Source organism: Caretta caretta, chromosome 4 (assembly GCF_965140235.1).
Source record: "Caretta caretta isolate rCarCar2 chromosome 4, rCarCar1.hap1, whole genome shotgun sequence".
Classification (NCBI taxonomy): domain Eukaryota; kingdom Metazoa; phylum Chordata; order Testudines; family Cheloniidae; genus Caretta; species Caretta caretta.
In genome coordinates this window covers 147,258,877-147,505,000 of record NC_134209.1, presented here as the reverse complement: position 1 = coordinate 147,505,000, position 246,124 = coordinate 147,258,877, and the positions used below count along the sequence as shown (strand labels likewise).

General features: G+C 43.7%; 1 protein-coding gene across 2 annotated transcripts; it reads left to right on the top strand.

Annotated features, from left to right (window-relative positions):
* Nucleotides 1-74,911: 74,911 nt before the first annotated feature.
* DNAAF9 (dynein axonemal assembly factor 9) lies at nt 74,912-213,168 on the top strand. 2 transcript variants are annotated; one of them, XM_075128148.1, is made up of 37 exons: nt 74,912-75,068; nt 88,437-88,516; nt 112,513-112,632; nt 114,259-114,383; nt 120,240-120,336; nt 122,662-122,768; nt 124,156-124,233; nt 130,355-130,453; nt 131,495-131,550; nt 135,276-135,411; nt 137,133-137,214; nt 143,038-143,074; nt 148,197-148,281; nt 148,750-148,826; nt 149,514-149,558; nt 150,113-150,158; nt 152,879-152,990; nt 154,257-154,327; nt 155,077-155,127; nt 158,403-158,490; nt 162,161-162,264; nt 168,922-169,068; nt 170,637-170,722; nt 171,021-171,119; nt 171,411-171,528; nt 172,007-172,095; nt 175,415-175,573; nt 179,111-179,236; nt 181,565-181,602; nt 196,899-197,034; nt 197,889-197,975; nt 199,272-199,378; nt 200,129-200,203; nt 200,412-200,614; nt 203,165-203,230; nt 206,420-206,513; nt 209,006-213,168. In XM_075128148.1, exons 1-37 carry the CDS (start codon nt 74,968-74,970, stop codon nt 209,116-209,118), a joined length of 3,540 nt encoding a protein of 1,179 aa, XP_074984249.1. In that variant the 5' UTR covers nt 74,912-74,967; the 3' UTR covers nt 209,119-213,168. The 2 variants fall into 2 exon arrangements, with proteins under 2 accessions (XP_074984249.1, XP_048702348.1); XM_048846391.2 differs by having other exon boundaries at nt 148,194-148,281.
* The last annotated feature ends 32,956 nt before the right edge of the window (nt 213,169-246,124 follow it).

Here is a 246,124-nt window from a genome sequence, read left to right as displayed (position 1 = left end):
ATAAGGCACAGCTGGGCTGGTGCAGTTCCCTCTTAAAGGGCCCAGTCTGTCCTGTGACAAAGACATAGTATGGCCCTGATCCTGCAATGGCAGGGAAGACATTTGCCTGCAGGGAGCCTCCCCAAATCCAGGCAGATGTAGTGGGTCCTTCTGCATGGGGCTTACTGCAGGATCAGCTCTTAAACGAGCACATTAATTTCCTTGCAAGAGGAGTTTAATTTCAATTTTAGAGCTACATTTCCGAATGTTAGTATAAGCTTTATATCCCTGTTACCTTGATGCTTGTATTTCAGTATGATTTGTCAGGGGTTCGTGAAGGTTGCTCCATGCTGAAGCTTTGCAAATAAGGTCTTAGCCAAAGAGCATTTTTTCCCATCCGTCTGTGTACTTTTTTAATTGGAACTTTGTTTCCTGATTACAGAAATCCCAAAGTTTGCTAGTTTCATAGGCTATTTTAATGCTCAAAACTGCCTTTGATTCCCAAGTGGTTTTAGGCATGCAGTTGCTCTGTTATGGTCTGAGTGCAATGATTTATTTGAAATGTTTCAAGAGGATGTTGAAGTGTGGATGACATTTTGGTGTATGAAGAGCAATCAGTCAGCGGAGGCATGTCAAAGACTTTTCTGGTTCTCTAAATGTGTTTATACAACAGACTGTAGCAGCTTCAAAGAATCTGCTCTGGTTCGTATGTTAAAAGGTTAACTAGACTGTGAAAAGCAGACAGTTGGGACTCTGTTTTTCCAATCATGGGCTATAGTTGAGCTCTTTGTTACCCAAGTTGAAGCTCTGAGCGGCTCTCTTGCAGGGCTTTGAGAAAGGCCCTTATAATGTGCATCCTCTCAGTGACGGTCATGGGATATTCAGTGGGTTAGAAGATTGCTAACATGTTCTTGAATTATGAGGTTTTGGGTGGCATCAGAGCTAGTAAATCAGACTGCTGTGAGCAGTAAATGGCTTGATTTTCTGAATCCAACTGAATGCTTCTGGACCGCCTCAACACAGCAAAGAGAAATGAACAGTTCTTTGTTCTTCAGAGTGGGAGCTGCCTAGCTGCCTTGGGCCTTAGAAAAACTCCCCTTAAAACATCCAGAGTATATTCAAACTACACTAGCACCAGGGAGGAATTTGGTTTTGGGTCCCCGTCCCCCCCCCCCGTTTTACACTTTGTTTTTAATAGAAGAATTTACCAAATCATCTTTTGCGGACCCCAGTCAGGGTAGAAATGTAAAAATGATTCGAAAATGAAAGATTATTTTGTGTCCATGGAATATTTACCAAATAATAGTTCAACAAATCTATTAATCTAAAAAAAAACCTCACTAAAGTGTATTTAATCACTAATTTAACCTTCCAGAGTCTGTAAAATGCCCATAAATACACCAGACAATTGGTTTAGATTTCACCAAAGATGACATTGTAGGTCCCAAATAGCAACAGAACTATTACTGGAGTTTGTGCCGTCTGTTTTATTTAATATATGTTTTTATTTCTGAGGATATGTCTACGCTACAGCTATTCCAGCGGCAAAGCTACTGTCAGTGGAGCTTGAGTGAGACCAAAGGATGCTCATGCTACTTGGGGAGGCAGGATAAGTGTCATAATGACAGTATGGTGATGTAGAAGGAAGGGATGCTGTTTCCTGTGTGATTTCTGCCTTTAAATCAGGAGGTTTTGGTAGCCAGCTCTAGCAATTGTAGTGCCTTGCAGATATTTGCATTCATTAAAGATGTTTCAGTTACACTCTGCTCCCAACTCTACCACTATTCTCTGCTGAATCCTTTCTTTCTCTTTGGTATGCTGGCACATAGCACTTCCCTCTCTTTCTAGAGCCTCCTTGCAGTCCCTGCGGGTTGTTTTTGTTCTTTCACTGACTAGAACCCCGAGGGACAGCAGTTGAAGCCCCCAGGGGCTGCAGATTGTATTAGTACAGTCATGTCCCACTGGCCAGAAGCCCTGATGGGTCATGTCAGCAATACCAGCTCAGCTTGAACCTTGAACACACAGAAGACAACCCTTGAAGGGTGAAATCTCAGCCCCATTGAAGTCAATGGCAAAACTCCCATTGATTTTAGTGGGGGCCAGGATTTCACCCTCAGCATATATTGTATCTGTAACTTGTCTGTTATGTTGTTGACACAGTGGAGTTATTTTATATTTTTCTGCAAAATGCTTTTCCTGATAGGTTCAGGTTATGCAATCCCTGCACCAGCTAATCGGTCATTTTGGACTTGTGAGGAATACTTCAGTAAAGCTTCCCAGAGCAGCCTATGAAACCCGCAATCAATGGCAATGTAGCGTGGGTTATTGGAAGCTCCATGGTCAATCATTCTGATTCCCGTATAGCTTTGGTCTGAGTGAAACCAAATATTACATCTTGTGATGAGGTGTCCACCCCACACAAGCCTGGAAGGGGTTAAGACAGCTAGACAGGCTAATCACTCCACAGGCTGTAGCAGGGAACCGGGAATTGATTGAAAGCAGGCTCAGCTGGGCAGGAACAGGCAGGCCTATTAAGCCAGGAAGCTGGCAACAGAGAGGGGTTACTGGGAAAGGCTACGGGAAGTGTAGGAAGCTGTCCAGAGAATGAGTGGGTAGAGCCCAGCACTGCTGAGCTGAGGGTCCCTGGATTGGAACTTGGAGTAGTGGGTGAGTCCGGGTTCCCCTACAGGCCACTGGGGAAGTGGCACCATCAGGACAGTGCCGGAGAAGGCTGTCTGAAATGGTTTGCATAGAAGGACTTTGGGTAACCCCTGGAAAGGGAAACCACGTAGTGACTGTAGCCGGTGGGGTCACCGGCGCAGCACCTCCTGCTGCTCAGTCCGGGAATTAGCTCAGGAGCGCCCGCCTCTGGCCAGTTTCCCCCCTGCCCTTACCTGCCCCTCTGCAGTCCCTTTATCTCCGTCAGTTCAGGCCCCGAGTCCCTCCTGGACCACGGTGCCCCTTACCTTGGGGTGCTGCCCCACGGCAGTGTCCCCACACTCTGGGTCTCCCCTCCCAGGGGAACCCCAACCCCCTATCCCCACCTTGCCTCAGTGGCTACTGCCAGTCGTCATCTAGCCCCTTCTCTCGGGCAAACTTCAGTCTGAAATGGCCGCTCATCACTGGCAAGGCGGTTGGACCTGTTGCCTTTTCTTGCCCTGGCTGCCTCCCTGCAGCCCTAGTACCTCCTCAGGCCTTTGTCGCAAGGCCTCAGCGTGGGAGGGCCTCAGGCCAGAGCTCCCCAGCTCAGCCTGCCCTGTCCCAGTACTGCTCTATCCGCGGTACCCCTGTCTCTACCGGGCAGCTAGGTCCTTCTTTCTCCACTGCTGGAGCAAGACTCTCTCTCTCTCCGACTCTCTCAACCTGCCCTTTTATCAGGGCCAGCTGTGCCCTAATCGGATGCACCCACACCTGTGGCTGACCACCCAACCAGCTTCCCTTGTTTGCTTTTAACCCCTTCCAAACCGGAGCGGGGTGACCACCCCACTAGCGTGGCCTAGTCGGGGAGCCAAGTCATGAAGAGATGGTTGCAGTTCCTAGAGCAAGAGGGGTCCGCAGGGCGAGAGGGCACGATACCTGGCTAGAGTTTATCCGCAGGATGGCCAGAAGGAGGCATCACCAGGGGTGAGTGCACTCGTTGACACGCCACTTTTTTCCCCCAGTGTATAAGACCGGCAGAGTGTGACAAAGTTTGGAGCCTGTAATTGTGGGTCCTGCGCTTCCTGGCGGATCCAGGGGCCTCAGAAACTCACGAAGGCCCCAGTGTGACCTTCCTTTCACAGTGTAGTGGCCAGAGTCACGGCCTCTTGAGTTACTTTCATCACAGGCCAGAATGGGAGATGGAATGGGGGAACACCCCCCAGTCTGTGTTGCTCCGTAGAGCTCAGTAGGCACAGTTCGGCCTCCTGAATGGACCGAGTCCTGCGTCCCCTCTCAAGGGGATCTCTGGGGGAGGAGGGAGGGGAGAACCCGGGCCCGCCTTCTACTCTGGGTTCCAGTCCAGGGACCCTAATGGCACCAGCTGTTGGTGGCTTTCCCTCCACCACTAGCTGCTTTGATTCCCTGGGCCACTTCCCCCATGGTCCCTAGCTTCACCCCTACCTCAGGATACAGCAATGCTTCCTCCTCCAGCTCATTTCACTTGGAGTCTCTCGAGGGAACTCGAAAGGAGAGCTTTTAAGCAGTCTGAGTGAAACCTTGATTGGTTCCACCCAGTGATGAGCTGCCAAAAGCTGAAGAACCGGTTCCTTCTGTCGCTCCGGGTCTTCGGCGGCACTGAAGGACCCGCTGCTGAAGTGCCGCCGAAGACCCAGAGCGAGCGAAGGACCCGCCGCCGAAGTGCCGCCAGAGACCTGGAGCGCCGCCAGGTGAGTAAAAATTAAAAAGGGATTCTCAGGGGAGCCTCCCCAGCAGAGAGCTCAGGTGGATTTTGCCCACCCCTTTAACAACTGGTTCTAAACCAGCTTCAAAATTTAACAACCGGTTCGCGTGAACCGGTGCGAACTGGCTCCAGCTCACCACTGGTTCCACCTATCTCCATTGGCCTAACAACCTTAACTGGTTAATTGGCGTCAGGTGTCTTGATTGGCCTGGAGTAGCCTTTGTTTGGCTATCCAGGGAACAGTGACCTGCTCATCCTGAGGCTGATATATCTGCTTTCCACCACTCTTCTGGTCTGACTCCATCACAGTAGATGGAACACTATTTAGACCCCACTCCAGCTGCAGCCCCATCACCACCAAATGGGTCTCCCCAAGCTTTCATCCCAAGTCGAGCTATGCTAGCATGAATAAAGATTCTTAAATGAGTTGCTCTAGCAGGGATGCATTGGCTTTGCAGGGTGATCTGACCATTAAAAGTAGCCAATCTAAAGCTAAACAAGTTGAATATTAAAAGGGGCATCTAACATTTTGGTTAAAGCACTCCATTGTGCTTTTCTCAGACGATATGTGGATAAATATTTAAATATAGAGGGTATGGTGTGTAAAGCGTAGAAAAATCCTAAATTAAAAGAATATTCAGGTTGCAAAGCCAAGGACCCAAAAATTAGGAAATGCGAGAATTAAGGTTGCTTGTGCAATTGTGACCCACTGGTGAGTGTGTATTATAGGGCCCTCTGTGAGCTGGGGTGACTGGGGCAGCCCTCACTGAAAATGCCAAAGTCAGAGCAGGCTGCAAAAGGGGGAGCAGACACTCCCAAAACTGGTGATTCACACTGAAATTAAACTCACCAACCCGTCACAAACTGTGTTTCTGATCCTTCACACTGGTTATCAAGAAGCAAAAAAAGGAAATCACACAGCCCCCTTTCTTACATTCCAGTTCTCTGGCACCCAGTCAGCACCTGGGTCCAGTACAGTAAGAAGTTATTTAAAAACTCTGCTCACATATACAAAATGTTCTTCTGACCCTAAAGGGCCAGCCACAATACCAGGCCAATATTAGTTTGGATCTTACCCAAAATACCATGCTGCCAGCCAATCCTTTACTGTCTAAAGCTAAAGATTTATTAGGGACAAAAGAACAGGACGAGAGTTGCAAAACGATAAAGCACTCAGATACATACAGAGACTTCAGAGTCCATTAACCAGGTTCTTAGCAGTATTGGTGAGTTTGCTGGCTTGAAAGTTCCTCTGGAACACAGCCACAGCTTGGACGGGTCATTCAGTCCTTTGTTCAGAGCTTCGTTTGTAGAAAAGTTAATGCAATAAGGGGGCTGTGTGATTTTTTTTTTTCTTGATAACCAATGTGGGGAATCAGGAGCACAATTTGTAACTGGTTGGTAAGTCTAACTTCAGGTTAACCACCAGTTTTGGGAGTATCTGCTCCCCCTTTTGCAGCCTGCCCCAACCTTGGCATTCTCAGTGAGGGCTGCCCCAGGCACTCCGGGTCACACCCTCATTGTGCCGATCCACAGAGAATATGAGCTTTTATAGCTCCTAGTTACTGAGGTTTGGTTTTTTAGCTCAAGCTGTAACAATTCATTCTTTTAAGTCTGGAGGTCCCCAGTTTGATCCCCAGTGGGCTGGCCAGAGGTTGAGGTGACTCACCACAAACTTAATTTGGACCCCTCATGGACCAGCCAGGAGGAGCAATTGCAGATAAAGTCCTGCTCGGTTCCAGTTGAGCTTTGTGGTGGGTGGGTCATGCTCAGTGGGCACAGGTAACCTGAATTCTGGTTTTCAGGGGTGTTTTTTGTATCTTTTGAATGCTTGACTTTGCAACTTTCCTAGTTTCTTAACAGTTTTTAAACATATACTGTATGAACATCCTAGGTTTTTACAAAAAAAAACCTATCCAGAAATGCCATCACGTGGAACCATGTTGACCCCCAATATGAGTTATCAGCAGGGTTAGAACCTTAGATTCGTAGCACAGAGCTCAGCCACTTGAGCTAATTAAGAAACTGGTAGCCCTAGTCAGCTGTTATCCCCTGTCAGTGATACTCAGACCGCAGTGGTCCAGCAGAAAAAATTAGCGATCAACATTATGCAAAAGAGCCAAGGTAGTGTGAATTCGTCAGTACCATAGTAAATGAAACATAGATTCATATTTAAACAGCATGACAGGGAAATATCTATAAATATATCTATATATCACAGCAAAATGACTGACCAAGAGTTATTATTTTATCAACTGCACCTGGGCAGTAATCTAGTAAAAGCATCCTGATTAGTTAATAACTTAGACTGGTTAATAATTAAATCACGCAGTGTTTTAATATCATGTGGTGCAAAGAGCTGCAGGAGACACGTTAAAGAGCCACCCGTGGCTTGCGAGCCTCAGTCTGGGTATCACAGCTCTGTGTGGACGAGCCATGAGGGGAGGATGAGACACATAACATTTTGCCAGTGGGTTTCACAGCTAACTGCTACACAGCAAAGGAATCCTAAGACTCAGGAAGCCTGAAGCCTACTCCAGGCACTGGAGAGAAGAGCTCTTTAGTGGTTACAGACCCTTCTGCCCCATGCCTTACCATGTCCCCACCTCAGCACTGTCCCCTCTGCTCCTATCTCCCCTTTGTGTGTTCCAGCCTCTCCTCTGCATCTGAGTCAGACTGATTCTCCTTTTCCATATTGCCTGGGTATGAGAAGGCAGCACTGAACACAACAAAGACGGTCTCCCTGCTGTCAGTTCTGGTGCACAGCATGACAGTGGCCTCTGGCATCCAGGTGGAGCAGTTGTCATGTGACCCTGAGCTGGAGTGTGTTCAATGAGCTGATCTGGGGTGGGCATGCTCAGTGTGATTGGCATGGAGCGTGGTGATAAATCTCTAATAAACACTCCCAATTTCCTGTTTCACAATAGCACTGACATAATACCCCAAACAGTGGTTAGAATTTACTCCAGGGCTTTCCAGGCAGGATTTTTTTGACACCTAAAAACACACTTTTTGATTTGATTCTTCATTTTACATAAAGAAAATCAACCCGGGTGTAATAATGAAAACTTGTATCTAAAGTAAAGTGCTTAAGGGCAGAGTGTGGTAGGGACGAGGAGGGGGTTCTTCAGCCTCAGTTAATCACCAGAATTAGAATGTCGAAGACCATCATTACTTTACGTATATCAGACTGAAAATCTGTCTCCAATGCTTATAATACAGGTATGATCTTGTTTCTGGGGAGTGGCTTCCTTTGAAAAGCACTAGTGAGCGCCTTAGATATCAGATATGATCATTCTTTGGCCATGCATGAGGTAAATAATTCACTTGCAAAGTTAATCATCTTTCGGGTAGTCCCGGGAATAAAAGGAGGAAAGGAAAGACAGGAGAAAGAATTCCTGTTTTATCATGTATGTTTGCATGTCTCAGCCAGACCGGGTCTGCACTAGAATGTAAATTGTATGTGATTTTAATTTTTGACCTAAGAACATCAATAAAACCAAAGGTCAAATTCCTCTCTGCTATGTCATCTGGAGTAGCTAATTGATGTCCACTACACTGCTTTTCCTGCTATACTCCCGCTCTCCTTTCATCCTCTCAGCTCGTAAATGACACTCACGTTATACTACTCCTACATTACTGCTTACACTCAACATGACACACCTGCACTTTTAGGGTCAAATTCTCCTCTGAGGCTATGTCTTCACTGCAGAGTTAGCTCCCCTGGAGTTAGCCTAGCTCGAGTGAGAGCAGCCACACTGTGAAATAACATTCGAGCTGCACAGAGTGATTAGATTCCAAGCTGATGAGCTGTGCTGTGGCCTATACTCCCTGATGGGCCAGGCAACTCAAGTGACAATGGACTTGAAGGAAGGGTTTAGTGTGTGGACAAAACTCAAGTAATGGCCAACACTTGCATTAACTCTGTAGTGAAGACTAGTCCTGAGTTACACCAGCATACATCTGGAGTAACTCCAATGAAGTTTATCTAGGTACCGATATGACTCCTCTCACCATAGTATCTGAACAGCTTTCAAATGGGTGTGAATCTCTTCTTTTTTTGGTGCATCTTTCAATTTGCAATAATAGATGTTAACAGCATAAATAATCTGTGTAATAAACCCAAAGGACACAGCTCATGCTGCTAGGAAACTCTAAAAAAGTAGTTCCTAAGAATTAGTGTATTCCTCTTGTGTATGTGGTTTGCTCATGGCCCAAAAGACTGACCATTTAAAAAAAAACAAAACCTAGCTTTTCCAGGATAAAATCTACATGCCTGGAGGAAAAACAGATGCAGCTGGGAATGTGACCAAACAGCTGTCGGCATTCCAAATACACACTGAGTCAAAGCGCTGGTATGCTCATCAGCTTTGGCCGCTGCCCTCTGTGTGGGTATATCAGCAATGTGGAGGAATAGAACGTTGGTCGGTATGGTCGTCTTGCTGGTTCTGTGTGGGTTCACAGGTCTGGAAACCGAATCTGCTGGCTCTGCTACACTGCCACCCAATAGCTCTGGTGAAGCGAGGGCCAGCAGCCTATCAGCCCTATGGGTTCAAGCACCACCAAATGCCCTGCCAGTGGCCGTTTGATTGGCCCAGCACTACCACAACCCCTGATTGGCCCAGGCACACTACTTTAGGCCTAGGTCTAAAGTTTGGGGCACGCTCCCTTCGGGGAGTGTGGAGGAACATCCAGGGTGTGTCTGTGTGACTGGTGTCCTAAGGGGGCCACACTGAGATTGCTTTATCAGGGCAAACTGCAAAGAATGGGGCAGACAATCCCCCAAAATTGGTGGTTATTTCTAATAATTAGATTCACCAAGCCAGCAACAACAACGAGGAATCCAGTGGCACCTTAAAGACTAACAGATTTATTTGGGCATAAGCTTTAGTGGGTAAAAACCCCACTTCTTCAGATGCAAGCCAGCAACAAAACAGCTTCTACAATACCTTACTGGTTACCCAGAAGCCAAAAAACACAGTTCCCTTAAAGCAACCCAGCCTTGGGCTCCCACCCAGCCAGACAAGTCAAATATGATGAGAATTACTGAAACTCTTGTTCACCATATAAAAAATTCTACCAATCCCAAAGGATCAGACACAGTGTCCACCAGGTCAATGAATATTTCAGATCTTACCCAAATACACGCTTACAGCCAATTCTTATTAACTAAACTAAGATTCATGAGGGTTATAATCGTTAATGCTTGTATTGTTCCTTTTTTATACGGAGGTTTTTCCTGTAATGGAAATTGTATATTTAACGATCTTTGGAAGGCTGATACTCCCCACGCTTCTCCCCTCCGGTATAAGCCATCGGACTTAAAAAGGCTTGTGTCTGAAATTCCAGATCTCCTAACCCCTTTATAATATGAAGCCTCTATAAGCAGGTGAATCAGGGTTGGGGTGAGGGAGAAATCTACTTTTAGACCTTTAGGCCTAGATTGTGACTCTGACTACATGCCGGCACAGAGGAGTGAATGCCCATTATGCCCATGTGGCCTCCTGTGATGGGGTGTACTTGTCCTGCACTGGACAGGGAAGGGTTAACCCTGCACTTTGGGCTGAGGAAGCCCTGCCCCCTCACCCCTGCTGGGCATGCTCCAAGTGGAGCACCGGTATAAAAGGGAGCAGCTCAGTCAGGGCTGACTGCTGAGAAGGGAGGGAGGGAGGACGGATGGATGGATGGACGGACGGACGGACGGACGGACGCATGCATGCATGCATGCCTGCTGCCATCTCCAGTCTGGGAGCTGCTGGAGCCCCAGATTGCGAAAGCCAGACCCGCTGAGACCCAGGCTGATACCTAGCTACCTGCGGACACCCGAGGGAGAGCGGAGCTGCAGTGAGCTGTATGGACCGAGGAACCTGGAAACCCCGGAGATGCCCGGACCGTTGCATCGAGAGACGGGGTAGGAAGTCGTCCAGGGGAACTATACATTGATCTGGTTGTGGAACCAAGTGATAAAACAGTGTGTTTCAGTAGGATCTCTTTTGATTCAGTGACAAGAACACTCCCTGCTGATAGGGCCCTGGGCTGGGATCTGGTGAAGGAGGGAGGGCCTGGGTTCCCTTACCCTGGCCACACCCCCCCCCCCGAGAGGTGGCTCATCCCCCTCTCCACCCCCACGCAGCCTTTAAACTTCACCTACATTGACTCTGGTCACTAGGCCGCACAGCCCTACAAGGGAAGGCAGCTATGCTGACTCTGGCCACTAGGCAAGCCTACTTTGAGGCTAAGGGCAGATAGGTGGACTTAGCCGTGGGGCAGTAATGTCCTCACCCCACCACAAGAGGGGGACAAGGTGTACTCACTTTTTGACACCTCTCCAGAGCTCAAATGTGGGTGTGCAGGGAAAAAAAACAATGCTGACAGTTAGGATCGGCCAAGAAAGATTTTAAAGCTTGCCTGGAAGCAAGACTCCCATGATGCTTTGCAGTTAAGCGAAAACTAACTTTAGAAGGTGGGGTTTTACTGAGCAGTAACCCTTAGCATTTTTTTAAAACGGTAGTAGGAGATACTTTAGCAATGTATTAACCGTAAGATATGAAATCAATAAATGTGTCTAAAATAAGGGCACAAATAGTGATTGACCAACAAGTGTTGAGACAGTTGGAAAGTTGCCATAGAACAAGGAACTTTGGCAATAGCCTGAGAAGAAGTGTGTACCAACGAGAGGAAATAGATAAGGACCAGAAGAATATACAATAGGCGTGACCAGGATATAATGGCCCCTAAATCATAGGGGGAGTGTCAAGTTTCCTCCCCCACTCTGAACTCTAGGGTACAGATGTGGGGACCTGCATGAAAACCTCCTAAGCTTACTTTTACCAGCTTAGGTTAAAACTTCCCCAAGGTACAAATTAATTTTATCCTTTGTCCTTGGAATAACCACTGCCACCACCAAACTCTAACTGGGTTTACTGGGAAACGTAGTTTGGACACATCTTTCCCCCCCAAAATCCTCCCAACCCTTACACCCCACTTCCTGGGAAAGGTTTGGTAAAAATCCTCACCAATTTGCATAGGTGACCACAGACCCAAACCCTTGGATCTGAGAACAATGAAAAAGCATTCAGTTTTCTTACAAGAAGACTTTTAATAGAAATAGAAGTAAATAGGAGTAAAGGAATCACCCCTGTAAAATCAGGATGGTAGGTACCTTACAGGGTAATTAGATTCAAAACATAGAGAATCCCTCTAGGCAAAACCTTAAGTTACAAAAAAGACACACAGACAGAAATAGTCATTCTATTCAGCACAATTCTTTTCTCAGCCATTTAAAGAAATCATAATCTAACGCATACCTAGCTAGATTACTTACTAAAAGTTCTAAGACTCCATTCCTGTTCTATCCCTGGCAAAGCAGCATACCAACAGACACAGACTCTTTTGTTTCTCTCCCTCCTCCCAGCTTTTGAAAGTATCTTGTCTCCTCATTGGTCATTTTGGTCAGGTGCCAGTGAAGTTACCTTTAGCTTCTTAACCCTTTACAGGTGAGAGGATTTTTCCTCTGGCCAGGAGGGATTTTAAAGGGGTTTACTCTTCCCTTTACATTTATGACAGGGAGTAAGACCGTTTGGACACAGGCTGTCTGAGAACTATGAGGAAGGTCTACCACAGCTGTTGATAATTGTACAGTATGCCCTCCTGCAGATGTGTTGCCTTTACTAACTGTTAAATCAATAAATCCAATCAAAGCTGACTTATCTAGGGTTTGTTATTATTAAACTAATCTGGACTCGAGAGAATTTCTCACTAAACATATAATCATGGTTACAATTTTTATCACGTATTGATTATAAGTTAATTGGTTATTTATTATTAACAAATCAGGAAACATCGAGTCAACAACATGTACCAGGCACAAACGTTATTTCCTCTGGAACTAGTGGGCAGGGAATCAGGTTTCAGAGTAACAGCCGTGTTAGTCTGTATTCGCAAAAAGAAAAGGAGTACTTGTGGCACCTTAGAGACTAACCAATTTATTTGAGCATGAGCTTTCGTGAGCTACAGCTCACTTCATCGGATGCATACCGTGGAAACTGCAGAAGACATTATATACACACAGAGACCATGAAACAATACCTCCTCCCACCCCACTGTCCTGCTGCTAATAGCTTATCTAAAGTGATATTGTGGAAAATTACTGAAATTGTGGAAAAGCAGCATCACTTGCCCCATAACCTCAGCCGTGCAGAACACAATGCCATCCACAGCCTCAGAAACAACTCTGACATCATAATCAAAAAGGCTGACAAAGGAGGTGCTGTTGTCATCATGAATAGGTCGGAATACGAACAAGAGGCTGCTCGGCAGCTCTCCAACACCACTTTCTACAAGCCATTACCCTCTGATCCCACTGAGAGTTACCAAAAGAAACTACAGCATTTGCTCAAGAAACTCCCTGAAAAAGAACAAGATCAAATCCACACAGACACACCCCTGGAGCCCTGACCTGGGATATTCTATCTACTACCCAAGATCCATAAACCTGGAAATCCTGGGCACCCCATCATCTCAGGCATTGGCACCCTGACAGCAGGATTGTCTGGCTATGTAGACTCCCTCCTCAGGCCCTACGCTACCAGCACTCCCAGCTACCTTCGAGACACCACTGACTTCCTGAGGAAACTTCAATCCATCGGTGATCTTCCTGATAACACCATCCTGGCCACTATGGATGTAGAAGCCCTCTACACCAACATTCCACACAAAGATGGACTACAAGCCGTCAAGAACACTAACCCCAATAATGTCACGGCTAACCTGGTGGCTGAACTTTGTGACTTTGTCCTTACCCATAACTATTTTACATTTGGGGACAATGTATACCTTCAGATCAGCGGCACTGCTATGGGTACCCGCATGGCCCCACAGTATGCCAACATTTTTATGGCTGATTTAGAACAACGCTTCCTCAGCTCTCGTTCCCTAAAGCCCACACTCTACTTGCACTATATTGATGACATCTTCATCATCTGGACCCATGGAAAAGAAGCCCTTGAGGAATTCCACCATGATTTCAACAATTTCCATCCCACCATCAACCTCAGCCTGGTCCAGTCCACACAAGAGATCCACTTCCTGGACACTACAGTGCTAATAAACAATGGTCACATAAACACCACCCTATACCGGAAACCTACTGACCGCTATTCCTACCTACATGCCTCCAGCTTTCACCCTGACCACACCACACGATCCATCGTCTACAGCCAAGCTCTGCGATACAACCGCATTTGCTCCAACCCCTCAGACAGAGACAAACACCTACAAGATCTCTGTCAAGCTTTCTTACAACTACAATACCCACCTGCGGAAGTGAAGAAACAGATTGATAGAGCCAGAAGAGTTCCCAGAAGTCACCTACTACAGGATAGGCCTAACAAAGAAAATAACAGAACGCCACTAGCCGTCACCTTCAGCCCCCAACTAAAACCCCTCCAACGCATTATTAAGGATCTACAACCTATCCTGAAGGATGACCCAACACTCTCACAAATCTTGGGAGACAGGCCAGTCCTTGCCTACAGACAGCCCCGCAACCTGAAGCAAATACTCACCAACAACCACATACCACACAACAGAACCACTAACCCAGGAACCTATCCTTGCAACAAAGCCTGTTGCCAACTGTGCCCACATATCTATTCAGGGGACACCATCAAAGGGCCTAATAACATCAGCCACACTATCAGAGGCTCGTTCATCTGCACATCCACCAATGTGATATATGCCATCATGTGCCAGCAATGCCCCTCTGTCATTTACATTGGTCAAACTGGACAGTCTCTAAGTAAAAGAATAAATGGACACAAATCAGATATCAAGAATTATAACATTCATAAACCAGTCGGAGAACACTTCAATCTCTCTGGTCACGCAATCACAGACATGAAGGTCGCTATCTTACAACAAAAAAACTTCAAATCCAGACTCCAGCGAGAAACTGCTGAATTGGAATTCATTTGCAAATTGGATACTATTAATTTAGGCTTAAATAGAGACTGGGAGTGGCTAAGTCATTATGCAAGGTAGCCTATTTCCCCTTGTTTTTTTCTACCCCCCCCCCCCCCGCCAGACGTTCTGGTTAAACTTGGATTTAAACTTGGAGAGTGGTCAGTTTGGATGAGCTATTGCCAGCAGGAGAGTGAGTTTGTGTGTGTGTGTGTGTTCCCCGGGGGGGTGAGAAAGCCTGGATTTGTGCTGGAAATGGCCCACCTTGATTACCATGCACATTGTAGGGAGAGTGATCACTTTGGATGAGCTATTACCAGCAGGAGAGTGAGTTTGTGTGTGTATGGGGGTGGGGGGGTGAGAAAACCTGGATTTGTGCTGGAAATGGCCCACCTTGATTATCATGCACATTGTAGGGAGAGTGGTCACTTTGGATAAGCTATTACCAGCAGGAGAGTGAGTGTGTGTGTGGTTTTTGGAGGGGGGTGAGGGAGTGAGAGAACCTGGATTTGTGCAGGAAATGGCCCACCTTGATTATCATACACATTGTGAAGAGCGTGGTCACTTTGGATGGGCTATTACCAGCAGGAGAGTGAGTTTGTGTGTGTGTGGGGGGGGGGGGGGGGGGGGCGGAGAGTGAGAAAACCTGGATTTGTGCTGGAAATGGCCCAACTTGATGATCACTTTAGATAAGCTATTACCAGCAGGACAGTGGGGTGGGAGGAGGTATTGTTTCATATTCTCTGTGTGTATATAATGTCTTCTGCAGTTTCCACGGTATGCATCTGATGAAGTGAGCTGTAGCTCACGAAAGCTCATGCTCAAATAAATTGGTTAGTCTCTAAGGTGCCACAAGTACTCCTTTTCTTTTAGTCTCTAAGGTGTCACAAGTACTCCTTTTCTTTTTGGGTAGGGAATGTATCAAGCTGTGGCTTCACACCAGCTGTACTAACTGGCATGCTGGGGTGGAGGTGTTGCAGTTTGCCAAAGACGTTGGCCCACAGTGCATTACTACCCTCTCCCTGGAGTGATGGGGGAGCAAGGAGGGGACTGTACTTAAGAGGCAGTGCCTCAGTGCCTCCCAGGGCTGCTCTGGAGTGGGGCAACTGGAAAAAAAAATCCAAATTTTAACCATTTGTATCACTTCTACATGCTTCTTTAATGACACCAAAATAACTGGCCTGATAAAGTCCTGTGCTGACTCCCATGGAGTCAGCAGAGAGGATTGTCAGGTCACACCCAACTGGAGTGGGAAGCGCGGAATGCAGGAACGGTCATACGACAGTAACACGGCTTTTCCTCGCCAATCCCGTGGAGACCCCTCCAGAAGTGCTGTGCATTCAGGAGGAGGCAGGGATAGGGAGAGCTGCTGTCGTTGCCCTCATCCCCTTCAGAAGCATGTGGCATGAGAGGACACTGACCTGGTCAACCTTATCTTGTATAACGGTATGGGAGCTACATAGGAGCAAGACTTATGAGGAAGCCATGCCACCGTGGGCGGAGGGTTGGCTCAATGAGTTTTTAAATGGATGAACCTCATTTCTGGGGGTACCTCGGCTTCTATGGGTTTGGAGAGCCAAACCTCCTGTTTATTATTCAGTGTGTGCGCTTGTGAGCCTCTGCATTTGTGTACAGAGGAGCAATGGTTAAATGTATCAGTAACTGGTGTGACAAAGCTCTGTCCTTGCCTCCGTGGGTCCCACGTTTCCTGGCGGATTTCACTAGCCTCAGAGGCTCACTGTGACCCTCCATATAACCCTTCTCTCTCTAGAGACAAGGGTCACAGTCTACTGAGCCATTCTCATCATAAGCCAGTGAGGGAGGTGAGGAGAAGTTATCCTTCCTTGCACAGTCTCTGTTGTCTCCCAGTCTCAGTGATTAATCAGGGGGGAACCTGGGCCCACCCTCTACTCCGGGCTCCAGCCCAGGGACCCTAATAGTATCAACTATGGTAGCTCACCTTTTAGAAACATGACATGTACAATTCCCTGGGCTACTTCCCCCACAGCAGCCCTCACTTCCTCAAGCTCCACTTCACCCTTACCTCAGGGTCTCCTTCCTTGTGCCTGATATGGTGTGTACTGCTCAGCCTCTCCAACAGCGCAGCTTCCTCCCACAGCTCCTGACGTGCACCCCCACCTGACTAACTGGGAGGCTTTTAACTAGTTTCAGCCAGCCCCTGATTGGCTTCAGGTGTCCCAATCAACCTAGCCTTCTCCCTGCCTTCTGGAAAGTTCTTAATTGGCACCAGGTGTCTTACCTGACCTGGAGCAGCTGCCATTTCACTTATCCTGGTACCAGGGATTTGTTTAGCCTGGAGCTAATATATCTATCTCCCACTACTTTTCTATAGCCATCTGGCCTTGCCCCACTGGTTAAAAGACAGGAAGCAAAGGGTTGGAATAAATGGTCAGTTTTCACAGTGGAGAAAGGTAAATAGTGGTGTCCCCCACAGATTAATACTAGGACCTGTGCTGTTCAGCATATTCACAAATGATCTGGTAAAAGGGGTAAAGAGTGAAGTGGCAAAATTTGCAGATGATACACAGTTACTCAAAATAGTTAAATCCAAAACCAACTGCGAAGAATTACAAAGGGATCTCACAAAACTGGATGATAGCAACAAAATGACAGATGAAATTCAATGTTAAGTGCAAAGTAATGCACATTGGAAAACATAATCCCAACTCTACACACAAAATGATGGGTTCTAAATTAGCTGTTATTACTCAAGAAAGAGATTTTGGAGTCCTTGTGGATAGTTCTTTGAAAACATCTACTCACTGTGTAGCAGCAGTCAAAAAAGCTAAATGAATAATTAGCAAAGGGATAGATAATAAGACATAAAATATCATAATACCATTATATAAATCCATGGTTCGCCCACACCTTGAATACTTTGTGCAGTTCTAGTCATCCCATCTCAAAAAAGATGTATTAGAATTGGAAAAAGTACAGAGAGGCAAAAAAACAAATGATTAAGGGTATGGAACAGCTTCTGTATGAGGAGAGATTAAAAAGAGTAAGATTTTTTTCAGCTTGGAAAAGAGACGGCTATGAGGGGATATGATAGAGGTCTATAAAATCATGAATGGTGGGGAGAAAGTGAATAAGGAAGTGTTATTTACTCCTTCACATGACACAAGAACCAGGGGTCACTCAATGAAATTAATAGGCAGCAGGTTTAAAACAAACAAAAGGAAGTATTTCTTCATACAACGCACAGTCAAGCTGTGGAACTTGTTGCCTGGGGATGTTGTGAAGGCCAAAATTATAACGGGGGGTCAAAAAAGAACTAGATATGTTCATAGAGGCTAGTTCCATCAATGGCTATTAGCCAAAATGGTCAGGGATACAACCCCTGATTTGGGTGTCCCTAGCCTCTGATTTGTTGAGGCTAGGAGTGGAGAACAAGGGCTGGATCACTCAATGATTCCCTGTTCTCTTCATTCCCTCTGAAGCACCTGGCATTGGCCACTGTCAGAAGACAGGATACTGGGCTAGATGGACCACTGGTCAACCCAGTTTGGCCGTTCATATATTCTTATGAGCAAACTTTACCCCTGGGATACGGTATTTTGCATTTTAACTCAAAAAGCTTCTGCCTAGGTTTCCTGCTGTCTACGTGGATTTTTCTCCTGCATAGAGGATGACATTGGCCACGGAAGGCGCGTAGCATAGGCTGGGGAAGGCTGTGCCTCCCCAAACAGCCCCATGTGGCTCCGCCCATGTTCCATCCCAAGGCCCCCTCCGGGTACTTGCCACTAGTTGCCCCAGCCCAGGCAGGCTGTCTCCTCTTCTGGGAAGCCTGGTGGATGGGGCTGGAGCTAGGGCAGCTGGCCTGTGGCGGGGACTTGGGTTGGCTTGGGCCACCTAGTGCCTCGGGGTCCCCAGCGCTGGGGCCATGCTGCCCAGTGTTCCGGGGTGGGGGCACATCACCCCCCTGCTGCTCCAGGGCTGTATTCATTCACTTCTTTCCTACTTTTCTGTGGCATAATATACAATCATGACTATCATGCAAACAGGCAATCTTTAAATGTATTATGATATTTACAGGTTTCAGAGTAGCAGCCGTGTTAGTCTGTATTCGCAAAAAGAAAAGGAGTACTAGTGGCACCTTAGAGACTAACCAATTTATCTGAGTATAAGCTTTCGTGAGCTTATGCTCAGATAAATTGGTTAGTCTCAAGGTGCCACTAGTACTCCTTTTCTTTTTATGATATTTACAGAAGCTGGTTTTTATAAATGCAGATGTTCTTCCCTGCTGGGACTGCAAACTTTTTATTAGATAGGAGCAAATATATGGCAGGAAGGATGGCTAGGGCCTAACCACAAGGTGGCAAGCACTTAGGGCACTCTGGTGGGAGTGGGACAACCTGGCTTCAATTGGCTTCTCGAGTGACTATAGACAAGTCACTTAGTCTCTCTGTGCCACAGTGTCCCCATCTGTAAAATGGGATTATATAATTTCCCTGTCTTGCAGGAGTGTTGTGAGGGTACAATGTATTAGCAATTGTGAAGCTCTTGGATACTCTGGAGATGAGGGCTCTATAAATAGATCAGTGGTGAGTTACAAATACAAAAATGCTTGCTGGAGGAGAGGGCGACCTCATTTCCTCTTCCCGCTAAGTTGGCTATGATTTCAGGTGAGGGCTCTGGGAACTCTTTCAAGGGGTCTGTGTTATCAATGCCTGAGTTGTAATCCAGGCTCTGACAATGATTTTCTCTGTGTTTTTGAACCAGTTATTTAATCTCTCTCTGTTATCATTTCTCCTTGGGAATAAATGAGGATCATACTCGCCTCTCTCACAAGGTGCAATGGGATTAATGAATGAATGTCTGTGTCACACTTTGAACAGGACAGGTGCTATGTAAGTGCTAACGGTTATTATATTGCCATGTATTAAGGAGGTGTAACATCATCTAGTGATCTGTATGGCTCTTTAGTCGATCAGCAGCTACAACTGTGTCATACTGCAACTTTATTAATTGTATCTAAGGTCTAATATTTCTTTCATAATATGCCCACACCTGGCTTCCTCCTTAACATGTTTCAGTTTGCTTTGAACAGGAAAAAGCTGGCCATCTTGGGGAAGGGTGGGTTGCCGTGGTATCCACCATCAAGCTTTAAGGAAATAGTGTTCTGTTGCGCTAGGAGCTGCTTCTCACTGGGCCTTCATGCTAAGGCTGGGTACTTCAGAACAGTCCAGATTAAGGGTATCTGGGTCAAAGACACAGAATTACATTATTAAAAAAGAAGGAACGCGACTGAAAGGAAAATTTAAAACAAGGCCCAGCACACATCTCAATAGAAAACATTAATTATGTGAGGTGCCTCTGCAAGTCAGTATCCATTTTGTTTTCATCAGCTGGCAGAGTCTCTCTCAAAGACAGCTTTTCTTTTCTGAAGGACAATTCTTAAGCACTGTGGCTTTCCCGGCTACTGGCACACTGCTGTGATAATGCGTGGGACCGTGCTGGTGTTTGGAGGGAATATGCACAATGACACATCAAGGAGCTGGGTGGTAAGTGCTGCTCTTCAGATTCTCTGGCATTTGATATTGACAAATTACATGTGCGTAAGCTGAAAGATACTCCACTCAGTCAACATTAATTTGAGTGCAGTTGCACTAGATCTAAACATATATAATGGACAATATAATACTTGGCCTACTGCAGAGTGTGTGTGAGAGAGAGACAGTGTGTTTTCCCACAGGAGGGGGACTGGAGGGGAGTAAACCTCAGGGTTAACTTTGTGGCATGATTTGGGGATAACTCTGAAGAGGGTGGTGGTGCGGTTCATGTGTACATATACACCTATATGTATGATCATCTGCCCACCCTGCTCTCCCGCCCCGGCCCTAGATATCTATTGACTTTGAGAAAATACTGTTCATGACTGCTGATCAAAATGCTTTATATATTAGAGTATTTTGAGTTGCTGAGAACAGTGGGAGTTGTGGGGTACTCGGCACTCGTAACCAGATAGGTGCCTAAATATGGATTTCGGAGCCTAACTTTAAGCTCCTATTGTTGAAAATCTTGGGCACTTTACCCTTTGTAGCTTCATTTGGATACGATATTGTTCATTTTCCATCTTGAAATGTTGTATCAAGTCGCTGTGTGTTGTTTACCAAGCACCCTAAGGGTGGCTGCATTTTGATGGCGGTGTGGAATAATTCCATCTGGATGACACAGCTCCTGGTGGGAAATGGCCAGAAGCTGTATGTGCTCACCTAAATGTGATGGATGGATGGTGAATTTAGCCATGTATCTTTCTGGGACCATTCTTTTTGCATCGCCTCTCCCCCTCCCCCCGCCCACTTAAAGTGATCCACGTGACCCAGTTTCCAGTACTGTTGGCTCCTTCAGTATCTCCCTTTCATTCATCATCCCAGCCTTGTGGCTGAATGTGAGTTAGCCGCAGCAAAGCAACCTGACGGAGTCTACCCCTGACGCTGCACAGGTCCAAAGCATCTCCAGGGTGCCATTGGGTTGGAGCAATGGAGGCTGCAGAAATGTCACTGAGAACCTAATTTGGCTTGCAGAAACCTCATCGGTGTGGGAATGATTCCTGAGGAGGAAAGAACCCATCCTGATTCTCAGCATCCCAGGGGAGTTTGCAGGGTTGGGCATTAGGGATGGGAGGGCGGGGGACATTTCTACTTGAAAACTGAGAACATTTGATCTCAAGTCGCTGAGACAAACAAACAGGAAAGTCCATGATACCTCTTTTACAGAGTGGCTTTTCACAGCAGAGCTGATTTTTACATGGTAGACGCTGGGGAAGTATCATTCAATTCACTTTACTAGAATAATTCTTTATGTAATCTCTCTGGAGAGCTGTTGGCTATACCCATTAGCAACTGCATGGGCCAGTTTGTGCTCAGAACTCTTCAGAGAATCTCTTATTGGTCACGTAGGTGTGTTTTTAATCTTAAAGTCTTGTAGGTGATGAAAAACGTGATCAGATTACAGACCGCTATAACTGTACAGCAAACACAAACAACTGGCAATGGTGCACTGACCAGTGTGTAGGCCAGGTAAATGATTTTAAGTTTCCAAGAAATCCTTCTTTTAGTTTACCCTCTTTGTGGTAGGATAGTATTAATTTTAGTGTGCCAAGGTTATTGGTACCAGTGAGCTGTAGCTCACGAAAGCTCATGCTCAAATAAATTGGTTAGTCTCTAAGGTGCCACAAGTACTCCTTTTCTTTTTGCGAATGTTTTCTTCGTAATTTTTTTTTTTAAGTTTTCTTTAAAAAAAAAATCAGTGAAGATTTAGGACCAGATTCAGCCCCCCCTTACTCATAAGTAGTACCCTGCTCTGTGAGTAGCCCCCAAGTGTATGTGTGGATGTTGTTGCCATGTGACTTCATTATATAGTTAATGTAATTAATTGCTACGGCATTATATGAAATAACTTCATTCTGTTCCTTAAATTAAAGTGCTTGTTTCCTGGAGACAACAGACTCAAATGAAAGAGTCCTTCTCCCTTAAGTTGCTTCTCTTAATTAGCTCAGTCAGATGAGACTGGAACTATAAGGGCTTGTCTGCACTAGAAGAATTATCCACTGGTGCCAGCTACAGGGGCTGCTGCAATGGCAGTGAAGATGGTTTAGCTGTGTGTGTGGACAAGGACAAACTACATTATGCACTGTGTGGCAAATTGCCTGCACTACTATGATGGGTCTTGCGCTTTCTCTTCTTGGAGGGGGTTCAGGGCACCGTTTCTTGCCCCTGAACTGGGGTATTAACTGCCCCACTAGTGTCCTAGAGGAGGGGAGTGGAGAGGGAGGGACCCAGGTCGATCCTCTACCCCGGCTCCCAGCCCAGGGGCCCTAGGGTTAGAGGTAAACCACTTGAACTAGCAGTTCCTTCCCCTGGGCTACTTCCCTCTCCTGCCCTTCAGCTTGTGGGGCTTCCTGCCCTCCCTCTGCACAAACCAAGTGTCCCTTTACCGAGGGTCTTGGTCTTCTTAGCCCACCGCAGCACTTCTCCAAACTCTCCTCTGCTTCCCTCCAAACTGCTCTCTACTCCAACATCAATCCACTCTGCTTCAACTCCTCCACTTGTCTGATTGAAGCAGGGGGTTTTTATCAGGTGACTGGCTTCAGGTGCTTTAATTGGCTTCAGATACTTTAATTAATCTATAGCAAACTTTCTTCCCTCTACAGGGAAGACGGCTCCCTTCTAGCCCTCTCCTGCTGCCCTCTGGCCTGAGCTTTCCTTGCTTTTTGCCCCTGCTTTAGTTCCCTCCCCGCCCCCCCGCGGCGACCGGGCCAGATGCTTTTTCTTCATTTTGTTTTGTTTTTTTGCTGTTTTTTTTTCTTTGCTGCCGTTCGAGTGCTGGTCGGCTGCCAGCTTGCCTGCTAGCCCCCCCTCGGACGCTGCTATTGCTTCAGCTGCAACCCCCGGAGGAGGGGGGAGGACTGCCGACCCGCTCCCCGGGGGAGGGGAGTGGACACCCCCAGACCCAACCGTTTTGCTGTTTGTTTGTGGACCCGCGATTACTTGTCTTCTTATCTTTGCTTGGCATTTTTGGAATGCTCCACAAAGACCGGGAGAGAAGACAGCTGACAGAGACATCGCACAGGGAAGCTACAAATCATCGTGGAGGGGGCCCTAAGACTGAGTAACTTTTGAACTGCACTCTCATGTGGGGGGAGTTTGACTGTGTCTTAACTGCGTTTGTAGGGGCACAGGGGGTGTGGCACGGAGCTGCCCCCCGATCCATCGGTGCCCCCCCCACACTACTGCAACCGTCATGGCCCCCCCGCCGTCCGTCCCTGCTGGCAACCTGCCATCTGCCTCTAGACTCAACTGCTTGCCCTGAATTCCATCATCCGGACCAGACACAACAGCCGACCAAACGAGACTCTTTGGATAAACGCGCGTGGGTCCGCGTTCCCCCCCAACCCCCGAACTGCCCACCCCACAGTTTGCCCCTATTACCTGACACCAACTCCTGTTTCCTTCCCCTGCCCAGTCCGACCCATTTGCCCCCCCCCCCCGCCTGCAACCCAACAGGGAGAGGTGGTTAATCTGCTTCCCCCTCCCCCCTCCTCCTTCTGGTGTCTCCCCGTCTCTCCCTGCTCACGATGGCGGGGAATGAGAGGGGTGAGACCCCTCTAACAACCTCAGTTGCCCCTCCCCCACCTACCCCCCTGCCCAACCCCCAAGCCGCCCCCCACCACTGCTGCCAAAACACCGGCCACCGCCCCCGCTGGGGCATCGGCAGCCGGAGGCACCGGGGCAAAAATTACCGCTGCTATGCCCACCGCCCCCCCAGATTCTAGGAAAGCCCCCCCAGTTAGCCGGAAAGGCCAGGGTGCGAAGAAGGGGAAGGGCCCCGCCACAACCACCAAGCCCTCCATGGCAGAGGCTGCCCCCACCACTGTGGCCTCATCATCGACCATGGCGTCCCTCCATAGAATCATAGAATATCAGGGTTGGAAAGGACCCCAGAAGGTCATCTAGTCCAACCCCCTGCTCGAAGCAGGACCAATTCCCAGTTAAATCATCCCAGCCAGGGCTTTGTCAAGCCTGACCTTAAAAACCTCTAAGGAAGGAGATTCTACCACCTCCCTAGGTAACGCATTCCAGTGTTTCACCACCCTCTTAGTGAAAAAGTTTTTCCTAATATCCAATCTAAACCTCCCCCGCTGCAACTTGAGACCATTACTCCTCGTTCTGTCATCTGCTACCATTGAGAACAGTCTAGAGCCATCCTCTTTGGAACCCCCTTTCAGGTAGTTGAAAGCAGCTATCAAATCCCCCCTCATTCTTCTCTTCTGCAGGCTAAACAATCCCAGCTCCCTCAGCCTCTCCTCATAAGTCATGTGTTCCAGACCCCTAATCATTTTTGTTGCCCTTCGCTGGACTCTCTCCAATTTATCCACATCCTTCTTGTAGTGTGGGGCCCAAAACGGGACACAGTACTCCAGATGAGGCCTCACCAATGTCGAATAGAGGGGAACGATCACATCCCTCGATCTGCTCGCTATGCCCCTACTTATACATCCCAAAATGCCATTGGCCTTCTTGGCAACAAGGGCACACTGCTGACTCATATCCAGCTTCTCGTCCACTGTCACCCCTAGGTCCTTTTCCGCAGAACTGCTGCCTAGCCATTCGGTCCCTAATCTGTAGCTGTGCATTGGGTTCTTCCGTCCTAAGTGCAGGACCCTGCACTTATCCTTATTGAACCTCATCAGATTTCTTTTGGCCCAATCCTCCAATTTGTCTAGGTCCTTCTGTATCCTATCCCTCCCCTCCAGCGTATCTACCACTCCTCCCAGTTTAGTATCATCTGCAAATTTGCTGAGAGTGCAATCCACACCATCCTCCAGATCATTTATGAAGATATTGAACAAAACCGGCCCCAGGACCGACCCTTGGGGCACTCCACTTGATACCGGCTGCCAACTAGACATGGAGCCATTGATCACTACCCGTTGAGCCCGACAATCTAGCCAGCTTTCTACCCACCTTATAGTGCATTCATCCAGCCCATACTTCCTTAACTTGCTGACAAGAATACTGTGGGAGACCGTGTCAAAAGCTTTGCTAAAGTCAAGAAACAATACATCCACTGCTTTCCCTTCATCCACAGAACCAGTAATCTCATCATAAAAGGTGATTAGATTAGTCAGGCATGACCTTCCCTTGGTGAATCCATGCTGGCTGTTCCTGATCACTTTCCTCTCATGCAAGTGCTTCAGGATTGATTCTTTGAGGACCTGCTCCATGATTTTTCCAGGGACTGAGGTGAGGCTGACTGGCCTGTAGTTCCCAGGATCCTCCTTCTTCCCTTTTTTAAAGATGGGCACTGCATTAGCCTTTTTCCAGTCATCTGGGACTTCCCCGGTTCGCCACGAGTTTTCAAAGATAATGGCCAATGGCTCTGCAATCACAGCCGCCAATTCCTTCAGCACTCTCGGATGCAACTCGTCCGGCCCCATGGACTTTGTGCACGTCCAACTTTTCTAAATAGTCCCTAACCACCTCTATCTCCACAGAGGGCTGTTCCCTCCCCGCTGTTCCCTCCACCAGCTCTGTGAGCGTCCCTCCCCCGGCCCCCAGGGTGTATGCTCAGGCGGTGGCAGCCCTCCCCCGGCCTGCCGCCTCGTCATCTCGCCCACCCACCGCCTCCGCTACCATCAATAGCGGCCGAGGCCCCTTTCCCACCATGACCAGGAAGCACGGCATCCGTTGCCTCCTGGTGCCCGCCTCACCCCATATGGAGACATACGTGCAGGCGTTGGCGAGGGTGGTAGGACCCACGGCCATTGTGGCGGCCTCCAAAAATGTACGGGAAGGTTGTCTTTTTCTTAGCATCGGAGGCTGCCGCCCAGGAGGCGGTGGAGAAGAGCCTGGCGGTGGGGGGGGGGTATTTGTCCCCCCTGGAGCCGCTAGAAGACCTGGGCGTCCGCCTAGTCCTGACCTCCGTCCCTCCTTTTCTACCCAATGTCGCCCTGTTACCCGCTCTCTCCACCCTGGGGAAACCCGTTTCCGTCATCAGCTCTCTCCCATTGGGCTGCAAGGACCCCACCCTCCGTCACGTCCTTTCGTTCCGCCGGCAAGTGCAGCTTTCACAGCCACCGGCGGCTCGTGACGGAGAGGCGCTTGAGGGGTTCTTCCTAGTCCCCTACCAGAGAGCCCGCTATCGGGTCTACTATTCCACAGGAGAGGCCCGGTGCTACCTCTGCCGATCAGCGGGGCATGTCCGAAGAGACTGCCCCTTGGCCTGGCGGGGAGGGGCACCCGAGACCCCCGAGACCCGGCAGGACATCGGCTCTGTCATTGCCAACGTCCCTGGCCACCCGAGATCTGAAACCACCTCTCCTCCTGCTCGATCCACCGCTACTCCTGCCCGGGCCCAAGAGACACCTCCCCTACAACGCCCAGACGAGTGAGGGAGCCCCGCCCTTGCTGTTAGCAATCCAGCAGAGCCTATGGAGGAGGGTGCAGCAAAGATATTACCGGGCACAGGAGAGGGCCTGCCCCAAGGAGAACCGCCCCCCCTCATGTTGCCTCACCGTTACCCCCCGAGCCCGTGAACCATCGCCTCTGCCCCCCGACACGACCCCTGCTAACCAGCCCCCAGACGATGCTATGGAGGGCTGGACCCTAGTCCAGGGGAAGCGAGGCAAGCGGAAGGCTCGAGCTGCGCTGCACCCGTCCGATGCGGAGGCCCCTCGGAAGACCAGGAAGGGAGGCACTGATACTGAGCCTTCCGCTATGCCCACGAGTCAGATCCATCCGCCGGTGTCGGGAGGGGAAGACAAAATAGCACTGGAAGGTAGAATCTCCCCTCCATGGGAGACCCTCCCCTCCGAGACCCCTGAGGAAGCCTCTGCTGCCCGAATATCACCCGAACCCCCCCGTGAACCCCGAAGCGACCGTGGTGGCGGGCTTCAGAGGGGAGTCCACCGGGGTGGCAGAAGACGACCTTTCCTCCATATATGAGGAGATCGAGGCCCTAGGTTTGACCCCGGTCACCCAGGGAGAGAATGACCTACTGCCGGCTGGCCTCGATCTGGGCAACCTTACCCCAGTCCCCCTTTCCTCATGCTCCCTCCCCCTAACCGCCTTCCCGGGCGAGCACCCTGCAGAAGGTGGTCCACCACCTGATGCCATGACTGCCAAATCCACCACAGAGCCTGCGCCTAGCATCACTAGGAGCCCCCTCCCCACCCCCTTAACCCTCGAATCTGTTCGGGAGGCACCCACCTCTCAGCTGCTTACCTCCCGAAGCCGAGAGCCTCGCCTCTGCCCCCGCCCCCACCCCTGTCCCTGCCCAATCCACCCCCTCCTGCAATGCTATTGCCGCCCCTGGGGTTATTTCCTTCCCATTTTTTGCGGATCCCCCCCAAGGAGCAGCCTTTGCATTTTCCTGCCATGACCCATTAGGAGCTGCAATTTTCCCTCCGCCATCCTCTTCTACCCCAAGGCTTGAGACGGACCTAATAACTTTAGCCTGTCAGACGCCCCGTCGGTGGTCTGCACCCTGCCTGCCCGCCTCAGCGGACCACGAGGCTGCACCAAGAGCCCCACCAGGGAATAACCCGGAAATCGCAACCCAACCCCCCCATGAGCTGCGAAAAGCGTTGCTACAGTTTTTAGAAGACATCCGTGGCTCCCGCAACAGGGTACAGCTAGCTCTCCAGCTATGGGGGGACTTTGATCACATCCTCCAGGCCACAAGGGCCCTTATAAAGGAGGGTAAAGGGAAAGGAAAGCACGGCGCCGCAGCCTACGGGCGGGCCCGCAGCTTCTGTGATGATTTACTCACTTACGGGATGGGTCATGGATTGTTGCGCGACCTGCCGGGGGCTGCAAACACCCCCACCAACAAGGAACCCCCACCTCCCCAGCCCTCCGCATGATGCCCCTCATTATTGCAACTTTGAACACCAGGGGCTGTAGGATGGCTCTCCACAGGTCCCAGGTGCTCTCTTACCTTCAGGAAGGGGGGTACTCTGTGGTTTTCCTGCAGGAGACCCATACGGATCCAACTGCCGAGGACAGCTGGTGGCTGGAGTGGGGGGACGGGGTCTACTTCAGCCACTTCACAATTCGACAAGCTGGAGTGGCGACCCTGTTCTCCCCCAACCTACGGCCCGAGGTGCTAGGGGTCACTGAAGGCGTGCCGGGCCACCTGCTGCATCTCCGAGTCCGTATGGAGGGGCTCGTGGTCAACCTCGTCAACATCTATGCCCCGGCAACGAGCCCGAAGCGGCCGCAATTCTATCAGCGGGTGTCCGACTTCCTCAGTACCCTAAATTCTTTAACAACAGCCTGTTGGAGGATGAGGGCTTCGTGACGTCCTTCCGAGAGTTTTGGCTGGCCTGGCGAGAGCAGCGGCGTGCCTTTCCCTCGGCGCGGCAATGGTGGGATCTAGGGAAGGTGCGCGCCAAGCTCCTCTGCCATGACTACACCCAGGGCACCAGCCGACGAAGAAATGCAGCAATAGAGCAGTTGGAATGGGAGGTCTTAGAGATGGAAAGGCATCTGGCCGCCAGCCCCGAGGACCCGTTCCTCTGTGGAGCGTGCCGGGAGAAGCGGGAGGAGCTCCGGCCCTCAAGGACCATCGGCCCCGAGGTGCCTTTGTTCGATCCCACATCCGCCTCCTTTGGGAGATGGATTGCGGCTCCTGTTTCTTCTATGCCCTGGAGAAAACGAGGGGGGCCAAGAAACACGTCACCTGCCTTCTAGCAGAAGACAGCACCCCCCTCACAGATCCAGTGGAGATGTGTGGGAGGGCCCGTGACTTCTACACAAGCCTTTTCTCCCCGGATCTGACCGATCCTGGCGCTTGCGGGGTGCTCTGGGAGGAACTCCCCACGGTCAGCGTGGGCGACCGAGACCGACTAGAGCTGCCTCTCACCCTGGCCGAGTTCTCGGAAGCCCTCCGTCGCATGCCCACCAATAAATCTCCGGGTATGGACGGGCTGACCGTGGAGTTCTACCGCACGTTCTGGGACATTCTTGACCCAGACCTAGCCCCTGTCTGGGCTGAGTCTTTGCAGGGCAGGGTCCTCCCTCTTTCGTGCAGACGAGCGGTGCTCGCCTTGTTGCCAAAGAAGGGGGACCTCCGCGATTTATGAAATTGACGTCCCGTCTCGCTCCTTAGCGCGGATTACAAAATCGTAGCGAAAGCAATCTCGCTGCAGCTAGGGTCCGTGATGGCGGATGTGATCCACCCAGACCAGACCTATACTGTCCCGGGTCGCAGCATTTTTGACAACCTATTTCTAGTCCGAGATCTTTTGGAACTCGAGCGTAGAGAAGATCTGTCATTCGCCCTCCTGTCCCTTGATCAGGAGAAGGCGTTCGATAGAGTGGACCATGGGTACCTCCTGGGCACTCTGCAGGCGTTTGGATTCGGACCTCAGTTTGTGAGTTTTCTCCAGGTGCTGTACGCTTCCGCGGAGTGTCTGGTTAGGCTCAACTGGACCCTGACCGAACCGGTCAGCTTCGGGCGAGGAGTATGGCAGGGGTGCCCCCTCTCGGGCCAGCCGTACGCTCTGGTGATCAAGCCCTTCCTCTGTCTCTTCCCCAGGAGGTTGACGGGGTTGGTACTGCGGGAGCTGCAGCTGCGGCTGGTCCTGTCGGCGTACGCCGATGACGTGCTCCTCGTGGTCCAGGACCCGGGGGACTTAGGGCGGGTGGAGGCTTGCCAGGCCATCTGTTCGGCAGCCTCCTCCGCCGGAGTCAAATGGGTCAAGAGCTCTGGCTTGGCGGTGGGGGACTGGCAGCAGGTGAGCTCCCTCCCACCCGCGCTTCAGACCATCCGGTGGAGCGTGGGCCCACTGTTCTACCTAGGTGTTTACCTTTCTGCCTTCTCCGCCGGAGAACTGGCAAAATTTAGAAGGCGGGGTGATAAAGCAGCTCCGGAAATGGACGGGGCTACTCCGATGTCTCTCCCTCCAAGGGAGAGCACTGGTGCTTAACCAACTAGTCCTGTCCACGCTCTGGTACTGGCTCAACACCCTGGTCCCAGCCCCGGGTTTCCTAACTGACCTCTGGACATCGATTCGAGAGTTCTTTTGGTCAGGAATGCCAAAAGAACCCTGTTGGGGCTCTTCATCTACCCCTGAAGGAAGAAGGGCAGGGCCTGAAGTGCCTGCACACTCAGGTCCGTGTCTTCCGCCTCCAGGCCCTGCAGAGGCTCCTTTATAGTGCAGGTAGTTCGACGTGGAGCATATTGGCGCACGCCTTCCTGCACCGCTTCCAAGGGCTCCGATACGACCGGCAGCTCTTTTATCTTTGTCCGAGAGGTTTTCCGCGAGACCTCTCTGGGCTGCCGGTCTTCTACCAGGACCTCCTCCGGACCTGGAAACTGTTTTCAATGGCTAGGACCGTGGCGGCCACCGTGGGAGCAGATCTCCTCATGGAGCCCCTGCTACACAACCCCCAGCTCCGTGTGCAGGCGGCGGAGTCCCGCTCGGTGTGCCAGAGTTTGGTCCTGGCGGAAGTCACGAGAGTCGGAGACCTCCTGGACTACGACCGGGGAGACTGGCTGGATCCCGTGACGCTCGCTCAGCGCATGGGACTCTCCAGACCTCGAACCCCCCAGTGCATACTTCAGGAGGTGAAGGCCGCCTTGACGCCCGCTGCTCGGGCTTATCGAGCACCCCGCCCACCCTCTACTCCAGGCCCGCTGGACCTTTCAATTGGAACCCTACCCCACAGATCCCAACAAACCCCTCACCCTTTCACTGCAAGCCGGCTGCATGAACTGCAGCCGGTCAGCTTCCAAATCGCACCATGGAAATATCTATATACACTCACGCTTCACACCCTTCATGCCCACACCCTGGTGTCCCGCCACGATACAAAGTGGCGGGACCTCCTGCCACCTTTAGAGGGTGAGCAACCCCAGTGGGCCAGCCTGTATTCCACCTTTGTCCCGAGACCCGTCAGGGACATTAGTTGGTGACTCCTTCACGGAGCTGTGAGCACGGGCGTGTTCTTGAAACGGTTCACCCCCATCCCGGATACTTGCCCTTTTTGCAATGTGAGGGAAACCCTGGCGCACATATATTTGGAGTGTGCCAGGCTGCAGCCCCTTTTCTGGCTCCTTACAAATATTTTATTATGCTTTTGGCTACACTTTCCCCCCCACCTTTTTATCTACACACTCCCCATCCGTGGCCCCACAAAATTGCGACATCTCCTGGTTAACCTCCTCCTAGCCCTAGCTAAAACAACCATTTATAAAACCAGAGAGAGGAGGTTGGCTAATGAAGCGTCCTGCGATTGTAGGGCCGTTTTCCGATCCTCAGTACATTCACGTATCCGGACGGAGTTCCTCTGGGCGGCGTCCACCGACTCCCTTGACACCTTCGAGGAGCAGTAGGCGCTGTCCGAAGTTCTCTGCTCGGTGACCCCGTCCGGTTCCCTCCGTCTGACCCTTTGATTGAGGGGAAGAGCGAGAGACCCCAGCCCCAGCCGTTGCCGCTGTGGATACCATCATTACTGTCACCTAGGAGGGGTCCTATCACACGTGGTGTACATCCCCCCCCCCAAACCGCCCACCCCGCAGCTGTGCCCATCTTGTCGGGCACTCTCAGGAGAGGAATAATCAGTGACACTGGGCGTGGCACTAGGTAACTCGAGGGGGTGGAAGACCACGAGTGTTGAGGAAGCCCCCCCGCTCTGGGCCCAGGCTAGCCTGAACACTTCTCTCTCCTGAAGGCTGCTGTGTTATATCTTGTGTTTGCTTCTGTTGCATAGTTTTGCTTTATCCCTTTTGGTGATTCCTTGTAAGTGTTACACAAATAAAATTCTTTTCTGCTTCAAAAAATCACTCTCCTGCTGCCCTCTTGCCATGCTGTATCACAACTGTTACAGCTCCATCCATTGCTGACACCTGTTGTTGGAAGCAGGTCCATTTTCTTATAGATGCAACACTTAATCAGAGGGGCATACAAGCCTGCAAATGAAGAATACCACGTGCCAATGTCTCTATTGGTATGTTCTAAATTCACCCATGATAGAGGGGTTATTATTATATTTCCACAGCACCAAGGAGCCCCCCTCAAACCAGGACCCCATTGAACTAGGCACTGTGCACACACAGTCCCTGCCACAAAGAGCTTACAATCTAAGATATTAAGGATCAAGACAGATGGGGTACTAGTGAACAATGTGACAATACTAGTCAGTGTGATAGGTAGTGATCTCTGCCCACTAGCAGAGATCACCGTGTGCCATGCTGACTGATACTGTAAGGGCACATTGTCTACAATTACTCTTAGATTTCTTCCTTTACGTTCTTAGGTTACAATATGCTGAATAAATTACAAGATGATTATGGTGCACATCCAGCACATGCTGATAAAGTTGGCTCGAGTTTGGCACTTTACCTTTGTAGATGGTCTAAGTTGTTGATTATATCTTATGCCCCAAAGAACGTACCATGCAAACAAAACAGACTCCGAGTATACTGAGACTCCTAGAAGAGGAAATGACTATATATGTGTGCATAGGATAGTTATGCTGAAAGGTGCTAATGGTTGCTATCAGGGGGGAGCTTAGACCCAAAGACAATAACAGATTTCATTAAAGTCAATGGGTGTGCCAAGCACTCTTGCAGACTCCATGGAAGGAGCAATTAAGCCCCTTTATATAGTAAAGACAGTGTCAAACAATGGAAGCTACCACTCAAGGCACTATGGCGCATGGTAAATGAGTGCTAAGCCGTGTGAACTGCAGGGTTTCCCCGATCACAACCAAATGGGCTAGGATATCCATTTTACAGGCTGTGTGTGTTAGAGGCAGATAGCCAGCAGGAGTTGTGAGCGTCACCATGAGAGGAGACAGAGCTTTCTGGGCACAGAACTCGCCAGAGTAGCAGACGTGGGGATTTCTTAGCAAGGAAACTGCCTGCTGCTCTTTGTTCCTACTGTGTTTGGGGAAACAGGACTGTGCCTGTTTTTTGTAAACAAAGTTACATCAACAATACACCTGACACACACAACTGATTTCTCATCCTAATGGAAACAACCCAGCAAGGCCCTGAACGCTGGCCAGCCCCTGGGGCCAAAGAGGTAACTATATTTTTTATTTATATATGGCTTGTTTTTCAGGGTTTATTTTTTAGCAATTTTTGAGTTCTATACAGATGTCCAAAAATTCATTCTAGCTCATTTATCATACTGCTGTTTCAAACATCACTACGTTAAAGTGCACTAGGGAACACTTAGTGCACAGTGGCATGGTCTAGGTGGACCAATTAATGTGCAACACGTTAGCATGCTTTAGTAATCAGACTCCCATAGTCCACATTACTGCTCCACGTAGACAAGCCCTTAGATACAAGCTAGGGAGTAAGGACATTACCTAGATAAACAAGCTTCACTGGGAAAGGGGTGAAGTAACCACTTCCGGTGTTTTTCCAGAGTTTATTGAAACACTGATTTCTTTTCTTTACATTTTTTTAAAATCAGGGCTGTTTTATCTGTGTGTTTCAGTTAAAACTGAAAACCAGAATCCTTAAATATATATCAAAGCATCAATCATGGATCCATAGTTAAGAATGAGTTGAGTTTTGCCCTTAAACTAGGGATTCAATTTCTTTGTTATGCATGAAGAATACAGCCTATTCCCCACAATTACAGAATGAATTTCTCAGGATTTACAAGTAAATCCATTAATCTATATCTTAAAATTAATTTTAGAACTGGGTTCATTGGTTTTTCTCCCTCCTCCCCCGAAATTGTCACAGTAATGAATTAACACAAACTCTTCAAAGTTTCCATATAGTTAGAACTCATGGACATCTTGTGCATCAGTGGTTTGTTTTTTTTTTTTTACTGGGGTCACCTTGATCGATTGGTCCTCCAGCCCTCATATAGATTGCGCCGATCATAACGTGTCTTCCATTCTTCTCTTATCCTGGCCTTCCTTCTCCATGTGCGGCCATGCCTTTTCACAATAAAATCTTCCCATTTATTTGGAGGTCAACCAAGTGGTCATTTCAGTTCCAGTGGGTACCACTGGGCGACAGCTGCACTCTATTGATTGTCAGTGAGTCTAACTATATGCCTGGCCCATCGCATTTTACTGTACCTGCTTTCAACAATGACATCCTGCACTCCACTCTGCTGTCTGATCACTTATTGGGGACTCAGTTGTGGATTGAAATCCCCCAAATTCTTATTTCCATCGCCCTCTCCGTGACAGACCATTGTTCCTCCTCTATTTTCGTCCGTGCCCATGTTTTGCTGCTGTACAACATTGTCGGCAGTTCTGCTGAGCTGAAGAGGTTGGCACGTGTTGCCTGTTTGATTTTTTTTTTTCCTTGGAGGACATGCTTGATAGAACTGAATGCACACCAACCTGCTTTCTTTCTTCACAAGAGTTCGCCTTCCCGATTGTGGCGCATGTTAATTTCTTGGCCCAAATAAACGTATGGCTCAACTTCTTCTATTTTTTCTCCCTTGACTATTATTCAGGCTCTTGGGAAGGCTTCAGACAGCATAAATTTCATTTTAGAGCAGTTCATTTTCAGTCTGACTTGGCTGCTTTTTGTGTCGAGTTCTCGCAGAATTTTCTGTATTCTGAAAGTGTTTTCAGCAACAAACACGCTATCGTCTGCGAATTTGAGGTGGTTTCACTGCTTTCCATTGACGCTAATTCCACCCTTCCAGTTCATCTGCCACATTACCATTTTGAGGCAGGCTATGAAGAGTTTTACTGTTCATAACAAAAATTTTCTATTTGGAGCAGCAGTGTCGACTTCAGGGATGTGATTTCTAAAGCATACTAATATGTTGCACATTAATTGATCCATCTAGACCCTGCTGGTGTGCAGAATAATATTTGCTTCTAAAAGAAAAAGGAGTATTTGTGGCACCTTAGAGACTAACCAATTTATCTGAGCATAAACTTTCGTGTGCTACAGCTCACTTCATCGGATGCATAAAGCGGAAAATACAGTGAGGAGATTGATATACGCACAGACCATGAAAGTGAGCTGTTGTGCACGAAAGCTTATGCTCAAATAAATTGGTTAGTCTCTAAGGTGCCACAAGTCCTCCTTTTCTTTTTGCGAATACAGACTAACACGGCTGCTACTCTGAAACCTGTCATTTGCTTCAAAGAATTCCATGTAGAATTTCCCTTTTCCAAAGTGGCTGCCATCTCCCATCATTCTCAATAGGACTGAAGCCACAGTGTGCCGTTAGCAAACATGGCCACACCTTCCATTCAAAACTCTCTCACTTCAGGGAGCATCAAATTAGATCCTTAAGTGTACAGTATACAATTACTGACACAGGACACTGTACTGCTGCCTGTCTCCTTTACTCTGTGCGTGTCTCCTGTGGTAAAGTGTCTCCAAATGAAGTGGTCCTGTTTGCAGTTGTCTGATGAAATAATGGAACTAAGCTTCTAAGGATCTTTCTACTGCTAGGGCCTGATCCAAAGCCCACTCTCCTGAGGATAACACAGAGAGATAAAGAACGGATGTTGTTTGAACGCCAGCCAACATACACTGCAATGCTTTGTTGTACAATGATTCCTGAGTACGTGTTACTGGCCTGGAGTGGTAAAGTGTCCTACCATGAAGGACGCAATAAGGCTGTCCTCCCCAGAAACCTTTTGCAAAGGCTTTGGGAGTACATCCAGGAGAGCCGCGAATGCCAGGGCAAATTAATCCTTTCACATGCTTGCTTCAGGGCAGGGAAAAGCAAGTCAAAGTTCCATGAAAGTGCCCTTATGCATGTGAAAGTTTCGCAGCCACTGGGAATCGTCCCAGACCTGCAACACTATGCGGTCCCACCAGTCTGTGCTTGTTTCCCGAGCCCAGAATCGGCGTTCCACAGCATGAACCTGCCCCATTAGCACCATGATGCATGCATTGGCAGGGCCCATGCTTTCAGACAAATCTGTGTCCATGTCCTGATCACTCACGTGACCGCGCTGACGTCGCCTCCTCGCCCGGAATCGCTCTGCCAGGTTCTGGTGCTGCATATACTGCTGGATAATGCGTGTGGTGTTTAATGTGCTCCTAATTGCCAAAGTGAGCTGAGCGGCCTCCATGCTTGCCTTGGTATGGCGTCCGCACAGAAAAAAGGCGCGGAACGATTGTCTGCCGTTGCTCTGACGGAGGGAGGGGCGACTGACGATATGGCTTACAGGGTTGGCTTCAGGGAGCTAAAATCAACAAAGGGGGTGGCTTTACATCAAGGAGTATTTCAGGCAGGACTTCACGGAGGGTTCCAATAAGAAATAGTGCACCTAAGTTATTGTTCTTATTGGAACAAGGAGGTTAGTCTGGCCTCTGATTGATACATGGCTAGACTTACCTCGCTGCACCTTCTCTGTGAGTGACTGCAGTGTGACCTAGAGGAATGAGTCCCCTAGATGGGGGGGCGGGGGAAGCAAATGAGTACAGAACAAATCTGGTCTATTTCTTGTTTTGATCCACTCCATCTATCTTTTACATCTTTGGCTGGCAGCAGACAGTGCAGAAGGACTGCATGCCATCCACATCTCATGGCTGCTCGGCAGAAGATGGTGCAATACGACTGCTAGCCATCCTCATCTCTTGCCTGCCCGGCAGAAGATGGTGCAATATGACTGCTAGCAATCCGTATCGCCTGCCTGCTCACCATAAGACGGTTCAATAGGACTGACTGCAGGACTAAAGAGAATGACCTGGTCAAGTCATTCCAAATTTAGTCCCTGCGCCCATATCTGCCCAGGCGCTCCTGGCCGACGTGGCCAGGAGCACCTCGGACATGACAATGCCAGTAGCCAGTCATATTGTACCGTCTGCTGCCAGAAGGCAATGGGTTGCTGCTGCTGTGTAGCAATGCAGTACCGTGTCTGCCAGCACCCAGGAGACATACGGTGACGGTTACCTGAGTGGGCTCCATGCTTGCCGTGGTATGGCGTCTGCACAGGTAACTCAAGAAAAAAGGCGCGAAACGATTGTCTGCTGCTGCTTTCACGGAGGGAGGGAGGGAACGGGGGCCTGACGATATGTACCCAGAACCACCCGCGACAATGTTTTAGCCCCATCAGGCATTGGGATCTCAACCCAGAATTCCAATGGGCAGCGGAGACTGCGGGAACTGTGGGATAGCTACCCACAGTGCAACACTCCGGAAGTCGACGCTTGCCTCGGTACTGTGGAAGCACTCCGCCGAGTTAATGCACTTAATGCGCTTAGAGCATTTTCTGTGGGGGGACACACACTCAAATATATAAAACCGATGTCTAAAAAACCGACTTCTATAAATTCAACCTAATTTCATCGTGTAGACATACCCTAAGGAGAAAATCAATCAACTCTTCCAATGGGTCCTTTCCGCTGATTCCTCAGAGCACATGGACAATGGATACCCCATGACTCAGCGCGGCACATAGACCATGTGATGCACAGCTCCATGTTTGAGCCATTACTTTCCCATGCACATGGACTGGGGGTATAAATTGGAGATGGTGATTTCACCTCCTTGCCTCATTCCTGCCCCACATCTCTGGACTGTGTTTTCTAACAAAGGGAGCTTTGAACAATGGGCCGAGGACCCCCATCTTGTGGGTGAACCAGAGAGGCTTATTGCAAGCTAGCAGATGTAACATCACTGCTATGATCTTGATTTACACTCTGAAATCAACTGAAGTATGATTCACTCTAACCTTTAAATAAATTCTCCTCTTTTTATATTAATAACCCTTTAGTTTACTAGAGGATTGGTTATCAGTGTGGTTCTTTGGTTAGATCCTGGAGTACATATTGACTTGGGGCGAGTGGCTGGCTCTCTGGAGCTGTAATAACCTAATGTGTGATGAATTGTGGGTTTAATAGCCTTTCATCATAAAGTCTGGTTTGTCTGGGTGGTGCATGAGGGGCTACAGGGCCCGAAGGGGAATGTCTGTGGCTTCATAATAACTAGTTAGTAATTTGAAAGCACACATATTACTGGCTTGGTAAAGTTTTATGGTGGAGTTTGGGGGTACGTGCCCTGTTCTCTGGCAGTCTGACCTGAGATTGGCACTCTGAGCTGTGTCCTATACCAGGCAGCGTGACCTCAGTAATACAAAACAGGGTGTGGACTCAAATGCCTACGTGGATTCCTTCCCATATGGCCAGCGTATGGAGCTTAACACCAGGAACCATTGTCCAGGTGGCTCATTTTCTCTGCACCTATGAAAAAACGGCCTCCAAAACACTGTAATTGCTTAGGCTGCTGGTCATGGATAATCTTCGGCTGCACAGCTGGCCCTTTAACAAAACGGGTGGGGGGGGGGAATGTACTAATAGGTGTATCCATTCCTTTCTGGGGGGGATGGGGAAGGCCATCTCATTAACATTTATTTACAACCCTCAAAAGTAAGCAAACCTGAGATGATGCTTACCCCTAGCCTAACACTGGTCTGTATCATGGCGTATTGGCATCTCCACTGTTCTGCTCTTTGTACTGCACGTTCATTGCAATTGAACTGGCTACATCTCGGCACAGAGGTGGCACATGGAGACTGCACAGCAAATTCCATGTTTCTCTCCATTGTTTCATCCACACTTGTTCCAATCTATATTTTAGGGCTCAGCTCCCTCTCTCTGCCATCAGAATAAAGACTATTTCACTTTCTCGTGCTATTCCTCAGCAGTAGCTGAGTCAGTACCCCCTCTGGCCAGCTTCCAAGTGGGTGAGCTCACTCAGCCTGTAAGTAAGTGAGTGAGCACACTCAGCCTGGCAGAGCTGTTAGTCTATTCACAGTACCCAGAACCTTGAAAACTCTCTCTGCTCTTATTTCCATCATGTGGGTGGAAGGGGAACCCAGGCCCAGCCACTCCACTGGGTTCCAGCTCAGGGCCCTCAAGCTAGATACGCTGGGTCAGAGCTCGTCAACTCCAGCTGTTCCCTGAACATCTTCCTACCTGTCCCTGGGTTTCTGCAGGTTCTTCAATCTGTTGGTCTGGTCTTCTCTTCTAGGGTGTTGTCCCTGGGCGGCTCTTCAGCTGCTTGCTGACAGGAGATCCCTTGTCCAGCCTGCTCACTCCTGCAGTAGCCACCCCACCAGGCTACTTCCCAGCCCTTCAATCCTCCCAGCTGCAGCGAGGCTGCCAATCAGCAGTGGCCACAGTGCTTGTGTTAACCCTTTGGTTGCGGGGCCAGCATGGGGTACGTACACCCCATGACAGTAAGTAACAATTATACCCTTTACAATAAATTCAGATGTTTAAGTAATTTATCAAAAAACAAACAAACCCTCTGCATTGTGCTAAATTTGTGGGGGAGTGTGTATGAGTTGGGGGAAAGGGGGGTCAGTAGCACACCTGGGTTCAATGCCCAGCCACTGACTCTCTAAAACCGCTTGATATTCCTTTTCTTTTTGTAGACTAACACGGCTGCTACTTTAAAGCTTCTTCTTTGTGACTCAGCCCTCTGGCCAGGTCACTAAGTGGTTTCCCCTGCCAGGGTGATCTTTCAGAGTCTCTCTACACAAGCAGCATCAGGCACTCCTGATGCCCACTGCCCAACTATGTCACTCCTGCAGCAACTCAGGCCGTGTTCCTATTCAGTACCCTTATTCAGCCCCTCTGCAGCCGATGGCAGGGAACCCAGGCCCATCCTCTACTCTGGGTTCTGGCTCAGGGCCCTTTACCAAGCAGTTAAGGTCTGCAGCTTCTCTACCCTTATTACTCTCACCCCCTAAACTACACCCTACCTTGCTTTGACTCTTCCCTGTCAGACACCATTCTCCTGGGTCCCAGGGATTCCTATCCCAGCCTGCCTCTTCTGTTGCCCCTCTCTTGGCTTTATGTAAGCCCCGCCTGTTCTCTCACAGGTGAGCTTGCTTCCAACTAGTGGCCTCCTCCTCGCCTAAACTGCTCAATTAGCTGATTGGGCCCACCTGACCTAATTCGGTCCTCTTGGGGCCGGGGTGGAGAGCACATCCGGTCACAGGTACCAATAATGCTCTTAAAAATATTATAACATGGCTTTTTTTCTAAAATAAAATAAAAACTGCATGTGGTAGTGAGGCCAAGAGCTGTGATTGCACCTCATTGGGAGTGAACTGCCCAATTGACTGGTAGCTTCATCATTCATGGATAATGCAGTCATCCCAAACTCATGCCTTTCAGAAAACCCTTCACAAACATCTAGAATGGTGCCTCTGTGTGAATGTCATCATGCTAGGGCTGTCAAGTGATTAAAAAAATTAATCGCGATTAATTGCGCAATTACAAAAGTTGTGATTGATTGTGCAATTAATTGCACTATTAAATAATATAATACCATTTAAATATTTTGACTGTTTTCTACACTTTCAAATATATTGATTTCAATTACAACACAGAACACAGAGTACAGTGCTCACGTTATTTTGGATTACAAATTTGTGCTGTAAAAAACAAAATAAATAGTTTTTTTCAATTCACTTAAATCACCCAATTCACAAGTTCTGTAGTGCAATCTCTTTATCATTCTTTGCATTTATCAACATTTACTTTCATCTGTGTGATGGGGTGACTACCCCACACTCACCCTGCAGGGTTGAATGCATGCCAGATGGGCCACTTAACCCATTAGGCAGTTGATTAATGTAAGCGGGAGAATAGTCCAGCTTTTGTGGGGAACTTTCCTGGCTTCTGCACTACCCCAGTGAAGTGGGCTAGTGAAAGGATCTGAGTTCTCGCTCCCACTTCCTTTACCCAGTGGCCTCCCTGCCCTTGAGGACTCCCCTTCCACTCTCCTGTCTGGCAGAGTCCTCGTAACCCCAACAAGGCTGGGCCCAGGATTCCTGGGGGGCTCGACCCCCAACCCTGGTGTGGTCACCTAGGACAGGGGCTTGGGTGTCCCCACTCCGGGGTACTCTCTCTGCACTGGGCACTCCTCTGACCCACTGACCATTACATACAAGTTAAAGCAAATGCAAGTTATTTAATCAACAGTTAATTTTAAAAAGAATAAGGAAAAATGGGAAAGGTTAAAGGAAACACATCACCCCGCTCTGCGTCAGGGAACATCACAAACAGTGTCTCTGGTACATCAGGGCAGTTCACAGTCTGTTCCTTGTAAGTCCCTGGCCTCCTTCTCAGGCCCTGGCTGTGCTGCAGGGATGCTGTGGGTTGGACCCTCACTCTGGTGGTGGCCACACGCTCTCAGGCTCTAGGTGGCAGGAACCCTCTTCCCAGTATTGCCCCCGCCCTATTGGGGTTACAGTCCAAGCCTGGCCTGCAGAGCCTCTTGGCTGAGGCGTCTCCCTGTGCTGGGCCCACTGCCCAGGGTCCCCCTCGCTCTCCCCCGCTGCTCACCGCACCCAGCTCCGGACTGCTCCAGCCCCAGCTCCACCACTCGGTCTCTGCAGTGCTGCTGCTCTGCCTCCAGCTCCCTGGGCTGCTTCTCTGGCCCCTCTGGCTCTGGTTGCTGCAGCTCTGCTCCCAGGACAGGTCTGCTCTGCAGGCTGCTTCTGTGACTCTGCTCCCAGCACTGACCTGCTCCCTGGGCTGCTTTTCTGGCCCCTCTGGCTCTGGTCGCTGCAGCTCTGCTCCCAGGGCAGGTCTGCTCTCTCTGGGCTGTGCCTCTGGCTTTGGGGCTGCAGCTCTGCTCCCAGGCCAGGGTCTGCTCTCTCTGGGCTGCTTTTCTGGCCCCTCTGGATCGGCACAACTCTGCTCCCCAGCTCAGCTTGGGCCCCTGCTTTCTCCTTAGCTCGGCCCCACTCTGTCCGACCCAGGCAAATCCAGCTCACATGGAGGACAGGACCTCCCTGACTCCCTGATTAGCCTGCCCGGCCTGTCAATCAGGCTGACCTGGAGCATTGGCCTCTCCCCATTGTTCCTGGGGACTGTCAGTCTCAGGGTCCTGGTTTCCTATAGACCCTTCCCCTTTTAGTACTGGGAGCTAGCAACTAAAACACCCCCACTGAATGTTAGTAAGGGGGAACAGTCCCCTTACATTAAGAAGGCTCAGCTCGGCAGGGCCTATAAAGCCCGGGAGCTGAAAGCAGAAGGGGCTGCTGGGGAAAAAGGCAGACACTCCCGGGAAAAAGGGAGGAGTGAATGGAGACTGTCGTCAGTCCCTGGGAAGAGGCTTTGGGAAGTGGTAGGCCCAGGAAGAAAAGGGGAACCGGTGGCAGGAAGAAGCCCAGGGAAGGGGAAGTGAGGCCAGAGAGAGAAGGCCCAGACTGCTGAGCTGAGGGTCGCTGGGCTGGAACCCGGAGGACAGGGTGGGCCCGGGTTCCCTCACCAGCCCCATGGGCGAGTGGCACTGAGGCAGTGAGCGAGAGGACTGCCTAGGGCTACTGAGGAGCTAAACCTCCCCCAAAGGGGCGGGAACAGGGACACGGCCGGAGGGCCGAGCAACAAAGAGGACACCGTGGTTCCTGAGGAGCGAGAGGGGCTGCAGGCGGACGGAGTGACGGTGTGCAAACCACGGACAGGGGGGCATCGGCCTCGAGCTAATCCCCAGAGAAGCAGCAGGAGGTGCCAGTCTGGCGGTGAGGGGTGCGCTTGTGACAATCTGCCATTTTGTTGCTCACTCTCCTGGTTTTGTGAAATCCCTTTGTAACTCTTTGCGGTTTGCTTTGGTGTTAATTATCTTGAGTAATTATGTATCCACTAGTTCCACTCTTATTCCTGTCAGGGGCAGGTGGGGGAACCCAGGCCTGCCCACTCCAGTGGGGGATTGTTAATTCCAGGAGCAATCTCAGGGCGCGTTTGAAGTTGAGACATTCTACCACTAAAGTAACACAGACCCCATTCTGTTCTGCAGCTTGGCTTCTCGCAGCCTGGACCCGCTTGCAATGTCTCTCAGGGACTTTCCTTAATGGCATTTAAACCTTTCTGCTCTGTCCAAATAGATCTTTGTGGGACTAAATTGCACCATAGTTCGTTTGTTTTCTTTTTTTTTTAAAAAGCCATATCAGGGTTTCTTTATGACCCAGGAGGCAGAGGTGTTATTTACCTCCCATGTAAGCCCTCAAAACAGAGTTCCAGGGGGACCTAGTGGTACCTAGGGCTCGTGCTGGCCTGCTGCCCAGGGGTGAGTTTCAGCCCAGCTGCAGAAAATGGCATATTTAACTTTGAAATGCAGACAAGGGGCCCAGGTCTGTGTGGGTTTGTAATGGGAGATTGCACAGTGAGGAGGGTGCGGGCCGGGAGAAGTGAATGTAGGCTGAGGCCTTGGCACTGTGCAGGAGAGGGGGACACGATTTGCATCCTCGCTAGCTCTGTTCCCGGCCCTCCTCACTCCTGCCCCCAGCCTTCCTCAGTTTCAGGTTTGGGGACGTGTGGTTGGGGCTCTGGAAAAGGCTAGGGCCATGCCCCAGGACCAGGAGCAAATGATACCAGTACATGGAGTGCTCCCTGCGTGTGTGGGTCGAGCCCTATGTGTTGCGAGACACACAGTTAACAGATGGAAAGCAGTTGACAGAGACTTTCCTCACTGGCTTTGCACCTTTACTGTGTATTTGCTGCCTCCTGGTGCCTACAGAGTAACAAGTTATCAGCATTTTCCCTGCAGGCCCTGTTGTAGCTGAACTCTTGGAAATACTGGAGGTGTTTAATTTTGTGAAATGGACTGACTCCTCTGCATAGGGTGCCTTCCTCGAGCTAGTCAGCAAACTCTTCCACAATCAGATCCCACCTGAAGACCTACCTGCTCCTCCCGGGACGCCCTGAGAGGAGAGTCAGCCATGCCATTTATTTTATGTCCCATTTCTTTATTTTTAAATAGATATATTTTCCAAATGACCCCACCGTGCTGTGCAAAATGCCTTGGAGTAACTGCCTAAGGATAATGCTGCGACCACCCTCCCCCATCCTCATTCTCCCAGCCTCGGCCAGCTGTTTTGTTGGACCTGCTCTTTCCACCGTATCTGAAATTACGCCCCAGTCCTGCAAACACTTAAGCACATTTAAAGAAAAGGAGTACTTGTGGCACCTTAGAGACTAACCAATTTATTTGAGCATGAGCTTTCGTGAGCCACAGCTCACTTCATCAGATGTGTACCGTACAGTTTCCACGGTACACATCTGATGAAGTGAGCTGTGGCTCACGAAAGCTCATGCTCAAATAAATTGGTTAGTCTCTAAGGTGCCACAAGTACTCCTTTTCTTTTTGCGAATACAGACTAACACGGCTGTTCCTCTGAAACCTGTCATTAAGCACATTTGTCACTTTACTCATGGGAATGTGCTTAAGTGTTAGTGGGATGTGGGTCTTACACTGCAAACTCTTTGGGGCAGGAACATTGACTTGTCTGCACCCTGAAGCATCAACAACACCCACAAGTGCCGTAAAATTATAACTTTTAATTGATTCTTTTTTTTTCTTCTTCAAATTTTGCTCCCAATATTAAACTTCAAATTTCATGGGCCAGACTCTCGGCTGCTGTAAATGACATGGACTTCTGTGGACTTCATTGAAGGTGTACCAACTGAGGATCTGGCCCCGCATATCTTCTAGAGAGACACTTGTAACATCATTTCGCAAAATGCTGTATAAATGTGCAAGGTTCTGAATTAGGTAGGAAAGGAGGCAGGCTGCTAGTTGTGACTATTTCCTCCCCAGATCCGCCATGGGGGAGATTGAGATGGACCAGGGCACAAAAGGTGGTTACAGTTGAGGAGTCAGGTAGCAGCCAGCAGAGAGGGCAGAGTCCCAGAGCTCGTGTAGCACTAGCATTATCTGCTTGGGAGAAATAGAAATTATAAACAGATGACTTTGCATCACTCTGAATGTTGGGTGTCACCTGACATACATGCAGTTTCAGATTTGTTTCACTATGGTATACGCTGGAAAAAACGAGTGAATGTTTTACACTGCTGTGCTTCGCAGAAATCTTGAGAACTATTTATCATCTTAAATTAGAAAGTGGTAGGAGGATCCATTCCATTGCCAGTAACCCTCCAGGTTTATTTTCCAAATTAATGTGTTTTCCCAAGTGCCCAAATATTTATTAAGGGCTTGTCTGAGATAATAAAATGATGCTGCTAATGTGAAAGTCTCTTTTGATTTGCCTGCATCCGACATACTGGGCAAGGCTCCACCCAATGCAATATGGGTACCTGAATACATTAGACATACTGAAATTTATCAGTTGCATTGGAAATATGGTTTGTCTCTTTCTATTCCCAGAATGTATAGTCTGGGATCCTGATTTAAACTCCATGTCTAACAAATGAGCAAGAAACTAATAGTTTTACATCCAATAACTTCACATTTGGACACTGCCACTAACAATGATGTGAAATTTCAACTTTGTTTCTATACTTCCCACAATTAGGTGGATTATCATGAGATTTTAATAATCAAGGTGAACAATAAATGTATTGTTCAGCAATGAAATACTGTCTTTTATTGTGTGTATATACAGAGAGAAATATTCTACCCCAGCTGTACTGAGTAATTCTGTAGGATCTCCTGGTCCATGTTTCTGGTTCATGATGGGATCTTGGGCAAAATCAGTTTGTTTTCAGATGTCAGGCAAGAACTTGGTGTTTGATAGCAATTGTTCCTATGGAGGTGCTTTCCACATTGTGATGTTCAAATTAGGTCCTTTTATTTGCTTTTCGGATGAATGAGAAACGTTCACATTGTAGTGACATAAAGCATTGTGGCTCACCATAGAGCTGTCCTAAGTCTTGGAATGGTTTCAGCTACCCGCTGTCAAACCAATTTCTGCATTACTTCAGCTCCCCAGGTGTAGATTAGTTATGCCTGACACACATCCATAGAAATAAGGCGAGTGTGTTTGATTGGACATTGAGAGTGGGCTTTGTAGATTTCCATACGGAGAGAGTTGGAGACATAATTAATCATCTCAGAGTACGTATAAAGCTAGCTAAAATGAAGGGGATTTGCTGTGTGGCCTCCAGTTGACACCCACTTTGGCCCTTCACTGGCAGTTCTGGAACGCATTACCATGGGGTAACTGTGGCACCTGGCTGTGTAACTCCTTTCCGAGTAACATAATCCTGGTTTTGTGAAGGCAACAGATGGTTTGTAGCACTATCCTGGGACTTCCTCTTCCAAATAAATTCCTTGCAAGCTTTATCGAATTCTTTCTTTTGAGTGAAATCCATGGGCAATATGCACAACATGTCTATAGGAGCCTTGACAGTGAATTCATTTTTAAGGGGAATATAATCTTTTAGGTAATATAATCTTAAATCCTTGCCATTTCTTTAGATCTTTTTAAATAGCTTTCAGTGCTGGCCTGTTTTATGGCTGGTTAGGTTACCTGGCCTCCCCAATGTTTTAATCCTCTTTTGGTCACTGTACTTGGAAATTTGATTAGAGTATGGGGGTGAAATCCTGGCCCCAATGAAGACAATGATTTGAATAGGACTAGGATTTTCATTGGCTTGAGGGGAGGGTATTTTTTTTTAAAGGGGAGGAACTTAAATTTTAGTTATTCACCATTAAACCTGCTGGGTATTAAATCTTTTGCCCATCACATGGAGATTCTACTTCATTTCAGACCATAACGACCGGCTGTAGTAACGTGCACACATATAGCGCTTTCAATTCACCAACCTCAAATTGCTTGACAAGGGTTGGGTAAGCTTCCTTGTTCCCATCTGACAGATGGGGGTAATGGAAGCAGAGTGATTTTGTGGCTTACCCCAGGTCACATGCACATCTGTGGAAAGTTAGGAACGGGATAGAGGATTCCTGCCTCTCACCTCATTTAATACAGCTGCCCTCATTTTATCATAGGTAATGGTTAATTTTATGCTTTTTGTAGAATCATAGAAATGTAGGGCTGGAAGGGACCTTGAGAGCTCATCTAGTCCAGCCCCTGCACTGAGGCAGGACCAAGTGACCCTAGATCATTCCTGATAAGTGTTTTTCTAAACCCGTTCTAACCAGGACCCCACTAGCTACATCCACCCAATTTGACAGGGCACCATTGATAACTTCTCTTTTTCAGCCAGTTATGTACCCAAGTTTAAAGTAATTTCATCTAGATCACATTTCCCTAGCTTGTTTGTTTTTCCACTCCTTTGATGGTAAAGTTACTTTGGATACCTAGAGTCAGCGCTTCTTCCATAGGGCAAATAAGAGGTTAAAATGGAGATAAGGGGTGAAATCCTGACCCTGTTGAAGTCAATGGGAATTTTGATATTGACTTCAAGGGGGCTGAAATTTCCCCTGAGGAGAGGAAGGATGGCCCAGTGATGAGGGCACTGGCCTGTGCTGTGTCTTCACTGCAGAAGGGGGTGTGTGTTTTTAAATCAAGGTAGCTAGCTTAATGTAAAATCCCCATGGTGGCAAGAAGCAGGCAACTTTCATCTTGATGTTGACCTTGACTAGCTAGCCCCCCTTCCCACCCCACACACCTGGGGTTTACTTCGACTGGCTACATGGAGGTTAAAAATGACAGTGCCCCATTTCCATTCGTATTTTACATCGAGTTAGCCGTGGCAATGTAAACACCCACCGTTTCTGCAGTGAAAGCAAAGCCTGGGACTCTGGAGAGCAGGGTGCAATCCCATGCTCTGCCAAAGACTTCCTGTATAATCTACCCTGTGTGGTAGGTCTCTGTGCATCAGGGAGAATAGACTTCCTTATCTCACAGGAGTCATCTGAGAATAAATATACTGAAGAGTGTGTGCACTCAGATGCTATGGTAACAGGGGCCAGATGAGTAAACATGACTGATAGCCTGTTTCTCCAGACAAAATGGGATAGCTAGATCTTTACAAGACTGCTGTGATGCTGTATGGAATCTGGAGGACACTTGAGGGTATAATGAATATTAATAGTGTAGAATTGTAATGAGTTATGCCAAAAAATGTTATCTGGCAAGTTATATTATAATCTCATTTCTGTGTTTCTATCACCTTTGTATTATGAGTTCTAGATACGTATGTCTGTATTTCAAACTTGTGCTATGCTTCTGGGTGTCACCCCCAGACAGTTTGGGCATCAGCTCTACCTAGCCTGCTTGATGGCCCTTTAAGGACCATCAGCTATACAACTGACCCATTGAGAGAAGGCAGACACACTTTATTACTCAGCAAGGCGTGCAGGGGCTTGCCTATGGACAGAACTCTAACGCCTCCAAGCCACGTGCTGGGCAACTATAAAAGGCAGCTGTATCTTCTCCATTTGGTCTTCAATCCCGCTTCTTAGCCCTGGAGGAACTTTGCTACAAACTGAAGCTCTGAACAAAGGACTGAATGACCCATCCAAGCTGTGGATGTGTTCCAGAGCAACTTTCAAGCCAGCAAACTCACCAGTGCTGCTAGGAATCTGATATATTAACTTTGAAGTCTTTGTATGTGTCAGGAAGGAGTTAAAATTCAGCCAGCAGAAAAGACAGAAACCACTGAGAAGCAAGGACACTGACAACTGTAAACAATTGATAAGCTTAAACAGTCAATGCCCGCCCAGTAACTCAGTTCTTAGAACAGAATAAACCCTCCCTTCACAGCCCACCAGATATCTGTAAGCACTCATCCCTCCTTCCCCCGCAAGGTAGCCATAGATGCTTGATGCAATCGGATGACCTCTATACACATGTACTGTTCCTATTTTTATCTTTGTTCAGGGTTCTCTCTTGATTTGTAACAATGTCTGTCTCTGTATGTACAGATAAATGAAAATGAATTGATAAGAGAATGTATATAACTGGCCACTATGGCACCATATCTTAGAAGCTGCTTGTCAGTCTTCCCGGTACTGTCAATAAACCCGCTTCAGTATTGTCTGTGCTTGCCTGATTCTTGGGGGAAAAGAATATTTTTGCCTAACATATGTATGTAACTGCTTTACCATTTAACATCTCTCCTCTTGTTCTTTACTTTTTCTTTGTAATAAACCTTTAGTTTTAGACACTAAAGAATTGGCTGGCAGTGTGATATTTTGGGTGAGATCCAAACCTCTACTGACCTGGTGACTGGGGTCAGAAGAACAACTTTTGTATATGTGAGCAGAGTTTAAAATAACTTGTCACTGTACTGGACCCAGGTGCCGACTGGGAGCCAGAGAACTGGAATGCAATAAAGGGGGCTGTGTGATTTGCTATTTGCTTCTTGATAACCAGTGTGGGGGAACAGAAGCACAGTTAGTGACTAGTTGAGGAGAATAACTTCAATGTTACACCCAAGACTGGTGGGTATCTGCTCCCCCTTTGCAGCCTGTCCCGACCTTGGCATTTCCAGTTAGGGCTGCCCCAGGCACCATGGGTCACAACTGCATTTTCCACTCCAAATCAGCTCAAAGCTCTCCAGAGCAGTCACTTCCAGTCCCTCTCCCTCCCCCCGAATGCATGTGATGTGTACATACCATGGGATGGTCAGGCCATTGGAATGTGTATTGCCACATCCATGTACTTCCTGCACTAAACCACAGCTCCTGCATTTGTGCCCTTGTATCAAATCAATAAAAGGAACCACAATAAGTTGCTGTTTGATGGTTTGCCAGAGAGCTTCACCACGGGGCTGTGCTTAAAAGGACGATGCTGCCAGACACTGTTTTAAGTAGTCCTCCTCATCTTGGTTCCTACAATGCTCTCTGGGATCCCCTGAATTGAGGGACACCTCGCTACCACCTGTCCTTAGTGTGAGGGAGTCTTGTCTGTGCCGGCCAGCAGTCAGCTCCCTGGCATCACCAGCCATGGGCAGCATGAGCACTCCCTCTCAGCCCACACATGCTCTGCCATCTCTCTGCAGGTTAGCAATAAATACACAATCCCCGAGTCCTCTGAGCTTCCCCCTGCTGTGCCCAGCCCCAATCCACTGGGCACTCATAGAATTCCAGAGCCTCTGGGCCCAAAGGAACAAGTCACCCCAGCTTGTCAGTCAGACAGTAGGACCAAGCTCTGCTTAATGCAGGACACTTAGACATGTTTATAGTGAAAACCAGGTTAAGTTTATTTAACAAAGAACAGAGATTCAAATGATAGCAAACAGAAGTATTAGAAACCAAGGGTTACCATATAAAATAAAATCATAACACACATTCTAGAGCCTAAACATAATTAACAAGGTGCCTTCTAGTTCAAGAAGGTACAGCTTCCCCAGAATCCTTCTCACAGTGTTTCTCAACCAGGATGGCAGAGACCCTCCTTTCATGAGACCAGCCCCACTGGCAGTCTGTCTTCCCCAGAAGAAGGATGCCATGATCTCTTTTTGCATGCCTAGATATATTAGAATAGTCCTTTATTCCTTACATTTAAATTCTCCTGCTGTTCACTTCTTCCTATTAATTTCTTCTCTTGAAATCCCTGCAATCTCTTCACTAGCATTTGACTCCATATGCAAATAGACTTCCATTATAAAACACACAATATACAATGGTCAGCCAGGAAAATATGTATCTCCCTCCTTCCATCTGGCAGAACCAGTCTTAAGGCATGTTACCTCTGGGAGATCTGCCTTTAGCATCTAGGTTTTAAGAACATAATTTCTAGTATACACACACACACACCTCTCATATTATCCACATATACATTTCACAAAGATTGATGACCCATGTGACACAGGCTCTCAGCAGACAGCTCACATGGCACTCTTTGGACTAGTATCTAAACACCAGACCCAGGGGATCCCTGTAACCATTATGCTCCCTTGTGCCCTCTGCCGGGTGGCATCAAGAAGTCCTTAGGTCACAGTTGCCACTCCTGGCCACAGCTGTGAATTGCTGCTTAGCTTCACAGCATTGTGCAGCCTCCTTTTCAAGACCAAGGTCAAGCTCATGGTGAACTCAGGATAAAATAGAACGATAGGACAGACATACAGGCCAAGGAAGACTCCCCAGTCCCTCCCTTCTGAAGATGTCATGATTTTATGTCGTGTGTCACTCTTTATTGTGTGGGCAAGGCTCTGGGGAAAAGCCAGATCCCTCCTGCATTTTGTTCATGTCATTTGAGGACTAAACCTAGTTATGGGGTATTTTAAATGTATAACTATTGCCTTTAAATGCTACACTTGCAGTTTTTGAATGCTGACAATTGCATGAGTCTGAATTTCAATAGAGAAAGAGAGAACACGAGCCTGATATTTACCTTTTTGCTACGTTTTGAGCCAGATTGATTTATTTTTTTTAACCATGGTTATTTTACAGTTCAGGAGATAAGCTCACATTAAGCATCATTTTGTACCACTGGACATCAGATGTTCCCTGGCTTTTGCTTTATTATTTCTGCTTCATTTTTCACAGTGAAATTTAAAAGAGCATCTAGTTCTGTGTTGTGCATGAATGTTTAAAATGTTTAAAAAAAGCACAGGGTCTAGGAACATGAAGCCATTGTGAGCATTTCCTCAGATGTTATTGCACCAATTATCATGGGTAGTTGAATTCCTACTCCCTTTTTATTTCTGATCTAATTTTTATACAGTTCCCTGATCTGTATAAAACCTTTCCTGATTCATCTTCTCATCCAGCTGGACTGAAAATAGTTTCCAGTCATTGTCCTTGGATCTTTCACATGAATCCAAACTGTATCTGTTAGGACAGATGAGCGACATGCTATTTCTTCTTCAAGCTACAATGAATACTCGGGAATTCTTAATACAGCATCTTAGCCAGTTTCCTGGCTCCACTGCAAGAACAGATAAGCTCTCTTTGTCTGTAGGTCCATTTTAAATGTCCTGTTTTGCACAGGAAAACTAGATTTCCTCACCTTTTTCTCCTGTGGAACAAAGCACTCGGAACACATTCTTTAAATAGTAATGGTTAAATCCAGCCCAGGTGAAAATGCATTGGTTTCACTAGGCTTACACAAGGAAGGAATTTGACCCCAAGTGTCAAATCTCTGTCTGAATTAACAAAAAAGGGTTTCTTTGGAATATACTGACTGGTGCAGCTGCAGCAATTATCTCTTCACTAATCAGAAAGATGACAACATTTCCAGATATAAAAAATGAACAATACAAATGAGATGCATATCTGTTATTTATTGTTCAATTAATGGTTCCTAATCCATTCTCAAAGGTGATTTTCTGCAGCTCCCTTCCCTGTATGTTTTATGCAAACTATGTAATGTTACTTGCAACTCAAATGGAAGAAGAGAGCGTTGTCATGAGGTCAGACATGATATACACATTATATACACATTAGCTTGTGCAATGTTTGCTTATTTTTCAATAGTTTGCCATTTACATGACTATCTAAACAAAATAGGCTCAGTACTGCAACTCTTATCTTCATGAATAGCTTGGTTGAAGTCGAATCAAGATCTCGGTTCTAATCCTGCCTCTGATCTGCTGCTGTGTTACCTTTAGGGTGACCAGATGTCCCGATTTTTGGGTCTCTTATGTAGGCTCCTATTACCCCCCACCCCCGTCCCGATTTTTCGCATTTGCTGTTTGCTCACCCTAGTTACCTTGAGCACGTCACTGCTCTTCTCTGTGCACTCTTTCCCCTTCTACCTTTTGTTTCATTCGTTCACGTTGTGAGCTCTTTGGAGCAGGGTTGGTCTCTTACTACATGCTTGTACAGCACCTAACACAATGAAGCCCTGATCTCAATGGCAGCCTCTAGGTGCTCCTGCAGTACAAATAATAGTGGAAGTGTCTTAACTTTTATTTCCCAAATAAAGCAATGTGAGGCTGTTGCAGATCAAAACCTAAGATGTGACATTTCCTCATTTGCTGTTTATTGACCTGCATCTTGTCAGCACAATGGCAGAGTTGAGTCAGGCGTATTGATTTCTTTAGTTCCTTCGGTCAGGCGAAGCTTCTCTTCCTAACAGGCAGTGACTCAGCCAGTTTGCGCCATGGGGGTTGTTACATGCCCCGAATGAAATGCAGAAGGAGGGCGGGACAGGAATCAAAGAAACAATGTTTTGGCAAGGGGAGAGCCAAGAGTTCTATTTTTCTGCTAAACTTTTTATTTTTTTACCCAGTCCTTCCACGCCCATCACCACCATCTTGCCCTGTTTGCTGGGGGTGGCGGGGGGTTCCACTTGTGCCTTCTCTTACCTAGATGTAAGCTTTCTGGCGCAAGGACTACCTCCTTTGATTACTTGACTGTACAGTGCCTAGCAAAATGGATCTCGGGTCCTTGATTGGGGTTCCTAGGAGATATAACAATAGTAAAACTGCAGTACTGGTCACACTGAAAGTTTTGTGTTACTCATTCTTCAGATTTTAGCTTTCTTCCCCAGTTACCTAGCTCAAATCTAATAATAATTTCTAAACAATTTATTAATTGCCAGAGGATTATTATCTTGTAAGCACTCCAGTGCTGCCTAGGTATGTGGACAAGACGCTTTTCCAGTGCTTCCCTTCGTAGCAGGTTCATCCCTGCTAAACAATATTAGCAAGAAAGTTGCTGCATTTCCCCCATCAAGAAACTTTCCAAAGAAAGCCCAGGAGCAATAAAACTTCCCAAAGAAAGCCCAGGAGCAGCAGGAAGTAGTGCGCTTGATTCAGTAGGTGAGTCTGTCCCGAGCCACTGCTTCCGAATGGTGCAAAGGGCAGAGTAGTGGTGGCAGGTGCAGTCTTTCAGCTCAGATGTGTAACTCAGGTCCCATGGCCATTAAACAAATCACGACTACTTGGCTGATGACATTAACCATCCATGGTATTTTTCATACATGTAAGCTGTGGTGCTCTGGCCAAATCCTATCTGCCTATCTAAATCTCCCCCTTTGTTTTCGTTGGGGTCTGGTGGCATCCGTCACTTTCTGACCCAAGCAGCTGTAGTGTTGCCGTGATCTGTCAATGACATGCTGTTTTGTCCCTTCTGTATTCATGAGCTGAACTTCAAAACAGCCCAGAGAAGAAAGCACCCCAGGATATCCCTTCCCAGGTTTTACACTGATCCCTGAGCAGTTTAGTCCCTCTCTGGGTTTCACAATGCACATTTTATTCACCAATTCGGCACTTAAATATCTTAGTTTATTCTATACACTATAGTGTCTAATAAAGTCTCCATGCAGCATCTATAAACTTGGCACATAACCGCATTTTCCAACCCAGAGACAGCTGCATTAAGTGGTGGGTGAAAAGATCCTTATGTATGTTTTGTGTGAGCGTCTGCGGGTCCAAGTGTACTGTATGAAAGACAGGTATAATAATAGCTATTAATAAATCACTGTAGTCTTCCTTTAAAGAAGGCTGGATAGGTTACTGAGCAGAAGAGAATGTGATCTCAAACAGCTTTTCCTGTGCATTAAGATGAATGGCAAAGATGTGGACAGACCTTTGCTTAAAATTACAGTTCAGCTCCAGGGTTTGTTTGAATTACTAGTTGACTGTTTAAGAGCACTTGGTTTATAATATTTTCAGCTGACAGCCGAGGCTATCCGAAGAACCAAATTGCTACTGTCATGTATCATGCCTGACTTCCAGGAAAGCAAGGGAAGACTATAGGAGCGAAGGCTGGAGAGAGAGAGAGAGGGAAATTGCGTTCAGTGGGGAAAATTCCCCAGAAAAGAAACTGCCTGAGTAGCCTTGTGACATGTTGCCTAGAGGGGCCAAAACCCCCCACACTGGCTCCCTGATGTGGGTCAAAGAAAAGGCTCTTTGAGGTGCCTCTCGCGTGGTGGGAGGATCAGCATTCTCATGCAGGACACTGCTGCACCTCTGAAGCACACCGTATCGTGTACAGACAAGAGCTGCCTGCAGCTAACTTCTTAGCTAATCGGCCTGGCTGACTGGCTTTCTGGTGCTGCCATAATTTTGAACCTGAAGGGACAGTCATGTTCACGATAAGGGGACTGTAACAGCATCACACTCACCTCTCATGAGCAAACCCATCTCAGTGCATGTGCCTGCCCAGTCTCTCTGTGTGTGGTGGGTCTTCAGTGACTCAGCCTTCTGACCAAGCCACATGCAGTCTGTATGTGAAATAACAAAAACACAGCAAACCCCTTCCAGGGCACAAGTCCAACAGGGGCCTCTCTCAGCACCCTCTTCAACATCTCTCTCACATTGTTCCTGCTTCGGTATAGAGCAGTGCCCCAGAGCCGCAGCTTTCCAGCTGGGCCACTACAGTTCAATTCCCCCTTAATGTCCAGGCCACTTTCCCACTGTCAGGGGGAGGGGGCCTGGCAGGGGCAGGCCTAGCCCAGGGACCCTATAGGTAGCAGGGTGTCTGCCATGTCTTTTTAAATAAACTGTGTTGCTGCTACAATTCCCTGGGCCATTTCCCTGTGGCTACAGCTCCTTCTTCACCCTTACCCCAGGGCCTCATCCTGGTGGAGTCCCAGCAGCCAACGCAGAGCAGAGCAGAGCACCCTCCCCTCCAGCTCTCACAAGGAACTGAAATGACACCAGCCCTGCAGCTCCTCTTATACTAGCCTGCTGGGCCCTGACTGGCTGCTTCCCACACAGCTGCTCTAGACAGCTTGGACGACCTCTCTACTGCCCTTTTCTGGGGCGAGGTGTGGCAAGGCACAAAGCTGCCAGCAGGGGGCCTCGGGGCCTTGTCCATCCCGACACAGGGACACATTCTGTTGCAGGCTTAAAGAGGTTATTCCAGGGCTTGGCTAGTTGGGAGAACTGACATTTAAAGCAAATTTGACCTATTTTCCAATGTGATCATGCTAGATCTGACAAGCTAGACAGGGTCAGGGAAAGTAATTACTTGGATGGGAGGCCTCATGGAAATACCCGGGGGATGCTGGGAGATCCAATGCCATTTCATTAGAGGAGACTCTTTCCCCTGCGTCAGCACAGTTGAACCAATGCCCCTGATTATGTGCCAACTGAGGTGCCATCTTTTGGGGAGAAACGTAACAAAAAGCTCCTGACCATTTGTTATCCTTAAAGAGCCACGACACTTTTTATGACAGCGGTCATTAACCATCCATGGCATTGCTTACAAGAGCACAGCCACCCACAGCGTGCTGAAATGGAGAATGCCAAAAATATCTTCACACTGACCATCCCATATACAATTATTTTCCAGGATTTTCTATTAGAATCATGCTGCAGAGGAAGACAGTGGGACTATAGCATTGTGTCTGCACTTGAGTGGTTGCTAGATTATAGTGGGAGATTGTAAACTCCTTAGGGCTCCTAGTTTTATTTGTTTTCTTTAAGGCCCCTTGCATACCTTTTGTGCATGATAAATAATAATTAATGATTGGTGGCATGGGATGGAATGTTTCTTATAGCATCTGCCTGAAAGCTTTACATTACCCAACATGCTATAAAGTTTCACTTTGCAGGCTTAACTCTACTCCAAGTAGGTAGAAAAGGTTTTATTAGTAAACCAAGATTTATGTCCAGTTAACCCTGTGTGTTCTCCCAAGCGGGTGTATTTCACAAAGATAACAGGAAATGAGGATGCTTCATATAGTTTTATTTCCCGAGGTTGAGTTCTAGGGTTTTGTTGTTGGTTTTTACATGAGTGATTTTTGTCTTAATTTCAGGTAGTGAAAATAGCATTCTGGGGAGCAGACAATTGACTCAGTATGACATTCCCCGCCGCCTTATCCCCCAAATCGTATATTTAATTTATGAAAGATTTTTCCTAGTGGCTTAAAAATACATGATGTCAAAGAAAGCTGCAAAATAAACTGCATTCCTCTAATTTGTATTGATAACAAAAAATATATAAGCTTACGACTTGTGAATGCTAGTTCGCAGAGGTGTGCTGCTGAACTAATTTCCGTCTGTGTGTGTAAATACCCTACAGATCATAAGGAGCCATGTTGAACACCAAATCAGTGAATAAACTGCACAAAGGGGACAATGTTTTTGAACCCATCTGTCAATGCAGAAAGAAAACAGGGAGCCCAGAACTAAGTAGCCCTGTAGCTGCTGGCTTTGTTCCACAGTGATTATAATATGAAGGTTACATTGTACATAACAGCCCAGGGACTATCCAGCTCATTTCCATACTTTGGTAGAATTTACAGGATTAGATAAATGCTGATATTGACACACAAGGAAATTGAACAAGGACTGGTAGCAGCCAGGCTAGGCCTGATCTACAGCACTTAAGAACATAGGAATGGCCATACTGGGTGAGTTCAATGGTCCATGTAGCCCAGTATCTTGTCTTCCGACTGTGGCCAGTGCCAGATGCTTCAGAGGGAATGAACAGAACAAGGCAAACATTGAGTGATCCATCCCCTCCCAGCATCTAGCAATGTGAGGCTTAGGGACACTCAGGTCATGGGGTTGCATCCCTGACTATCTTGGCTAATAACTGTTGATGGACCTTACTCATGTGAGTAAGGGCTGCATGTGTATTTATGCAATATTTCCTGGTGTGGAGGGCAGAGTTGTACTGTAAAGCCACTGTTAATCATCACTTTCTTCTTGACTGACAATGGCCTGAGAGAATTAGATTAATTAAAGTGATCACAGATGCATAAAGAGATTGCTGCTCAGTGTTGGCTGAGGAGGAAAATCAGACTCAAAACTTCTGTTTAAACAGTTCAGGGTGGAGAATTACACAGGTTTCTTCATTTGCTATTATGTATTATTTCTACTGCTGATGCACCTAGGAGTTCTTGCTGTGGGCCAGGACCTTGTGGGCCGGTAGGCGCTGTACAAACACAGACCAAAAGGATGGTCTCTGCCCCAAAGAGCTTCCAATCTAAGAGTCTGTCTACACTGTAATCACAGGGTGGGATTACAGCTCGAGTTGCCATCCCCTATCTAGCTTGGGTCCCAGACCAGCAAAGCTGTGGCAGGGCAAGCTTCAGCAGGGGCTAGCTCCAAGAATAATTATCCAGAGTTCCACCTGGGCTTTTACAGCCCACGATGAAGCACAAGCTGCTGCAGCTTCACTGCTCTGGGACCCGAACTAACTAGATTAAAACTGTTTTAGGTATATTTGCTGGAGCTTCATTGCAAGCCTATGTATTTTGTAATTATTAATACACGACTCCTTTCACCCAAAGCATTTTAGAAACATAAATGAAGCCTCACATCCCCCTTGTGAGATGGGTCAATGTTGTTATCCTCATTTTACAACTGGGAGAGTGTGGTGAGGGTGGCTGCCCCACACAGGGAGAAGAAGGGGTTAAAAACAGCACCAGGAAGGCTGCGCAGAACCCACGAATCAGGAACGGACTTATTGGGCCCACCAATAGGGGGAAGGCTTGCTGGAGCAGTCAATCAGGGCCGGCGAAGGCCATATATAAAGGGCTGCTCAGCAGCACAGAAGGCAGTCTTTCCCTGGAAGGCAAGGGAGGAGGACTGGTTTCCTGAGGAAGCACTAGAGATAGAGCAGTGCTGGTTGGACTAAGGACTATTGGCCCCCCCGAAGTGGGGAAAGAACTGACTGGGGCACAACTGGAGGACTGTGTCCAGAAGAGGACGATGCAGTCCAGGGAGCGATGCAGGTCCTTGGAGTTGGAGACAGATGAGGCAATGGGCGAGACACCACCTGGAGGAGGGTGCACTGGCAACCCTGAGCTAATTCCCAGGATCGCTAGTAGGAGGTGCTGCGGTGGTGAGTTGACCCGGTCACAGAAGGCAGAGAGGTTGAGAACCATATTTCCAGGAGAGCTGAGCACTCACATCTCCAGCTGATGCCAATGGAAGCTGCAAATGCTCAATACTGCTGAAAATTAGGCCTCAAACACGCTGCCCAAGGTCACACAGCAAGTCTGTGGAGAGACAGGAGGAGATTAAAGTAGTTCTGACACCCCAACAGTTGCTGTAATCACCAGAGAGTAGGACTGATGTTTTCTGGGACTAATTAATTAGAAAGAGGTTTTCATTAAAAAAAATTTGGATTATGCTTGAGAATATTTAAGAATTTCTGACCACAAAAGTGCTGGCTTTTTCCTTTGTCCAGGGGTGCTCAACCCCCACTCCGCCCCAGGCCCTGCCCCCACTCCACCCCTTTCTCCAAGGCCCCACGCCACATCTTCCTGCCCCCACCCTGCTTCTTCCTGCTCAGTTCCTCCCCTGACTCTGCCCCATCCCCGCTCCGTCCCTTCCCTCCCAGTGCCTCCTGCATACCGCGGAACAGCTGATCTGTGTCGGGCAAGAGGTGCTGGGGGGGGTGGGGGCTGGCTGCCGGTGGGTGCTTGGCATCCATGTCTGACATCTCTAAAACTGCTTATTGTACCTCATACAGCCATCAGGATCTAAAGCAAACTGGAGTTTTGGCCTGTTTCTCATTTACATTAAGGCATGTCAGTGTAAAGTGACCATAAAATGGGAGTAAATTCTATTTACACTTTTACTTTAAGGCCCTTTCAGTGCCAGCACTGTGCAAAGGAGCATTGTGCAAAGGAGTTATAATGTCCTCTTTCAACTAGTTACATGATAATGACAGGACTAACAGGATTGGAAGTCTAGCATTTAATGTGTCTCTAAAAGCGTTACCATGCTTCATGTGTCTAACCCCAAAGTGCTGGGAGAGCTGGTTGGAAAAATGTCAACAAAACTAGTTTCCATCAGAGAATGAGGTTTAGTCAAAACCTGTTTCAACAGTTTCAGAACAAAATTTATTTTTCCTTTCAAAATGACTTCAATTTTTTTTATTTTGTATTATATTACGTATTGTATACTATAATATAAAACTTTTCATGTCAAAACCAAAACATTTCAATTTTCTCTACATGAAACGTTTCAATCAATCTAAAATGATTTTTTTTCCTCCAGAATTTTCTTTCACAGAGAATTTTGACTTTTTCAGGACTTGTTCCAAATCGGAATGAAAACAGACTTCAGGATCTTGAACTCCTTTGCAAAACAGAATTTCTGTCCTTTGCCCAGCCCCAGTGATGGGTTATGCCTCCTTTTCTGCTTCAAACTAGCTTTTTTTCTTCCCTCAACTACTTTAATTCCACTGTGATCTCTTTAGCTCATCACTTAAAGCCAAAGAACCATACATCAGAGTAGTACAAGAGAAACTAAATTCTACACAGAAACATTCTACTAGATGCTGCCTTTGGTATTATTATTTGGGGGAAATTTTCTGGCCTGTGTTATACAGGAAGTCAGACTAGATGATCACAGAGGTCCCTTCTGACTTTGGAATCTATGAATCGTAGTGGTATGCCATCTAAGTATGCAACGCATGCTTTGTATGACCCCAACATGGTCCAGCTGGTGTACCGCGGACAGGATCCTACCTGTGGGACGATTCTGTCCAGCCTCTGAACGTGCGTGGAGGACATCATCTTGTAGAACAAGATGGCATCCTCTGCACAGTGTGACCTGGTATGCACTTTATGTGCGAGGTCATGCTGCACGGAGGACGATGCTTTGTGGCATGTCACTGAAAAGGTTGGATGAATCGTTCATGATAGTTGTGGCATGCCTCACTAAAAATGTCATGGCATGCCTCTTAAGAATGTGTTGTGTTCTCATGTTGTAGTTGAAAGGGTTTGTTTCTTCCTTAGAAGCACCCAGCACAGGCTACTGCCAGGCTGTGACGACTGTAGGGAACTGAACCCCTGGTAATTGAACTGGTTCAATAGCCCCGGAGTAAATACTAACAGCACAATGTGTCCACACTCACTATGTTGCTCTGGGTGCAGTTTTGGCCCAACATTCACCGTAGAACTTTATTGCCCTCCTATCCCATAGTTCTTTGAAGCAGTGGCATGTAGGAGATTTCACTAGGTTTTCTGGGAACGCCTGGGGAATTGTTGGAGAAGAGGACAAACTCCTTTAAGTCCTTTGGAAACGCCCATGAATCCTTGGAAGCCACTGCCATTTCTTCATCCTTCTTTCAAAATGGAGGGCAAGATGAATGCTCAACTCTCAGCAGGAAAGGTTTCTTCTGGAACTCTTGGCAAGGTTTCTTAGGCAGCCCTGGCAAGATAGGGGAGTGGAATATGTTCTGGCAGCCATTCACTGAGCTGTTGCTATAATGTGCATGAACTACCCAGACTGGAACAGCCGGTGCTGTGCAGCACTTGAGGAAGATGCAAACGAAGAGGAATGGTCCAGAGCAGGATCCTGAACTGGTGGGACAGAGTTGGTCTCAAGACTTGGGCTCAGAAGCATAAATTTAGAATGAGGAAGGCAACCTTTCTGTAGTTCAGTGGTAGGCCAGCACCAAAGCCCCGGCAAAGGCCACAACGATCGGCGTTCCGATCCCTGGAAAAGGCAAGAAGTGGCAGCAATAATAAAAGCCTAAATTACCCAACTTTCAAACGTTTGTCTGTTGTTATAACTAATAGATTCTAATAAAGTTATTTCAATTAATAGTTGCCCATGTGCAACCTTAAATGTATCTTAGCCATGAGTTTTGTGTGGGAGAAGAAATGGTTATGGAAAAAAAGTGATGATTATTCTGGGTGAATAAAGTTATTTTTGTAAGGCTTCCTGCAGGTACCAAGTGCTTACTCTTCTGTTTTTGTGTGTTCTACAGGTCATTTCCTGTCTGATAACCCTGTATTTCTTGTGCACATGGGGTCAAACTCCCTGCTGATGTAAATTTGCAAAACTCAATTTGCCCTAGTAGAGCATTTGGCCTATAATATTTACCCCGTTGTTTTCATGTTAGATTTATGAATGAACTTGCTTTGTCCCTTTTCTTCACTTTGTCTCTGCTCTTTATAACTTGATGGAACAGTAATTTAAGGAGGGTGAGAATCAGGTTAATAAAACTGTTCTCAAACAACATAGAGGGATTAAGGTGATGATCTTTAGCCCCGAGAGTACAAACAAAATAGAAATTCCCTGTTGCCATCATAATTCATTATTTAATTTTATCTCTAGAAGGCCAACTCCAGAAACCCTTGTTACAGTCTTGTTTTTCCCCTCCGGTGTTATTTATGTTACTATATTAAATGTTCATCAGCAGTTGCATATGCAAAAGGCTTTTTTTGTCTGATCTGCACACAACCACTTCTTTTGAGATGCTGTGTGGAATATAGAAACCATTAAAAGTTTTATGGACACATAGGAAACCCTTCAATCTGAAGTTGTAGGGAGAAAACAAATTCTTGTGAAACACAGTAGCTGATTCACTTGGATATTTCCTTTTTAACAAAAAAAATTGCAAGCTCCTGGTACTTCATTTTAAAATTTCTCAGGAGTTCAGTAAAGCTCGGACAATGTGAACGCAGCTTACTTTTTCCCTGAAATATAAACAGGATGGATTTTAAAAAATAATTCCTATAAAAAAATGACGATAAGCTTGTAGCGAATTGAAACTTGATCTTCTGAATGTCTGAGCAGTAAAGCCTTCGTGGAGATTTATAACAGAAGCACCGACAGCCGTTTCATTTTCGTGGCAATATTAATATTGATTTTAATGTATTGCTCCATCATTGCAAACAGAATAAACACAAACCTAGAGTATTTTGGGAATAGGAAATAACAATGTTGCCCAGAAACAACATTTTGATTAATTCTTCTTTAATTTAGCGCCTATGGGAAGGTATAATTTCCTTTTTTATTTTCACTCCCCCGCCCAACACTCACCTATAACCCCTATGTAACCCCCTGTGATCTCCAGAGATCTCCTACCTCACCTTCCAGCCCATACCTCACCTCGCAAGCCATGAACGGCTGGCTACCTGTGCTTAACCACCACCAAGAGGGCATAGCTTTTTCTGAGCTGAGCCCATCTTGGGTAGTTTACAGTTTGTCTCAATAACAACTAATGATAAAATCCCTCCGTGTTTATAGACGGACATAATTTTTCAGTTGCAACTCTTCTGTTAGGTCACTGGTGCAGAATCGCAGTTACATTTCAGTGGTAGGTAGATTGATCATTATGTATTGTGGGAGATGGTCTTGTTGGACCATCAGGACTGGACATCAGGACTCCTGGGTTCTATTCCTGGCTCTGCTTCTGAGTCATGGTGGACAAGTCACCTATGTGCCCTGCCTCAGTTTCTCCACCTTGGATAGTGATATTTTCTTGTATCACAAAGAGGTTGCAAAGGGACTTTTTCATGTCTCTGAAACACTTGGAGGTCTTTGGATGGATGTTGCTATAGAAGGGCAAAGTATTCAATATGACAGTGAAAGGTGCTAAGATAAATCGATTTCAGGGGAGACCAAAGAACCACACAAGGGCCAAGCGTGTTCTCGGAAGTCCTAAAGTAAGGCCTAAGGCCCACCCTTAGTGTAAGTGCAAGGTGATCAAAGAGTGATCAGATTCAGCTGTCACTGCTGCTAAATTCAAACAATCCATTCATTTAAGAAGGAAGATACATGTACCGGCCAATACTGTGGGGTTTGTGCATTTATTTTTAATAAGGTGCAGCCCACAGACCCCTGGCAAGCTGCCAGCATAGGGTTGAAAAGTTTAGGTGTCTCTAGTGTGTAAAGGAAAGTAGGATCTTACAGTAGGTAAGGCAGCATATACATGAAGGCTATTTTTAGCCCATCTGTTTTTCCAGAAACAAATATTTTAAAACAACAACAACAAAATTCTCTGCAGGTGCAATGGGGGAGTTTATTTTTAAAAGCCTGGCTGCAAACCTAGCATTTTCCAAAGGTAAAAAAGACAAGTACAGTCAGGCAATCTGAGCCAAAGGCACAGCAAGCAGCATCTCCACTAGGTCAAGGGGACAGAGATTTTATACTTAACCCAGATTTTATAGATTAATGTTGGATGAGAACTAGGTCAGGAAGAACCACTGAACAGCATGTGCAGCAAGCATCCTCTTTTCGCAACAAGTCAACTTTCTTTCTTTTTCTTCTTTAAAGATTGTTGTGCATTTCATACAGAGTTTGTAGCTGTACAGTTTAGAGGATCCCAAACAATAGTGTGATACCAAACCTCAGAAAAAGTTAATTATCTTCCCCTCTAGTGTCACTGCTGGATGGAGTCTGAGTCATCTTCTGGATCCCTTCCACGCCAGTCATACTCCAGTAAGTTTGACATCTTTCCTGCTTTTTCTGGGATCTTCTCAATTTTGTCATGTGATCCTGACTCCTACAAGCATCAGAGAAATCTGGAAAAAGTGCCAATCCTACACAGCCGCTGGAGGAGAGTTTCAGGGAGTAACATTTTGTTTTAGTTTTTGATGCCCGCTTTTCATCTTTATGGTTTTTATTAAAGGGGGAATGGATCTCTTTCATCTGTTGGGTTGGTTGACTTGCCTGAGACAGTCTCAGGTTTTCCCTTGTTCCATCTGTGGTGGTGATGGAGTGTACGGTCTCTCCTGAGTGTGTGTGTGTGTTTGAGTGACTCTTGTAGGTCTTGGTGGCTCTGAGCAGAGGGAGATATGTGTGTGGATTCTTCTGTGGTCATATTGGAATTTCCTGTGTGGGGCAGACACTTATAGTAGTTAGTACTGGAGTGACTCCCTCTTGGGGGATATAGGCTCTCTCCTGAGCTGGGAAAGGTATATGAAGAACTGTCCTTAGCATTTTTGAGTGGGCCTGTGAAATAATTTTCTCACTCCCCCAATGCAACTAATTCATGTCCAAAAAATGTTGACCACCAGGCACTGCATGGAGTTGAGATTTTTTGGAAAGGTTTAATGAAATGATTCTTTGGGATGTATCCAAACTTTAACTGACTCTACAAAAAGGGTATATACAGGGGAAGATCTTCAAGTTCCTCCCTGTCAGCGTCTCACAGGAAGAGGCACAAAGCCTAGCTGAGAATGGGTGACATGGGAAGGATCACTTGATGATTACCTGTTCTGTTCATTCCCTCTGGGGCACCTGGCATTGGCCACTGTTGGAAGACAGGGTACTGAGCTAGATAGACCTTTGGTCTGACCCAGTATGCCTGTTCTTATGCTTATATCAGGCTCTGTGCAAAGCTGCCAAGAGTTAAAATTTTTTTGCAAGGTACAAATTAGTTGGTGCCTAGCAACTCCCAGGTCTCTAACTCACCAGAGAGTTGTAGGTCTTTAAAATATTAACTCTTTACACAGCACTTTGCAAATGTCAACATCATTAAACTGAATACCACTGAGACGTAAATGGTGTTCTCTCCATTTCACACATGGGGAAAATAAGACAGAAGTTAAGCCCCAGTAAGAGGAGCTCACTAATTTTAGTGACTTTATGTCTGCTTGCATGTTGATGTCACTGTGTATTGACAGTGTATTTTTTCTGATGGTACATGACATGAGGAAGAGAATGGGGACAGTGAAATAAATATATCTGAAAGGAGTCCATATCCCTAAGCAGGTCATATCCAGAACTAAGTTGAGCATCTGCATGTGTGTGCAGAGTATGAAACTGTACAGAGGAACATTTCTCCACCCACGCCCCCTAATAGAGAGTACCAGAAGTGGAAAGGGAATGGGCTGGACCAATCTGTTTCTACACGATTCTGAGTAGAGTTGGGGAAGCCAATGGCAGGGTCTCCTTTTTCTCCTAGAGAGAAGGGAGAGTTGAAAGTGGCAGGATCTTTGTTCTTTACCTCTCTGCTAATCTGTAGGGAAGGAAGAACTCCTATGGGGCAACGATCTTTCCCAGGAGAGGGAGAATAGGGAAACTTGCATGGCAGCTTTAGCCTGCATGATTAGTATCAAGGCATCTACCTCTGTGAATGTGACTGGCCCAGCACATCTAGTTAGCTGGGTGATGTCAAGGCACAGGACTTCTGGTATTTGTGTTACACAAGTGCCGAGTGATCCAGGTCAGGACTCAGGTACTCAGGTTTTATGGATACTGGAAATAAAAACAGTCCCTGTTCCAGAAATGACATGATGCAACAGTCAGAAGAAAAAGACAATAGGAGATGATGGGACAATATGGCAACAGCCAAACTAGCGTGCTTTGCATAAAACCAATAACCTCTGCTCTGCACCACCAGGCCTTTATCAGCTGTTTGTGCTTTCATGACATCCTGACAGAGGTAAGTCTTTAAGGAGTGATTTGAAGGAGGGCAAGGTAGTGGTTTTTTGGATTTTGGCAGGGAACTTTTCCCATGCAAAACGGGCATCAGAGGAGAAAGCGGATTAATGGGCAATAAAGGCTGGCATTGTGAAGGTAGGGCTTAATATTGCACTAGTATACTAAACCTGATAGGTAGAGGCCATAGCTCAGTGGTTAAGGGTCTTAAAGATGAAGACAAGAAGCTTGTAGTTGATGCAGTGGTAAAGGGGCAGTGAACAGAAGCGCAAAGCGGTGATGTAGAAGAGCAGCCAAGCAGGAAGAGTGTCCTAGTAAGCAGTGCTTTGAATGCAGTTCTGAGGAGGTTGGTTGGAGTGGGCAAGGCTAGGGAGGAAGAGATTACAGTAGTTGAGGTGCAGGGTGGGCCTAGACTAGACAGTTGCAGTCTGGACACATAGAAAAGGTCAGATATTTGAGAAATAATGTAGGAAAAGGCAGCCAGGCTTAGACATAGTCTGGATGTTGGGTTGAGAGGGGGGCCAAGTCAGAAGTGAAACCCCGGTTACAGGCCTGTGGCGTTTGGATTATGTTGGTGTGATGTCCATGGTGATAGAGAAAGGGGGCAGAAGCAAGGGCTTGGGACAGGGAGATCAAAATCTCGGGTAGGCCATGTTGAGCTTGGACAATCAAGAAGCCATGTAAGAAAGACAGGAGACTGAGATAGGCCATGAGCAGGGAGGTAAGGTTTGTGACTTGTCAGCATAAAGATGGTAGCCAAAGCCACCCTTGCGGATTAGAGCACCTAGGAATAGCGTGTGGACAGAGAGAAGGGTTTTTGTCTTTGTGGGGTTACTGGCTAAGCATCGGAGTCTTCTGTGGAAACTGTTCCGGCAGTGGCTTCTGTGACTGCTCTTGCTCAGCACCGTTAGCTTGCCGGGCTAAAACCAAGGCACAGTCTTTGGGAGGATTTGTGGCTCAGCGTTTCTAAATTGCTGCAATGATGCCAAAGTAAAGGCGCTTGTCAGACTGCGGTGCTGCTCCCGGGGCAGGCTACTGTGAGGTCAGTGGCTTACATGAGATCAATGGGTCAGAATCTTTAACTTGCGGGGCTGAAGTGAAGACTCAGGCCCCTTGGGAGGTCACGAGTTGAGCATCCCTAGCTTGCTTAGCTGATGTCAAGGCCCAGAAACTAATCCACTATGAATGTACTGCCTCAGCATCTGTGGCTTGCTGGCTTGATTTCTAGGCATGGGCCTCTCTGCCACGTGGCCAGCTGAGCACCTGTAGTTTGAGGTTAAACCACAGATCTTTATGAGCTCCCTGGCACAGAGCTTTGCAATGTAACTGGCTGACTGGAGCCAGTGGATATTGACCCCCTGCCACACATGACAGTGTGGAGGATTTCAGTGTTCCTGATGTATCTGAGACACTGCTTCTAGGAAAACGTGGAAGGATTGCAAGTACTTCCTCCACTTCTCTGCTACAGTGAGCAATGTATGTTCCTTTTTTGTCCCCCTCCCCCCCCGTTTTGGTGTGTGCTAAAAGTTTCATTTTTCATCAATGCTCATAGACTTTAAGGTCAGAAGGGACAGTATACAAAGTCAATACAAACAAAAATTCATTTACTGACAGTTAAGGTTGCACCAGGACATGCCCTAATTACTCCAAACCTTTAAAGCATAGAACTAAGGAATTACAGCGGGCTGGGGTTGGGGAGTGGGGCTGGAGCTGGGCAGGGTGGTGGTTTGTGGGCTGACAGAGGTGACAGGGTTCTGTGGGCGGGGCTAGTTTAGTGGGGCTGGGGGCAGGAGTGGGGTGGGGTTGAGGGAGGTGACAGGAATCTGGGAGCAGGACTGGGGATGGTTTGGGGAATCCTGGGGGCAGGGCTGAGGGAGGTGATGGGGTCCTGGGGGTCTTTTGAGGAGGGCTGAGGGAGGTGACACGGAGCTGGGGTGGGGCAATGGGGGTGTTTTGGGGATCATAGAATCATAGAATATAAGGGTTGGAAGGGACCCCAGAAGGTCATCTAGTCCAACCCCCTGCTCGAAGCAGGACCAATTCCCAGTTAAATCATCCCAGCCAGGGCTTTGTCAAGCCTGACCTTAAAAACCTCTAAGGAAGGAGATTCTACCACCTCCCTAGGTAACGCATTCCAGTGTTTCACCACCCTCTTAGTGAAAAAGTTTTTCCTAATATCCAATCTAAACCTCCCCCACTGCAACTTGAGACCATTACTCCTCGTTCTGTCATCTGCTACCATTGAGAACAGTCTAGAGCCATCCTCTTTGGAACCCCCTTTCAGGTAGTTGAAAGCAGCTATCAAATCCCCCCTCATTCTTCTCTTCTGCAGGCTAAACAATCCCAGCTCCCTCAGCCTCTCCTCATAAGTCATGTGTTCCAGACCCCTAATCATTTTTGTTGCCCTTCGCTGGACTCTCTCCAATTTATCCACATCCTTCTTGAAGTGTGGGGCCCAAAACTGGACACAGTACTCCAGATGAGGCCTCCCCAATGTCGAATAGAGGGGAACGATCACGTCCCTCGATCTGCTCGCTATGCCCCTACTTATACATCCCAAAATGCCATTGGCCTTCTTGGCAACAAGGGCACACTGCTGACTCATATCCAGCTTCTCGTCCACTGTCACCCCTAGGTCCTTTTCCGCAGAACTGCTGCCTAGCCATTCGGTCCCTAGTCTGTAGCGGTGCATTGGGTTCTTCCGTCCTAAGTGCAGGACCCTGCACTTATCCTTATTGAACCTCATCAGATTTCTTTTGGCCCAATCCTCCAATTTGTCTAGGTCCTTCTGTATCCTATCCCTCCCCTCCAGCGTATCTACCACTCCTCCCAGTTTAGTATCATCCGCATGCCGAGGGAGGTGACGGGGAGCCGGGACGGAGATAAGGGGGTGGTTTTGGGGGTCCGAGGGAGGTGACGGGGAGCTGGGGCGGGGCAAGGGCGGTGTTTTGGGGGGGCGTTTTGGGGGGGCCGGGGAAGTGGGGAGGGGTAAGTGGGTGTTTTGGGGGAGCTGGGGCGGGGCTGGGGGGTGTTTTGGGGGGGCCGAGGGAGGTGACGGGGAGTTGGGGCGGGGCTGGGGAGTGGTTTGGAGGGGCCGAGGGAGGTAACGGGGAGCTGGGGCGGGGCTGGGGGGTGGTTTGAGGGGGCCGAGGGAGGTGACGGGGAGCTGGGGCGGGGCTGGGGGGTGGTTCAGGGGGGGTCGAGGGAGGTGATGGGGAGCTGGGGCGGGGCTGGGGGGTGGTTCGGGGGGGGGCGAGGGAGGTGACGAGGAGCTGGGGCGGGGCTGGGGGGTGGTTTGGGGTGCCGAGGGAGGTGACGGGGAGCTGGGGCGGGGCTAAGGGGTGGTTGGGGGGCCGAGGGAGGTGACGGGGAGCTGGGGCGGGGCTGGGGGGTGGTTTGGGGGGGCCAAGGGAGGTAAGGGGGATCTGTGGCGGGGCTGGGGGGTGGTTTGGGGGGCCGAGGGAGGTGACGGGGATCTGGGGCGGGGCTGGGGGGTGGTTTGGGGGGCCGAGGGAGGTAAGGGGGATCTGGGGCGGGGCTGGGGGGTGGTTTGGGGGGGCGAGGGAGGTGACGGGGAGCTGGGGCAGGGCTGGGGGGTGGTTTGGGGGGGCTGAGGGAGGTGACGGGGAGCGGGGGCGGAGCTGGGGGGTGGTTTGGGGGGCCGAGGGAGGTAAGGGGGATCTGTGGCGGGGCAGGGGGGTGGTTTGGGGGGACGAGGGAGGTGACGGGGAGCTGGGAGGGGCTGGGGGGTGGTTTGGGGGGGGCCGAGGGAGGTAAGGGGGATCTGTGGCGGGGCTGGGGGGTGGTTTGGGGGGCCGAGGGAGGTGACGGGGAGCTGGGGCGGGGCTGGGGGGTGGTTTGGGGGATCTGTGGCGGGGCTGGGGGGTGGTTTGGGGAGCCGAGGGAGGTGACGGGGAGCTGGGGCGGGGCTGGGGGGTGGTTCGGGGGGCCGAGGGAGGTGACGGGGAGCTGGGGCGGGGCTGGGGGGTGGTTCGGGGGGCCGAGGGAGGTGACGGGGAGCTGGGGCGGGGCTGGGGGGTGGTTTGGGGGGCCGAGGGAGGTGACGGGGAGCTGGGGCGGGGCTGGGGGGTGGTTTGGGGGGCCGAGGGAGGTGACGGGGAGCTGGGGCGGGGCTGGGGGGTGGTTTGGGGGATCTGGGGCGGGGCTGGGGGGTGGTTTGGGGGGCCGAGGGAGGTGACGGGGATCTGGGGCGGGGCTGGGGGGTGGTTTGGGGGGCCGAGGGAGGTGACGGGGAGCTGGGGCGGGGCTGGGGGGTGGTTTGGGGGATCTGGGGCGGGGCTGGGGGGTGGTTTGGGGGGGGCCGAGGGAGGTAAGGGGGATCTGGGGCGGGGCTGGGGGGTGGTTTGGGGGGCCGAGGGAGGTGACGGGGAGCTGGGGCGGGGCTGGGGGGTGGTTTGGGGGATCTGGGGCGGGGCTGGGGGGTGGTTTGGGGGGCCGAGGGAGGTGACGGGGAGCTGGGGCGGGGCTGGGGGGTGGTTTGGGGGGGGCCGAGGGAGGTAAGGGGGATCTGGGGCGGGGCTGGGGGGTGGTTTGGGGGGCCGAGGGAGGTAAGGGGGATCTGGGGCGGGGCTGGGGGGTGGTTTGGGGGGCCGAGGGAGGTGACGGGGAGCTGGGGCGGGGCTGGGGGGTGGTTTGGGGGGCCGAGGGAGGTGACGGGGAGCTGGGGCGGGGCTGGGGGGTGGTTCGGGGGGCCGAGGGAGGTGACGGGGAGCTGGGGCGGGGCTGGGGGGTGGTTTGGGGGGCCGAGGGAGGTGACGGGGAGCTGGGGCGGGGCTGGGGGGTGGTTTGGGGGGCCGAGGGAGGTGACGGGGAGCTGGGGCGGGGCTGGGGGGTGGTTTGGGGGGCCGAGGGAGGTGACGGGGAGCTGGGGCGGGGCTGGGGGGTGGTTTGGGGGGCCGAGGGAGGTGACGGGGAGCTGGGGCGGGGCTGGGGGGTGGTTTGGGGGATCTGGGGCGGGGCTGGGGGGTGGTTTGGGGGGCCGAGGGAGGTGACGGGGAGCTGGGGCGGGGCTGGGGGGTGGTTTGGGGGGCCGAGGGAGGTGACGGGGAGCTGGGGCGGGGCTGGGGGGGGGTTTGGGGGATCTGGGGCGGGGCTGGGGGGTGGTTTGGGGGGGGCCGAGGGAGGTAAGGGGGATCTGGGGCGGGGCTGGGGGGTGGTTTGGGGGGCCGAGGGAGGTGACGGGGAGCTGGGGCGGGGCTGGGGGGTGGTTTGGGGGATCTGGGGCGGGGCTGGGGGGTGGTTTGGGGGGCCGAGGGAGGTGACGGGGAGCTGGGGCGGGGCTGGGGGGTGGTTTGGGGGGGCCGAGGGAGGTAAGGGGGATCTGTGGCGGGGCTGGGGGGTGGTTTGGGGGGGCGAGGGAGGTGACGGGGAGCTGGGGCGGGGCTGGGGGGTGGTTTGGGGGGGCCGAGGGAGGTAAGGGGGATCTGGGGCGGGGCTGGGGGGTGGTTTGGGGGGGCGAGGGAGGTGACGGGGAGCTGGGGCGGGGCTGGGGGGTGGTTTGGGGGGGCTGAGGGAGGTGACGGGGAGCTGGGGCGGAGCTGGGGGGTGGTTTGGGGGGCCGAGGGAGGTAAGGGGGATCTGTGGCGGGGCTGGGGGGTGGTTTGGGGGGCCGAGGGAGGTGACGGGGAGCTGGGGCGGGGCTGGGGGGTGGTTTGGGGGGGGCCGAGGGAGGTAAGGGGGATCTGGGGCGGGGCTGGTTTGGGGGGCCGAGGGAGGTGACGGGGAGCTGGGGCGGGGCTGGGGGGTGGTTTGGGGGATCTGTGGCGGGGCTGGGGGGTGGTTTGGGAGGGGGCCGAGGGAGGTGACGGGGAGCTGGGGCGGGGCTGGGGGGTGGTTTGGGGGATCTGGGGCGGGGCTGGGCGGTGGTTTGGGGGGGGCCGAGGGAGGTAAGGGGGATCTGGGGCGGGGCTGGGGGGTGGTTTGGGGGGCCGAGGGAGGTGACGGGGAGCTGGGGCGGGGCTGGGGGGTGGTTTGGGGGATCTGGGGCGGGGCTGGGGGGTGGTTTGGGGGGCCGAGGGAGGTGACGGGGAGCTGGGGCGGGGCTGGGGGGTGGTTTGGGGGATCTGGGGCGGGGCTGGGGGGTGGTTTGGGGGGCTGAGGGAGGTGACGGGGAGCTGGGGCGGGGCTGGGGGGTGGTTTGGGGGGCCGAGGGAGGTGACGGGGAGCTGGGGCGGGGCTGGAGGGTGGTTTGGGGGGCTGAGGGAGGTGACGGGGAGCTGGGGCGGGGCTGGGGGGTGGTTTGGGGGATCTGTGGCGGGGCTGGGGGGTGGTTTGGGGGGCCGAGGGAGGTGACGGGGATCTGTGGCGGGGCTGGGGGGTGGTTTGGGGGGCCGAGGGAGGTGACGGGGAGCTGGGGCGGAGCTGGGGGGTGGTTTGGGGGGCCGAGGGAGGTAAGGGGGATCTGTGGCGGGGCTGGGGGGTGGTTTGGGGGGCCGAGGGAGGTGACGGGGAGCTGGGGCGGGGCTGGGGGGTGGTTTGGGGGATCTGTGGCGGGGCTGGGGGGTGGTTTGGGGGGCCGAGGGAGGTAAGGGGGATCTGTGGCGGGGCTGGGGGGTGGTTTGGGGGGCCGAGGGAGGTGACGGGGAGCAGGGGCGGGGCTGGGGGGTGGTTTGGGGGGCTGAGGGAGGTGACGGGGAGCTGGGGCGGGGCTGGGGGGTGGTTTGGGGGATCTGTGGCGGGGCTGGGGGGTGGTTTGGGGGGGGCCGAGGGAGGTAAGGGGGATCTGGGGTGGGGCTGGGGGGTGATTTGGGGAGCCGAGGGAGGTGACGGGGAGCTGGGGCGGGGCTGGGGGGTGGTTTGGGGGGCCGAGGGAGGTAAGGGGGATCTGGGGCGGGGCTGGGGGGTGGTTTGGGGGGCCGAGGGAGGTGACGGGGAGCTGGGGCGGGGCTGGGGGGTGGTTTGGGGGGCGAGGGAGGTAAGGGGGATCTGGGGCGGGGCTGGGGGGTGGTTTGGGGGGCCGAGGGAGGTGACGGGGAGCTGGGGCGGGGCTGGGGGGTGGTTTGGGGGATCTGGGGCGCGGCTGGGGGGTGGTTTGGGGGGGCCGAGGGAGGTAAGGGGGATCTGGGGCGGAGCTGGGGGGTGGTTTGCGGGGGGGCCGAGGGAGGTGACAGGGAGCTGGGGCGGGGCTGGGGGGTGGTTTGGGGGATCTGGGGCGGGGCTGGGGGGTGGTTTCGGGGGGGCCGAGGGAGGTGACGGGGAGCTGGGGCGGGGCTGGGGGGTGGTTTGGGGGATCTGGGGCGGGGCTGGGGGGTGGTTTGGGGGGGGCCGAGGGAGGTGACGGGGAGCTGGGGCGGGGCTGGGGGGTGGTTTGGGGGGGGCCGAGGGAGGTGACGGGGAGCTGGGGCGGGGCTGGGGGGTGGTTTGGGGGATCTGGGGCGGGGCTGGGGGGTGGTTTGGGGGGGGCCGAGGGAGGTGACGGGGAGCTGGGGCGGGGCTGGGGGGTGGTTTGGGGGATCTGTGGCGGGGCTGGGGGGTGGTTTGGGGGGCCGAGGGAGGTGACGGGGAGCTGGGGCGGGGCTGGGGGGTGGTTTGGGGGATCTGTGGCGGGGCTGGGGGGTGGTTTGGGGGGCCGAGGGAGGTGACGGGGAGCTGGGGCGGGGCTGGGGGGTGGTTTGGGGGGCTGAGGGAGGTGACGGGGAGCTGGGGCGGGGCTGGGGGGTGGTTTGGGGGATCTGGGGTGGGGCTGGGGGGTGGTTTGGGGGGCCGAGGGAGGTGACGGGGAGCTGGGGCGGGGCTGGGGGGTGGTTTGGGGGATCTGTGGCGGGGCTGGGGGGTGGTTTGGGGGGCCGAGGGAGGTGACGGGGAGCTGAGGCGGGGCTGGGGGGTGGTTTGGGGGATCTGTGGCGGGGCTGGGGGGTGGTTTGGGGGGCCGAGGGAGGTGACGGGGAGCTGGGGCGGGGCTGGGGGGTGGTTTGGGGGATCTGGGGCGGGGCTGGGGGGTGGTTTGGGGGGCTGAGGGAGGTGACGGGGAGCTGGGGCGGGGCTGGGGGGTGGTTTGGGGGGCTGAGGGAGGTGACGGGGAGCTGGGGCGGGGCTGGGGGGTGGTTTGGGGGAGCTGGGGCGGGGCTGGGGGGTGGTTTGGGGGGCCGAGGGAGGTGACGGGGAGCTGGGGCGGGGCTGGGGGGTGGTTTGGGGGATCTGTGGCGGGGCTGGGGGGTGGTTTGGGGGGCCGAGGGAGGTGACGGGGAGCTGGGGCGGGGCTGGGGGGTGGTTTGGGGGGCTGAGGGAGGTGACGGGGAGCTGGGGCGGGGCTGGGGGGTGGTTTGGGGGATTTGGGGTGGGGCTGGGGGGTGGTTTGGGGGGCCGAGGGAGGTGACGGGGAGCTGGGGCGGGGCTGGGGGGTGGTTTGGGGGATCTGTGGCGGGGCTGGGGGGTGGTTTGGGGGGCCGAGGGAGGTGACGGGGAGCTGGGGCGGGGCTGGGGGGTGGTTTGGGGGGCTGAGGGAGGTGACGGGGAGCTGGGGCGGGGCTGGGGGGTGGTTTGGGGGATTTGGGGTGGGGCTGGGGGGTGGTTTGGGGGGCCGAGGGAGGTGACGGGGAGCTGGGGCGGGGCTGGGGGGTGGTTTGGGGGATCTGTGGCGGGGCTGGGGGGTGGTTTGGGGGGCCGAGGGAGGTGACGGGGAGCTGGGGCGGGGCTGGGGGGTGGTTTGGGGGATCTGGGGCGGGGCTGGGGGGTGGTTTGGGGGGCTGAGGGAGGTGACGGGGAGCTGGGGCGGGGCTGGGGGGTGGTTTGGGGGGCCGAGGGAGGTGACGGGGAGCTGGGGCGGGGCTGGGGGGTGGTTTGGGGGATCTGTGGCGGGGCTGGGGGGTGGTTTGGGGGGCCGAGGGAGGTGACGGGGAGCTGGGGCGGGGCTGGGGGGTGGTTTGGGGGATCTGGGGCGGGGCTGGGGGGTGGTTTGGGGGGCTGAGGGAGGTGACGGGGAGCTGGGGCGGGGCTGGGGGGTGGTTTGGGGGGCTGAGGGAGGTGACGGGGAGCTGGGGCGGGGCTGGGGGGTGGTTTGGGGGAGCTGGGGCGGGGCTGGGGGGTGGTTTGGGGGGGGCCGAGGGAGGTGACGGGGAGCTGGGGCGGGGCTGGGGGGTGGTTTGGGGGATCTGTGGCGGGGCTGGGGGGTGGTTTGGGGGGCCGAGGGAGGTGACGGGGAGCTGGGGCGGGGCTGGGGGGTGGTTTGGGGGGGGCCGTGGGGTAGGTGAGGGGCGGGACGCTCAGGTTTGCATCCCCCCCGGTTGCCGGGCGGTACCATTGTCAGTAGCGGGGGGGGTATCGGTTACTCCGCCGGGCCGGGCCGGGCCGAGGCGGTATCGGGGACACCTCTTTCCTCCTCGGGGTCGGGGTCTCCTCAGTCCGGGCTGCGGGCGGAGAGCGGGCGCGCTCTCCCCCCCCCCAGCGGGCGGGGTGGTGCGGTCCGGCTCTCGCCCCGCCCCCTCCCAGACTCCCGGGGCGAGCCGGCCCCGCCCGGCTCCGAGCAGCGGCCCCTGCGCTCCGCGCCCGGCTCCGCGCGCACAATGGCCCTGTCGCCCCGCTCGCCGCTGCTGCTGCCCCCGCCGCCCGCCGCTCTGCGGAGGGGCCGCTCCAGGCCCCGCGGCGGCGCCGAGTCCGTCGTTAGGTAACGGCCCCGCCTGGGGACTGGAGGGGTGGCGGGGGTCTGAGGAGTGGGGGCGGGGCAGGGGTGGTGGGGGTCTGAGGAGTGGGGGTGGGGCGCTGCGGGGGCGGGGCAGGGGTGGTTTGGGTCCGGGGTTGGGCTCTGAGGGGGCGGGGCAGGAGTGGTGGGGGTCTGAGTATTGGGGCACGGCGGGGGGGCGGGGCAGGGGTGGTTGGGGTCAGGTGGGGCGCTGCGGGGGCGGGGCAGGGGTGGTTTGGGTCCGGGGTTGGGCTCTGAGGGGGCGGGGCAGGAGTGGTGGGGGTCTGAGTATTGGGGCACGGCGGGGCAGGGGTGGTTGGGGTCAGGGGGGGCGTTGCGGGGGCGGGGCAGGGGTGGTTGGGGGTCTGGGGAATGGTGGGGGAGGGTTCGGGGAGTGGGAGCGGGGCATCTGCATCCGGGGGGGGGAGTGGGGCAGTGACATGGGAGGACCTGGGGGGGTGGGGCAGAGGCATAGGGAGTCATGGGGGGTGGGGGAGGGACCTGCGGGGGAGGGGTGGTTAGTTGGGAATGGTGGGGTCATTATAGGCCGGGGGCGTAGTTGTAGGGGGTGGGGGTGTGGGATTGGGGGAGGGGATTAGGAGCATAGGGTGGTCTATGAGAAAGGGGTGGCTTGGGGGTGGTGTAGAGGGATGGGCAATAAGGGTGGTGTGCATGGTGGGGGGTTGAAATGGGGTGTGGAGAGCCAGAGCATGGGGGTGCGCGGGGGGGGGGTGTTCCCTTGGCATTGTAGGCGTTAGGTCCGGGCGCTGCTGTTGTTGGGTTGCTAGGGCTCTGTCCATTTTTTCTTACCCGATTCCAGTAGCCTAGCTGAGAGGGAGCACGTGGGTGTTTTGATTATAAAGTACCATGAACAGGATGAGGTGCCAGAGGCTCTGGATAATTAAAATGCAGTATATGGCAGCAGTTCACTACATAAACTAGACACTAGAGTAACAGGGATCTAGCATATGCAGCACCCAAAATGCCACCACAAAATGTTTTGCAGAGCTACCAAAATTAAAATGGCTAAATGAATATTTTTTGTAATGTCTTCCTCTTTTTTCCTAAGCAATGCATAAAGTAGCCAAAAATGGGACTGCCATTCTTTAAGGGTATATGCCTGTGTGTTAAATCCTCCAAGGCTAGCTCAAAGAATGGTGGTCTTTCAGTTTTTCTGCAGTGTATTAAGAAAGCTGTTGTGTGAAGGTTAAATTCTTTCGTGTGTAGTGGGAAATTGAATTAGTTATGAGAGATGGGGAGGAGAAAGGGGAATCTTATTCTTTGAAACTGCTTGTCCTTCAGCTGTTGATGTTGAAATCTGATGTTTTAAAATTAACACTGCTTCATTTTTGTTTGAAAATGGAAAGTATATATTGTAAAATTTGAAATAACAAGGTGTTCTTTTGAGTCCATATGGTTTAATTTTCATTTACTAAAAGAGAAAATGGTTTCTGTTCAAGCTTCTTTGCTTAGGGGAACAAGTGACCTTGGAATATGTGATCCTGTTTCAGTGCTGCCTGGAGAATTTCTGATTCCTTAGAAACATCTGTGAGTCTTGAGCTGCCTTAGCATATCCAGCCAGCATCTGTAACTCCTCCCACTAACATGCCAAATGTCATCTGCTAATTTTTTCTGCTTTGGCACTCCATTTCACTTCATGCACTGTAACTGTTTCAATTCAAATGGGGAGGAAAAAAGTCTGTTTGCAATGAATACTCCCAGACTGCCAATAAGAATTGTGGTAGCTAATAGAAGTAACTTTAAAATAAAACAAAACAGTCCTGCTCCCCCAAACTCAAATGGAAAATTATTAGAGTATATCATCATGGAGAAACATCCCAAGATAACTTTTCTTGGATCTCTTCCATGTGCTTCAGAGTTTCTGGACTTCTGTAGGGTGCTTGGGAAATTGGCATTCATAGCTGAAATCCTGGGCACTGTATCAGGAAAATGGAATAAAGAATCTTAAATTGTCTTAAAAAAATTTAATGAATACTTAACTGCTAAAAGAAGTCTTCCAAGAAGTGTGTTGTTTCAAAAATTGATGTATTGCTTGGCTCTTAATGAGATTGATTTTTGTGTGTGTGTAGGATAGAACCAGATTTAATTTTAAAAAAGCATGTATTTTCATGCAAAAAATATTAAAGAAAATATTGGGTCAAAAAATCTCAGCTAACAATACAAGTTAAATTTATTTGTTATAGAATTATAAATAGCTGCCCACCCTTGTGTAACCCTTGCAGAGCTGTCTACTTTAGTTTACAAACAAGGATAACACTGGTGATCTGTACTTTATAATACAGGTTACTACTTCAGAGGTAGGAAAAATGTAAAGTCACTGTCTATTAAAGTGCTTCAGTAAGGCTGTCATGGCGTTCGTTGACAGATGAAATATTTAGACGAGAGGTAGAGGTACTGTACTATTAAAGCAAAATTCTAAAATAGGTCTCCTAGCTTTCTTAAATGGGAATCTTAGATAGGCATTCATTGGAAAATCCTCATGTTCAGTGCCCTTCATAGTACCTCTTGAATATTCATTGAGGCACATGCTACTGTGTTTTTGCAGAAATTTTTCTGAGGCTGTGTGTTGGGGGTAGAGGGATTAAGGGAATTGTCTCCAAATTTCTTGATGCTGAGGACATATTCCTACTGAAGGTTTACATTGTGTATTGGTATAATTGTGCTGTTCTTGATATATATTATGGAGGACTATATATATGTTGTATATGAGACTCATTTTGAAAACACATTGAAAGGTATGTGTTTCACTTTGAAGAGTTTTATGACTTTTTAAGTGGATTGCTTCCCAAAAATCTTTGAAACGGTTGTCCTGTGGACTAGAGATGGTTAATGTAACTGGTGGACTAACAAAATTAGTTGAGCACTTATTCCAAAAATGAAGAACGTTCAGGCAGGAGGGAGGCATGGTAGTGGATATATTTGTTTTCAGCCAAGGCCTGGTCTATGTGCAGATTTTTGTACGAGTAGTTGGTTAGAGGCGTTTTGTTTTAACTGAAATTGTTGCACTGGTACAACTGACAGGTGTGCATGCATTTATATTGGTATAAAGGTGCCTTGTACAGATATAGCTTACTCCCATATGGAGAGAGAATAAGCTATACATCTATAAGCAGTTTCATACAGGTATTATTGTATCCACAAAAGATTTTTTTTTTTTTTTGTTAACTGCCTTAACTATACTGGTGTAGGCTACTCCTGGGGGAATTCTGCGCCACTGCACATGTGTAGAATTTATGTCCCCTGCAGATTTCTTTGCTTCCCTGCAGAAAAACTGACTTTCTGATGGGGAAGCAAAGGGACGCCAGAAGAGCGGTCATGCGACCCTCCGCAGCAGTATGTGTTGGGTGCCCAGGGCAGCCAGCAGGGAGGTAAATCACTCTGGGGCAGGGGGCGGGACTGGGGAAGACCCAGCTCATGGCTCCTACCCTGTGCCAGTCTCAGCTGCTAGTCCTGGCTGTGCTGCGGAGGGTGGGACTTCCTCTTCCCCTGCATGGCATCTGGGGCTGGGTCAGACCACCCCAACAGATTTCTCCCCCAGCTGCAGGAAGCTCTGCAATCTTCCCCCTGCTTCCTGCACTCATCGCTCCTCAGGTGCAGGGGGAGGGATCACTGTACAGGGAGCTGCTCCCCCATCTGCCCAACCCCCGTGCATCCAGACCCCTTCATACTGAGACCCTCCCACTAAGTCTCATCCCCCTGCACTCAGAACCCCCCCTCACCCGATGAGCCCCACTCCCCCTGCACCACCCTGGCGGGCCACCCGCATCCCCACCTCACCAAGCCCCAAACAGCTGCACCTGGATCCTAATCCTACTTCCCTAGCATCTGGACCCCCCAGAGACTCCTGCTGAGCTCTATTTCCCCCCCACCCCTGCTGAGTCCCAACCACCTTCACCTGGACCCCCCTGCAGAATCCTATTACCGTTGCACCGAGAACACACCAACAATCCAGATCCCCCCTATGGATTCCCCACTGAGCTTCCCGCACCCAGATTGTCCGGCACAGAACCCTCTCAACTCATACCTCTCCTCACCCAGATCTCCCCACACTAAGCCCCTCCACACTTGGATCCTGCTGTGCTGAGCCTGCCTTCCTGCCCACTCCTGGTGCACCTGGCGCGGAGAGGTAGGGCCCTACTGTGCTTCTGGGGCAGGTCCGGCCTTTGTGTTGTGTCAGGGTAGTGCCAGAGGTAGGAGAATTTGCAGCGTTTTAAAATATTGTGTGTAGAATTTTTAATTTTTTGGTGCAGAATGGCATCCAGGAGTATGTAGTTAGTGATAGAACTTCTGTTTGCAGACCCAGGTGTAAGTGTACTAAGGAAGAGCATGGACAAGGGCAGGAGGGGTGACACTCATGGAGTGAGGGGGACAGAAGAGAGGGATGCATGTTTTTGTTACCTTTCTTAGTGAAATATTATTTTTAATGTAAAGATTTTTCTTAGTTGTTGAGAAAAAAGTAAAACAAATATTTTTTTCTAGTCATTTTCCCACAAAGCTTCACCAAGATTTTTTTCAACTTCTTTTTTTAGATCATTGTTGAAATTTTTTTAGCCAAGTCTTGAGAAAGTGAATAGAAAAAAAAAATTAAATTACCTGTCATCAAAATGAGTAGGTAGTGATACTCAGTGCTTGAAAAATCTACTTGACAACTACTGGCCAAGGAGTGAAATCTTTGTCTAGACTAAAGAAATCAAATGGTAGTACAGCAATTGATTGTTCTTTCATCTATGTGGTTACAATATTGTGTCGTTATGTCCATGCTATGCTTGTCTTACACTGCTTCAGATAGAATGGCAGTTATCTTTTACAGCTCTCTTAACCAGCAAGACAGAAGTCTCTGTCTTACATTACCACTCTGAAATGCCCCTTTGTCTTCAGCTGGCGGTACAACATGAGACTTCAGTCTCGGCCCACCCACGTACCCTCTCCTCTTGGCCAAATTCACTCTCATATGTTGCCCCCCACTCTGGTTTTTCCATGCGTCAGTTGGGAAAACCAGTCATGGTGCATTGGCCGATACTTCTGCTACCAAATGACACATGGTTCATCAGAATGAGAGTATTGATTGGTGTTTGGGGGCTGCAGTAGGAGGAGCCAGAGAGATCTGCATTTTTTTCAGCTGGCAATCTACTGTTGGACCACTGGCTGAGTACCAGCAGAGTGGGAGTGCAAGAGAGCTCCATGAGTTTAGTGAAAGGTATTGAACCAATATATTAACAGATGTTCAGACAAGTGGTGATTTTTTGTTAATGATCCTCATTATTTTCTTACCCCATTTCTTCAGTGTGCTTCCTTGCCACAGCTTTGTCTCTGTCTCACAACTTCCCTTTATTAGTATAATTATGCTCAGGGTTTAGTACTGGGGTAGTTAATAGGCAGACTGTGGGCCAAATCTAGACCACCAGATGCTTTTGAATGGACCCCGAAATCTTTTATTTATCTTTTTTTTTATTATTATTATTTTCCTTGGAGTCTGGACTTCGACTATACCTTGACCAAGAAATTTGGACCTTGATAAAAAATAGATTATCCCTGGTTTAATATATTATATTTTCCCTTAATTATCACTCATTTATGTAAGAAAAAAAGCTTAATTTAAAGAATGCATTGTTTTGGTACATGATGAAAAAGCATGTATACAAACCAACACTGCATTTGTTCAGAACAACAGTGCTGGGCTGCTGAAAGATGCTGTCCCTTTGTGTTCAGTGATCATTCACAAATATAGTAAATTGCCCAAACTGTAGAAGTAGCATCACAAACTTAGTTACTATTTATTTTGGTTCAAACGACATCTCCACTACCCTTCAGCCTTCAAAAGTCATATGCCATTACCATTTGACTTTCACTGATGTGACAGATAAAGACATGGCTTTGTCTCTTGTAATCAGTGACTGATTTAATTATCCCAGGAGCAAGAGAGACGTCACCCAGAATAACTGCAGAAACAACATTTGTGCGTGTGTGTGAGAGCAAGAGAGAAATATACTATTTTACATTCCCTGTGTACAAACTATAAGAAAAATATATTTTGCCTGGCCAGTGTCTACTCTGTAAACTGGTATCAGTAGTCTCTGTCAAAGTATACTTCACAGTAGAACAGCAACCTTTCTGGTTGTAATACTCACTTGGCATATGCTTTCTCGTTATCTGCACCTGGGGAAAAACTTCACTTGTACTTAAATCCTTCCATTATTATTGAGATTCTTAATTGTAATAAAAATAAGCTCCTGTTAGAATATGTCTGCCTGACATTTGTACTCGTAGCTCCAACTCTTGATTTGCCCACACCCAACAAATGTGCTGGACTACTGTATTCGATATCAGTTGTACACCTTCACAGAGCAATAACAAGGATTTTGCTAACAGCATGTGCAGCTTTTGCATGGGCAAACTGCAACTAACTTTGGGCCAAATTCCTCAAAGTAATAACTCAGTTACTTTTCATTATTTTTAGGTCTGCTGATGTACCACCTCTTACTAATGTGGGTGCAACCTAACCTACAGTCGTTGATGCTCTTGTGTCCTTTGGGCCCCAGTTAAGGAGAAGTTCGGGGGTGGGGGACATTTCATTTTTTGAGCAGCCAGGTGTCCTCCTTTATCACCTTTGATATCCAAAGTACTGATAAACAGATATTTGACGGAGGCATTTGTTCTGGTAGTCACTGTGTTGTCAGGACTGTAGTCATTGTGTAGTCAAACTTCAATTTTCAGAGTAACAGCCGTGTTAGTCTGTATTCACAAAGAGAAAAGGAGTACTTGTGGCACCTTAGAGACTAACCAATTTATTTGAGCATAAGCTTTCGTGAGCTACAGCTCACTTCATCGGATGCATACTGTATCCGAGAAGTGAGCTGTAGCTCACGAAAGCTCATGCTCAAATAAATTGGTTAGTCTCTAAGGTGCCACAAGTCCTCCTATTCTTCAAACTTCAACTGTAATTCACCACGAGTGCATCTCTATTGATGGTATTAGTGGTAGTAGCTGTGGTGTAGAGAGGGCTCAACAGAATTTTACCCACATATCTAGCTGGGAAAGCCAGGCCTGAGCTCTGTTTGCACTCCAGGTTCAATGGTTACAGCTGCTGCTGTGGTGGTGAATTACAGAAACAAAGCTTGCTAGTGTAAATGCAAGTACACAAACATTGCCCCAGCATGGGGGGATGGGTTAAATCAGTGGTTCTCAACCTTTTCAGACTACTGTACCTCTTTCAGGAGGCTGAGGGCCAAGCTCCGCTGCCCACTTCATGGGGCCCTAGGCAGTTGCCCTGCTTGCCACCCTCTTAATGCCAGCCCTTCACTTGTGACCCTTCTAAACTCATCCTGTGACCCCCCTGCCCCTGGAGGCTCACAACCCCCATGTTGAGAAAAACTGATCTAGATGAGTTGACATACCCCCGGAAGACCTTGTCGGAACCTCAGTTGAGAACTACTGGGCTAGATGCCATTTTGAGGTAGGCCCTTCCAACCCTACATGGCTGTTGTAAAACAGAATTCTGACATGAGTGCTGGTGCATTTACTCTGAGGACAGTAGTGGTGTTCAGATGTGCTAAATTGCCTGGGGGACCCCAAGCAACTTTTTTCTTTTTTCTTTTTGAACTTCCATAAACACTTGAAATATGGGGTATAGACAGAGCTGGAGTAGCAAATATTACAAAGTGCAAGGAAAATATGAATCTAACAGACTTAAATCTCATGAATGCAAAAAGCAAAAAAAAAATGGAACGTGGTCCTCTAAAACATGTCATGCAGATTATATGGAAAATGTAGAACCTTATTTATGCTTATTTAAGGAAGAAGACATTAAAACTAGATATACGTGTGTGTGGGGTGGGGGCGGGGGACCTCTAAAGAGCATGTAAAACAGATTGCAAATTCAGTGTTGTCTGTAATCTGTTGGATCTCCCACTCTCAAAAGCAGCTCCACTGAATGAGTAAGACACTGGATTCTGAACTCTTAATGTGGCACGTAATGTATTAAGAAGGCTGGAAAGTTTCAGTTTCATCTGCTTTGTGTGACAGGCAGATTTTGGGGGCGGGTGCTCATTAGAAAAATAAACCATATACAAAGTTTGGGGAAAATATTGCCATTTACGTTTTCACAAAGGTGTGGCATGAGCCTGAGAGAAGCTGAGTACCTGCAAATCTTGTTGAAGTTGGTGAGTTTTGAGGGTATTTGGCTCTTTCATGGTCAGGCTGTTGTAACTCTGAAAACCAAAAACTTTGATTACTGAGTCCCAACTTGGATTGATTTAAATCCAAATAAATTATGTAATTGATTTTAATCTTGTTTACATTTGTACTTTTTAGTATTTTTCTTAAAGGTTAATTCTCAATGGTTGGTAACATTTAAAACCTGTTGATTTGCAAGTAAATATAGCTCTTCAGGAAATTTGATATGTTTTGCTAACCAGGAGGAGAGACTGTTTCTTTAAGCAATTATAGCTTAACATAGATTTATTAAAGTTTTTGCATGTTTTACTATGTTAGACAATGTTGAATGATGCATTTCTTATTTATTAGATTAATTTTTTACTCATGATTTGCGTCAAGCTGCATTTGGATAGAAATTGGAATGCAATGAAAAATACACAAGTACAATTTTAGAATTGTTTGTAATTAGTTAGATAAAATTGCCTTAAATGTTCTTGATATATATGAATTTTTTTATCAAAATATGCTTTTTGCATTTAAAACTAACTCATGTTTTAAACGAAGGAGGGAGGTAGTGAATTTCGGATCATCGTCACCTTTAAGTTTTTAGAACTGGTAGATCTCATCCTCTCACCCCTAGTTTTTATTCATACATTGGAAGAAGAAAACATGCTTTCCTGCTTTTTCAATCCCAATCAGTTTCTCAACTTTGAACTAGTCTTTGAACTGAACTAATTGAAAAAACTGAAATGAGGAAGATATTCTCTTGGCTCTGCAGAAGTGGCTATTGCTGTCCAAAAAGTGACTGGGTATGTCAACAAATTCTGATTTCAGGTGTTTAGCTAGTGAATTTCAGTTCACTGGTTTGACTTTCTTTAAAATGTTCAGCAGCCAACATGTACTGATGGAATATTTTTGTTTAATTTACATGACTTTACATTTATAATAAGTTTAGGCCTTCATATAAATGTTGTCATATCTTTACATTTTAAATAGGTTTATTTTTAAAAATAAACCTTGTATATAAAAAAAACTTAAACAAGAATCCATATAAAAATCAGCAATTTTTATCCTCACTGCTGTGTTTGAAACTGCCATTGTTTGAGGTAAGAGCAGTGATATATATATCCAGACCACTACTGCTTGTTGTTCTGTCTGAAAATGAGTTTATTTTTCATGTTTTATTCCCGAGGGAACATTTCGTCAGTATTTCGAAACTGCCAGCAGATTTAACATAATTGGCTGTTTATATCTGAGTCAGGCCTATGGCTACAATGGCAGTAACAGCAGGCCAGGATACATTTTGTTGGCAACTGTTGAGGAGTGATGTTTATTTTAAAAACAATAGGAGAGCCTTTTGGACTCAATATTTAAAAATGGTTGCAGTGCAGTATGTGAGCAGGAAACCTGTCATGTGACAAACCTCTTATTCCCAAAAAGAACAGGAGGACTTGTGGCACCTTAGAGACTAACCAATTTATTTGAGCATGAGCTTTCGTGAGCTACAGCTCACTTCATCGGATGCATCCATTCCCAGACAGACAGCAAACATCTATTTAAGCTCCTAAAGAGACATCTTTTAGTTGCTTGCAGATTTTGCATATTTGTGCTGTGGATCTTTTGGTTTCTTTAGTTCACTGACATCTATGACATTAAGCTTCACCATATGTGAGGCCGTCTCAAACATTTCTGTGGGAGGAGTATAACGTTTACCAGTGTGAAACAAAACGTACGCAAAGCAACACTTCAGTACAGCCGTGGATGTACATCGGTTACATCTGCTGAATAATATAGGTTACCCACTTACCACAGCTGTGGTTATGGCTCAGACATATGGCAAACTAGTCGATAACCCTCAACAGGGAGTCCATTTTAATGGCACTTTATTTCTGCCCCTTTCATCAGTAATGTCAGGCTGGGAAACAACAGGAAAAGGAAGTCTGTGTGTAGTGCACTGAATAAATTAGAGGTAGGAATACAGGATGCAATTAAGAGTAATAAGGAAGGTGGCTGTTTTTTCCACAATCGGGGAGTATTAGGACTTTATTAAATGAAACAAAATACTGTGGCATTATCTTTGTATGCGTAGTCCTCATACATAAAACCACACACGTTTGTCCAAAATTAAAATTTTGCTTTTCTGTAAGGAAAACTGCAAGAACGCAGTAGTAGTTGTAATAACAATTGCTAATTTATCAAACCTACCGCTCTTTTGCATGTGCCTTTAGCTATTGACAAATGTTTGCCAATCTGCTTGACCTTTTCAGCACCTTGCCTATTATTTGGGCTATGTCTTCACTAGAAACGCTGCATTGGCTGCACGATTTCAGAGTAGTAGCCGTGTTAGTCTGTATCCCAAAAAGAAAAGGAGGACTTGTGGCACCTTAGAGACTAACAAATTTATTTGAGCATAAGCTTTCGTGAGCCACAGCTCACTTCATCGGATGCATTCAGTGGAAAATACAGTGGGGAGATTTTATATACAAAGAGAACATGAAACAATGGGTGTTACCATACACACTGTAAGGAGAGTGATCAGGAAAGGTGAGCTATTACCAGCAGGAGCGGGAGGGGGTGGGGGGGGGGAAGCCTTTTGTAGTGATAATCAAGGTGGGCCATTTCCAGCAGTTGTTACAACTACAGTACCCACCTGCTGAAGTGAAGAAACAGAATGACAGAGCCAGAAGAGTACCCAGAAGTTACCTACTACAGGACAGGCCCAACAAAGAAAATAACAGAAAGCCACGAGTCATCACCTTCAGCCCCCAACTAAAACCTCTCCAATGCATTATCAAGGATCTACAACCTATCCTGAAGGACGACCCATCACTCTCATAGATCTTGGGAGACAGGCCAGGCCTTGCTTACAGACAGCCCCCCAAGCTGAAGCAAATACTCACCAGCAACCACACACCACAACAGAGCCACTAACCTAGGAACCTATCCTTGCAACAAAGCCCGTTGCCAACTGTGTCCACATATCTATTCAGGGGACACCATCATAGGGCCTAATCACATCAGCCACACTATCAGAGTCTCGTTCACCTGCACATCTACCAATGTGATATATGCCATTATGTGCCAGCAATGCCCCTCTGCCCTGTACGTTGGCCAAACTGGACAGTCTCTATGTAAAAGAATAAATGGTCACAAATCAGACGTCAAGAATTATAACATTAAAAACCAGTCGGAGAACACTTCAGTCTCTTTGGTCACTCGATTACAGACCTAAAAATGGCAATTCTTCAATGAAAAAACTTCAGAAACAGATTCCAATGAGAGACTGCTGAATTGAAATTAATTTGCAAACTGGATACAATTAACTTAGGCTTGAATAAAGACTGGGAGTGGATGGGTGATTAGACAAAGTAAAACTATTTCCCCATTTTTATTCCCCCCCACCCACCCTCAGACATTCTTGTCAATTGCTGGAAATGGCCCACCTTGATTATCACTACAAAAGGTCGTCCGTCGTCCCCCCCCCCCCCCGTTCCCTCCCTCCCGTCCGTCCCCCCCCCCCCCCCCCCGGTAATAGCTCACTTTACCTGATCACTCTCTACAGTGTGTGTATGGTAACACCCATTGTTTCATGTTCCCTGTGTATATAAATCTCCCCACTGTATTTTCCACTGAATGCATCCGATGAAATGAGCTGTAGCTCATGAAAGCTTATGCTCAAATAAATTTGTTAGTCTCTAAGATGGCACAAGTCCTCCTTTTCTTTTTACCTGGTCTGTGCTATTCGCTATAGTTTCACAATGTCCCTTCTTATTTTTCTCCTTTTTAAGATAAACTATCCAAATCTCTTCAGACTTCGCTAGTGTAGAGCTGCTGTAGATATTTTTACCAACATTGACTAATCCTGCTCAGAACAGGTCTAGGTGACCTGATTGAAAAATGCTGCTAGCTGATATACGCTAACCTTCCTGCTGTTGCTAGTGCTGGTGGAACTGCACTGATGCTAGGTAAACAGGAAGACAATAAATTGCCTACCAGCATTGCCAAGGTGGTAAAAATCCAATATTGCAGACAGCAGTTTGGTGGGGAAGGTGGTGACTCGGATCACTATGGTTCTTGACGCTTTGTAAAACTGTTGTCACAACATAGCTGTTTAATTGTTAGGAAAAATATTTATTTTCTCTGTGTGCGGATTTGTAAGCAGATACTTCCTGGAGGTGTAGTCAGTGAACGCTTTTTCTTTTTCTTTTTTTAATGAAAGGTACATCTTGGGAGAAACACATTTTTATAACTTAAGCTAGATTTAATATGGCTGAGAAGTCCACTTCAGCAACTAAGCACTTCAAAATAGTACTAATAGTTTTGGGTTTTGTTTTTTTTTGGTCAGTGAAAGCAATCACATCTGTCCTTAAATGTTTGTAACTGATACTTGTCAGACTCTAGCCACTCACATCAGTTCAGGGAAACCTTTAATGAGTAGTTGCTACATGAATTGTAGCACTATAGAAGTAAATAAGAGGAGGCAGATATTGTTTTTGTTTAATATTAAAAGTTTTTCTTTTATTGAGGGCATTTATTGTCACTTGAACATTGAGAAATACTGTTTTTTGTATTTGTGACTGTGTTCTTGATTTCTGATGGTGTTTCTGTCTATAATCCTTTTGACTCCAAAAATCTACATTGCAGCTAATACTTAATTTCAGTTTCTTGTTGTAATGTTGCCAACTCTTTTTAAAAGGAAGAGGTTACTAAAGTTAAATGTGAATTTTGCCTGGCCAAGGAGTGAAAGAATTTTTGCCCTTGGGAATAAATTAGCTATGGGATCTAAACGTGTAAAGAACAGAAGACCTTGTCAGGAGTGTCATCAATAGCTTTTATTCTCCTTTTCCAATTACTTTTCTTTATAATCACCCCTTTGAAATTTCAAAACTCAAATCTATTTCTTTATGAACAAAACAACCCTATAACAATGAATGTGTAAAAAAAAAAAATAGAAATAAAATCATGGGTACTGGAGTTCACTTTTTGCTTTGTTTAATATAATAGAGCTTTAAACTTACTTAAAAGAGAAATGAGGGGATCCATGTAGAATTTCATGTCCTTACCTATATATATATATATATATATTTTTTTTTTAAAAAGGAAGACCAACCCTTGGTCAGCCCAATCTTGAGTCCTTTTAAGCACTGTCTCTAAGGATTGACTCTCTTTCTTTTGCAGTTGCAGCCGTCTTCGACAAATCCAAAGCATCCTGACACAGAGCAGCAAATCTCAACCTGATGGAATCCTCTGCATTTTAGGTTAGTTTTTGAACTGTTAAAGTGAGTAAAAAACACCTTTAAAAAATGCACAGATTAGACCATTAAGAGCCATGAATACAACCGCAGCTGGAGAAATATGGCAGGATGTAAAGTTTAGAACCATGGGCTGAAAACTACAAAATGAGATGCATCATAGATAGAAATAATAGTCCACATTTTTCCATTTTGGTATCTTTTCTAAATTCCTTACTGTGCTGACAAACGTAGACAGAAAAGGATATCTGCTACCTTCCCCAAATCAATGGACTCTTTTTTTTCTTTAAGGGTAAATGATTTAAAATACAGATTCAGTGACAAGCAGCCTCTGAGAAACCGGGGAGCAGTTATTATTTAATGGTGACAGTAGCACATAAACTAGACATGAGTTTGCAATGTTTTATGGCACCAAAAAAGTTAATACAAAACAGAGCTGTGTACACAAAGGCATCATTTTACAGGAAGGTAATAGCCCCATTCTATATGCCTAGAGTGTGATCCTGCCTATAGTGTTGCAGTTGTAAGTACCTAATTACTAGCAAGATATTGACAAATTGGAGGGAATTCCATGAACAGTGATTGAGATATCTGGAGGGCATGACTACAAGGTTAAAAATTTTATATAAAACTTGGCTAAGCAATGACAAAGGAGGGGACGTGACAATATATAAATATTTTGAAGAGGGGAGGAATTACTTAGTGTAGCTCAAGAGAGGATAAAACTCATAATACTGGCTTTAAATTGAGAAATGGATATAATGGAAAGCTTGCTGTGGAATAGCCTTCCAGGGAACTGGTGGAAGACCATTGGCTGAGTTGGCATTTTGAAAACTAGACTGGATAGAAAACTAATAAATGTACAGGAGGTAACAATTCTGCCTTGGCAGAAGGTGGACTAGGTAACATTCTGGATTGCTTCCATATGTAGAATATCGATATTAATTACAATAGTTGAAGAAATCTTTTGAGTTTTGGCGCAAGATGAAACCACTTTTTTCCCACTTGCTAAAGGAATTTCTCCAAGATGAGCCTGTACCGGTATTGTAATTTTAAATCCAACAACATTTTGCATTTCGGTGATGCAGTAATAAATAAAAATACTTCTGCCAATTTAGACTAGCACCAAAGAAAAAAACGAAAGATTGTTTTTAAGTGATGCAACTGACACAGCAGCCCTCCATTTGCACCATAGTATTCCTTGATATCTGTTGCTTTCAATTTGAACTCCTGCTGCTGTTCTTACTTTCGAAGCAGCAGTGGAAGCCAAGAAGGAAAGAAGCAGCCTTAAAGAATTGCTATGTCTGTTGCTAGAAGCAGCAAGTAATGTTTGTCTCATTCTGGAGTTTGTTCACTGTGAGCTCATCGATCTGGCAGAATAAGGGAATCTTGATGTGAAATATTTCAAACCATACAGAAAATCAGCATACCATGCATAATTATTTCCAGTATGGAAACTTGTATCATTTATTGTTGGTTAATACGAAGCACAAACATCATAATTTGTTTTGGGGGTCACGGAAGGGACCATTATTATCATCTAATTTGACTTGCACAACACAGGTCATAGAATTTCACCCTGCATCAAGGCCATAAATTTGGTTGAGCTAGACCATATCTTTCAGAAAGACATCCAGTCTTGATTTAAATACTCTTCAAGTGGTAGAGAATCCTCCAGTTCCTTCAGTTATTAACCACACTGTTAAAAAATTGCACCTTATTTCTAATCTGAATTTTTCTAACTTCTTTTTCAGCCACTGGACCTTATGTTCTGTTTCTTAGTTTAAAGAGACCGACATTATAAATCTTTTCCTGTTCAGATACTTACTTAGGCATAAAGTATCATAATATAAATATTATTGTATTATAAATATTGAGATATTCTCCCTTCTCAGAAAGATATTATATCAGTGTGAACTACAGTTTTGTGCTAAAGTTAAAAACTTCTTTATAAGATTCCAAAAGAAGGGTGGGTGGTGGAGGGTTCAGTGGCAGTTAAAAATATAATTAAAGCTGAATTTTTAAAAACATGCATCTTTAAGATCCAAAGATATTTGAATGGTAGAATTGCTGGGTTCTTTGCAGGCAGTGAATGACATCACAACTACCGTAAACAGATGTAAATGAACAGGTACATGTTTAACTCCTGTTCTAATAATGTTTTTTCTGGAAGTTGTCATCTTCCTGGTTCTCTCAGAAGTTGCAGCTCAGATTTCTTGACAGCTTAGAAGTGATAATTGGGGTTTAGCTAATTTTAGTTAATCACAAATTACATTGTTAAAATGGCTATGTAATTTCTTCTTTTGGGATCTTGACTTTAAAACAAACAAACAAAAAAACTTGCAAATTCGCCTTTAGGTTGAGCTGTTTTCTGAGGACACTTATTTAACTGTACAGCATGTATTTGAAAACTTTACTTAGATTCACAGCTACAAGGGCAATAAAAACTGGTATGCTCTAGTTTGACCACATTCTTAACACATGCCACAAGATTTGACCCAGTAATTGCTACAGTGGGAGGAATTATTTTTCTCTACTGCATAACTGAAATCACTGCACTGTTGTCTACACCATTGTGAATAAGTTTCAGTATAATGAAATTTTGTTTTTTATAGCTTTGCAAATGACAAAGTTAAATAAAAATAATAGCAGAGGGGCAAAGAAGATACAGTATAAGGCAGGGGTGGCCACGAGCTCCGGCTGGGGGAGCGGGGCCCGGGGCTTGCTGCGCTCCGCCCGGCGCTCCGGCTGGGGCAGCGGGGCCCGGGGCTTGCCATGTAGAAGTGATTGATGAACATTTGGCTTCTGAGTTGAACAAGAAAGCACAGGGCTTTACATTGTTTTCATTAGCTCTCGATGACAGCACTGACATTAAGGACACAGCACAGTTACTTGATTTTTGTCAGAGGAATTGATGACAAATTTGAAATCAGAGAAATTTTTATCAATGGAATCAATGAAAGGCACAACTAAGGGATGGGATTTATACGAGAAGGTGTCTGGCTGCTTTGAACATCTGAAGCTCCCCTGGAGTAAACTGGCAAACGTAACCACAGAGGGATCGCCAAATTTAACAGGGAAAAACATAGGACTTTTTAAAAGAATTCAGGACAAAGTAAAAGAAGGCGACCCTGATAAAGAGGTGATTTTTCTGCATTGTATTATACATCAGGAGGCCCTCTGCAAAAATGTCCTGGACATTGATCATGATGTTCGCACAGTAGTGAAAATAGCGAACTACATAAGAAAGAGAGCATTAGCTCTGTGCATTAGCTCTGCTCAGACTTAATCATCGCCAATTCATTTCCCTTCTTGAAGACACTGACACCAGGACTGACTTTATCATACAAATGTCTGCTGGCTCAGCCTAGGAAAGGTATTGCAGCGAGTTGAAATTCGCACTTTTCTGGAGATGCAGGGGAGCGTAGGTGCAAGGTACGCTGCAGCAAGTATAGAGGAAAGAAATGGAAGGTCTTACACACAAGGAGAGCTATCCTGAACTGGATTTCAAAATAAGTAGGCAGAGCCAATTGGACCATCTGAGGCGAGATAAGCCATGTGGTTGCACTCCTCTCTACTTATAAGAAAGAAGGGAGGCAGCGTGATTCTGTACATGCTGGAATCTGGACAGCTGGGCCTTTGGACCACAGAAGGGGATATAATAGTCAAGGCAGGAGATGATGAATATATGTCTGAAGACGTTGGTAGAAATGTGGTGGAGACAATGGAGTCTACTGATTGGGGTGGTAAACATACACTTGCTAAGGTGCATTTAACTATAGTTGACCTCTGGCAATGGCTCTTGTTGGATGGGAGTATTTCTTTTTCTTTTTTTTCTTCAAATGGAAGCAGGTATACTCCAAAGTTGTGCTGGTAGCACTTTTTCTTTTTCTCCATTTCCAGTTCTTTTCCTCTTCCATCTAATGTTGGGGTTGTTTTTTTTTTTTTTTTTTTGTCTTATGCTCCTCAAATTTTTAGCCATTTATTTGGATGGAATCTGCATGGATACCACATTGCCATGATGACACCAAACAGCAGCTGGAAAATTGAGGAGGATTGTGCAAACCTTATCAGTTAGCATTGTTGCTATGGGTTACTATTGTGCATTAGCTCTGCTCAGACAGTAATTAATCTTAACTGTCTGAGATTCTGATTATTCTATTTTGGTTTTGAATGAGTGGGAGAGGAGGAGGGAGAGAAAAGATTGTATTAGTACCATCTGGGATTTGAATTCCGAGACTGTGTGGTGATACCCATATTTTTCTATAAGTGTGTCACGGATCACCGAACATGCTACGCCTTGTACTACTCTCTAGTATCAGGATTGCACCGTTCCTTTTGATAGGCCCTGGACCTTCACTTTACTCGAGGGAGTTCCGTGACTCTGGCACTCTTAGATTTGGTCCCTAGGCTTCAGTGCCCATTTCTCATTGTGCCTCCTTTAGCAGGGCCAGTTTGGCTTGGTTCTCTGCAGGAATCCTCTCTTGGGTGCTTTGTAACCAGAAAATCTATGCAGAGAAACTGTTCAGCCTTCTCAAAATGAAGTATGTATCAGTCAACAGGACACTAGTCACAGAAATGGGTTACAAATAAAGAAGGCCTATGTGCATGAATCTTATTCTGGGAGCATGCAGTAGCTAACAAGGGACTCTGGAGGGCTGAGACATTAGGACCACAGTCTAAAGGTCTGGACTGTGGGATCCTCTCTGTGAAGAGGGATGTCAGATATGGGGTCTGCACTGCAGAGTGACCTAAAGCTAACAGTGACCAGTCACTACTCAGACCCAGGGGCTTCAGCAGTTGAATCCAAACACAGCAGCCTGGTGATCATCCACAAGAGGATGCTTAACCAGAGTCGTAAAGGGACTTTTGCATTGTTAGGCTTATTATGGGACTATAACACCTTTATACTGTCTTGTTCCTGTTTCAGTGCAGTCATGTGTCTATTATTAATGACCAGTTTAGATTCTGATGCAGCTCTGAACGCAACCTGGGTGTCCTTGTTTTCTTGAATATTGTGGCACTGAGCTCTCATCTGGCTACTGCTAATAGATCTGGCTGTGTCGGCAGCAACTGAATTGTATCCCAACAACCTGTGTGAAAGCTCAAGTTTCTGATTTATGTCAGAAGTCACATATTTGCGCGAATAGATTTGGTGTCTATTAGCACATCCAGATGTTAACTGTGACCAGATCCTGTACAATTTTAACGATGGGGAAACTTTGATTCATTAGGTTCTAATTAAATGTTATATGTAGTTAGTTTATGTGAATGTTCTCATCTGTAAGAAATCAGTGAGTTATTTTCTTTATTTTAAGAAAAAGCTGCCAGTACAGATTTATGACCAGCTTGGATTTTAAGAGTCCTACATCAAGAATTTCCTCCTTGTTCCTCTAACACTTAAGTATTATGTATAATCATGTTTACACTGATAAATACTTAAACTAACCTATTAACCTTCTCAGAATTTGAGGTTGCTATGAACACTTAACTTGTAGGTACAAGCATTACTCTAGAGTGTCACTATTTTTATGCATGCAGTCATGGTTTCCAGAAATTTTATTAGTGTTTCCATCGGTAATAAATGCTATAGACATTTCCTTCATCAGTTGTAATGAAAATCTGCACCAGGTTTAGAAAGGGTAGACTTGTAGTGTCTTTAATGCTTTTTTTTCTTTCTTTCTTCATGCTAGATCTTCTGTACTATTCATTTTTAAGATCTTGGTGCTGGATATTTTGGTGACTTTTTCTCAGAAGCCTTTCACATGCCAAATGTTTTGTGAGGATATCTGTAGATCATTTCTGTCATACCTTAGCAGCTGCTTTTTGGTGACTCAGATATTGTACTGTAATACTTAATTCTTCTGCTTTAGACTGCATGATTGAACATTAGCTCACAAGTAACCATTTATTAGGAAAGTTCAATCAAGAGCATATTAATTAGAATGAATGTTGTATATTTTTAGCTAGATGTGTAAACTTGAATTACTAGATGAGTAAAGTCTTGCTGCTTGACAATACTGCAGAAAGGTAAAGGGTTCATTTTCAGAGCAGTGTGTGGATTTAAGTCAGTGATGTGCTGCTTATGTGGTGGTCATTGAGCTGGAAAAAGGTTTTGATAAGAGTTTCAAGCAAAGTCATCTAGTGGGATATGGGGGAGAAAATGGTACCAAAACTTTGTGCGGCTTTTTCAAGCCACATATATAAGTGTAACATCAATAGTTAGAATGTCTACTGGTGAAACAGACCAACGGTCAGCAAAGGTGGGAGTGCATCAGGGATCAGTATTGAGCCCTTATCTTGTTTATCCTTGACTTGGATACTGTCACAAGGAACATACAAGAAGGCCACTTTGGTGCATGTTGTTTGCAGATATCATTCTGAGCAGTGAAGAGAAAGATAGTGTGGAAAAGAGGAACTTGATAAATGGGGATATGTGTTGGAGAGACATAATATTTTGAAAGACTCTGAATGAAATTAGAACTAGAAATAATAAATGACTGGCTCAAATGGACAGAGAGAAGAGGTATAGTATGTAACAGAAAGATACCAGTATGATTAAAAGGGAAGGTCTCTATAAAACAGTGGTCTGTCCAATTCTAATATGTGGTGCCGAGTGTTGAACAGCAACAATGAAATGATCTCTTCCACAGAAATGTGAATGTTGAGGTGGATGATTGGTGTAAGCAAGAAAGAAGACCACATGACAAATGTTTTAGAAACATGTTCAAAGTAACGCCCATAAATGGAAAAAATGAGGGCGTGCAGAGTCAGATGCTTTGGCCATGCAAAGTGCAGCCCTGACAACTGTGTGAGTAGGAGTCCAACAGATCAAGGTTGAAGGAAAAAGACAGAGAGCCTGACCCAAGAAATAGTGTTTTGATATCTTAAAGGAAGACTGTGACGGGTTGGATCACAGAAAACCCCCTTGGGGCTGCCAACTGATGTGCCAAGACTACTTCTGCCCCTGCCTTCCCTGCCAGCTTGGGACTCCAGAACCCTGCCTGATTGTGCCAGACACGCTTGCCGACGACAAACACAGACCCAGGTCTGAACCACGTCCCACAAACTGCAGGCTTAACTGAAAGCAGCTTAAGAAGTGTTCCTGTCTCTAAGGGTATGTCTACACTACGAAATTAGGTCGAATTTATAGAAGTCGTTTTTTTAGAAATCGGTTTTATATATTCGAGTGTGTGTGTCCCCACAGAAAATGCTCTAAGTGCATTAAGTGCATTAACTCGGTGGAGTGCTTCCACAGTACCGAGGCAAGCGTCGACTTCCGGAGTGTTGCACTGTGGGTAGCTATCCTACAGTTCCCACAGTCTCCGCTGCCCATTGGGATTCTGGGTTGAGATCCCAATGCCTGATGGGGTTAAAACATTGTCGCGGGTGGTTCTGGGTACATATCGTCAGGCCCCCGTTCCCTCCCTCCCTCCCTCCGTGAAAGCAGCAGCAGACAATCGTTTCGCGCCTTTTTTCTTGAGTTACCTGTGCAGACGCCATACCATGGCAAGCATGGAGCCCGCTCAGGTAACGGTCACGGTATGTCCCCTGGGTGCTGGCAGACGTGGTACTGCATTGCTACACAGCAGCATCAACCCATTGCCTTGTGGCAGCAGACGGTACAGTAGGACTGGTAGCCGTCATCGTCATGTCCGAGATGCTCCTGGCCACATTGGCCAGGAGCACCTGGGCAGACATGGGCGCAGGGACTAAATTTGGAGCGACTTGATCAGGTCATTCTCTTTAGTCCTGCAGTCAGTTCTATTGAACCATCTTATGGTGAGCAGGCAGGTGATATGGATTGCTAGCAGTCCTACTGTGCCATATTCTGCGGAGCAGCCATGAGATGTGGATGGCTTGCAGTCCTTCTGCACCATCTGCTGCCAGCCAAAGATGTAAAAGATAGATGGAGTGGATCAAAACAAGAAATAGACCAGATTTGTTTTGTACTCATTTGCTTCCCCCTGCCCCCCCATCTAGGGGACTCATTCCTCTAGGTCACACTGCAGTCACTCACAGAGAAGGTGCAGCGAGGTAAATCTAGCCATGTGTCAATCAGAAGCCAGACCAACCTGCTTGTTCCAGTAAGAACAATTACTTAAGTGCACCATTTCTTATTGGAACTCTCCGTGAAGTCCTGCCTGAAATACTCATTGATGTAAAGCCACCCCCTTTGTTGATTTTAATTCCCTGTAAGCCAACCCTGTAAGCCATGTCGTCAGTCGCTCCTCCCTCCGTTAGAGCAACAGCAGACAATTGTTCCGTGCCTTTTTTCTCTGTGGATGCCATGCCAAGGCAAGCATGGAGGCCGCTCAGCTCACTTTGGCAATTAGGAGCACATTAAACACCACACGCATTATCCAGCAGTATATGCAGCACCAGAACCTGGCAGAGCGATTCCGGGCGAGGAGGCGACGTCAGCGCGGTCACGTGAGTGATCAGGACATGGACACAGATTTGTCTGAAAGCATGGGCCCTGCCAATGCATGCATCATGGTGCTAATGGGGCAGGTTCATGCTGTGGAAAGCCGATTCTGTGCAGGTCATAGTGGATGGCTTTGCTGCAATGGGATTTCCTAACTGTGGTGGGGCCATAGACGGAACCCATATCCCTATCTTGGCACCGGAGCACCAAGCCGCCGAGTACATAAACCGCAAGGGGTACTTTTCAGTAGTGTTGCAAGCTCTGATGGATCACAAGGGACGTTTCACCAACATCAACGTGGGATGGCCAGGAAAGGTACATGACGCTCGCATCTTCAGGAACTCTGGTCTGTTTCAAAAGCTGCAGGAAGGGACTTTATTCCCAGACCAGAAAATAACTGTTGGGGATGTTGAAATGCCTATAGTTATCATTGGGGACCCAGGCCTACCCCTTAATGCCATGGCTCATGAAGCCGTACACAGGCAGCCTGGACAGTAGTCAGGAGCTGTTCAACTACAGGCTGAGCAAGTGCAGAATGGTGGTAGAATGTGCATTTGGATGTTTAAAGGCACGCTGGCGCAGTTTACTGGCTTGCTTAGACCTCAGCGAAACCAATATTCCCACTGTTATTACTGCTTGCTGTGTGCTCCACAATATCTGTGAGAGTAAGGGGGAGACGTTTATGGCGGGGTAGGAGGTTGAAGCAAATCGCCTGGCTGCTGGTTACGCGCAGCCAGACACCAGGGCGGTTAGAAGAGCGCAGGAGGGCACGGTATGCATCAGAGAAGCTTTGAAAACCAGTTTCATGACTGGCCAGGTTACGGTGTGAAAGTTCTGTTCGTTTCTCCTTGATGAAACTCCCCGCCCCTTGGTTCACTCTACTTCTCTGTAAGCTAACCACCCTCTCCTCCTCCCTTCGATCACCGCTTGCAGAGGCAATAAAGTCATTGTTGCTTCACATTCATGCATTCTTTATTCATTCATCATGCAAATAGGGGGATGACTACTAAGGTAGCCCAGGAGGGGTCATGGAGGAGGGAAGGAAAATGCCACACAGCACTTTAAAAGTTTACAACTTTAAAATTTATTGAATGCCAGCCTTCTTTTTTTTGGGCAATCCTCTGTGGCGGAGTGGCTGGGGAGGCCCCCCCCACCGCGTTCTTGGGCGTCTGGGTGTGGAGGCTATGGAACTTGGGGAGGAGGGCGGTTGGTTACACGGGCTGTAGTGGCAGTCTGTGCTCCAGCTGCCTTTGCTGCAGCTCAGCCATACACTGGAGCATACTGGTTTGATCCTCCAGCAGCCTCAGCATTGAATCCTGCCTCCTCTCATCACGCTGCCGCCACATTTGAGCTTCAGCCCTCTCTTCAGCCCGCCACCTCTCCTCCCGGTCATTTTGTGCTTTCTTGCACTCTGACATTATTTGCCTCCACGCATTCGTCTATGCTCTGTCAGTGTGGGAGGACAGCATGAGCTCAGAGAACATTTCATCACGAGTGCGTTTTTTTTTCCTTTCTAATCTTCACTAGCCTCTGGGAAGGAGAAGATCCTGTGATCATTGAAACACATGCAGCTGGTGGAGGAAAAAAAAGGGACAGCAATATTTAAAAAGACACATTTTTATAAAACAGTGGCTACAGTCTTTCAGGGTAAACCTTGCTGTTAACATTACATACGTAGCACATATGCTTTCATTGCATTTTGCCTCCCCCCACCGCGTGGCTACCCCCTCAACCCTCCTCCCTCCCCGTGGCTAACAGCGGGGAACATTTCTGTTAAGCCACAGGCAAACAGCCCAGCAGGAATGGGCTCCTCTGAGTGTCCCCTGAAGAAAAGCACTCTATTTCAACCAGGTGACCATGAATGATATCTCACTCTCCTGAGGATAACACAGAGAGATAAAGAACGGATGTTGTTTGAACGCCAGCAAACATACACTGCAATGCTTTGTTGTACAATGATTCCCGAGTACGTGTTACTGGCCTGGAGTGGTAAAGTGTCCTACCATGGAGGACGCAAAAAGGCTGCCCTCCCCAGAAACCTTTTGCAAAGGCTTTGGGAGTACATCCAGGAGAGCCGCGAATGCCAGGGCAAATTAATCCTTTCACATGCTTGCTTTTAAACCATGTATAGTATTTTAAAAGGTACACTCACCGGAGGTCCCTTCTCCGCCTGCTGGGTCCAGGAGGCAGCCTTGGGTGGGTTTGGGGGGTACTGGCTCCAGGTCCAGGGTGAGAAACAGTTCCTGGCTGTCGGGAAAACCGGTTTCTCCGCTTGCTTGCTGTGAGCTATCTACAACCTCATCATCATCATCTTTGTCCCCAAAATCTGCTTTCTTGTTGCCTCCATCTCCATTGAAGGAGCCAAACAACACGGCTGGGGTAGTGATGGTTGAACCCCCTAAAATGGCATGCAGCTCATCATAGAAGTGACATGTTTGGGGCTCTGACCTGGAGCGACCGTTCGCCTCTCTGGTTTTCTGGTAGGCTTGCCTCAGCTCCTTAAGTTTCACGCGGCACTGCTTCGGGTCCCTGTTATGGCCTCTGTCCTTCATGCCCTGGGAGATTTTGACAAATGTTTTGGCATTTAGAAAACTGGAATGTAGTTCTGATAGCACGGATTCTCTCCCCATACAGCGATCAGATCCCGTACCTCCCGTTCAGTCCATGCTGGAGCTCTTTTGTGATTCTGGGACTCCATCATGGTCACCTCTGCTGATGAGCTCTGCATGGTCACCTCTGCTGATGAGCTCTGCATGGTCACCTGCAGCTTGCCACGCTGGCCAAACAGGAAATGAGATTCAAAAGTTCGCGGTTCTTTTCCTGTCTACCTGGCCAGTGTATCTGAGTTGAGAGTGCTGTCCAGAGCGGTCACAATGGAGCACTCTGGGATAGCTCCCAGAGGCCAATACCGTCGAATTGTCTCCACAGTACCCGAAATTCAACCCGGCAAGGCCGATTTAAGCGCTAATCCACTTGTCAGGGGTGGAGTAAGGAAATTGATTTTAAGAGCCCTTTAAGTCGAAATAAAGGGCTTCATTGTGTGAACGGGTGCAGGTTTACATCGATTTAACGCTGCTAAATTTGACCTAAAGTCCTACTGTAGACCAGGGCAAAGACTCAGATGCCCAACTCCCAGTGGGGTCCAAACCCCAAATAAATCAGTTTTACCCTGTGTAAAGCTTATACAGGGTAAACTCATAAATTGTTCGCCCTCTGTAACACTGATATAGAGATATGCACAGCTGTTTGCCCACTCTTCCCCCAGGTATTAATAAATACTCTGGGTTAATTAATAAGTAAAAAGTGATTTTATTAAATAGAAAAAGGAGGATTTAAGTGGTTCCAAGTGATAAGACCTAACAAAGTAAATTACCAAACTAAATAAAATAAAACACGCAAGTCTATGCCTAATAGAGTAAGAAAGTGATTACAGATGAAACCTCACCCTCAGAGATGTTCCAGTAAGCTTCTTTCACAGACTGGCCTCCTCCTAGTCTGGGTCCGGCAATCACTCACTCCCTGTAGTTACTGTCCTTTGTCCCAGTTTCTTTCAGGTATCCTTTGGGATGGAGAGTTTATCTCTTGAGCCAGCTGAAGACAAAATGGAGGGGTCTCCAGGGGCTTAAATTGACTTTCTCTTGTGGGTGGAGACCCCCTCCTCTCTCCTATGCAGAGTCCAGCTCCAAGATGGAGTTTTGGAGTCACATGTTTGAGTCGCATGTCCATGCATGACTCAGTTTTTACAGGCAGCAGTCATTGCCCACATGCTGTCTTGAATGTCTCCAGGAAGACTTCTTATGGGGATTGGAGTCTTCCAAGATCCATTGTTCATTAAGTGTTTCTTGACTGGGCACTTAATTTGCACATTCCTTTCTCAAGAAGCTGACCAAATGCTTTACTAAGGCTACTTAAAATCAAGCAAGTACACAGCCAGTATTCATAACTTTGAGTACATAAATGACACATGCATACAAATAGGATGAATATATTCAGTAGATCATAACCTTTACAGAGATTTGTTACATGGCATATGTAGCATAAAGCATATTCCAGTTATGTTATATATACATATTCCCATAAAGCATTATGGGATGCAGTGTCAAAGACATGTTGACATATGGTTTGTTAACATATGGCAGCACTTTGCTGCCAGAAGATTTGTAGCATGGACCTGGTTTGATGGGTTTGACGCAAGAAAGATTTGCCGCCAATATATTAACACGAGGCTTCTATAAAAATCCCTCCTTCTGCCCCATAAGGAAGCTGTGCATATCAGGGTGAAAATGTTAGTAGAAGGTGTGGATCTGAGTGAGGGGCTGCATGATCTGTTTCAGTGGTTCTCAGCATTTCCAGACTACTGTACCCCTTTCGGGACTCTGATTTGTCTTACATATCCCAAATATCTCCTCACTTAAAAGCTACTTGCTTATAAAATCAGACATAAAAATACAGATGTGTCATAGCACACTATTACTGAAAAATTTCTTACTTTCTCATTTTTACCATATAATAAATAAATTGATGGGAATATAAATATTGTACTTACATTTCTGTGTGATACTTGAGCCTGTTTTTCACTTATGAGCCTTGTCATTTTTGGAGGCAGTGAAGTGCCAGCAACAGTTATGTTTTTCTCCATATTGAGTCTGTTTCTACTCTTTTTGTCTTGATGGCATTATAGCAGAAAATAAGACTTCACAAAGATATGTTGATCCAAAAAATAATAGAACATCCAAAGCATGATTCCCAAGTTCAGTGAGCTCTTTCTGTACTAAACACTAGGACTGGGTCAGTGTGGAGTCATTAACTTAATTTGCAGATCATGGTCTGAGGACAGCTCAAGGAGGTTTTCTTGCTGACTGGCAGAGATGTTACTGCTTCTAACATCTGACAAAAGGAATGGGTTTCCTCAGTCAAGTTGAGCTGAGTTGCGTTGAATGTTGAGGAAATATGACTTGAATTCAGATGTCAAGTGGGTCAAATGATCTACATATGAAGCTTCAGGTGCTTTTGTAGAAATAGTTGAAGCTCTTTTCATTTTAAGTTGACAAGTCTGGAACTCAGAAAACTTTCTTTCAGAAAATTCTGCTGACTTATCCACATGCACAAGGTATTTTGTCTTCCAATGTTGTTGCAAATGCACTGGCTTCATACTGTTGTTTGATAGAGTTTCTCCAAAAAGCTTGAGGTGGATCACTATTTGTAAATGTGAATTCAAAAGCAATATATTCCTACTGCTGCTTCCAGCTCCTCATTTTAAAAATCAAAACATTTTTACATCGCAATCATATGCGGGCCATGACAACTTCAACATCATTAACTTGCTTGCAGACATCCGTAAATGACACAAAATTCATGTCTAATACACTGCATATATGCACTTTCTGTTACTGTGTAATAAATAGAACAGTATCAACAAGTCATTGTCTGTATGAAATTTTAGTTTGTACTGACTTTGCTAGTGCTTTTTGATGTAGCCTGTTGTAAAACTAGGCAAAAATCTAGATAAGTTGACGTACTTCCTGGGAGGCCTCTGTGTATTCCCAAGGGTATATGTACCTCTGGTTGAGAACCATTGATCTAATTTGTATTAACATTTTTCAAAATTATTTTCTCAAGTCATCACCAAGGAAAGAGATGATAAACTTTTATATTACAATGCACTAAGCTAAAAATGTCTCTTTTGTACCTGAAAAACAAATGGAGTCTGTTGATAGTATATTGCAGTGTTCCTAATCTGAAGAGACGGTTGGGATAAAACTTTTAAAGAGGGATATGCTTTCCTGGAAGTTGTGTATCTTTTCAGAAATTGCTCTCTGTTAGGAATGAGTTGGAATGAGTCAATATCCAAAGAGGGTGAACTCTGGCTCCCAGAAAGTCACCCCAAATCTTTAATAGGGCAGTAGAATGTTCGCAAGTGGCTCCTGGAAACTAGTTCTAGCACAGCAGTGATTTAGGTGCACAGTTCTTTCTTACAGTAACAGTCTTAAGTTTCTGATGATGCTCTGAAATGAGCCTCACAGGGACCAATTGGCATAACAGCAGTAATAAACAAGATTTTATATATAACCGTAATGCCCAGAGGCACCTGTCAGGACCAGGACCCCCATTGGGATAGATCATATATTAAAACTTGGTCCTTGGTCCCTCCCTCCCAGTTTACAATTTGAAGCCCCCTGTTACACAGAGTATGTGCAATTGTATGTTCAATGGAACTACGTAAATTTACCTTAGCCCTCAGTTTTGCAAAGAAGTGATTTATGAAGAGTTGGGATAAAGGGATACAATTTGTGGGGGGAGCGGGTTTGTATATCTATATCTAATCGAGTCTCTGGTGCTGAGGGAGGACAAAGTAAATACCTGATAGGTGCCCAACCTATTCTTAAAAACCTCCAATGGTGGAGATTCCACAACCTACTTTGGAAGACTATTCCAGAGTTTAACTACCCTTATAGTTAGTTCTTTCAATCTCCCTGGCTGCGGATGAAGCCTGTTACTTTTTGTCCTGCTTCAGTGGACATGGAGAACAATTGATCACTGCCATCTTTATAACAGCCTTTTCATGTAGCTCAAGATTGTTATCAGGTCCCGGTCAGTCACCTTTTCTCAAGGCTAACATGCCCAGTTCTTTTTAACCTTTCCTCACAGTTGAGGTTTTCTAAACCTTTTATAAGTTTTGTTGCTCTCTTCTGGATTCTCTTCAGTTTGACCACATTATTCTTAAAATATGACACCCTGAATTGAACAAAGTACTCAGCTGAGGCTTCACCACTGCTGAGTAGAGTGGACAGTTACTTCCCATGTGTCACATACAACACTCCTGTTAATACACCCCAGAATCGTAGCGCCCCCCCCCCTTTTTTTGCAACTTCCTCATATTGTTGACTCGTGTTCAATTTGTGATCCGCTATAATGCTCTGATCCTTTTCAGCAGTACTACTACCTAGCCAGTTGTTCCCCATTTTGTAATTTGTGTATTTGATTTTTCCTTCATAAGTGAAATACTTTGCACTTGCCTTTGGAGAACTGGTCTGAAGTCATTAAGATGAAGTTCAGTAATTTGTCAAGGTTGTTTCGAATTCTAACCCTGCCCTTCAAGGTGCTAGTAACTCCGCTCAGCTTGGTATCATCTTCACATTTTATAATCACACTTTCCACTCCGTTATACATCATTTATGAATATATTGAATAGTACCAGACCCAGGACTGACCCCTGCAGAACCCCACTAGATGGAACCTATTTGTTTGACAGTGAACCATTGATAACTGCTCTTTGAATATGGTCTTTCAACCAGTTGTACACCCACCCACATTTCCCTAGGTTGCTTATGAGAATGTCATATGGGACTGTGTCAAAAGCCTTATTCAAATCAATAGATATTATGTCTACTTCTCTCTCCTCCTGCCCTGCCGCTCTTCTCCCCTCCCCCCCGCGCCAGTAATCCTGTCAAAGAAGGAAATTAGGTTGGTTTGGCATGATTTGTTCTTGACAATTTGTTTAGTATCTAGTCACCATTAACCTTTTCAGCGAAGATGGAAACAAAACAGGCATTAAACTCCTCAGACTCTGTAATGTCAACTGTTACTAGCTCTCCTTCCCCATTAAGTAGAGCACCTACACTTTCCTTCATCTTTCTCTTGTTCCTAGTGTATTTATAGAACCCTTTCTTAATGCCTTATACATCTGGTGCCATTTTGCACTGTAGCCTTTCTGATTTTATCCCTACATGCTCGTGTTATTCTTTTGTACTCCTCCTTAGCAATATATCTGTGTTTCCACTTTTAGGATTCCTTTATTTAATTTCAGATCATTAAAGAGCTCCTGATGAAGTCATAATGACCTCTTACTGTTGTTTCTGGCTTTCCTTTGTGTCTGAATAGTTGGCAGTTGTGGATTTCATGTTCTCTTTGAGAAACTTGACGGCTCTCTTGAACTTCCTTTTCCCTTAGATTTTCTTCCCATGGGACCTTACCAGTTCTCTGAGTTTGTTAAAGCTTGCTTTTTTTAATGTTCATTGTCCTTATTCTGTTGCTTACTCTTTCCTTCCTTAGAACCACGAAATCTATTATTTCATGATCACTTTCACTCAAATTGCCTTCCACTTTCAGATTTGCAACCAATTCCTCCATATTGGTCAGAATCAAGTTTAAAATGGCTGTCCCCCTGGTTACTTCCTCCACTTTCTGAAACAAAAACTTGTCCCCCTATACTTTCCAAGAACTTATTGGACACCATTTCTCTATATTTGTCACTCAACTGCAGGGCACTTCGTTGATATCCACCTTGGTTTCTTCGTTTTCGTCTTTTAGCCCGACATTTATTCATCCACTCTAGTCGCAATCCCATTTTTATACACTGTTCCATGTCTCTCCAGCATTCATTTTTTTTTCACCAGAGATCTGATGTTTTTGCACATGGCTTCTTCATATTGTTCCCTGATATTAGGCTCTTTTAGCTTGTCCACGTCATAGATCTTTGTTCTCTACACTCTTTTGTCATTTCAGCCTCCTTAATGCCAGCACTAACAATTAGATCTGATCGCCAGTATCTAAGGAGTCTTAGTTGAACACTTGGTGAATATTGGACTATAGAAACTGAATGAAGAATGACAAGGTTTCAGAGTAGCAGCCGTGTTAGTCTGTATTCGCAAAAAGAAAAGGAGTACTAGTGGCATCTTAGGGACTAAGGTGCCACTAGTACTAACCAATTTATTTGAGCATAAGCTTTCATGAGCTACACATGGTTAGTCTCTAAGGTGCCACTAGTACTCCTTTTCTTCTTGTGAATGAAGAATGGAAAAATAAACAAAAACATGCCGGCTTAGTCATCACCTAGACAAACAAGGGCTGCGTTTTCCTCTCTCAAATTGAGTTGGGGGTGAAAAATGTGATCAAAACAAACAGTACATGGAATAGGGAATTACAAGGAAGTTATACAGGTAATTTAAAGACGATATATGTTGGGGTGGTGGAAGATGTTAATGCAAAAGTATGATTAGATGGGATATTGGCCTGGAGCAATAGACATATTTGGGCGCTGGGAAGAAAACTAAAAAGGAGAGAGGCTACTACATTTCTGCCTGAGACGCAACCTGGTTATAACAAACACGCTATTTCAACACAGTTGCAGAGGAACTGGACTTGGATATCATTTGATAGGCAAACAAAGAACATGGTAAACTTGGTACTTGTGAATTGCAAATGAAAATTGTGGTGGTGGTTGTGCAGATGATTCGTGGCTGTTGTTAGAGCAGATACATATGTAGATTTACATTTTTTATCTTGCTCATCTATTAATTCTGCCCATCCACCACTCTTTTTTTAAATAAATGTCCTCTATCTTGCCTCTTAATCCCCATCCTAGACCTTGGACTTAATGTGTAGGGTTGCATCATAAGGGGACAAATACCTTTGATAACTCTAAGAATCTCTGGCATTTCTAATGTAATCTAGCTTTGGGATATTGGGGCAGGACCCTCATGGCCTTTTATGCCAGCTCTCTGGAGTTGGGTGGGGACCTGGCTTAACTTTGGAGCCCTTCTGATGTGGGGGTTGGGGAGAACAGCAATGAAGTATTATATGGAAAAAATAATAATGCAATATGAATCCTGAGGCTTTACTCTTGGGAAAGTCAGTACATTCAGTACGCTCATGCACGTGGGAATGACAATGTGGCTTGTGTTATGTGACCACACAATGTTTTACTGTGTCTAGTAACACAGAATGTTACAGGCATCTCTGGTTATGAAAAGTGCAGTTCTTTACTATTGCAAGTGTAGAATGATCTAGTCATGAAAGACCCTATTGTTAATGCTCAAGGGAAGTGTTAAAATTCCCCACCACAATGTTAACTTTGGAATCTGACTTCACTGTGGTGAAATTCTGACTTACTACCAAATAAGATTTCTTTGCTTATAATTTCTTTTTTGAAAAAAAATAAAGATAATAGTGTAATTTATTTTTAAATCAGAGTTACGGGGAAGCTCACTTTGTTCTGCTCCTCTTACAACGTTGCCAGGTGGAATGTTATCTTCTGTCAAGCAGAGTTCTTGCTCATCAAGTATCAAGTTCTCATAATCATTTTCCAGTACCTGTGATTGTCATTAACTATTTATCTTACCACCTAGTATCTATATGACAGCATATACATAAATGCATTCTGAGAACTATAGCTGGAGTGTTAGAAAGCTATAGTTCAGATTACTTAGTGGTTCCTATTCTGTGTGTTCAGTTACTTAAAACATTCCAAAGCTTTTACCTTCTTGGTCGATATTTTCCAGGTTTGATCTCAGCCCAACAATGAATTTTTTAATTTTTGGAATGTTTAAGTAAAAATAGTTCATCACTTTTTAAGTAGGAGAATGAGGAGTGAAGTAGCATACGTTTTCTTCCATTATTTATGCTGGATGTATATGGACAAGATGCTGCATGTGTATACAAAGCTGTAGGGGGGGAAATATGAAATAGTAGGGTCATAATTGATTACTGTAGGGACTTAGGTTTGCACAAGAGGCTAGGGTTATAGTTGTATACACAATCTTAATTTTGTCACTTTCTGATTTTTGAGTACTTAGCTGTGCAACTTCAGTGTTTTCTTAACTTAAACTTTGATGAAATAAATATATCCTCATCAGAAGCAAGCTCCCCACAGACCATGACACGCCAACTCAAAGTGGCACCAGACACTGCCATAACAACAGATGCAGAACCATATCCCCGCTGTTAGCGATCAGTACTTTTCACAACATACTTTTCAAGATCCCAGGATCCTACACATGCCTATCCCAACATGTGGTGTATCTCATCCAGTGCATCGAATGTCCCAACAACTTTGTGGGTGAAACAAGACCATCACTATGCTCTCGAACACACTCTCAGAAAATTGATAAAAGTCAAAAGCACACTATCGCCTGTGGGCAAACACTTTTTGCAAACCAGTCACATATATGACCCATTGATCCTCATCATCGAAGGAAGCCTGCACAACACACACAAATGAGCCTGGGAGCTTAAGTTCATAACACTGCTTAACTGTATAGTCCATTGGTTCGACGATGATGTTTTCATGCAATCTTTCTGTGGATTCTGGAGTGACTCTGAAGTTCAAAGTGTGACACGCATGCTCGTGAGCAGATTGGCAGACAAAGTCATTGGTGAGCGTCTTGGTGGCTATAGCAGTAGTATGATGCTTTTCCCTTGCAGCTAACAATCAATTATTTCTGTCCTCTTCAAAGGCTTGAAAAGCTCTGAGTATTGTGTGCTCCCATGCTCATCTATTTAACTCAACCTTCTCAAGATTATTCGGTTTATTGCACCAAAGCATATGCTGTTATTGATGCTGTCCTTGTAGTGCTGTCTGGCGTGGCCTTGATTCTGGTGTCCTTGTGCCAATTCTCCAAAGAAAATGTTTCTAGGGAGTTGATATTCAGGCATCCTAGTGACATGTCCAACCCAGTGTAGTTGGCCTTTAATCAGCATGGCCTCAATGCTTACGGCATTTGACTTTTGGAGAACCTACAGGCTGGTAATTTTGTCCTGCCAGCGGATCCTCATTATGGCGCAGAGAGACCACATATGGAAGGCCTCTAGCTGTTTGATATGCCATTTATATGGTGTCCAGGTCTTACAGCCATAGAGGAGAGATGTGAGCACAAAATTAATTATAAAATTTTATTTTTGTTGAGAGGGTTATGTTGTGGGATTTCAAGTCTTTGTTACCTAACTTTCCTCATGACTGACAAACTTTCTGTATCCTATTCCTGATCTCTTTGTCAACAGATCTATCATGGGAGATGTTGCTGCTGAGATAGGTAAAAGTGTCAACTTGCTTTAGTTAGATTTCACTAATGGAGGTGCTCGGGGATATGGCAGAGAGCAGTGAAGATGATTGGTGCAACACCACAGTTTTCTCCAGGCTGATTGTGAGGCCAAACAATTTTGATGTTTCAGCGAAGTGATCTACGATGCACTGGAGATCTCCCTCTGTGTGTGCTAGGAGGGCACAATCGTCCGCAAAGAGCGATTCTCTTAGTCGTAGTTCTGTTACTTTTGGTTTTGGTTTTAGCCTTGTAATATTGAAGACTGAGCTGTTGTGTCTGTATCTGATGTATATACCTCTGTTGAGCCAATGTGTACCATGATTTGAGAATTTGGGTGAAGAAGAGGTTGAACAGTACAGGGGCAAGGACACGGCCTTGTTTGACTCCATTTGAAATGGGAAAGGAGTCAGTGAGATCTCCATTAAAAGTACCTAATCTTGCATCGCCTCATGAAATATACGAATGATCTTTACCAGTTTTGGTGGGCAACCAAGTTTGTTGAGGATCACCCATAATCCTTCTCTGTTGACTGTATCAAAGGCTTTTGTCAGATCGATGAAAACACTGAACAGGTTCAAGTTGTGTTCGATACATTTTTCTTGCATTTGCCTGATACTGAAAGTCATGTCTGTGGTGCTCCAACTAGGTCTGAATCCACACTAAGTCTCAGGTAGTTTGGCTTCTGAGACAGATGAAATCTGTCGGTTCAGGAGGACATGAGAAAAGATTTTTCCAGCAACAGATAGGAGAGAGATCCCACGGTAGTTACCACAGACCATTTTTTTTTCCACTGCATGCATCCGATGAAGTGAGCTGTAGCTCACAAAAGCTTATGCTCAAATAAATTTGTTAGTCTCTAAGGTGCCACAAGTCCTCCTGTTCTTTTTGCAGACCATTTTGCTGCCTTTATTTTTAAATATCGGAATAATTTTGGCATCTTTGAAGTCTTGTGGCATTTCTTCACTGTCCCAGATATCAGTAAGGGTCTTCTTGAGTGTTGTTACCACTTTTGGACCCGCAGATTTATATATTTCTGCTGGTAGTCCGCCTCTGTCCGAGGACTTCCCTGAGCTCATCAAACTGGTTGCCTTTTCTATTTCTTCAGGTGAGGGTAGTGAGTCAATGTGGTGCTGAATAGGCTTTTGAGGTATCTGTTTAATAGCACTTTTTTCAATTGAGGATGGTCTGTTCAGTAGTAGGCTGAAATGTTCAACCCACCCTGTTCCATGCCATGTTTGTATTTGGTGACTGTCCTGCCATCAGCAATCATGAGCGAACCTGTGCCCACCTTTGAACGTACATAGACTAGCTTCAAGGAATCAAAGAACTTATTTGCTTCATTTGTTTCTGCATACATATGACTGTCTTCTGCTACCTTCTCCCACCATTTATCTTGTATCAAGAGTAGTTGTCTTTGTGTCTTGCTTTGCAGGTGTTTAAATCTCTTTCTGAGGTGGACTGAATATAATTTTGCCAGATTTGGAAAACCTCAATTTTTTTCGTTCAAGAGTAGAATCATAGAACTGGAGGGGACCTCGAGAGGTCATCTAGTCCAGTCCCCTGCACTCATGGCAGGACTAAGGATTATCTAGATCATCTCTGACAGGTGTTTGTCTAACCTCTTAAAAATCTCCAGTGAGATTCCACAACCTCCATAAGCAGTTTATTCCACTGCTTAACCACCCTGACAGGAAGTTTTTCCTAATGTCCAACCTAAACCTCCTTTGCAGCAATTTAAGCCCATTGCTTCTTGTCCTGTCCTTGGAGGTTAAGAAAAACAATTTTTCTTCCTCCTCTTTGTAACAACCTTTTACATATTCCCCCATTTCTCTTTTCCAGATTAAACAAACCCAATTTTTTCAATCTTCCCTCATAGGTCATGTTTTCTAGACCTTTAATCATTTTTGTTGCTCTTCTCTGGACTTTCTCCCATTTGTCCACATCCTTCCTGAAATCTGGCGCCCAGAACAGGACACACTACTCCAGTTGAGGCTTAATCGGAGCAGAGTAGAGTGGAAGAATTACTTCTTGTGTCTTGCTTATAACACTCCTGCTAGTACTGTGATTTCCTCCTCATTTTCATCATCCAATGACTTATTACCACAATCTATAACCCACTAACCTACCTTTGTCCTATGACTGTAGAGGTATTAGTTGTTCACTTCATCTTAAATGTTCTGCCTGCAACATGTGTTTATCTCAGGGGTAGTCAGTAGGTGGACCGCAAGCCAAATCCAGGCCGTCAGATGCTTTTGAATGGACCCCAAAATCTTTTTATTTACTTACCATTTTTTTTTTTAATTTTCTTTGGAGTATGGACCATGACTATACCTTGACCAAGAAATTTGGACCTTAACCCAACCCCCCCCCAAAAAAAACTACCCCGTTTTATCCCCTTTGTTAAATAATCTGACCTGAAGAAGAGCTCTGTGTAGCTCGAAAACTTGTCTTTCGCCAACAGAAATTGGTTTTATCAAAGATGTTATCTGATCCACCTTGTATGTCTCATGCTTTTTAAAGCTCTGGACCACAACCTGCTGTATTTGAAACTTTCTGAGAGTCGTATAATTTATTAATTTCAGAAATTGGTAATATTCTACCTCTGCTATTGTATGTCATTTGATATATACCATTAGCTTTAACATCTTATAAACAGCTGAGCAGCATCCAATTGTAACATTAGAGATTTCAGTTGCTGTAGTGCTTATCTGCAGCAAAGGTTTCAAGTTCTGCAGAAGATACATAGGCTTTGTACAATACTTATCTTTTCATAGAATCATAGAATATCAGGGTTGGAAGGGGGACCCCAGAAGGTCATCTAGTCCAACCCCCTGCTTAAAGCAGGACCAATTCCCAGTTAAATCATCCCAGCCAGGGCTTTGTCAAGCCTGACCTTAAAAACCTCTAAGGAAGGAGATTCAACCACCTCCCTAGGTAATGCATTCCAGTGTTTCACCACCCTCTTAGTGAAAAAGTTTTTCCTAATATCCAACCTAAACCTCCCCCACTGCAACTTGAGACCATTACTCCTCGTTCTGTCATCTGCTACCATTGAGAACAGTCTAGAGCTATATATATAGATATATATATATGTTCTGGATCAGGATGCACTAGCTATATATAGATATCTATATATAGCTAGTGCATCCTGATCCAGAACGGATGCCCAGAGAACCATAACTTATTTCTGAAAAACAGAATATGATGGTGTTTTCAACTTCATGTGTTATCTCATAAGAACAATATAGTAACTTCAACAGTTTTTAATTCTGGGAAAGTGCCAGTAAAAAATGTTCTCCAGACATGTTGTGGATACTGTAGACTTAAAAATTATAGTCATGCTGCTTTGACAGAAGCCAAAATAATTACTTGACTTCCTGATTATACAGGATTGCTATTCTTAATTGTATAGTGTTTGGCTGTGATTCCTAGATATGATTAGAGAATGTAGTAAAGTGTAAATCTGTAAATTATTTTGGAAGAATTTTTGTTTAGTCTGCTCTAGGGTTGTTTCCATATAATTTCTCCCTTCTCCTTCCCTCATCCCTTGTTAGATGAGTGTGGTTCTAGTATTAGTGAGTGTCTGTGCCTAGCTTTCACTATTTAGATTTAAACTTAACTGTCACCATAACAATTAGAGTGCTTTTGCCATTCATAGTATCACATGCACAAGAATAAGAGCAGTCAAAGTTGTTAATCCAGAGGGCGGTCTGACTTTTCATACTGTAGCTGCTCATATATTCATTATTTTTCAGGAATTGATAGTAGATACAATGAAGGCTGTAGGGAGCTGGCCAACTACCTTCTCTTTGGTTTGTATAACCAGAATAACAATGACTTTGAGAAAACGGGGTTTCCTGAAGAAGTTCTTGATGGTGAGTAATATAATGTTAAACATTGTATTTGCATACTTGCTTGTCAATGTCTCGGGCCCTGCCAAACTCACGGCTATGAAAAATGCATCATGGACTGTGAAATCCCCCCCCTGTGCTTTTACCCTAGAGTATACAGAATTCAAAGGAGAGACCGATTTCTCAAACTGGAGGCCCTGGCCCAAAAGGGAGTTGTGGGGGTGTGTGGGGGGGTCACAGGGTTGTTTTAGGGTGGTTGCAGTATTGCCACCTTTACTTCTGCGCTGACTTCCAAGCTGGGCGGCTGGAGAGCGGCGGCTGCTGACCTGGGGCCCAGCTCTGCAGGCAGCAGCGCAGAAGGAAGGGTGGCAAGACCATAGCCTTCAGAGTTGGACGCCAGGCTAGCAGCCGCTGCTCTGCAGCTCCCCGGCTCTCTAGGCAGTGCCATTGCCAGCAGCCACGCAGAAGTAAGAGTAGCAGTACCGCAATCCACTCTCCCGTACAATAACCTTGCGACCCTCCCTCCCAACTCCTTTTTGGGTCAGGACCCCTACAATTACAACACCATGAAATTTCACATTTAAATAGCTGAAATCATGAAGTACGCCATTTAAAAAATTCTGTGACACTAAAATTGACCAAAATGGACCGTGAATTTGGTAGGGCCCTATCAATGTCCATTTCTTGAAAGACGAGGTACATAGTTTCAGTAGCTCAGACATAGGTGAGAGGTTTATTGCAGGAGTGGGTGGGTGAGAGTCTGTGGCCTGCGTTGTGCAGGTGGTCAGACTAGATGATCATAATGGTCACTTCTGACCTTAAAATCTATGAGTCTATAGTTACACTTTGAGTTTTATGTACAGTTTAAAAAAATCCATGAAAATTCCTGTGGGTGTGTATTGGTAAATCATATAAAAATTATAGAGTTAATGGAATTGAAGGGGTATTGACTGAACTGGGTACCAAAATTAACATGAAATCTTGGGTGCTTAAAAGTTTTAAAAATATTTTTTGGACTCGTATGTTACGTTGGGTTGAGAGGAGGAGAAGCAAATAAAAGTAAGGAATTCTTCTGTGAAGTATCTAATTTCTAAACTTAGGCGATAAGGTGGCTTTGCATATTGGCAACCTGTTTTCATATCAAGAGATTAAAAAAAAATCTTTTACGCTGAAAGGGTACATCAGGTTCCTGTCCCCCTTTTTTCTTTGTGTGATCTCGATAATGCAGTATGACCCCTTAAGATTAATTTTCATACTAGAACAAATATGTCTGTTTATACAATATTATGTAAGTGCTCGGCATTTTTTTTTTTCAAAGCACATGGTGAGACAAGCTTTCAGATAAGAGGTTAGAATAGTCATAGCTGGGTTGCTGAGAAAGCAAGTAATATGCTTGGGGGTGTGTGTTTTTTTTTTTTTTTTTTTCCAAAAATGGGTAGCTGTATTAGGTGAATGGGGGATAGATCTAGTAGCATTTTCCATCATGTATTTCTGTTATGCTTTGCAGATATTTTTGAATTGGGTACTTGTAGGAAAAAAATTCCTGTTCGATTCCTTAGATTTCTGTGTAGATATAATTTAGATTTCTAGTTCATAGTTTGTAGCTATGAAGTTAAAGTAGTAATCTCTGATTTGCCTCTTGTATTGCAGATGTAATCATATTAATAAAACCTGACAGTGTCCATCTGTATTGTAACCCTGTAAACTACAGTTATCTTTTGCCATATGTGGCATCCTGGAGAAACTTGCATTTCCATTGCCTGACTGAAAATGAGGTAAGTGAAGGCAGACTAAGTACACTGAGAACTGCAGGTATGTAATGTTTCACTAGTGACTGAGACTCAAAGGTTTACCCGTGTATTTGTTTTGCAAAGTTGCCTCTTCAATAAACTGCAGGCTGCCTTTTGATCCAAATGAGAAACACTACATTTTTGTTTATCTTCTTTTGTTACGTTACACAGAAATAATATATGATTGAACACTGTGTGCTATTTTAGAGGAACAAATCAAACAAAGCTGAGGAATGGGTTTTTTCCCCTGGTTCTTCCATCCTTGACAGTGTCATTGACTGGACAGAAATTGGTGGTCATGTCGCAAGAAAAGAATATTTGTGGCATAAGCAAAATATAGAATCTGAATTAAGTATCACAGTGAACACTGAAATACCCAATAGTAGTTTTTTAATTACTCAGGTCCTTTTGATGTCAGTCCAAGTACTTGCAAGTGCAAGTAATTTAGAAGAGGAGGGAAAATATAAATCAGAATCTATGAAAAGCTTGGTTTAGTTTAACCTTTTAAAGAAAAATTATATCTTGTTCTTTGTTTATTTCAAGAGACTACTCCCGTCCCTATTCAAGTGAATGCAAGTTTTTCCATTAACTTTAATAGGAACAGCTTTGGGCCATATCTTGTGATCATAGTAAATTAAGTGTCACTTTAAACACTATCCCTTTCGAATTCTGGTAGATTTAGCAAGAAGTTGATTTATCTTAAATTTCCACTCCTGCACTTGGATCCTTTGTCTCCATGAAGTGTTGGTTCATATGCACTCATGTGCTGGACAGCCTGGTACTTAACTGCTGAGACTGTCCCCTGAAACTATCCTAGACTGAGCCACTTATGACTGTGAACGTGTGCAGTAATACCTGGCAGCATGTAGCAACAGCTTCCATGTGGACATTTGTTGTGGAGCATATCATCTGCTGATCTAGGTACTCAGAGTAGGAAGCATGTCGCCCACTCCCACCCCCCCAAACAAATCTAATGGAAAGGGGAAAAACTTGGCCAATACTGGGTCCAGAATCTCCTTGCCCCAACGAAGAGCTCTCTTATACTCCTCTCCTAATTACTGCGCTGAAATCCAGCATCAGCTTCTGGCTGCAGCCCTTTGTAAAGTTTCTAGGAGAAGGAAAGAGGAGCTTTTTATCCCCTGCATAGGCTATTTTTTCTCCTCCCCTGTGCCTGCATGAAAGTGTGCATAAAGGGTGGGAGGTGCAGTAGGTGGGTTATCCATCTATAGGATGGATCAGTAGAGATTGTGGAAAGGACAAATGGAAGGACATGAACAAGAGGATAGAGGGAAAAGGAAGATTTGAAAGAGGAACTTTTGTGGAGGAAATACTTAAAAATACTCCTTTTTGAAGTTTTACTTTAATAATCTAATTACTAAAGTTGCTATAAATTCAGCCTTTTTTTCCTCTTCTGTAGCTTAGAGGACATAGGCGACTCAGCATTTTTTAGTTAACTGATCTCTGTCACGGAAGTCTGATGTGACTACTGACGCTGTCAGTTGCTTTCTTTTTCCAGGGCTATGGGAGGGCAAATGAGTATAGTGGGAGCTGCAAAATTATCAGTCTGACAACTTGGGCTGCAGTTTCATTCCAGAGGGCTGTAGTTTGTCAAAGGGGAATTCCAGTCTGACAGAGCTGGGGAAGCCCAGGAGATTTAGCTGTTTGCCTCAACTGCAAGAGGTGGCTTGATAGTGTGGGGTAAGAGGAACTCAGGGTAGAGAAGGAGTATGGATAAAGGGGGAGGCCCAGAGGCTGGCTGTGGAGCAGAGCTGGAGGGCAGGTTGAGCAGAGGAGGTTCTCAGTATTTACCTTGTAACTTGCAGTTGGTGGAGAGAAGCGGAGCCACTGTATGTCCTTCTGTCTTCACTCCCCAACCCCTACTTATTACATAGATTTATAACAAAAGAAATACCAAATATACCTCAAAGCTTTTATATACTCTAGCTGTCTTTGATAGAAACTTTAGAACATAAGCATCCAACTAAAATAAGCAGCTTACCCACATGACAAAACATCTGTAACAAAATCTAAATGTTGACCCTCATCAGACTTTCTCCATAACAGCCCTAGTGAAGAGGTAGGCCTTGCTGGCTGCCTGGAAGGTCAACGCACCCAGGCTATTCCAAACCTAGGGTGGCAGTAGGTTCCAAAGCTGAGGGCCCTGTGCTCATTTACAGTAGTAATCAATCATGCACACCATCACAAATGTGCTTTGCAATTAGAAGTATTTTAATCTCTTTAAGAAGATAAAGTGGGTTTGAAAAATATGCTTACTTTGCTGTTCTCTGATTAGATTCATTGTGTGTGGTCTGCTCTGGTTAAGTATTAATGAAATCTCATGATGCTGATTCAAATTGCTGATTATGAACAGAAAGATGAGCCAAATACCCTATTTGAATAATGTATAGTGAAATAAAATGTAAATTCTGAGGTTCCTTGTACTGTAAAGATGCTGATTTCTGGGGTACTGCAAATAAATGTCAACACAGTGTGATGGACTTTTTTTGTCATTTCTTCAAATGTATATGGGACTGCTAGTTTCCTAGAGAACTTCTGGCTGTTCATAGGAGCAGTGAAATCTTGTCATCCTTCAGAAACCATTTTATATTGATTCTTTCTGATAAATGATAGTCTGTGGCTGTTTGTTAAAGGGTTTAGTAGTTTTTCTTTACAGTGGCATACCAAAGTATTGCCTATTTTTAACTAAGCTTTTATAATAATAATAATATAATAATAATAATAATGGCAAAGCTTTAAAAAGGAACATGCGGCTTGTGCAGCTCTCATAGAATCTTGCAAAATTTAGTGTTCTCCTGTCTTTCCACTTGGTCACAATGTTTTTGAAGTGACTGTACTGAACAGTGATGGAAAAGAAGTGCCATTGAAAATGTCTTAAAAATAGCAATATAGCATAATAAAGAGACTTATTTTAAATTCTTACTTACCACCTTTCAGAAGTATACTGACTGTATACTACATATGTGATGCAATATATTGACAATTGTACTGAAAAGCCTTTAATGAGAGACCTTCCAGTGTCCCCCTGGAAACCAGGAAAGCTAGGTCTGAGGCATTTTAAAATCTAATTTGAGTAACTGACAAAATCACTTGGGAACAGGTTTTGAACTGAAAGAGGTATGCTCCAACTCCCTGAAGGAGGAGAAAGAGGGTTGTGTGAGAGGAATTTGGGCTGCATATTAAACTTTGTGAGAGAGCAGAATTAGGGATTGTTTAAAGAAACATGTTCTGGAATAACTATATTGATTTAATCCCCAGTGTAGACACACTACACCGGGTGGGGGTGGGGGTGGGGGTGGCAGTGGCGGAGGTGGGGAATAAGCCTGGCAGTGGTATGAATTTGCCCTGGTATAAAGGTTTTGTGCTGGTGTAACTACATTGGTGCAAATCTTCCTGAACTTGACAGCCTTTGGAGCACAACTCCTCTTTGAGCTTACTCAAGACAAGGATGATCTGTGGGTTATCCTAAAACTGGCTAGGACTCTGCATCAAATCCTTGCTTTAAGTTTTAAAAAATGATTAGTAAGTACTTCAATTTTTCCCATACTGTGAATAAAAATGGCTTTGTTTGGCTTGCCTTTTATGAAAAGTCTGCTTACACTTTCTTATAGTATTTCCATTTCCTGTTTTGCTTTAATCAGTGTATTATTCACTCATAGGTCTAAAGCAGGGGTTCTCTCAACCGATTTTTTTGGTGGCCTCCCAGTGTGGCTACTAACTCTTGATGGTGGCCACTCTGACAGTTTTTCCTAAAATTCTTTAATTAACTTCAGGAAAAACAAATAAATATGCACATGTACACATCCAAATCATTGAAATTTCTTTATGTAGGGTTTTTTGCAGACTCAATAATACAAAAAATATACACTTGTCTCTATTCTTTACTGGACCCAAACTGATTAGAAACAAATAAGGTGCTTTGCATGTTTTTTGTTTTGTTGTTGTTTCTTTTGCTTTTTTGGTTGCTTGCTAGCCAGTAAGTCTGTTTCTGTGAAAAATGATATTTGTATGTTTGTTAATATCACTTTTCACAGCAGTAGATTTGCTAGCTGGCTGGAAGGCAGTATAAAATGATATGAACAAACATACAAATGTCACTTTTCACAACAGACTTAATTTGTCCCCTGGCTTGCCAGGGCTGAGTAAGCCCTGGATGGGAAGGTGGGTAGGGAGGCAGCAGAGGCTGGGGCGACAGATGTGGAGCTGGGGAGGCAGCAAAGGCCACGGGCGATGGGGGCTGATGGGGAAGGGTGGAGGGAGGCAGCAGGGGCCAGAAGCGATTGCGGGTCGGGGTGAGCCCAGGGCTGGCACATGCCACTGCATGGCTGGGGCCGAAGCCCCGTGGCCTGAGCCCAGGCCCGGTGCCCACTGCCACACAGCTGGGGGACGGAGCGTGTGGACGAAGCCTGGGTTCAGAGGACACAGCAGAGGCCAGGGGCAATTGGGGGGTGAGGGAATGTGAGCCCAGGGCTGGCAGTTGCTGCCATGTGGCTGGAGGTTGGAGCACGATCCTGAGGCCCCATGGCTGGAGCCCCAAACCTGCGGCCATGGAATGGAGCCCGACGCCATGCAGCCAAAGCCTGGGGCCAGAGCCTGCCACTCCAGGGCTGAAGCCTGAGTCCCACTCCTCCCGGGAAGGTGGCGAACTCATACTGGCTGCTTGCTCTTCTGGCATTTGTGGCTCCAGAAGGGGGCAGGTCCCAATCCCTGCTGGCAGATTGCCACTGCTTTGCGCCTCCCCCTTCCCCCCAGTCACCACCCAGGAGATTTGAGAAACGCTGCCCTACAGTGTTAGAAATGGTAAGCCTCTCTTAATCCCCCAACCATGCTACTGTAAACATATATAGTAGAGGGATCAGGAAGACCAGATTGTCTAGTGGCCAGAGCAGGGGAGTAGTGTTCAGAATTCTAGGTTTCATTCCCGGTTCTGCCATTCACTTGCTGTGTGACTTGGGGCAAATCATTTCACCTCCCTGTTCCCGTTTCTTCATCATGTAAAATGGTGATAACTGTTTTTCTCTCCGTACTTTTCTGTGGTAAATAACTAGTAAAGAGTCTTGAAATTCTCCAATGAAAAGAATACCTTGCACTTAGAGCTTTTTCATGATTATGTGCACGTTTCCACGCAAACACGCCTGTTGGTCTTAACTGTCCATTTTGTAGTAGGTTGTGGGGGGAGAGACTTTCTTGGAAATTGAGAGTGACGTATTCATGCTTTCTCCTGTGTAGCCTTCTGGATTTGTGCTGGAAATGGCCCAACTTGATTATCATACACATTGTAAGGAGAGTGATCACTTTAGATAAGCTATTACCAGCAGGAGAGTGGGGTGGGGGGAGAGAAAACCTTTTGTAGTGGTAAACACCCATTTTTTCATGGTTTGTATGTATAAGAACATCTTCTGTATTTTCCACAGTATGCATCTGATGAAGTGAGCTGTAGCTCATGAAAGCTTATGCTCAAATAAATTGGTTAGTCTCTAAGGTGTCACAAGTCCTCCTTTTCTTTTTGGCGAATACAGACTAACACGGCTGTTACTCTGAAACTTGTTAAAACATGTTCACTTTTGCATTTTAGTTTTTGCAAACAGTACCCTTTGGCCTTTATATGTTCAAGCTATGATGGCTTAAGCCTCCAGAGTATAGTTGTTAAATAAATAGCTTTAGAGAGCCTTTGTTACTGTACGGAATAATGTAGAGTATGATCAGCATTGGTTATGCAAAATGGCAGTTGTCACCTTTATTGAAAATGTATTTTAACTGTAAAGATCTCCAGCCAAAAAATGTTAGGTTTAATAAAACTAATTTTTAAATCACTCCTGTCAGTATGAAGATGAAGAAGCTGCAGAGGAATTTAAAATTGCCAGCTTCGTAGACATGGTTCGAGATTGTAGTCGAATCGGCATTCCTTACAGCTCCCAAGGTGGGTTAATACTGTATTACTTCACTGTTTTGGTGAATTCTTTGATCATTATTTGTCAGAATAGAAGTATGACATTATAACAAAAATAAGTTAAAATACCTCTGGAAGCTCCTTTTTATTGTAAGTGAGGCTGATAATACATTAAAATGAGATGGATAAATTATTACTTTATATTCGGTTTGGATTTCTTAGAATCTGAACCTTAATTTATTGAGGTTTTTATTTTCTCTTCAGAGAAAATAGTGTGTGTGCACTCTGCATAGTGAACGCTCATAGCCTGAGGCAAAGACATAATTTGCATGAAGGGAAAAGTGTTTGGCCAAGTACAGAAGTTCTCTGTTCTGACGGGGGCTGCAGATAAATACACTTTTGTATAAGGAAAGAATAAACTTTTTTTATTCAAGCTTCCTTTTTTAGAACAGAAAAAACTGGACTGCATGATTTCCTGTATGATCTGTTGCCAGACTTGCGCGCTGAACATTTTAATTTTATATTCCTTCATAAATGTGTTCAGGAATGGAAACAGGATACACTATGTGGTGCAAAAATACTGAAATGCACTTGCTCTGTAATGGTTGACTTTTTTTTTAAAAAAAGAGCAATATACTGTTCCAGAAAAATCTTTGAGCTATGCATTTACCGTAAGTCTGGCTTTCTGTTGACAGCTGGTAACCGCTGTTGATAGTTATGGTTGCGTTCCATATTCACCTCTAACTCTCCTTTATTTTGGTGCTCATAACTCAATTTCTTTTGTATGAACATTTTTCTTGCTTGGTCTTGACAAAAGGTGAAATTTATTTCACCCCCCACCCCCCCACATGCTATAAAAACTCCATGGCCCAACAACTACTTTTCTGCACATAAAAGCCAGGGCTGGTGTTGGGGGGTAGCAAGCAGGGCAATTGCCTGGGGCCCCATCCCACAGGAGGGCCCACAAAGCTAAGTTGCTCAGGCTTCGGCTTGAGCCCCACATGGCAGGGTTCAAGGCCCTGGGCTTCAGCCCTGCACAGCGGTGCTTCAGCTTTCTGCCATGGTCCCCAGAGAGTCTAACATTGGCTCTGCTTGGTGGACCCCCTGAAATTTGCTCACGGCCCTCCAGGTGGCCCTGGACCCCTAGTTGAGAACCGCTGACTTACGTTTCTGGTTTCCTTTGCTTATTTACACTTTGCTTCATAGGCCTAAAATTCTACAAAAACATTTCAATGTGAATATTCCTATTAAGTTGCGTGGGACTGCTCATGAGTGTAAAGTTAGCCATCTGCCGAAGGGTTTTGTGAGACTTGGACCTCAGTCTTTTTCATAAATTGTAAAGGACATACAGCATAGTCTAACTAGTGTTGTGGGAAAAAACATTAAACATTCTGGAAATTCTGTAATACTGAATATTGTTTCTCAACTTTACCAGGTTAACTCTACCATGTTAACTTTTTCATGCAATTAATTTTTAGTCCACCTTCCCTCCAACCCCCCAAAAGTATATTGGAATATTTTCCAAAAGTAGAATACTGCTGTACATAAACTATTTTGCTTCTTAATTACATATACAGTCTATATTGTCGATCTTACAGCTAGTTCTGTATTCTTCCTTTTGCATCGAAGATCAACAGATTGTTTTCTTTGACTTTCAGTTGAACTCTGCTTTTTTGTAACAAGCACAGTGAAATATTTAAACTACAATAAAAGCTGTGTTATCCGACCCTGTACCAACTGGAAAGCTCTATAAACCAGCATTTCTAATCTTCATAGAAAGTCTGGTTTATAGTCCGGTAGATGCAGGGCCAGCACACTCCCTACCTGGCTCCACATGGCTCCCTGGAAGCGGCGACATGTCCCTGCTGCTCCTAGAGATTTAGTGTGTGGGAGGAGTTGCGGGAGGGGGTGCAGGCTCTGGGATGGAGTTTGGGGCAGGGGGTTGGGGTGCAGAATGGGGCTTGGGGTGCCGGATCCGGGGGGCACTCACCTCTGGCAGCTCCCCACAAGTGGCGCCCTGTCCTGTCTGCTCCTAGGCAGAGGCGCGGCAGGTGGCTCTGTGAGCTGCGTACGCCCACAGGCGCTGCCTCCTGCAGCTCCCATTGGCTGTGGTTCCCAGCCAAGGGAAGCTGTGGAGCGCAAACTCCCTCCCTTTTAGTTAACTGACATTTTTCACTGACAGGCACCCCCCATTCCTCCAACAAGCCAGATGAAAAAGCTTTTGTTGTGTATATATAGAAAGAAATATTAGACCCTCAGAATAACTTTGGCACATTATAAGAAAGGTGAGATATATTAAACTGATGCTTTATTGTAGTAATTTAACTTTTTTTGTGAAATATTTGATTCCTGTAGGTCATCTACAGATATTTGATATGTTCATTGTAGAAAAGTGGCCAGTAGTGCAGGCCTTTGCACTGGAGGGGATCGGTGGCGATGGCTTCTTTACCATGAAATACGAGGTATGTACTAAGCAAGTACTTCAGTTTGTTATTGTTAAGGCTAAGATTTTGTCACGGATATTTTTAGTAAAAGTCAGGGACAGGTCACGGGCAGAAAAGTACAATTAATGGAAGTTGTGATCTGTCCATGACCTTTACTAAAAATATCCCTGACAAAATGGGGATCTGTGGGTCCCCACACCCCTGAAGCGGGCAGCTGCACAGGGACTAGGAACCGCCTGCAGTTCAAAGTTATCCTCATTAGAATATTTAAAAACATTTTTAATACTTAAAGTAGTTATTCTGTTCTTTTTCGAAAGCAACTCAGACTTTTAATCAATATTTCACAAACTATTTACAGATTAATAATCACATCTCTTAATATTTTGTGAGGTTTCAGAGTAACAGCCGTGTTAGTCTGTATCCGCAAAAAGAAAAGGAGTACTTGTGGCACCTTAGAGACTAACCAATTTATTTGAGCATGAGCTTTCGTGAGCTACAGCTCACTTCATCAGATGTGATGATACAATGGTGGCACATGTTCACAATGCTATTATGCACAGAACTCTGTTAATGCACTTACCTGTAAATGACAAATTAATGGAAACCATGTCTTAGAAGGCAATCTGTTGCCATATTCAATGAAGAGAGCAATTGAAATGACTAGATTAAGCAGTCATATAAGAAACTTTCAATGTTGCGTTTTGAAAAACTCTGAAATATTTCAAAATCTAGAAAGCATTTAAAATGTCAGTGTCTCTTTGAATATTTTTGAATTATTATAGCTCCATATGTATGTTTACCTATGGAGGAAAACGTTTTAATCAGCGTTAGTGCCAGTTAACTTATAACTTGCTTTAGCTTGGTACTGTCTGCCTTTCTGACAATTCACTCATAATAAGGAGTTGCCTTTTCTGCAGTTCTAGCCATTTGGAATTGCTTTCTTGTATTGCTCTACCGTATTGACTCTCAATCTTTTTTTTAAATCTTAACTGCAAATTTGTCTCTTCCCCTTGGCTATACTTGTTAATGTCTCTCTTCTCTGCTCTTAATTAACTCAATTATATTTAACTCTGAAAAAAGCCTTTTAGGATACAGTTTGTATGAAAGAAGCACATAAGACCTAAATATCTGTTACATGCTATCACTTAATGTGAAGGAGATGAATCTTCTAGGTTGGGTTATCCAGAATTTTTAAATCTTATCCAGTCTTGAATCTGAAACGCTTATGCCATTGGTTGAGTGTTTCAGATTCATACAAACTGTTGAAGCAGGCTGGAGGTCAGACTTGCAAAACAGCTCGGCACCCAGCAGCTAATAAAGTGCTTGAGTGCTGCATAAATCTGTGCATGTCACACTACCTACAGTATTTTCACAGTAAAAAGGTATATATTAAAATGTTTTGCAGTTAATGGATGTTAGCATGGATCTGTGGAAAACATACAGCAAAATGGATCCTGTTTCCCTGGAGGACTTGCTTTTTGAGGTAATGCAGCTGAAATTTTTTGAACTAACTCATGACCAGTCTTTGACAAAAAGTGTCCATTTACGTTGGTGTCTAACAAAAATACTGGTTTGACTACATCAGCTAAAGTGTGGACTCCCCATACTGTGAGGGTGTTGCAGTGTTTTCTTTGGAAGTTTTGTAACTTCCGTGGAATTAAAGACACTGTGTTCTTTACCTTATCAAGCCTATAGAGAGAATTCCCACAATAGCGTGAGTTGACTATATTCTTTGCAGGTCACAACACTATATTCTATGTATGTTCTTGACACCAATCCTTCAGTGCATATTAAAAGAATAGTGTGTGGCAGCAAAAACATTGTGTTACAAAAGAACAACAATTTTCTTATCATTATCCTAATTGATCCATATTGATTCATACCTACTTAATAGTTTAAAAACAGATCAACAGTGACACATAGTGGCCACAGGCAATTTTTATAATACATTTGTTTGCATTTCCCAGTGAGCTTGTTTTCTAATGAGGTGGTCTGATTTTAAATGCCTAAAACAATTTGAAGTTGGTGGAATATATGCTTCTAGAATAGTAATGCCTTTGATAGTTAAAGTTTAGTTGACATGAACATCAATTTGAGAGGCTTAGTATTGCCTCTGCTAAATCCAATTTGCATGCAATTTGAGAGGGATTATGTATATATTTTTTAATTGTTCTGTCTAATCTTCTCCTGTTTTAATGCGGTTTACCTAAAACTGAAATTAGTCTCGGACTCTCAGGCCGTTGAAACACTTTTTTTTTTTTTTTTTTGGTTGGTCTCGATGGTTATCTCCACAATCATAAATGTGGACAGGATACTCAGGATTAATTGTAGCTAAGTTTGTGTTTTATATGGAGTTTACAAGTTTACATTTGTGCATTTTTAGAAATTGGTGCGCTGTTAAAAATTACCATATTGGCAGTTTAATTATGTCATGCATAGAACAGAAACAGCAAACGTAGAGACATTAGTAATTTCCCTATGTTTCTCAGGCAGCATCCTCTACGACAATGAAGCCTGACCACTTGTAGGGTTGAGAGTGTACAGTAATTCTTACATACTCAGTTCTCGTCGTCTTGGTTTATTGTTGCTCTTGACACCAGAGTGTGAGGTATTAGCTGAGTTTTTGTTTTGTCATGTGGGTACCTCTCATTTAAAGGGTGTGTGGTTTGCTGGTTTGATGTTTGTGGTAGCACTTGGGGAATCCAGAGATCAGGGTTCCATTGTGCTAGACCCATGTAAAAACACAAGAAAGAGATGGTCTGTGGCCCAAAGTGCTTAAAATCTCATTAACCAAGTAGTTGGACTGAGACAATCTCACTTCACATGTCATTAGACACACACCCACACCCCCGCATTTCAAACTCTTGTTGTGAGGCTGCTGATTCTTTTTTAATATATAGAAGATGCAGGGTGGGATTTTCAGAAGTGCTCGGACTTTGCCTGACTCTGCTTCCATTGAAGTCAATAGTGAAAATTCAGCTGACTTCAGTGGGAACAGAGTTTGGTCCAAATGGTGAGTTTTTGGAAATTCCTGCCTCTGTTTCTTTTAACTCTAAGAAAACTTTGATGCAAGAAGTCTGACAACTCTGCTTGGTATTAAAACAATGAATTATGACGTAAAGCATGTGGCATACCATCTTGTCCTGAATAAATTAATGAAAGTACTTCTCAATTATGCTATTTTAGAAAGCTAAAATACCTTATGTGAAAACTTTTGGTCTTGCTCATTCTTGCTGAACAGAGGTTTTCTTGCAGCTTATGGCTTCAATGTGTAGAATTCAAGAATATCAGTCTGTAGTCATAAATAAACAATTTTGTTAAGACATTAAATGGCCACATTAAAGTGTGTGTAAGACTAAATGTTACTACTCTGTCTAATTTGTATGGTTTTCTATTGTTAGCACTGCATTAATGAAGCTGTAATTATTGTCTTGTGCATAGCCTGTTGCTAAATTTATAATGTGGACATAAAAATATAATTTTGACTCATACCATTTTAAAAAAGAGCACACAGTCTAAACCTCCTCACTTCAATAATCCTTCCTCTCCCACCCACCCCCATGCCCCTATATCTCCTAGGTTAATACCTAGGAAAACTATGGAAGCCGTTCCACATAATACATATTGTGCAATAATTTTAGATCCCACACTAAACTTTGTTATAATTCTGATACACTATATACTCATCCCAAATAGCTGCTTCATCAGCATGGTAAAATTTTGTTTTTCCTCTATTCTTTTTCTGATGCTTTAATTTCATTCTTAACTCTCACTGCCTTAACTTGTAAAAAGTCCTGTTCATTTGTATGCTGATTCATTTCCGTTCTGTATCTGACACCTAGCATACTTGGTATACATATTTGCTGTCTCCAGCCATGTTGTTTAGGGATAGAGGGGTGAAGACACATGGGGCAGACTTTATCTTGAATAATTATAATAATTTCTAGTTATAAGAAGTCACTTTTTCCCCTCCTTCTCTCCATGCATAGTTACTGTCTTTGTTTGATATTAAAAGTACAAATCCGTATTGAAGCAATGTACAGAATACATTTTTAAAATATATTAGGCAGTACTTCATTTTTGATCCTGTTCATATTTACATGTTTGTCTCTTCAGTTTTTGAGTGAGTATCTCTTCAAATAGCTTTTACCCAGTAATCTGAAAACTCAGTTTGGCACTATAAGGAGGGTAGAAAGTTGGCTAGATTGTCGGGCTCAACGGGTAGTGATCAATGGCTCCATGTCTAGTTGGCAGCTGGTGGCAAGTGGAGTGCCCCAGGGGGTCAGTCCTGGGGCCGGTTTTGTTCAATATCTTCATAAACGATCTGGAGGATGGTGTGGATTGCACTCTCAGCAAATTTGCGGATGATACTAAACTGGGAGGAGTGGTAGATACGCTGGAGGGCAGGGATAGGATACAGAGGGACCTAGACAAATTGGAGGATTGGGCCAAAAGAAATCGGATGAGGTTCAATAAGGATAAGTGCAGGGACCTGCACTTAGGACGGAAGAACCCAATGCACAGCTACAGACTAGGGACCGAATGGCTCGGCAGCAGTTCTGCGGAAAAGGACCTCGGGGTGACAGTGGACGAGAAGCTGGATATGAGTCTGCAGTGTGCCCTTTTTGCCAAGAAGGCCAATGGCATTTTGGGATGTATAAGTAGGGGCATAGCGAGCAGATCAAGGGACGTGATCGTCCCCCTCTATTCGACATTGGTGAGGCCTCATCTGAAGTACTGTGTCCAGTTTTGGGCCCCACACTACAAGAAGGATGTGGATAAATTGGAGAGAGTCCAGCGAAGGGCAACAAAAATGATTAGGGGTCTGGAACACATGAGTTATGAGAAAAGAAAAGGAGTACTTGTGGCACCTTAGAGACTAACCAATTTATTTGAGCATGAGCTTTCGTGAGCTACAGCTCACTTCATCAGATGTTTACCGTGGAAACTGCAGCAGACTTTATATACACACAGAAATCATGAAACAATACCTCCTCCCACCCCACTGTCCTGCTGGTAATAGCTTATCTAAAGTGATCAACAGGTGGGCCATTTCCAGCACAAATCCAGGTTTTCTCACCCTCCACCCCCCCACACAAATTCACTCTCCTGCTGGTGCTAGCCCATCCAAAGTGACAACTCTTTACATAATCAAGTCGGGCTATTTCCTGCATAGATCAAGGTTTTCTCACATCCCCCCCACCCCCATACACACACAAACTCACTCTCCTGCTGGTAATAGCTCATCTAAACTGACCACTCTCCAGGTTTAAATCCAAGTTAAACCAGAACATCTGGGGGGGGGGGGGGGGTAGGAAAAAACAAGAGGAAACAGGCTACCTTGCATAATGACTTAGCCACTCCCAGTCTCTATTTAAGCCTAAATTAATAGTATCCAATTTGCAAATGAATTCCAATTCAGCAGTTTCTCGCTGGAGTCTGGATTTGAAGTTTTTTTGTTTTAAGATAGCGACCTTCATGTCTGTGATTGCGTGACCAGAGAGATTGAAGTGTTCTCCGACTGGTTTATGAATGTTATAATTCTTGACATCTGATTTGTGTCCATTTATTCTTTTACGTAGAGACTGTCCAGTTTGACCAATGTACATGGCAGAGGGGCATTGCTGGCACATGATGGCATATATCACATTGGTGGATGTGCAGGTGAACGAGCCTCTGATGGTGTGGCTGATGTTATTAGGCCCTGTGATGGTGTCCCCTGAATAGATATGTGGGCACAATTGGCACCTTCAGCCCCCAACTAAAACCCCTCCAACGCATTATTAAGGATCTACAACCTATCCTAAAGGATGACCCAACACTCTCACAAGTCTTGGGAGACAGGCCAGTCCTTGCCTACAGACAGCCCCGCAACCTGAAGCAAATACTCACCAACAACCACATACCACACAACAGAACCACTAACCCAGGAACTTATCCTTGCAACAAAGCCCGTTGCCAATTGTGCCCACATATCTATTCAGGGGACACCATCACAGGGCCTAATAACATCAGCCACACCATCAGAGGCTCGTTCACCTGCACATCCACCAATGTGATATATGCCATCATGTGCCAGCAATGCCCCTCTGCCATGTACATTGGTCAAACTGGACAGTCTCTATGTAAAAGAATAAATGGACACAAATCAGATGTCAAGAATTATAACATTCATAAACCAGTCGGAGAACACTTCAATCTCTCTGGTCACGCAATCACAGACATGAAGGTCGCTATCTTAAAACAAAAAAACTTCAAATCCAGACTCCAGCGAGAAACTGCTGAATTGGAATTCATTTGCAAATTGGATACTATTAATTTAGGCTTAAATAGAGACTGGGAGTGGCTAAGTCATTATGCAAGGTAGCCTGTTTCCTCTTGTTTTTTCCTACCCCCCCCCCCCCCCAGATGTTCTGGTTTAACTTGGATTTAAACCTGGAGAGTGGTCAGTTTAGATGAGCTATTACCAGCAGGAGAGTGAGTTTGTGTGTGTATGGGGGTGGGGGGGATGTGAGAAAACCTTGATCTATGCAGGAAATAGCCCGACTTGATTATGTAAAGAGTTGTCACTTTGGATGGGCTAGCACCAGCAGGAGAGTGAATTTGTGTGGGGGGGTGGAGGGTGAGAAAACCTGGATTTGTGCTGGAAATGGCCCACCTGTTGATCACTTTAGATAAGCTATTACCAGCAGGACAGTGGGGTGGGAGGAGGTATTGTTTCATGATTTCTGTGTGTATATAAAGTCTGCTGCAGTTTCCACGGTAAACATCTGATGAAGTGAGCTGTAGCTCACGAAAGCTCATGCTCAAATAAATTGGTTAGTCTCTAAGGTGCCACAAGTACTCCTTTTCTTTTTGCGAATACAGACTAACACGGCTGTTCCTCTGATACCTATGAGTTATGAGGAGAGGCTGAGGGAACTGGGATTGTTTAGTTTGCAGAAGAGAAGAATGAGGGGGGATTTGATAGCTGCTTTCAACTACCTGAGAGGTGGTTCCAGAGAGGATGGTTCTAGACTATTCTCAGTGGTAGAAGAGGACAGGACAAGGAGTAATGGTCTCAAGTTGCAGTGGGGGAGGTTTAGGTTGGATATTAGGAAAACCTTTTTCACTAGGAGGTTGGTGAAACACTGGAATGCGTTACCTAGGGAGGTGGTAGAATCTCCTTCCTTAGAAGTTTTTAAGGTCAGGCTTGACAAAGCCCTGGCTGGGATGATTTAATTGGGGATTGGTCCTGCTTTGAGCAGGGGATTGGAGTAGATGACCTTCTGAGGTCCCTTCCAACCCTGATATTCTATGATTCTCAAAATAAATGGCTTAATTTTTAGACTGAAATTACGTATTGGATGGAAGATTATTTTTTCCAATGAAAGTTGAATTTTCCAGTTTTATATTAAGCTTTGAGTGACTAAACTAAATTTCAAGATCTAACGTGGTCATAAAAGTGGTCTAAAGTGGTCATAAAACAAGATTTTATGTAATTGGACTGTTAACAAAAGTGGTGTAGCACAGTTGATTTCATCGTTTAACATCTGTGATTTACTGCCCTGCTGACATGACATTAGCTGAACAGAACAACATGTATTGCTTCTTTCCCTCCTCAGGATTTAATGACTTTCGAACACCAATGGATCAGCTTTTTTGCTAATTTCGACACTGAAATTCCTTTCATCCTCGAGCTGTCAGAATCTCAGGCGGGAGAGGTATGTTTACTTGATTAAACCCTTTGAAATGCGAATGTCACTAATGCTGATTCATTATTACCACCTTGCCGTTATATTTCATAGGTTTTGTTTTCTTCCGTTCCCCTCTTTCTTTTTCATCTTTATGGTTATGAGCAAACTTGTCTGTTGCGGCGTGTAAGCTTATGAATATTCTTCTTTCCTAAATTGTACAGTTCAGGCTATGATTCCTATTGGTTTAACATGACAGTACAGTATAATACAAATGTTTCATCTGTGTAGAATGGCAATTTAACTTTTCAGCTAAACTCAGTGTTGAGTTTTGCACTGATAATGGACCTTATTTGTATGGCATGTCTGTCTAATAGATTCAAATTTATGTATGCATTTCATTTCAGTTTGGTGGTAGGAATTCATATAAAGCAACAAACAAGAAAAGCTGGGACTGCAAATTTCAGACCAGTTTTAACATAATCCACGATATGACTTAAGTGTGAAATATGGAGGTGCTGCTCATGCATTCCACCACTGTGACCTGTTACTGGTTCCAGTTGAGTTTAATAATCGTTTACATATCTTACATATTACATACATAATAATAAGTTTACATATCTTATGTAATCAAGATATGTGACTTCTTGTTCGTTTTTTTAAATGGTGTGTACTGTAGTTCATTTTTTAGTGCTTGTCTACACTATGGGTGCTGCAGTGGCCCAGCTCTGGTGCTGTAGCTATGCCACTCTAGTGCCATAGTGTAGATACTTCCTACAGCAACGGAACACGTGTTTTCATCATTGTAGGTAATGCACCTTCCCAAGCTGTGATAGCTAGATCTGTGGAAGCACTATTCTGTCAACCTAATCGCATTTAATTGGGGGTTAGGTTGTCATAGTTACAGTGCTCAGGGGTGTGAGTTTTTCACACCCTTGAGCAAGGTAGCTATGTTGATCTGTCAGCCAGGCCTTAGTGATAGCATTAGCATCTCTCATTTAAACCTGGCAGTCTTTCTGTGTTTCTTTTTACCGTTGGAGTAGCAAGGTTGTTGTTTTTTAATTTTTGTAGCCATTCAGAAGTTACTTCAGTCATGGAATGATTTCAAGCCATATAACAGACAACAGGTAATGTCATTTATCTTATTCCTGTGAAGATGTATGTCATATATATCAATCAGTGTACTATATTTATATAATGTTACTTTGTATCTGATGCATTAAGACCTCTTGTAATGTCATTTGGGACCATGAATACAGCTTAACTCCATATCAATCCTAAATAGGATATGATATATTATCTTTAGCTATAAAATATATTTTTAGTAATACCACTTATGTACGGCCTCTTCTCCTGAAGGATCCCCAAACTCTTTGTAAATTGACAGGTTTCAGAGTAGCAGCCGTGTTAGTCTGTATCCGCAAAAAGAACGGGAGTACTTGTGGCACCTTAGAGACTAACAAAGTTATTTGAGCATAAGCTTTTGTGGGCTACAACCCACTTCATCGGCTGCATAGAATGGTAATATATACTAAGAAGATATAGACACACAGAGAACATGAAAAGGTGGAATAAGAGGCTTTATATATATATAAAATAGCTTCTTACTATATGTTCCATTCTATGCAGCCGATGAGGTGTAGCCCATGAAAATTTATGCTCAGATAAATTTGTTAGTCTCTAAGGTGCCACAAGTACTCCTGTTCTTTGTAAATTGTCATCCATGTGACTGTATTGTGTACAGAACAAGCATTCAGGTTTCTAATTACCCACTTTGACTATTCTGTGTTATTCAGGATCTTATACTATTTCATTACCATGCCACCTGAGCATCGTGTGTGCAGAATGGCCAAGTTAGAACATTTGGCCCCATATTTTCATAATAGTCCTAAAAAAAAAAAAAGTTTGAGTGACACATTTGTCAATCATTTACAAAACCCAAACACTTAAAAGCAAGGAAATAAGTAGATAAGAAAAATCCAAAACTTACACTAGCCACATAAGAATAATTTAAGGATAAAATAATGCTTATTTCATCCCAGCATGAAAGCATTAATTCTGTCACAGCAATCTCTCTATATGACACTTAAGAAAAAGAAATATTATGGAAGTAGAAACTTATAAATGTGCAAATTAATGACACAGACTGAACCTTACTTTACATGTAAAATCTAGATACCTGTCTAATAATATTTTGTGCTTGTGACTGGGATCCCAGGGGAGCCAACTGTGGTCATTCAATTAGGGTGAACTGCAGAGAATGGAGCAGACAATCCCCAAAGCTGGTGGATATTCCAATACTTAGATTTGCCAAGCCAGCACAAAGCACCCTCTATAATACCTCACTGGTTACCCAGAAGCCAACAACACGGTTCCCTTAAAGTAACCCAGCCTCAGGCCTCCACCCAGACACCCAAGTCAAATATGATGAGGATTACTGAAAATCTTATTGATCGTATAGAAAAGTTCTACACTTCCAAAGGATTGCACACATTACCTCCCAGGTTAATGAATATTTCAGATCTTACCCAAATACACGCTTACATCCAATTCTTATAAACTAAACTAAAATTTATTAAAAAAGAAAAGAGAGTATGTTGGTTAAAAGATCAGTGTACGTACAGACTTGAGTACAATTCTTGAGATTCAGATTCACAGCAGAGATGGTGAGCTTTGGATAGGTTACAGTCCAATGTTTATATTCAGGGTAGTCCGGTCAGGACTGGGATCTCAGTCCTTATGGCTTAGGCTTTCCCTACATGAAGCCTCAAGCAGATCTGAGATAAAAAGGATTGGGACCCCAGGGTCTTTTATACCATTTTCTAGCAGCCACTTGACCATACAGTCCTGGGTGAACAATGGTTTTTTGATGTAACCTTCTGTTTCCCAAACCTCACCGGTGATTAACATGAGATAATTTATCCATTAGGCAGTCTGTCACAACTTTAAAGAACATACAGACAATGCCATCATTGCATTCAAGATTAATCTAAATGTTAATATTCCCTTTTGATCTCTGAATCAATAGCTATAGGTACTGTCTGTTTACATAGCTAATTATTAGACAAGATAGAAGTAAACACACACAATTAGTATCACCTCTAATTCTCTAACAATACAGGTTTGCACTTCAAAGTTCTAGCCTATCTAGCAGGGAATGGCCCTAATTACCAGTCACATAATTTCTAACATGTCTTTAATGGTTGGCTTTGGGTCATTTAGCCTGTAAGCTGCTTAATCCTTTCTGGTCATATGTCACATTTCGTTTAAGATTTATTGCAATTATATCACAGTGGTAGCCACAATGATTTACATGGTCCTATTTTAATTAGATAACGTCACAGTGCTCTTGGAATATTTCTTAGTCACTGCATCTCAAAGCACATTAAAATGGTAAAGATTGTTAGTCTGATAATACTGTTGGCCTAAGTACAGAGATTCAAAGCAGCTTGTATCCAAAAAACAACATTTTAATGGATAAGCTAGAAGTCTGACACATCAGATGAAGGGTACATTTGTGATATCCCCAGGGCCCAGCTACTCTATCCTTGCTGGATCCTTGTGAAAATAAATATTTGTAGCCTTGAACAAACATTAGGGGAATATACAGAATAGCCTTAGTAAAGGGGTTAACCAGCTCAATAATTGGTAAATACCAAGGTAAGAATCCTAACCAAACACACAATGTGTAGGCACTCCCTTAGAGTTGGTTTCTCACTTATAGCGAATGAACTTGTGCACATTCTCTAGGCTGGGGATCGTCTTGGTGGGATATGCAGGAGGAGATGTCACTTCATCAGCTCCCGAAGTTTCCTTTCACTTTGGAAAAGTAACACTGGCTAATCTGGAGTTTGAAGTTGAAAATAGTCTGTCATATCTTTCCCTCCTCTGTTTCCTTGTTTGTGTCTAGTTTTCAAATAACGTCAATAGTTGATAGATTTTTACCATTCCTCCCCTTGAAAACCACTTTTTTCACAAACTTATGTTAAAATTTGTTTGAAAGTCTGACATAATGTGGTTTGTGTGTTAAATTGAGATACAAAGAAACATTAGATACCTCAAAATATAAAAGCACTGTTTTAGTCTTTTATCACAAAGTATTTAACTCACTCAATTTTCAGAATACGTTTTACTTAATGACATGTAACTCCAAGTATTTGAAAAAGGAAGGTTTTTTCTGGTGGAGAGTTAGAGATAGATTTGATTATCTTCATAATGGAATTGTGGTTGTCACCTGTCACTTATTCACTTGTTAAGCATGTACTTACTGATCTCAGGAGAACTCTCGTCATCCTTTTGTTCCAAAAGCAGAGCATTTTATGCTTGAGCTAAGGAAAGATCTCAGTTAGCTGTCATCTAAAGAACTATCCTTTGGTTCTTCCTTACCTGCTGCTAACCAATGGACTTCAAGGTACCCTCTCACATAGTGTCAGGGCTTTCCATAGTGTTTAATCTCTTTGAAACACGTGGAGACAGTTGTCAAGCTTTCTTGAACCACAAGTATCCAGAGAAACATTAGACAGCAGTCAAAATTGCAAATAGGAAATATTTACACTACAAGTTTCTTAACATCCTTGAGGTAGGCTTGGAAGATATTTTCATAAATATTTTGTTGCCTAATCTTTTGTTAACTCATTTGTTAACTCATGATCCCTTTTGTTTGGTTCTTTCTTTCTAACTGCAGAGGTTTTCCATTGATTCTCAATATAGACTATACAGCTAATTATAATTTCATTGCTATACTCTGTTTTAATGGGGGAATTCCAATAAATAACTTACAAAAACTCTTAAAATATAATCAAGGCCTCAAGTATTCTACAAGTGTAGAAGTAATAATTGTATTTTTCTCTAGCCCTAGCAGACAGCCTTTTGTGCTGTTTGGTAACCACTCGAGTAAAGAGAACCTGAACTCTGGTAACTTTAATTTTCCATCTGAGGGACATCTGGTTCGAAATACAGGCCTTGGCGGAAGTACTGCTAAGCACATGGTGAGCTTTTAATAACTTACTTATTTTTTTCTTCCCCAAACAGTATGTTTTTGCTTTGCTAAATTGTTTTTCTTTGTATTACAAAATGCTTATTGGTGATCAGTCAAACAGCCAATATGTGTGCAGTACAAATGTATATTCTGAAAGGTTCAAGTAAAGCAGTCAGACCTTTAAAGAAAAGGCAGGAAATAGGAAATTGTAGTTGCTATGGGACCAATCCTACAGCCCCTCTTGGAAGCCAAACTCCCATTGACTTAAATGGGTGTTCCACTCCATGGGGTGCACATGATTGGGCCCAATATGAAAGAAGACAACTTTCTAAGGACTGTGCATAGTTGAAAAGATAGGGTATAATATCCCTGGTCTGTATTCTGACTGACTCTAGGCTGCAAATAAAAATACTCTCTGAAGATGCATAATTTATTAACTTTTTTCTTCAGTAACTGAAATCTGAGTTATGGTTGAATCATAAAACTCTTGGTTAACATTTCTAAAAATATACAGTATTCACACTTGTAGTAATTTTTTTAGTAACTTGTTAACTCATTAAAACCATTGTCTGGTTGTTTAAAAATGTAATGAGGTTTGGAGACAAACCACAAAATCCCTGAATAGCTTTCAACTGTTAAAAATTGTTACTAAGATGAACTTTTTAAAAATTTACTTGTTTCCATTTTCAAGTAAAAGTTGAATTTAAAACATATCATGAACTCGATGGCTTATTGCGCTCCCATGCAGGGAACGCATTTTGGGAAGCAACCCCAGGGAATACAGATCCTCAGGCTGGCTGGGCTGGGTGCATCAAGAAGGTAACTAGAAGCGAAGGAGGAGTGTGCAGGTTGCATTGTTGTTTAGTTCTCCCTAGTAGCCAGTTGAGGAAGGCTTTGAGAGTGTCTGTAAGTCAGAAGGGTGTTCTGTTGCACAGCTGCTACTGCAAAAGACGTAGAATGTAGTTTATTAGGTACAGGTAATTAGGGAGCAATGGCCTGGTAATAATTTTATGACTCCACATGGGCTAGAGCAATATTGAATGAGTCACTGCCTTATGGATGAGCATGGGGTTGGCCTATCCCACTGGTTAGGTAAACAAGAAAAGATTATTTAATGTTCCAGTGTAATTAAACTTCATTCTCTGTTTCCTACCCTCTCCCATATTATTCCCACATGGATACCAGTCATACTATTTTTATTTTCACATACGTGGGTGGGTTTCCTGTTAGGACCACCTGTCGTCTGTCAGAGCCAGTTGTGATTGCTTTCTGATATGGTGTCTACCACATCGTGTCAGTGAGTCTCGGAGGTCTAAAGGTGGTGGTACACCTAACATGACATTGCTCTGCTCTGTTAGCTAGTAGGATGCACTGAAAATAGCATTAAATAACAGGTAAAGGACATGGATGCTTAGCAGAACTTGAGGCACATTAATGAAAAGGAATAATTTATATACAAACCTGAAAACACTTTCTTAATTCACATGGGGAATTCAGAACTCCTTTTGTTTTCAAGGCCTTTTTGAACCACGCATATCAAGTCAAATATTGAAATATACCTTTAAAAGGCTTAGATAACTTTTTTAATACAACTGGTCCTGGTTCCTGCACTTTCAGTAGCAAGAAAATTAAGGCAGATTTTAATTAGCCATCTATTTATAGTTGTTAATGTTTATACTATTATTTATTGACTTTAAGACCCACTTACATCTTATTAATACTGACAACTAGGCTGTGCAGTGTGTATCTCCCAAGGGACCTCTGGCTTGTTCAAGGACCTATATTTTTGGAACAACTCACATTCCTTACCTGGGTAAGTCTCTCAACATTATCTCAGAGTATTTAAGGAACATAGCCATCTGATTATTTGTAATAATTTAGCAGCTGGTGTTTTGCTTGTAGAGAGATTGAAAGCATATACTGTTTGATTCCCACAGCTGTAGATAATCTGTAGAGCAGTAGCCCATGCAAAGAATCCAGCCTGACATGGTTATCTTGACCATGTCCCTCCACCTTCACCTTTCACTAAAATCTGTCAGAAGTTTTCAAGGAATTCTCCAAAAGTAGATGTTTGGAAATAAGGCATAATTAGAGCTTAAACTCTATTTAGTTTGAAAATACTTGAAAAAAGTCACAAGAAGTAGGGGAGGGGAAATCTTTCAAAGACTGGGGATGCATGGTGAGAGTAGAATTGAGTGAGCCTGGTGGAAATGTTCTGCTTTTAAGGTAAAATCCACCCCATTCAAGTCAATGGGGGCCTTGTGTCTTAGCTACTGCAGTTCAAAGTCACATATTTAATTTGGTTAATGTTGAGTGTGAGTTTAAATCCATTAAAGAAAATAAATATGAAGTTCAAGTTGAAATGTGCTATATGATTGTCACCACTATAATGTCAAAAAATTATCTGCCATACCTGAGGTACAAGTTACTTCCTGGTTTAAGCATAGGAACATAACTGCAGTATCTCAGCTACCTCCATTTGGTAACTGTTGACACATGACTTTTAATGATTGCTTCATTAAATTGTACCATGTTGGAGTATTATGTACTTATATTTTTACAGATTTATGTGATATTCATTGCCTTATCATCTTGATCCCCTTAGCATTTAAAAATATATATACAAATAGGTCCTGATGGTGTTCCCTTTGAAGTTTGCAAAACTCCCATTGATTTCAAGGGGGAAGATTCAAGTTTCCCAATATTAAAATTTTCAGAATTTATATGGAGCCCAGATATTTTGGCAATAGGGGCCAGATGAATTTTTAAATATCCTCCAGCACCTGGAGCATGGTTTATAAAATACAGTGATAAATGTAAAAAATAATGCTTTGGGGAGTACATAAATCTTAATCATAAATTGTGAGTGCAGTCGTCTCAAATATCTGTTCCAAGCTATCGGCAAATATTAAAAATAATCAGTTGCACGCCTAGTAAATTTCAAAATATTATGAGACATGCTTGCTTTAGTTACTGTAGGAAGTTTGTAAAGAACATAATTTTGACTGCATTAGTGCTTTACAAGTTACAGGAAAGTGTTAACTTGCCTGTTACAGAAGTTTATAGGAAATCAAAAGCCAACAATTCAAGGCGGTAATTACATAGCAACATCGCAACTCTTCTTTTGTTGAAAGAAGATGATTTTACAGGGAAGATGAGAGAGAAGAGTTTGTCCTGGTCTTTTTAGTCCTTTGTCTCTGTCTTGTGTTGTCTGAATAGTCTACCCAAGCGATGGTTGCAACAATATTATCATTGTAATAAAAACATTGTGTACTTTGTTCCAAGCTGTAAGATTATATTAAATAGATTTTGTCAAATACCAGTCTATTATGTGCAATTAAGTTTTAATCTAATTTCATCTCTTAATAATTAGCCTGTTAAAATACTCTTTTAAAAAAACAAACCATCAACACACAAATTCCAGTGCATTTGCTTAAAAAAAGATTCTTGTAATGAAACATTTATAGCCGCCTAATAAATAACAATAATCTAAGATCTTGATATTAAATGTTACACCTGCATGTAATTTTCAACCAGATCAACTTACCATACAGCCAGTGTTCCCTAGAGGAACTTTGCCTGCAGTAGCTCAAGAAGACCATTTAACCAAGGTTATTCCAATGAGAAGCAAATGACTTAATAGTAAAACTAGTAGCTGAAAGCCCATGCTGTGTCATGGCTCTGGCAGTGGTGACTCGGTGCGTTACCTCTGATACCACAAAGATGTGGTGATCATTGGCATGGCATAGATACATGCCTAACTGTAGGTGTACATTGCACAGGAGTAATTCATAAGTCAAAATGGCTGAGAACTTAATTGGGTGGAGACAGACTGCAAATCCCAGTGATGACTGAACCTGCTGATGTTCTGAACAAAAAATAAATAAAAAAGTGCTCTCAGTTATGCTTGAGGCTGTTTGCATTGTTTCACACTGACTCAACAGACATTCTAGGCTTCAACATGACAATTTTGGAATCTTATGTAGATAGGCTATTAATCAGTCACTTGTGATACAATTCAGTAGTTGGTGTTATTAACTAAAAAAAGCCCGTAAAAATAAAAAAGCTTGCATCTTATTCAAGATCAAATAACTTCAGATTTTGCCAAATGTATTTGCAAAAAAAGGTCTTCCCTATGCTGTCTCATCTGTATTGCCTTCCCCCCCCCCTTATCTTATACTCACAAATTAAGTGAGGACAGAGAGGAAATTCATTTGTCAAAAGAAGGTTTACATCCTTTCTTCTCACTGAAGTTGTATGCTTCAAAGCGGTAATATAAGATCAAGCAGCCTCCCCAATATAAATCATAGCATAAGGGAATTTCGGTAGATTAACATTTAAATGTGTTAATGGTTGGTGTGCATCTGTATGTAAAATGACTCGCGTTAAATAATGTCCAAGGATCTCTTAAATCAAAAATGCTTGAGAGGCCATTAATGAAATCATGTTTTATATTTCTTTTTTATAGTCAGCAGCAATATACATACATCACACCTGCCATAAACATTCACCTTTGTTATTTAGAATTGATTTTATTATAGTTCATAGAATCATAGAATATCAGGGTTGGAAGGGACCTCAGGAGGTCATCTACTCCAACCCCCTGCTCAAAGCAGGACGGATCCCTGACTAAATCATCCCAGCCAGGGCTTTGTCAAGCCTGACCTTAAAAACTTCTAGGGAAGGAGATTCCACCACCTCCCTAGGTAACGCATTCCAGTGTTTCACCACCGTCCTAGTGAAAAAGTTTTTCCTAATATCCAACCTAAATCTCCCCCACTGCAACTTGAGACCATTACTCCTTGTCCTGTCATCTGCTACCACTGAGAACAGTCTAGAGCCATCCTCTTTGGAACCCCCTTTCAGGTAGTTGAAAGCAGCTATCAAATCCCCCCTCATTCTTCTCTTCTGCAGACTAAACATCCCCAGTTCCCTCAGCCTCTCCTCATAAGTCATGTGTTCCAGTCCCCTAATCATTTTTGTTGCCCTCCGCTGGACTCTTTCCAATTTTTCCACATCCTTCTTGTAGTGTGGGGCCCAAAACTGGACATGGTACTCCAGATGAGGCCTCACCAATGGCGAATAGCGGGGAATGATCATGTCCCTCGATCTGCTGGCAATGCCCCTACTTATACATCCCAAAATGCCATTGGCCTTCTTGGCAACAAGGGCACACTGTTGACTCATATCCAGCTTCTCGTCCACTGTAACCCCTCGGTCCTTTTCTGCAGAACTGCTGCCGAGCCATTCGGTCCCTATTCTGTAGCGGTGCATGGGATTCTTCTGTCCTAAGTGCAGGACTCTGCACTTGTCCTTGTTGAACCTCATCCGATTTCTTTTGGCCCAATCCTCCAATTTGTCTAGGTCCCTCTGTATCCTATCCCTACCCGCCAGCGTATCTACCACTCCTCCCAGTGTAGTGTCATCCGCAAACTTGCTGAGGGTGCAATCCACACCATCCTCCAGATCATTTATGAAGATATTGAACAAAACCGGCCCCAGGACTGACCCTTGGGGCACTCCACTTGATACCGGCTGCCAACTAGACATGGAGCCATTGATCACTACCCGTTGAGCCCGACAATCTAGCCAGCTTTCTGTCCACTTTATAGTCCATTCATCCAGCCCATGCTTCTTTAACTTGCTGGCAAGAATACTGTGGGAGACCGTGTCAAAAGCTTTGCTAAAGTCAAGGAACAACACGTCCACTGGTTTCCCTTCATCCACAGAGCCAGTAATCTCATCATAGAAGGCAATTAGATTAGTCAGGCATGACTTTCCCTTGGTGAATCCATGCTTACTGTTCCTGATCACCTTCCTCTCCTCTAAGTGCTTCAGAATTGATTACTTGAGGACCTGCTCCATGATTTTTCCAGTCATCTGGGACCTCCCCCGATCGCCATGAGTTTTCAAGGATAATGGCCAATGGCTCTGCAATCACATCCGCCAACTCCTTTAGCACTCTCGGATGCAACGCATCCGACCCCATAGACTTGTGCTCGTCCAGCTTTTCTAAATAGTCCTGAACCACTTCTTTCTCCACAGAGGGCTGGTCACCTCCTCCCCATGCTGTGCTGCCCAGTGCAGTAGTCTGGGAGCTGACCTTGTTCGTGAAGACAGAGGCAAAAAAAGTATTGAGTGCATTAGCTTTTTCCACATCCTCTGTCACGAGGTTGCCTCCCTCATTCAGTAAGGGGCCCACACTTTCCTTGACTTTCTTCTTGTTGTTAACATACCTGAAGAAACCCTTCTTGTTACTCTTAACATCTCTTGCTAGCTGCAACTCCAGGTGTGATTTGATCTTCCTGATTTCACTCCTGCAAGCCCGAGCAATATTTTTATACTCCTCCCTGGTCATTTGTCCAATCTTCCACTTCTTGTAAGCTTCTTTTTTGTATTTAAGATCAGCAAGGATTTCACTGTTAAGCCAAGCTGGTCGCCTGCCATATCTACTATTCTTTCTACACATCGGGATGGTTTGTCCCTGTAACCTCAATAAGGATTCTTTAAAATACAGCCAGCTCTCCTGGACTCCTTTCGCCCTCATGTTATTCTCCCAGGGGATCTTGCACATCAGTTCTCTGAGGGAGTCAGTCTGCTTTTCTCAAGTCCAGGGTCTGTATTCTGCTGCTCTCCTTTCTTCCTTGTGTTAGGATCTGTGTTAGTTCATACTTGAGAAATCTTTTCAGATAAAGCCTGTTTTCCTAGTGTAATGTTTGTAGAAAGTGTGGATTGAGTATACTACTACACTGTCCTTTCTTCTCTCCCCTCTAACATCCTTTTTTGTAATTTTAAAATTAGTGACGCTCTTCTGTTCCTACTCTTCTTTGTTCGTGAGCATGACCTAGCGCACACTGGTGCACATGCGAGTAAAAGAAATGAAAACCTTTGATACGTTACTTTCTTTCTGCCTTTTTGCGCTAGCCTCTATGTAGCCTTGCCAGTAATGTTACACTGTGACAGAAGCAGTTGAAATGTAATTTTTTACAAACTTCTCAAACAGAGTAAATATGTTTGTTCATAGTATTTTGCTACTTCTCAGGTGTGCAACCATATTTTTGATACTTTTCATGATTTATAAAGGAAACTCCATCCCTTTTGTCTTTGACCAATGGAGGGCTTACAGTAATCACTAGAGCCCTGCAAATCCATGGGTATCTCCTTTATATCCATGGGCCATTTCTGCAGATACCAGCGCCGACGTGGATACAAATTTTGTATCCACGCAGGGCTCTGACAGTAAGGGTGGGTGGGCAGCTGTGAGGAATGGTGGCACGGATTCTTCACCTGCCCTGATCGGGGGGCGCGGGCACATTACCATGGTACTGCACATACTGGTACAAGTTGTAGCCAGAAATTTGCTCTGTTTGTTTTTTTTTGGGGGGGGGGGAGGGTTAACAAAACCTACCTATCAAAGCAAGATCCTAAACAAAATTACCAGCCACAGTTTATACATCAATTTATATAAAACAAGAAGTAAAGATTACTCTGCAAGTAAAATGTAAATACCAATTGTTTAGACTTTTGAATTCATAATTCTGCTTTTTTTAAAGTAGATACCTTTTCCATGAAATATGTTGCATAACCTCATGTAATAGTATTTAAAACTAACTTGAAATATTTCATTTTCATACAGGAAATGACAATGAGATGCACGAGAAAACTAAACAAGTGTAAGCTATCCATTTTTACTTCCCCCCTACTTCCCCTTCCAATTCCACTTCATGACAGTAGATCCCAAACTCCTATTTAGATGTGATGGCTGCTGATAATTACAGTGCAGTTTTGTTCTGTTTTGTTTTTTAACGCAGCTGTGTGTATATCTAGGGGAGGCTTTAACTAGGTGCTTAAAAAATGAGAAATCTGGAAACTGATGTGGAGTATAGGGACAGTTACTTAATATATCACTTCACTGCAGCACCAAAACAGTGTTTTAAATAAAATAATTTTTGGTCTTATACCTTAGTTCCTCCTGTGTTACTGATACATGAGACAGTCCAGTTTCTGCACTGGCTTGCTAATTGTGATTCTCCCTGGAGGTTGTGTATTCAGTATCTTGTGTCACTGTCTTCTGTCAGTTCTTCCTTAGCCTTCCTTGCCTTCTGTTTCCTCTGTCAAATATTCAATTAAGGGCTTGCTTACCATGTTTCCTATTTGTATTTGGGGGAAAAAACAGATGATGCAGCTAGATCATAAGATGAGTCTTTTCATTACACTAGTATCTCAGGAGGATGTTAAACAGAAGCTACCAAAATTAGACATTTTAAAATCAGCAGGCATGGATAACTTGTTTCTGAGAGTTTTAAAAAAGCTGCCGGAATATCACACTAGACCATTAATAGTTGGTTTTCAGTAAGTCAGGAACACAAGCTATGTTGCAGAAGACTGGAAGAAAGCCAATGTTGTGTCATATTTAAAAAGGGTAAATGGGATGACCTGGGTAACTACAGGCTTGTCAGTCTGGCATTGATCCTGGGCAACGTAGTGGAGCAGCTGATATAAGACTTGATTAATACAGTATTAAAGGGGGGTAATTTAATTAAGGCCAATCAACATGGGTTTAAGGAAAACAGATCCTGTCAAACTAACTTGATATCTTTTTTGATGAGATTACAAGTTTGGTTCAAAAAAGGTAAGTTTTGAGATAATATACGAATACTAGTGTAAGGCTTTAACTTGGTACCATATGCCACTTAGATTAAAAAACTAGAATGATATAAAATTAACATGCAGTGTAGATGTACCGGTGTTGGTCCCCATATCTCTCTCACCAACAGAAGTTGGTCCAATAGAAGATATTAACTCACTCACCTTGTGTCTTTAATAAAATTAACATCGACAAATTAAATAGATTAAAAGCTCCCTAACTGATAGCTCTCAAAATGTAATTGTAAATGGGGAATCTTCATCCATTGGGTGTGTTTCTAGGGGGCTCCTGAAGGGATGGTCAGTTCTTGGCCCTGTGCTTTCTAATATTTTTGTCAATGAGCTGCAAGAAAACATATAGTCATCACTGATAAAAGTTTGCAGGTGACACACAAATGGGGGAGTGGTAAATAAAGAAGAGGACAGTAAACTGGATCGCTTGGTAACCTGGGCACAAACACACAATATGTGCTTCAATATGTCTAAATATAAATATATACATCTTGGGACACAGAGTGTAAGCCATACTTACAGGATAGGGGGCTCCATCCTGGGAAGCAGGACTGAAAAAGATGTGGTGGGCGTGGTGGAAAACTCTCAGTGCAATGCTAATGCCAAAAGAGCAAATGTGATCCTTGGATGCATAAAAAGTGGAATTTTGAGGAGTAGAGGTTATTTTATCACTTTTTATTTGGCATTGGTGCAACCACTGCTGGAATACCGTGTCCACCATGCAATAAGTATATTGATAAATTGGAGAGGGTTCAGAGAAGAGCCAGAAGAATGATTAAACAATTAGAAAACATGCCTTATAGGGATAGACTCAAGGAGCTCTATTTGGCTTAATAAAGAGAAGGTTAAGGGGTGACCTGATTAGTCTATAAGTACCTACACAGGGAGAAAATATTTAATGGTGTGCTCTTCAATCTAGCAGAGAAAGATTTAACATGATCCAATGGCTGGAAGTTGGAACTAGACAGATTCAAGCTGGAATAAGGCATACATTTTTAGCAGCACAAGTAGTTAACCGTTGGAACAGTTTACCAAGGTTGTGACGGATTCTCCATCACTGACCACTTTTTAAATCAAGATAGGGTGTTTTTTAAAAAGCTCTGCTCTAGGAGTTACTTTAAGGAAGTTCTCTGGCCTGTGGGAGGAGTTCAGACTAAGTGATAACAATTGTCTCTTCTGGGCCTTGGAATCTATAAATCTTTGAAGTGTTCAATTTGGTGTACATGTCTAACATCCTGAGCTTGCTTTTTTTAGTATATTTCTAACATGTCCTGCTCTGTCAACTCTCTCACTCTCACATTTGTTAGCTGGTCTTTCCATTAAATGTGTAGTATCTTCTTCAGCCATCTGCGATGGGCAGCCTGCAGTCTGTTATTATTCACTCTCATTGGCCAAGTCTCTTCTCCGTCTGTGCTCAGTACAATCACCTGATACACTCTGGTCTTTATTTTAGTGTGGAGACCCCTGTTTGACCAGATGTTTATCTTTCCAAAAGTAGCTGGCTGGTATAGTCTCATTGCTTCCTTGTACTCCCCCATCTGTTTGCATCCATCTGTAGTCTCTTGTCTTATACTTAGATTGGAAGCTCTTCGGGACAGGAGCTGTCTTTTTTTGTATTTTGGTACAGTGCCTAGCACAGTGGGGTTCCTGGCCCAAGATTGGGGCTCCCAGGTGCTCTGCTAATAAAATAATTTGATGTAGAATCTTCTGACACTGATCACTAAAAAGACAAAGAGGAGGGTTATTTCTGATGCCCAGCTTAGTCCTAGGTTTGGGGATATTTAAGAAGTATAACTTCTTTATACTTTGGTACTTTGGGGGCTTTGGTCACAATCCTTTTCCTGCAACCTTCGAGTGTAGGATTAACGTTACTCCTCCAAACAAGATACCACAGCCTGACACCCAGTTAAAGTAACAAAATGCAAAACAAGTGAAAAATGTTACCACATCATCTGTTATACTCTAAATCTGATCAATTTCTGAGGGGCGCTTCACTAATATTTGTGGGAGTTTGTGTACCAGTGGGGCTAGGTTCTGAGCCAGAATTATTTCATCTCTCAGACATGCAGAAACTTATTTTCACTTGTTTTCAGTGCACCTAGTTTTTTCCAGCATATTATGGAAAGTTCACACTATTTCTGTGAACCCATACAAATAAACAAAACAACCAACACTCTTCTATAAACAAACAGATAAAGTTACTTTCTCTGTTGCTGTAAGTCTATGTGGGATGTCAGCTACAATGGCTTGGTCAGGGTTTGGTTGAACCAGTCTTATGTTGCAGTCTCTCAATAAAAATATATTGAGGTACTTAAGGTTTTCCCCCCAAAATTTACACCACAGAGTGAACCTTGCGTGGGAGTTTCAAGAAGCATACAAGATTGCTTCTTTACTTCCTGAGTGACTTTCAGTGTGTCCAGGGGACTTAACCCCACTCCTTATAATCTGGCAATTGTAGGAATGCAGGTAGTGGAATTGAGGTGCTCTTGAGCAAAGTTTGGGATTTGGGAGACCACTAGTTAGTGAGGCTGCTACTGCAGGTTGGACAGTAAGCAGAAGAGTCTTTTCTTTCTCCCACTTTTTCGATATATGGCATACTGAAGGCTGGGAATTCCTAGACAGGCCCACAAATTGTTCAAAGAATCTGGAGATGTAGAGCTGTTGAAAGGTGTATAATTCATTTAGAGCCTGATCTAATTGTCATCGATGTCAGTGGGAGTCTTTCCATTCCCCTTTTTGGAAGGAAATTAAACCAGGCCTTTATATGGGATGAGTTTTCTATTGCACAGCCAAAAAGTGGGGTGGATGGGTGGGATGGTATTTGTGTATGGTGGTTGATTTATTTTATTTTTTTTAGTGAACATTTCTATAACAGGCCAGTTCTTCCCTTAGATAGGTCAGCCCAGTGTGGGCATGTAGGGCTTGCTTGCATGACCTACTTCGAGACCATGGGTATTTTTCTTTATTGGAGATCTCACGGTGAGATCATTAAAAGTGCTTCCACTTGACCCCATGGTAAACTTCTACTGATTCCAGTGGGAACAGAGGTAAGCTAGTGCTGAGGGCTTTTGAAAGTATTTCCTTTAGGACAAATTGGGATGGATTTCATTTAAATCACCAAGTGGAAAGCCTCGATTATCATCAATTTTAATCAACTTTTTCATTTCTACTACAGTTATTTTGTAAAGAATGGTGCATTCTCATTGGTTGATAAAACCATTAAAACATGCTGATTTACAAGTAAATAGAGCCTTTACACACACCTTGTTGCTACCTGGGAGGTACATGTTAACTCTATACATTTATTTAGGCAATTATGTAGCTTAATATTTTCAGGTTCTTATTCATTGGACATTTTTACTATGTTAGAAAATGGTGAATGTTGGGTGTAGTCATAGACTCAGTTCTCAAATTATGAATATTTATCAGAGCTCAAGTCGAGAGAAACTATTAAATAGGAGTATGAGACCATCTGGGTAGGCTCAGTGGATGATCCTGATGAGATCCATGATGGTGTCTCCTGGAGTCAGAGGCATGGTCCCAGTGACTATGGTGACTTTGCCAGTCTCTTGCACCCAGTAGCACAGTTTCTGGGTCCCCCACAGGGTCAAGCCCTTAATACAGTACACGTCCTATTGTGCCATATTCATAAAGCTTGACCTCAAAAGCTGGAGGTTTATCCTATAGTTTTCTCTCTCTATGTAGAAAAGCAGCGTTTAACTCAGTTTTTGATAGAGGCTCATGGATTAAGCATATTTATTTTTTATTTCAATGTTTTAAGAGATTAAAATAAGTTTAGGCCTTAACATATTTTGTGCTAAATTCAGATTTAATTGTAAACAGGCTTATTTTTAAAAAGAAGAACTTATAATTTAAATAACAAAATCAAAAATCTGATTTTAAAATATCCAACTTTTTTAACTTTAAAAAATTTACTTTCATCCACCCAAGTGCAAATAAAATGTCATGAAAATAAATCAACTAGGCACAATATTAGAGATTTTAAGAGGTGTCTGTTCTTTTTAAAGTAAGGCATTGTGTGGGTCTTGTGCTGTAAAAGATTTCTGGATTGTTATGAGAAAAGAAAAACTTTGGCTATAGCAATTCATGTTATGTTTGTATTTGTCGTTTCAGCAGGCTGTTGTCCCAGATATATGCTGCTGTTGTAGAGGCTGTCCTTGCTGGTATTGCATGCTATGCCGAAACTTCCAATGCAACCAAGGTAATTTAAAATGCCTGTCCTGTATCTTGTAGCAGCAATTAGCTTGTTGGCATTGTCTTCAGAATGGTACATACATCTGGCTTTAAGGAATACCTTCTGAATAAAATTACACCATTTCTATCTTCCTTTTTGGCTTGCATATACATTACAGTAAAGTTCATATAGTCTTTAATTTTGCCTAAACTGGGTTATTTGACATCAATAGCAAGTTACTTTTCATTGGGATGGTGGCCTCCAGCAGGAGTCTCTGAAATGTCCATTTTAATTAGTGCTGTTTCAAAGTTTTACACATACAAGAGGTGTCTGACCTAGTGAAGTTTGGTAGTAATCTGGGCACTCAGTAGTCGGGCTCAACTGTGGTATTGTGCCTCTACTGCCCGGGGTATGGTTTCTGTTCAACATCTGCATGCGCATCTTGTTAATGGGAATTCTGTACGCATATCTATTTATTTATTTATTTATTTGCAGGCAAAAGAAACCGCAGAAGAAATTCTTATGTCTATGCTTGATTCCTTTCATCTAACACAATTTAAAACTGCGTTACGGTATTTAGATATTTATTAGCTTTTCTGCTCATATTGTCTTAACTCGGTTGTTTTCTTTGGGGAAAAGTTTCACTTAAAACATATTTCTTGTTTTATATTTGATTACTAAATTTAAGATTTAAATTGAATTGGTAGAATAATAATATTTTTTCTTCCTCTCCACATTCTCCTAGCCACTTGAAAGTTATTTTAGCCTTAAAACTGTGATCAGTTTCTTTGCATGTAGTTTAGCATGTAAAAATGATATGATTCAAGCATTATCTACATTTACAGCAGTGTGTAGGGTACAGACACTGCATGCCCAGCTAGGACAGGTATAAAAAGCAGTATACGGTGAGGCACAGCTTAACAGAGTAGAGCATAGTGCCCTCCATGTCTGAACCCTAGGGAGTATAGACAGCTCTCTACATGCCCAAACAGTGCCTCCCATGTCTATGCCGCTATTTTTAACAGCGCAGTGTCTCCCCTGCTGGAGTCTTTTTCCACCACAAGGAAAGACTCTAGGAACAGAGAGAGGCTGCCGGAGCCTTTCCCCAATCGCTTCCCCCTGCCAGAGCCTTTCACTTCCACACGTAGCTACACATCCCCTACACGCCACTGCAAGTATAGACAACCATAGTCATTAGCAGACCTCTAGGAATAAAAAAAACAATTTAACTGGATACTCTCTCTCTTTTTTGTACACAGCTCCAAAATAGCTTTTCAGATTCAAGCTGTGAATAATCATGGAAGGTCAGTATTATCTTATGTTTCATATGGGAAATAAGTAATTTTAATGCTGGTCAGCAACAAAGTATTTTTAGCCTTCACAAAACACATTAGAGAAGACATTATGATCTTTAAGTTTGTTATAGCAAATGAGGGCAACCATTAAATGCCTTAGCATTTGTATACAGAGGCAGTTTAGTGGCTTGTTATCCTTCTGTGTGTATTTATATTTTTATGGAATCTTAGTAGCACTTTAAAAACGAAACAGCTGGGTAGAGCATCTTTATTATCTCTGTTAATATATAGGAGCATCAGGCGCACATTAGGAGTTTTCATTTAAAAATAAATTTGTTTGAAGTAAGTTTTTTTTGTTTTTTTTTTTCTTCTCAAACTTATGGCATCTTACATTTTGCCATATTGTCTGAAACCAAATTTCACCTGCATTTTACCGGATTGACTAAAATGCCCTGGAGGTATAGAACACTTCTTTCAAATAGAAATAGTTATTTTGGATTGGTATTGTAAACTCTCATTTAAATTATCTAGTCTTTAAATATTGAAATATTATTCTGTTTTAGAATTATTCCATTGGATAATGAGGATAGCCTGTACTTAGTTAAAACCGTAAGTAGAACTATTCCGTGCTGTGCAATAACTTCCAATGATGAGTATTTCTAAATGTGATAATCTGTACTGCAGTGAACTGCTATATATAAATGTAAAGATCTCTTTATAAAAAAAATCACTTAAGATCTCAAAAGATGTAGTAAGGGATTAGATAGACTTATTTTTGTAAGATTTTTGAGTTCAGTAAACAGCAGCAAATCTCTGTCGTCTTTGGTAGATGGCTTTTGGATGCAAGAACTGGTTAGCTCCTGATGTGGTTTGGGAGCTTGGCCCAATAGATAGGGCAGGGAACTTGGGCTTGAGAGACCTGAATTTGATTCCATTGGCTGAACCAGAGTTCTTATCCTTGCTGTACTTGTGTGGTCTTGGGCAAGACACTTAAGTTCTTTGTTTTAATTTCACCATATATAAATAGGGATGATATTTATCTCTTTGAAGAGTTTTCAGGTCTATGCATGAAACTTGTTTTATTAGTGCTAGTATTTAAATGCTAAAATACTCTTTTATAACAAGAACCAATGGCTGGAAATTAAAGCCAGACTAATGAAAATTAGAAATAAATTATACATTTTTAACAGTGACGGTTACTGACCATTGACCAGATGACCAAGGGAAGAGGTGGATTCTTCATCTTTGGTGCCTTCAAATCTAGAAAGGCACCCCATCTTGAAGATATACTTTAGCCAAACACAAGTTATTGGCCTCATTAGAGGTAACTGGGTGAAATTTAATGGCCTGTGTTATACAATGGTCAGAGTACATGATCCAGTGGTCTCTTCTGGCTTTAAATCTGCATATCAGTGTTTCCCGGAGTGAGGCTTTTTTCAGCATTGGAGATGAAAGAAAATGGGGCATGATTCCTGCACTCTCCAGCCCCACTACAAACGGAAGACACTGGGGAGTAAGTGCAAAAAAGGGTAGACTTTTAAAATCTGAATGCAAACAAATGGAGCAAAGAAAACAAGATAAGGAACGTAGAACAAACAAAAGAACAGGGTTGGAAGAAAACAAAAAAGTAGAAAGGTGTAGGTTAGGGTACAAGGGAACCTAGGTCTAATACACAAATCCTTAAAAAGGTTGGAAATTACTTAGCATGAATCTTGTTTTTAAAAAAATGCAAATATTTTTGGCATTTAGGACCATTTTTGAGTGAGAGCCTTTGCAGTAATTTATTTCTTCTTCAGTCTCTGCACATTCACACTTGTGGGATTGCACATCCTGGTGATGAACTAGTTAGTTGCGAGGATGTGTGATCCCACAAGCATGAATGTACAGAGACAACTGGCAAGTAACCTCTGTCTTGATGATCTAAGTATTAAAGAACAGTAACAACCAAGATTTTCAAAAGATGCAGTAGTAACACTGAAGTCCAGATTCCTTACTTAATGTGAACATATGCCAGCAGTGGCAACTTAAATCTTGGGTCTGTTTTTTCTCTTTTCCTGCAAAACTGAAAATTCAGCTATAGTGTGTACAGTTATGTCTGACCTGCTTCCCCTGCACAGCTGGCTGTCTTGAGCTGCTCCCCCTCCCTCCTTTTTTCCCCAGGCAATGGGTTGGAGAGCTTTCCTGGAGAAACGTGGGGAATTTGAGAGAGAAGCTATGAAGCTCTGGCTTCAGAATTAAAGTATTTACATAGCAGGAGTTCCACAACTCAGACCCTGTGAACCTTCTACTCCAACCTAGTTCACAATTGTGGTGCTCATCTTATTTTAAAGAATTCCCAAACAAAAACTCTGTTAACTTGTAGTTAAAATTTAAGTACATTTTGAAGCAACACACAAGCTTACAAATCACTCAAGAAACCCAAATGCTAAAAAATATTGAAATCACAAGCTAAGGTAACACAAACAGTTGTTATGCTTTTTATTGATACATGCATAAACTGGAAACTTATTTGTGCTTATTCTGTACCTTAGGTATAGAAGTTTTAATTTAATTATTTTTCTTGGTTTTAAGTTCATTTTTTATACAGTTTGATATGAGACTGATAACACTAGGAAAAAACAGCTTCCTGTAGAGTCAGTTCAGTATTTTATCATGTGACTAATTTGGCTGCTCTTTAATTGATGTAGTCCTTGTTCATCCCTTGGTTCTAAAGTCTCTTAGCTGTCAGCTTTTATGCCTCTGTTTTTCCATACCTGCATAAATAGGGTCCATGCGTTGAGGCTTGGTATAATGTTTTATGGGATGAGACATTTCATTGTTCCTTTTTCGTAGGTGCTTTATTTGATAAACAGGGTAGTAGAGTTAAGTTTAATCTAAAGAGACGTTTTCTCTTGAGCAATAATCTCACTAAAATGTTCCAGTAAAACAAATGTGAACTCTGTTAATAGAACTGAACAGTTCTTGTTCATTTCCCCTGTAATCTAACATAGTTTTTAGGTTAGTTCTGGTTAGTTTATACCTGGGATTAAGAATTAGGTAGTATGTTTTAGAAGTGAGGAGGGGTACCAAGATTACATTTGCAGAGTGAAGCTGTTTGAGACACAATTCAGGTTTGAGCTGTGAGATTTGAGAGATTATGATTTGAGGCCACACATTCTTGTTACATTTGTTAAAATCACTGGCTTCTCCATGTCCATTTCTGTGTGGAAGTAGAATATTTCACGCAGCTGAAATTTGAACTTTGATTCTAACAACGTTTTAGATAAAAATTGAAAAATTATAAAAGGTGCTCCTACCTCTCCTCCCTTCCCCCTTCCCATTTGCTACAGGCGGCTATGACAATATATGACATTCCAGATTTGCTAGGAGGAAGAGGATGCTTGGGATCTGTTGTCTTCTCAGAATCATTTCTGGCATCACAGATCTTTATAAAGGAAAAAGGTAACTATTTCAAGCTCTTTCATGCACATTACTATCTCTTAATGTTGTTTTTATCAATTCATAATGTAATTAAATGGAGTAGTAAAATAACTTCTTGTATCTTATCACTGCTATTTTGAAGATTTTAGTAAGTAAAGACCGAACTAAAATTTTTAATTTGCTAGTAATCTAATGAATCCGGTTGTTTAATTTTAATGGACAAGATTGCATTCATTTTTTCTCTGCAGCTACTCTAAGGGACTCGTTTGTTTCCACTATCAGCTTCATGGGATTGCTAGACAGGAGACGCTCATGCATAGTTGCCTTCTCAGCTTTTCAGTCTTATTGAATATTCACTTGTTCTTGTATTATAAAAAAGGACAAATAGAAGCACCAGATTTACCTTCTCTATACCTTTCATTATTTCATATATAGTTTTCTCATCCTGTAATATTTATTTCAAAGCTAGAAACGAGTAAATGAAAATTAAAAATGAAGTGGATGCAACTTCTGTTTGTTTTTTAGAACAGTCTTGATTTAAAATACAGGATAGTACAGGATAGTAGGTAACCTTCAACCAACTTCAAACTCCACTAGATATTTTCCACAGTGCCAGAGTGAAAAAAGCCAAAGGCTTTGGTAACAGTCATTTGTGTTAAGAATTCCTATAGCATAAGATAGAAAATTTGCTCAAGACATTGGGTTCTAACCAAGTGGATCATCTTTTTTTTGCAATGTGAGGAGGGTCTTATCTGATTCTTGTGGATTGCTAACTCTTTTTTAAAAAATAAAACAAAACAGCAACAACAACAAAACCCTAATACCAATATTACGTATGCTGAAGTGTTCTGTTTAATCTTGGTCAGGACTGTTTTTTCCCAAAGCTGGGCTCCATTTTTCCTTGCTTTCCCAGCTCCACAAGAGGAGAAAGGGGGGAAAAGGTAAAACATGTTCAGCTCAGGCAGTAGTGGGAGTCAGAGAGAGAAAATAAACAGCTGAAGGGTTGAGGGACATTGGCAAAAAGGGAAAGGCAAATAAGAATCCTGGAGGGGATGAGGACTGTTAATGTGCTCTGCAGGATTTCTGATGGATGGGTGATAGTGTCATGTAAGGAACACCGATCGATCCTTCAGAGAATCAGTAGTTTATAAGTAAACTAATAGCAACTTGAAATCCTCATAGCTGGTAGTGGAGACTAATAGGAAAATAAGGTGGTTTGATAAGGTATGTAAATAGTTCAGAAGGAATAATACTTCTGTTTTATTTTTGACATTTGCTTTCCGACAGATGGCAGTATTAATACAGAAACCAGCTACATCATTCTTACTGCAGCTATCCCAAGATATGTTTCTTGGCTGGTTAGTATAATGCAACTTAAGTATTTCATACCCTGTAAGTTTTGTAAATGCATTCCACCAGAAGAAAAAATAGGTAAATATAAACATATAAAGTATGTGTGAATACTCTAACTCCATTTATTGGTAAGTAACATTCCTTTTAAAGAATCTGAAAATGGCTTATGCTGAAGGTATTTAGTCATTCCATCAATCTTAAATGTACATGTAAGTAACTGCTGTATGGTTTATCCAAGCTGACAGGTCTGATTTTTGAGAAGTGAATTAATTGTTGGGCATTTTATAGCACTTGGATAGCTAATGTGACTTGTTGTCAGTGTAGAACTGCTCCTACAAAATTGGAGGTCTGAGGCCAGATCCTCAGTTTGCGTCGTTCCTGTGAAGTCAGTGGAGCCATGCTGATTTACATCAGCTGAGGATCTGATCCCTGGGAGAGAGTCTACTAAAAATTATCTGAGGAAGGATTCTCCTTTCTCCAGCCCTTTTATGCCACTTTGGCCTTTAGAGTTATGCCGTGTTTTGGCCCCCACAGCAGCGCAGAATTGGAAAGGTGCAAAAGTTGCTTAAAGCACAGAATCTGGACCCCCACCTTTGAATATCATTAGTCACCCAGTGCTGTTACTAAAGCTGTATAAAGGGCATTTGTTTCCCATGACTGTTGAGCAGCATTTTTATTATTAAAGCAAGTTTAAAATCAGATCGATCATTCACTGTGAATATAAATGGAAAATGCAATTTGGTTTTGCCTGCAGGTTGAAGATAATGAAGTGAAACTGTCTGAAAAGGCACAGCAAATAGTGAAGGTATGTAATGATATACTGCTTAAACTAACTGCTAATTCAAGGTAAACTTATTTAGTCAAAACATAAAGGTGATGCTTTCAAGATCTGATCAAAAATAACTAGGGCTGTCAAGCGATTAAAAAATGAATCGCGATTATTCGCACTGTTAAACAATAATCTAATACCATTTATTTAAATATTTTTGGATATTTTCTACATTTTCAAATATATTGATTTCAGTTACAACACAGAATACAAAGTGTACAATGCTCACTTTATATTTATTATTACAAGTGTTTGCACTGTAAAAAGAGAAAAGAAATAGTATTTTTCAGTTCACCTAATGCAAGTACAGTAATGCAATCTCTTTATCATGAAAGTTGAATATGCAAATATAGAATTATGTATAAAAATACTGCATTCAAAAATAAAACCATCTAAAATTTTAGAGCTTGCAAGTCCACTCAGTCCTACTTCTTGTTCAGCCAATCACTTAGACAAACAAGTTTGTTTACATTTGCAGGAGATAATGCTGCCTGCTTCTTGTTTACAGTGTCACCTGATAGTGAGAACAGGCATTCTCGTGGCACTGTTGTAGCTGGCGTTGTAAGATGTTTACATGCCAGATGTGCATGCTTCAACCACCATTCCAGGGGACGTGTTTCCATGCTGATGACGGGTTCTGCTCGAAAACCATCCAAAGCAGTGCAGACAGACGCATGTTCATTTTCATTATCTGAGTCAGATGCCACCAGCAGAAGGTTGATTTTCTTTTTTGGTGGTTCGGGTTCTATAGTTTCTGCATCGGAGTGTTGCTCTTTTAAGACTTCTGAAAACATGCTCCACACCTCGTCCCTCTCAGATTTTGGAAGGCACTTCAGATTCTTAAACCTTGGGTCGAGTGCTCTAGCTATCTTTAGAAATCTCACATTGGTACCTTTTTTGCGTTTTGTCAAATCTGCAGTGAAATTGTTCTTAAAACGAACAACAGCACGTGCTGGGTCATCATCCGAGATGCCCTAACGTGAAATATATGGCAGAATGTGGGTAAAACAGAGCAGGAGACCTACAATTCTCCCCCAAGGAGTTCAGTCACAAATTTAATTAACGCATTATTTTTTTAACGAGCGTCATCTACATGGAAGCATGTCCTCTGGAATGGTGGCCGAAGCATGAAGAGGCTTATGAATGTTTAGCATATCTGGCACGTAAATACCTTGCAATGCTGGCTACAGAAGTGCCATGTAAAGGCCTGTTCTCACTTTCTGCTGACATTGTAAATAAGAAGAGGACAGCTTTATCTCCGGTAAATGTAAACAAACTTGTTTGTCTGAGCGATTGGCTGAACAAGAAGTAGGATTGAGTGGACTTGTAGCTTCTGAAGTTTTACATTGTTTTGTTTTTGAGTGCAGTTATGTAACCAAAAAAAAAAATCTACAGTTGTAAGTTGCACTTTCAGGACAAAGATTGCACTATAGTATTTGTATGAGGTGAATTGAAAAATACTATTTTTTCTGTTTTATCATTTTTACAGTGCAAATATTTGTAATCAAAATATACACTTTGATTTCAGTTACAACACAGAATACAAGATATATATGAAAATGTAGAAAAACATCCAACGTATTTAATAAATTTCAATTGGTAGTCTCTTGTTTAACAGTGCAATTAAAGCTGTGAATAATTGCGATTAATTTTTTTGAGTTAATCACGTGAGTTAACTGCAATTAATCGACAGCCCTTCAAACAACATGTCCTCGTATAATGGACTGTGCATAATGTATTATTTGGTTTGTCTTTTTGTATATAAGGAAGTTTGTTCTTTTTCTCCCGTTTTTTTTCCCCCCGCCTTCAAACTACATTGTACAAAAATAACAGATTACGTCAGTGAATATGACAGAAACTCAGTTTTAGGTTTCTTTACTGCAAACACGCAGGTAAAAACTAACACCAAAAAGAGTTCTATTAATCAGACTTCTTTGGAATTTTGGTTTTAAATAATGTTGCCCCTTGAGTTCAGTTATCAAAAATATGTATTGAAAAGACCAATACTAATATACATATTTTTTTAATTTATAACAGGCTATATGCCTAAAATAAATAAATAAATATAGAGTGTGTATATGTATATAAAGTATGAACAAAATTGTATAGCATCTGGAAATATCTCAAAAATCTTGAGTTTTTCATCTGTGGTTTAATTTGCAGTTGCCTAACCTTTCAATATAAGTATATTCTTGTGATTTATGTTCCTATTAAACTGTATAACATGCTTTTGGTTCAGTCGACTGATAATATAAAAACGAAAAGCCTATGCTCTGTGAATGTGAAAAATAATTTAATAGGTTTTATTTTACAAAACTGTGGGGGGGGGAAGCATTTTTTAAAATGATATTCCAGACCTTTGTTGTGCCATTAAAAGCCACCTTATCTTTGGAAATGCAGAGATTAGGTGCAATACTTACAAAGTTAATGAGAAAGGGTCTAATGCACTGATCTAGCTTCTCTCAATTTAAACCTTTACCATTTACTTGTTTTTGCTATATCTGTTTTTTCTGTAATTCAGTCCTTTAATTGTCTGACAGGAACTCTAAAACTATTTATCAATTAGGCTTTTATATTTTTATTAAAAGTACTTATTTTTATTCAGAAATGTATTTACAGAACAGAATTTGGTTTTATATAGCATTTTTTGTAATCCAGGTACTTAAACAACAAATAATAATATAGTGACTATGTAGGCAAATGGAGCAGCTATTATGCACTCAGCAGTAGCTGTCTCATAAGTTTGAATGCCAGCAGCTGTTCAATAAAAGAGAAAGTATTGTCCACAAAACTAGAGATCTTCTATATCTGAGTACTATCTTCTAACTTGCATTTGTAGAGTCACCATAGAAGGGCAAAAGGGACTTCTCTTTTTGAGGGATGGTATATTTTAATGCAAACCCGTCCTTTTACTGCGTAATGTAAATCGAATGTTTAAAACTTGGTCAGGTTCAGAATGAATAGTCTCCATCACCTATATAGGTTTCAGAGGAACAGCCGTGTTAGTCTGTATTCGCAAAAAGAAAAGGAGTACTTGTGGCACCTTAGAGACTAACCAATTTATTTGAGCATGAGCTTTCGTGAGCTACAGCTCACTTCATCAGATGTTACATCTGATGAAGTGAGCTGTAGCTCACGAAAGCTCATGCTCAAATAAATTGGTTAGTCTCTAAGGTGCCACAAGTACTCCTTTTCTTTTATCACCTATATAGTCTATAATGTTACAGTAAAACATTTTGCTTCCTTTTTAGGAAGATGAATCCTTCCTAGGCACTTTCCTCACAGGAGGTGATGGAGCATATATTTATTCTAGCAGTTCACAGGCCATGCCTGAGGAAGGTGAGTTTTTTGTTGTCTTTTGTAAGTGTTAAAGAACAGTTCAGCATTCTAAGTAGTTACACAAATCTAGAAGATGTTAATCATGTAGTGAACTAGGCTCTTCTTTGGGTTGACAGGCTACACATGAGGCAGATTATATATACATGGTATACTTATGCTTGGCACGAAACAAATTCAGAATAGTGCTATTTTTACTGAGAGGATTTTTCCTTTTTTTCCCTGGCATTATATTGATATTCTCTGCTTCATTTGTTTCTTTTCATATTTTAAGTCTGGGGGCTCACAAACCAGTATGTTCATAAGCAGAAAACTATAATTTATATATTAAGATATTTAAGGTAAATTCACTTTGTCCTTCTGTCCAGAGAGGAGAAATTTTATTACGAATTTTATTTTATTATTGCCAAAATACGAGATAAAGATACTGGAGAATTTACATCTTCTCCAGTGCTTGGCAGAAGTTGAAAACTTGGGGGAAAAAAAAAAAAAAAAAAAAGTCCTGCGGCAGTCTAGGAATATCTGTTCAGCATCTTATTTAGTAGTAGATACAGAGATAGGGTGAAAATAGCATGATGTGCCTTGTACTTAATAATTTTCAGATTGCAAGATTGAGTTTAGACTGACTACGTCTGACTACAAGGTGGAGAAATGTATTAAGCCACGCATAGCAATGTTGTGCAAAATGAGGTTTGGGTCTCTTTATAGCATGGTAGGAGAATAATAGTGGTTTTGGGTTTGTTCTTTTTAAACTGTTCAGCAATGTCTGCCAAATGGCATGTTCTTCTATTTTGTGAGATCTGTTAGATTAAATCTTTTTTGATAATTTTTGAGGTGGGGACCTACAAGGAGATGGCACTGGGGATTATTATACTGCACGTTCTCTGTAGACTTGATTTAATTTCTTGCTTATGTAGCAAGGGAACATGAACTTGGCCTCCTCATCCCCAGCCATTCACACTGCCAGATGACTGCACAGTTCAGCATGACTGGCCCTTTGTGCCTAAGTAAGAGAACCAGGATTAGAACATTTCAGAGTTGAATTGCATTAGCTGGCAGAGCTGTGTGGAAAACTTCTGTAGAACCTGGATACCGTGTGGTTGGCTCAGTTCAGTGCGATGAGTCTCTTGTTTTAATGAAGATTAAATTCACTCAAACTTAAATCTAAAATATTTTTTCAGAATTCTTTCCATGTATAAATGGTTTCTATTCCTATTTGTTGGTAAAAGTTTCCTCCTGTTTCAGAATTATATTTGTGGTGATTAGGAATTCTTTTATTTTGAACCAATACATTAACAGGATCTTGCCAATTTAAAGTGCATTCTTTGCCATATTAAGAGTTGGATAAAAGTGAAAGTAGGATGATATCAAACTGGTCTTGTGTGAGGTAATTAGGTGACTTGGAAGTTATCCTGACCCCAGGCATTTGGATATAGGCTAAATCTAGTCTCTTTCTGGTTTTACTTTTTTGTTCCAGAAGCTCTAATCTTAGATTCATAAATTCCAGGACCAGAAGGAACCATTGTGATCATCTAGTCTGACTTCCTGCATAATGGAGGCTATAGAATTTCCCCTATAAATAATTCACTCCCTTACTTACTACCTCCTTTTGACTTGTCCGCTGTTTTGACACCTGTCTTCTGTGACAAGCCACATGTCTTGCTTTCTTTTCTCAACCACCCAAGAAAAAGGCATGTTAACTCTGCAATGTGCTTGGTTTTAGCCTTGGGAGTAATGAAGCTGTTCCCAAACACCCACAGTCTGACATCTGTGTAATTGTGTACAACCTGCCACTTTATTGAACAGTAAATGCCATTGTCCCAAGACATGGATTACTAATACACAGTCGAAGGCTAGATTGTGTGCCTCTATTTTCATTGTGCTCTTCATTCTGGCCTTAAACTTGTATTTTTTTAGTCTCGCTATTGTGTTCATCAACAGTGTTCCATTTTATTGAACTTTCAGTATGGTAGTCACAGGCTTAAGAGGAATGCTAGAGAGCATTTATACATAGAAAATATAAATACAAACTTCAAAACCAGTATTCTCTCCCATTAATTGTAATCTTTGAAGTTGAACTGTCAATTGTGTTCACAAAAACAATGACTGATATGTCACTTCAACTACCTACCTGTACTATGAAAGTCCTACTTTGAAACCTGCTAATTTGTTTTGTATTGGTGTTTTCTTTTTGGAATAGAAAGCTAAAGATTTTGTATCCATAAACTTCCGTTTTGTTCTCTTTCAAGAGAGAAGGTATTAAGATATCTATTGTTTCATTATACCATAATTTGGTAGACTGTGTGTGATGTATATCCTATTTAATCCTCTCTCTCAGTTCTCTCCCTTACTTTTGTCTCAATTTAGTCTCTCCCTTCCATAGAGAAATAGATAATTCTTCCTACTCCTCTTGAACATTCTTTTACTTCTCTTCCTTTTCTTCTTCCTCCTATGTGCTTTTCTTCTGGAGTGCTGCCCTGCCCCCAGATGGAATGGCTATTAATAGTGGCTCTGGTCCCATTGGTAGTTCCTGGTCTCTTTTGGCTTCTGCTATAGCTAGCAGAAGCAGTTTTGTTTATGTCAGCTTGTGGTTCCTTTCCTTCTCTTATTTAATAGCTGAGCTCCTTCCTTAGAACAGCATTTGTTTAACTGTTGTGAAAACTAGGCTGTCTCCTCCTTCTTTCCAGCTGCTTCCACAGGCCATCCAGGTTTTCTTAAGAGCCTTGATGCCTGTAAAATCAGCTGGAAACTAGGAGGGGGAGACAGTACTGTGTGACCTACTGACTGTTACTGGATCACGAGCAAGTTTGAAAATTGCTGACCAAAATGATAGATTTTTATTCTGCATATGAAGATAAGTGTGTCTGCCAATAAAGTAAAGGAACTGGATTTTATAATCTTTGATAGTCTCCACATATGCAGATAATATCTACCAACAGCAAAAGTGATGTTTGGGATTGGTGAAAGAAAAATAGAACTTGTTCCCTGCCGTTTATTATGCTGAAATAGTAATTATATAAAGTAACACTGGCCAGATTAGCATGTCCAAAGTCGGCCCTGTTTTGACATTAATAGGTTAAAATTTTTCCTTGAGGTATCAGATGTTGGCTCTTTTATAGAAAATAACATGTTAATACATTTTATATATATTTAAATTTTTATATATAGATATAAATTGTGTGTATAATAAAAAAAGTATATAAAAATTCTTATGAAATGTGAAACACAGAAACCATGCCCATGTCCATTATTTATCTCTCCTAATCTGCATTCACTGTTTTTCTCAGTTTTGCAGTTAATCATTAATGGGTTTTTTTTGTTTGTTTAAAGCCCCGCAAAAAATTATTATTATTTATTATAATTTAAAGAGATTCCTGAGGTTAGAACTTACACAAATAATGTGGCAGTTCCTTAAAGTGTTTCCTTCCCTGATAGCATCTGGAGAAATCTGGTAAAAATTACTGTTTGGGACAGATGTACAGATGCTATCTGGATTGCCTTCCTGTGGAATAGGTTACTTCTGCTTTTGTTGCATAAGATAATACTTTGGACTGAAACACCAGTTGCATCACGTTGTACAACTTGAATAGACTTTCTTGAAAAAAGTGTCAATAGATATTGCTAAGTAGTGGCGTGTTGCATACATGAATAATCTTTCCATTTTCAATTTTAGGTAAATTATACTTCTTTTCAGATGGTATTCTGTTTTCCCATCCCCATCATGGGAGCATTACTGTTTCAAAAAATCATATGGATTCCATTCAGTTCTATGATGGGGTAAGTGCTTCCGTGGGTTGCAGTTATTGTCGGAGATTGTCTTTAATTAATTTTTTTACAGGGGTATTTATGAAGTAACTAGCAAAAACATGTTTGAATCTTTATGATAGTGTTTGTAAGACGTGCAGAATATTGTTGATATTCAGTAGAATGCCAATTAGATACTTCTTAGACTCCAGGATTCAGATTCCTATTCTTTATACTACTTTTACTGTACTTTCATGGTGGCTGAACTGTAAGTAGGACGAGATTTTAGGATGGGAACTTCATCATGGATATCTTTGTAGTTTGGGCTGCTACCTTTATTTTATGCAGTGGAAAGGGGTTTTGTTTTTTTATTAGCTTAATTTAAAAAAAAATAGTGTGAAATGATTAAAAGTAAATAACTGTAAATGAAAACAAAATGTATTTTACTCGTTTATACATCTAGCAAACTTATTTTAACCAGATTTTTCATTGTTGTGTTTCAAGTCATAGCTCCAGTCACATGGTTTGTTTGTAGATGAAGTGCTGCAGCTATACCAGACGTTTTAAACCTTCAGTCAGATGTTGCTAGCAGTGTACCACTTATCATTTGAAAGGTCACGAGGCGTGTCTTTATCTACTGTTGGAGAGTATTGTGTAACTGACACTGTGAAAGGGATGACTGGTTCACCTTTCCCAGGGAGAGAAAAGTGAGGAAGAAAAGCATGCTGCATATGTGCTCTACATTATTATATGTATTCCAGTTAATTACAGTAAACCACATGAACCATTTGTGATGGCTTCCCAAGAGGTCCAACCCACCCGATGTGCTGAGATACCACTGAGTCTACCTGTTTTGCCAGCATGGGCTCCCTTTAACCTGTCTTGCTGAGCCAGACTCTTAAAAACCTCCTCCAACACACACACAGGCAGGGCCACACCCAGCTGCAGATCAGCTCTGGGAAGACTCAGCTTAAGGGACTTGCTCCAGCACTCAGCTGTCCACCTCCTTTGGAGCGCAGACCCAAAGATATATTATGAAATTCGCCCCCTCCCTCAATGTGGAGAGAGGTGTGCACACTTCTTGTGCCCCCAGTTAGAAATTAGAGAAACTGAGTTTAATAATCAACAAAACAAATCATTAACTATAAAAAGGAGATTTTAAGTGGAAAAAGGGGTAACAAACAGAACAAAGCAGATTGCTAAGTAGATGAAATCAAACAAATCAAACGCAAACTAAGCTAGTTTCACTAAAGAAATTGGTTACAAATAGCATTTCTCACCCTAGATATTGTTGCAGGCAGTCTGCAAAGTTTCTGTGGTTCAGAGTTCCAGCTATATTCCTTTTCAGAGTGGACCCCTATCTCAGTCTGGACTCCCCTCCTGCCTTCCCTTTTGTAGTTTTTCTTCCAGGCCATGGAGAGGAGGATTGGTGTTTGCCTTCCTGTCCACCCTTAAATAGAATTTACATAAGGCAGGAATCCTTTGTTTCCCTAACTTGACTCCCCCCTTCTCTTACAGTGGAAAGTTACAAGAAATCCCAGGTAATGTTTTAGTATGAGGTGACAAGACCACCTGATCCTGTAGTATCACAGCGTCCATGAGTCAATGGCAGTATGGAGTGTCCACAGGAAGGCCAAGCTTTTCACAGCACATTGTCCTCGCTGATGGGCCATCCACCCTGTCTGGCTTTTCTATTGTTGTACCTGAAGTGTTAGCAGTGCGCATCACCAAAAGTAGCATAGTTGAAATACAGATACATAGTCAATGTTCCTAACTTCAGATACAGAAATGATACACGCATACAAATTTTATAATCACATTCAGAAAATCATAACCTTTCCAATAAGAAAAGGAGTACTTGTGGCACCTTAGAGACTAACCAATTTATTTGAGCATGAGCTTTCGTGAGCTACAGCTCACTTCATTGGATGCATACCGTGGAAACTGCAGCAGACTTTATATACACACAGAGAATATGAAACAATACCTCCTCCCACCCCACTGTCCTGCTGGTAATAGCTTATCTAAAGTGATCATCAGGTTGGGCCATTTCCAGCACAAATCCAGGTTTTCTCACCCTCCACCCCCCCACACAAATTCACTCTCCTGCTGGTGATAGCCCATCCAAAGTGACAACTCTTTACACAATGTGCATGATAATCAAGTTGGGCCATTTCCTGCACAAATCCAGGTTCTCTCACCCCCCTCCCAAAAACCACACACACAAACTCACTATCCTGCTGGTAATAGCTCATCCAAAGTGACCACTCTCCCTACAATGTGCATGATAATCAAGGTGGGCCATTTCCAGCACAAATCCAGGTTTTCTCACACCCCCCCCCCACCCCCATACACACACAAACTCACTCTCCTGCTGGTAATAGCTCATCCAAACTGACCACTCTCCAAGTTTAAATCCAAGTTAAACCAGAACATCTGGGGGGGGGGGTAGGAAAAAACAAGGGGAAATAGGCTACCTTGCATAATGACTTAGCCACTCCCAGTCTCTATTTAAGCCTGAATTAATCGTATCCAATTTGCAAATGAATTCCAATTCAGCAGTTTCTCGCTGGAGTCTGGATTTGAAGTTTTTTTGTTTTAAGATAGCGACCTTCATGTCTGTGATTGCGTGACCAGAGAGATTGAAGTGTTTTCCGACTGGTTTATGAATGTTATAATTCTTGACATCTGATTTGTGTCCATTTATTCTTTAGAGACTTTCCAGTTTGACCAATGTAAATGTACTCTGAAACCTTTCCAATGACTCACATGAGCCATTTTGCATAAAGTATATCAGTTGTCATATTCATATCATAAGCATATTTTCTTAAAGAATATGGAATGACACGTCACACCATTATTTTAGCAGACATTGGCTTTTGCCACTTTCTGACCAAATTGTTAGTCCTTTACATGATGATGATTTGCCATGTTAAACATATGCTGATTCTGATGTCTTGCTGTGATGTGACTTCTGGGAATTAAGCATTGGGTTAGTGTGGGCAGCTCCATTTAAAGGTAGACAGATCTGTTTTAACTACATTCATTTCTTATTTTCAAAGTTTATTACTGAGAGTAGGAATATGAGATTACTTGGGATGAGCACAAAGTTTCGTATGTGCTCTAAAAAGAAAAGCACCAGTTTATCTTCAGTCTCAAGTACTTAAGTTACTGTACAGAGACTTCCAGAGAGCATTGTGTAGATATGATTTCATAAAGTTTTTAAAAAAGTAAAATACAAGAAAGGCGTGTGCTTAAAGTTGAAAAGCACAACAGTAAAGAGACCCTTACCTTAGCTGCCTTTTCTTTAATACCATATTGACCAACTCTTTGTAGTTGTATAAGCTATTTTAACACTGACCTTCCTTCTATTGTTTGATTCAAGACACTCACTTTCATAAAACTCTGGCTATTTATGGGGTCTGGCTATCGTTTTTGAACTGTTGCCAGGTTTGTGTGCAAAGCAAAACCTTGAAGGAGAATTTTATTGTTTAACTGACTTGGCATGAAGCAAGGGTATAGAGCTAAAAATATTAAAACATGACAGGAGGATAAGGGGATTGTTAGTGCACTGTTTTTGGAAGGTAGAGCGTAACAATAATATAGATGCAGAGGAAAGGATAATCATTTGCACTTCCAAGTGAGAAAGTATTACAAGCAAGAGTAAGTAGGACCGCAAAGTAAAATGCACATCTTATAAAATTCTAAAATCTAGATTTTCTATTTTTTTTGTTTCATCTTTTAATTACAACTAATCCTAGTAACATTGTCAACCGAACAAATATAGGTTTGGAAGTTGGTTTGGGACTCCCACTCTTAGGGCTGCTGAGTTGACATGCCACTTAATTTCCAGTGAGTTAGCATGGGCTGAGCTTTGTCCTTTTAAAATCTTGATGCTTTTCTCTGAAGAAAGCCATGTGTTCTCCATTCTAGTTAGAGAAAGATTATTACTATGACTTAACTAAAAGTACAGGAAAATTGTAGTAAACGATAAACTACACAAAAACGCATGGTAGAAAGGGGTACCATAAAAGACACATGACAGCACCTGTTAGTGTTTGACCTGTGACCCTCATAACCTAAACTTTAGGTCTGCACAAGAAAATTTTCTCAAACTTCTCTAGCATTTCTAAAAAGTGAACAGAAGCAATAAATTCTGTCAATGCAGAAACATCTAGTTGCAGTACAAGTTTTAGATACTGTTCAATCACTTGGCATTGTACTTTAAATGTAACTTCTTCAGTTTAAGCTTTGATAGTTCAAATGCCGCTAATCTTTAACGGTGCTGTGTCCAGAATTTTTATGTCTAGCTTGATTTAATCAGCATAAATAATGCCTGGGTAGGACTAACTTCTCACCAATTCTGAGACTTCATAGTTTTAGTAGTTCTTGAAGGCACTGTGTACGATATATTTTAAGGCTTTTTGTGACTATTGACCTTTTGAATTGCACTTTGCTGGCTAGTAAGATTTATCGTCTTCCTCTTGAAAAAAAATCATCTTGGTGTACTGCCCTATAATATGCTTTGAAAGATTCTGTAAAGCTTGATTCTGTTTATTGCATTGTTAAGCAAATATAGTTACATAAAAGACAAATGGCTTGGGAAATTTACTGTGTTCTACAAATGTAAAGCTAACGATGAAGTAGCTAAAAGAAAAGGAGTACTTGTGGCACCTTCCAACTATACTCTCAGCCCAGCAGAAGCAGCTGTTCTATCTCGGGGCCTCTCCTTCTGCCCCTCCACCCCCACGAACATGATACAGTTCTGTGGTGACCTAGAATCCTATTTTCGACGTCTCCGTCTCAAGGAATATTTCCAAAATACCTCTGAACAACATACTAATCCACAGAGGTCTCCCTGCCAACACTACAGAAAGAGGGATTCTAGATGTTACCTTTTCTGGTTAAAATAATTTGCCTCTTGATGTGGGATTCCAAACTGTTGCTGCTGACATGAGGCTTCTGTATGGTCCTATTTCGACGTTTGGATTGTTCCACGTTCACTGATGCTGTGGAGCTGCCATTGTGGGAGAGGTGCAGTGCCCCAGAAGCGATGGGTACCACAACCCAGTTCAGATCGTGGCATGACACACACTCATTTCTAGGTCAAGCTCCCTGGGTTTTGAAGTCCAGGTCTAAACGTTCCTTACGATAGAGAGGTAGTTAGTAGAGGTGGGGAGAATGAAGTAGTTTCTGAGCCTTGCTACTCTATAGTATGCAAGGTGGTTGCATCTTTAAGGAAAAAGGAAAAAAGGGAATGTGGTCGTTTTTGGCATCCATGATGGATTTTGTAAAAATCCTCCTTGACTTTTTCTCTCCCTTCTGAGTGATCAGTAGCCCGGGTAGGAATTCTGCTTGTTGATGGCTATGCTGAAAGACTTCCCCAGATTGAGGCGTTCATATTTAAGCATTGACCAGCCTAAAATTTGATTCCTTCTCAATTTTCATTAGTAGGATAGTGCAAAATAAAACTGGGATTTTTTTGTCTACTAGCTGTCCGAGGCAAGGTCTACAACAATACTAGACTTCCATCTCCTAGGCAGAACACCACCAGTCCTCCCAGGAGCAGTGTTTGTGATCCGGAATACGTGCACACAAAACTTCATTATGCTGTACCTGTGGTATTTTATTGTATTTAGCAAGGAGGCTAGGAGTCAAACTTTTTGAAAAAGAACACCACCAATGTCCTGCGTGAATTTTAAGTGATAGAACCTTACTTTCTACTTTTGTAAAGTAGAGATAAAATTCTCTTCATTAAAGGATACTGAGGCTTCATTAATGTTTGTAAAAGCATTGTGAGATTTGTTGGATGCAAATACAACATAATTTTATAAAATCAAAATGAGATTTAAATTGACAGGAATCCCACTTTAATGAGTTCTAGGGAACAGGAATCTCATTAGTTTCAATTTTCTTTTGGCTTACAAGAATAGAATTTTGGCAGTAGGAATACTAGACTTATTTATTTGAATTTAAACTCTGTAGGGGGCTTTATGAGATAGACATGACACTTGCAATATACTTACATGCTGCATCTCTACTGGCAAACCTCATAGCCATACTTCACTACTGGCACAGTTCCTCTCATGGTAGTAATTGTGAAATCTGTGATGTAAGGTAAGCTTGCCTGACTTACCGCTATGCTATCCATTTTAACCTTCAGTGTTACAGATTTTACCATTTATACTACCAAAAGAGGTCTGCCAGCAGAGAACTCTGGGGAACTACTAGTGTAGAGGAAAATAGCATATGGATGGTTGTGGGTTGCCTAAACCTCAAAGCCACAGTTGAACGCTTCAAGAAGGAAATTTAAGTCTTAGAGGGTGCAGAAATTTTTGAAAGGCAACTCAGTTTTTAAAAAAAAAAAAAAAAAGTCCAGCTGACCCATCTTGAAGGCCCCTTTCAAACTTATGTTAACTCTTTAATACCACAGGAGAAACAATTTGTCTTATGACTGGCTATCTGAAAACCATATCACTTATTATGGTGGCTCCTTCTGCTACATTTCTGTACTGGAACTCTTTCGGGATCGCCTTTTCAGGCTTGAAAGGATGCACAGTAAATGTGACTATAAAGTGCTATAGATTGGAGAAATAATACTAATAAGTATGCATGTAAATATAACAAAAATGATTTTTTTTTAATTCTCAAAACAGTTTATTGTAAAACTTCCTTTTATTTCCTTTCTAGGATTCTACCAGTGTTGTGGCTGCTCTCTTTATAGACTTCAAAAGTTCCTTGCTTGCTCATCTACCAGTTCAGTTCCATACCCCAAGCAACTTCTTGATGATTGGACTTTTCCCAAAATCAAAGATCTATAAAGCTTTTTATTCACAGGTAAAGTAAATAAATACCATCTTGCTTAAAGTGTAACAAAAATACCCATATAATGTTCTATGTGATGAAAGGACAAAGGAAGATGTTTTAAGAAGCGAGATAAGGAGGTGGTTAGAGCGTGGGAGTTGGGCTCCTAATATAGGATGAGTCACTGAGATTCACCATGGGATCTTAGGCAAGCCAGTTGACTTTCTTATGCCTCGGTCAGTGCAGCTATTAAGTAAAATCAGCACCTGACTAAAAATAAAATCAGATTCTGGATTTAAGATAAGCTCTCAAATCTCAACTTCTCAAAGTCTTAATATGACAGGTTAGAGGGTAGCAGTTTTCTGAAGGTGAGCATCCATTGTAATCATCTCTTTCTGTTCGTGGTGTGACCAAGAGCAACTCTTCCACTCCTCCCCCTCACCTCAAGCTTCTGGAACTTAATTTGTAGACATTAAGGCCCAAGAGACTCCCTGGGTCATCTAGTCCAGGTCCCAGGGCATGGGCCTTATATCTAGCTGCTAATCACCAGTGCCTTTTCTCCCAACAGTATGAGAGAAATGTGACTCTGTGCTTGATTCCTCAAATCTTGTGTGTGAGAAAATCTTTCTTAACTTTTGTACATGTTCCTAATGATAACTTTCAAATTATGATTGTCATTAGCATATTACCCCATAATCACTGTTAAAGTTATCACGTGTGTTCCCTTCTAGCCAATGAGTTTGGGTTGTAGAGTATAAAGGCTGTAATAGTCACATTTCAGGTATGGCACTGGTGTATATTTTTTGCTGCAGTAATTATACTTAGTTTTCGTAGTATCTAAATCAATCATGATATCAAATCTATCTACTGAGTTAAAGATAATTTTAATGGCAAAGATATTTTTAACACAGAAGATATTTTTTATGAATATTTGAGATCAGTGCACTGTCTTCTCTGTAGAGGTAATGATAGCTTGCTTTTTAACATAGTGCTCTGTATCTTCCCAATGTCCCCTTCCACTGCCTCCTGTTTCTTAAGCTATTGGTTTAATTTGTGATATTCGCAATCCCTGGCAACCCAGAAATCATGAGTCCCCTTGTTTCTCTGGTTCCAGATTAGTAGTTTATCTAATTATTCGCCAAAGCATGTTGGTCAGTTAAACTTATCCTTATAGGAATCATGAAGAAGCAGAGAAGCTCTCCTTATGAAAGAGGAGTCATAAGTCCTGGAAAAAGTTTTGAAGATCTTTTTAAATCTGATCATTAGAAAAGAAAAACTTACGAGTCAAGTCAGGGGAAAATGTTTGTATCTGAATAGCTTGTTCTTACCATTCTGTAATAGCGGCCTTTGGAAGTGTACTGTATCAAGTGATAGGTTTCAGAGTAGCAGCCATGTTAGTCTGTATCCGCAAAAAAAAAGAGGACTTGTGGCACCTTAATTTGTTAGTCTCTAAGGTGCCAATGCTCAAATTTGTTAGTCTCTAAGGTGCCACAAGTCCTCCTTGTATCAAGTGAGTTCTTCTACTGTTATCCCTTACATTAAGAGGTGTGAAAAGCAAATGAATCCAGTGTTGTGAGGCTTGTTTTTTTGTTTTATTTCAGGTTTTCTCCTCGTGGCAACAGACAAACTTAGGAGTATCTTTAAAGGTGGTCCAGGCAGATTTCCTATCTGTAGAACACAAGAGATTGTAAGTTGATGTTGCTCATCTTCGTGCATTCACGTATAATTATACATATAGTGTCGTGTTTTCTATTTAACATTCAGCCGAGCTATGTGACCTCTCAAGCACTGTAGAATGTTTTATAGCTGATTCACTTGAAGAGCCAGAATAATGATGAAATATTAGATGTTTTAGAGAGTTATAAGAACAATTTTTACTTTGCACTAATTTTTTACCAGAATTTACTACTTGGATTTGTGGATTAAAAATAGATGAAATTGTCAGGGTTTGTTTTGAACTAAACAAATAGTTGTGCTTATTTTAGATACTCCAACATGCAGAAGCTATATAATGCCTTGTCCTATCCCGATGGGGAAAGATGGAGCCAACTAAAAGTGTCCGCTAGCCTCCCAGAACTAGAGAGGTGAGGAGTTGGGTTTTTTGTAATTTCAAAAGATCACATGTTTCCAAGAATTATTGCAAAGAAGATGTCATATTTTAAGACCTATTGTTTCTCTAACCTCTTCTTACTAAATAATTATTATGAGATGTAAATATTAATACAGAGTTGGAATATTTTTCCCTCTCTGGGAGGTCTCTATTAAGGTCTACATCCAGTAACATGTTTTACTGTAGTCAAGTTACAGCTATTCATGTGGAGGGGAAAAATCCACATTGTTTTGATTAGAAGATAATACAACTTTACTTTTAAAAGGTTTCTGCAACACTTTGCACTCAGCAGTATAAGTCGTGAGCCAGTAATGAGAGCACACCTTCCTATTTTGTTACAACAGTCGGAAAGCATTCCTGTTTGCAAAGCAGAAAATGATAAGGTAAGATAGCGTAAAAACAAAACCCTTAAAACAACTTTTTAAAAAAAGGATAGGAAAAAAGTTGATAAAATACTGTACTTACACCTTCACTTCTGTTGTATGTAAAATGTAAACAAGTCTTTTGCTTTGCAAATCTATTTTGCACTGCATTTATTCAATTAGCCTTGCATTACATGCAGCTCTTTCAAAGGTTGGTTGTCCAATCACATTCGATTAACTGTAAAATATAAAAAAGACATGTATGTGATATATCTAAATAACTACATAACCAATGTTATATTTATAGCCATTGTGCTCCCTTCTCTCTGTCTTCCCACTGTTTGTTGCTTTCAGTGGTGGTGTTTTGTATTTAGGATTTAAGTTTCTAGGAGCAGGGAACTTGTTTTATCAGTTTGTGATGTGTCTAGCATACTTTTAAGCACTTCAAGAAAAATAATCACAGTAATAATAATAAATATAACTTTTTCTTTTACTTTAGGTGGTTATCACTATTGTAACAGGGCTTCCAGGCTGTCACTCCAGTGATCTGTGCGCTTTCCTGGTCACTTTTAACAAGGAGTATGGAAGGTTAGTGTAGTTTTGGTTCTACTTTCTATAGCAGTCCTCGAAAAAGAAAAAAGCTGGTTGATTTTTCCATTTTTGTGCTGAAGAATGTTAAGTAATTAGGTTGCTAGCCATGGATTTGGGAGATATGGGTTCGATTCCCTGCCGTGCCACAGACTGTGTGACCATGAGCATTTCACTTAGTCTCTGTGTGCCTTGGTTCCCCATCCTGAAAATGGGAATAATAGCACTGTTACCTCACAAGGGTGTTGTGAGGACTTGTGCAGTAAAAATCGTGAGGCACTTAGATTCCAAAGTAATGGCCGGCGGGGGGGGGAGGGGGTGTCTCATAAGTATCTTAGGTAGGTAGATATTATTCTACATTAAGAATGGGAATATCACAGATTTCACAAGAAAGTTAATTCAGATGGCCAGTTGTGACTGCTGTATGTCCATTTGTTTGGGTTCTCTGAGACTGTTCAATTCATCTGTAGGATTAGCAGTATCTCCAAAAGGGCCAGATGAAACATTAAATGTTAGGCTAAAGTGACTGGTCACTTGGTGATTTTCTTTGTCAGCACTTTGAGAGAACAGGTAGAGAGATTTCATTGCTTGTTTCCTCTGGTGGTGAGTCTTAAAGCAAATATAACTCATCTTTTGTGTAAGAGATGGGAATATATTTGAAATCTAGCTAAAATATTGTTTTTAAATGTAGAATCTGCTTTAAAAATATTTGTTTGGTTTTGCTGACTTTTGCCAGACCAGAGAGAATGTGTGTAACTTTTACCAACATATGGAGATAGGAAAGAATCATTTTAGAATTGTATCTTGTTTGTTTGAGTACTCAGCTCTGTACAAGATCAAACAAACAAACCCCTTTTCCTTTCCCCCAAAAGCTTATAATCTAAACATCTGGAATGTAGTCTCTGTAGTAAGGTGGCTCCAGCAAGTATTAACAAGACCTGGCTGGATGGGAATTTAGTAATTTTAAATTTTCAAGTCCATGTGAGGGGTGTGTGTGTGTGTTTTGTTTTTATTGTAAACATGTAAGATTCTTTTGAAATGATTACTGCATAAAGCCTTATTTCATTACTTGTTTAAATGATAAAATTGGTGAAAATTTCATTGTAACAATATAACTGAAATTGTATCCTGTCCAAGATAGTTCAGTTGAGGTCCGTACAGTGTCTCATGATCAGGAATCCTAGTTTTTCATGTTTAAAAAAAAAAAAAATCTCAAACCATAAAAATTTGTGGTTTTCCACGATTAAAATGCAACGCTCAACTTTAGTTTCCCTAGCTACAAAATATAGTATAGTAAAATATAGGTATCAGTTGAACACGTTATATTGATATATTTACAATTTTAAGCAAGTTCGGAGCCTACCAGTGTCATCAATCGTTAAAATAAAATTTGAAAATTGCAAATTTTATTTCTCACTTATACCAAATACTTCTATGTCGGTATTGCATATTTTCAGAAGGTTTTTTTTAAGTACACAAAAAATAAAGCTCCTATTGTCAGCCCCAGGTGGTGGGACTCCTGCTGTCAACTGAAATCTTATTAAAAAATCTGTTTGGCCCAACAAGGTTGGGCTTAGGTTTATGTGGCACTCCTTTGTAATAAGGTTGGGCACCACTGGAATAAGTGACACTGGTACTTTAAATAAAATTTAGTTAATACTTAGTATATGTTTTTGTTTTTATTGACAAAATGCAAAAACTAAAGATTCTCTGTAAAAACTCAAATTCATAAAATCATAGAAGATTAGGGTTGGAAGAAACCTCAGGAGGTCATCTAGTTCAATCCCCTGGTCAGAGCAGGACCAACACCAACCAAATCATCCCTGCCAAGGCTTTGTCAAGCCGGGCCTTAAAAACCTCTAAGGAAGGAGATTCCACCAGCTCCCTAGGTAACCCATTCCAGTGCTTCACCACCCTCCTAGTGAAATAGTATTTCCTAATATCCACCCTAAACCTCCCCCACTGCAACTTGAGACCATTGCTCCTTGTTCTGTCATCTGCCACTACTGAGAACAGTCTAGCACCATCCTCTTTGGAACCCCCCCCTTCAGGTGGTTGAAGGCTGCTATCAAATCCCCCATCACTCTTCTATTCTGCAGACTAAATAATCCCAGTTCCCTCAGCCTCTCCTCATATGTCATGTGCCCCAGCCCCCTAATCATTTTCATTGCCCTCCGCTGGACTCTCTCCAATTTGTCCACACCCCTTCCTTAGTGGGGGGACCAAAACTGGACACAGTACTCCAGATGCGGCCTCACCAGTGCTGAATAGAAGGGAATAATCACTTCCCTTTATCTGCTGGCAATGCTCCAACTAATGCAGCCCAATATGCCGTTAGCCTTCTTGGCAACAAGGGCACACTGTTGACTCATATCCAGCTTCTCGTCCACTGTAATCTCCAGGTTCTTTTCTACCAAACTGCCTCTTAGATAGTCTCTAAGGTGCCACAAGTACTCCTTTTCTTTTTGCCTCTTAGACAGTCAGACCCCAGCATCTAGCAGTGCATGGGAGTCTTCCTTCCTAAGTGCAGGACTCTGCAATTGTCCTTGTTGAACCTCATCCGATTTCTTTTGGCCCAGTCCTCCAACTTGTCTAGGTCACTCTGGACCCTATCCCTACCCAACGTATCTACCTCTCCCCCCAGTTTAGTGTCATCTGCAAACTTGCTGAGGGTGCAATTAATCCCATCATCCAGATCATTGATAAAGATGTTGAACAAAACTGGCCCCAGGACGGACTGTCCGTTTTTCTGTGGTAAACGGATTTCCAGGATCCTTGCTTGTGATCACTCAACTTTATTACTAACACACATATCAAAATTACTCTGGCACATTGTTTTGAAGATGCTATTTGACCTTGTTTCATATCAAAGAAGCCATTGACAGCAATTTAGAAACAGTAGGCTGATGCTGAAAAGACATAAGCCTAAGTGAAAAGACAAGGAGGACTCGTGGCACTTTAGAGACTAACAAATTTATTTGAGCATAAGCTTTTGTGAGCTACAGCTCACTTCATCGGATGCATTCCGATGAAGTGAGCTGTAGCTCACGAAAGCTTATGCTCAAATAAATTTGTTAGTCTCTGAGGTGCCACGAGTCCTCCTTTTCTTTTTGCGGATACAGACTAACACGGCTGCTACTCTGAAACCTAAGTGAGTTTCTCCTTTGTTTCTGTATGGGACCAGAAATAGGGAATTACTTTGTACTGGTCACAAATTTATTTTTGATGGCCATGAGGTCAAAAGGAAAAGAACAGAAATAAAATGGTATAAAGAGAAAACAGAATTGAGCTGATATCTCACTCAGTTTGATTTTTTCAGGTGGGTTGTTTATCGGCAGACTATGGATAGCCCTGAATGTTTCAGTGCTGCCCACTTTCAGCGTTACCTTTCAAGTGTTCTTGAGTCCCAGCAGAACCGCAGCACGCGTCAGTCCAGTTACGCTAGAAGGAAAATGAGGCTGTTGGTGGTCTTGCAAGGGTAAGTAGTTCGTCAAATACAAGAAGATTGATCATCAAGAGAGTACGCTGCTCTCAGTTCTGCTCTTCATATCTCCTAGGTTAAGCTATTTTGTAACTTGTAATTCCTGCCTTCCTTCATTGGAAGAAGGTATTTGTAAAATGGTGTGTCTTGGTTCATGTTCTGACAACAGTCAGGCTTGGCTTTGGCATTACTCCCTCCAGTAATCTGTTCAAGTGTCTGGAGCCCTCAACAGAGAATACTTCACCTCTGGCTCTCTCAGATTTCATCCCGAGTGCTGCTGATAGTATGTTTCTAGTGCAGCACAGCCTTTTAGTGGGTCATGATAGCGAGACACTCATCCTCCAGAAACTGATGAGAACGCACGACATTGGTATCCCACCCCTCCCCTTAATCCCACTTCACATATGGTGGCCAACCAAAGGTACTGATCTCCATTTTGAAAGCCCTTGATTTTTGGGGCATCTGAGGTAAATCTTGTAAACTACTTTGAGAACTGCAGGTGGAAGTTACTGTACCCGCTATAGCATTGTTTAATTTCTAGAGCGACAACTGTTGTGTTTACTGTATGCATGCAAGTGCCACAAAATACATACTTCTCTGTGTTACCCAGTAGATATCATTTATTTGTAGCGAAGAAAACAATAAGGATCAGCAAAAATGTACAACAGCTTTGTGCATCGTGCAGAAAAGCATGCTACCTGAACAAACATCCTACTTTTCACAATTAATTTTATATTTGAAGGTTGAGATACTGAAAATGTTTTGAAAAATATCCGTAGGGTGGAGTACCATCCCATTCCTCTCCAAGGGAAAACCTATTGTGTGGAAAATTACTTAAAAGCCTTAAAGGTTTTTGCTAGACTTTAATTTTGAATGTCTTGAAAATATTTAATTTCAGGAAGTAAGATGTAATTTAATTCTTTGAATACCACAGTTAGATCTTTCTTTGAAAAAGCATTGTAAATTTATTCTGAACAAGCAGTACAAAAGGATTTTTAATAAATAATTTCAGGGTTTTGTGATCCAAATAAGCCATTCATTATTTTTTTCCTCAATGTGAACATAAAAGTTAAATTTTTGTGAGTGAGATTTTAAACACAAAAATAGATATAAGTGAGCTATAAGAACTGTTGTTCTGCCTTTGCATGTATAGTACCTTAATAAATCCAAGTGAGGCTAAAGGCTTGTCTACATGAACATTTTGTTCTCTGCAAGCTGGTGTGTGAATCTACCCCACACTAGCCTGCCACATACTAACTGTCCATGTGTGCTATGCTGAAGCACACTGACAGTTCACTGACAGCTTTGAAACAGGAGTGGATTAAAGTGCATTAATGAACGGATAGCGCATATCAGCAGGGTCCATATGGACTGTTAGCGCACGGCAGGCTAGCATGCGGTAGATTCATACACCGGTTTGAAGCAAACTAAATGTTCATGTAGACAAGCCTGAGTTGTATTTGCTATGAGAACCATAGTTTAGGATTTCATGTCTCTTGGATTTAAAAACTCTCAACCTTTAACCTAAATTTGCATAAATCAAGAAACAAATAAATCTACACATGTTTGTTTTTATGTCATTTGTTCTTATTCAGATAAATACATGTGAACATGCAACAGATTTTGCTGTTGAATGTTCTGATACTCTCTCTGATCCAGAGTGGACTGCGCCCAGCAGAGCATGCAAACTCTGAAACTCTGGTTTAGAACTGGTTGTGAAGAACAAAACCATACTCAGTTAAAACTGTCGGGGGAATTTTAAGTAGGCCTTGGTCAGATTCTATTTCACGTAAAAGTGCCTAGTCTTGTGGGGGGAAAGCTATTAGATCTTTAAAGAACATGAGTGGATAGAATCTCTGCTTTTATATATATCCTCTGAAAGATGACCACTTCAACAGCACGCGTTAGCACCATGGTGGGAATTGGTCCGTCTCGAATCAGAAGGAAGGGTGCTGTTTGTTCTGTCATTGGCACCGCACTTGGCAACGTATTCAGGGGTTTGCTCCCCGAGTAATTAAATCTTGTCCGCCCTGTTGCTGTCAGGAGTGTAACAGTTTCAACTAGTGAAACGCAAATTGTCTTCACTGATAAATGTTCTAATCCTTTAAAGAAATGTGCTCTTCATTTGGATTTAATATCTATGATTACCTCAGCATTCCCATCAGATAATTTAGATGTAAGATTAAATTGAAACAATTTTTTCCATCTTGGTTTAGAAGTAATATTCATTTCTAAACCAGATAATACAGTAGTGGGTACCATTATAGGAGTCTAATGCGACCTAATGCGCTTAGTGGGGACATGCATGATCAACTGTATAAAATCGGTTGCTAAAGATCAACTTCTATAAATTCTAATTCTAATTTCGTAGTGTAGACATGCCTTAAGTCATAGCATTTCGGCTTTTCAAGTGTACAATATTTGAAAAGGATACTGTTAGGTAAACTCATGTACATTGGTCACCACTAAACTCTTTACTATTTTGTTTTGTCTAGTTTCCATTATTGGGAACATTAGAATAGCGTTCAGTGTAAAGATTCTCATGCTGATTGTTTTGTAGTTTAAGAAAAACTAATGATTTCTTAATATATGCCTACAAATTACCTTGGTGTCAGATTCTTAACTGTTACTAATATATTTTACATTGTTTTGGCTGTGATCACGGTTTGCTTTTCATCGTGGATAGTAAAATAGAATAGTTAGGTGAACTTTGCTTTATACCACAGGTAAATTCTCTGGGTTTAGGTTTAAATTTCTAAAACCACATCTCGCCAAAAGTCTGAAGCTGAATCTACGCTAGAGAATTCTAAAAAGTTTGCAGCGTGGGCTGGTAGATCTTAGACTTCCCACATTTTGTTGGGAGTTGAACTCTGGGCGTCGATTGGTACAGAGAAACCCAGTTATTAATATAATTTGAGGACTTTATTTTAATGCCAGTGAAATAAAGGATAAGAGATAATTTGCTTAAAAGTTAATACTTAATCATAAACTCAGTTTAGTCAATTTCATTTATTTTGTTCTCATGCACTAGTACAATGTGGCAACGTTTGCGTTACAAACACAGCGGAGGAATGTTTCAATTCAAGTGGAATGTTTTAAGTTGGAATTCTTAAAGAAATGTCATAGAAACATTTCTGTTGGCATTGGGTTTTGTACTTTCTTTACAAAACCTACAATTTGGACTTCAGTCAAATTTATGGTGTTGTTTTAAGTCTTCAGTTAACATGCACGTCGTTTGCAGAAGGCATAATGTGAATTTCTTCCTATCTTGTTGTTTCTGTGCCTCTTGAAAGCAGACGTTTACACTTATTCAGTGTTAAGTTCATAATAGTGCATTGTGCAATAGCTGTCAGTAATTTCTGATGGCACTTCTCTTTTCTTTGTGTAAGTAAATATCTGAGTGCCTAAATTTCTTGCATACTGAATTGTGTACCAAGCATTTTCTTAGAACTTTAGTAATTTCTTTTGATTAATTGTTGACATGGTTCTTGTATTTCTGTCACTTCACACTTCTTCACTTTGTTCTCTTTGCAGATATACAGATGTTATTGATGTTGTACAGGCACTGCAGACTCACCCTGACCCTGATGTGAAGTCCTCTTTCATCATAGGAACAATTTCTACTTGCGTAGAACCACTTAGCTGCTATATGGAACATAGGTACATTAAAAAATCTGAATTGTTTTGTGTATTGTTTGTGTATATATAGTTTGGTCTGTTCTAAAACCTTGTGAGAATGATGCAACCATATTATGCTGTGTTGCTTGTGCACAGCTGAGCTGGCTTACTGTGTTGTAACTTCAATAAATGTTCTTGTTTTAAGTTTACATAATTTTAACAGAGCTTTTAAATGTAGCTTGATTTATACATTTAATGTAGGATTGTCATCCACTGGAAAAGCAAAATTTTGTTCTCAAAAGGTTTAACTTGGGAAAAGAAATTAATGTCATCTGTGGATTATGTAGGAACAAACAAAAAGAGAAACAGATTATAGTTGTTGTTTTTTACAAAGCCCATAAATCATTGTAGTGATTCTTCAGTGAATCTTTCTTATTCCTTCATATTGCCAGACAATAAGAAACTTTTATTTCAGTTTGGGTACCTGATTAATTATTACTTTTTGTTTTCTTAAAGTCACTATCAAATGAAGACACTACACATTCAAGATGTGAATTTTCTTGGTTTCGAATTTTACAGAATATAGTGGCAAAAGATGGGAGAGGAAATTCTGGAAGTGTTAGTTGCGCTTCTTAGGTTATTTTCTTTAAAATTGGCACGCAGCCAAGCAACTAACACTTTAAATAGCAAAATACACTTCATAAACTCTTCCCATGTGCCCAGTCCAAACTGCAGAGATGACAAAAACTTGATACTTTGTTAAAATGCTTTTCAAGGGATGTGGAACAGAGCTGATTTTAAGACTCCGTGATCCTAGATATAAGCACTACACACCATTTTTACAGCTATTTGTGATCTCAGTAAACAGATTGGTGAATTGAAACACATGAATTCTATCTCTTTCAGTAAATACCAAGTGCCTCCACCATAATCTTTCAATTTGACATAGATAATGTTAACCACAAATGAAGGTTATTACTATAAATATTTCATTAAGAGTATGATGAAAGAATTGCAGGTTATCTCCTGAAGTGAAGTAGCTGTTGATGGCAAAGACATAGCCCATGTAGTGTCTATTTCTGCCTCACTTTGAAGCTTCCTTCTGTAAGAGCTTGCAAAAGAACAGAATCTGGCAGACCTAAAATGGCTTTATGCTGCAATCGGTCTTTCTGAGTATGGAAGCTTTGAGAGTTCCAGAAGAGTACATTGTGTCTTGCTGTCTGATCTGAATCTTTTGTATTTACAAAAAGAACCTCTTGTCCTCCAAAGTTTAATTACTGTAGGTATCCAATGGAGGGCTTTCTTTTGTTCTAGAATATTACCCCTTTACTTGAGCTTGTTACAGGTTTGATGAAGTTGATAAATGGTGTCACTGCTGTGCATTTTGGTAAAATGCACCAAATACAAATCCTGCCCTAAAAAGCTTATGATGTATTCTAAAGGCACAACCCAGAAATACAACAGTAACTCATGTTTAATACTGCACCTTTTCAAAGTATATACCAATCTTTTACTAATTAACTCAGTGTAATACCAGATAGACGAAATAGAACAGAAAATAGTCCCTGAAACAAGAAAGCTTCATAAAATTAGTTTTCCAAAAGTACTTAGAGGCAGGGAGACCACTTAGTAAACATGACTTGGAAGGCTATTCCAGGCCATGGGATAGCATAAAAGAAGTCTTGAAGATGGGTCAGGGTGGTGACGCCATGTTAAGTCTAATAGTAGGCAATGTTCAAATGACTGGGAGTCTTCAACTTGACACAAAGATTATTCTTGTGTTAGGGCTCGATTTAGATTATTGATTAGATGTTGGATACCTAGTCTCAATCAGTTTATTAATGAAAGATAAATCAGTGTTGTTACAGAAAAGGTTAATACTTCATTCAATCCTGGGAGCAGGTTTGCAACTGACACTTGCTGTTCCAAAGTGATTATAAAAACTACCTGCTATATTAGCTATTTACCACAAACTAAAATCGTTAATTATTACAGACCCTTCTTATCTGACCTAGTGTCTTCCTCCTGTTTTTCAGGGTGTAGACACCTACCCCAATTACTTCTAGCACCTTACCTGGTTAAAGACACCTGTATTGATTATCCCAATTATCCTAGCACATTTTTTGTATTTTGCATCACTTCTGAAAGGTTCTGCATATGAAACAAGGGTTACATGTGGTTCACTTGCTAATAAGGTTTCACAGTGAAGCTTCTGTTAAATGAAAAGCATGCTTGAATTTGATTCATAGTTAGTATAAATGCAAAGAATAGAAAGCCGCCTAGAAATAGATAGTATTGGGTAACTGTTGGTAGAGAGCAACAGTTTGTACCGTAATTTTTAACATTAAGATTTCTTCTTTAATTTTCCAGATTCCTTTTTCCTAAATTCCTGGATCAGTGTTCACAAGGTAATTAAACTTTGTTTTTTGGGAAATGATGCAGAACAAAACCTGTCAATACCTGGGCTTTAAATGTTGCTTAAAGCAGGCATTTCTGACTTTTTCAGCCTAAGGGCCAAACATGTATTTTGCAGAACTGTCAAGAGGCCAGTATGAATACTTTGAGGTACATTCTTTGTCCTAAATAGTTGCTTTCGATGCCTCTCTCTCCACAATAGATCACTTGGGAGGGAGGAATGGCTGGAGAATAATGCATTCCAGCTATCCGCAGATGGAGTGTGGTCCCTAGGGCGCTGTTGTCAGCCAGCACAATGTAGAGCAGCCTCCTGGCTGCTGTAACCTGGGCTGACAGAGAATCAACAAGCAAAAACTAACTGTTAGTTCTTGGTTCCTACTAATGTCCTTCTCTCCTGGACCTCAGTGAACGGAAGGGGAGTCAGCCTTTCCTGGGCACCCCTTAGGCTCAGGCAGAGTCAGGCATGCTCTTGTAGCCTAGTGCAATTTAGAGCTAGCCTCTTTTTCCTCCTTTGTGATGCAGCTGGTGGGGGCACATGTGAGCTGTGCAGTTGAAGGTGTCCTCCCACTTCCTTCCTTCCTTCCTTCCTTCCCTCCCATCCTGAGCCCCTTTCCACCCCCACACCCTCCAACTTCCAAACAGGAATTATTCAGATGCTTCAGTTTAAAAAGCAGAGCATGGCTCATGGACTAAGTTCCCTCTAAGCTGTGTGGCTGCTCAGCTGCCCATTAAGCCCTGTGCAGGGGCTCAGGGCTGGGGCTGGGAGAGCCACTCCCTGCCGGCCCCAGCACAGACCTGCCATGGCCGGGGGAGAGGTGCCCCTCCCTTGGCCAGGCCCAGACTCAGGCCTGCTAAAGCTGCCACGGCTGGGGATAGGTGCCTCTCAACCAGTCCCAAGCTGCTGGCGGGAGTCCTCTTTCCCCACCGCAGCCCCGGGCAGCCTGCATCCCAAAACCCTCATCCCTGGCCCCCACCCCAGAGACCCCACTGCACCCCAACCCTCTTCCCACACCATAAACCCCTCATCCCCAGCTCCACCCCAGAGCTCGCACCAACAGCCAGAGACCTCACTCTCCCACACCCCAACCCTCTGCCCCGGCTCTGAGCCCCCTCCCACACTCCAAACGCCTCGGCCCCACCCCCACCACATTAATTTTGTTATGTGCACCAATATGAAAGTGGTGTGTCACACAAATGAGTGTACCTCCATATTGGTACACATAAAATGCATTCCACATGTGGATGTAAAAAATTAGCGGGAATACTGCTCATGGATCATCTTTTTTATTCATAATCAAAGGGCTTGTCTTCACTACCGGGGTCAGTCAACCTGAGGTACACTACTCCAGCGATGTGAACAACATAGCCTGAGTCAATGTAGATTAGGCTGATTTACCCCGGCATCTTCACTGCACTGCGTTAACGGGAGATGCCCTCCAGTCCACTTACCTTAATCTTCTCAGGACGGTGGAATACCAGGGTCGACTGGAGAGTGCTCTGATGTCGAGTTAGCGGGACTTCACTCGACTTGTTAAATTGACACCCGTTGCATTGATTTGCAGTGGTGTCAATCTGCTTCCTAACTACCTTGACAGTCGCAGGTTAGGCACCGCTACTCTAGACATCACAGAAAAATGTATAATAATTTTCAGTCACTCCACGTCCTTGTGTATTGGACTCAAAGAACTGAGTAAAAATGTGTACAATGTGAATATTGACTTATGAAAGTCACCTGTGCATAAAGGTAAGTATTGAAATTGCATTGAAACCTACAACAGTTATTACTTTTTCATAATACTGAAAGAGCTTGTGAAAGTAGATTGTTGTCCAGTAGCTGTAGCTAAATAAGAAATACTCTGCTTTAATACAGTATTAACGTTTGATTCTACTCTGAAAAGTGATTAAAAATGGCACCATGTTCAAAAGATCCGGTTTGTGGTGGTATTCAGTCACATCTGCTTGCTTTGAAACAAAAACATGTGTTTACTACTATTTTCTCTGGTCACAATGGGAGGCCAGAACAGCTGTGGGTATGAGTTGGGTTCTGTCCCTTCTCATGTCTCCTCAAGCAAATAGTTATGTAAGTTCCAAATGGGAGACTACATTCAGTAACACCACCTGTGCAATCCCATTGAAAACTATAGTGGTACCTGTTAAACATGTTGAGAATAATGGTGTTGCATAAATTATAACTGTTTTTCTAAGTGAAAAGAGATTTTTTTTTTGCCAGCCTGCAAATTCAACCTGAGATATGAAAGTCAGTCTCTGTTCTTACAGATCATGAATGGTAGGAAAGATTCTGCAGACCATTTTCTGCCTTCAGTTACGCCTGTGGAGTTTCACTGTATTAAACTCCCTTCACTCTGGCCTTGACATATACAGTCTATCCTATTCATATCTATTCAGAATGTTGCTGCAAAGTCCATTTTCCCAGTCTGTTGCTTTGACCATGTCACCCCTCTTTTTGCATCCCTTCTCTGGTTCCCCTTCTCAGTTGCATCAAACATAAGCTGCTTGTCTTCACTTAAAAGGTCCTTTAAAATGGTCTCAAGTTGCAGTGGGGGAGGTTTAGATTGGATATTAGGAAAAACTTTTCACTAAGAGGGTGGTGAAACACTGGAATGCGTTACCTAGGGAGGTGGTAGAATCTCCTTCATTAGAGGTTTTTAAGGTCAGGCTTGACAAAGCCCTGGCTGGGATGATTTAACTGGGAATTGGTCCTGCTTCGAGCGGGGGGTTGGACTAGATGACCTTCTGGGGTCCCTTCCAACCCTGATATTCTATGATTCTATGATTTACAGTCAACTTATCTTTCCCCTCCTTACCTCTCAGTTGCTGTTGAGTTGTGGACACTCTGATCAGCCCATGATGCCAGCCTCTACTGCCCACTCGTTTAAATTCTCAAATAAGTACCTTCCTGCTTTCTCTCATGCTTCCTCTCTTGCTTGAGGAACTCCCTGTAAACATCTGCCAAGCTACTTCATTATTCGCTTTCAAATCCCTCCCCAAAGCTTTCCTTTGCCATGATGCCTACAAAAACTTGACAGTGGTTAAGCTGCTGGTGTGCTGTGACCATTGCCTATCATCAGTATTGTCTCACTGTTTCCTTGTCTTCCCCAGTCTGTCTGTCTATCAATCTGTCACTGGCTTTTAAGCTCTTTGGGGCAGGGACTGTTCTCGTTCTGTGTTTGTACAGTCCCTTGTTCAGTGAGGTTGTGATCCATGACTTGGGCTCCTAGGGGTTACAGTAATACAAATAACAACTGGGGACAAACAGTTGTGCTTGTAGCTGTTTTGATGTAGAATTCTGTTATTCCTGCGTCATAACAGACTACATCATCCTTCCCAAGTATGTTCGCTCTTCAGTGCTGAGAAGTAGTAGCAAAAACGTTATTTTAATCACAAAAGTAAACTGAAGTGACTCGGGACTCTCAAAGGGAGCAAATCTGAGTAAGAATGGGATGATGACCATTGTGGAAAGTATTATGATGCCATTATATAAATCTGTGGATTTTTTCTTCATCTGAGATACAATGTTCAGTGCTGAATTGCAGAATTAAAGGGAATACAGAAAGGAGCAACAAGAATTAAGGACATGGGAAAATTCTGGTACAAAGATTGAGAAGATTGGGATTGTGTAATTTAGAGATGAGATGAATAGGAAGGGATATGGTCGAAGTATATAAAATAATGATACTGAGAAGCTACAGTCAGAACTTCTATTACCTCTGTTTGTTAGCATAAGAACAAAGAGACAATTAAATTAAAAAGTGGAAAATTCAGAATTGATAAAAAAAATAAAATCTGTATTTAGACGTAATTAGACTGTGGAACTCATTGCCACATGATGTTAAGACCACTAAGTCAGCAAGATTCAAAGAGGGATTGAACATTATGGATAATTAGAATATCCAGAGTTGTTTATAAAAATATTAAAAGTGGGGGGGGAAATTAGAGGAATACAAACCACCTGCTTCAAGCCATTCTATCAGGAGTAAGGAGGAGACTCCCCTGGTGGTAATTACCCAACATCTGCTTGCTGCAGGGTTTCTTGCACCTTCCTCAGAAGTATCTGCTTGAACGGTCATTGTCTGAGACAATATACTGAACTAGATGGACCAGGGGTCTAACCCAGTAGGGCAAAGCCTATGTTCTGAAGAAGTTGCCATTTTCACATTATTTTTCAGAGGAAAAACTGCACATTTTAAAATAAGGAAATCTGAACACTAAATATAATCAGAGCTGAGTTTTGACTGAGGCATTGTTCTGTTGCCTTTAGGATTTTGCGTGCCTCTGATGTCGCACGTTGTTTTTTCCTCCTTTGTATGGACCATATTTGGCTATCTTGCATGAAAACTCCTGTTTTAGGCATCAGTAGGCACAATAGCTTGATCTATTAACCTTTATTACTAGATGTACAGTTCTTTTCCATAGTCTAATCTCTGTACTTAATGGATATGTGTTGCTATTATAAAATCATATTATTTAACATGATTGATACTCACAGTAATTAATAGGTCTGGTCAGAAGTGGATTGGCAGAACTGTGATGGGAAATTTACCCAGCACCTGGCAATACTGTGTAACCTTTAAACAGTTCTATTTCAGTTCCTTCCTTGCATAAGCTTTTAAAAATTGCCCAAACTCTTTGACATAAGAGCAGCCAATACTGGGTCAGACCAATGGTCCATCTAGCCCAGTATCTTGTCTTCCAACAGTAGCCAGTGCCTGGTGCTTCAGAGGGAATGAACAGAACAAGCAATCATTGAGTGATCCATCCCATGTCTTCCATTCCCAGCTTCTGGCAGTCTGAGACTAGGGGCACTCAGAGCATGGGATTGCATCCCTGACCATCTTGGCTAGTAACCATTGATGGATTTATTCTCCATGAACTTACCTAATTCTTTTTTGAGCCCCGCTGTAGTTTTGGCCTTCATATGGCTATTTGTAGGTGGTGTCGGTTAGAGGGCTTTTAACTTCCCTGATATCTGTTGGAAGACTATTGCAGCAAAACATGATACATCCTGCAAATTCTTAGTATGTGCAGGCGACAGCTTTGAGTCAGAAAGTTGAGGAAACAAGTAGGGGGTCTTCCATTTTGGATCTGGTTTTGACCAACAGTGATGAATTAGTTGCGAATGTGAAGGTGGTTGGGAACTTGGGAGGAAGTGATAATGATCTGATAGTATTCAAGATCCTATGGAAAGGAGCATGTGAGAACAGCAAAACAAGGACAATGGACTTCAGACAGGTGGATTTCACCCGACTCAGAGAAACAGTAGGCGAGGTCCCATGGGAAGACCAATTAGGAAGAAAAGAAGTTGAAGGGGGCTGGCAGTTCATAAAGATGCAATACCAGAGGCTCATCATCAAACTATTCCGTCACAGAGGAAAGATGTGCAGCCACACTGGCCTCCTGTGGCTCTTCTCAAGTTGCTTTTCAGCAATCTAAAAACCAAAAGGGATACACGCAGGAAATGGAAGGAGGCATGTCACCAAGGAAGTATACCTGGGAATAGCCCAAATGTTTAGGGACAAAATCAGGAAAGTCAAGGCAAAGAATGAGTTACAGCTGGCAAAAAATGTTAGAGACAACAGGAAGCAGTGGATGTATTGTATTAAGCAGTGGATGTATTGTATCTTGACTTTAGCAAAGCTTTTGATACGGTCTCCCACAGTATTCTTGTCAGCAAGTTAAGGAAGTATGGGCTGGATGAATGCACTATAAGGTGGGTAGAAAGTTGGCTAGATTGTCGGGCTCAACGGGTAGTGATCAATGGCTCCATGTCTAGTTGGCAGCCGGTGTCAAGTGGAGTGCCCCAAGGGTCGGTCCTGGGGCCGGTTTTGTTCAGTATCTTCATAAATGATCTGGAGGATGGTGTGGATTGCACTCTCAGCAAATTTGCGGATGATACTAAACTGGGAGGAGTGGTAGATATGCTGGAGGGCAGGGATAGGATACAGAGGGACCTAGACAAATTGGAGGATTGGGCCAAAAGAAATCTGATGAGGTTCAATAAGGATAAGTGCAGGGTCCTGCACTTAGGACGGAAGAACCCAATGCACAGCTACAGACTAGGGACCAAATGGCTAGGCAGCAGTTCTGCGGAAAAGGACCTAGGGGTGACAGTGGACGAGAAGCTGGATATGAGCCAGCAGTGTGCCCTTGTTGCCAAGAAGGCCAATGGCATTTTGGGATGTATAAGTAGGGGCATAGCGAGCAGATCGAGGGACGTGATCGTCCCCCTCTATTCGACATTGGTGAGTCCTCATCTGGAGTACTGTGTCCAGTTTTGGGCCCCACACTTCAAGAAGGATGTGGATAAATTGGAGAGAGTCCAGCGAAGGGCAACAAAAATGTTTAGAGGTCTGGAACACATGAGTTATGAGGAGAGGCTGAGGGAACTGGAATTGTTTAGTCTGCAGAAGAGAAGAATGAGGGGGGATTTGATAGCTGCTTTCAGCTACCTGAGAGGTAGTTCCAGAGAGGATGGTTCTAGACTATTCTCAGTGGTGGAAGAGGACAGGACAAGGAGTAATGGTCTCAAGTTGCTGTGGGGGAAGTTTAGGTTGGATATTAGGAAAAACTTTTTCACTAGGAGGGTGGTGAAACACTGGAATGCGTTGCCTAGGGAGGTGGTGGAATCTCCTTCCTTAGAAGTTTTTATGGTCAGGCTTGACAAAGCCCTGGCTGGGATGATTTAATTGGGTATGGGTCCTGCTTTTGAGCAGGGGATTGGACTAGATGACCTCCTGAGGTCCCTTCCAACCCTGATATTCTATGATATTCTATGATTCTATGAAGAGGTTCTTGAAATATGTCAGACAAAAAGAGAGAGGATGGTGTGGATCCACTGCTCAATGGAGAAGGTGAGCTGGTAACAGAAGATAATAGGAAAGCATGCAAGTCGTGGGAGGTGATAGTACTTCTCTAATCGGCACTGTTTAGGCCTTTGTTGGAGTACTGTGTCCAATTATGGTCACCAGTGTATAAGAAGGATGTAGAGAAACTGGAAAGGATCCAGAGGCAAGCGAAAAAGATGATCATAGGGATGGAATGCAAGCCACGCAAGATAAGGCTAAAGGAACTGGGTATGTTTAGTTTGGAAAAGAGGCGATTAAGGGGGAACATGGTAGCGATCTTCAGATACTTGAAAGGCTACCTTAAAAAGATGAAGAAAAGTTGTTCTCTTTTGCCACAGAAGGCAGGAGAAGAGGCAATGGGTTCAAACTACAGCATAGCAGATTTAGATGAAATCTTAGAAAAAACTTCTAACTGTAGAACAGTAAGACAATGAAATAGACTATCTCGGGTGGTTGTGGAAGGTTCTTCATTGGAGATTTTCAAAAGGAGGCTGTATAGCCATCTGTCTTGGATGGATAGACACAACAAATCCTACACCTTGACAGGGAGTTAGACTTGATGACCCTTGCAGTCCCTTCTAACCCTGTGATTCTATGATTCACAACATCCCCTGGCAATGAGTTCCACAGGTTTACTGTGTGTTGTCTGAAGAAGTATTTCCTTATGTTTGTTTTAAACCTGCTTGTTAACTTCATTGGGTGACCTCTGATTCTTGTGTTTATGTGCAGGAGTAAATAACACTTCCATATTCCATTTCTCCATGCCATTCATGATTTTATACACTTGTATCACATCCCCCTTTAGTCATCTCTTTTCCAAACTGAAGGGTCCCAGTCTTTTTAATCTCTCCTCATATGGAAGCTGTTTCATACACTGTAATTTATTTTTGTTGCCCTTCTCTGTACCTTTTTCAATTCTAATATTTTTTGAGATGGAGTGACCAGAACTGCATGCAGTATTTATGGTGTGGATGTACCATTGATTTATGTAGTGGCATTGATATTTTTTGTCTTATCTATCACTTTCCTAATGGTTCATAACATTGTTAGCTTTCTTGACTATCTTTGCACGTTGAGTGGATGTTTTCAGAGAACTATCGACAGTGACTCCAAGATCTTTCTTGAGTGGTCACACTAATTTAGAGTCCATCATTTTGTATGTATAGTTGGGATTATGTTTTCCAATGTTCGTTACTTTGCATCTATCAACATTGAAATTCATCTGCCGTTTTGTGGTATCCCTTTGTAATTCTTCACAGTCAGCTTCAGCCTTAACTCTACTGAGTAATTTTTGTATCCTCTGCAAACTTTGCTACCTCACTGTTCACCCCTTTTTTCCAGATCATTTATGAATATTGTGACAGGGTCAGGCCAGATGGCTACAGGAGTGTGATAGAAAGTAGATATATTAGCCCCAGATTAAGCATGTCTCTTTCCCCTGTCAGGATTCCTTCCCCACTCCAAACTCTAGGATACAGATGTGGGGACCCACATGAAAGACCCCCTAAGCTTATTCTTACCAGTTTAGGTTAAAAACTTCCCCAAGGTACACACTTTGCCTTGTCCTTGAACAGTATGCTGCCACTACCAAGCATTTTAAAAAAAGAACAGGGAAAGAGATCACTTGGAGACATCTTCCCCCAAAATATCCCCCCAAGCCCTACACACCCCCTTTCCTGGGGAGGCTTGAGAATAATATCCTTACCAATTGGTTACAAAATCATCAGAGACCCAAACCACTGGATTTTGGCACAATGGAAAAATCAGTCAGGTTTTTAAAAGAAGTGTTTTATTTAAAAAAAAAAAAAAAAGAAGGTAAAAATCATCTCTGTAAAATCAGGATGGAAAATAATTTACAGTGTATTCAGGTTCAAAACACAGAGGATCCCCCTCTGGGCAAAATCTTAAATGTTACAGAAAACAGGAATAAACCTCCCTCTTAACACAGGGAAAATTCACATAAAACAAAAGATAAATTAATCCGCCTTGCCTGGTTTACCTATACTGGTTGCAATATTGGAAACTTGGATTAGGATGGGTTGGAGAAGATGGATTTCTGTCTGGCCTCTCTGTCCCAAGAGAACAACCACGTAAACAAAGAGCACAAACAAAAGCCTTCCCCCCCACAAGATTTGAAAGTATCTTGTCCCCTTATTGGTCCTTTGGGTCAGGTGCCAGCCAGGTTAGCTGAGCTTCTTAACCCTTTACAGGTAACAGGATGTTGCCTCTGGCCAGGAGAGATTTTATAGCATTGTATACAGAAAGGTGGTTACCCTTCCCTTTATATTTATGACACCGGAGTAAGATAATGGGCTGTTCCAGAACAATCAGGAAGTTGCTGGAACCAATTAATGTAGGCTAATTAGGACACCTGGAGCCAATTAAGAAGCTGCTAGAATCAGTTAGAACATGCAAGCTAATCTGGGCACCTGGTTTAAAAAGGACCTTATTTCAGTTAGTGAGGTGCGCGCGAGGAGCTGGGAGCAAGAAGGCGCAAGGAGCTGAGATTGAGAAGGCATACTGCTGGAGGACTGAGGAGTACAAGCGTTATCAGACATCAGGAGGAAGGTCCTGTGGTGAGGATAAAGCAGGTGCTGGGAGGAGGCTATGGGGAAGTAGCCCAGGGAGTTGTAGCTATTACAGGAGACACTGTAGACAGCTGCAATCCACAGGGCCCTGGGCTGGAATCCGGAGTAGAGGGCGAGCCCGGGTTCCCTCCATTCTCCCCATCTCCCTATTTGATATAAGAGGAGTTGACCTGGACTGTGGGTCCCACCAGAGGGGAAGGTCTCTGGCCTGTCCCCTGACCCACTCGGTGGGTCAGCAGAGACAGCGGGGATTGTTCTCCTCCTTTTCCCCATGCTGGCCAGTGATGAGGTTAGTTGAGTGAATGGCAGGTTTGAGCCACTGGCAAAAGTGGCCAAACTGAGGGCTGCTGTGAATCTCTGAGGTGAGCAAATCCACCAATAAGCGCAGGACCCACCAAGGCAGAGGAGGAACTTTTTCCCAGTATGTTGAACAGCACTGGTCCTAGTATGGATCCCTGGGGGATACCACTATTTACCTCTCTCCATTCTGAAAACTGACCATTTATTCCTACCCTCTGTTTCCTGTCTTTTAACCAATTACTGATCCATGAGAAGGACCTTCCCTCTTCTATGACTTCTTACTTAGCTTCAAAGCGTTTGGTGAGGGACCTTGTCAAAGGATTTCTGAAAGTGCCAAGTACACTATATCCACTGGATCGCCCATGTCCGCATGCTTGTTGACCTCCTCAATGAATTCTAATGGATTGGTGGGGCATGATTTCCATTTACAAAAACCATGTTGACTCTTCCCCCAACAAATCGTGTACATCTATGTGTCTGATAATTCTGTTCTTTACTATACTATAATTTCAACCAGTTTGACTGGTACTGAAGTTAGTCTTACTGGCCTGTAATTGCCAGGATCACCCCTGGAGCCCTTTTTTAAAAATTGGTGTTACCGTAGGTATCCTCCACTCATCTGGTACTGAAGGTGATTTAAGTGATAAGTTATATACCATACTTAATATTTCTGCAATTTCATATTTCAGTTCCTTCAGAACTCCTGGGTAAATAGCATCTGGTCCTGGTGACATTTTACTGTTTAATTTAACAATTTGTTCCAAAACCACCTCTAATGAGAGCTCAGTCTGGGACAATTCCTCAGATTTGTCACCTAAAAAGAATGGCTCAGATATGGGAATCTCTCTCACATCCTGTGCGGTGAAATCTGATGCAAAGAATTGATTTAGTTTCTCCGCAATGGCTATATCTTCCCTGAGTGCTCCTTTAGCGCCTTGATCATCCAGTGGCCCTACTGATTGTTTGGCAGGTTTCCTACTTCTGAAATTCCTTTGCTGTTAGCTTTTCAGTCTTTTTTGCTAGTCTCCATCCATTCCCTCCATACACTTCTGCAATCCCCTTTTGCTTCCAAATTGTTCTCTGCAACAGTTCAGTCTAGGTAATCTCTCTTCTGCATGGACAAGGAATGCTCCAGATATCATCTTCTAACATCCTAGATATCCATTTTGTTTAAAGTTGCTATTTTTTTTGCTGAGGACAAAACGGAATCATTATCACTGTGAAGCATAGGTTTTTGAGTTTCCCCTGCTGTTTCTGAACTTCATTATCTAACGCGCTATTCTCAGAGCTGTGCACATTCCTGATAACCTCATCGGTTAGGCAGGTGTATAAATAAAGGGAGTAAACAAACCAAAGCCCTTTTGGAAACACAGATTTTAGAAACAGAAGAGGGAGGGGAAGGGGTGATTCAAATACTAAAAGGTCAAAATCGTTAAGGAGTGAAATTGTGTATTTAACCATCTCCTAGTTTTCATTTCACAAACCCCCGCCCCCGCTTCACCTCCTCCCTGGCTTTGTCTCCTTCATCTCAGCTTTGTGGTCTGCCAGTTTAATATAGGGCCTAATTTTGTAAATACTTACTTCCATGGGTAAAGATACCTGCATGAGTAGACCCTTAATTTGTAAGCTCCACAGAGCGGAAACAATTGTGTCTGTAGCTCCCTGGATCTGCATGGGATTGTACAGACAAATGTGAGACGGTCACTGCCATAGAAGTAATTCTAAATAGGCAAATGCGGGAGTTGAGGAAAGGAGAAGGCATTATGAGGAGACTTCTTTTCTCATCTTCTTTATTAATGCATAGTGTATTTGCTTCCTGTTTCTGGTTTGGCTGATACCATTTTAACCATTGCCTCCTTGCCTGTTTCTTTTTAATTTTGTTTTTAATCCTTGCCTATTTTTTCATTCTTTTCAATCCTGATGGTAGTTGTCTGTAATGCTGGGTTGAGGTGCACATCTATTGTGCTGTCACTTACACACAATAGGAAGCTAAATATATGGTTCATTTGTTTTCAGTCAAAATTATGAACTAGTAATGTAAAGCAGCCATATGCAGGCTATCCATTTGGTGGCGCCAATTAAATGGGGAATTTTTTTTTTTAAAGAAAATATCCAACATGTGCCCTTACAAACCAAGTTGTAGTTGTTGTTGGGCATACTTCTTACCTTTCAGGTCATCTGTGTGATCCACATCGGAACTTGTAAGTGTCTCTCTGAGTTTGTTTGAATTGCTCTGTGCTTGCTGTTCAGCCTCTCAATCCCAGTTTCAGTATCTGACAATGAAGATGCTTCTGAAATTAGTCTAAGAACCTCATAAGATAAAGGTATTAGAAGACCCAATTCTGACCTTTACAGTACCTCCCACCATAAGTATTTCTACCTTAAATGGTTTTCTCTTGCAAGTACCCTCTATTTTGTCTCATGTTAGTGTCCATGGCATAGGGGAAATACCTGAAATAGTTTATAAATTGGTCTCGGGACATGGGGGAATTTTCAAGCTCAGTACTACAGCCTGGGAGTTACTAGGGATCTTGCACCCTGTGCTCCGCCATCCCTTGGGTGAGGTATTAGACAGAAGTTTCTTCAGTGTAATTCTGCTCAGAAATTAATGGTTCCTGTGGTACTTTAAGAAAAGAGAAGGAGGATAACACCAATATTCCAGCCAACATGCTTTCCATTAATAAAACTGGTTCTGGTGCCCAAGGCTTATTGGCGATAGAAGCTAGTACTTTATTTCTGATTCTCTTCAGAAGGCATTTGCAACAACAGCAGCTGGTTCCCATTTAACTTGTAATTTGTCTCCATGCTGTACTTGTTCACCAGGTGTAAAAGGGCATCTTCTGTATTCAAATCCAGGACGGTTCCTGTAGATGAAAATTGTAGCTGTTGTTTAGCCCTAAGTCTGGGAGAACAGATAGCCTTGTGATTTTAAAGAGGGAATTTCTCTTTATGGAAGCACCAGCTGAAGTCTGTTACTTTTCTCCAAGGTTAGACTCAAGGAAGCTAGGTGCCCCACTAGTATTTTTCCAGCTGTTATCCTCATTTATGTCATCTTGTGGAACTATTATGGAGTGGAATGCAAACTTGGTGTCGAAAAGAACAGTTTTGAAAATAGAAAGGAAAAATATTTTCTATTTTTGTCTCTAAAAGTGACAATTGTCTGACTGTCCGAAGTCTCAGCTCTAAAATGGTATGACAGACGTATGTGTATTGAGCTTGTCATGAGGCTTAAATGTTCATTTTTCTTTAAGTCCAATTTTATTATATTGGCTTTTTCCTTCCCTTTTATTTATTTTAAATTGGTTCTTGCGCTGACTGATCAAACTTGGCTTCTGTTCAGTGATACCACCTGATCTTTAAAAATCTGAAGGATTCCTGCTGCCTGTTGCCGGAGGAAGAGTTGTCTTTAGAAAAATCTCCCCCTGCAACTGTAGAGCTGCACCATACCAGTAATTTCAGTGTTTTAAGAGTTCCTGAGTACAGGAGTCCAAAGGTTGATTCCTACCCCTACATCCTCCTGATAGTAGGCAACTATCTAGATGAATTGATGTACCCCCTGGAAAACCTCTGTGTACCCCCAGGGGTACATGTACCCCTTGCTGAGGAGAACTGGTGTGGACTAGCGCTGTTGCTTGTATAGGGGATGATAGATCTCTTTGAAATTTCTCATGGAAGTAAGCCTTTCCTTTGCTGCATCAAAAGTAGTATCAATTCTTTGTCTTCAGAGCACTTCACAAGATTGAGCCCCAGAGCTTCATTGTGAGGAAGGTAAATATCCCAATTTTACAGATGGGGAAGCTGAGTTAGAGTGGCCGAGTAAAAGCTGCTCAGGGCCATACAGTCAGTAAGAAACCTGAGATTAGAACTCCACAATTCCAAGTCAGAATGACTAGGATACAATATCTTTCACAGAGTAATGTTCTTTAAGTGATTTGGTTTTGAAACCCTCAATTTTATGTAGTATAGGAGACTAACAATATCTCTGAACATTGATGGGGAACACTGGTTATGTATCACTTTCTGCCTTGTCCCTCCAAAACTTTTTCCACTAAAGACCGTCACTGCAAAGGGGTGAATATTTTTAAAGTTGTGATTTTTTTAACTGCTTGTAAGACCAATGAGGAATATTGGTACTCAGTGTGTTTTGAGACATGTGTAACAATAAAATATAAGCTGCATGATGGCATTAGTAACTTTGCTATGACTTAATTTTGTTATCCAGTTATTAATTGGCTTCTCTAAGGTGGAAATACCTAGCAATGGTTACTCTCCCTTTAAGAACAGAGTTTCTTCTCCTCTAACCTTCTCTCCTTTTTGAGTATCAAATGACTGTATTCTAGTTGGACTGTAAACTAAATATTCACAAACAAATGCTTACTTACGTGCATAACTTCACACAAGTCAGTAAAGTTAACCGCATGCTGAAGTGCTTCTGGGGCGGGGGCCCCAAACTGGAATAATCTTATTTGCTAAATACACTATTCCCCTCTTTCTAACTGCAACCTATGTCATGTCATGTCTCTTTCAGCTTGTAAGATTGTTGGAGTTCAGGGACTTATTTTCTATATATTTGTATAATGCCTGACGCAACTGACAACGCTTCCCCCCCCCCCACCACCGCCTCCTTGGCCCCTAGAAGATACTGCAATATAAATGTTTAATAATTCGGAATAATTAAATCTGTTGATTATTCCACATAACTTGCTCAAAATGCTGTCCGCTTTAGATTTTCTCATTTGTAATAAGCTTTACTTATTGGGGTGAGATGCAAACAAATATAAATTACTTTTGATAAACTGAGTAGTCAATTGCTTGACAATACTTGGATTCGTTATGAAATATATTCAAAAGGCGAAATAACCAGTGTCAGTCAGGTTTATTGTTCTCAGCCAATAATAATATTGCATAGGGAAAAGGTTCTATCTATGACACCAGTCTCCAGGAAACTCTCTCATGAAATGACATTATATTCACTTTATACAGGAGGGGCGCTCCCAAAGTTGTACATTTCACCTGGTGTTATTTTTATGATGTTTTTTTTTACAGGTTACACATCTCTTTACATGTCACTAAATTCCAACCCATTGGTTTGTCCCAGTTCCCTAACTAGTTGTACAGGTCCTTCTTTATCTTAGTTTTATATACTAGCATTCCAGATACTGGTCTGTGAAGGTACTTCACTAGCTTGTACTGAGACATAGGAAACTGGTCAAAATCAAGATTAAATTTGTTCTATCTGCTTATGCCAGATATTTACTTCAGCAAATTAAGTGAGATACTTAGGATAAAGTGAACAGGATTATGGTATAGGCCAGTTTAGTTTGTGTCACTGTTAAAATATTTGTGCTTAATGTTATTGGTGCTTCTTCATACACATGGAGCAGTGTATTTATGTATATGCTAGCCAGCATATACTGGTCAACAGTTACAACCTGGAAAAATGTTTTTGCTATACTACTTAACCAGCATATGTTTGTTATTGTTCTCCACCATTGCAGACATTATTTGAGTGAACTGTTCCCCAATTTCTTCATGCAGGGCTGGTGAGCAATGTGGTCTTCACAAGTCATACTACAGAGCAGAGACACCCACTCCTTGTACAACTCCAGAGCCTCATACGAGCAGCAAATCCTGCTGTTTCATTTATCTTGGCAGAAAATGGCCTCGTAACTAGGTAATACTGGCTGAAGTTTCCAGTTCTTTGCAATTTTCAAGTTGCTGTTCTAAAAATGGAAAACACTCTCTTACAAGAAAAGCTGACCATCTTTGACTTTCACCTATAAACAGAAAGTGGACTTAGTACATAAACTAGAAAAATGCTTATTTTTCTTAGTGATTACTTCTTTGATAACAGGATACCTCATCTGTTCTTGGAATTTTGGCATTTTAAGAATGTCATCTACACTTCAACCAGATGTTCTGATACAGCATGATTCACGAAGGATTTAAGTGTCAAAGGAATACATTAAATGACCATAAGCTACAAATAATACAGTATGATTTAGGAAAAGTTAAGGTTTAAAATGGGTGTAGCTTTTCATTTGCAGAGTAATTTTCATGTTAGGTTTTACTTTATACAGCAGTGCAGGTAAGATTCTCTTTCTACAGATTGTAGGTTTATATTAATATTTGTTCCATTAGAGACCAATTGTGCAACCTCTACGCACATTGAGTGGCATGGATGAGTAAACCCACTCAACTTTAATGGGACCAAAGTCAATGAGTAAGTCGTACTCAATATCAGTAAAAGTTGAATTGAGGATCCGATGAAGTTCTTATGAGGGCTTTTTTGCTGTGTTATATATTTTATTTAGTATATTTACTTGTATCCTAGTTGCAAATAGAAAATTAGTTGAGTAGAGAATTCCTTTCTTTTTAAACAAAAACTTCTAATTTACCATAAATAGTAAACGTTATTTTACTGCAATGTGACTAGCACATCCTAATTTATATAAGTGGTTTACAGATAAATGGCTATTGTTACTGTGTTCTGTAAATTAAAAATCTCAATATTTATCTTTTTAATAGGAATGAGGATATTGAGCTTATTCTCTCTGAAAGCAGTTTTTCAAATCCTCCGATGATGAGAGCTCGATATTTAATGTATCCTGGCTGGCAAGTATCTTAGTTGAGAAATAATAAAAAAGCATTTTTTAATTAACATGAAGGATTTTAGAAGCCCCCACTAGCTTATATTTTCAAGACAATTCATACCTGTGGACCAATGACTTTGTAAATGTCTTTTTTTTTTTTTTTTAAGAGCCTGTGAGTAGTGTTTTTAGATCCACTAGTGCCATCTTTTGCCTACTTAGGATCCTCTTCTGTTGCCATTTAAATGGATGGCAAAGTTGCTGTTTCAATGAGAGCAAGAGCTAGCCCTGTGAGAATAAGAGGAGTAGGTCAGTACTGACTTGAAGTAAATTCAGTCTGACATCTGTTCAGCCTAAATTAAATGATCTAGTGGTATTGTTTCAGTTACGAGCACACAGTTATCCCCAGTGAAACATCAGCCTTCTTGATTGGCAGCCTCGGCGGAGGCCAAGGACAGAAATACATGGAAACAGAACTCTGTTCTAACACCTAGTGGTATCTTCTACAGTTCAGGGTTGCAACACGTTGCTGGGGATGGTATGTTGCTGCTGCTGTCTGTGCTGTATCTGTGTGGCAAATAGAAGACTTTGTTCTCCAGAACTGCCAACCTGGCACCAGTCCCAAATCCTGACCAATTGTTTTCTAGTTACATTTAGAGTATTAGAGGCATAGTGTGCAGCCCTTAAACCAACATACCTGGTCAGTCCAGAACAGCTTCTTGTTCAGAATTAATTACACCTTGACTCCAAACTGGGTTTGAAAGAGGTTTCTTAAATAAACCACCATGGAGTAAGGGTAAGGCTTCTTTTAGATCCCATATCGCTCCAAAGGGAAGAGGATTGGGTTGGAGAAAAAACTGTTTCAAACCTCTTGATGCTGGGATTCTGTCTCTTAATGTAGTGCACCTAGGGGGGAAAAAGTGCTAACAGCAGGAACTTCATAGAAGCGGTTCCTGATATCAGTCGTGATACAAAATTACATATATAATAGTTGGTGTTGGTGCTGCTTTGAGCAGGGGATTGGACTAGATGACCTCCTGAGGTCTCTTACAACCCTGAAATTGTATGATTCTAATTTTTACCTTGTTTACCGTTTGTATTTCTCTTCTTACAAGCAATGAATTTAGCAATCTCTTCATGAAAGCTCCTCTGTTGTTAAAATAACAAATATTCTTCATTTTTAGAAACCTGTTAGATAAAAAGCAGATAAAGCATGATAATGGACACTTACAGGAACTTTGATTGCTCACATGAAGTCTGGGGAAACGAAATCAAAAATATCTTTGGCAAATAAAGTTGATTTCCCTTTTTTGTTAAAAAGGTATGATGGTAAGTTTGGAGCTGGTTCTGTCTTCCCACCAATGGTTCAGATCTGTGTGTGGTTTAGCCGTCCTCTGGAAAAAACACGATTTGTGACCAAATGTAAAGGTAAAAATGGATTTTGGTGACTTTAAGATTTAAAATATTGTGGGTGTTTAGTTAAGGAGACCCTGTGCTATGCTAATCATGAATGATGTGAAATTTTTATCTAGAAAATAATTTCTCCTCAAAGTTCTTCATATGCTGTGTATTTTGACTTTTTTGTCTATTCTGGAAACTTAGACTCATGACCTTGTTTAAATAAGTGTAAGCTTTTAATATTAAATCTAACATTTTAATATGCAGTCTAACCACTTGACGGTAATTATCCCATACACTTCAATACTTAGAAGCTTTTTCTAAGTTGAAATAAACACTTTTTTCTTCTGTTTTCTTGTGTTAAAGTATAGCTACCTTGCAACTTTATATATAATTTCTTGCAATGATTACAAAATCAGACCACTTCTAGAGTGAAAATGTGCTTTTAGAGTAGAAATAATGTCTTTCCTTCTGTCACTTTAAAAATTGTTTTTCTGAGAATCTTCTTTCTTTCCACACTAAGAGTCAATTATGTGGGAGGGATACTTTTTTATTATAAGTACCCTTCGAGTATACATCCTTTTCTCCCCCGTAGGGAAGAGAAGTTACAAGTAGTGTGGACTTCAAGGGACGTAGCATAGCAAATAGTGTGAAGTGGGTTATTTAGAGATTGGGACTCTAACCTTCCACTGGTAGCCAAGGTGATCTGTGCTGAATGAGCTGCACCAGGGAAGAGGAAAAATAAGTTTAATAACCTGTTTTTATTTTTATTTCATACAGCAATTAAGTCATCAGTTAAGTCAAGTCCTTTTTCTGGAAACATATACCACATTTTGGGCAAAGTTAAGTTTTCAGGTAACTGGAGTGTACTTTGTATGCATGGTCTTGAGATTACACTTGTTGTTTTCACCTACTCCCAGAATACTAAAATATATAATTTGTAGTAGTTTGGTTTGTAAAGGAACTATACGCATCTATGCACATGTGCTACCTGTTAAAATAACTGAGGTAAGTCAGCTATACCAGCCCAGTGTTTAAAGAAAATGTGTTCTCTTTTTGGTAGATTCTGATAAGATGATAGAAGTCTGTCATAATACATCATCTAATTCATTAAGCCTTGTGCCTGTTCAGGAGGGGCCTACTCCTCCTGATTCAAGAAATGATAACCGAGATCGCAGCAGTCAGCAGGAGTACTTCCTTGTATTCATTGGCTGCTCTCTTAAGGAAGAGGATATAAAAGACTGGCTCAGACAAACTGCAAAGCAGGTTTGCAGACGCACTTATAACTGTTGATTTTTTTCTGTGTTGCCTCGTTTAAAAATCCAAAATGAAATTTGAGTGTTTTAATGTTTTTATTGTTAAAGTAGACTGGAAACTGGTTAACTATGCACTGTATAGAGCACACATGATTCTACCATTAGAAATGATCTTTTCAACAAGATGGCTGAAAAGGCTCACTGGTGCCACCTGTAATTCGAACTTTGTTTTTAAAGCATGTCACAGCATAATCCCGGTGAGAACTCTTTCCTCCAGAATACTCCATAGCAAATTGAGTATGCGAGTATGTCCAAATAAACCCAAGAAGACTTGGACTGAGACATGGTTGCCCTGCATATGGGTAGGGTCCAGAGCCGTTGAAGCTCAGACAATTCAGTGTGTGGAACCTGCACTTGGGTGTAATGATGATAATGAGCGGCAGTAACCACTGTAGTTTCCATTCCTCCCTCCTGGTCTCAGTTGCTCAAATTTTGGGCATTACATTTTCTAGGCTTGGTCTGTGCTTGACGGTAAAGATTTAAAAAAAAAAAAAAAAAAGTTTTGAGCAAAAACTATTCAGCTATCTTTCATCATGAGACAATTTTTTTGGTGGGAGGGGATGTGTTTTCTTCCTGTTTTTAAAACATTTTGCAAACTGCTGCTGTGAAAAGAAAGTTTAAATATAGCATGGAAATAACCTGTGTTCAGGTGAAAGCTGGTTTAGATTTACATGATCTTGAAAATCATACGTTCAGTTTGGCGGTACATTTTTTTTTCTAAGTTTGTGAAGTGGTCTGTTAAGTAAGTCCAAAATGTGTACGTGTGTGTGGCTAACATAGCCACATCGTGAAGAGTAAAGGGTTGGGTGCATGCACTTTTGTAAGATGGACAAGAGTGTCTTGTCTGTGAGATATTTATAGGGACTGCAGTCAGTGCTTCTGTAGGCTTTTTAGAGGCTGTGACCAGTCTGAGCTCCTGAGGAGTATGGGAAAAGATGTTACAGTGCTTTCCAATCAGTTCCACAGTACTGGCGAGTGTATCTCTTTCAATTTTTTTTTTTTTTTTTTTTTTTAAGAAAACTCCATACAAAAATTGAGAACATTAAGTTTGCACAGTTCAGCACTTGAGCCAGGAACTATTAAAATTATGATTGTATACATTGTATTAACTCGAGCTCCTTGTCCATAAACATTTTGGTACAATCTTTAATTAGATGGTCATGATTTCTCTGATATAATAAATGACAATCTTTTCTACAACTATAAATTCGTATGTGTAGCATCTTGGAATGCAGCGTAGGCTGAGAAGTTGAGACTCTCCAGAAATCAGAGGGGAGTCCTTATCAGAGCCAGAATTAGAACTCGAGAGTTTCTGGCTTCCAGCCCTGTTCTCATGCCATGCTATTTTTGTTCCTCCAGCATGGGGTGTGTGTTCTTTTTAAGTGGGAAATGTACATGCTGTATGTACACAAATGTTATTTCTAAATCATGCTGCTTCTTACATGCCAATGGCATTTATCTGTTCTGAGAACTAAGTTCATGGAAGATTGGACGTTTTTAAAAATAAGCACATTTCTCCAAGGGTGAAAAACACTCCTCTTCTTCAGCTAACTCAGCAATGATTGAACTGAATTCAATCAGACCTTGAAAATAAAAGCATAATCTTTGGACTGAGAGCAAACATGAAAGATTTTTACCCAACCAGTAGCGCTCTCAAAAATTTCCAAACCTCCTGTAAATGGAATTTATAATGAAAGTGCCTTCTCATCCCCTGCAACATCAACAGTAGAGACTGATTCAGGGGTTTTAAATAACTTAGTATGTCAGTTTCTGCATATTGCCTAAAGAAGTGAGGTATAGGTCTCTTTATTAAGTCTAAAAACTTGATTGTTCTGCCTCTTATGTCATTTTTTTGTTTTTTACAATAGCTTATTTAACTAGTCTCGTTAAAATACCTTCAGAATTTTTGTTCTGTTCTGTTAACTAAAACACATTTGTATAAGATTCTTGTTTTTTACGTTTGTATTTGTAAAAATTGAATCTAGAGTGCCTTAAGTAAACAATGCAATTTAATAACCGTGTCCACTTATTAGCATTCATATCCATTTTTAAAAAATACCCTATGTTAGGATTAAGCACAATTATCTTTGAAAAAAGAAAAGGAGTACTTGTGGCACCTTAGAGACTAACCAATTTATTTGAGCATGAGCTTTCGTGAGCTACAGCTCACTTCATCGGATGCAGTGTGCATCCACGGTATGCATCCGATGAAGTGAGCTGTAGCTCACGAAAGCTCGTGCTCAAATAAATTGGTTAGTCTCTAAGGTGCCACAAGTACTCCTTTTCTTTTTGTGAATACAGACTAACACGGCTGTTACTCTGAAACCACAATTATCTTTGTTTACCGATTGCTACCTTTTTCATATTTGCAAGAACTTGGTAGTTTTACTTTTCTGGTTGTTTGCTCTTTTGTTGTTGTTTTTTTGGTACCTTAATTATACCGTAGTGTGATGTTGCCATGAGCATTAAATGTATTTTTGGTATCTGAATCTATGTATAGAAACCTCAGAGGAAAGCCTTGAAAACCAGAGGAATGCTGACCCCGCAGGAGATCAAAAACATTCATGTAAGTACAAGCCATTAGCATCAAGGCTTTGTTTTGATCCTCACTTCCTTAAGTGCCCATTTATATGATAGAAGGCTATAGCAAGAACTGTGTTCTAAGTTTCTGACTTGATACATTCAAAACTATTTTTCCTGATGCTGTTAAGCTTCCAGATAAGTGGTGGGAGTGCTGTGTAAGCATTCGTTTCCAAATAGCCCCATGCTCCCACTTCCAAAACTCTATTATGGAATTGGATTATCACATCATAGTAATAATCCCATTTTCAGAATAGTGATGGATGTATTTCCTTTAATTCTTGGTAGCTATATAGATACATACTGTTTGCTCATCTATGCTGTCATCTACATGTGAGAGGCAAAAATAAACTCATTTAAGATAGTTCTTTCTGTGGACACTATATTCGTCTGCCCCTGCAGCTGCTATTCTTAAGCTGTCCTTTGCTGGTCTTGCTGTTGGTACAGTCTGTTTTTAGACAAACCAGGAGTATTTACAAGTTGCTCTGTGGCTTCCTGTTGGAATAGAAGGTGATTAAACACTAAAACCTCCTGTATGAAATGTGAAGTTTGTCAAGGAAGCATCTGGTCATGTCATAGGACTGGAAAAAGATCCTTATAATCATAAGCACTTAGTGCCTCAATCTTAGATTGCTCTTGCTCTTCAGTATATATCTTGAAGTAGTAATGCATCTGGAATAGAACCATGTATCTCTAGTTAATAAAAAGCAGGAAAGAAAATGGATTTAATGATCTGATATGGGAAACTACTAGTACTTGTAGTTACACGGCAAGCTATTCAGCATTTTTTAGCCTATACTCTTCTTGCATTTTAATGAAGGCTTATTTTGATTATTTGTCCTCACAACAAATATATGGATAGTTGCAGGAGATCTTTGTGGAGAGTCAGTCTGGAAAATGGCACAGGGTGCAAAGCTGTTAAGTTGCACGTCATTAGGATGTGCCTTTATTTCAAAATATATCAATTTTAAATTTAATTAAACAAATTGTTTGATAAAAGCTTCACATTACCAAGGTCTGAATATGTTTCAAAATTAGTTTGAAACGCAGTGAAATCTATGCAACAGGCCGCCTTAGGAAACCTGTCATAAGAGACCATCCAAAAGCAACCCCACAACTACCTTTATTATAAGGCTACCTCCATGAAGCAACCTGTTTCTTAGTTCTTTAAGTAGTTAAGACATATTTTAATGTATTTTTAAAGCATTCTCTATTCTTCAAATAAGGACAATTACAGTACTACACTCCTTACCCCACTTTTGTTGCTTAAGGAATTAGTGCTCATGCCACCATTTTCTTAAATGAAATGAGGACTGATGTACAGAGTATTTATAGTTGCTTGTACAATGAGTGTTCCCACATTTCTTAGGCAATCACGGAGATACAGTCAGAGATGTTCAGGTATTATGGGGACAGGAGTGATGTAAGCACCTTGGCTGTTAGATGTAGAGTCTCAATTAATAAAGGATTAGAGGGTAATTTAATCAATGCAAATCAACATGGGTTTATGGAAAACAGGCTATGTCTAACTTGATCTCTTCTTTGAGATCACAGGTTTGACTGAGAAAGGTCATAGTGTTGACATAATACACTGAGACTTCTGTAAGGCTTTGACAGACATGACATTTTGATTAAAAACCTAGAATGACCTAGAACTAATATGGCACATATTAAATGGATTAAAAGATGGCTAACTGATAGGTCTCAGTGTAATTGTAAATGGGGAAAAGTTATCCAGTGGGTATGGTTCCAGGGAGGTGCCGCAGGGATCAGTTTTGGCTCTCTTTTATTAGTGATGTGGAAGAAAACATAGGCATCACTGATAAAGTTTGCACATGATACAGATTTAGGGTAGTGGTAAATAATGAAGAGGACAGGTCACTGATATGGAGCTATCTGGATTGCTTGGTAAACTGTGCACGAGCAAACAATATGCATTTTCATATGGCTAAATGTAAATATCTACATCAAGGAACAAAGAATGTAGGCCACACCGACATGATGGGGGACTCTATACTGGGAAACAGTAACTCTAAAAAAGATATAGGGGTCATAGTGGATAATCAGCTGAAATGCGCTCCCAATGTGATGATGTGGCCAAAAGAGCTAATGTGACCCTGGGATATATAAACAGGGGAATCTCAAGTGGAAGTAAAGAGGTTATTTTACCTCTGTATTTGGCACTGGTACAACCGTGTTCGGTATTTGCAGTTTTGGTGTCCACAGTACAGAAGGTTGTAGATAAATTGGAGAGGGTTCAAAGAAGAGCCATGAGAATGATTCAAGGATTGAAAAAAATGCTTTATAGTGAGTCGCAAAGAGCTCAATCTATTTAGCTTTACAAAAAGAAGGTTATGGGTGACTTGAGTACAGTCTATAAGTATCTACATGGGGAGCAAATATTTAATAATAGGCTCTTGAATCTAGCAGAGAAACATATACATTGATCCAATGGCTGGAAGATTTACCAAGACTCATGATGGATTCTCCATCACTGACAATTTTTAAATCAACTGGATGTCTTTCGAAAAGATACGCTCTAGGAATCATTTTGGGGAAGTTCTGTGGCCTGTTATACACAAGGTCAGACTCAATGACCATAGTGGTCGCATTCTGGCCTTGGAAACTATTAATCTATTCTAGACTGAGATGAAGAGGGCCAGTCCATGTCTCTTGAGGGGTTTGTCTGCAGACACAAGAAGGTAGCCCTGAATCAGTTAACATTAATGGCTTGTTCAGACTAGGATAAAAGGCGTATTTTTAAATTATATTAACTAAAACAGGGCTGGGCTAACTTGCCGTTTCCAAACTAGTGTTACATTGTTTTAGCTAACTAAGTTTTAAGAGTACACCTTTTATCCTAGTCTAGACAAGCCCTTGGGGTCCTCTTTTACAACTGAGAGGACAATAAACGTTTTGTTTTTTCCTCAATTTTCCTAGTAGAAAATTAAATTATAAGGTAACAGCTAAAGATACTGCAATCATGTTAGTATTTAAGCCTGTTTTGCAAAGTGACTACTCATTTAAACAAAAGGTCAAGCACTTTTGTACTGGGTTGGTAAGTTTCTCGAAAGAGGCATCCCCCTTCTGTTTAACTGCATAGACTTACATAACCATGTTTTAGACATTTAGAGCTACTGACAGTCTAATGGGACAGTATTGCCTTTGAATGCAGGTGAAGCGCCACTTGGATCCACTTCCAGCTGGTTACTTTTACAATGGAACTCAGTTTGTGAATTTCTTTGGGGATAAGATGGATTACCATCCACGTATCCTTTAATATGTATTTAAATTCATGAGTATTTTTGTAGAAAGTATGCTGCAGATTTAGACAAAGCTGATGTATGGAATACTGAGGCAGAGCATTATCCCTAAAAGAGCCAGCTGACTAGCTGGTGATCATGCAAAGTGAAGGGTTTTGATGTTTTAAATCAGCATATGACCATTTGCCATATCAGGCTCTAACATTAATAGATCACTCCTACAGTCACCGTGTAAGAAGCTGAATTGAACAAACCATAGGTCATTAGATCATATAGAAAATCAAGTACAGTATAACCCTGATTTTTCAAAAACCCTGTTATCCGAATCACTCCCTTGTCTCCATGCTCTGCATTAGGATAATGTGGAGGTTCAGATGATAGAGCACAGACCCCCGGCTCTGGTGGAGGCCACCCTGTTGCTGAATGGCCTTTGCAGTAGCTCAGGAAACCTTGTGCAGCCCTCCTGTCGTGGGACTGAGTGAGTGGAGCCATGACAACAGAGCTGCAGGGCTGGTGACACCTGATCCCTGCATGTGCAAGGTCCTGTTGGGGCAGATCAGAGTAATGGCCAGAAGTCTCCTCTTTGCCCCATGAGGGCAGCAGCCTTCCTCTCCTCTCCTCCCCACCCACACCCCTTTTGCTTGCAACAATCAAGAGGGTAGTCCTGGTGTCATGGGAGTGAGTGAGCGGGGCAATGAGCTACAGAGGGCTCCCTTCGCTGCCACTCCTGCCCTCTAAATTATCCAAACTCCTGATTATCCAAGCAAAATCTGTGTCCTCTGCGATTTTCAGATAATCAGAAGCATACTATACAAAAAAAAAAATCTCAATTTAAACCAAATAATCCTTTTACTACCTTTCAAGATAATGAGTCACAAAAAGAATATATACTTAGAGAAACCAAATAAAAAGACAGCAAGATCTCTGGATATTCTTGTTCCTTGGATATTGAAGTTTCATTAATGTAAAAAACCTTCTAGCCTGATTGATGTGGAAAAACCTCCCGTGCATACCAACTAATCACTGTCTTCAGAGTGTGCACACAAAATCAGAAGCATGTGCGTGATTATCCTCCAGTATTTACTTGTGAATTAAAATACGGCTGCACTCTCTTTGTTATTTAAAAAACCTTGCTTGGGTTCTGCACCCTTTACTTAATATGAGCAACCAGCTATGGGGAGCATACATTGAACTCTGAAATTAGCGATCTTTGCTTTCTTAAATCAGCAGAATTTGTTCCTTGTCAGGACGAAATAAAGTATACAAAGATCAAAGGGTTTTTTTTTAAATTTTCTTTCCTGAATATCACTGATTACTTTTTTCCTGAATTGGTGTATTGCCATATGTCTCAATATTTGGCCAAAACTCCAGAGTCCTATTAACAGACCCCCCACTGTACAATTCCTCATGTGTCCATCACATTTTGTAATATTTTTGTCCTAAGATTCTCTCTAAACTATTATTTATTTGTATTATTGCAGTGCCTAGGAACCAGTACCCCATTGCATTTGGTACTGAACAAAAAGACCATCTCCGCCACAAAGAACTTACCTCAAGTCTGCTTTTATGTTCTCACTTTTGTTTTTATTATTTCTTGATCTTCAGTAACTGATTGATTGTAATTTACTTGGAAAGCTGCAGGTGGATACCTCAGTTCTTCTTTGAGCAAGAGGGCTGACCTGTCCTTCCACAACTTCTGTGGCACTTAATTTAAATCATCAGACCTCTCTTCCCTTCTTGGATGCATTCCCTAACCATAGTCATTTGGTAGAAAAGTTAAGGGAGAACAAAGCAGCACATATGCTAAACCTTGGCCATAAATATTAACCTACTTAATCAAATTCATGTAATTCTGATATGCAAGACCAAGTAATAGATGAGACTATCCCAAATTAATGTACCACAGCATCAACCACCCTTTCACAGCCATTAAAACAGTCTAATAACAGGAATAATACCCTCTTTCTCATTTACTCTCCCCTCCTAAATGAAATTCAGTACAAATGATACATACTTCCAGAGTCTAGATACTGTGGGATGGGTCTACATTTTTTTTAGAGTACATTTAAAAGCCAGATTGAAAGAGCAGCTGGTGATAGGAATCCTGATTTTGTTAACAGAACTTTCCCCAGGGACATCAGATTGAAGCTTGGGATGATTTTAGAGAAGCAACGGATGGGGCAGAGACTGGATGTCCTGGAGATATCCTTACTGTCACTTACCTGCCCTGCTGGTATATGTCACAGCCCTTATTATTTTTTCCTATTGAGTTTAAGAAAGTTACCTATGTAACTCTTACAGCCTCTTTGAGGAGGAGTACTGGTAATCCGTTCTGACTCCAGGATATGCTAATACATTGCATTATTGCCCACAGAGGAAAATTCATCCTGTTAATATGCAGAGCTAACGAGTTCAGTTGCTTAGTTAGTCCAACCTGTTCTGATTCTAACGCACATTTTTATTTGGGTGAATACTTTTCCTTAGTATTTTGACATCAGTAATGGACCAATTCATGAATGACTACTTGGAAGAAGCTAACAGAGAAATCGAAAAGTACAACAGAGAGCTAGAAGAACAAGAATATCATGACCTCTTTGAGCAGAAGACATAAGCATGCATGTTCGTGGTATTAAATGCACATAAACATTGTGGATTTCTAAACTGTCATCTGACTATCAGTAACCGAAAAATGCTGTCAGCCTTGCTGGTTAACAAGAAAATGAAAAGTAAAATGTTAGGTTTCAGCAGTTTTAAAATGAAACTTCATTCCTGTAAAGCTGGCATTTTAATCTGGTAACTACTTAGTTGTTTGTACAGTCTGGTTCACATCCACTTCACCTTAATTCCAGATCATAAAAAGTATCACCTGGAATTTCTCTGATTAGCAGTGGAAATATTACATGTTCAAAACAAAACTGTATGTCCTAATAGCCTTGTGTATGAGCAGTGAAATTGGTCTGTGGTACAGATAATCAAAAACCTGGAGCTCATTTCTTTCAAAGTCCTGTCAAACTTCCTGTACAGAATGTACACAAGTGTCCATAAATGAAAAAGTGGCCAACACTTGTTATGCCCTGTAGTATTTCAGTATGAGAGTTTGAGTGTGTTCCTAAAACGAGAAATGGGGGAACACTTGAAAAGCTCTGATCACCTGATCTGATACTGCTGCTCTCAATGGCTCATTTTCTCCTGCGATACTATCGTTATCATGCAGAATGCATTACAGGCAGAGTGGCGTAACCTATGACCTGCCATTGCTTGAGAGTAAAAGGGTTATCTTGTATATTTTCCTTTAGCGCCCACATCTGAGCAAATCATCTGGGGATGAGCGAGGTATCTTTTGGCTGAAGAGATGAGTTATTTGTCTACTTTGATATGTTTTTCAAAGGTAAAAAAAGAACAGTACAGAAATACAGAATAGTACTTGAAGTACTTTATTTCTCAAGCTTTTAGGAGAGTCAGTGTGCCATAGCCTTCCACAGAATTGAAACACTGGGTTTGATTTTTTTTTTTGCCTGTTTGTTTTTTTTCAAGCTGATATTATAGTGAGAATGATGGCACCTTGTCCTCTAAATTAAACAAGAATTATTTTGAATATGACTGCGTAGAGTGCTGGCCAAGACTCTGAAGTGGCTAACCTGCAGGCTACTGCCTGACTTTATTGTAGGGCTTGTTACCTTGAAAAACAGCTTACTGTAGCTCACTGTGTGTTTGGAAATTAGTTTTGTGGAAACCAACCATGGGTGAATATTTTAACTTGCATACTCCTTTGCCTCAGGAACAGATAAGGATCAGCTTTTAGTGCATCTGTGACCTTTCTGTTGATCAGATGTATTTGATGCAATAAGAATTTATTGAAGGAATAATTCCATATAGTATGATTATAATAATGAAGCCTAACTTGTATTCATAAGCTCTGTTGTTAAGAAAGGAAAACGATATTGAACTCCTACAGTCAAGTGCAAGTTTACATAGAAATTTGATGCCTTAGTTAGGAAATAAATCCTTTATATTTGGAATCTTAAATGGCTGAAATTTCAATTAGACCATAAAAATTGGAACACTTTAGATAAAATTTTAGTATACATCACTACTAGCTAACCTCAGTGAGCTGCCTGTACTGTGATCATTAGGGTATACAGATTCTGTAAGAAAGTACAGATTTTGAATTCCAGGTGGTGCAGATTAGAATTTAAATGTTTGTAAGGCTGCTGCTTAGATAGTTTTTTTTGTTTTTTTTTTTCATGCTAGATGTTAAAAGCTTTCAGAATTTAGGCATTATCTTGCACACCACAGGACTTGAATAGGATAGAAATGTTTTCCTTATAAAGCACAGTAAAAGCCAGCAATTTAGTTCCAAGTTTTGTATGCTGTCTGGGGCAACCCATATTACAGGTATAGAGCATCATAATAAGGCTCGAGAATTATCTATGCATGGCTACACTTTAGTCTTTTAATATGTTTAGTGCCTGGTAGGTAAACGTAGTTAACAGTTGATTTCTGGGGTGTTGTCAGTGTTTAGAAACGAAGTAAAATTGGCTATGGAAACTATGTATTAAAACAGCATTGTGAAAATATAAAATTCTGTAGGTAATATTGCAACAAAAGGGGCATTTAGACAATAGAATAATTCTTTGCCAATATAACTTAGCGTAAACACTGTTTGCTCCTTTTTAGCCTAAATTGTTTAATCTGCAAAAGCCATATATCTAGAATAGCTGTATGACTATGTAATGTCAGACATAAAATACCAGGAGCTGAGACAAATGGCACTTTGTTGACACTTTGTCTCAACTTGGAAATCAGTAATGGAGTAGGTTTTAAGTGCAATTGATAGATGAAGATATTGTAGCTTATACTCTGCTGAACTCTTTAAGAACGCTAATTTGTGTAGCTCTTGAAAATAAATATCGATGGGCTGATTCATCTAGGTTTAGTATATAATAAGCTAATTAAAACCGAGATGCCCTGTGACCAAAACAGGAAATAATAAACATATTAAATTGGGATTATTGCTGCACAAATCAAGCTGTTTTTAAAGCCTGAATCAGAAGAGTTCACCACAACAAAGGCATAGTATAGATACTATATGCTGTACTGCATGCTGAGTGGTAACAATAACTGTGTAATATGAAGACCTTTCACCATACTGGTACTATTTCAATTAATATATTTTGGTATTGAAATAATTTGATTACCTCAGCTTTTAATGTTTAACTGTGATTTTTAAAAAATTACCGAAATAGTGAAACTGTGACAATACTATCCTTTAAACATAGCAGTGCCTTGCATATGGCGCCATTGATGCACTAAGCGAATTATGGGAGTGGACGTCATGGGTTGTATTGCTTGCACCCTTTTTTTTAAAGGAGAAACGGTTTTGGTGAAAGGACTTAAAATTAACCTAGTGAAGAATATTAGCACATATGGTTAAATCGTTTTTTAAAAAAACTCTTTGAGGACTAAAATGTATAAATACTTGATGCCGCTGATGTTTTATAGCAGTTGCTGATTCATTTTGCTTCCAACAGTCAGCAGCCCCCCTTTTTTTTAAGGGGGGAAAATCGTCATTTTTGTATTCCTGTCAGAGATGTATATACCATGCTGAACCCTAACTGTAGGGTAATCTGGGTTTTATTTTTTGAAGTTGAGATAAGAATTGGGTTAATCATAAATATCTAGTTTTTGAAATTTTTAGCTATTGTAAAACAAAAAAAGCACTATCTCTCGATAAGCTGCAAATGTTCAAATAAGTAAAAAGTGCCATTATACTGTCTTTTTACTGTATAATGAAAATGGATAACAGTAACTTTGTGTCCAGGCATTTCTGGTATTGTGATGAAGTGCTAAGAGTCCTCAAAGGGTTTATATGCTTTGCTGACCTTAACGTTAGCAGCTTGTGTTTTTTTCTCACAGAGAATGAGTGTTGGTCAGAAGTTGCTGAAGTTATAGGGGGGTGGAAAATGTGACAAACTTAGCAAGGGAACACTTGCAACTTGAACTGAGCTGTGACCTAGGATTATTTCTTTATAAAGCTGTGGAATTTGGTATTCCAGTTTTTACACATTTTGTATTATTATTTAGCAAAAATGATTGCAGGGAGGATTTAAGTTGCAATTAAGTTCCCTAATAAGTTTTATATTGAGATTTTTCTGAATTTGCACAGATATAAGCTCTGGAATACCTTGTTTGGTATTCTTAAAAGGGAAAATTGTAACTAGTATAGTAAATTGTAAACTGTGAGTTGTTAGAACAACGTTGTTAATCTAATTTTAGATTGTTAAAAATGTACCTCAAAAGGCTAGTGAGAAACTGCTTCATTTTTACATAATTGTCAAATACTAATATAACAAATCTCACTTTACAATGTGCCAAAATTCACTTTTATACTAGTTTTCAATGCTTTAATATTTGCAACTTGTTAAGTTAAAACTTGTATTTACAAACACTACTGTAACTTCAGTTAAACTGAATTGTGTGATTGAAGCTTTTTTGCTTATTATTGTATTTATTACACAACTCGATTCAGTAAATATATAAAATTACCTTTCCATTTATTTTTGTATTGTTTTACATGTTTATACCTGCAGTTTGTGTGATTTTTTACAACTGTAATTCCGATGTCATGCTAAGAACCAATAAAGTATATCCATCTGTTGTCTTTCATTTGATTCTTTGACAAATTGAACAAGTTCAAGGTTATTTAAGCTATATTTTTGAGGCTCTCAGCAGTCACTTTTTAAATTAAGACTACATATAATTAGGTGTGTTAGACAGTTAACTAAAACAGGAAACAAAATGCCACGAGATCACTTGTAACTAAAGCTCTCTGTGTACACTTAAAATCTTCATGGTAAGTGATCTCTGTCAAGCAAAACCATCATATAAAGCTGCTGGTTTATATCAGACCATATGGTAAGCCTCTTAACTAGTTGGGTAAAGCTCAAGGAAGTGATTTTTGTTTATTGTAACTACTCAAGGCTTGATTTTAACCAGTTGCACACTTGTAAAAAGAATTATGGCCACTTACTCTTTGAAAGCAAGAAATCGTATTGCAAGTCTCAACAGCAAAATTGATTTTACTAATTTTTAAAGCAAAATCAATTATCGACTAATGTTCATCTCAGAATGTTGTTAATGGACTTAGTTGTAGGCGAAAGTGTTTACATTTTTATGCACACACTGGATAATGGCTAAATCCTGTTCCTTTTATTCATGTAAGTAAGAGGAAGGACCACTTTTTGAGCAACTGGTTTTATGTAAAAATAGGCTTTTAGTACGTGTTTTTGATAATTTTGACGGATAATGTCAGTGTTTGTTATTAAGTAGTTTTTTTCAATTTGTATCTATTCAAATTTTCACAGTTGCAGGAAACTGGGGAGGGCTCACACAATTATTTTATGACCTAGGTACTGAGATTCAATCACTCTAACTGTTCAGACACACACAGTCAACATCACATGTCCAAATATACAAAGTAAGTATCCTTAAATCAAACTCTAATAATTTCTCAAGCAGCATTTTTCTTTCTTTGGCCTTTGATTATCAATGGAAATATTTTTTCATCTGTGTGTAGTGAAATTGACATTTATCGACATCTACTGATTAAAAATCTAATCCTTCCAAGCCTATGTAAAAGTAATTGAATTTGACATTTCCTTTATTTCAGAACTGTTTGATATATTCAGCAATATCTTTATTCCATATGCTCAGTATCTTTTCCAGCAACTTTATTTCCTATTTGATATAAATCATTAACTTTATGCACTATTTTTTTAATTGTATTAATTTGATGCTTAAGATTCATTATGCTCTAGGAATTTTGGGGATGTTCTGGTCTGTTATACGGAAGGTCTGACTAGATGATCGTAGTGGTTCTTCTAGCCTGGGAATCTACGAGGTGTTGATAGCACTCACTATAGGGTGTGCTTTGGAAGAACTAGCTGTAGAATGCTCATCCTGCTCTCCTTTATATGGGCTCCTCAAATGACCAACAGAGCTAAGGAAAAGGCCGTTTTCATTGTTAACCTGAGAGAAACAGACTATATTTTGCATCCAGTCTTCCAGAACTGAAAAACCTGAAAATCTGCTTCTCCCTCTTAAGAGAAAGAAAAGCTGCCCTCCCTCCCCCCGTCTGTATTTAAAAGTTTTATACCTTTTCTTTCCCCGCTTTTTCTACATAATGCTGAACTACTACATAGAAAGAGAAGCTGAGCCTGAATATCTGAACACCCCTATCCCATCTGGGGGAAATTTGTGAGCCATATGTGAAAAAGCTTTCACCAAAGAAGTGTGTTTTGGGTACACCTTTTTGTAAACAATGAAAAAAACATATGCATGTCCAACAATATTAGACTGAAAACAACTAGTTTCCTTGGCTCAGCTCTGGATAGCCAGTCTCTGCCCTGTCTATAGCTAGGGTTACAGCCATGCTCGCTCGCTCACTCACTCACTCACTGCAGAGAACAACTGGATGAGAGAGCAAGCTATAAAGGAACAAAACAAAAAAACACTAGTGAAGAGAGACGCATCTCAAACCAATTAGACTGGGAAAAGCCAGTGTTTTTAAATGAAAACCAGCTGCTCATTCTTTAAAAAAAAATTATCCCATTAGCTATTGACCGGCTGGATTACAGTATTGCTTCCTTACCAAACTATATTCTTCTTTATTTGTCATTTTCTTAACCTAATTTTTATTTATTTATTTTTTACTAAAAATTCTTATGTCCACCTCTTTAAAATGAACACTGATCCATGGTGGATGTACAGCATGTTACATTATCCATTCAAATCAACTCACTGATAGTAATTTATGCAAACAAGAAACTCCCTGCCCCAGAGATCTATGACAAAACAATAAATGAATGAAATAGGGGTAGGGGATAGGCAGGGGTTGGGAAAAACCAAAATAACAATAAAAGGAGCATGTTTTGCATAGTAGACAGTAATCTTAGCTCACCACCTGCTATCAAGTGAAATTTAAGTTGATTTTTAAAGCAAGATGGATTGTTTTCCCCTTGAGCAATCTTCCCTGAGGTGATGTAGCAATCTGCCTGTCCTCATCCCTTAATTTCAAGTCAAAGGTAAGTTTCTGTGCCTGATGTCCAATGCTTCCTCAATACCACTCAAAATATAACATTAAATTGATTATCAGGAATTTTCTGCAGCTAAACAGGTCACATTTGAAAGCACGGTAGTCATTTCTCTTTTTTAAGTCTACCCTTTCTTAGCCCATTTTACAGTGCTGCTGGGTATGTGCAGTTGGCCTTGGCCTTGCTGTGCTGTACTGAAATCGGGGGGGGGGGGGGGGGGAGAGGGAGTTTTCATTAGCTTTTTTGTATAATGGGCAATTTTTGCCCCTTAGTTTCTACCAACCAGACCAAGAGTTTAGCCAGAATCCACCAACCTTCCGGACTGTTACCTTTTAAATATTAGACCTCAGTCTCCAGAAATTTTGCTGCTCTTTTCAGAAATGCTATAAAGAACTTAGTCCCTGATCTGACAAACGCTTAGGTACGTGTTTAAAGTTGGGACCTTTGTACTAGGTCCAGTAGAAGTTGAGTCAATAGGAGGTTTTCCGCCAGAGACCAGGCCTTTAGATAGAAAATGCTGGTAAGTTAACACTCCGTATGGGATTTTTATCTTGCCACATAGTCACTTCTTAATTGGATTTGAATAGTCAACCTAAGCCATTCATAAAGGAGGATAAAGTCAAGGTTGTTTCATTCATTGCATTTGTTTAGGCCTTGCAGAGTCATCTTTTGAATGTCTATTTAGACAGTGTTTTGATGCTGTATGCTTTAATTACATTTTAGCCCTCCGTTAGCAAGTTGTATTGTCCCACTTGCCTCCCTTTTGCTCCATTTAGTTTTTGCCGCTTGGATTTACCCAGCATTTTTATTTAGCATGAATGCTTTAATCTGAGGTCAAACCGTACGTGGCTTTAGATGAAATGTGAAATTGTCTTAACCAGATTGCAAGGAAAATCCCATGCAAGGAGAAATGCTTTATTGAGAAAGTATGGAAAATTGTTTTAATCCAGAATGTGCTGGTGCATGATTTAACAAGATGCTTTTGGTGTTGTGCTGGATTTCGGGATCCTTGGCATCAAGGGGTTAACGGTTTAAAAAATAATCCTTGTTCAAGCTTCATCTTTAAAGGTTTGGAAGCCTGAATGTATAAAAGGATATAAACCTTGGCAACTGTCAAGCCATCTGGAAGATTTCTAGAAAGGCTGCAACCCAATGTTTGTGTCACATTTTCCTTTCAAAGGGAATGTGTTCTCCTTTTAAATATTTTTTTTTAGGTGCGCCGAGGAGAAGAGGCCTGTCTGCTACCAGAGTAATGACCAAAGGCCTGATGAGTAATCCAGTATGCTGGAGTACTTCTTTCTGCCTGCAATAAATTGATAATCTTAAACTCCAGTTTCTCTAGCTGTTTATGGAAATGTCAAGCTATTCCCCTGCCTCAGTTTTTAGGTGGCTTTTTTTTTCCCTTGGTAGCATGTAACTGGATGTTTCTTGTTTTAAGTTGAAGTATACTGCTATTTCAACCAATCAGGGTTTAGAAGTTAATTTATGAAATATTTGTCACTGTAAATGCTGGACTCTGCTAGACAATTATAAGCCTGAACCTGCCATCCCAGCAGAGCTTTTTGGAAGCGTCCTACTGAAGTGTATATCTTAAAGGAGGCCTGAAATGTGGTCACAAAGGGCAGAGGAGATGTGGGGGACCACTAAGGTTTCCATGAGGTCTCAAATGTGAGTCTGGTCATGTTGGAGTCAAACTTGGAAACCACCATTAACATGCCCCTGGCAAACCATATTTTCAGGTTTTGTGAAAAGGTTTTGCCATACAGCCTCCATGGTTTGGAGCTCTCAGGAGCAGAGCTGGTGACTTCACTGAGAGCTGCCTGTTTGTTCTGGTTTAGCGTTGTATGAATAGGCAAATAAGTGATCATTTTCTTTATCTAAAATAATAATTAATAAAACCTCAGGAAACTTCCATGAAGAAAATTCTTGGGGGGAGGATATAGAGTGCTTTTCAAACAGTCCTGAGACACTGTCATTAAGAACAAAAACAAAAAAAACCTCAGAACCACAGCAACTCAGCAAATGTGCAACCCCAAGCTTAATTCTGTCCCTTCGTTCTCACCCACTCTTGATGCTTTCTCAGGCCTCCTTAGCCTTTCCATCATGGCCCATGTTCCACAGCTCTCCCCACCTACTTTGGCTAAGATTTTTGGGTGTCCAACTCCAAGATACCTCAAAGGGCCTGGTTGCCAGGTTGGGCGCTCAACGTGTTCTGAAAATGAGGCCCTTTGGCCACCAGGATGCCCCTCAAAAACAGAGGCACCCAGAATGGCTAAACACTCTTGAAAATCAGGGCCTCCATAAACAGGTGGACAACCCGTGACAACTATTCCTCCTGCTCCAGGCCAACTTTGGGCCACAGACTTCAATGATATTCCATCTTACTCTTCACGTATGGTCTCGTGACAACACTGTGCCTCATCCCACTCCCACTGTGGGCTGGAGAGCTCAACTTCTTACACCTATCCCCTTGTTCCAAATGGAAACTTTGTTTACACTCCTGGTAGGGTACAAAGATCCCTTCCCCTGCAGTCCAGAGAGCCATCTTCACCCCTTCCGATCTGCATATACTAGCTGTCTCCCCAAACATCTGGCAGATTTAGTTCTTCCTCTCTCCCCCTGAATGGGAGGGGGACCCAACCTTCATGTAGTTCTGTTTGGCAGCCTCTTTGTGTCTGAGTGGACTGGTGCATCTTGTGCACCTTTTATTGCTCTGTCTGGGTCCTAGGCACTGCACCAGGACCAGCCAGTTGGCTGTTGGCCATCGGCTCTGGTGAGGTGAGGTCCCTTTCTGGCATAGGGGAGGCATCTGCTGTAAATTAGGAGGGTCCCTATGCAGAGAACCTCTCCTTTCTCCTTCATAGCAGACAGGTCAGAAATATGGATGCAGGTTTTGCAATGCATCTAAATGTGGACCGTTGGCATTCAGCTGAGCATGAGTTCCCAGTGTGATGCTCTTGCCTAAAGGGCTAGTCTAGCGTGGTACTTGGTTGTATTAACAGGGTGCTACTGAGCAGGTAGAGGGAGGTGGTATTACCTCTATACAGCCTTGGTGAGACCTGCACTGGAATAATACCATGTCTAGTGATGATGTCCACGCTCAAAAAAGGAGGATGAATAATTGGAAAGGATGCAGGGAGGAGCTACAAGAATGATTTGTGATGAGGAAAACATCCCTTACAGTGAGAGAGAAAGGATATGTCTACACTGCAGCTTGGAAGCATGCTTCCCAGCATGTGTAGACCGATGCACTAGCTTTGATCAAGCTAGCATGCTAAAAATAGCAGTAGAGATGGGAGGCAGCTCAGGGTAGCCAGTGAGTATGTACCCAGAGGGTCTGGGTGGATTTGCACTCAGGTGGCTAGCCTGAGCCACTACCCCATGCTACACTTAGCCATACTGATATTTTCATACACTAGCTCAGAATTAGCACATCTGTCTACCCCTGCGGGGAAGCACATTCCCAGGTGCAGTGTAGACGTACCTTAGAAAGCTGGAGCTATCTAGCTATCTGAAGAGAAGGTTAGAAGGTGGCTTGATCATGCACGGTAATTATTTACCTAAGGAGAAGATACTGGATAGTGATGGGCTCTTTGTGTGCTACATTAAAGGCAAACAATCCAAAAGCGAGCACTTGAAGGCTGCAAGGTGCAGAGTTGAGAGGGCAGTTAGCCATTGGTATAGACTACCGAGGGAGGTGTCTGACCTGCCATGACTTAGCCTCTTTAAATTAAGACTGGATTTCTTTCTCCTAGCGCTTGAGCTAGACAGAGTAATTGGTGGGTGAATTCTGTGGCCTGTGTTAGTAGGAAGTCAGACTGGTCTCTTCTGGCCTTTCAATCTGTGAATATACTCAACAGAACAGAGGTTTTAGTTTGTCATGTGGTGAATGGTGAGAGCTTCCATACCGTAGATGGTGGGTGGGGATGGTTCGTATGAGAACCTTAACCGTGAATGTCATTTAAAATCTTCTTAATAAACTTGAACTTACCCTTTGAAATAAAATTTCTAGTAACGTACTTACCTTTGTATCTCCCTATCTTCTAGGGAGTCTGGCAATATTTGCAGAGGTTCCCAACACTGCTTAGCCGTCAGTAAAACATTAAGCCTGCCAAAGAACCTTCGTTTGGAATTTCTTAGCCTGCACGTCTACATACGAAAGGTGTTTTATTAGCTTCTTGAATTACTAGTGGAATTGAAATGACACATTCACAACAGGAACTGTATGAAAATGGAACGCTTGTTTAAATGAATCGCCCTGCGCTCCCATTGTGCGCATTCTGAGAGGTGCTCATAAGAGAGCCCTATTGAATTGCTTAAAATAAACCTTCATGCTAGTTGGCTGCCTAGGTAGGAAAGACAACTCCCAACAGCAAGGCCCAGGGGATTTCAATAGCATTATTTCTCTGGTACAGACAAAAAGGCCTGGACTGTTCGTCCAAGTTACCCATTCATGGCTAGGAAATCATTAGGCACACAATGTATTCTATAGATCGCTGCGAAAGCCCCCAGCTCAAGTAAAACAGGAAATTTATAATGGTTAAAATTGAGCCTTCGGTTAACCCCTCCGCAAATCTTCCATTTTTCTGTGTTATCAAAGTTAGTTCAATATTTGTTTTATATACATCCTGTTCCGGATTTTGACTCCTTCCACGGAGTGCACCTTCCTGCCTTCTATTATCTGATTTATTACAGAATCATTTTTCTTTGTAAGATTTCGCTCCGCCCGCTTTAACTCTTTATCTTGTCAACTTGAAAGTTGGGCCTCTCAATGGAGTGGGAGTCAGTGTGTCACTTCCCCCGCCTTGTTGGCTTTTAAATAATCAGTCATTTGGGAGCTTATCTGCCTGCCCTGCTTCCCTAATTCTGTGGAGCCTGGCACCGGCCCTACACAGTGTGGATCAAGTCATAGCAGGTTTGGTTTTCTTTTAATTCAAGAGATTGACGAATAAAAGGAAGTTTGAAAAGCAAAGACAGATGCACTGTGATTAGTGTCTGCTGTGCCTTGTGAAGGTGTCACTTGGTTCACTGCACATAACACAGCCTTGCAGAATTGTCATCCAAGCTCCATGCAGCAGGCTGATGGGGTGGGGGGAAGCTAATGACTTGCTCATCCAGAAAAACTAAACGAGACTTGCCACGGGCAAGTAGAATTTTGCAAAAGGTGACCCACTCCATAATGCATTCCATGTTCAGTGCACTGTATTGTTCTTCATGTATGTGTGTTGTGCCTAGGAGTAGCCCCCTTCGTGGACCAGGAACCCAGTGTGCTAGGCATGGCACAAACGTGGAACAAAAAGATGGTCTCTGCACCAAAGAGCCTGCGGCCTAAGTAAAGATCTGTTTAGCCTTTCATTGCATAGTCCTCTCTGCACACATCACATAGTTCTAGTCCACGCGGTCTGGCGAGAGAGCCTTCAAACAGTCTGTCTACCCCAGCAGTGCCACTGTTACAGCTTCCCTCACAGCAGCCCTGTGAGGTCCTTCTCTATTCTTCCCATTTTACAGCAGGGAAAACAGAGTCAGAGGTGAAGTGATGTACCCAAGGCCCCCCAGGGAGTCAGTGCAGAGTTCGGGTTAGAATGAAGGACAGTCGCCCTTAGTGGGTGTATAACACTACCTCTGTGTTCGGTAGCACTCTACACTTCATTGTACACGGGTATAAGTAACTGCACAAAGGTGCAGAGCAATGGAGAATCTGACCGTCTGTGTACAAACCCACCTTTCTGGGGATAGATTCGCTGTGCCCTAGGATTGAACTGGGAGCTGGTTCCCTCACCCAGCCTTCACAGGCAAGGGCAAGTAGCTCTGGAAATACAAAATCTCCACCCAGACCCCCTATGCCTAGCATCTATGCCAGTCCAACCATCTGACACATGGCCATATGGAGATCATGGGATGGCAGGCCTCCCAGGACTTCTGGGAGTGGGGGTTCCCTGACAGGCAATTCTGAGCAGTCTGGTTTTCCAGATTGCTCAGGAGAGGGAAGGGAATTCCATCTACAACTGGAGACCTGCCATCGTGTTAGCATATACCCCAGCACTCAACTCTTTAAAATTTCCCTTCCTTTTCCCAGACACTGCTCAAGATTTAGCTCCTGGGTAGCCCCACTGACTTCAGAGGCTCTGCATGGGCATGAGGGTCTGCCCAGGAGGGTCCAGGTGCACCACTGAGGTCTGAGACTCCTGAAAGATGCATTTACACATAAAGCCAGTTGGGAATTTTTTTCCTTATTAAATCGGAAAATGCCAATTCGTGCAAATGGAAGCATTTCATGGGAATGTATCTATTTTGACGGGAAGCTTTCTCAGTCCATGCTGGAATTTCTGGTCAACATGAGAGACGCACCCCCAACCTTCACCATGGCCAACAGCCTGGTAGTCACAGCACTCATCTGGGAGGTGAGAGACGCAAATCCAAGGCTCTGGCCTGAATCAGGAAGAGCCGGGACTAGAACCTGTGTCTCCAACACCTGAGGTGAAGGCCATCGCCTGTGTGAGATTTTTGGGTGAAGATTTTTTAAAGGTCTTGGGTTTGCCCTGGTATACAACAGGACATGTTTTTGAAGTCTCAATTTTTTTTTTTTTTTTTGCAGGCTGAGAAGACAGTTTCTTGCTCTGCTCTATGTACAATCAAACATTTTACTATTTTAGGTTCCTGGTTTACCAGTTTTTCCATCTTATTCAAGTTTGAACCCCGCCCTGACCTCTTTGCAGGGGCTCCCTGGGAATATTTCACAATATTCCCTGAGGGCAAAGAGCAAACATATCTGCAGCAAAAAAAACCCAACAACAACAGGGAGGTATTTTTTTGGATCCCTACTTTTTGCAGTGTACAGCCCTTCAGCTGTCGTTAGCAGTTCTTATGCACCAGTACAAGATCGTGGGCTTGGGGGGAGGGTCAGGTTTTTCCCTCCTTGTTGACCTTCTTGGGAGAGGCGATTAAATTCAGAGGTAATCTAACACAGTGGTTCTCAACAAGGGGTCCGAGGCCCTCGGGGGGGGGGGGCGGCGAGCAGGTTTCAGGGGGGCCATGAAGCAGGGCCAGCATTAGACTCACTGGAGCCCAGGATAGAAAGCTGAAGCCCCACCACATGGGGCTGAAGCCCGGGACCCTCAGCCCTGCCACCTGAGGCTGAAGCCGAAGCCTGAGCAATGTAGCTTTGCGTGGGCTCCTGTGGCATGTGGCCCCCCAGCAATTGCCCTGCTTGCTACCCCCTAATGCCAGCCCTGGCTTTTAAATGCAGAAAACCTGTCGTGGCACAGGTGGGCTGTGGAGTTTTTATAGCATTTTGGGGGACGGGGGGCCTCTGAAAGAAAAAGGTTGACCAGGCAGGCTTTCTTCCCCAGCCAACGAAGGACTCAGTGCCCTGCCCACGGCTCTCTTTTCATCTATCTCATGGTCCCAAACGTAAGCAAAACAAACAAACCTAGTTCCTCAGCTCAGCCTGGGCTGTGTTACTCCTAGTAGATTTCCCCCATTATGTCTCAGGGTCTCACTGCCTCCCCTCCCAGGGGACTCTGGCAGTCGGGCTGCTCCTGGTTCCTATTTCTGACTCACTAAATCGTTTCCCCCTTCCCCCAGCCCAGCTGCCCTCTTTTAAATCTGGGTCAGATGATTGGCACAGGTGTGCTGGCCCTGCTCCCTCTGTGTCACCCTGTGATGGGGGTTGTTGGAGCCCACACGAAAGCAGGGCTTTCTTGGTGGCTGAATTGATGCAAACTTTTGTTGTTACGCTTGCTCCTGAAGTCCCCATGTGAGATCAAGGGCCTGTTTGTGCTGAGCACTATACAGAGTAGCTGAGTGCTTATTCTACAGAGCTTCCAGTCCAAGCGCACAAAGGAGGTTTTAATATAGAACTAGAGGGTTAGAAAGGACAACACAGTCATAGAATCCTAGAATATCAGGGATGGAAGGGACCTCAGGAGGTCATCTAGTCCAACCCCCTGCTCAAAGCAGGACCAATCCCCAATTTTTGTCCCAGATCCCTAAATGGCCCCCTCAAGGATTGAACTCACAACCCTGGGTTTAGCAGGCCAATGCTCAAACCACTGGTCTAGTCTAGCTCCCTGCCAACATGCAGGAGTTGTGTCTACACCAGAGGTTCTCAACCAGGAGTATGCGTACCCCTGGGGGGCACGCAGAGGTTTTCCAGAGGGTACATCAACTCATCTAGATATTTGTCTAGTTTTACAACAGGCTACATAAAAAGTACTAGCGAAGTCAGTACAAACTAAAATTTCATACAGACAATGACTTGTTTATACTGCTCTATATACGATACACTGAAATGTGCGTACAATATTTATATTCAAATGGATTTGTTGTATAATTATATGGTAAAAATGAGTCAGCAATTTTCCAGTACTAGTGTGCTGGGACACTTTTTTGTATTTTTATGTCTGATTTCGTAAGCTGGTAGTTTCTAAGTGAGGTGAAACTTGGGGGTACGCAAGAGAAATCAGACTCCTGAAAGCAGTACGGTAGTCTGCAAAGGTTGAGAGCCACTGGTCTAAACCATCCAAGACATGTAGGCCAGTGAAGGACCTTCCCCAACATCCCTCGGTTTACCCACATTTTCAGTGGGGGATGTGGGAAGTGGATTGCAGTGAGATTTAAATGATTTGCCGAGGGTCACGTGGGAAGCATGTGGTGGATCCAGGAACCGAATGCAGTCATCCTAAGGGCCAGCTCACTGCCTTAACCACAAAACCATTGCTGCTTTCTAGTAAGAGAAGAGACTGAATGCAAATACCCAATGAAGGGGTTGTTTTTTCGTGGTGGAAGTTGGTGGCAGGAATGGGATGCAGTTGAGTTAGGCTTTTACAACGCTGGATGGGTGCAGGTGGGTCAAGACTTGCTCAGCATTCCCCACCCCAATGTTTTTTTTGTTTGTTTGTTTTTTTTAAATATACGTTTTAGATTCTCTTCTCTTGTCTTCTGGTTTTGAGCCTTCAGGTCACATTCCCATGTTTTCCCTTCAACCACAAAAGCTAGATTTTTTTTTAAATGGAAGCAGAGATTAAATAAGGTTTGCTAACGAGAGCTGAGGTTATCACATGATTGGGTGGCTCCAGGAGCTGGGGCTCCACATGAAACATCAAGTATCGTGAGAGTCAGCAACACTGCCGCTTCACGCGGGAGGTCCACCCTGCTCATTTCCCGAATAGCAGCCTTGACTTCCTGAATGTCTGCCCTTAGTTTTCCCATTAAACGTAAAAAAACTTCCGACTTGTGCTATCTCCTTGGGAAGCAGCTGGTTCCCTCTAGAGCTCACCTGCTCTCTGGCTGCAGGGTGGGGTGGTAAGGACTGATGAGCAGTTCTAGAAAGGGGCTTTCTTTGCAGGTGCTGGAGGTAGCTTGCTCCACTCCATTATACAAGAATGGAGAACCGAAAAGGGGGGAAATCTCATTAAGGGTTTGTCTACACAGTGAGTTCGCAAGCGGCAAGCTCCGGTGTGAATCCATGGGATGCTACGTGTCATGTGGACCCTGCTACGGTGTGCTTTGATGTACTCTGTTTCAAACGTCAAATCACGCTACGGAACTTCTAGCATGCCGTAGCAGGGACCACATAGGACGAGACTGTGCAGCAAGTTTGCGCTCTGTAGGTTCACACCTTGGCTTGCCATGCACCAATGGTCTATGTAGACAAGCCCTGAAACAGCTTGAGGTGGTGCTCCCTACCCCACTCCCCTTTGCAAAAAAAATTAAAAAGTACCTGAGAAAAGTTGTATTGATGTAACTAGCTGCAGGTGTGTGTTCTTGGTAGGTGCTGTTGTGCGGGTAACTGTGTAACAGGGTCTCTTGGCATTTCTATTCACAATCCTTATTCCCTGTTGTTCGTGACCATTTATTCTGGCTGAAGCTCTGCTGTTCCAAATCTCCAGTGTGTTAAGAACAAAAAATAAGCTCTAATTTTTTTCCCCCCGAAACAGAATCTGAAAGGGGCAGGTGTCTTCTCTACCATGCTTTATTTTGTAAAGTTCGGTGGCTGCAAAATAAAAGCCTGACCTGTGACTTCCCTTGTGTGTGTGGATTTAAAACAAACCCTAACATTGTCAGGTTTCAGAGGAACAGCCGTGTTAGTCTGTATTCGCAAAAAGAAAAGGAGTACTTGTGGCACCTTAGAGACTAACCAATTTATTTGAGCATGAGCTTTCGTGAGCTACAGCTCACTGTAGCTCACGAAAGCTCATGCTCAAATAAATTGGTTAGTCTCTAAGGTGCCACAAGTACTCCTTTTCTTTTTCCTAACATTGTCGAACATGGGGATATTGTGTTTGAGAGAGAACGGTAGACGCAGCAGGAAGTTTGTGCGTACTGGCTAAACAAGCATCAACACAAACAGTGGCCTTTTAAAATGTTTGTGTGAACTTGCTCTCTCTTTTTATGCCTGCCCTCCTTCAAGGGGGCTCTGCATATTCCCATGGGTGCACTCAAAGTGCCTGGGCAATGAGTTTCCAGAACCTTCTGGAGAGCAACTGGATCCACTTGTCCCCTCTCCTCTCCTCAAATCTGGAGTGTTCTTTGGGAATAAAAGCGGGACTGGCCCTAACTCCACCCCTCAGTTCCTTTCTAACCACTGAACGTGCTGGAAGCTTGGCTCTCACAGTGTGTCTTCAAAGCGTTCCTTGGGTTTTTTGATAGATTGGTAGATTCCAAGGCCAGACGAGATTTGTGTGATCATCTAGTTGGACTTCCTGTGTCACACAGGCCAGGGGACTTCCCCAAAATAATTCCTAGAGTCTCTTTCAGAAAAAAACATCCAGTCTTTATTTAAAAATTGCCAGTGATGGAGAATCCACCTCATCCCTTGGCAAATGGTTCCAGTAGTTAATTACCCTCCCTGTCAAAGATTTATGCCTTATATCCTGTCTGAGTTTGTCTGGCTTCACCTTCCAGCCATTGAACCATGTTAGACTTTTCTCTGCTAGACTGAAGAGCCCATTCTGAAATGTTTGTTCCCCACGTAGGTAATGGGATGGGGTCAGGCCAGACAGCTACAGGAGAGTGCTGGAAGGCAGGTATATTAGCTCCAGGATAAGCAGGTCCCTTTTCCCTTGGTAACTGAACAGGTTTACTCTAGATTAATTAGGACACCTGGGGACAATCAAGTGCCTGCCAGAACTTGTTAAGAGTCTCCCCTCCAGCCAGATAGGGGCACGCGCTAGGAGCTCTGGAGGAAGGCGAGCTACCAGAGAGCTGGGTGGTGCAGATCTTGACAAGTGCCCAGAGGGAAACCCTACAGGTACGGGGGAAACCTTCATCAATTAGGTGAACAACCCTTTTGGGCCCCAGAGGTCTGAGGGAAGAGACCCCACCAGAGGGGAGAGACTGAACTGGGTGCCTGGTCTGTTGCCACCAAGCCCAGAGAGGCTACCAGAGACTATAAGAGGCTCTCCTCCCCATCCCCCCCGTCAAGGAGGCCAGGAGGAACCCTGCTCAGGAAAGGTGTGGACAGCAAGCCCAGGGGCATGGGCGAAAACTCTGAGGCAGAGATGAATACCCTGGCCCACTGCTAAGCGGAAGTGGGGAACCCACTGAGGCAGAGAAGGCAGCTCTGTCACAGTACTTAGACTGTAATCAAGTCACCTCTTAACCCTCCCTTTGTTAAGCTAAATAGATTGAGCTCCTCGAGGCTGTCACTATAAGGCAGGTTTCTAATCATTCTCACGAGTCTTCTCAGAACCCTCTTGAACTGTGGGCATGTCAAGGTTCCTCCCCCACTCTGAACTCTAGGGTACACATGTGGGGACCTGCATGAAAAACCTCCTAAGCTTATCTTTACCAGCTTAGGTCAAAACTTCCCCAAGGTACAAAATATTCCACCCGTTGTCCTTGGATTGGCCGCTACCACCACCAAACTAATACTGGTTACTGGGGAAGAGCTGTTTGGATGCGTCTTTCCCCCCAAAATACTTCCCAAAACCTTGCACCCCACTTCCTGGACAAGGTTTGGTAAAAATCCTCACCAATTTGCATAGGTGACCACAGACCCAAACCCTTGGATCTGAGAACAATGAACAAGCATTCAGTTTTCTTACAAGAAGACTTTTAATAAAAATAGAAGTAAATAGAAATAAAGAAATCCCCCCTGTAAAATCAGGATGGTAGATATCTTACAGGGTAATTAGATTCAAAAACATAGAGAACCCCTCTAGGCAAAACCTTAAGTTACAAAAAAGATACACAGACAGAAATAGTTATTCTATTCAGCACAATTCTTTTCTCAGCCATTTAAAGAAATCATAATCTAACACATACCTAGCTAGATTACTTACTAAAAGTTCTAAGACTCCATTCCTGGTCTATCCCCGGCAGAAACCAGCATATAGACAGACACACAGACCCTTTGTTTCTCTCCCTCCTCCCAGCTTTTGAAAGTATCTTGTCTCCTCATTGGTCATTTTGGTCAGGTGCCAGCGAGGTTACCTTTAGCTTCTTAACCCTTTACAGGTGAGAGGAGTTTTCCTCTGGCCAGGAGGAATTTCAAAGGGGTTTACCCTTCCCTTTATATTTATGACAGGGCACCAGAACTGGGCACAGTGTTCAAGCAGCGGCCGCATGAGCACCAGATATAGAGGTAAAATAACCTCTGTGCTCCTACTTGAGATTCCCCTGTTTTCTTTTTGCTCCTTTTCTGCCCTTTTGAGGCAAATTTTGTCCTCAGTCGGGTTCATCTTTCAAAAAATGAGGAGATTCTCACCCAGCACAGGCTTTGTCAGGACCCGCAGGAGCCACCGGCTGAGCCACCTCACACACCCCTATGGACTGGGCCCTGTTGACTAAGCTGGCACCAAACAAATGGGGTGTTGGCTTTGAAGAGTGCCCTGCAGGAGCATGGCTTCACTCGCTCCTGCTCATGGGAGAGCTCGTCAGGCCAGTTTGCGTTGCAGGATCTCACAACGGCAGTGAGGGGAAAGAGGAGGGAAGGAGCTCCCGGGGACAGCAACTGGGGAAGCAATAGTGACAGTAGCCGTTGCTGGGATCTGACCCCAGTCTCTGCTGAAGGCTCCATCCAGCACTTTGAACCTTCCAGGCTCTGATCCACCGTTCCCAGAGCGCGTTGATTTTGTGTGGGTGTGAGACAGGGACGATGGGAGGGTAATGAATGGGTGGGTATGAGCATGATCTTGCTCTCACAGAAACAGATAGGGGTGGGGCATAGGGCTGGGTCTTGGGAAAGCTGGTTCCATGCCCAGCTCTGGCATGGACTAGATGTTTGATCCTTGGCACGCCATGTAACTTCTATGCCTCATTTTCTGGAAAGTGCTGTAATTGCCAAGTAATGATTCTCATTAGTTATTAAACGCCACTCCCTTGGTTCCACTAGCACTGCCCATATAAGTGCAGTGTGTGTGTGCGCTTGTGGGATCAGGGCCTTATTTGTGGGGGATAGAAGGAGCGGAGCACAGGGTCAGCTGTGGATGTAGCAACAGCGAGGGCTGTAATTTCACATAGCACCTGGGTTCAGGACAACCAGAGGCAGAATGGGGCTACAAGAATCCCTGTAAATATTACACTTTAAATGAACGTAGCACGTAAAAAGGCCTCAAAAGGCAGGCAGGAAGAGGGCAGTGACTGGACATCGAAAAGGGTGTGACTTGCCCCTTGATAAATATGTTGAATTAAATGAAAAATTATAAGATTTTTTTTTTTTTTTTTACTTTAAGCTGGCAGAGGGCTACGCTTGCCAGAGAGCTGTGATTGTGGCAGCAAGGTGTGGCTGATTTCGTTTTTAGTCCTTGAGTTTAAAACTAAACCAAACCAAAAAGTTACCATTGCAAAATCACCACAACGAATAATGATAAAGCCGAATATTTCCCCCTTCTCTAGCACCTTCCACAGCAGGATTTCAGAGCATCTTACAGTTAGTAAGCCCTCGTTACAATGCTCCTGCGAGGTAGGTTAGCCCAATTTAAAAAGACCAACTGAGGCACGCAGCAAGTAAATGATGGGCTTGAGGTCACACAGGGTATGAATGGCAGAGCCCGTGAATAGACCCCATAGGTGAAATCTTGCATTATTGAAATCAATGGGAGATTTGCCATCAACTTCACTGAGCCAGGATTTCACGCCAGAGCCTGAGATTCATGCCATGTAACTCAAGGCTTTTCTATTCTAGCTCTTCTACCACACCAATTGCTATGGTATTTGAGTGTCCATCACTGCAGTATCTTTCCCTACTTGCTCTCCTTTCCAGGGGGAAGAAGAGACTCTCATTCCCTTGCAGCGTGAGCGGTTTGCTTAAGATGACGGTTGTGAAAAGTAGGCCAGCACCGTAGCTTCGCTAGGCCCAGGAAGTTCTTGTAGCACTAAAATTGTGTGTAAATGAAATGTTTGTACTTCGCGGTCCAAGAGTCATAGACACGGTTCTCATCTCGGGCCCAAAAGACCCAAACTATCAAGACGCTTTTTGATCACAGCCTCTGATAGGCTGAGAGACTACTTAAGCGGGATCTCAGCTCTGAGGAGCTATTGTATTGTTCAGCCACTAGGTGGTGCTATGTGCAAAATACCTTATTTAAGCTAACCTCGGCCATACCTGGCAGAGCATTGAAGGATCTCACAGCGACCCCATCTGGTGTGCACCTTGCTCAGAGCTCTGTAGCCAGTCCATTTCGGGTACCTCGCTGGGTTGTGCAAAAATTCCCTGTGCAAGGCTGCAGGCTAGCCAGTAGCTGCTGCCATATCTCCCCGTCCTGCACGCATCGTGTACCCCATTAGCCTGCTGAACCAATGGGCCTATAGGGACAATTGCTGCGGACGGTGATGTGCTACCCTACTGCATGAGAATGGGACAATCTGATCACTCTCGGGGCCACCACTGCCGCAATGGCTCTGTAGCCCGTTCTCCTTCCAGATTCTATTCAGGGTCTCCGACTGCCTTCCCCATAGCTCTGAGAGCTGCTTCCCTGCCTGCCTTATGAGCAGACATTAAGGTTCTGCCCTGTTTGTTACTAAGGAGCCAGCTTGCTCTGTGTGTCTGCTCCCGACCACCACTAGCAGCAGGGGAGGAAAACTGAGCCGTCGCTTCCTCTCTGTGTTCCATTCCCCGGGAAGGCTGAGACCTTGCAAATCATAAGGCCACACGTGGATACCTAGCGGGCGGCAGAGAGAAGGTGCTAGGATTCACTGGCTTGAGCATGGTGCTGCATGGTAAAAGCAGCATAGCCTTCTCCCTCCGTGGGGTTTGTCAGGATGTTACAATCCAGATCAGTGCTGCCGAGCTCTGCACTGGAAATGCATAACTGCCTTGGCGGGGTGGGTTGAGAAGCCAGGGTATAGGCAGCTGGAAAGTGTTAGGGGGCTTATTCCTTCACCCGCTTACTTCCCTGGTCCTTCTTGCATGAACAGAGAGCAACAATTCCCAAAGTCCAAAGGTGCAAACAATTCGATGTTTATTGGGGTGAACTGCCAGCAAGCATGATTCTAGTTTCCTTCCTTAGTGTCCCCCTTCCCAGCTCTGATACCACAGAGGCTTACCTGTGTCCCTGTTCCCATTCCCCTGCATAGCAAAACACGATTCCAATTTCCCCACCCCCATTCCCTGTTCCCATTTTCCCCACCCACACACCTACCCCCACTTCCTGATTGACTGCAGACTATATAGTAAAACTTGAGTTGTGCTTAGCTATTCCTTGACCAATCATTTTCCTGAAATTTAACTAACCAATCTTAACATACTGTAACATGATTATGTAAACAATTGTATCCCACCACCTTAATTAGTTTATACTGAGCAAAATTAATTATACAGCAGACAGAAACAATCAGAACCAGACAGGGATTATATAGACAGACAATAGGGAAATGGGGACTACAATGACAGAACAACACAGAAGTGAGGATTTCACATCCCAGCTATTGATGAGTGAGTTCTTGCCAGACAGGATGCTATCAAACTAAGTTTCCTTTTACATTTTCTAGGCACTTCCCTTTCTCGGAGGGCGATAGGCACTATCAGGACAGGATTGTATCCTAACAGCCCAATAGCACCTTATTTCAATGTGACTAGGTTGGAATGTGAGGATGTGACTGGTCGCTTCCCAGCTTACGGCTGCCTCTGCTGCTTAGCCAAAGGCCTTAGCCTAAGCACAGGGCTTCAGGCTGTCACAGTAAGAGAAGGCCCTTACACCAGCAGACAGTGATTTTGATTCTTTCTTTTATACCTCTATAACTAGCCAAGTGATAAGAATACACCTAAATTCTTAGAGTATAGGCCTTTACAGACAGGCCTGAATATCTATATCCTAACACTCCACCCCTTTTTTTTTCCTTTTTCTTTTGGGATCCTCCTGCCCAGGTATTCCTGGAAAAACATAGGACATATAGCGATACATTTCCTGATAGGGCCAGGCATCAAGGTGGAAGGTGTCGATATTCCATTTGTCCCACTGCCCCTTGTGTAGTACCGGGCCCTGCACCTTCTCTCGTATACCACACCTAGTCCAATTAGTGGTCCAGACTTCCCATTAGAGTGGGCCCGAGAAGGTTGGGTCTGGGGCGTCTAGTACACTGTAGGGTTTGGAGGGCTTATTACATTACTTATAGGTTATCTCCATATGCAACGTAACACAAGTACAGTTAACAATACAAAATCCACAGCAACACCGAGTCCTGACCACCGCAGTATGGTGCAACATCCGAGACACCCCCAAAACACGTCCTCTCCTCCTTCGACGGGGTCACGATCTTATGTGTCCAGTTGCTGGCAGTTGCAACAAGCTGCCCCTGCAGGTTTTGCTTGCTTTTGTCCATATCATAAGTCCATTGAATGTTCACAGAGAAATGGGTTATTGTCCAAACCAGCTTAACTACTTGGTATGGAATCATGCAGTATGCCCTGGTTTGATTATTCACAGCAATAAAATTCACAGATCCATTTGTGCACCAAAGTCCAGACAGCAGCATGTAGATGTGTGTAGTTTGGTTATGGGCTGGTGTAATTGTGCCCCCAGTAATATGTACATTCCCAGCAAAACACCTTATAAACAGTACACCCAATTGTCCACCCCTTGCATAGGCCATTGATCCTGCTACTCTATAGTCATAGGAGAGGGGCACATCGAAACATCTTCTGTTGATTTACACTATTTTACACACCCCTCCATTGATTCCCAGTGAGCTCCTCCCCTTCTCGTTATTTCCATAGGGCTTGTGGGGGCCACCTTAGTTGCCGTTCCATTTCCAGGTACCAAGCTAGCTATTACACAGGTGCTGGCCTCCGAGTTGAGCATTTTACATTCCCATACACATCTCCCCCCCAGGGTCAGCCTTTTGAATCCATCCCTCACCCATATCATGAGGTTTTCTGTTAATTAAAAAACAACAATGCTAGCAACAAGACAAACACTACAGACAAACACAAATCTATGGTATTCTGGGTTATTTTTCCTTCTGGCGCCAGCTTGCTCGTAGAGTGTCTGAAAAACAAAAGAAAGAATTTGCACCCCCCTGGTGGGGACAGATTATTGCTTAATAATAATAATATCACTTTCTTTTACAAATTTCCTTGCTAACTGCAGGAAAAACAGAAGAATTACCTCCAGGCTGTCCTTATTTTGTTCTATAGTCAGGCTAGTGAATTACCCCACTCACTGGTCAGTTATGAAATTCATGAGGTGGTGTACCTCAGTTTCCCCTCTTGTACAACAGACCATGTTTGCAATAGTTTCTCTGCTGTACCAAGCTTTAAGTTTATTCTCAGGTTATAGCTGAGACACAGCTTCAGATTTTAGCACTGTACACATATGGGAAAATGCACATTTCTTCCAGATAGTTTAACCTCCATAACATTATATTAGCCATATTAATTTTACACAAGGTGTAACTGCCTGTTTCCTTCCTCCATGTGGGCAGAACGACGAGTTTCCCCTCCCACTCCCTGCCTTGTGGAAGGACTTGAACTGCTCGTTCCCACCTTTGCAAACCTTGACAGTAGCCAGAAACTCACCCAACTAGCCACTGTGCCAGCCAGCAATGCAGGAGAAGCTGAAGGCTGCCACTAACTAATGATACTTCAAACTGTCGTCATTAAGCTCCAGAGTTGTCAATCCCATTGAGACGAATCAGTTCACACGTCTCACAGCTTTTGTTTGTCACCCTGCAGACAGTGCTCAGTTCATTCATCTGCCATTTCCTTTATATCCACGATGGCTAGAACGTCAGTTGTTTTTAAAGAACGTTTCGATTGTGCAGAAATGAGGCGATTCTCTGGCAAGTGGCGTAGCTGAGTCCAGCCCCCCGCTGCAACACGGTGCCTGCTTGAAAGCTGTTGCCCCGCTCTTCAGCGCTTTGTTCAGGGAGGCTGTTGCAATTATCTGCAGCCAGTCTGCCATGGCGAAGCTTAGGGAGACAAGGTGGGGGAGGTAATATCTTTTATTGAGCCAACTTCTGTCAGTGAGAGAAACAAGCTTTCGAGCCACACGGAGCTCTTCGTCTTCTCCCTGGAGAAGAGCTTTGTGTGGCTTGAAAGCTAGTCTCTCTCACCAACAGAAGCTGGTCCTGTAAAAGATGTTACCTCCCTCACCTTCTCTTTAATATCCTGGGACTGACACCACAGCTACAGCTGTGTGAACTGGGTCCTGACGTTTGAGCACAATGCTAACCCTGTCAAAGACCGTTTTTTTTCACAGACCCACGGCTGCCTGGGTCTCTCCTGTACACTTTTTAAATCATTAGCTCGGCCATTAATCTGGACTAGTACTTTGCATGCCAAACAGGGAGGAGAAATCAATCGTATATTTAAAAGTTAGTGTCTTTTCCAACCAATGGAAACAATCCCCCTCTCCGCGGCTCTAGAGATAGTGTTTGATGGGTATGGGCGCCATACCAAAAGAATGAGATCATTTCTGAGCAGGATTTTTGGTGTTCTCCAGAAAACCACGTCCATGCTTTGGCACCATGACCTGTCTGTAGCTGTAATGCAATGGTTTTTAGGCAATGCCTCTGATGGTTTTCAAGTGATTCTGGCTGTTTTGCCTTCCACAGCTAGCACAGTTGTAGAAGTGGCTTCTTTCTGCCTTTAAAACATTTTTAGAAACATAAGGATTATTTATTTAAAGGATTTGAAAAGGGAAGGTCACAGATTAGGGAGCTGTGTGTGTGTGTATATGTATGTATGATTGACTTTATATATATATATATATATATTAACCCAGATGGAGCTACTATAAGGTGGGTGCATAACTGGTTGGAAAACTGTTTGCAGAGAGTAGCTATCAGCGCTTCACAGTCCAGCGGAAGGGCATATCGAATGGGGCCCTGCAGGGATCAATTCTGGGTCCAGTTCTGTTCAATATCTTCATCAGTGATTCAGATAATGGCATATAGAGTACATTTATAGAGTCTGTGGATGATACCAAGCTGGGAGGGGCTACAAGTGCTTTGGAGCAGCAGTTCTCAACCAGGGGTCTGGGGCCCCTTGGGGGACCACAAGCAGGTTCCAGGGGGTCTGCCAAGCAGGGCTGGCATTAGACTCACTGGGGCTCAGAGCAGAAAGCCGAAGCCATGCCATGCAGGGCTAAAGCCCAGAGCCCTGAGCCCCGCCACCCGGGGCTAAAGACAAAGCATGAGCTCCTTAGTTTTGTGGGGCCCCCTGTTGCATGTGGCCCCAGACAATTGCCCTGCTTGCTACCCCCTAATGCCAGCCTGGGCTTTTATCTGCAGAAAATCTGTTGTTGTGGCACATGTGGGCTGTGCAGTTTTTATAGCATGTGCGTGGGGGGCTCAGAAAGAAAGAGGTCGCGAGCCCCTGCTTTGGAGGCTCTGACTAAAATCCAGAATGATCTGGACAAACTGGAGAAATGGTATGAAGTAAATAGGATGAAATTCAATAAGGACAAGTGCAAAGTCTGCCACTTAGGAAGGAACAATCAGTAGCACACATCCAAAATGGGAAATGACTGCCTAGGAAGGAGTACTGCGGAAAGGGATCTGGGGGTCAGAGTGGATCACAAGCTAAATATGAGTCAAAAAAAGCAAACATCATTCTGGGATGTATGAGCAGGAGTGTTGTAAGACACGAGAAGTAATTCTTCCACACTGATTAGGTCTCAACTGGAGTATTGTGTCCACTTCTGGGCGCCACATTTCAGGAAAGATGTGGAGAAAATCCAGCAAAGGGCAACAAAAATGATGAAAGGTCTAGAAAACATGACCTGTGAGGGAAGATTGAAAAAACTGGGTTTTTTTAGTCTGGAAAAGAGGAGGATGAGAGGGGACATCACAGTTTTCAAGGACATAAAAGGTTGTTACAAGGAGGAGGGAGAAAAATTGTTGTTCTTAAACCTCTGAGGATAGGACAAGAAGCAATGGGCTTAAATTGCAGCCAGGGAGGTTTAGGTCGGACATTAGTCCTGTCAGGGTGGTTAAACACTGGAATAAATTGCTCAGGGAGGTTGTGGAATCTCCATCATTGGAGGCTTTTAAGAGCTCGTTAGACAAACACCTCTCAGGGATGGTCTAGATAATCCTTAGTCCTGCCATGAGTGCAGGGGACTGGACTAGATGACCTCTCAAGGTCCCTTCCAGTCCTAAGATTCTATCAATGGGAATGCAGTTAGGGGGAATGCGATTTATGCATTGCTAGGGATATCTTCTCCATATTCCTGACTAGGAGGCTCTGGAATAACCCAAGTGACGACTGTCTTCTTCCCAACAACCTCTTGAGCCCAGTGTATGCTGGATTCTGTTCTGTTCCAAACAGGTTATTAGTCCACACAAACTACTGTAGTATCATCCTTACTGAAAGGCACTGATTAAGCATCATGACTAAGAGGGTCAAGAGTTGTTTGCCGTGTTGTGGTAGCCATGTTGGTCCCAGGATATTAGAGACAAGGTGGGTGAGATCATATATTTCATTGGACCAGCACCTGTTTATAGAAGAGACCAGCTTTCAAGCTACACAGAGCTCCTCTTCAGCTCTGGGAAAGGTACTCAAAAGTCTCTGCTGAATGGGAGATGGAACAGATTGTTTAGCATAAGTAGTTAACAAACACTGTGAGAGACTATTCAATGTGAAGTGGCCCATTAACGCCTTTCCAGTCACAGGACAAACAAAGGGGGAGGGGAAGGGCTGCCCAGAGGGGGGGGGGGGGGCAAGTGGGGCAATTTGCCCTGGGGCCCGCTGCTGCACTTTTATGGGCGGGACAGCGCTCCAGGTTTTCGGCGGCACTTCGGCGGCGGGTCCTTCAGTGCCGCTGAACACACCCGGAGAGAGTGAAGGACCCGCTGCCGAAGAGCCGGAGCGCCGCCGGGTGAGTAAAAATTTAAAAAGGCGCTTTGCTCCAGGCCCCCTGAATCCTCTGGGTAGCCTTGGGGAGGGGGGAGTGGGTTACAAAGTGTTGTAAACAAACTACAAATGCAGTGTCTTTATTAAGACAAATGTTTTTTTTAGTGTCTAGCAAAGTTATGAATTTAAACTCCCAGGCTCGCCTTTTGAAGGTGCTGTGCAGGTTCCCTTTGAGGATGAGAACTGAGCGGTCAGATATGGAGTGATCACTTTGTGAAAAATGTTCGCACATGTGTGATAGGGTGTTTGTCTTTTCTCATTTTTCTGTGAGAGTTCATTTGAGAGTGTACTCATTTGAGAGTTGCACCCAGACAGTTGTTTTCCAGGCATTCAGTGCACTGGATGATGAAGTACACCACAGTGTTGTGATAGGCATGTGTAGGACCCATGGAGCCTGGAAGTGTGTTTTGGGGGATATTGATCATCTTAGCAGTGGGGATATGGCTGAAAGTTTTGCATCGGCTGTTTTGAGTTGGTGTGTCCTGGCCTGTGGGGAGCTTGTTTCTGATGATGAGGTTGGGGGGTTGTTTGGACACCAGAAAAGGGTGTCCGGGAAAGGTTTCTTTCAGGATGTGGTCCCCATTATAATTCTTTGTTGATACCTGTGTGGGTTCCAGAGTGGGAGGGTTGCAGGTGACAAGTACGAGTGTGCAGTCAGGAGGTTTTTTGTCTGTATTGTAGCAGTTTTTCTCAGAATATTTGGGTGGCTCATTCTATGATGCGATCTTGTTCTTTGCTATACCTCATCTGGTACCCTACATTCCCCAGTGACAACTCTATAGGTGAAACCAGGCCATCACTATGCTTTTGAATGAAGTCTCACAGCAAAAAGGACAAAAAAAACCTTATCATCCATGGCTGAGCACTTTTCACAAAGCAGTCGCTCCATACCTGACCTCTCCGTCCTCGGAAGGAAGTCATTCTACAGTGGGGTGTAACCCTACTTGTGTGTGTGCGCTGGAAAGAAATTGGTCATAGCAACACAGTGTGAGGGAAACCCAGGCCGGTGGGACAGGTGGGCCCAGAGGGACCCCAGCACATCAGGTGGCACCCCGAAAAGGGGGGGGGGGTCCAACCCATCACATGCCCTTTAAACTTGCAGCGGAAGGTGGGAAGGTTTGTGATGGTCCCTTGTTCTTGGGAGAGTTTGTTCCACAGCCTTGGACTGGTCCATGACAAAGCTCTGTCTCCTGCACAGACAAGCTGTATCTTCACTAGACTTTTAGTCAGGAGTGGTGGATGCTCCCTAAAAGTGTGTGTGTGTGTTGGGGGCCATGGCACCTGAACCATGGCCAGGCCCCTCCCAGGCCCCAACTTCACACTGCCTCTTCCCCCCAAGACCCCACCCTGCTCACTCCTCTCCGTCCCATCCGTCCCCCCACCCGTTCCAGCACCCCTGCTTTTAGTCACTGGTAGGTGACTTCCAGTCTGGAAGCAGGAAGTAGATAGGTGACAAGAAAGCATAGACCAGGAGCAATTGTGGGAAGGCACTGAAGGCTTGCCAGCACTCAAGTGGCTTAGCCATGCATCCACACTGTTGATTGGTCATGTTAGGTCAGGGCTACACTACAGACTTAAATCGGTATAACTCGATCGCTCCAGGGTGTGGATTTTTCATATACCTGAGCGATGTCGTTATACTGACCTAACCCAAGCGTAGACAGTGCTCTGTTGACAGGAGGGCTTCTTCCGTCAACCTAGCTTCTGTCTCTTGGGGAGGTGAATTAACTCCGCTGATAGGAGAAGCTCTCCCATCGGCATAGTAGTGTCTTCACTAAAGGGCTACAGCTGCACTGGTGTACGTGAAGACAAGCCCTGGGCAACTCAAGTGTAAGCATCACTCAGGCTTTAGCCTACAACCCAGCTAGCTTCAGTTTAAAGCACCACCACACTTGTGTGAGAGGTTTTCGTGTGAGGATGGGAGTGGGGCTGGGGGAACACCCAGGTTAGAACCTGAGGTAACTCAGCAGTCAAGAGAAGCTCTCAGTGCTGGGTGGGTACCCATGCAGTGCCTATGTGATCCATAAAGCTCAGACTTGCTTCACTGTTGCGTCTCGGCATTGACTGAAGGAGATTCCAGTAACCTGGGACCTAACCCAAGGCCTGTTGTGTCCAGGTTCTATTATATCTCTGACTTATAATCCTCTCCACTCATATATTGCTGCCTTCGAACATTAGTTTGGCTGGAAATTTGCCATATTTACTCTGAAGGCAAATGAGAAGTTTTCCGCAAACATGAACTCTCTTGTATCTGTATCCCCATCGAACCAGGCAGGACAAGTCATGTTGTTTCAGGGAAGCACTGAATGACCATAATTGTTAAATTTTGCTTTTAAGGCTTGAGGTTGCCACAGTCGCAGCAACTTCAACTTAACGCTGGTCTTGTTTACGGTCCGCACTCAAAGGGTTAAGCCACAACACCGACAGATTTCAGCTCACGAAATCTGGGGGGATGCATGTTCCAGGCTGAAATCCAGCCTGACCCTCTGGCCTGAGGCAAACGCTATCGTGCTAGAGTGCTGGGCCATCATTCTGGCTTTTTTTTTTTTAATTTAATTTAATTTGTTTTGCTTTTGTGTCTTTTAAGTCAGAGCCTTCCCATTAATTAAACATTGTAATTAGTCCAAATTGCCTTTGGTTTCCTCTTGGTTTTTATAAAAGGAAAGAGAGTTCAAACAGTCTCCCTTTTAAAAAAACAGAAAAGAAAAATGCACACCGCTGATTCTGTGCACAACAGACGCTGGATTTCTGGCCTTCTCGCTGTCGAAGGCATTTGTCAGCCTGGTATCTGTCTGTCCACTCACCTGCATGGCACCCATTCCAGGGCTACCTATGTTACCCAGGGTTCTTTCAACCCAAAGCTCTTGGTAACTTTTACTCTGTGCGAGGTGGTGTCAGGGAATAAATCAGGGGAGACACAGCCGATGGCTGGCACGAACAGGACAACACAAGAGTGCTTTCACTTAAAGCTAAACTTAACTTAGTCTCAAGCACTTACACACATCCACAACAGGTTGTTAAACACCCCAACCCTTGATAATTACCAATGCTAAGCGTGCCTCTCGACTGGCACAGCGGCAGGCTTCCGGTGGCCAAATCTTCCATCTGCCCGTGGGGACTACAAGATGTATCCAGAGGGAGAGTCCAAAAAGAGTCCAACTACCTCAAACTTTTCCCACTTATTTATGCATTAGACACGTCCCTTAAAGAAAACTTGTTAACAAGCAGTTTCAGTGGTCCAGCAAAAGGTTCCTTCTGATTATTGATTAACCAGGTGTGGGTTTTTCCAGAGTTTTCAGCCGTGAGGCCCCCAATAGACATTCCTGGGGCACATCCTGCTCTTCTAAAATGCATGTATCAACCACTTCAACACAATTCTTATCAGGAAGATCAAGTGGGATCTAGCTGCCTTCTCTGTGGCACCCAAAGACCCCCCCTCCCCTCCTGCCTTGGTTGAGCTAAGCATGCTGACTTGGCTAATTTACAGCCTGCTGATTTGGCTGCTTTTGGCAATAAGCCATAGTGGTTTCAGGCACTTTACTGGTTTGCCAAAGTCTCCCCGTACACCTAAGCACCATTGCTGTAGTGTAAGCCCAGCATTGAAGGTGGATTTCTAGAGTCCAATTAACTTTTTTGTGTATCTCAAGCCTGCTAATAGTCCTGTACAAGTTCCTTTGACATCATCACTTGTCCTTGTCGAGGCTGTACAAGAACATCACATGATATCAAACCCTCCAGACCCCGGTTCCGTTCCAAAAGCACCGATTTCGCTGCCTGCATCCTACCGGGAGCTCTAAGGATACTGCTGAGCCCGTGGGGCTCATGCTGTAATGGTGCTTTGAGATCCCTAGCTGCTGAACCCGCCTTTCAGCATTGGATGGAATTTCCAGTCGGCGCCGTCTGGAAGCAGCCACGTCATTTTGCAGTGGGGCCCCAAGGCCGGGGGCAGAATGGAAGCAGAACTCCCTGCCACAGTTCAGGGCAATGGCGCCTATATTCCCCCTCTGTGGTCCTCCCAGGGCACCCAGTCTAGACTCCTCAGCAGTCACCTCTCTTGGCAGAGACCCACACCTCTGTTGGTGGAGACCTGCATCTTTTCCAGGCTGCACTAGAAACTGCCTTTAAAAAAAAAAAAGACTCGGGGGGGGGGGGGGGGATCAAAAAGTAACAGTGTCAGAGGTTGACACGCATCTTGGTGGTAGCTGGAAACCTGTGCCAATGAAGCCCCATCTCCCAGAGTGATTTTCGGGACAGCCGCTGTTCCCAAATCGCTGCTCAGCTTGTCATTTCAGCAGGCTAATGTTTTCAGGGGAGCGTTTGACTTGGACAAGTGTGGAGGGGGGAAAAATAGTTCCATCCTCTTTGTATTGCATCATTTGACCAGATCCTAAAACCCTCTTTGAGCAGTCATGCTTTGACTAGGAAAGAAGATTTTTTCCCCTTATTTTACAATACAAGTTGTACTAGAATTTGGATAGTGTAAACTGTCGTGGTGTATTAAAAGGTGCATTAAAATGAAAAGCGATCACTTTATGAGTAAGGGGTTCCTCGCCCTGCTTACAGGCTAGGGTATTTTTGGCTTTTGTGCAGCAAGTCTGCAGAAAGCCAGCCTACAGCAAGGTGTAGGTGAATTGTGTCTCTCTTTTAGGGAGCAGCCTGCTTTTTTCTTTCCCTGTTTTCAGGCTCTTTTGTGTTATCGTTCTGAATTCTTAAAAATTAAGGTAGTGTTATAGTGTAACCTTCCAGCAAGAGAGTTTTATGTTTGTACCTAACTTCTCTGTGTGTATGATCTGAAACATAATAGTTGTCATTTCAAAGAGCTCCTGGAGGAGGAGGAGCAGCAGCTGTCCATCATGAGTCTACGGGATCAATCTAAAAGGAACGAACAAAGGCAACTCCCTCACACCCACAGCAGCGGTTCCCAAACTGCGAGTGGCAACTCCAAGTGGGGTTGTGGCAATCCCGACTGTGTGGAGGATACCACAAATGGCATCCTCCATGCAGTAGGACCTCGCACGCACCATACGTAGGCGAGGTCACACTACACGGGGGATGCCATTTTGTAAAGCATTTTTAAATGGCATCCTCCAGGCTGTTGGGGGTTGTGGGAAGCAATGCATCTGAAAATGGGGATATGCAGGGAAACTGTTTGGGAGCCGCTGCCCTACAGGGTTGGGAAAGTCAGGGCAGCATTGCCTTAATGGCTGGCAGTGCGGAAGGCAGCTGACAGATGAATTAGTATTGGTGCGGATGTAAGTATTTATTTCACGGCAGCAACATGCTTGGGGCTGAGCAAGCCATAAATGCAGGCAACCGTTGCCCCAGCTTGCTTCAGCCCTACAGTTTCTATGCAGCAGGTCCATCCCCGGCTGGATCCTTCCCTTGGAGGCCCGAAGGAATTCCACATACAGCCCAGGCTTTGTTCAGGACACATTCTGGCTCCCTTCCCCCTCCATCAGCATCTGCTCGACGTCACTGAGCCCTGCACAATGTAGTGGACAACCTGCAGCCACACGGAGCCCTTGATCTCTCGCTAGTGACTTCGGCCAGCAAGCGAACAGAGTACATGGGACACTTGGGGGTTTTTTTGTCACTCACTCCGGTGTACTAGGCAGGAAGGATGGTGTCACAAGGTGAGCTGGCCCTTTAAGAGGGCCGGGGCTGAGCCCACCTTCCAGGTGAAGAAAACAGGTCCTGGGGTCACAGGGTAGAAGACTGTGGCTCAGAGCCAGGCCTGCTGGGATATAAAGGACGTCCTGTGGGCAGGGAAGGGGCTAGAGACAGGAAGGGGTCTGCGAGAGGCAAGGGGAAAGCCCTGGGGGCCGGCAGCCTGCGCTGGGCTGGGGAATTGCTGTGTTTGGGGATTACTACTTTTCTGTCTAACCAGTAAATTAAGCCCTGGGGCAAGGGCCCGAAACAGACGCCGGCACGGCCCTGGTTCCTCGCTGGGCTGGTGAGAGAGCCCACCGCCTTTACAGGGTCTTGTGGTCACAACCCTGGACCGGGACTCGGGCGATCCAGTTCAGCGTCTGACTCTGCCGCAGCCTGCGTGTGTGGCTGTGGGCAAGTCATGACGTTTTTCTGTGCCTCTTTGAAACAGGAATAATCCTTCCTTTGTCTTAACCATTTCGACCGTAACCCCTTAGGCGCTGTGCAGTCCATACACCCCCTAACAACTTGAGGGCCGAGGTGTGGTGTGAGCATCCCAATCAGGCGGTTCAGGCAGTGGTGCCCAGAGCAGGGCTTTCTCACCTGTGAGCTCGCCTGTCGCCCAGATGTTTGCCAAATGGCAAGGTGGAGAGCAGTTTACAGCTTCAAAGAGCTTGGTTCTCTGGTGGCATTGATGGGAAATGACCGGGCCCTGCTCTGCGGGAGGAGGGCTGGCAGGTACCTTGTAAAATGACTGGTTCAGTCAAGGTAGGAAAATAAAACCAGACGCAGGACGCGTTCCACAGGGGGTTATTGGCTGGGCAGGCAGCAGTCTCGGCTGCTGGCAGTTACTGGTAATATTGAGCCTTGTGTTCGCAGGGCTCTGAGACTAGACCACAGGCACCAATGCTCTTGCAAGCTGAGGCTGGGTTTAATGATTTTATCCGTCGATAAAGCCTTCCTGGACGCTGGTGGAGGCGGCTCATCTCCCCAGTAGACGAGCGAGAGGACAGTTATTTCTGTGAAACTGACTTCTTATGTCTCCAGTTTCCCCAACAGCAGGAAAAGTAAATGCAATGGGGGAAAACAGGGCTAAGGCCTTGTGCTCACGCCACACAAGCCCATGACAATGAGGCTGATCAAAAGCCAGTTTCTGCTGCCTGGGTGTCTCAACCTGTCCTCCGCCCCTGTTCCCATCTAACCAGGATGCAGCCGGGCGCCTCCTCCAGTTTAGCAGTGCGGCAAGAGTAGGGTGCTTATGCCACGTGCTGACACCTCTCTGACCTCACTGGGGATCCCGGCCCCGGAGCTCAGAGCCCCCGAGGTAACACAACACCACAGGGACTGGAGCTCAGCTGGCTGTGGATGGCTCTTCCAAGGTGAAATAAAATAAAGTCAGAGAGAGAAAACAAAGCCAGTCAACACAACTGTTGCCTTACTTCTGTTTTATACGTCCTTTGGTATCAGTCATTTCTGGGGTCTATCATCAGTCATGTGTTATTCACCCTTATTGCAGAATGATCCATCCAACATACATTTGCAGGGCATGTAAAAAGAATGAACAGATCAAATGCATATCTAGCAAATATCTAGCAATATTCAATTCATGCTTAACTAAGGAGCTGTGACCGCCACAATTATGTAAGTTAAAGTAGCACAGGCATCTTACCTTTCCACCTTTAAAATTCCACCTGGCCATAGAGTGGGTTCTACTGAACAACACGGAGTTTCTGTAAAAGAGACTCTCCCTCTTCCGGCAGGAAAAGTGGAAATTTTGAGTCCAGTGCTGTTAAAACAAACCCACCTCCTCAACTGTATTGAAAGTGTGTGGGTAAATGTGAGACCTGAGTGTGGAAGTCAGCCATGTGCATAGGCTCCAACTCCGTAGGTGCTCCGGGGCTGGAGCACCCACGGGGAAAAATAGCGGGTGCTCAGCACGCATCAGCCTCAGCTGTTTGACGGCACCCTTGAGGAGCTAATAGGGTGGCACCACCAAACAGCTGTTCGGCCACGCTGCCCACCAGCGGATCAGGGGCTCGGGAAGGGATTTGGGGAAGTGTGGAGGGGGTGGGTGGTGCTCAGGGAGGGGGTGGACTGAGGGCACGAAGAGGCGGGGTGAGGGCAGGGCCCTTGGGTGAGGGGGCGGAGTAGGGTTGGGCCTCAAGGCAGAGAGAGGGTGGAGCAGTCCCGGGGAAAACTAGAAGTCAACGCCTATGACGTGCCCTCATTCTCTGGAATTGTAACTGGAAAATGGAGTTCCACGCATAGATTCGTAGGGTTGAAGGCTAGAAGGCACCATTACATCGTCTTGTCTGAGCTCCTGTGTAGTGCAAGCCATGACATTTCACCCAGTTACATCTGTACTGATTCCAGTCACTTGTGTCTGGCTAAAACATCTTCCAGAAAAGCAGCCAGTCTTGATTTGAAGACATCAAGAGATGGTGAATTCACCACTTGCCTTGGCAGTCTGTTCCGATGGCTAATCACCCTCACTGTTAAAAATGTGGGCCTTGTTTTTAATTAGAAATTATCTGGCTTCAGCTTCCCGCCACTGAATCTTATGCTTTTCTCTGCTAGGTTAAAGAACCCATTAGTACCCATATTTAATTCCTGTGAAGATACTTAGCCATTGTAATCAAGTCACTTCTTAAGCTTCTTTCTGGTACCCTAAACCGACTGAGATTTATACGTCTCACTCTCAGGCATATTCTCCAGCCCTTGAATCATTTTGCAGCCCTTTTCTATACCCTCTCCAATTTTTGCCACAGCATTGCCCTGGGAGCTCATGTTGTTTCTTGTCCTCTCTGACCGCTAAATCCTTTTCAGAGTCGCTGCTTTCCAAGATACAGTTCCCCACTCTGCAGCTATGGCCTGTATTCCTTGCTCTTAGCAGTATGAACTTAGTTGTACTAAAATGCATTTTGTTTGAATGGGCCCAGCTCACCAAATGATCCTGATCACGCTATGACGGTGCTGTCCACCTCATTATTTACCATTCGGCTTTTTGAAATCTGTCCGCGAGCCTGTTCTTAATCTATCTAACGTGTGCTTTATTGATTCTGTATAGTACTAGTTTTTGAATCAGAATGCCGTGCAGTACTAAGCCAAACACCTTACCAAAGACTGACCTCCCAGTCCTCGTCTTGAAAGGAAGCATGCACAATACCTCCAGAAGATGGGATTGGGAACTCTGCTAGACACCAAAAATTATGGACTCAATAGAGACACTGGTTTGATGTTTGAAATCCATTAAGGGCATGTCTATGCGTCAGTGTAGACAGTTCTTCCATCAGTGTAGGTAATCCACCTGAGAGGCCATAGCTAGGTTGATGGAAGAATTCTTCCATTGACCTAGTGTTGTCTACCCTGAGGGTAAGGTTGGCTTAACTGTGTCACTCAAGGTGTGGATTTTTCACACCCCTGAGCAATGTAGATTGGTTGACCTAACTTTTTGTGTAGACCAGGCCTAACTCTTTGTCCTGACTGCTAAGGTGTTAAATGGCAAGTTCATTTTAAATGTTTTTTTGCAACATGTTTAACAATCTGTTCCACCGTGTAGTTAGCTGTAAATAACTTTG

Bases quoted from the DNA above. Each gene is read 5' to 3' on its own strand.
- DNAAF9 (XM_048846391.2), top strand. From the start codon at position 74,968: ATGGCCCTGTCGCCCCGCTCGCCGCTGCTGCTGCCCCCGCCGCCCGCC. The intron at 143,075-148,193 runs GTAAGCTATCCA...TTGTCGTTTCAG, and splicing joins CACGAGAAAACTAAACAAGT to CAGGCTGTTGTCCCAGATAT. The intron at 148,827-149,513 runs GTATTTAGATAT...TTTTGTACACAG, and splicing joins CAATTTAAAACTGCGTTACG to CTCCAAAATAGCTTTTCAGA.